Here is a 273,659-nt window from a genome sequence, read left to right as displayed (position 1 = left end):
TTGAAAGGAAATTGGGAAATTCCACTTAAAATTTTCGACCCGCAAAATTTTTTGACATACTAACCTGTGCCGTTATTGGCCAGATTTGGCCCAATTTTTTGCACCTTGTTTTCCTATGAAAAGTGAACTCTTGCAACGTGTTTAGGCTTAGGGTGCCACATATGAAAGGAAATTGGGAAATCCTACTTAAAACTATCGACCCGCAAAAATAAAAATCGACATACTAACCTGTGCCGTTTTTCACCAAATTTGGCCCCATTTTTGGCACCTTATTTTTCAATAATAAGTTCACTCTTGCAATGTGTTTAGACTTAGGGTGCCACAAATTAAAGGAAAGTGGGAAATCCCATGTGAAAATTTTCGACCTGCAAAAAAATGGCATACTAACCTCTGCCGTTATTGGCCAAATTTGGCCCAATTTTTTGCCCCTTATTTTCCTATGAAAAGTGAACTCTTGCAATGTGTTTAGGCTTAGGGTGCCACATTTGAAAGGAAATTGGGAAATTCCACTTAAAACTTTCGACCCGCAAAAATACAAATTGACATACTAACCTTTGCCGTTATTGGACAAATTTGGCCCCATTTGTCGCAACTTATTTTTCAATAAAAAGTTCACTCTTGCAATGTGTTTAGGCTTAGGGTGCCACATATTAAAGGAAAGTGGGAAATCCCATGTGAAAATTTTCGACCCACAAAAATAAAATATGACATACTAACCTATGTTGTTTATTGGCAAAATTTGGCCCAATTTTTTGCACCTTATTTTCCCATGAAAAGTGAACTCTTGCAATGTGTTTAGGCTTAGGGTGCCACATGTGAAAGGAAATTGGGAAATACTACTTAAAACTATCGACCCGCAAAAATACAAATCGACATACTAACCTGTGCCGTTATTGGCCCAATTTGGTCAAATTTTTCGCATCTTATTTTTCAATAAAAAGTTCACTCTTGCAATGTGTTTAGACGTAGGGTGCCACACATTAAAGGAAAGTGGGAAATTCCATGTGAAAATTTTCGACCCGCAAAAAAAATGACATACTAACCTGTCCCGTTATTGGCCAAATTTGGCCCAATTATTTGAACCTTATTTTCCTATGAAAAGTGAACTCTTGCAATGTGTTTAGGCTTAGGGTGACACATATGAAAGGAAATTGGGAAATTCCACTTAAAACTTTCGACTCGCAAAAATACAAATCGACATACTAACCTGTGCCGTTATTGGCCAAATTTGGTCCCATTTTTCGCACCTTATTTTTCAACAAAAAGTTTACTCTTGCAATGTGTTTAGGCGTAGGGTGCCACATATGGAAGGAAATTGGGAAATCCTACTTAAAACTATCGACACGCAAAAATACAAATCGACATAATAACCTGTGCCGTTATTGGCCAAATTTGGCCCCATTTTTGGCACCTTATTTTTCAATAATAAGTTCACTCTTGCAATGTGTTTAGACTTAGGGTGCCACAAATTAAAAGAAAGTGGGAAATCCCATGTGAAAATTTTCGACCCGCAAAAAAATGGCATACTAACCTCTGCCGTTATTGGCCAAATTTGGCCCAATTTTTTGCCCCTTATTTTCCTATGAAAAGTGAACTCTTGCAATGTGTTTAGGCTTAGGGTGCCACATTTGAAAGGAAATTGGGAAATTCCACTTAAAACTTTCGACCCGCAAAAATACAAATTGACATACTAACCTTTGCCGTTATTGGACAAATTTGGCCCCATTTGTCGCAACTTATTTTTCAATAAAAAGTTCACTCTTGCAATGTGTTTAGGCTTAGGGTGCCACATATTAAAGGAAAGTGGGAAATCCCATGTGAAAATTTTCGACCCACAAAAATAAAATATGACATACTAACCTATGCTGTTTATTGGCAAAATTTGGCCCAATTTTTTGCACCTTATTTTCCCATGAAAAGTGAACTCTTGCAATGTGTTTAGGCTTAGGCTGCCACATGTGAAAGGAAATTGGGAAATCCTACTTAAAACTATCGACCCGCAAAAATACAAATCGACATACTAACCTGTGCCATTATTGGCCCAATTTGGTCCCATTTTTCGCACCTTATTTTTCAATAAAAAGTGGACTCTTGCAATGTGTTTAGGCTTAGGGCGCCACATATTAAAGGAAAGTGGGAAATCCCATGTGAAAATTTTGGACCCGCAAAAAAAATGCATACTAACCTGTGCCGTTATTGGCCAAATTTGGCCCAATTTTTGGCACCTCATTTTCTTATGAAAAGTGAACTCTTGCAATGTGTTTAGGCCTAGGGTGCCACATATGAAAGGAAATTGGGAAATTCCACTTGAAAGTTTCGACCTGCAAAAATACAAATCGACATACTAACCTATGCCTTTATTGGCCAAATTTGGCCCCATTTTTCGCACCTTATTTTTCAATAAAATGTTCACTCTTGCAATGTGTTTAGGCTTAAAGTGCCACATTTGAAAGGAAATTGGGAAATTCCACTTAAAACTTTCGACCCGCAAAAATACAAATTGACATACTAACCTTTGCCGTTATTGGACAAATTTGGCCCCATTTGTCGCACCTTATTTTTCAATAAAAAGTTCACTCTTGCAATGTGTTTAGGCTTAGGGTGCCACATATTAAAGGAAAGTGGGAAATCCCATGTGAAAATTTTCGACCCACAAAAATAAAATATGACATACTAACCTATGCCGTTATTGGCCAAACTTGGCCCAATTTTTTGCACCTAATTTTCTTATGAAAAGTGAACTCTTGCAATGTGTTTAGGCTTAGGGTGCCACATTTGAAAGGAAATTGGGAAATTCCACTTAAAACTTTCGACCCGCAAAAATACAAATTGACATACTAACTTTTGCCGTTATTGGACAAATTTGGCCCCATTTGTCGCACCTTATTTTTCAATAAAAAGTTCACTCTTGCAATGTGTTTAGGCTTAGGGTGCCACATTTGAAAGGAAATTGGGAAATTCCACTTAAAACTTTCGACCCGCAAAAATACAAATTGACATACTAACCTTTGCCGTTATTGGACAAATTTGGCCCCATTTGTCGCAACTTATTTTTCAATAAAAAGTTCACTCTTGCAATGTGTTTAGGCTTAGGGTGCCACATATTAAAGGAAAGTGGGAAATCCCATGTGAAAATTTTCGACCCACAAAAATAAAATATGACATACTAACCTATGCTGTTTATTGGCAAAATTTGGCCCAATTTTTTGCACCTTATTTTCCCATGAAAAGTGAACTCTTGCAATGTGTTTAGGCTTAGGCTGCCACATGTGAAAGGAAATTGGGAAATCCTACTTAAAACTATCGACCCGCAAAAATACAAATCGACATACTAACCTGTGCCGTTATTGGCCCAATTTGGTCCCATTTTTCGCATCTTATTTTTCAATAAAAAGTGGACTCTTGCCATGTGTTTAGGCTTAGGGCGCCACATATTAAAGGAAAGTGGGAAATCCCATGTGAAAATTTTGGACCCGCAAAAAAAATGCATACTAACCTGTGCCGTTATTGGCCAAATTTGGCCCAATTTTTGGCACCTCATTTTCTTATGAAAAGTGAACTCTTGCAATGTGTTTAGGCTTAGGGTGCCACATATGAAAGGAAATTGGGAAATTCCACTTGAAAGTTTCGACCTGCAAAAATACAAATCGACATACTAACCTATGCCTTTATTGGCCAAATATGGTCCCATTTTTCGCACCTTATTTTTCAATAAAATGTTCACTCTTGCAATGTGTTTAGGCTTAAAGTGCCACATTTGAAAGGAAATTGGGAAATTCCACTTAAAACTTTCGACCCGCAAAAATACAAATTGGCATACTAACCTTTGCCGTTATTGGACAAATTTGGCCCCATTTGTCGCACCGTATTTTTCAATAAAAAGTTCACTCTTGCAATGTGTTTAGGCTTAGGGTGCCACATATTAAAGGAAAGTGGGAAATCCCATGTGAAAATTTTCGACCCACAAAAATAAAATATGACATACTAACCTATGCCGTTATTGGCCAAATTTGGCCCAATTTTTTGCACCTAATTTTCTTATGAAAAGTGAACTCTTGCAATGTGTTTAGGCTTAGGGTGCCACATTTGAAAGGAAATTGGGAAATTCCACTTAATACTTTCGACCCGCAAAAATACAAATCGACATACTAACCTGTGCCATTATTGGCCAAATTTGGCCCCATTTTTCGCACCTTATTTTTCAATAAAAAGTTCACTCTTGCAATGTGTTTAGGCTTAGGGTGCCACATTTGAAAGGAAATTGGGAAATTCCACTTAAAATTTTCGACCCGCAAAATTTTTTGACATACTAACCTGTGCCGTTATTGGCCAGATTTGGCCCAATTTTTTGCACCTTGTTTTCCTATGAAAAGTGAACTCTTGCAACGTGTTTAGGCTTAGGGTGCGACATATGAAAGGAAATTGGGAAATCCTACTTAAAACTATCGACCCGCAAAAATAAAAATCGACATACTAACCTGTGCCGTTTTTCACCAAATTTGGCCCCATTTTTGGCACCTTATTTTTCAATAATAAGTTCACTCTTGCAATGTGTTTAGACTTAGGGTGCCACAAATTAAAGGAAAGTGGGAAATCCCATGTGAAAATTTTCGACCCGCAAAAAAATGGCATACTAACCTCTGCCGTTATTGGCCAAATTTGGCCCAATTTTTTGCCCCTTATTTTCCTATGAAAAGTGAACTCTTGCAATGTGTTTAGGCTTAGGGTGCCACATTTGAAAGGAAATTGGGAAATTCCACTTAAAACTTTCGACCCGCAAAAATACAAATTGACATACTAACCTTTGCCGTTATTGGACAAATTTGGCCCCATTTGTCGCAACTTATTTTTCAATAAAAAGTGAACTCTTGCAATGTGTTTAGGCTTAGGGTGCCACATTTGAAAGGAAATTGGGAAATTCCACTTAATACTTTCGACCCGCAAAAATACAAATCGACATACTAACGTGTGCCATTATTGGCCAAATTTGGCCCCATTTTTCGCACCTTATTTTTCAATAAAAAGTTCACTCTTGCAATGTGTTTAGGCTTAGGGTGCCACATTTGAAAGGAAATTGGGAAATTCCACTTAAAATTTTCGACCCGCAAAATTTTTTGACATACTAACCTGTGCCGTTATTGGCCAGATTTGGCCCAATTTTTTGCACCTTGTTTTCCTATGAAAAGTGAACTCTTGCAACGTGTTTAGGCTTAGGGTGCCACATATGAAAGGAAATTGGGAAATCCTACTTAAAACTATCGACCCGCAAAAATAAAAATCGACATACTAACCTGTGCCGTTTTTCACCAAATTTGGCCCCATTTTTGGCACCTTATTTTTCAATAATAAGTTCACTCTTGCAATGTGTTTAGACTTAGGGTGCCACAAATTAAAGGAAAGTGGGAAATCCCATGTGAAAATTTTCGACCCGCAAAAAAATGGCATACTAACCTCTGCCGTTATTGGCCAAATTTGGCCCAATTTTTTGCCCCTTATTTTCCTATGAAAAGTGAACTCTTGCAATGTGTTTAGGCTTAGGGTGCCACATTTGAAAGGAAATTGGGAAATTCCACTTAAAACTTTCGACCCGCAAAAATACAAATTGACATACTAACCTTTGCCGTTATTGGACAAATTTGGCCCCATTTGTCGCAACTTATTTTTCAATAAAAAGTTCACTCTTGCAATGTGTTTAGGCTTAGGGTGCCACATATTAAAGGAAAGTGGGAAATCCCATGTGAAAATTTTCGACCCACAAAAATAAAATATGACATACTAACCTATGCCGTTATTGGCCAAACTTGGCCCAATTTTTTGCACCTAATTTTCTTATGAAAAGTGAACTCTTGCAATGTGTTTAGGCTTAGGGTGCCACATGTGAAAGGAAATTGGGAAATCCTACTTAAAACTATCGACCCGCAAAAATACAAATCGACATACTAACCTGTGCCGTTATTGGCCCAATTTGGTCCCATTTTTCGCATCTTATTTTTCAATAAAAAGTTCACTCTTGCAATGTCTTTAGACGTAGGGTGCTACACATTAAAGGAAAGTGGGAAATTCCATGTGAAAATTTTCGACCCGCAAAAAAAATGACATACTAACCTGTCCCGTTATTGGCCAAATTTGGCCCAATTATTTGCACGTTATTTTCCTATGAAAAGTGAACTCTTGCAATGTGTTTAGGCTTAGGGTGCCACATATGAAAGGAAATTGGGAAATTCCACTTAAAACTTTCGACTCGCAAAAATACAAATCGACATACTAACCTGTGCCGTTATTGGCCAAATTTGGTCCCATTTTTCGCACCTTATTTTTCAACAAAAAGTTTACTCATGCAATGTGTTTAGGCGTAGGGTGCCACATATGGAAGGAAATTGGGAAATCCTACTTAAAACTATCGACCCGCAAAAATACAAATCGACATACTAACCTGTGCCGTTATTGGCCAAATTTGGTCCCATTTTTCGCACCTTATTTTTCAATAAATAGTGAACTCTTGCAATGTGTTCAGGCTTAGGGTGCAACATTTGAAAGGAAATTGGGAAATTCCACTTAAAATTTTCGACCCGCAAAAAAATGACATACTAACCTGTGCCGTTATTGGCCAGATGTGGCCCAATTTTTTGCACCTTGTTTTCCTATGAAAAGTGAACTCTTGCAACGTGTTTAGGCTTAGGGTGCCACATATGAAAGGAAATTGGGAAATCCTACTTAAAATTATCGACCCGCAAAAATACAAATCGACATACTAACCTGTGCCGTTTTCCGCCAAATTTGGCCCCTTTTTTGGCATCTTATTTTTAAATAATAAGTTCACACTTGCAATGTGTTTAGACTTAGGGTGCCACATATTAAAGGAAAGTGGGAAATCCCATGTGAAAATTTTGGACCCGCAAAAAAAATGACATACTAACCTGTGCCGTTATTGGCCAAATTTGGCCCAATTTTTGGCACCTCATTTTCTTATGAAAAGTGAACTCTTGCAATGTGTTTAGGCTTAGGGTGCCACATATGAAAGGAAATTGGGAAATTCCACTTGAAAGTTTCGACCTGCAAAAATACAAATCAACATACTAACCTATGCCTTTATTGGCCAAATATGGTCCCATTTTTCGCACCTTATTTTTCAATAAAATGTTCACTCTTGCAATGTGTTTAGGCTTAAAGTGCCACATTTGAAAGGAAATTGGGAAATTCCACTTAAAACTTTCGACCCGCAAAAATACAAATTGACATACTAACCTTTGCCGTTATTGGACAAATTTGGCCCCATTTGTCGCAGCTTATTTTTCAATAAAAAGTTCACTCTTGCAATGTGTTTAGGCTTAGGGTGCCACATATTAAAGGAAAGTGGGAAATCCCATGTGAAAATTTTCGACCCACAAAAATAAAATATGACATACTAACCTATGCTGTTTAATGGCAAAATTTGGCCCAATTTTTTGCACCTTATTTTCCCATGAAAAGTGAACTCTTGCAATGTGTTTAGGCTTAGGGTGCCACATATGAAAGGAAATTGGGAAATTCCACTTAAAACTTTCGACTCGCAAAAATACAAATCGACATACTAACCTGTGCCATTATTGGTCAAATTTGGTCCCATTTTTCGCACCTTATTTTTCAATAAAAAGTGGACTCTTGCAATGTGTTTAGGCTTAGGGCGCCACATATTAAAGGAAAGTGGGAAATTCCATGTGAAAATTTTCGACCTGCAAAAAAAATGACATACTAACCTATGCCGTTATAGGCCAAATTTGGCCCAATTTTTTGCACCTAATTTTCTTATGAAAAGTGAACTCTTGCAATGTGTTTAGGCTTAGGGTGCCACATTTGAAAGGAAATTGGGAAATTCCACTTAATACTTTCGAATCGCAAAAATTACAAATCGACATACTAACCTGTGCCGTTATTGGCCAAATTTGGTCCCATTTTTCGCACCTTATTTTTCAACAAAAAGTTTACTCTTGCAATGTGTTTAGGCGTAGGGTGCCACATATGAAAGGAAATTGGGAAATCCTACTTAAAACTATCGACCCGCAAAAATACAAATCGACATACTAACCTGTGCCGTTATTGGCCAAATTTGGTCCCATTTTTCGCACCTTATTTTTCAATAAAAAGTGAACTCTTGCAATGTGTTCAGGCTTAGGGTGCCACATTTGAAAGTAAATTGGGAAATTCCACTTAAAATTTTCGACCCGCAAAAAAAAATGACATACTAACCTGTGCCGTTTTCCACCAAATTTGGCCCCATTTTTGGCACCTTATTTTCTTATGAAAAGTGAACTCTTGCAATGTGTTTAGGCTTAGGGTGCCACATATGAAAGGAAATTGGGAAATTCCACTTGAAAGTTTCGACCTGCAAAAATACAAATCGACATACTAACCTATGCCTTTATTGGCCAAATATGGTCCCATTTTTCGTACCTTATTTTTCAATAAAATGTTCACTCTTGCAATGTGTTTAGGCTTAAGGTGCCACATTTGAAAGGAAATTCCACTTAAAACTTTCGACCCGCAAAAATACAAATTGACATACTAACCTTTGCCGTTATTGGACAAATTTGGCCCCATTTGTCGCACCTTATTTTTCAATAAAAAGTTCACTCTTGCAATGTGTTTAGGCTTAGGGTGCCACATATTAAAGGAAAGTGGGAAATCCCATGTGAAAATTTTTGACCCACAAAAATAAAAAATGACATACTAACCTATGCTGTTTATTGGCAAAATTTGGCCCAATTTTTTGCACCTTATTTTCCCATGAAAAGTGAACTCTTGCAATGTGTTTAGGCTTAGGGTGCCACATGTGAAAGGAAATTGGGAAATCCTACTTAAAACTATCGACCCGCAAAAATACAAATCGACATACTAACCTGTGCCATTATTGGCCAAATTTGGTCCCATTTTTCGCATCTTATTTTTCAATAAAAAGTTCACTCTTGCAATGTGTTTAGACGTAGGGTGCCACACATTAAAGGAAAGTGGGAAATTCCATGTGAAAATTTTCGACCCGCAAAAAAAATGACATACTAACCTGTCCCGTTATTGGCCAAATTTGGCCCAATTATTTGCACCTTATTTTCCTATGAAAAGTGAACTCTTGCAATGTGTTTAGGCTTAGGGTGCCACATATTAAAGGAAATTGGGAAATTCCACTTGAAAGTTTCGACCTGCAAAAATACAAATCGACATACTAACCTATGCCTTTATTGGCCAAATATGGTCCCATTTTTCGCACCTTATTTTTCAATAAAATGTTCACTCTTGCAATGTGTTTAGGCTTAAAGTGCCACATTTGAAAGGAAATTGGGAAATTCCACTTAAAACTTTCGACCCGCAAAAATACAAATTGACATACTAACCTTTGCCGTTATTGGACAAATTTGGCCCCATTTGTCGCAGCTTATTTTTCAATAAAAAGTTCACTCTTGCAATGTGTTTAGGCTTAGGGTGCCACATATTAAAGGAAAGTGGGAAATCCCATGTGAAAATTTTCGACCCACAAAAATAAAATATGACATACTAACCTATGCTGTTTAATGGCAAAATTTGGCCCAATTTTTTGCACCTTATTTTCCCATGAAAAGTGAACTCTTGCAATGTGTTTAGGCTTAGGGTGCCACATATGAAAGGAAATTGGGAAATTCCACTTAAAACCTTCGACTCGCAAAAATACAAATCGACATACTAACCTGTGCCGTTATTGGCCAAATTTGGTCCCATTTTTCGCACCTTATTTTTCAACAGAAAGTTTACTCTTGCAATGTGTTTAGGCGTAGGGTGCCACATATGAAAGGAAATTGGGAAATCCTACTTAAAACTATCGACCCGCAAAAATACAAATCGACATACTAACCTGTGCCATTATTGGCCAAATTTGGTCCCATTTTTCGCACCTTATTTTTCAACAAAAAGTTTACTCTTGCAATGTGTTTAGGCGTAGGGTGCCACATATGAAAGGAAATTGGGAAATCCTACTTAAAACTATCGACCCGCAAAAATACAAATCGACATACTAACCTGTGCCGTTATTGGCCAATTTTGGTCCCATTTTTCGCACCTTATTTTTCAATAAAAAGTGAACTCTTGCAATGTGTTCAGGCTTAGGGTGCCACATTTGAAAGGAAATTGGGAAATTCCACTTAAAATTTTCGACCCGCAAAAAAAAATGACATACCAACCTGTGCCGTTATTGGCCAGATTTGGCCCAATTTTTTGCACCTTGTTTTCCTATGAAAAGTGAACTCTTGCAACGTGTTTAGGCTTAGGGTGCCACATATGAAAGGAAATTGGGAAATCCTACTTAAAATTATCGACCCGCAAAAATACAAATCGACATACTAACCTGTGCCGTTTTTCGCCAAATTTGGCCCCATTTTTGGCACCTTATTTTTCAATAATAAGTTCACTCTTGCAATGTGTTTAGACTTAGGGTGCCACATATTAAAGGAAAGTGGGAAATCCCATGTGAAAATTTTGGACCCGCAAAAAAAATGACATACTAACCTGTGCCGTTATTGGCCAAATTTGGCCCAATTTTTTGCACCTTATTTTGTTTATGAAAAGTTAACTCTTGCAATGTGTTTAGGCTTAGGGTTCCACATATGAAAGGAAATTGGGAAATTCCACTTGAAAGTTTCGACCTGCAAAAATACAAATCGACATACTAACCTATGCCTTTATTGGCCAAATATGGTCCCATTTTTTGCACCTTATTTTTAATAAAATGTTCACTCTTGCAATGTGTTTAGGCTTAAGGTGCCACATTTGAAAGGGAATTGGGAAATTCCACTTAAAACTTTCGACCCGCAAAAATACAAATTGACATACTAACCTTTGCCGTTATTGGACAAATTTGGCCCCATTTGTCGCACCTTATTTTTCAATAAAAAGTTCACTCTTGCAATGTGTTTAGGCTTAGGGTGCCACATATTAAAGGAAAGTGGGAAATCCCATGTGAAAATTTTCGACCTGCAAAAAAAATGACATACTAACCTGTACCGTTATTGGCCAGATTTGGCCCAATTTTTTGCACCTTATTTTCCCATGAAAAGTGAACTCTTGCAACGTGTTTAGGCTTAGGGTGCCACATGTGAAAGGAAATTGGGAAATCCTACTTAAAACTATCGACCCGCAAAAATACAAATCGACATACTAACCTGTGCCATTATTGGCCAAATTTGGTCCCATTTTTCGCATCTTATTTTTCAATAAAAAGTGGACTCTTGCAATGTGTTTAGGCTTAGGGCGCCACATATTAAAGGAAAGTGGGAAATTCCATGTGAAAATTTTCGACCTGCAAAAAAAATGGCATACTAACCTATGCCGTTATTGGCCAAATTTGGCCCAATTTTTTGCACCTCATTTTCTTATGAAAAGTGAACTCTTGCAATGTGTTTAGGCTTAGGGTGCCACATTTTAAAGGAAATTGGGAAATTCCACTTAATACTTTCGACTCGCAAAAATTACAAATCGACATACTAACCTGTGCCGTTATTGGCCAAATTTGGTCCCATTTTTCGCACCTTAATTCAACAAAAAGTTTACTCTTGCAATGTGTTTAGGCGTAGGGTGCCACATGTGAAAGGAAATTGGGAAATCCTACTTAAAACTATCGACCCGCAAAAATACAAATCGACATACTAACCTGTGCCATTATTGGCCAAATTTGGCCCCATTTTTCGCACCTTATTTTTCAATAATAAGTTCACTCTTGCAATGTGTTTAGGCTTAGGGTGCCACATTTTAAAGGAAAGTGCGAAATTCCATGTGAAAATTTTCGACCAGCAAAAAAAATGACATACTAACCTGTGGCGTTATTGGCCAAATTTGGCCCAATTTTTTTGCACCTTATTTTCCTATGAAAAGTGAACTCTTGCAATGTGTTTAGGCTTAGGGTGCCACATATTAAAGGAAATTGGGAAATTCCACTTGAAAGTTTCGACCTGCAAAAATACAAATCGACATACTAACCTATGCCTTTATTGGCCAAATATGGTCCCATTTTTCGCACCTTATTTTTCAATAAAATGTTCACTCTTGCAATGTGTTTAGGCTTAAAGTGCCACATTTGAAAGGAAATTGGGAAATTCCACTTAAAACTTTCGACCCGCAAAAATACAAATTGACATACTAACCTTTGCCGTTATTGGACAAATTTGGCCCCATTTGTCGCAGCTTATTTTTCAATAAAAAGTTCACTCTTGCAATGTGTTTAGGCTTAGGGTGCCACATATTAAAGGAAAGTGGGAAATCCCATGTGAAAATTTTCGACCCACAAAAATAAAATATGACATACTAACCTATGCTGTTTAATGGCAAAATTTGGCCCAATTTTTTGCACCTTATTTTCCCATGAAAAGTGAACTCTTGCAATGTGTTTAGGCTTAGGGTGCCACATATGAAAGGAAATTGGGAAATTCCACTTAAAACTTTCGACTCGCAAAAATACAAATCGACATACTAACCTGTGCCGTTATTGGCCAAATTTGGTCCCATTTTTCGCACCTTATTTTTCAACAGAAAGTTTACTCTTGCAATGTGTTTAGGCGTAGGGTGCCACATATGAAAGGAAATTGGGAAATCCTACTTAAAACTATCGACCCGCAAAAATACAAATCGACATACTAACCTGTGCCATTATTGGTCAAATTTGGTCCCATTTTTCGCACCTTATTTTTCAATAAAAAGTGGACTCTTGCAATGTGTTTAGGCTTAGGGCGCCACATATTAAAGGAAAGTGGGAAATTCCATGTGAAAATTTTCGACCTGCAAAAAAAATGACATACTAACCTATGCCGTTATAGGCCAAATTTGGCCCAATTTTTTGCACCTAATTTTCTTATGAAAAGTGAACTCTTGCAATGTGTTTAGGCTTAGGGTGCCACATTTTAAAGGAAATTGGGAAATTCCACTTAATACTTTCGAATCGCAAAAATTACAAATCGACATACTAACCTGTGCCGTTATTGGCCAAATTTGGTCCCATTTTTCGCACCTTATTTTTCAACAAAAAGTTTACTCTTGCAATGTGTTTAGGCGTAGGGTGCCACATATGAAAGGAAATTGGGAAATCCTACTTAAAACTATCGACCCGCAAAAATACAAATCGACATACTAACCTGTGCCGTTATTGGCCAATTTTGGTCCCATTTTTCGCACCTTATTTTTCAATAAAAAGTGAACTCTTGCAATGTGTTCAGGCTTAGGGTGCCACATTTGAAAGGAAATTGGGAAATTCCACTTAAAATTTTCGACCCGCAAAAAAAAATGACATACCAACCTGTGCCGTTATTGGCCAGATTTGGCCCAATTTTTTGCACCTTGTTTTCCTATGAAAAGTGAACTCTTGCAACGTGTTTAGGCTTAGGGTGCCACATATGAAAGGAAATTGGGAAATCCTACTTAAAATTATCGACCCGCAAAAATACAAATCGACATACTAACCTGTGCCGTTTTTCGCCAAATTTGGCCCCATTTTTGGCACCTTATTTTTCAATAATAAGTTCACTCTTGCAATGTGTTTAGACTTAGGGTGCCACATATTAAAGGAAAGTGGGAAATCCCATGTGAAAATTTTGGACCCGCAAAAAAAATGACATACTAACCTGTGCCGTTATTGGCCAAATTTGGCCCAATTTTTTGCACCTTATTTTGTTTATGAAAAGTTAACTCTTGCAATGTGTTTAGGCTTAGGGTTCCACATATGAAAGGAAATTGGGAAATTCCACTTGAAAGTTTCGACCTGCAAAAATACAAATCGACATACTAACCTATGCCTTTATTGGCCAAATATGGTCCCATTTTTTGCACCTTATTTTTAATAAAATGTTCACTCTTGCAATGTGTTTAGGCTTAAGGTGCCACATTTGAAAGGGAATTGGGAAATTCCACTTAAAACTTTCGACCCGCAAAAATACAAATTGACATACTAACCTTTGCCGTTATTGGACAAATTTGGCCCCATTTGTCGCACCTTATTTTTCAATAAAAAGTTCACTCTTGCAATGTGTTTAGGCTTAAGGTGCCACATTTGAAAGGGAATTGGGAAATTCCACTTAAAACTTTCGACCCGCAAAAATACAAATCGACATACTAACCTGTGCCATTATTGGCCAAATTTGGTCCCATTTTTCGCATCTTATTTTTCAATAAAAAGTGGACTCTTGCAATGTGTTTAGGCTTAGGGCGCCACATATTAAAGGAAAGTGGGAAATTCCATGTGAAAATTTTCGACCTGCAAAAAAAATGGCATACTAACCTATGCCGTTATTGGCCAAATTTGGCCCAATTTTTTGCACCTCATTTTCTTATGAAAAGTGAACTCTTGCAATGTGTTTAGGCTTAGGGTGCCACATTTTAAAGGAAATTGGGAAATTCCACTTAATACTTTCGACTCGCAAAAATTACAAATCGACATACTAACCTGTGCCGTTATTGGCCAAATTTGGTCCCATTTTTCGCACCTTAATTCAACAAAAAGTTTACTCTTGCAATGTGTTTAGGCGTAGGGTGCCACATGTGAAAGGAAATTGGGAAATCCTACTTAAAACTATCGACCCGCAAAAATACAAATCGACATACTAACCTGTGCCATTATTGGCCAAATTTGGCCCCATTTTTCGCACCTTATTTTTCAATAATAAGTTCACTCTTGCAATGTGTTTAGGCTTAGGGTGCCACATTTTAAAGGAAAGTGCGAAATTCCATGTGAAAATTTTCGACCAGCAAAAAAAATGACATACTAACCTGTGGCGTTATTGGCCAAATTTGGCCCAATTTTTTTGCACCTTATTTTCCTATGAAAAGTGAACTCTTGCAATGTGTTTAGGCTTAGGGTGCCACATATGAAAGGAAATTGGGAAATTCCACTTAAAACTTTCGACCCGAAAAAATACAAATCGACATACCTTAATTTATATAAAAAGTGAACTCTTGCAATGCGTTTAGGCTTAGCGTGCCACGTATTAAAAGAAAGTGGGAAAATCCATTTGAAAATTTTCGACCCGCAAAAATCAAATCGACATACTAACCTGTGCCGTTATTGGCCAAATTTGGTCCCATTTTTCGCACCTTATTTTTCAATAAAAAGTTCACTCTTGCAATGTGTTTAGGCGTAGGGTGCCACATATTAAAGGGAAGTGGGAAATTCCATGTGAAAATTTTCGACCCACAAAAACATGACATACTAACCTATGCCGTTATTGGCCAAATTTGGCCCAATTTTTTGCACCTTGTGTTCCTATGAAAAGTGAACTCTTCCAATGTGTTTAGGCTTAGGGTGCCACATATTTAAAGGAAATTGGGAAATCCTACTTAAAAATATCGACCCGCAAAAATACAAATCGACATACTAACCTGTGCCGTTATTGGACAAATTTGGCCCCATTTGTCGCACCTTATTTTTCAATAAAAAGTTCACTTTTGCAATGTGTTTAGGCTTAGGGTGCTACATCTTAAAGGAAAGTGGGAAATCCCATTTGAAAATTTTCGACCCGCAAAAAAAAAAATGACATACTAACCTATGCCGTTATTGGCCAGATTTGGCCCAATTTTTTGCACCTTGTTTTCCTATGAAAAGTGAACTTTTGCAATGTGTTTAGGCTTAGGGTGCCACATATGAAAGGAAATTGGGAAATCTTACTTAAAAATATCGACCCGCAAAAATACAAATCGACATACTAACCTGTGCCGTTATTGGACAAATTTGGCCCCATTTGTCGCACCTTATTTTTCAATAAAGGTTCACTTTTGCAATGTGTTTAGGCTTAGGGTGCTACATCTTAAAGGAAAGTGGGAAATCCCATGTGAAAATTTTCGACCCGCAAAAAAATGACATACTAACCTATGCCGTTATTGGCCAGATTTGGCCCAATTTTTTGCACCTTATTTTCCTATGAAAAGTGAACTCTTGCAATGTGTTTAGGCTTAGGGTGCCACATATGAAAGGAAATTGGGAAATCCTACTTAAAACTTTCGACTCGCAAAAATACAAATCGACATACTAACCTGTCCCGTTATTGGCCAAATTTGGTCCCATTTTTCGCACCTTATTTTTCAATAAAAAGTTCACTCTTGCAATGTGTTTAGGCGTAGGGTGCCACATATTAAAGGGAAGTGGGAAATTCCATGTGAAAATTTTCGACCCACAAAAAAATGACATACTAACCTATGCCGTTATTGGCCAAATTTGGCCCAATTTTTTGCACCTGATATTCGTATGAAAAGTGAACTCTTGCAATGTGTAAGGGCTTAGGGCACCACATATTAAAGCAATGTGGGAAATTCCATGTGAAAATTTTCGACTCGCAAATAAAGAAAAATGACATACTAACCTATGCCGTTATTGGCCAAATTTGGCCCAATTTTTTGCACCTTGTGTTCCTATGAAAAGTGAACTCTTGCAATGTGTTTAGGCTTAGGGTGCCACATATTTAAAGGAAATTGGGAAATCCTACTTAAAAATATCGACCCGCAAAAATACAAATCGACATACTAACCTGTGCCGTTATTGGACAAATTTGGCCCCATTTGTCGCACCTTATTTTTCAATAAAAAGTTCACTTTTGCAATGTGTTTAGGCTTAGGGTGCTACATCTTAAAGGAAAGTGGGAAATCCCATTTGAAAATTTTCGACCCGCAAAAAAAAAAATGACATACTAACCTGTGCCGTTATTGGCCAGATTTGGCCCAATTTTTTGCACCTTGTTTTCCTATGAAAAGTGAACTCTTGAAATGTGTTTAGGCTTAGGGTGCCACATATGAAAGGAAATTGGGAAATCTTACTTAAAAATATCGACCCGCAAAAATACAAATCGACATACTAACCTGTGTCGTTATTGGACAAATTTGGCCCCATTTGTCGCACCTTATTTTTCAATAAAAGTTCACTTTTGCAATGTGTTTAGGCTTAGGGTGCTACATCTTAAAGGAAAGTGGGAAATCCCATATGAAAATTTTCGAACCGCAAAAATAATGACATACTAACCTGTGCCGTTATTGGCCAGATTTGGCCCAATTTTTTGCACCTTGTTTTCCTATGAAAAGTGAACTCTTGCAATGTGTTTAGGCTTAGGGTGCCACATATGAAAGGAAATTGGGAAATCTTACTTAAAAATATCGACCCGCAAAAATACAAATTGACATACGAACCTGTGCCGTTTTTCGCCAAATTTTGCCCCATTTTTGGCACCATATTTTTCAATAAAAAGTTCGCTCTTGCAATGGGTTTAGGCTTAGGGTGCCACATATTAAAGGAAAGTGGGAAATTCCATGTAAAAATTTTCGACCCGCAAAAAAAATGACATACTAACCTGTGCCGTTATTGGCCAAATTTGGCCCAATTTTTTGCACCTTATTTTCCTATGAAAAGTGAACACTTGCAATGTTTTTAGGCTTAGGGTGCCACATATGAAAGGAAATTGGGAAATTCCACTTAAAACTTTCGACCCACAAAAATACAAATCGACATACCTTATTTTTCTACAAAAAGTGAACTCTTGCAATGCGTTTAGGCTTAGCACGCCACGTATTAAAAGAAAGTGGGAAAATCCATTTGCAAATTTTCGACCCGCAAAAATCAAATCGACAGACTAACCTGTGCCGTATTTGGCCAAATTGTGACCCATTTTTCGCACCTTATTTTTCAATAAACAGTTCACTCTTGCAATGTATTTAGGCGTAGGGTGCCACATTTGAAAGAAAATTGGGAAATTCCACTTAAAATTTTCGACCCGCAAAAAAAAATGACATACTAACCTATGCCGTTATTGGCCAAATTTGGCCCAATTTTTTGCACCTTATATTCCTATGAAAAGTGAACTCTTGCAATGTGTAAGGGCTTAGGGCGCCACATATTAAAGCAATGTGGGAAATTCCATGTGAAAATTTTCGACCCGCAAATAAAAAAATGACATACTAACCTATGCCGTTATTGGCCAGATTTTTGCCCAATTTTTTGCACCTTGTTTTCCTATGAAAAGTTAACTCTTGCAATGTGTTTAGGCTTAGGGTGCCACATATTTAAAGGAAATTGGGAAATCCTACTTAAAAATATCGACCCGCAAAAATACAAATCGACATTCTAACCTGTGCCGTTATTGGACAAATTTGGCCCCATTTGTCGCACCTTATTTTTCAATAAAAAGTTCACTTTTGCAATGTGTTTAGGCTTAGGGTGCTACATCTTAAAGGAAAGTGGGAAATCCCATATGAAAATTTTCGTCCCGCAAAAAAAAAATGACATACTAACCTGTGCCGTTATTGGCCAGATTTGGCCCAATTTTTTGCACCTTGTTTTCCTATGAAAAGTGAACTCTTGCAATGTGCTTAGGCTTAGGGTGCCACATATGAAAGGAAATTGGGAAATCTTACTTAAAAATATCGACCCGCAAAAATACAAATTGACATACGAACCTGTGCCGTTTTTCGCCTAATTTTGCCCCATTTTTGGCACCTTATTTTTCAATAAAAAGTTCGCTCTTGCAATGGGTTTAGGCTTAGGGTGCCACATATTAAAGGAAAGTGGGAAATTCCATATAGAAATTTTCGACCCGCAAAAAAAATGACATACTAACCTGTGCCGTTATTGGCCAAATTTGGCCCAATTTTTTGCACCTTATTTTCCTATGAAAAGTGAACACTGGCAATGTTTTTAGGCTTAGGGTGCCACATATGAAAGGAAATTGGGAAATTCCACTTAAAACTTTCTACCCGCAAAAATACAAATCGACATACCTTATTTTCCTACAAAAAGTGAACTCTTGCAATGCGTTTAGGCTTAGCGTGCCACGTATAAAAAGAAAGTGGGAAAATCCATTTGCAAATTTTCGACCCGCAAAATCAAATCGACATACTAACCTGTGCCGTATTTGGTCAAATTTGGACCCATTTTTCGCACCTTATTTTTTAATAAACAGTTCACTCTTGCAATGTATTTAGGCATAGGGTGCCACATTTGAAAGAAAATTGGGAAATTCCACTTAAAATTTTCGACCCGCAAAAAAAAGATGACATACTAACCTGTGCCGTTATTGGCCAGATTTGGCCCAATTGTTTGCACCTTGTTGTCCTATGAAAAGTGAACTCTTGCAATGTGTTTAGGCTTAGGGTGCCACATATGAAAGGAAATTGGGAAATCCTACTTAAAAATATCGACCCGCAAAAATACAAATCGACATCCTAACCTGTGCCGTTATTGGACAATTTAGGCCCCATTTGTCGCATCTTGTTTTTCAATAAAAAGTTCACTCTTGCAATGTGTTTAGGCGTAGGGTGCCACATATTAAAGGAAAGTGGGAAATCCCATGTGAAAATTTTCGACCCGCAAAAAAATGACATACTAACCTATGCCGTTATTGGCCAGATTTGGCCCAATTTTTTGCACCTTATTTTCCTATGAAAAGTGAACTCTTGCAATGTGTTTAGGCTTAGGGTGCCACATATGAAAGGAAATTGGGAAATCCTACTTAAAAATATCGACCCGCAAAAATACAAATTGACATACGAACCTGTGCCGTTTTTCGCCTAATTTTGCCCCATTTTTGGCACCTTATTTTTCAATAAAAAGTTCGCTCTTGCAATGGGTTTAGGTTTAGGGTGCCACATATTAAAGGAAAGTGGGAAATTCCATATAGAAATTTTCGACCCGCAAAAAAAATGACATACTAACCTGTGCCGTTATTGGCCAAATTTGGCCCAATTTTTTGCACCTTATTTTCCTATGAAAAGTGAACACTTGCAATGTTTTTAGGCTTAGGGTGCCACATATGAAAGGAAATTGGGAAATTCCACTTAAAACTTTCTACCCGCAAAAATACAAATCGACATACCTTATTTTCCTACAAAAAGTGAACTCTTGCAATGCGTTTAGGCTTAGCGTGCCACGTATTAAAAGAAAGTGGGAAAATCCATTTGCAAATTTTCGACCCGCAAAAATCAAATCGACATACTAACCTGTGCCGTATTTGGTCAAATTTGGACCCATTTTTCGCACCTTATTTTTCAATAAACAGTTCACTCTTGCAATGTATTTAGGCATAGGGTGCCACATTTGAAAGAAAATTGGGAAATTCCACTTAAAATTTTCGACCCGCAAAAAAAAGATGACATACTAAGCTGTGCCGTTATTGGCCAGATTTGGCCCAATTGTTTGCACCTTGTTGTCCTATGAAAAGTGAACTCTTGCAATGTGTTTAGGCTTAGGGTGCCACATATGAAAGGAAATTGGGAAATCCTACTTAAAAATATCGACCCGCAAAAATACAAATCGACATCCTAACCTGTGCCGTTATTGGACAATTTAGGCCCCATTTGTCGCATCTTGTTTTTCAATAAAAAGTTCACTCTTGCAATGTGTTTAGGCGTAGGGTGCCACATATTAAAGGAAAGTGGGAAATCCCATGTGAAAATTTTCGACCCGCAAAAAAATTACATACTAACCTTTGCCGTTATTGGCCAGATTTGGCCCAATTTTTTGCACCTTATTTTCCTATGAAAAGTGAACTCTTGCAATGTGTTTAGGCTTAGGGTGCCACATATGAAAGGAAATTGGGAAATCCTACTTAAAAATATCGAACCGCAAAAATACAAATCGACATACTAACCTGTGCTGTTATTGGACAAATTTGGCCCCATTTGTCGCACCTTATTTTTCAATAAAAGTTCACTTTTGCAATGTGTTTAGGCTTAGGGTGCCACATCTTAAAGGAAAGTGGGAAATCCCATGTGAAAATTTTCGACCGACAAAAAAATGACATACTAACCTATGCCGTTATTGGCCAGATTTGGCCCAATTTTTTGCACCTTGTTATCCTATGAAAAGTGAACTCTTGCAATGTGTTTAGGCTCAGGGTGCCACATATGAAAGGAAATTCGGAAATTCCACGTAAAACTTTCGACCCGCAAAAATACAAATCGGCATACTAACCTGTGCCGTTATTGGCCAAATTTGGCCCAATTTGTAGAACCTTATTTTTCAATAAAAAGTTCACTCTTGGAATGTGTTTAGGCTTAGGGTGCCACGTATTAAAGGAAAGTGGGAAATTCCATGTGAAAATTTTCGACCCGCAAAAATAAAAAATTACATACTAACCTATGCCGTTATTGGCCACATTTGGCCCAATTTTTTGCACCTCATTTTTCTATGAAAAGTGAACTCTTGCAATGTGTTTAGGCTTAGGGTGCCACATATAAAATGAAATTGGGAAATTCCACTTAAAACTTTCGACCCGCAAAAATACAAATCGACATACTAACCTGTGCTGTTATTGGTCAAATTTGGCCGCATTTTTGCACCTTACATTCCTATGAAAAGTTAACTCTTGCAATGTGTTTAGGCTTAGGGTACCACATCTTAAAGGAAATTGGGAAATTCCACTTAAAACTTTCGACCCGCAAAAATAAAAATCGACATACTAACCTGTGCTGTTATTATTCAAATTTGGCCCCATTTTTCGCACCTTATTTTTCAATAAAAAGTTCACTTTTGCAATGCGTTTAGGCTTAGGTTGCGACGTATGAAGGGAAATTGGGAAAGTGCACGTAAAACTTTCGACCCGCAAAAATACAAACAGACATACTAACCTGTGCCCTTATTGGCCAAATTTGGCCCAATTTGTAGAACCTTATTTTTCAATAAAAAGCTCACTCTTGCAATGTGTTAAGGCTTAGGGTGCCACATATTAAAGGAAAGTGGGAAATTCCATGTGAAAATTTTTGACCCGCAAAAAAAAAATCGACATCGTAATCTATGCCGTTATTGGCCAGATTTGGCCCATTTTTTTGCACCTTATTTTCCTATAAAAAGTGGACTCTTGCGATGTGTTTAGATTTAGGGTGCCACATATTAAAGGATATTAGGAAATTCCAAGTAAAATTTTCGACCCGCAAAAAATTAAATCGACATTGTAATCTATTACCAAATGTTTTTTTGGTAAAGTCACGTATGTAGAAATATAATAAAATTTTATTAAAATGAATCACGACGTTTCGACCGCAACACAAGCGATCTTTATCAGGTGTAAAAAACAAATACCACATAGGGTGACATCAACGTAACACATAGAGAGTGTTAAACTGCACGGAGGTAAATACAACAAGATGAGAGACGAGAATTCAACAAACCTAAGAAAAATTTACGTGATGCAAAACCAGTCGGCCAACGACACAGTTAGACACTTGCCTGGCGGACCACGAATTTCAGAAGAGTGCTAAATTTCGTGTTCATCCTCTGGGTTGAACACACCAGCATAGACAGAGTGAACAAATACGAGGTACAAGGTAGCAGAAATACATATACAGAAACACCAAGAGGTAAGAAGAGGAAAGACGGACAGAGAAGCAAGAAAAAGGGCCGGAGGGATGAACAGAGGCATAAATAAGCAGCAGATGTGGGGGGAGGGGCCGAAGAAAGCAAGGGGCGCAAGTGCGCGGGCGGAACCAGACGGAAGTATAGAGACAAACACAAAACCACGGTCAACAAAAAAACTAAAAACGAAGCACATTAAATAAAACACAAAAAAGACGAAGCACATTGAGGCACTTCGAAGAACAGACAGCACAGGGCAATAAGTTTAGGACAGAATTGTAAAGGTAACTTCCACGTAGAAGTGTGTTAATAAAGAATTAAAGCTTTCGTGACTGCATAAATTACTCTTGGTTTATTTTAATGTAATTTTATTGTATTTCTACATACGTGACTTTACCGAAAACACCAATGAGTAATTTATGCAGTCACGAAAGCTTTAATTCTTTATTAACACACTTCTACGGGGAAGTTACCTTTACAATTCTGTCCTAAACTTATTGCCCTGTGCTGTCTGTTCTTCGAAGTGCCTCAATGTGCTTCATCTTTTGTTTAATGTGCTTAGTTGTTTGTTTACCGTGGTTTTGTGTTTGTCTCTATACTTCCGTCTGTTTTCGCCCGCGCACTTGCGCCCCTTGCTTTCTTCGGCCCCTCCCCCCACATCTGCTGCTTATTTAAGCCTCTGTCTGTTCATCCCTCCGGCCCTTTTTCTTGCTTCTCTGTCCGTCTTTCCTCTTCTTGCCTCTTGGTGTCCCTGTATATGTATTTTTCACACCTTAATTTTCTTTAAAAGTGAACTCTTGCAATGTCTTTAGACTTAGGGTGCCACATATTAAAGGAAATTCCAAGTAAAACTTTCAACCCGCAAAATAAAAATCGACACAGTAACCTATGTCGTTATTGGTCTGCTGATCGCACGTAGCACCGTGGTTAGAGGTGCACAAGAGCGGCCTTGTGTGGTTAAAGACGCAGGTGTTGGGCATCGGTGTTGCGTTTAGAGAGTTCATGAAGACTCTCACCTTGGCCAAGGCGTTTCAAGGCGGCTCACTTTCCTTCGTGACTCACCACTGCTGTGTCTATCCGTTACAAGTTGAGGATGCATCACATCAGTCGCTCACCAACTGTGTCGTTTATTCTGGCTATATGTGGATACCAATTTATCGTCATATCTAAAATACCTGAAATCATTTGCTGTACATATCGAATTTACTCAGTCGCACTACCTGGTAAACATGCAGATCGCACTGCCACGGAGTCTCTTTCAAGTGAAACGTTGAATATCGTGTCACCCCCCAACCTTCCTCCCCCACCTTTGCAGCAATTAACTATTGAGTGTATATATATTTTATTCAACACATAGTTGTTGGTGACCAATATTACTCATAATATAAGTTATTGGGTTAGGTCATGTAAATATAAACGTGTCGTTAACCCACCACCACCCGACACAGCCATTAGTAAAGTTTGTCACGAGAACAAAACACGCCAATTAGTTACCACTTCAGCACTCTCCAACACACTTATTTTACCAGGTAAGGCCCAGAGCTTTCTTTTAGAAGAGACCTGGCCACAGATTACAGCTCAACGAAGCAATTTATAACGTGAAAATGTATCGCAGCCAAATACTCTAAACGCACGTTTCTAAATGTGGAATGAAAAGCCAGAGGATCCAGAGAAAAATCCACGCGACTTGCAAACTCCAAAAATACTGTATACAGTAGGCGTCAGGGTCGGGATCGTACCCACGACCTCCTTAGACTAGGCGAAACAGATAACATCTCGCTTCCGTGGCGCCCCAATTTCTAGTGTTAACACGATGCAGTGCATATTACTCCTGAGCACATGCGTAGTGACCAACTCGGAGACAGTAAGACTTGTGGCACTTCTTTATTTAACAAGCACCATCGGGATAACACACTCTTTATTAAGGCCGTCTATTGTGGGCAGCACTACTTAGCTAGAACAGCTGGCAGGCTGTCTGACTAGCGGCGCCCCGGGATGGTGCAGACGGAGACGACGACGAGACGAATGATGGCGATGGACTTGAGCAGCACGACGGGGATCTCAACTCCAACAACAGCCCCGAGGTCTCCCACAGGGGCCCCTCTTATACTCTCAGCGTGGCCTCGCTCCGCCCCCGGTCACGCCCCCTTTCTGGAACCTACCAGCAGGTGCCTGGTGTGCCCCTTCTGTGACCTTTCCCCCAGATCCCCCTCTCGTGTCTGTCCTAGCCTCTTGACGTCAGGGCTGCCGTACGCTGCAGATCCTCTTTTCTGCCAGCAGCCACCGCTATGACGCTACACATATACAGACGTTGAGCAAAAATATATTACAAAAAAAATCCCGAGACAACTTGTGGCTTTATTTTGCAACCAAAAACCGTTGAAAAGAAAGGACGACAGGTTTGAGAAGTAAAAAAGAGTTCAAGGGAATGACTACGAAGGAATGACAACTCAAGGGAATGACAACTCAAGGGAATGACAAAGCAAGGGAATGACAAGGGTCATTCATTTTTGTTTTAAAGCAAATTTATTCCAACCAAACGGGTAAACATGCAGCAAATATGTTTGTCCTTATACTGTATATCTTTCTCTCCAACTTCTTGAATTCCATCCTGGCAAGTCAGCATGGTTATTTGTTACACTGTACATGTCATTGCTATAGTAAAAATAAAACCACTCTTGATCGTACACGGTATTTCGAAGGAAGAGCATATTTTGTTTCTTAAAGTGTGCCAAATAAACACGGAGCATCGACAGTTAAGAGCGCTGTGCTCTCAGCTGCAGTAATGTATGTACGTTGAACTTCTTTCTCACCATACGTATCCAACCGTGCTAATCGGAGGTGCAGGGAAATCGGAGTCGAGACGAACGCTCCTCTCTGGACACGAATGCACGTTCAATAGCCGTGATGAAAAATATTAGCGTATCATTGCACCGCGCTTGCACGTGACAATGTTTTAATTGTTCAAATGTTCTGATTCATTTTAGAATTGGCTTCTCAACTTGTAAGGGCTATGTAATCTGGCACACTTATCGTTGTGCTTGTCATCAATACAGTGTGCTTAATCCCACGTCTGTGACCGCGGCTCCCGAGTCCACAGGTGGTGCTAGCATGGGTGAGCTTTAACATTCGGTTGGTTCAGCCCGCTACACCACACAATGCAGCGTGTCATCATCATCATCGCTGGATGTGCCCACTTAATTATTTATAACATTCATAAGTCATTTATATTTATAATTTATAATATTAACAAATAATCAATTGGACTTTCTAGTCTGGCGGCGTTCATATTATAGTCGTGGGCCAATGCACCTCAATAGGCAGAATAGATAGTGCTTCCAAAAGGATGCAGCCAGGGCACAAGCGGTACATTTCAGTGGACAGTTCACAAAAGGGCATGCGACATTCCCTATTAATGTAAGTAGTATTCTGCCGATTGGTAAACCTTTTAACCGCATCCAGATTGCCTAAGCTTATTGTATTGCTCTATGCAATGTTTACGCACGTTTTGCTTTGAGAAACGTCACGCTGTAAAACGATTTAACAGTGGCAGCCTACTGCTTACTGCAAGTATGGAGTGAGGATGTGAATGCATTCATCTGTTGCCTATGTCCACGAGTAGAAATTCAAGTCAAAAGCCGAACTCATTCCTTGCTCAATTAAGTACTGAGGCAATGATCATGTCATGTTTACAGCCCGGAGCCTGTGGTTGAAATTACACATTTCCATGGTGGGGGCAAGTAATTCTGTTGATGACCCAACAAAGTGGTACCGACTTGATCAACCCCAGAGGGATGTTGGGCTGAGTCAACCCCCACCCACCGTTTGAGCTCGCACCCGTCTCGATTGCGAGCCACTTGCTCTGCCGCGTGATGGGTATGAATTCACCACTCGATACAGTACTGGCAATTCGGGGTTGATTTTCCAGTGAAGTGCTCCAAAAACAGACCTTGCGAGGCCAGTTGGCTATAGGATTTGTCGATTATTCACAGTACTGCACGGTGAATTAGAGATGTATACTGCAGCGAGGACCACCAAATAATGGAGAATTCCAAACTCGAGTGGCGCATTAATGAACAATTGCTGCCTCAGCGCTTCTCAATGTTAATGAGAGGACACACGGGAATTTTTTTACCCCTGAAACGATGTGCGAGAGAAACTACAATCGGGGAACGCATTTCCACCTCGAAAAAATTACCCAAACCGATTAGAAGATTTGACTCGTGACTGGCAATGATGACATCCACACCTCATCACAAAAACTAAAACCAAATCGGATGAAAATGCACTTTCGTCAGTATTAGAATATCGCCCTGAAGCCTCAAGCCTACAGGCGGCGTTTCGGACCACAACCTGTACGGTTCTCTCTCAGCGCCGTTTTCAGCCACTCCGATGTCCTGTGGCGTTACGATGGAGGCAACGATACCACGAGACGCCACGACCTGGCCACCACTCCGTGACTGGTGCCACGGCTCCACAGCCACTGCTGGACTGCTACCAGTTTAGAACCAGCCCAGGAACACGGCCCAGGGACAGCACGCTGGTCCAAACCATGGGTCCCGGGCACGTTGATCGAGATTCGAGCCTCGGGGGGATCGGCTCCATGCGCTTCTCCCCACTCGCGACCCTCTCTGCGGTTGGCGTGATGGAGGTCTCGAAGAAATCTTCAATTTTTTTCGATAGGAAACATCACTATGTTAAACTATTTTAAGCAAAAAAAAGTAATATTTTTTTATTTTTCCCCCGACAATGTCATTTGAACACCGACACGGCTGGGAAAGCTGAACTAATTGGCGGCCAAGCTGCATCACAATCGGCTCTGGGAGGGCGGCTCGGCATGGGGTGATAGGCGACCTCCCCCCTCCACCCTGGGGTGACCCTGTTCTGTGATCGGCTTGGCTGGGGCTGGGCTGCCATGGGCACGTGGCTCGATATAGCCATATAACTGAGCAGGCGCTAAGCAGAGAGCCGTCATTCCCATTGGCCATGGACTTGTTTTTTTTTCCATGACCAGTGGAAACCGTGCTGGCAATATACTGGATACGGTCTGGGCCAGACGCTCATGTCGCCATGGCACAGTCATCCGTGGTGAAAGTGATCCCAATCACTTCCCAATTCTGACCTACAGGCTGCCTTCTATAATGATGCTGCATGATTATATCTGGGCCAAATCAGGAACCGGTTGTGACTCCACACGTAGTCGAGGCAGTATATAAGACATGCGTGTACGCGATGTCATATCATTAGTTCAGCTTTCCAGCCATATTTGAGTTAACAAAGCGTACAAATCCAAAAGATACGATTTCAACTTAAGAATAACCCAACCTAATTAATGCCTTTAGAAAAAAAATCATTTTCGTAAGGCAGCTTTGCAACCACCACCCGAAAGCCATGGAGGAGGGTGGAGGTTGAGGGAGCAGCAGGGGGAGTGGAGTTGTAGAGGGGAGGGGCTGAACCCACCAACTTCCGGATCACGGGGCGGTGACATGGGGGGAGTGGTAGAGGAGGTTCACGGTTTGGCCGCCCTGGTTAATACGGTGGGTGCATTAAACACAAAATATGCCCCGTGTGCTTCACAGTAGTGGACGTTAAAGACCCCATGTTATTTGGAAATGGGGAGCCCAGGTGTGCCAGTAGCATGCAAATTACTTTTTTGCCAAACCAGAAACATCACACCCATATTGTGAAACTTCTGCAACCATCTAACCCCGACTGGCAGACGAATGTCCGCTTGCTGGCCGGTGCTGCGTTGATCTTGTAAGCATGCATGTTGAACTTCTTTCGCACCGTACGTAGCCAACCATGCTAATCGGAGGTGCGGGGGAAGAACAACAAACTAAACACAATCAGCTGTTCCAAAGAAGTGAGTTTTCAACTTGCTGTCCCCGCAGCGAGCTGTCACGGGGGGAGGGGGCGGGGCAAGGGGCGGGTCCCCTGCGGCTGGGCGCATGGGAGGTGTGGCATGAATGTTAAGTGATGATGATGGGTATAGGGATAGGGGTCAGACGGCTGTTCTAGGGCAAGTTTTTGGGCCATCAAAGGTTGATTCCCATTGGTCACTGGAACAAGCAGGAACACCTTACGTGGACCCCACAGAATGTTTGCACCAGGTACACGAAGGCTCTGAGCACGTCGCCTAAACATGCTTCTCGCGTATGGCTGTGTGCAACAAATCAGAAGACCATGTGCAGGGCTGATAAGCCAAAGGGCAGCCTTCGGGGGGAGCTGCACTGATACCTTGAATGAATTCCGAGGTTCACAGTGGTTCGCAGTGTGGTCCAGGGTTTGGTCAGGATTTCCAGTCGCATGCCAGGTTTTTGTCTGATTTTTTCACTTGATTCGGTGGTGGCGAACGCCCTCGACATCATTCGGCAGATTCACCCGTGCAGGCATCGACGTCTACAGCTCTCGCGCGCACACGAGCGCCCGTGAGGCCACGCAGCGAGATACAATCGTTACACCCCGGCACGTCACTACAAAACGGTCAAAAACATCATCACGTGTGTACACCGCGTTCCCAACGTATGATATAAAAATACTCGATATTGCTTACAATATAATTAGCACTGCAAGATGTTAGATATATACGTGAAGTGCCGTTACATATCTTTTGTACTGCAGATTCGTTTTCTTACAAATGTGTTCGTTTGAGGTTGTAATTTTCCCAATGAGTAAACCACATTGAATGCGCTGGGGCCTCGTCAGCTCTTAGAAGCTAAGCGGATTTGAGCTTGGATAGCACTTGGGTGGGCGACCACCACATGTTCTAGGTTGTCACAAAGGCAGACGTGGGCCGTGCAGCAAAATAACATGACTTTACTTTAGATTTAAAGCTTTCGTGACTGCAGGGATTCATATTCTTGGTTCTTTCGGTAAAGTCACGTAGATAATCTTATTGTTTAATAGTTTTCTTATTATTTTATTGTTTCCCTTCTACGTGACTTAACCGAAAGAACCAAGAATATGACTTTACTTACTAAGCCCACAGAACTACGATCCTCGCACTCACCAGCCTAAACCGAACCACGTGGCAAATAGCGGTCAAATAACCCCCACGACCCGGACGGCATGGGGAGGCCCTCATCCAGCAGTGGACTGACAAAAGTGCTGTAGATGTACACGCTCTAGATGGGACGCGCACCAGCGACGGCCACGAGCAAGTTGGTGACGTGTTTCCTGCCCTTGCCACCGTGGTGTGCTGCGGTGAGCGCGTCCAGAACACCGCTGTGCTGCACGCCGAGGCGCGTGGCGACCGCACGCGCCACGACATCGCCAGGCGCGGCATGGGTGCTGGCCTCGACTGTCTCCGTTCCCCGCTGCACACGATTCATTCCCATCGCTTTCATAAAGCTGCCACATTTGAAAAGTTACACCGCAAATTACTCAATTGGGATCGTACAGAGCAATCATGATCCCCCCCCCGCCCCTACTGGCAGACTAATGCTCATTTGCAGCTGCCAGGTGCCGAGTCACCTGGCAGCTGCCACGAGGGGAGTGCCCGTTCAAACGTGTTGCGATGAGATGCAATGTAAAGCGCTCTGAGATGCCCCGGCTGGTATACAGGGAGGGCGGCTCGATCAAAGACAAATGACTACTCTTGTCGTGTATTCCTTTTTGTCAATTCTCTTTCTAAACTTACCAGCCACCGAAACGATTGAGACAGCTCACCCGGCACGTGCCCTGGACAAGCGATGGAGACTGGCAAGCGACGAGCATCGGTAAACCGGGGGGTACGGTGGTCGCTGGGACGCAAACTCTGTCGCCTTGCTGCGGCGAAAATTGTTCATGGGTGAAACGACTGCAATTCCCAACTCCCCCCTCACCGCCCCCTCTCCAGACCCCAGTAAAAATACAAACAAGTACATGATACTTGCAAAATCCCATCTGCATTATTATTAGTTTTCACTCAAACATTAAAAAAGTGTCCACAGGAAATAAATTACATGTTAATATTACACACGGTTGTAGAGTATTAGGTTAAAATTTGTATGTACATCACGTTTTTTTTCAAGAGCAGTAAAAAAATGCATTCTTTTGGCAAGTGATACAGCTTTAAAGGTCTAACGTAACAGCAACGCTGTCAGCGTTCACCGTTTAAATACAGCCCAAAACTATTCATACAAATCAACGACGGTGTCACACTAACGCGTCATTTGAAACCGGCGTATTACAATTTTACCCATAAAGCAAATATCGTGGGTTCTGAAGGTTTCCTGCCCCCAAAAATAAAAATATTTTAAATGTATATATCATGAGCCATGTTGGACAATTATTGAAATTGAAAAATTTCGTTGTTTATAATTCAATTATGTCATTGCCTAGACTCGACTAAGCCAACATTAATGGACAATAACACCAAACATCGACAAAGCATTCTTAGTCTAAACGTCTGCTGTTAAAACAGCCGTTAAAGTGTCCACGAATTTATGAAATTATTCAGAAAAGATAGTCACTTTGCCATCTGCGTAGACCTTTAAATCCTCTAACAGGTGGTTGTGGTCACACACACACGCGCTCACCTGAAACAATATCACATTCAATATAAAATGGAAAATATCCATGGGTTTTTTTTGGGTCATTTTTTGTTTAACGATGAAATCTGATTACTTTAGTTGTCCTGTGCAAAAACGCATCGATATACGTTGTACGATGGTTTGATTATTGCGCATTCCACGGTAGCAAGCTTTGCGATCACACGAGCGAATAAACATGAAAGGCAAAAGCGTTTCCCACTGTCATTCACCAAAAGCTGCTCATCCGAGCCGCGGTCCGGATCTACAGGAAGTGATCATCGGTTGGATCTGTACGCAGGAAAGCAGCCTCAATGGATTTCAACTCCAAAGCACATGGTAGGGATGCATTGGAATGTAGACTTTGCAGTGTGGTCCTACTGAGAGTGTGCAAAGTAGGGAAAGAAGACAACACTTGGGTGAATAAGGTTGTGCTGCGAACATCGTTGTCCGATTTCTTTTTTTTTAATTTAGCCCGCGGGAGGGAAAGTTGTGTGTCGATAGGAACTGTACAAAATACAGTCCCGGCTGTTTTCCACATCCTGCCTGATATGTTACAAAGTTGATAATCTTCATTAGTCGTCGACCAAAAACGTAAGCGTATAAACATCGGCGTGGTTACATTCAAAGCCAGAATAACGTTTAAAAAATATATATACATGCAATCTTCTACCAAGACTTCCTTACAAAAATTATAAGCCAGATTTTCAAGAACACTGAAGATGCAACTTGCTCACGACACCCAGATACTGAAGTAGTCTCCAGGCTACATTGCTGTGAAATCGCGAGGGACTTGTTTGACCGTGCCAGAACAGTGCATTGACACGCAAGGTGCAACGTCGCATTGTGCCTTGCTTTGACTCTGGGCAGACACAGACACGTGTGGAATTACGACGTTGCTAATCCCACAAACCACACCTGTTATCTTGGTAAGTGCCATCGTATATATAATGTATAAAATACAACTTTTACAGCTAACCGAGTTTTACATAATTTAACAACGCCTCTCTTATCTCTTCCACAGCCCACGTATCACCCTGCAGCCAGACACATTTTAAATGTGCAAACCTGGTCAGTTTGATTTTTGGTATTTAAAAAAAAATTGTTCATAATAGGGGCATTACCCTGATCCGTGTGCAATATTTATCCTTAAACAGATTCTGCCACTGAGTTGGCAGCGGCAGACGCGTCACCTGTGTGTGTGACCAGCAAACACAAACCTACATTCGGTGACGTGCAATATCTGGACCTGCCACGGGAGGGCCTCGGTAGCTCCCCCAGAATCGACAGGCCTGGCCGTGAAAGGCTTAAGAAACAATCTGCATCTGCTAAAACAAAAATAATTAGAAATTATGAAAATGTGAATGAGACACGGAAGTTATTTTTTAAAAATAATTTATAATATTTGCAAATTGACCAACTGGGACATTTAATATTTGCAAATATTGCAAATAGTCTCTCTGACTGCAGCGGGTTTTGCAGTCTTGATACTGATGTGGGTAAGGCTTCAGGGTTCTGGACATTTTTGCTGTCCGATTCCGTTTCACCCATCTGTGGTTTAGGATGGGTTCACGTTTGCTGCTGTCTGATGGGCAGCTCCCAGCCGTGGTGTTCCCTCTGCCAGCGGCGGGGGCGTAGTTCTCGAGTGCGGAGGAAATGCAACTGCACAGGACGGGTCACAGGGGTTCTGGTACCAGACTACGAAAGAAGGAGGAGGAGGGGGGGGGGCGTAAATTTACCGGTTTCACTTCACAGGGCGGCGACACGGCAGAGCAGTAGCGCATTTGCCACTTGAGCCCCGCAGACGCCCTGGTTAATACTGCCGGTGTATACTGCATGCCGTTTGCTTCACAGTAGACATTAAAGATAACGTGACGTTATTCATTAAAAGAGCAGGTCACGTGTGTCGGCATCATGGTCCAATTTTGCCAAATGTAAAATTTACCCAGAAATCACAAAGAGTGGAAAAAAATTGCCCCCCGCAAGGTAGCATACGACTGCAGAGTTTGTGATCCTTGAGCTACGAGAATGGTGCAACAATCCCAAAGTACTAATGGTTTAATGATTTATATTAATTCCTGGCACCAGAGCCCATGCGACTCATGCTACGCCCACTGCCCAGCAGAGATGTCCCCTGCACATCCCAGGCTGTGATCATCGCGTGCCCCCAAGCATGCCGGTTTGTGCTGCCCGCCGTCTGTGGAAGGCAGCCCGCTCCCCATTTCACTCGGCACCCGTGCCACATGGGGAGACAAACCAAAGTGGGACCGACACGGAGAGGAAATTACACTGCGTTGACGGAGTTCGATCGTGGTCACGTGGCACACCGTCATGAATCACGGAGCGGAAGCCTCCATTTGACCGTGGCATGGGAGACGCTGCTCACACGCACCGCGTTCGTCCTGCCGTGCTGTACATCTATGTGGCTCTGTGTGTGCTTTTCAAAATCTTTGGTGCGTCCTGGTGGCACACTCCACCTCTATGCAACTTGCACGAAAAAAGTTAACGACTAACAACACTAAAGTGGGTTAAGTCCAATCAGCAGTTGTCAAAAGCAGCTTCACGATAGTAACGTGGAGTCAATATTGGGTGGCAGCCCTGGACTCGAATCCAGCGGCTCAGTGCTCTAACACGGCCCCATACTTTTGTGAGCAACCCAGAAATGTTTACGTCATATACTTGAATGATATGGCCATTTTGACCGGCTACAAAACGACAATCACGGGGGAAGAAACATTTATTTTAAGCAATCCCTTCCGCTCGTTTTCTTGCATCCATGACCTTGATTCAAGTGAACAGGCATTCGTGTCAACAAAAACTCCCCCCTGTCCCTTGTGCAGGCATTCACATTGTAGTTGCGCTATGTACACATTTAGACGTGGGCGACGTTTCTGTTGTTGTGGCGTTTCAAACGCGACATTTAAAAACGTGTCTCTTGCTTCGCTTCATTTGCTGACGTTGTTTCGCAGCGGCGGTCCAGAAGCCCCCCCCCCCCCCACCCCCGAGTTGACCGGCTTCCGAAGTCGACCGCTGGCGGCGGAGTCACGACGAGTCGGCGCTTTCGCTCGTGCCTGGAAGACTAGGGACGGATTGCCAGCGTGACGGATTGGAGCGGTCCGAGCTAGCGCCGTCCGTGTGCCGGAACGACACGGAAGAGCGGCGCGCGGAGCGCGCCGGCGACGCCTCTTGACGCCCCGCGACCCCCGCGACCCGCACGGGACCGGCGAGCGCCCGGGGGGTGAACGCGCTCGGCGTGAGCGGCCAGGGCGGGGAGGTCGCGGCGACGGAGCCCGGGCTCCAGGCGCCGTCCGCCGGGAGATCCAGGGGGTGCGGCGGGGCCCTAGCGGGGGGCGGCGGAGGGGGAGGCGGAGGGGAGGAGGCGGGCGTGTCGGGGGATCGCGGTGCGGGCTCCGGCGACGTGGGGCTGTAGGCGGGGGGCACCGGAGCCACGCGCCGCTGCAGCAGCTGGATGATGGAGCCGAAGTCGGTGGCGATGCGGGACTCCAGCCTGCAGGGACGACGAGGCACGCGGAACCAAGTCGTGCACATGCACGGCTCTTGTTGTCAATCCAATGCCCACACTTAACCACCCTGGTCAGTGTGGGTTTGGTGAAGTCACAGAGCACGGACGTGGAAGCACAGAAGTGGAGAACAACTGTGGAGTTTGCTACACTGCCCTCGACTGCCCATCTCGCAGCCACGCGGTAGCCTATGCACAATCGGTGGGCACCCATCCCTCGAATCGGTGGGCACCCATCCCTCCAATTGGTGGGCACCCATCCCTCCAGTGTCCAGGCTGAAACATGCTTTAGGTTCCTAGGCCTGGTGCGATGGGGTGGCGCATTCCAGGTGGTTTGGCCACATGCTCGTACAAACACAGGTGCGGACACGCAACAATGCACGCACCGCTACACGTGCGAACATGCACACAGGCAATATACACGTGTATTTACACGCACACCTAAACTTACCCATCCACACATACATACATGCACACATACATTCTATACATGTATACACAGAGTTATATATAAACACATACACACGTACCCATATCGTGCATGCTAACACACATATGTACAAGGTGATACATATACCAGCCCCACTTAAGGGTGAGCCAATGACCACAGCCAGCTTCCGTTACAATAAATTTCCCGCACACAACTCTGCTATTTATTTCTGAGCTAAATCCAACCCATGCAGGTTGATAATTAATGTACCGCACCTGTTGATGTGTGTCTGCAGGAGCTCGATTCGGTCCTCGATAGGCAGAAGTCCGATCCGTAAATCTGCTCCAGTCTCCGTTTCCAACAGCCCAGTCCGCTTCTCCCCAAGATCCGCTCCGCCAGCCGCCCAGAAGTTGTAAACCTCTGGGACATCTGCGTGCGACAAAGGCAACAGGTTAAGCGGAGCGAGCTAGAATCCATCTGAGAGGCTCTCTGCACCGACTGGCTTGTCCAGTTGTAGCCCAGGAATCAATGGGGTTTGTTGTCCAGAGGACAATCACTATTGACTTCCAGCGGCATGGTCACCAAACCCACGCTGACCAGCGCGGTGAAGTATGGCCAAACTACCCCCGCGTCGTGGGGCGGCCTTCGCCAAGCAGTGGATTGACGGAGGGCTGCCAATTATCATTCATCGATGATACAATTTCCGACTGTGTAATGTTACACACTTGCTGACACCGATGGCGCACCGGCAAGGAGGTTGCAGCGGCTGCCCGAGATGGCCCCGCTGGAGAAGGGGTCCTTGCTGGCGGGCGTCGAGAAGCCGTCTGCGTTGCCATTGATGGTGCCCGTCTTGGGCGACGGCGACAGCTCCAGGAGCTGCGTGGACGCCCGGGCCACCCTCTGCGCCCGGCTGCTTGACCTGGCAGCGCGCAGCCCCGATACATAGCCGCAGCCACCGCGGGCTCGTCACACTGAGCTCGTGATGCAGCACAACCGTCGTCACGCTCGCTATATACAGCGGCTCTAGGAAGCACACCCAATCTCCAGTGCACGTTTGCTTTTGATGCCCACAATGACCCCCACAAACCTAAATGAAATAGTTCAAAATAACGATTAAACACCAAGAGTAAACAAATCACAATGTCTCTCTATTCACATGAGCAAAGGGACTCTGCGGCACTGATCCAGTCGTTGAAATTCCACATTCCCATGGAGGATGGCAGTCTCTCAACGAGATATCCGTGCTGCCGAATTGCCGCAAGGCGTCGTTGGTTTGATCACACGCAGGAATGTAATGGAAGGAGTTAACCGATGAGGAGGCTTTCAACTTGCAACCTTCCCATTGTGGGTCAAGGGATCTGACCGCAGCCGTGGGAAGCCTCGCCGTGGCCCAAGACTTATTTCCCCAGAGGGTCCTGCATGGGACGCTTGAGCGAGTAGGTGACGGGCGGTGGACCGCTTTGCCCGGGGCTTCATTTCCACACCCAGCAGACCACATCCAGTGTACCTCTCGCTATGGCTATTAGTCACGTGCCACTCAATTACAGTCTACCTGCAATGCAGAAACATCCTGCAGCGCAAGGCTATTGGCAGGAGGGGGGTGTTGTTGCTCCGATGTGATTCCTACCCAGTTAAGTGCGGCATCACACCACTTTACGCACTTTCGCTGCAATGCACTCAACCTACCGATACCCAGTCCTGGCGTAGGCACCGTGTACCTCGCCATCACGTACTCGAGAGTTACCAACTTAGCCATTAAGACCCAACATTGTTTACGTTGCACGGTGAACATTCAGCCGCCATATGATGCCCAAGTGTTAGCGTCTCTGACTGGCTAAAGTGTTTCTCATGTCTACTCCATTAATGTTTATTTCCCAACATACCGTACTTATGGTGACTATTTTTATACAAGTGTAAACTATTTTTTACGTGATAAACAACTAATAAAAATACACATAGTATAACAGACAAGCTAATATATCTTAACATATCAATAATGATCACTTTCCTTTCACACCGATGGTTGTGCAGTGTTGATGCGCAACAGGTTACTGATCATCCTCGGTCTGGGTACTGAACCACATTACCATCCACCATCCCATCTCGAGTAGGAGTTTAACACGTGGACTATCTCCACCAATATTATCCATAATAGAGGTTTCTTTAGGTTAGATCGTGTAAATATAAATGTGTCATTAAACCCGCCACCATCCGACACAGCCAATTATTAAGGTTTGTCACGGAACCAAAACGTGCCAATTTGTGACTAGTACAGCACACATCCGGTGTGTTGGAGAGTAAACCCACAAAATGTACAATGCTATGTTGGTCAGACAGGATGAATGATCAGCAAGCGACTAAAAGAACACCAATGGAATACGAAATACTCTCAAACACGACTGTCGGCATTGGCAGAACACACGTGCCAACAAGGACACGCAATTGATTTTGATAATGTTGAAGTTCTGTACAAAACGAGTTACTACTGGCCAAGACTAATTAGAGAATATATCGAAGTTGAGAGAAATTAAAAAATAATTTTAACCGTTTGGATAGCTACAGGCTTAGTGCTGCTTGGAAGTGAATCAAGTAATACTGTACATTGTTTAACTGCATCCCTATGCACCAGGTCACCATACGTCGATGGTGATTAACTGAGAGAGGACAACAACAAGTACTACAATTTCCGTGCACACAAAAACGGCAGGATGTACATGCACAGTGTATGTTGATTACCCTATGAATGACCCAACCGGTAATGGATACCCATTGCAATTTACATGGATACATTAACCACCCCCCCCCTTCTCTCTAGCCTCCGCACCTGATTGGCTCACAAGTGACGACATCACGTTTATCCCTCTACTTAAGAACGAAACAGGAGGATTTATCCACACCTGATGATGTTAGTTGTAATTGTAAATGTTGTGGGTTACTCTCCAACACACCGGGTGTTTGCTGTACTAGTCACGAATTGGCATGTTTTGTTTACGTGAAAAACTTTACTAATTGGCTGTGTCGGGTGGTGGCGGGTTTAACGACATATTTATGTTCACGCGATCTCACCGAAAAAACCTCTACTATCGAGTAATAGTAGCTACTAGTAGTAGTAGCTACTGTTAGTGGTAGCAGGGTGTGTACCACAGGGTGTGTACCACGTTACGATCCACCGTCCCACCTCTTTGCTTCGGTTTACATTCTGGTTTTCAGGAAGGCACCCTGGCCATGAACCAGGTCAATGCCTCTCATCGTCGGAAGATGGTGCCGCGAGAAACTGCTGCCGTTACCCGGGCGAGGAGAAGCTCACGTCCCCGACCTCCGTGCGCTTCCCCCGGGCCTGCTGCGCTTTGGGCCGGTGGTTACAGTTCCGCGTCTGGCCGTCCGTTCGCGATGTCACGTCACTATCATCATCCTCGATCCGCTTCTTTTGTTTCCCTGCGAACACGGGACGGGCGCGGATCCACGATTAAAACCAACGGTGGCGGCGTGATGAGTGGTTCAGGGCGAGGGTGCTCGGAGATAAACCGCAGTGGGCCAAGAGGCAGTTGTCGACGGCCATTTATTCGTGCAGGAAGGCCTCAACGAGCCTCGACTCTTTTTCAGGAGAGTGTTGCATTGGTTAATGAGTTGTTGGCCTCATCCGAGAGGAAACCGGGGAAAACCCAAACTCGGCGAAGATCCACCACGCTTGGAATGTAAATGGGCCCCACCGACCCATGCAATGACGGGAACCTTGTCTCAAGGTGGCGGCTTTCGAGCACAGGTACGTGTCTTGGACTCACCCTGGTCCCTCTGCTGTTTCTGAGGCGATGCCTCAGAGCCACACTCAGGCAGGGGGTGGCAGTCTCACTGATAGCCTCCCAGATATGTTCAGTCCAAGACTTTTCTTAAATGATGTCAAATTGTAAAAAAGTAAAAAAAAAATTGTCAATACTTCTTGATGGATATTTGACTTAAGATACAATCAGTGTCACATTTTGACAATCTGATGATACATTTTCTTTGGCGGAACGAGTGCCTTTAAAGACACTAGAAACCGCGTGGCACGATTGGGAGCCCTGGGTGTGTGCCAAGGCAACCCCACACGAACCCACATGACCCCACACGAACCCACACGACCCCACGCGAACCCACGCGATTCCACACGACCCCACGCGGCCCCACGCGGCCCCACATGTGGCCCCATGCGGCCGGCCGTACCGAGGCCGACTCTGTTCCACAGCGACGACCGCCGCCTCCTTCGCCGTGACGCCGCCCCCTCCCCGCTGCCGCCCGAGTCCTCGCTGGAAGAGTCGGGGATCATGTCCACCTTTGGCCGGGGGGGAGAGGGTCGTGGGATGAATGCGACGCCAATACATGACACAGACGCACCGCGTCTAATCACATCACGAGTACGATGCTTGTAAACGCAGGAAAGTCTGACAGCTGAGCCTCATGAATCTGTTTCAGGAGGGTCCTGCCAAGTTTTCACAGAAGGAGGACGATGATCGCTGTGTAGATTCCAAACGATTGAATTATGGGTATTTTTTTGTAATTTGGACTGTGCCCCTGGCACATGGCGTCTTTAACGTCCATTGTGAAGCAAACGGCACGTGGTTTTTTTATGGTCGTATGTATGTTGAACTTCTGATCTCGTAAAGGAACATAAACCATCACAGGAACTCCGGTCATCCTCGCAGTGGCTTTTGGCTGGCCATCGAACAAAGACGGTGATCACCGCATCGCGCGCTTTCAGATGCGCTTCTGCGGCCGTCTGGAATTTTATTCCTCCCGATATTATGAACCCATTGGAGTTGTGCACTTTTAAATCTAGATCGAAAACTAATTTCTTTAGAAATGCTTTTTGTGTTTAGTTTGTTGTCCTTCCCCCGCACCTCCATTTGACACGGTTGGATACGTACGGTACGAAAGAAGTTCAACATACACACATCGCATACATGCTCCGTACATACATACATGCACACATACAAACATGCAAACTCTGAGACCCGAACTGCCCGTACGTCGCGCAGGTTGAAGGTGATCTCCAGGTTGCGCCAGAAGCACTCGGAGAACTCGGGGTACATCTCCAGCACCTCGCACAGGTCCTCACGCAGGATCTTGTGGAGGTCGCAGTACGTGAGCGCCCGCACGTCCGCATTGGACTTGCCGGGTTTGCTGCACACATCCAGCGGCTCGCCGAAGATGTCGTTCTTGCCTGGAAGAGAGGCGACCATCGACGCACAAACGCGTTGGTCCAACAAGCCGTCGATCCATCGGTTAACCCACCAATCGATCAATCCATCAATGTAGCAAGCCAGCAAGTCAACAACCAACCATTCACTCATTCCATTAATACGTAAAGCCATTAACCAATCAATCCATCGTTCAATGAACCATTCATACATTTATCCGCCAACATAACCATCAGCCAATTAAACCATGAACCCATTCAGCCTTCATCTCAGTAACTCACAATTCCATCAAACCATCAGTAACCAATTCAGCAATGCATTGACTCATCAACTTATTAAGCCATGAATAAATCAATGCATCAGACATCTACTCATCAACTCAACAAACCAACCAGAAATTCATAAACTTATCAATGAAAAAGTGAGCATTTCCTGGGTAAACAAGCGTGATATTAACTATAATTATTATATCTCAGCTGATTAAGGATTTCCCCGCATCTCCCCTCTGCATCTCAAACTAAACTAAAACAAAACTATTTGATTTTAGCAGGAAAGGCCCACTAAGCTATATAGCTCTTTTTCAGAAGTAACCTGGCACAAATGATAGCTCAACAAAGTGGCTTATCATCACGTGGACATTTATAGCAGCCAAATACTCTAAACCTGTGGTGATGTTGATTCTAAATGTGGAGGGAAATAACGGAGGAACCGGAGAAAAATCCACGCGACCACGGAGAGACAAAGAACACGCCAACTCCAAATATATAGCAGCAGGCGTCAGGGTCGGGATCGAACCCACAAACTCCTGCATACCAGGCGAGGTAGTTAACATCTCCTAGCCACGTGGCACCCCCATCTCCCCCGCATCTCCCCCCCCGCATCTCCCAGGAGCGGACGTTCCCCCTGCGCCGCGACGCGCACGCACCGAGGATAGCGACGACGATGTCCTCGCGCAGGATCTCGATGGAGCCGCGTGAGATGAAGTAGAGCGCTCGCAGAACGTCCCCCGCGTGCACCAGCGTGTCGCCGGGGGGAGCGTGCGTCGTCTTGAACTTGAGCGCGAGGGCACGCAGGCAGCCCTTGCTGGCGCCCTGTGGGGGGGGGGGGGGGCACGCGGCATGGAGGAGGGGGGGGGCGTGGGGGGACATGGGGGGACGTGGTGAATGAGGAGGAAAGAGGAGTTAACCCAATGGTCACGCGAACTGCGGTCATCCTCACAGCAGCGGCTTTTGAATCGCCATCGAACAAAGACAGTCACTCATAATAGAGTTTTCTTTGGGTTAGATCGCGTAAATATGTAATTGCGTCGTTGAACCCGCCACCACCCGACACCGCCAACTAGTAAGGGTTGTCACGTAAACAGAACGTGGCAATTCGTCACTAGTACAGCACACCGGTGTGTTGGAGAGCCAAGCCACAACATTTACAATCTGAGTACGACGTTTCGCCAGTAATTACAAGTAGCTTCATCAGGCGACAGTACTAGTGACGAATTGGCATGTTCTGTTTACGTGACAACCCTTACTAGTTGGCTGTGTCGGGTGGTGGCGGGTTTAACGACACAATTATATATTTACGCGATCTAACCCAAAATACCTCTATCATGGATGATATTATTCGCGAAAGTCACTGCATCGTGCGCTTTCAGATGCGCTTCTACGCCCGTCTGTAACGTTCTTCCTTCTGATATGAGGAAGTCACTCGATTGAAAATATTTTTTTAAGAACTGCTTTTTGTGTTTAGTTTGTTATCCATCCCTCGCACCTCTGGCTACGTACGGTGCGAAAGAAATTCAGCATACACACACACACACACGTACATACTCACAGCCCTGTGTTGCTCAACTGTACATCAGCCTGCAAGCCAGCCACTTTTATATTCATCAATTACGTAAACTTGGTCGAATTGTGCTTTTGGTAATAGTTTTCAGAATGACTGTGGAGCGACCCTGGGTCGTATTCGTCTGCGACAGCTGTCGCCAGCAGATGGCAGCAGCCATCGCGCCGTGCACGCGCGCGTGGCCCACGGGACTCCACCTTCAGGGGCAACGTCGAGAGCGGTCACAGGAGGGACGATGGGACCGGCCGTGAAAGGGTTAAATGTCGCTTTCTATGTCGAATCGCGAGAACCACTTAATCACACCCACGAACCCTCCCATCGCCGCGGTCGTCACTCAATATCGAGGCTGCACTTCCCATGCAGTGCGTCACGAGGCACCCTCAGACAAGGGGACCAAGGGGACCCTCCCCCGTCGCCCCCCCCCCCCCCCCGTGACAGCTGTCCCTGCGAGTGACAAAGTGGACGCGGCACTGGGAGCGATGCTGCTCCGTGGCTCCCAGCTCATATTCGGCAAAGAGTTTGGACCGTGAAGCCAGCCCACACGGAGCGCTCTTTGAGAATAACGCCACGGGATCTTTCGCGTCCACTGCGGACTGGACGCAGCGCTGCCACGTGGACGTGGCGCCCCACGCACCTTGAAGGCCCTGCAGTTTTCCAGAAGCGTCCGGTTGAGATGCAGGCAGATGTCGGCCTGCAAGCAGTCCGGGAAACCCTTGAGCACCTGCACGCACACAAAGATAAAGGTTCCCGTGCAGTCTTAGGAATCCTTTGAGGCAAGTGCTGTTAGCGAGTACCTATAAAGACGAGGGGGTGGGTGGTCAGCACCACGCCCTGCCGCCTTTGTCTTCCTTGTGGTGATCATTACACACCACGCCATTTTAGGCTGAGTCGACCTAGGCGCAGGACAGTTGAGATAATCGTCACTGTTGTTGGCCGTGAGTGTTAATGGACCTTGGGTCGCTGGGTTTGTAGCGCAGTGCGCTAACCGTTGCACCGCTGCTCCGCACATACACACAAGCGTGTAGGCGACTACGATCGACCCTGTGCATCGTCTAGCAGAGGGATTTCAGCTGCTCGCAGAGCCTGACGATCCCCGCTGCGGGGTGCAGCCACGGGGAGATGGATGCCTTGCGGAGCCCGTGTGTGTGTACGTGTGTGGCGATGAACACGCACGGCCTTTTTGTAAGTCAGCTGCTAGATGAAGGCCTCTCTAAGTCGTGCGTGGGTGTCGTGAGGGTTATTTGAGGTGGGTGGCAAAATACGCGGGAGCATTATAAACACGGTGCGGCAGTGACTTGGCAGCACGGCCCTATGCTGCCTCAATGCAGCATAGCCCCACAGTCATCTGTGTTATGCATGGTGGTTGCCCATCAGGGCACCTTACCCACTCACTCACCAATCCCACCTCCTCTCCCACCCAGCCCACCCTCACCCATCCACGCACCCACCCAACCTTCTCATTTACCCATCCACAACTCGCCCACCAACCAAAGTCACCACCTCACCTGACCATCTACCCAACCTCCTCACAGACCGACCCACGAGTCGTCACCCATCCGCCATCCTTCCCCACCCACACAGTAACCAACCTGTAGACTTGCCCAGACACCACCAGACTTCTGGTTGTCTTGAGCAAAAGTAAAGCGTTCCAAAGCTTGGAAGCATTTATGCTCCTGTTAACACATGTTAACACTTTCGCGACCAATATCATTCATAATACAGGTTTTTTGTGTTATATTGCATAAATATAAATGTGTTGTTAAACCCACCACCACCCGACACAGCCAATTAGTAAGGTTTGTTTTGTTCTGTTTACGTGACAAACCTTACGAATTGGCTGTGTCAGGTGGTGGCGGGTTTAACAACACATTGATATTTACACAATCTAACCCAAAAAAAACCTCTATTATGGATCTATGCCCCTGTCCCGTTCCCTTTCTGCCACAGCGTGCACCGATGCCTTCTTTATTGAGGGCGATATTGACACGTAAAATAAAGATCGATCGATGGGACCGCCACGGCGCCCCTGCACTCACCATGTTCATGTCGATGCCGTTGGTGTAGGACCACGCGTGCTGGAAGTACTCCTCGAGGCGTTGCCGCAGGGGGTTGGGGATCTGGTGGAAGCGGATGAACTCCTTGACGCGCAGCATCTGTGTGTGGTAGCGCGCCGTGCCGGTGTACAGCCGCTGGATGATGGCCGACACGTTGCCGAAGATGCTGGCGTACATCAGTGCTGCGGTGGACAAGCGGTGCGGCGGTTAGCGGTGGTTAGCGGTGGTTAGCGATGGTTGGCGATGGTTGGCGGTGGTTAGCGATGGTTGGCGATGGTTGGCGGTGGTTAGCGGTGGTTAGTGATAGTTGGCAATGGTTGGCGATGGTTAGCGGTGGTTAGCGATGGTTGGCGATAGTTGGCGATGGTTGGCGGTAGTTAGCGGTGGTTGGCGGTGGTTGGCGATGGTTGGCGGTGGTTAGCGGTGGTTGGCGATGGTTGGCGATGGTTGGCAGTGGTTAGCGGTGGTTGGCGATGGTTGGCGGTGGTTAGCAGTGGTTGGCGATGGTTTGCGGTGGTTAGCGGTGGTTAGCGATGGTTAGCGGTGGTTGGCGGTGGTTGGCGATGGTTAGCGGTGGTTGGCGATGGTTAGCGGTGGTTGGTGATGGTTAGCGGTGGTTGGCCATGGTTAGCGGTGGTTGGCGATGGTTAGCGGTGGTTGGCAGTGGTTAGCAGTGGTTGGCGATGGTTGGCGATGGTTAGTGGTGGTTGGCGATGGGTAGTGGTGGTTGGCGATGGTTAGCGATGGTTAGCGGTGGTTGGCGATGGTTAGCGGTGGTTGGCGATGGTTGGCGATGGTTAGCGATGGCTGGCGATGGTTAGTGGTGGTTGGCGATGGTTAGCGGTGGTTAGCAGTGGTTAGCGATGGTTAGCGATGGTTAGCGATGGTTGGTGATAGTGAGCGGTGGTTGGCGATGGTTGGCAGTGGTTAGCGGTGGTTGGCGATAGTTAGCGGTGGTTGGCGATGGTGGGCGATGGTTAGCGGTGGTTGGCGATGGTTGGCGGTGGTTAGCAATGGTTAGCGATGGTTGGCGATGGTTAGCGGTGGTTGGCGATGGTTGGCGGTGGTTAGCGATGGTTAGCAGAGGTTGGCGATGGTTAGCGGTGGTTAGCGATGGTTAGTGGTGGTTGGCGATGGTTAGCGGTGGTTGGCGATGGTTAGCGGTGGTTAGCGATGGTTGGCGATGGTTAGCAGTGGTTAGCGGTGGTTGGCGATGGTTGGCGGTGGTTAGCGATGGTTAGCAGGGGTTGGCGATGGTTAGCGGTGGTTAGCGATGGTTAGTGGTGGTTGGCGATGGTGAGCGGTGGTTGGTGATGGTTAGCGGTGGTTGGCGATGGTGATCGGTGGTTGGCGATGGTTAGCGGTGGTTAGCGGTGGTTAGTGGTGGTTGGCGATGGTTAGCGGTGGTTGGCGATGGTTAGCGGTGGTTGGCGATGGTTAGCGGTGGTTGGCGATGGTTGGCGATGGTTAGCGATGGCTGGCGATGGTTAGTGGTGGTTGGCGATGGTTAGCGGTGGTTAGCAGTGGTTAGCGATGGTTAGCGATGGTTAGCGATGGTTGGCGATAGTGAGCGGTGGTTGGCGATGGTTGGCAGTGGTTAGCGGTGGTTGGCGATAGTTAGCGGTGGTTGGCGATGGTGGGCGATGGTTAGCGGTGGTTGGCGATGGTTGGCGGTGGTTAGCGATGGTTAGCGATGGTTGGCGATGGTTAGCGGTGGTTGGCGATGGTTGGCGGTGGTTAGCGATGGTTAGCAGAGGTTGGCGATGGTTAGCGGTAGTTAGCGATGGTTAGTGGTGGTTGGCGATGGTTAGCGGTGGTTGGCGATGGTTAGCGGTGGTTAGCGGTGGTTGGCGATGGTTAGCAGTGGTTAGCGGTGGTTGGCGATGGTTGGCGGTAATCAGCGATGGTTAGCAGAGGTTGGCGATGGTTAGCGGTGGTTAGCGATGGTTAGTGGTGGTTGGCGATGGTGAGCGGTGGTTGGTGATGGTTAGCGGTGGTTGGCGATGGTGATCGGTGGATGGCGATGGTTAGCGGTGGTGAGCGGTGGTTAGTGGTGGTTGGCGATGGTTAGCGGTGGTTGGCGATGGTTAGGGGTGGTTAGCGGTGGTTGGCGATGGTTAGCGGTGGTTAGCGGTGGTTGGCGGTGGATGGCGGTGGTTGGCGATGGTTGGCGGTGGTTAGCGGTGGTTGGCGGTGGTTGGTGATGGTTGGCGGTGGTTAGCGGTGGTTGGCGATGGTTGGCGATGGTTGGCAGTGGTTAGCGGTGGTTGGCGATGGTTTGCGGTGGTTAGCGGTGGTTAGCGATGGTTAGCGGTGGTTGGCGGTGGTTGGCGATGAGTAGCGGTGGTTGGCGATGGTTAGCGGTGGTTGGCGATGGTTAGCGGTGGTTGGCGATGGTTAGCGGTGGTTGGCGGTGGTTGGCGATGGTTAGCGGTGGCTGGCGGTGGTTAGCAGTGGTTGGCGATGGTTGGCGATGGTTAGTGGTGGTTGGGGATGGGTAGTGGTGGTTGGCGATGGTTAGCGATGGTTAGCGGTGGTTGGCGATGGTTAGCGGTGGTTGGCGATGGTTGGTGATGGTTAGCGATGGCTGGCGATGGTTAGTGGTGGTTGGCGATGGTTAGCGGTGGTTAGCAGTGGTTAGCGATGGTTAGCGATGGTTAGCGATGGTTGGCGATAGTGAGCGGTGGTTGGCGATGGTTGACAGTGGTTAGCGGTGGTTGGCGATAGTTAGCGGTGGTTGGCGATGGTGGGCGATGGTTAGCGGTGGTTGGCAATGGTTGGCGGTGGTTAGCGATGGTTAGCGATGGTTGGCGATGGTTAGCGGTGGTTGGCGATGGTTGGCGGTGGTTAGCGATGGTTAGCAGAGGTTGGCGATGGTTAGCGGTGGTTAGCGATGGTTAGTGGTGGTTGGCGATGGTTAGCGGTGGTTGGCGATGGTTAGCGGTGGTTAGCGATGGTTGGCGATGGTTAGCAGTGGTTAGCGGTGGTTGGCGATGGTTGGCGGTGGTTAGCGATGGTTAGCAGGGGTTGGCGATGGTTAGCGGTGGTTAGCGATGGTTAGTGGTGGTTGGCGATGGTGAGCGGTGGTTGGTGATGGTTAGCGGTGGTTGGCGATGGTGATCGGTGGTTGGCGATGGTTAGCGGTGGTTAGCGGTGGTTAGTGGTGGTTGGCGATGGTTAGCGGTGGTTGGCGATGGTTAGCGGTGGTTGGCGATGGTTAGCGGTGGTTGGCGATGGTTGGCGATGGTTAGCGATGGCTGGCGATGGTTAGTGGTGGTTGGCGATGGTTAGCGGTGGTTAGCAGTGGTTAGCGATGGTTAGCGATGGTTAGCGATGGTTGGCGATAGTGAGCGGTGGTTGGCGATGGTTGGCAGTGGTTAGCGGTGGTTGGCGATAGTTAGCGGTGGTTGGCGATGGTGGGCGATGGTTAGCGGTGGTTGGCGATGGTTGGCGGTGGTTAGCGATGGTTAGCGATGGTTGGCGATGGTTAGCGGTGGTTGGCGATGGTTGGCGGTGGTTAGCGATGGTTAGCAGAGGTTGGCGATGGTTAGCGGTAGTTAGCGATGGTTAGTGGTGGTTGGCGATGGTTAGCGGTGGTTGGCGATGGTTAGCGGTGGTTAGCGGTGGTTGGCGATGGTTAGCAGTGGTTAGCGGTGGTTGGCGATGGTTGGCGGTAATCAGCGATGGTTAGCAGAGGTTGGCGATGGTTAGCGGTGGTTAGCGATGGTTAGTGGTGGTTGGCGATGGTGAGCGGTGGTTGGTGATGGTTAGCGGTGGTTGGCGATGGTGATCGGTGGATGGCGATGGTTAGCGGTGGTGAGCGGTGGTTAGTGGTGGTTGGCGATGGTTAGCGGTGGTTGGCGATGGTTAGGGGTGGTTAGCGGTGGTTGGCGATGGTTAGCGGTGGTTAGCGGTGGTTGGCGGTGGATGGCGGTGGTTGGCGATGGTTGGCGGTGGTTAGCGGTGGATGGCGGTGGTTGGTGATGGTTGGCGGTGGTTAGCGGTGGTTGGCGATGGTTGGCGATGGTTGGCAGTGGTTAGCGGTGGTTGGCGATGGTTTGCGGTGGTTAGCGGTGGTTAGCGATGGTTAGCGGTGGTTGGCGGTGGTTGGCGATGAGTAGCGGTGGTTGGCGATGGTTAGCGGTGGTTGGCGATGGTTAGCGGTGGTTGGCGATGGTTAGCGGTGGTTGGCGGTGGTTGGCGATGGTTAGCGGTGGCTGGCGGTGGTTAGCAGTGGTTGGCGATGGTTGGCGATGGTTAGTGGTGGTTGGGGATGGGTAGTGGTGGTTGGCGATGGTTAGCGATGGTTAGCGGTGGTTGGCGATGGTTAGCGGTGGTTGGCGATGGTTGGTGATGGTTAGCGATGGCTGGCGATGGTTAGTGGTGGTTGGCGATGGTTAGCGGTGGTTAGCAGTGGTTAGCGATGGTTAGCGATGGTTAGCGATGGTTGGCGATAGTGAGCGGTGGTTGGCGATGGTTGACAGTGGTTAGCGGTGGTTGGCGATAGTTAGCGGTGGTTGGCGATGGTGGGCGATGGTTAGCGGTGGTTGGCAATGGTTGGCGGTGGTTAGCGATGGTTAGCGATGGTTGGCGATGGTTAGCGGTGGTTGGCGATGGTTGGCGGTGGTTAGCGATGGTTAGCAGAGGTTGGCGATGGTTAGCGGTGGTTAGCGATGGTTAGTGGTGGTTGGCGATGGTTAGCGGTGGTTGGCGATGGTTAGCGGTTGTTAGCGGTGGTTGGCGATGGTTAGCAGTGGTTAGCGGTGGTTGGCGATGGTTGGCGGTGGTTAGCGATGGTTAGCAGAGGTTGGCGATGGTTAGCGGTGGTTAGCGATAGTTAGTGGTGGTTGGCGATGGTGAGCGGTGGTTGGTGATGGTTAGCGGTGGTTGGCGATGGTGATCGGTGGTTGGCGATGGTTAGCGGTGGTTAGCGGTGGTTAGTGGTGGTTGGCGATGGTTAGCGGTGGTTGGCGATGGTTAGCGGTGGTTAGCGGTGGTTGGCGATGGTTAGCGGTGGTTAGCGGTGGTTGGCGGTGGATGGCGGTGGTTGGCGATGGTTGGCGGTGGTTAGCGGTGGTTGGCGGTGGTTGGCGATGGTTGGCGGTGGTTAGCGGTGGTTGGCGATGGTTGGCGATGGTTGGCAGTGGTTAGCGGTGGTTGGCGATGGTTGGCAAGTGGTTATCAGTGGTTGGCGATGGTTTGCGGTGGTTAGCGGTGGTTAGCGATGGTTAGCGGTGGTTGGCGGTGGTTGGCGATGGTTAGCGGTGGTTGGCGATGGTTAGCGGTGGTTGGCGGTGGTTAGCTGTGGTTGGTGATGGTTGGCGATGGCTAGTGGTGGTTGGCGATGAGTAGTGGTGGTTGGCGATGGTTAGCGATGGTTAGCGGTAGTTGGCGATGGTTAGCGGTGGTTGGCGATGATTGGCGATGGTTAGCGATGGCTGGCGATGGTTAGTGGTGGTTAGCAGTGGTTAGCGATGGTTAGCGATGGTTAGCGATGGTTGGCGATAGTGAGCGGTGGTTGACGATGGTTGGCAGTGGTTAGCGGTGGTTGGCGATAGTTAGCGGTGGTTGGCGATGGTGGGCGATGGTTAGCGGTGGTTGGCGATGGTTGGCGGTGGTTAACGATGGTTAGCGATGGTTGGCGATGGTTGGCGGTGGTTAGCGATTGTTAGCAGAGGTTGGCGATGGTTAGCGGTGGTTAGCGATGGTTAGTGGTGGTTGGCGATGGTTAGCGGTGGTTGGCGATGGTTAGCGGTGGTTAGCGGTGGTTGGCAATGGTTAGCAGTGGTTAGCGGTGGTTGACGATGGTTGGCGGTGGTTAGCGATGGTTAGCAAAGGTGGGCGATGGTTAGCGGTGGTTAGCGATGGTTAGTGGTGGTTGGCGATGGTGAGCGGTGGTTGGTGATGGTTAGCGGTGGTTGGCGATGGTGAGCGGTGGTTGGCGATGGTTAGCGGTGGTTAGCGGTGGTTAGTGGTGGTTGGCGATGGTTAGCGGTGGTTGGCGATGGTTAGCGGTGGTTAGCGGTGGTTGGCGATGGTTAGCGGTGGTTAGCGGTGGTTGGCGGTGGATGGCGGTGGTTGGCGATGGTTAGTGGTGGTTGGCGATGGTTAGCGGTGGTTGGCGATGGTTAGCGGTGGTTAGCGATGGTTAGCAGTGGTTGGCGATGGTTAGCGGTGGTTGGCGATGGTTAGCGGTGGTTGGCGATGGTGAGCGGTGGTTGGCGATGGTTAGCGGTGGTTAGAGATGGTTAGCAGTGGTTGGCGATGGTTAACGGTGGTTGGCAATGGTTAGCGGTGATTGGTGATGGTGAGCGGTGGTTGGCGGTGATTAGCGGTGGTTAGCGGTGGTTGGCGATGGTTAGCGGTGGTTGGCGATGGTTTAACGGTGGTTAGCAGTGGTTGGCGATGGTTAGTGGTGGTTGGCGATGGTTAGCGGTGGTTGTCGATGGTTAGCGGTGGTTAGCGGTGGTTGGCGATGGTTAGCGGTGGTTGGCGATGGTTGGCGATGGTTAGCGATGGCTGGCGATGGTTAGCGGTGGTTGGCGATAGTTAGCGGTGGTTGGCGATGGTGGGCGATGGTTAGCGGTGGTTGGCGATGGTTGGCGGTGGTTAGCGATGGTTAGCGATGGTTGGCGATGGTTAGCGGTGGTTGGCGATGGTTAGCGGTGGTTAGCGGTGGTTGGCGATGGTTAGCAGTGGTTAGCGTCGGTTGGCGATGGTTGGCGGTGGTTGGCAGTGGTTAGCGGTGGTTGGCGATAGTTAGCGGTGGTTGGCGATGGTGGGCGATGGTTAGCGGTGGTTCGCGATGGTTGGCGGTGGTTAGCGATGGTTAGCGATGGTTGGCGATGGTTAGCGGTGGTTGGCGATGGTTAGCGGTGGTTAGCGGTGGTTGGCGATGGTTAGCAGTGGTTAGCGGTGGTTGGCGATAGTTAGCGGTGGTTGGCGATGGTGGGCGATGGTTAGCGGTGGTTGGCGATGGTTGGCGGTGGTTAGCGATGGTTAGCGATGGTTGGCGATGGTTAGCGGTGGTTGGCGATGGTTAGCGGTGGTTAGCGGTGGTTGGCGATGGTTAGCAGTGGTTAGCGGTGGTTGGCGATGGTTGGCGGTGGTTAGGAATGGTTAGCAGAGGTTGGCGATGGTTAGCGGTGGTTAGCGATGGTTAGTGGTGGTTGGCGATGGTGAGCGGTGGTTGGTGATGGCTAGCGGTGGTTGGCGATGGTGAGCGGTGGTTGGCGATGGTTAGCGGTGGTTAGCGGTGGTTAGTGGTGGTTGGCGATGGTTAGCGGTGGTTGGCGATGGTTAGTGGTGGTTAGCGGTGGTTGGCGATGGTTAGCGGTGGTTAGCGGTGGTTGGCGGTGGATGGCGGTGGTTGGCGATGGTTAGTGGTGGTTGGCGATGGTTAGCGGTGGTTGGCGATGGTTAGCGGTGGTTAGCGATGGTTAGCAGTGGTTGGCGATGGTTAGCGGTGGTTGGCGATGGTTAGCGGTGGTTGGCGATGGTGAGCGGTGGTTGGCGATGGTTAGCGGTGGTTAAAGATGGTTAGCAGTGGTTGGCGATGGTTAGCGGTGGTTGGCAATGGTTAGCGGTGGTTGGCGATGGTGAGCGGTGGTTGGCGGTGATTAGCGGTGGTTAGCAGTGGTTAGCGGTGGTTGGCGATGGTTAGCGGTGGTTGGCGATGGTTTAACGGTGGTTAGCAGTGGTTGGCGATGGTTAGCGGTGGTTAGCGGTGGTTAGCGATGATTAGCGGTGGTTGGCGATGGTTAGCGGTGGTTAGCGGTGGTTGGCGATGGTTAGCAGTGGTTAGCGGTGGTTAGCGGTGGCTAGCAGTAGTTGGCGATGGTTAGCGGTGGTTGGCGATGCTTAGCAGTGGTTAGCGGTGGTTAGCGGTGGTTGTCGATGGTTAGCGGTGGTTAGCGGTAGTTGGCGATGGTTAGCGGTGGTTGTCGATGGTTAGCGGTGGTTGCCGGTGGTTGGCGGTAGTTGACGATGGTTGGCGATGGTTAGCGGTGGTTAGCGGTGGTTAGCGGTTGTTGGCGATGGTTAGCAATGGTTAGCGGTGGTTGGCGGTAGTTGGCGACGGTTGGCGATGGTTGGCGGTGGTTGGCGGTAGTTGACGATGGTTGGCGATGGTTAGCGGCAGTTAGCGGTGGTTAGCGGTTGTTGCCGATGGTTAGCGATGGTTAGCGGTGGTTGGCGATGGTTAGCGGTGGTTAGCGGTAGTTGGCGATGGTTAGCGGTGGTTGGCGATGGTTAGCGGTGGTTGGCGATGGTTGGCGGTGGTTGGCGGTGGTTAGCGGTGGTTAGTGGTGGTTGGCGATGGTTAGCGGTGGTTGGCGATGGTTAGCGGTGGTTAGCGGTGGTTGGCGATGGTTAGCGGTGGTTAGCGGTGGTTGGCGGTGGATGGCGGTGGTTGGCGATGGTTAGTGGTGGTTGGCGATGGTTAGCGGTGGTTAGCGATGGTTAGCGGTGGTTAGCGATGGTTAGCAGTGGTTGGCGATGGTTAGCGGTGGTTGGCGATGGTTAGCGGTGGTTGGCGATGGTGAGCGGTGGTTGGCGATGGTTACCGGTGGTTAGAGATGGTTAGCAGTGGTTGGCGATGGTTAGCGGTGGTTGGCAATGGTTAGCGGTGGTTGGCGATGGTGAGTGGTGGTTGGCGGTGATTAGCGGTGGTTAGCGGTGGTTATCGGTGGTTGGCGATGGTTAGCGGTGGTTGGCGATGGTTTAACGGTGGTTAGCAGTGGTTGGCGATGGTTAGCAGTGGTTAGCGGTGGTTAGCGATGGTTAGCGGTGGTTGGCGATGGTTAGCGGTGGTTACCGGTGGTTGGCGATGGTTAGCAGTGGTTAGCGGTGGTTAGCGGTGGCTAGCGGTAGTTGGCGATGGTTAGCGGTGGTTGGCGATGGTTAGTAGTGGTTAGCGGTGGTTAGCGGTGGTTGGCGGTGGTTAGCGGTAGTTGGCGATGGTTAGCGGTGGTTGTCGATGGTTAGCGGTGGTTGCCGGTGGTTGGCGGTAGTTGACGATGGTTGGCGATGGTTAGCGGTGGTTAGCGGTGGTTAGCGGTGGTTAGCGGTTGTTGGCGATGGTTAGCAATGGTTAGCGGTGGTTGGCGGTAGTTGGCGACGGTTGGCGATGGTTGGCGATGGTTGGCGGTGGTTGGCGGTAGTTGACGATGGTTGGCGATGGTTAGCGGTAGTTAGCGGTGGTTAGCGGTTGTTGGCGATGGTTAGCGATGGTTAGCGGTGGTTGGCGATGGTTAGCGGTGGTTAGCGGTAGTTGGCGATGGTTAGCGGTGGTTGGCGATGGTTAGCGGTGGTTGGCGATGGTTGGCGGTGGTTGGCGGTGGTTGGTGATGGTTGGCGATGGTTAGTGCCGGTTAGCCACGGTTGTCAGCAGTTAGCGGCGGTTAGCCACGGTTAACAGCAGTTATCGAGGGGATGACCAAATCGCCAATAAAACTGGGACTTTCCGTCCTGCAAAGGTGGCCGAGTGGCTCGGAGGTCAGAGTGCAGTGCCACTTGGCCGTCTCGAGCGCACGTTCAGATGCGCTTCTGTGGCCGTCTGGAACGTTCTTATTTCCGATGTTAGGAAACCACCGGAGCTATGCACTCTTTTTAAATCTAAATTGAAAACTCATTTCTTGAACACTGCTTTTTGTGTTTAGTTTGTTGTCCTTCCCGCACGCCGCTGATTAGCACGGTTTGCTATGTACGGTGCGAAAGAAGTTCAACATACGTACAATTATAAGGGGATTGAATGTCTCATATGATGCAAAAAAAACCGGCACATTTGGAATACAACTAGGGTGGGAAAAGGTAAACACCCACGGTGCTCTTTTGCTCACTGTGGTGACCTTGCGTTTCACACTCTCTCTGTCTAAATTTGTTAATCCCTGTTGTGAATGGAACGAGTGAGTGAAGATCATTCACGCTCGACATTAAAATAGATTAAGTGCATCACCGAGTGTCCTACTTCAGCAGCTGAGACACAGTTTGTTCTTTTCTGCAACAGACACTTGACTATGCTTTGTTACGTGAAGTAAATTTTCCGTCCGTTTAATTTTCACCATTCTATGTTTGCGGGGCAGGTAAAGTGAGTGACACCACCGCGTGCGATGTCACCAGGGGTCGCCCCTGAGGACAAAAGGCGCCTGCTAGAGGGATGGGAAATTGACACCACGGGCTCACGTGACCCACTGGCGATCGAACCGGGTGTTGCTTTGATAAAGCCGAGAGATGCCACGCGATTTGGTTGAAACAACCCAATTAAAACATACAAATGATGGACAATGTGCTCATAGTTGTGTATGGCTTGGGCCACGGTGGTAGTTTTTACGCCACAATTATTTTCATCAGCCTTCTCTACATGGATGATGCAATGACAATATTAGGAAGCCATTGGAGCTATCCACTTTAAAATCATCTAGATTCAAAACTAAATTCTTTAGAAATGCTTTTCGTGTTTAGTTTGTTGTCCTTTCCCGGCACCTCCCATGATCATGGTTGGCTACATACGGTGCGAAAGAAGTTCAACATACACGCACGTACACACGTTCAAAAACACCGCCACCGCTGCCACCAATCAGAATCGAAGATTGCCGTTTCGTTGCGGTGGTTGATGAGAGCGGTGCGAGCACCGGCGAGATGAAGTAAGGGACAGTGATGGTTAGACGTAAGGGACAGTGAGAGTTAGACGTAAGGGACAGTGATGGTTAGACGCAAGGGACAGTGATGGTTAGACGTAAGGGACAGTGAGAGTTAGACGTAAGGGACAGTGATGGTTAGACGCAAGGGACAGTGATGGTTAGACGTAAGGGACAGTGAGAGTTAGACGTAAGGGACAGTGATGGTTAGACGCAAGGGACAGTGATGGTTAGACGTAAGAGACAGTGAGAGTTAGACGTAAGGGACAGTGATGGTTAGACGTAAGGGACAGTGATGGTTAGACGTAAGGGACAGTGAGAGTTAGACGTAAGGGACAGTGATGGTTAGACGTAAGGGACAGTGATGGTTAGATGTAAGGGACAGTGAGAGTTAGACGTAAGGGACAGTGATGGTTAGACGTAAGGGACAGTGAGAGTTAGACGTAAGGGACAGTGATGGTTAGACGCAAGGGACAGTGATGGTTAGACGTAAGAGACAGTGAGAGTTAGACGTAAGGGACAGTGATGGTTAGACGTAAGGGACAGTGATGGTTAGACGTAAGGGACAGTGAGAGTTAGACGTAAGGGACAGTGATGGTTAGACGTAAGGGACAGTGATGGTTAGATGTAAGGGACAGTGAGAGTTAGACGTAAGGGACAGTGATGGTTAGACGCAAGGGACAGTGAGGGTTAGACGTAAGGTACAGTGAGAGTTAGACGTAAGGGACAGTGATGGTTAGACGTAAGGGACAGTGAGAGTTAGACGTAAGGGACAGTGATGGTTAGACGTAAGGGACAGTGATGGTTAGACGTAAGAGACAGTGAGAGTTAGACGTAAGAGACAGTGAGAGTTAGACGTAAGGGACAGTGATGGTTAGACGTAAGAGACAGTGATGGTTAGACGTAAGAGACAGTGAGAGTTAGACGTAAGAGACAGTGAGAGTTAGACGTAAGGGACAGTGATGGTTAGACGTAAGGGACAGTGATGGTTAGACGTAAGAGACAGTGAGAGTTAGACGTAAGGGACAGTGATGGTTAGACGTAAGGGACAGTGATGGTTAGACGTAAGAGACAGTGATGGTTAGACGTAAGGGACAGTGAGAGTTAGACGTAAGGTACAGTGAGGGTTAGACATAAGGGACAGTGATGGTTAGACGTAAGGGACAGTGATGGTTAGACGTAAGAGACAGTGATGGTTAGACGTAAGAGACAGTGATGGTTAGACGTAAGGGACAGTGATGGTTAGACGTAAGGGACAGTGAGAGTTAGACGTAAGGGACAGTGATGGTTAGACGTAAGGGACAGTGATGGTTAGACGTAAGGGACAGTGATGGTTAGACGTAAGAGACAGTGAGAGTTAGACGTAAGGGACAGTGATGGTTAGACGTAAGAGACAGTGAGAGTTAGACGTAAGGGACAGTGATGGTTAGACGTAAGGGACTGTGAGAGTTAGACATAAGGTACAGTGAGAGTTAGACGTAAGGGACAGTGAGAGTTAGACGTAAGGGACAGTGAGAGTTAGACGTAAGGGACAGTGAGAGTTAGACGTAAGGGACAGTGAGAGTTAGACGTAAGGGACAGTGATGGTTAGACGTAAGGGACAGTGAGAGTTAGACGTAAGGTACAGTGAGAGTTAGATGTAAGGTACAGTGATGGTTAGACGTAAGGGACAGTGATGGTTAGATGTAAGGGACAGTGATGGTTAGACGTAAGGGACAGTGGGAGTTAGACGTAAGGGACAGTGATGGTTAGACGTAAGGGACAGTGAGAGTTAGATGTAAGGGACAGTGATGGTTAGACGTAAGGGACAGTGAGAGTTAGACGTAAGGGACAGTGAGAGTTAGATGTAAGGGACAGTGATGGTTAGACGTAAGGGACAGTGAGAGTTAGACGTAAGGGACAGTGAGAGTTAGATGTAAGGGACAGTGATGGTTAGACGTAAGGGACAGTGATGGTTAGACGTAAGGGACAGTGATGGTTAGACGTAAGGGACAGTGATGGTTAGACGTAAGGGACAGTGAGAGTTAGACGTAAGGTACAGTGAGGGTTAGACATAAGGGACAGTGATGGTTAGATGTAAGGGACAGTGATGGTTAGACGTAAGGGACAGTGAGAGTTAGACGTAAGGGACAGTGATGGTTAGACGTAAGGGACAGTGATGGTTAGACGTAAGAGACAGTGATGGTTAGACGTAAGGGACAGTGAGAGTTAGACGTAAGGGACAGTGAGAGTTAGACATAAGGGACAGTGATGGTTAGACGTAAGAGACAGTGATGGTTAGACGTAAGAGACAGTGAGAGTTAGACGTAAGGGACAGTGATGGTTAGACGTAAGAGACAGTGAGAGTTAGACGTAAGGGACAGTGATGGTTAGACGTAAGAGACAGTGATGGTTAGACGTAAGAGACAGTGAGAGTTAGACGTAAGGGACAGTGATGGTTAGACGTAAGGGACAGTGATGGTTAGACGTAAGGGACAGTGAGAGTTAGACGTAAGGGACAGTGATGGTTAGACGTAAGGGACAGTGAGAGTTAGACGTAAGGGACAGTGAGAGTTAGACGTAAGGGACAGTGATGGTTAGACGTAAGGGACAGTAATGGTTAGACGTAAGGGACAGTGATGGTTAGACGTAAGGGACAGTGAGAGTTAGACGTAAGGGACAGTGATGGTTAGACGTAAGGGACAGTGAGAGTTAGATGTAAGGGACAGTGAGGGTTAGATGTAAGGGACAGTGAGAGTTAGACGTAAGGGACAGTGATGGTTAGACGTAAGGGACAGTGATGGTTAGACGTAAGGGACAGTGAGAGTTAGACATAAGGGACAGTGAGAGTTAGATGTAAGGGACAGTGAGAGTTAGACGTAAGGGACAGTAATGGTTAGACGTAAGGGACAGTGAGAGTTAGATGTAAGGGACAGTGATGGTTAGACGTAACGGACAGTGAGAGTTAGACGTAAGGGACAGTGATGGTTAGACGTAAGGGACAGTGATGGTTAGACGTAATGGACAGTGATGGTTAGACGCAAGGGACAGTGAGAGTTAGACGTAAGGGACAGTGATGGTTAGACGTAAGGGACAGTGAGAGTTAGACGTAAGGGACAGTGAGAGTTAGACGTAAGGGACAGTGATGGTTAGATGTAAGGTACAGAGAGAGTTAGACGTAAGGGACAGTGATGGTTAGACGTAAGGGACAGTGAGAGTTAGACGTAAGAGACAGTGAGAGTTAGACGTAAGGGACAGTGATGGTTAGACGTAAGAGACAGTGATGGTTAGACGTAAGGGACAGTGAGAGTTAGACGTAAGAGACAGTAATGGTTAGACGTAAAGGACAGTGATGGTTAGACGTAAGGGACAGTGAGAGTTAGACGTAAGGGACAGTGAGAGTTAGACATAAGGGACAGTGAGAGTTAGATGAAAGGGACAGTGAGAGTTAGACGTAAGGGACAGTGAGAGTTAGACATAAGGGACAGTGATGGTTAGACGTAAGGGACAGTGAGAGTTAGATGTAAGGGACAGTGATGGTTAGACGTAAGGGACAGTGAGAGTTAGACGTAAGGGACAGTGATGGTTAGATGTAAGGGACAGTGAGAGTTAGACGTAAGGGACAGTGAGAGTTAGACATAAGGTACAGTGAGAGTTAGATGTAAGGGACAGTGAGAGTTAGACGTAAGGGACAGTGATGGTTAGACATAAGGGACAGTGATGGTTAGACGTAAGGGACAGTGATGGTTAGACGTAAGGGACAGTGATGGTTAGACGTAAGGGACAGTGAGAGTTAGACGTAAGGGACAGTGAGAGTTAGACGTAAGGGACAGTGATGGTTAGATGTAAGAGACAGTGAGGGTTAGACGTAAGGGACAGTGAGAGTTAGACGTAAGGGACAGTAAGAGTTAGACGTAACGGACAGTGATGGTTAAATGTAAGGGACAGTGATGGTTAGACGTAAGGGACAGTGATGGTTAGACATAAGGGACAGTGAGAGTTAGATGTAAGGGACAGTGAGAGTTAGATGTAAGGGACAGTGATGGTTAGATGTAAGAGACAGTGAGGGTTAGATGTAAGGGACAGTGAGAGTTAGACGTAAGGGACAGTGATGGTTAGACGTAAGGGACAGTGATGGTTAGACGTAAGGGACAGTGATGGTTAGACGTAAGGGACAGTGAGAGTTAGACGTAAGGGACAGTGATGGTTAGACGTAAGGGACAGTGAGAGTTAGACGTAAGGTACAGTGAGAGTTAGATGTAAGGGACAGTGAGAGTTAGACGTAAGGGACAGTGATGGTTAGACGTAAGGGACAGTGAAAGTTGGATGTAACGGACAGTGATGGTTAGACGTAAGGGACAGTGAGAGTTAGATGTAAGGGACAGTGATGGTTAGACGTAAGGGACAGTGAGCGTTAGACGTAAGGGACAGTGATGGTTAGACGTAAGGGACAGTGAGAGTTAGACGTAAGGGACAGTGATGGTTAGACGCAAGGGACAGTGAGGGTTAGACGTAAGGTACAGTGAGAGTTAGACGTAAGGGACAGTGATGGTTAGACGTAAGGGACAGTGAGAGTTAGACGTAAGGGACAGTGAGAGTTAGACGTAAGGGACAGTGATGGTTAGACGTAAGGGACAGTGATGGTTAGATGTAAGGGACAGTGAGAGTTAGACGTAAGGGACAGTGATGGTTAGACGCAAGGGACAGTGAGGGTTAGACGTAAGGTACAGTGAGAGTTAGACGTAAGGGACAGTGATGGTTAGACGTAAGGGACAGTGAGAGTTAGACGTAAGGGACAGTGAGAGTTAGACGTAAGGGACAGTGATGGTTAGACGTAAGGGACAGTGATGGTTAGATGTAAGGGACAGTGAGAGTTAGACGTAAGGGACAGTGAGAGTTAGATGTAAGGGACAGTGATGGTTAGACGTAAGGGACAGTGAGAGTTAGACGTAAGGGACAGTGATGGTTAGATGTAAGGGACAGTGAGAGTTAGACGTAAGGGACAGTGAGAGTTAGACATAAGGTACAGTGAGAGTTAGATGTAAGGGACAGTGAGAGTTAGACGTAAGGGACAGTGATGGTTAGACATAAGGGACAGTGATGGTTAGACGTAAGGGACAGTGATGGTTAGACGTAAGGGACAGTGATGGTTAGACGTAAGGGACAGTGAGAGTTAGACGTAAGGGACAGTGAGGGTTAGAGGTAAGGGACAGTGATGGTTAGATGTAAGAGACAGTGAGGGTTAGACGTAAGGGACAGTGAGAGTTAGACGTAAGGGACAGTAAGAGTTAGACGTAACGGACAGTGATGGTTAAATGTAAGGGACAGTGATGGTTAGACGTAAGGGACAGTGATGGTTAGACATAAGGGACAGTGAGAGTTAGATGTAAGGGACAGTGAGAGTTAGATGTAAGGGACAGTGATGGTTAGATGTAAGAGACAGTGAGGGTTAGATGTAAGGGACAGTGAGAGTTAGACGTAAGGGACAGTGATGGTTAGACGTAAGGGACAGTGATGGTTAGACGTAAGGGACAGTGATGGTTAGACGTAAGGGACAGTGAGAGTTAGACGTAAGGGACAGTGATGGTTAGACGTAAGGGACAGTGAGAGTTAGACGTAAGGTACAGTGAGAGTTAGATGTAAGGGACAGTGAGAGTTAGACGTAAGGGACAGTGATGGTTAGACGTAAGGGACAGTGAAAGTTGGATGTAACGGACAGTGATGGTTAGACGTAAGGGACAGTGAGAGTTAGATGTAAGGGACAGTGATGGTTAGACGTAAGGGACAGTGAGCGTTAGACGTAAGGGACAGTGAGAGTTAGACGTAAGGGACAGTGAGAGTTAGACGTAAGGGACAGTGAGAGTTAGACACAAGGGACAGTGATGGTTAGACGTAAGGGACAGTGATGGTTAGACGTAAGGGACAGTGAGAGTTAGACGTAAGGGACAGTGAGAGTTAGACGTAAGGGACAGTGATGGTTAGACGTAAGGTACAGTGAGAGTTAGACGTAAGGGACAGCGATGGTTAGACGTAAGGGACAGTGAGAGTTAGACGTAAGGGACAGTGAGGGTTAGACATAAGGGACAGTGAGAGTTAGACGTAAGGGACAGTGAGAGTTAGACGTAAGGTACAGTGAGGGTTAGACGTAAGGGACAGTGATGGTTAGACGTAAGGGACAGTGATGGTTAGACGTAAGGGACAGTGAAAGTTAGATGTAAGGGACAGTGAGGGTTAGACGTAAGGGACAGTGATGGTTAGATGTAAGAGACAGTGAGGGTTAGACGTAAGGGACAGTGAGAGTTAGACGTAAGGGACAGTGAGAGTTAGACGTAAGGGACAGTGATGGTTAGACATAAGGGACAGTGAGAGTTAGACGTAAGGGACAGTAAGAGTTAGACGTAAGGGACAGTGATGGTTAAATGTAAGGGACAGTGATGGTTAGACGTAAGGGACAGTGATGGTTAGACATAAGGGACAGTGAGAGTTAGATGTAAGGGACAGTGAGAGTTAGATGTAAGGGACAGTGATGGTTAGATGTAAGAGACAGTGAGGGTTAGATGTAAGGGACAGTGAGAGTTAGACGTAAGGGACAGTGAGAGTTAGATGTAAGGGACAGTGAGAGTTAGACGTAAGGGACAGTGATGGTTAGACGTAAGGGACAGTGATGGTTAGACGTAAGGGACAGTGAGAGTTAGACGTAAGGGACAGTGAGAGTTAGACGTAAGGGACAGTGAGGGTTAGACGTAAGGGACAGTGAGAGTTAGACGTAAGGTACAGTGAGAGTTAGACGTAAGGGACAGTGAGAGTTAGACGTAAGGGACAGTGATGGTTAGACGTAAGGGACAGTGACAGTTAGACGTAAGGGACAGTGAGAGTTAGACGTAAGGGACAGTGATGGTTAGACGTAAGGGACAGTGAGAGTTAGACTTAAGGGACAGTGAGAGTTAGACGTAAGGTACAGTGATGGTTAGACGTAAGGGACAGTGATGGTTAGACGTAAGGGACAGTGATGGTTAGACGTAAGGTACAGTGAGAGTTAGACGTAAGGGACAGTGAGAGTTAGACGTAAGGGACAGTGATGGTTAGACGTAAGGGACAGTGAGAGTTAGACGTAAGGTACAGTGAGAGTTAGACGTAAGGGACAGTGACAGTTAGACGTAAGGGACAGTGAGAGTTAGACGTAAGGGACAGTGAGGGTTAAATGTAAGGGACAGTGATGGTTAGACGTAAGGGACAGTGATGGTTAGACGTAAGGGACAGTGATGGTTAGACGTAAGGGACAGTGATGGTTAGATGTAAGGGACAGTGAGAGTTAGACGTAAGGGACAGTGAGAGTTAGACGTAAGGGACAGTGAGAGTTAGACATAAGGGACAGTGATGGTTAGACGTAAGGGACAGTGAGAGTTAGACTTAAGGGACAGTGAGAGTTAGACGTAAGGTACAGTGATGGTTAGACGTAAGGGACACGAGTGCGGGAGCTGCCGCTGGCGAGCGATGAATCAAAATCAACGAGCGGTAGGTGGAGAGGTGGTTGGGGGGGGAGGTGGGCGACTGACATCCGATGAGCATGACGCAGATGGAGAAGATCTTCTCCGAGTTGGTGTTGGGTGACACGTTCCCGAAGCCGACGCTCGTGAGGCTGCTGAAGGTGAAGTAGAGGGCCGTCACGTAGCGGTCCTTTACCGACGGGCCGGCCGCCGGGTCCGTAGCGTTGTACGGCCTGCGGGCGGCATCACGCTCACTCGCTCACTCACTCCGCCGTTCGCTCACCCGTTCGTCTGCTGCTCATTTGCTTGGTAATTCAGTCGCTCCATTACATCCTTTATTCATTCATTCACTCACGTATTCATTCAATTGCTTTTATTCACTGAACCGATTTTTTAATTCAATCGTTTGTTCATTCGTTCACTCATTGAATCGGTAATTAATTAACCCATTAGTTCTCGTGAATACATTCAATTGGTTTAATTCACTCTGATTCATTCATTCAATTGCTCATTTATACGTTCACTTATTCTCTTGCTCATTCACTTGTGCTAATGTACCTACCCATTGAGTAATCATTAACACATTCAATCTCTCAAGCATATTTCTGCTGATAATTAATTAATTCACTCTCACTCATTCATCAATACGATTTGTTCACTCGCCAATTCAAATGCGTATTCCCTCACTCGCTCGCTCGCTCATTAACTCAACCGCTCGTTCATTCGTCAATGAATTCCTCAAATCTCGGCGCTCGTGACGAGCGCCGAGAAACACACACGGTGCACTCGAAGGCGAGTGACCCCCCCCCTTTCACTCGCCTGTTGATCTGCTTGCCCAGCGCGTAGAGCCATCCGATCTGCTCCATGGTGTAGGTGCGCTCCACGTTGCCGATGGCGTACCAGATGCACGCGAGCCAGTGAGCGATGAGCGCGAACGTGCACATGAGCAGGATGAGTACGGCGGCGCCGTACTCCGAGTAGCGGTCCAGCTTGCGCGCGACGCGCACCAGCCGCAGCAGTCGCGCCGTCTTCAGCAGCCCGATGAGGATCGTCGTCTGTGGGCGGGGCCAAGGGGTCGCGGGGGTCGAGTGTCAAAGGGCAGAGATGGGCGGTGGCGGCAGTGACCGTTTTACAAAATTACTTTTTTTTTCTGCTTCCCAATTTACAATGCCAATCACGGTAATACCCCGGTTTGCATGTGTGCATGTTGAAATTAGCTTGCATTGTATGTAGCCAACCGTGCTAATCGCAGGTGCGGGGAAAAGGACAACAAACGAAACACAAACAGCATGTCTAAACAAATGGGTTGTCAATATAGATGATTTAAAAGTGCATAGCTCCAGTGGCTTCCTAATATTGGAAGGAAGAGCGTTCCAGACGGCCACAGAGCGTTCCAGACGGCCACAGGTCCAATGGGCTAATTCTACGGTCACGGGAGCATCCAATTATTTTTAAGGAAAAAAGCTAAGTATCTACAATGGAAAGGCTCACCCCGAGTCCCGAGGTTCTCATGAGGAGGATCACGCTCGCTCGGGATGTTTGGTCAATCCCACTCCTGGGAGTTTGGCTTCTCGTGTAAATAAAGCGGGGAAACCCTGAGAAACCCCACGGTGCACACCGCCAACCAAAGCCACGGTGCACACGGGGAAACATCTCAGCACTGCGACATCCTGGCCACATCTCTCAGTCCCACACCAACAGCACTTGGCAAGCCCTGGGGTGGTCACCCATCCAAGTTACTAAGCAGGCTACGGCCTGCTGAGCTCCCGGGGTCTGACGAGACGGTGGCGCATGCCCGGTAGCCTGGAAAGGTCATCAGTATGTATGTATTATGTTGAACTTCTTTCCCACCGTACGAAGCCAACCGTGATAATCGTAGGTGCGGATTGCTGGGGCTCGCTGAGAGGGGGATATCGGCTTTTGATTATTTCAATGAGAACACATTTTGATCTCATTATATAACGTTTTTGATCAAATAAATACGTTACGTGGGTTGAATTGAGAATGTATTCAGCTAAACGATACATTCCGAATGTTCACATACATTGCACACACATGCAATGTCATGTACAGCACGAAATTCAATTCGACGGCGTCAATAAGTGGGATTTGTTTGCGCGTGCGTGTATACATTTAAATACACACTCCCTTCCTCAGTGTTTGCCGACGATAATTTGGCCGGTTGATTAAAAGACTAAAGCTCGATGTCCTCTTTGCGGATGTGCCGCTTCTGTTTCAAAAGAAGCTTTAAATTACGGCGGAAGGCGGCGTCCCGACAGGCCGAATCGATGGACATCGACGAGGCGAGGATGGGAAGGAAGGTGAGGGCACCTCGGAATCAGAACCTTTATTCACCCTGGAGGAATCCGATTAGCTACGAAGCTCTTTGTCACAGATGTCGAGTGTGGGCGCCAAACTTATCGCAATTCGATGCTGTCCGGCCGTGCGAACGCCCTCGATGGGAACCGACCGCTAATCCAATCGCGTTGCCATCACTTCGGCGTAATCTCTCTGGCGACGCGTGCGCTTCTCCCCCAATTGCTCGGCCAGCAGAGGGCGGGGGGTGGGGCAAGGTTGAGCGCCTGAGCCGAGCGCGGGCCACGCGGGCAGTGGCGCCCTTGTTCTACGAGGCCAGCGAAACGCGCAACGGAATACAAACGGAATACAAATGAAGGCGATGAAAGTTAATCGGCGGCGTCAAAACGGCGATGGCCGAGGGGGCGGGCGGCTTCGGGGGGCGCGACGCGGGGGGACTCGCGCACGAGGGGGGGGGGGGCGGCCAGCACCACGGCCGGCCACTTTTGTCTCCCCGGTGGCGAGGTTTACACCAGGTAATCATTTGAGGCTGAGTCGACCGAGGGGAGGCCCAGGACCGGTTCAGATAATCGTCACCGGTGTTGGCCATGAGCGGGAATCGAATTTGAGTCGCCGGGTTCGTGGCGCGGCACGCTTACCGCTACACCACCGCTCTCCACACACGCACAGACGCACGCGCACACGAGGACAAACCTCATTGGAGCCTGAGCCAAAGATGAGCAGGTCGAAGGGGATGGCCGCCACCATGTCGATGAGGAACCAGCCCTTGAAGTAGTGGATGGCGATTTTGCCCGGATGGCTCACCACCTCGTCGTTGTCGTCGACGTACGTCGTCCGGAAGTTGATGAGGATGTCCACGATGAACATGATGTCCACGAGCAGGTCCACGATGCTCAGGGGGTCGCAGGCGTAGGCGCAGCCCTGCCGCTGCCGGTCGACCTGCAGTGGCAGACGTCTCATTCGCTTACTACACGGAGAGAGAGCGAGAGAGAGAGAGAGAGGAGTAGACAAGCGGTCTTCATTGATCACCACGCAAGAGCCACCAGGAGCCCGGCAATCGCTTTGCTCACTCCACTGCTGGCCGAAGGCTCTCCACTGTATTTATTTATTTACTGCCTTCTTGCCCGCAATTCTCCACGATGGCACACCACAAGATTTGTACAACCTGGCGGGTCCACTGAGTGGGCCCCACGGTATAAGTGCGCAGCTCTCACCAGCAACACAAGGCAGCCCAGCAGCCTTTGTTGCATGTGTCTGATTCTGCCGATGAGACTCGTCGTTGAGAAGACGTGTTCATGAGCACACCGGTCCGGAGAACCCACGGCCTGACTGACGAGGGAGTGATTGCGTGGGTGTTTGCGGTTGTGCTGCTGTCGTTCGGCACGAGGTCTGCAACTGAAGTCAATTCCTGAAGAAACCGGCAGTACGTGGAGCGATACGTCGGACGTCATGCCAGACGACACGCAGTGCGACCAACACACACGTGGGAGAGTGGTGTATCTTTCCTTGACTACGCTAATACCCACAACCCACAACAACGAAGCAAAATACATTCGTAAAAAAAAAATCTGCTGCCAATTTAGAATCACAGCTGTGGCTCCGCCGTGCCCATCATCGCTCTGGGGTCAATAAAATAAAAATGACCACTTTGTGAGATGTCACCAGCGGTTGTTTCGTGAAGGGCTCTGGCTCCCATGAGAGGAATGTGGAATTTCCGCCACTGCCCACAAGAGGAGGCGAGCACAGCTCCATCACTCGTTCGAGCAGCAGGGTGCCCTTATCCAATTCCACTGGCACATCTCAGCCGAGGCCAGCGCAGGGCCCTCATGGCACAGGTAATTTGCCACTCAGAGTCCGAACTGAACCTTGATGCACCGGTCTTACAAGACAAATTAAAACCGGCTCGAGTCCAAGCAGGGCCAGAGGCGGGGCTAGGGACACGTCCATTACTCGTGACATCAGTCGGTACAACGCGAACATCACGGCAACGCGCAGTCGACACGCGCCTTGAACCGTTCGTTGCGTTCGATGTCAGCAGCAGGGCTCGGTTCGGCTTCTGCAGTGGAAAAACAAGCTGGCGCCTCGCGACCCGCGCAGGGATGGCCCGGCACTTGCCCAGCACGGGATGGCGCCAACGGAAACTGGGCACCTGACTCTGACGCAACTGAACTCTGAGGCGCATCCCGACTCAACCCCCGAGCGGGCGCGGATGGATGCCACGCTCCCAGCGCACCTGCGGGTCGTTGAGCAGGAAGGCGGCAGAGAAAGGCGTGAAGACGGCGGTGTAGATGACGAGCAGCAGGATGAGCCAGTCCCACATGGCCTTGAAGGGGCTGTAGTGGAGGATGGTCCATTTCTGGATGCGTGGGGCTTGAAGTTTGTACTCGGGAAGGACATCAGCTCCCAGAGAGAGGACCTGCACGAGGCACGAGGCACGCGGGACGTCACGCTCCTGCTCTCTCTCTCTCTCGTCGTCACCCACAGGTCAGAGAATTCCCAGACGTGTGGCTTTGAAGTGATCAAAAAGGGTTAAGAATGGGATGATTGCGTGACTGAGGTGTGAAATACAGAGCGCAGAAATGTAAAAACAGATTAAGTGAACGTTAAACCGAAAAGTACACAAACTCAGAAGAAAAATAAAATGAAGATAAATTGTTGATACATTTTTTTGTGTGGGAAAGTGTGGCGTGTTTGGTGTCATTACTTCTGTGCCACGATGGCACAGAATGTTCCCCCGTAATCCCCATCCGTGATGGAATTTAATTACGAGAAGATGTCTGTTCGCCTGCCCCTGTCCTCACCATAGCAATCTGCTGAAAGTTTGTCTTAATATAATGCATTAATTCAGGCTATGTACAATGTGGCCTAAATACACAAACGGCTCCTGTGTTGTGCTCGGACGAACTGAGGCTGTGCGTCCCCGACTCTTCTCAACAGGAGCTCCAAGCTTCGTGAATGATCAATAAAGCGGTTGAAATAACAAAGCGCAGGAAGGGCCATCGCAGAGATGAGTGCTTGACAGTGATTTTCAACCGTTTTTACGTCTAACTGCGAATCTCCAAACCTCAAGTGGGACATCCGGGGACACACCGCACAGGCGTGCGTGCGAGCGTGTATGCACAAGAGCCGTGCGTGTCTTTTCTGAGATTTGTCTCCAATCGGTGAGCACACGCCGAGCGCCCGATCCACGTCCCGCGCCCGCTGCCATCCCTTCTGCGGCCGATGGCAGCGGCCGCTCAAACAGAATGATGGGCGACAGCCGGCACCGCTCCGGGAAGGCACTCCCCGCTGAAACAACCAAAACAGAATGGAACGACGCCGGTGAAGCGGTCGCCGTGACGACCGCGCCCCCTCGACCCCCCCACAGCTCTCAGAAGCGGCGATCGCGCGCCCCCAGGCCGCCCCTCGCGAGCGTGGCCACGGCGGCCACGGCGGCCACGGCGGCCACGGCGGCGCTCGCGACGTTCGCAGCTGCGGTGGCGGCCCCGGAACGTGCCTGGGCTTAACGACCGCAACAGAGCATGGCGGGCGACATCGATTTCCTCCGACAGTCGCCCCCCGTGCCTCGGAGACGCGCAGCGGGCGCCGCAGAGACACGAAATCGATGGGCACCGACGGCGAGAGACGCCGCATTGATTCGATTCACGCCAAGCGCTGCGCGGGACCCCCCGGGAGAATCGTGTCCATCGCGTTAATGCGTTTGCAGCGACCTTCAGGGTCGCGAGCTTAATTCTGGCCCTGAGATATCTCAATCTCTGCCGGCATTCAAAGCACCTCGTGCCGTGTTGCCTGTGCGTGTGTATCTACAGGTACACTACAGTAGAGACTGTGCTGTTTTTATACAAAATGAAAAAGCTTTGAGCTTTGTTTGATTAATTTAACAGAGCATCTATCGTAAGGAAAGTCATTGCCAGTCTTATTTATCCAGGGTCGATTTTATGAGTCTCAAGACTCTTGAGGAGAGTCCTGTCCTGCTTTTGGATGTTTGATCCTCTTATTATATTTTCGATGTACAATTAATCTCGTCTCCGAGGTGCTGTACATCGTCAAGGGGAGCGCTTTTTAACGCTCGTTCGCACGACGGAGAAATGCCTGTGGGCAGCCTGTTGCGACAAGCGCAGGTGCGTGGGATGCATGAGGCCCACTCACGACCAAAGGAACGTGGAGTAGCGAGGCGGGCCGGGCTGACCGCCCCGGCCGACGTGACCGACGCTCGCCCCAAGAGCGACTTACGGCGCTTCGTCTGCCCGCGTGACGCTTCGCTTAGCGGGGGCTGGAGGAGGGCAAAGAGGGCCCTGTGGGGGGGAGGTGGAGGGGGGGGAGCAGGCGGTGGGGGGGCGGGGGTGCTCCCTGGTGGGGGAGGGGGGGTGTGCACTGACCAAGATGTGCGCCCCAGCCTCCCGCTTCACCAGGTGCCGAGTTATACCTGCTGCAGGGTCGAGTCTAGGGCTGTGACTGGAAGCTCCACAATGGGAAAGGCGGTTTCGCTCTTCGCATGTCGCTGGATGATTGCACCAAAAGAAAAGGACAATAGACAAATGTTTTAAAAATAAATAAGCAAACGTATGAATCACAAGCACGCGATGCCAACACAGTGACCACCATCAGCACACCGCATGCCGTCACGCTGCACATCACAAACACGCGCTCAGCGCCCGCTCGGCAGGAGTTGGCTGCGGGAAAACGTCGCACCCGCAATTTGTACCGCTGTAATGTGCTGTGCAGAAACATGCAGAGTATGTGTGTGTGTGTATACGTATAGCTACACGCAGTGCACGAGTGACTGGCGCCACCAGGACAATGCTGCGCATTCTTTGCGCGTAAAAAAGAAAACTGGAGATGCATCGAGCAGCGATTGGCGACGATCCGATTCGAGTTTCAAGTTGACCAGGGCAAAAACTGTGAGAGACCAGGGGACAGGGGTCTCACTTGCGAGCGTGACCTGGGGCATGGGTCTCCTGCCAGTAGGTAGTAGTGGTTGCAATGCACGGTCGCAATTGTGTAAATTTATAGTCCCAATCGAGAGTGATCGTGCGGCGTCTGTGAATGACGACACGAAAGGACCCCCATCGGTTGTGAAGAGCCACTTGAACGCGCGTGTTTAGACATCGAAAATCACTCGAGCGGTGGCAGTAACGCGACAATTCGGCCGTTAATCATGGGGTGCAGCTTGTCTTCAGCTGCAGGCATCCTGGACAAAATAATCTCCCTTGAGAGTGAAACTATTTACCTATTTATTTTATTATTTTGCCAAGAGCTGGCAGCGTGCTTTCTACACTGGGCAGTAACACCAGTGCTGCACACACACACACTTGATCAGTCTTTAAAAGCAGATGCACCACCTGTGTTTTAGCCACCCGACACTCCGCTCGTTGTTGTGAGCGTCGGCTCTCTGCCCTCCGCTGTTGCTGGAGGGCGGCTGGCTCTAACTTCCCAGAAAGCGTCCTTCATGAGCCTCCTCCACAGAGGCCGAACGTGAAAAGCCTGGGACCAGTCGTCCGCAAGTCGACTCAGCTCCATATCCTCCTGTATCACATTAGTCCATCTATTCTCGAGCTAGTACCGTGGCCATTTAACCCCCTCTATCCGGCCAAACAAAATCTGTTTGGGGATGCGGAGGCTGGGTATGTGGTCTAAATGACCGAGCCGACGTAGCCTTGCCTGCCGGAGCTCACGAATACAACTGGTTAAACCCGGGATAGATCGTAGGCGAGTCAGACTTAATATTTGTAACCGGCGCAGATGTTCCATTTGGACGGTCCAGGTTTTGCAAGCATAGAGAAAGAAGGGCATGACTGTGGCTGAGAAGACCTGAAGCTTTGTATGGAATGACAGACAAGTTCGCTTCCACACAGCATTACGCAGCCCATGAAAATATGCCGCCTGACTGAGTCGGAGTGAAACCTCTGCTGTCAAAGCAGAGTTCATTATAGCACACTGCCAAGGTATGGAAACATCTCCACTCTCTCCACAACTGCCCCATAAACCTCCCCACAAATACACTGCCCTCAAGCGCACACATAGACAAAGATCCCCGGTATATCCTGAACCGAATGTAGGTGCAAGTGCTGTTAGCGAGCACCTATGAAGACGGGCGCAGCACACGAGGGAATGGGTGGCCAGCAACACAAAGACAAAGATCGCCATGTAGCCTTCAATAGACTGTTTGGGCAAGCACTGTTAGCGAGCAGCTATGAAGGCCGGAACACGCACACGCACGCTACTCGTGGGAAGGTCTCTCCAAAAGGCCTCATACCTCCCCCCCCCATCTTCCCTCACTGCTCATTCTCGACCCTCTTGCAAGGTTCTCCGAATGATCCTCCTCACCAATCCCATCTCTTCCTCCTCCCCCCCAGACATCCTCCACTTCCTCGCGCGTTCTCCCCTCGAGACCGCTCGGCCAATCGCGTGCTCCGACCTCTGCACGATCGTCCGACGGCAGGTGGAGCTATTTATACATTGACGTCGGCCTTCGGCGACCTTTACACGATTAAAACATATAAAGAACCCAGTTTAATTGCAGTGGCATCGCGAGACACGCTGGCGAAAAGTGATTTGTGTGCAGATGACACGGCGGAGTCGTAAAGACATTATCAGCTTGGGGGGTGCGGAGGGGCAATCGGTCACGGGGTCCCCAGCGTTTGATTTGTCTCTCGTGGTGGTTGTCAAAGGGGGCCCCGACTCGTAGCTTTGGCCACCGGGGGGGGGGGGGCAAGGCACCCCCCTGCCCCCCGCGCCCGTGAGGCGACTGAGTTAGCACGACTTCACGTGTGGTACTGTATTCAAAGGCGCCCGTTATATTTGTTCCCTTCACTAGTTTAAGGCTGACTGCAATGACTGCATCTGCGCTTTCTGCATCAACTTATTGTGTTTAGTTTGTTGTCTTTCCCTCGCACCTCCGATTAGCACCGTTGGCTACGTACTGCGCGAAAGAAGTTTAACATACATACATGTGACGATTAATACAAACAATTGTGCGTTGACCCTAGCAAGAGGGGAATTTTGTATAGAGGGATCGTCAAACCCCGAGGCTGCAGATTCCCAGCACCACCTTGCACAACAAGAGTTGTGTGTCCTCAACACGGTCCACGTCTCGAGCAGGTTAGCGCACCACACTTGATGCCGCTACCCAGATGTTCTAATCTATCTCCCGGTGCGGCAGGTGCGACACCGGGGAAAGTTTCACCGCCTCTGTCCACCCAGATGAGCACGGTTGGCTACGGTTGGCTACGTATGGCGCGAAAAGAAGTTCAACATGATACATACAAATGGGAACCACAGTTAGTCTATTGGCAGGTCGGGTAAAGGGTGAGGACCGCCACCTCTTCCAGGATTTCCTGGCCGGTGTGGAAAGAATGGGGAAAGAAACCCTCGACAGAGGCTCTCTAAATCTCGCCCCTCGAGTTGGAGGCCAGTTTAGCCAGCAGTGGCGTCAATAAGCAAATGCAGGGCTGCACCTTTGCTTCACTTGACCGTCACCCCAAGTGTTTGGGAATAATGAAAGGAGCAGATTGGAAATTAGATCTCGAATTTGGGTATCAAAGATAATACAATTTCATAGCATCCGGAATGAACTGCATTTAATACAAAAACAATCGTAAGGAAGCTCCCATTGGGCTCTTTGCATTTCAGACCAACACCACCTGACCAGTGAATTAAAACATGTACACCTGGCCCTCAAAAGGAATGGATACTCTGACCGTACCATCCGCCAAGCTGTTTCTCCCTCCAAACAGAAACAACCACTTGATACTCCGGTCAAAACCATCACACTACAATATATAGCAGGCGTTACTAAAAAGATTTCCAAAATTCTAAACAAACACAAGATCCAGGTCCGGTTCAATACAGTACACAAAATTCGTGATCTGATCTCATCCGTGAAGGATGTCATTCCTGACTTACAGTACCCCGGTGTTTACAAATTGAGTTGTACCTGCGGTGATTGCTATATCGGGGAGACGAAGCGACATGTCTCCGACCGAATTCGCGAGCACAAATCAGATTTGAAACACGGCAGAACGAATTCTTCTGCCGTGGCTGATCACTGTTACAACGCTGTGGGTGATCACGATATAATTTTCTCCGATACCAAGGTTCTTTGCAAACCCACAGATTTTTATCAGAGATTTGTTCACGAGGCAATTCAGATCTACAAACACGACACAATTTCAACCGAGAAGATGGTTAAAAATTAAGCAACCATTGGAAAGATGTTCTAAATCGAACCAAACATTAAACTAATTTTCATTGGTACAATATATTTTTTCAAGTAATGGTACCCCAAACTTTCGCAGCACAGGCTGGTGCATTGCCGTCGCCGATCACTGAGCTGCACCTTTCATCATGCTAAGTCCGCCAATCAAATGCTAATTTTTATGCTAATTCCTTTGTCAAGGCACCCTAATCCCTCTCGTGGTCTGAGCTTGGCTCTGTTTCACTCCAGCGCAGTCTTCGAGACAGTCTGGTCCCTTCACCCAATGAAGGCCGCTTGTGTTGTGGCCGAAACGTCGTGATTTTTGTTGTTTTATTTTTTACCTACGTGACTTTACCGAATAGGACCAAAGAGTATGTGATTGATCGTTTGAAGATTCATTTCTTAAAAAACTGATTTTTGTGTTTAGTTTGTTGTCCTTCCACCCCCACATCTAATTAGCACGTTTGACTACGTACGGTGCGAAAGAAGTTCAACATACAAAGCATACATGAAGAGCGAAAACGTCGGACAACATGCCGAACATCATATGGGCACATTTCAATTGTTCTATGGGTGCCATTGTCGCAAGAGGAGATGAGTCCCATTCATGATACTCGTGGCAGTGAGCAGTGCACCACCCTGTGTAAACAACGAACGGCCCCAGACAGACCCCAGAGCTACTTCTTTCATGACTGCAGCTACTTTTAATTACTGGTACGGTAATGGTAATTAGGTATGGGACCCCTAATTATCAAGTCAAATAAAAACCACGTCGTTTCGACCGCTTGTGTTTGCGATAGAAACGTCGTGGTTTTTGTGTTTTTTTTATTACTGAAAGAACCAGGATAAGTCTACATTATAGACTGCCAGTACACTCACTCAGGTTCAGTTTAATAACCATTGCTACAGTCTACATTATAGACTGCCAGTACGCTCACTTAAAAAAAAAATTCTATCTACGTGACTTTACCGAAAGAACCAAATAATATGTGAATTACTCGTTAAGCAATAATTATGTAATGTTCAGTTAAAGCGCCATATTTGTGCTGCGACTAACTGGCGATAATTACCCACAAAAAGGGTGGCGTGCACTTGGGCGAATGTCGAACGTGTTTGATGTTCTTGACTTGACGGCGAGCAAGGGCGGGTGCACGGAATGAGGCGACAGCTGTTTGGTGACAACGAGCAGCAGCCAAGCCGTGGAGAACGGATGAGTTGAAAACGGTCGCGGAAAAGACGAAAGTTTAAGCCGATTTTTCAAGCCATTTACGTTTATATCCTGCTCAGATAATCCCCTCCCCCCCCCCCCCCCATTTAATCCAAAGCCTGGGAGGATGGAGGCAATACGCTCGGGTTGCTGCGAGAGGATTTCAAAGCGGGTTCCTAAGCGGTTTGCAAACACCAGCACATTAAAGTTGCCACGCGCCACGAAAACCAGACGCAACAATTATGGTGCGAGGCCCAGCAATAGAGTCGGGTCAAGTGAATGTAATGAAAACCAATACTAAATACCAAAGATTAAATACTAAATATTAACGATTAAGTCCAAACGCTTGCAAATGAGCCGCGACCGCACATCGTATTGTATAGGGGATCTCACATCGTATGGGGGATCTCACATCGTATAGGGGATCTCGGATTGTATAGGGGATCTCACATCGTATGGGGGATCTCACATCGTATAGGGGATCTCACATCGTTTGGGGGATCTCACATCGTATAGAGGATCTCACATCGTATAGGGGACCTCACATCGTATGGGGGATCTCACATCGTATGGGGGATCTCACATCGTATAGGGGATCTCACATCGTATAGGGGATCTCACATCGTATGGGGGATCTCACATCGTATGGGGGATCTCACATCGTATGGGGGCTCTCACATCGTATGGGGGATCTCACATCGTATAGGGGATCTCACATCATATAGGGGATCTCACATCGTATGGGGGATCTCACATCGTATATGGGATATCACATCGTATAGGGGATCTCACATCGTATGGGGGATCTCAAATCGTATGGGGGATCTCAAATCGTATGGGGGATCTCACATCGTATGGGGGATCTCAGCAGCTATTGTCGGCCTGCCGCGTCAAAGTTCAAACCGATCTCCATCTCCATTTTCAGTCTCACGTGCTCACTCACCACCCCGGACAGTTGCGACGCTCTTGCGGGCTTCCCAATCGTTGTGGGCCACGTGGGCTTACCGATCTGACACGTGGGTTACAGAGCTGCCACGTGGGTTACTGAATTGTCACATCGGTTACAGAGCTGTCACGTGGGTTACCGGGCTGTCACGTGGGTTACCGGGCTGCCACGTGGGTTACCGATCTGCCACGTGGGTTACCGAGCTGCCACGTGGGTTACCGATCTGACACGTGGGTTACAGAGCTGACACGTGGGTTACCTGGCTGTCACGTGGGTTACCGAGCTGTCACGTGGGTTACAGAGCTGCCACGTGGGTTACCGACCTGCCACGTGGGTTACCGAGCTGTCACGTGGGTCACAGAGCTGCCACGTGGGTTACCGGGCTGTCACGTGGGTTACCGGGCTGTCACGTGGGTTACCGGGCTGCCACGTGGCTTATCGGGCTGTCACGTGGGTTACCGGGCTGCTACGTGGGTTACCGGGCTGCCACGTGGGTTACCGAGCTGTCACGTGGGTTACCGGGCTGTCAAGTGGGTTACCGGGCTGCCACATGGGTTACCGGGCTGTCACGTGGGTTACCGGGCTGTCACATGGGTTAACGGGCTGTCACGTGGGTTACCGGGCTGTCACGTGGGTTACCGGGCTGCCACGTGGGTTACCGATCTGCCACGTGAGTTACCGAGCTGCCACGTGGGTTACCGATCTGCCACGTGGGTTACCGAGCTGTCACGTGGGTTACCGGGCTGTCACGTGGGTTACCGGGCTGCCACGTGGGTTACCGATCTGCCACGTGGGTTACCGAGCTGCCACGTGGGTTACCGATCTGCCACGTGGGTTACCGAGCTGCCACGTGGGTTACCGATCTGACACGTGGGTTACAGAGCTGCCACGTGGGTTACCTGGCTGTCACGTGGGTTACCGAGCTGTCTCGTGGGTTACAGAGCTGCCACGTGGGTTACCGACCTGCCACGTGGGTTACCGAGCTGTCACGTGGGTCATAGAGCTGCCACGTGGGTTACCGGGCTGTCACGTGGGTTACCGAGCTGTCACGTGGGTCACAGAGCTGCCACGTGGGTTACCGGGCTGTCACGTGGGTTACCAGGCTGCCACGTGGGTTACCGGGCTGTCACGTGGGTTACCGGGCTGTCACGTGGGTTACCGGGCTGTCACGTGGGTTACCGGGCTGTCATGTGGGTTACCGGGCTGTCACGTGGGTTACCGGGCTGTCACGTGGGTTACCGGGCTGCCACGTGGGTTACCGGGCTGTCACGTGGGTTACCGGGCTGCTGCACCATTCTCATTCCCCGGCTCAGGGGAGTGAGAATGGTGCAGCATTCTCACTCCCCTGAACTATCATGTGTGATTGAGTGTGGCAGACTTATTATTGAACTACATTTTTATTTTAGCAGGAAAGGCCCACTTAGTTATACAGCTCTTTTTCAGAAGCAACCTGGCCACAAATGAAAGATCAACGAAATGGCTCATCACGTGGGAATGTATAGCGGCCAAATGCTCTAAACGCGTGTTTCTAAATGTGGAGGGGAAACCGGAGTACCCGGAGTAAAATCCACGTGCACATGGGGAGAGACGCGCAAACTACAAATATACAGCAGGCATCAGGGTCAGGATCGAACCCACGCGCTCTTGTATACTCGGCGAGGTAGTTAACATCTCTCCACCGCGGCACCCCTAACATGAGACGTCATGGTTTTACACAAATAGTGGTGGAATAGCAATCCCCCATCTCCCCTCACTGAACCCCTTCCGTGATTCGATAGATAACAGATGGTCACGATTTATGGTCGAGATTCAATTAAATCAATTCTTCGTAGTGCAAATAATATCTTGTTTGCATTCACTCCATGAGCCTGTGCATGACACGAGCCTGTGCATGACACGAGAAACTCATTCTCGAAGAACTTTGCATCAAGAGTAAACGATTATTTCTCGTCCGCACGACCTAATACGCAGATCGTAAGCTTCACAAATTACATCAGTGGGCATGAACCAGTGCATCGTTGTTACATGCCTAATACTCAAGTGTGTTCACAAATGAATCTGCAAAAACACCTGCGTAGCAGACACCAACCCAACAGCTGTGGACCTCTATGACTGAAAGCGAGTGTGTACGGAGGGGAAAGGAACGATGCCCGCTTGTATAACCTGGGTCTGGATCGGGCAGGTGGGTCGTGAGAGAAGTACGTGGTCCAGGGGAGACGATTCTTGGGGGACAAGACCGAGAGGAAGAGAGCGAGACGACGTGAGGCGACGTTGTGCAAGCAGGAAGACAGAGGGACGCGGGGGGAGGTTGCCGAGATCCGTAGCGGTCTACGGCCAACAACGCTTTGAATGGACGAACGCTCCTCGCCTCGCCCAGGAGGAGTCCTCCCGAACGCGACGTGGACGTGGCCGCTCGCACGCTGCCGCTGACTGACAGCGGTGGCTCGAAGCGCGCCGATCCGGACACGTCTAAATCACGGTGCCGGTTCAAGTCAGTAGCGGTGACATTTTTATCTCAATGCCCCCCCCCCCCCTTTTTTAAGTCTCTAGTTTTGTCGCATATATTTAAAGAGCGCTTCAGCCGCGCTCTAAACATTTGCTAACGCTCAATGCATTTACATGAATCCAAACTTGCACGAGTTTTATCGCCGTTTCCATTGCGTTTAGCGATGCAATTTACTTAAGGCAGAGTAACATTAGCGCTTAAACATTGCGGCGTCAAGAATGTGAACTTAAATATTGTATTTGTGCATTTTGCAGCTTCAACTGAAATGAACGAAAATATGATTTGTCGTTGGGGGAGTCTGAGGGATGAAACTAATAAATAGAACTATCCACACAGAGACACCAACATACGTGTCAGCACACAGAGGCACCAACATACGTGTCAGCACACAGAGACACCAACATACGTGTCAGCACACAGAGACACCAACATACGTGTCAGCACACAGAGACACCAACATATGTGTCAGCACACAGAGACACCAACATACGTGTCAGCACACAGAGGCACCAACATACGTGTCAGCACACAGAGACACCAACATACGTGTTAGCACACATAGACACCAACATACGTGTTAGCACACAGAGACACCAACATACGTGTCAGCACACAGAGACACCAACATACGTGTCAGCACACAGAGACACCAACATACGTGTCAGCACACAGAGACACCAACATACGTGTCAGCACACAGAGGCACCAACATACGTGTCAGCACACAGAGACACCAACATACGTGTCAGCACACAGAGACACCAACATACGTGTCAGCACACAGAGACACCAACATACGTGTCAGCACACAGAGACACCAACATACGTGTCAGCACACAGAGAAACCAACACACGTGTCAGCACACAGAGGCACCAACATACGTGTCAGCACACAGAGACACCAACATACGTGTCAGCACACAGAGACACCAACATACGTGTCAGCACACAGAGACACCAACATACGTGTCAGCACACAGAGACACCAACATACGTGTCAGCACACAGAGACACCAACATACGTGTCAGCACACAGAGACACCAACATACGTGTCAGCACACAGAGACACCAACATACATGTCAGCACACAGAGACACCAACATACGTGTCAGCACACAGAGAAACCAACACACGTGTCAGCACAAAGCGACTCGCAGCACGCTCACAGCAAACACAAACTGTACACAGAACAAACGCAATCAGCACAGAGGCAAAGGTGCAGCCCTGAAATTACCTGCTCACACATCTGCTGGTGGAAGGGCTTCGAGTGGGCTGTCTACAGCTTCCTCGAGTGAAGGGTGTTTGGCCTACTCGTCCACGCTGGCGAGACGCCTTGGAAGAGGTGGGATCACCAACGCTGTACCCTACCGCACACGACCTGCCGATCATCTAACATTTGGTTGAAACCCATTTGTACTGCCTGCCTGGGCAAAGGCCCCGGGGTGAGATTCAAGAAGCTTGCAGCATTGCATCAGCTGCGGCGACCTGTCAGCCACCAAACTGCGGTGCACAGTGCCGACTCAAACTGCCGCGTCGGGAGACCGAATGGAAGCGGCGACATTCTGGCTGGCAAGACCAGCGCGCCAGACATGATTCCACGGCAGCGTGACACTCGCGGTGATGCACTTGCTAACAACACTAATGTACTACTTATACAAAATCCCCGGGCCATGTGACACAAAAAAATAATCACGGAGCTGCAATGGGATGAAGCAAAAATTAATAAAGGGGAGAGGGTGGTGGTGGTTGGGGTGCGAGGTCAACCGCAGCTCGCCAAACACACGGCGCGCGCACACAAATCCAACGACTCTCAGCGGAAGCCATCACCACCACCACCCCCTACACCTCCACTACACCCCCATCACCCACCCCCTACACCCCCACAACAAGGGCGCGAGCGCCTCCACCTTGGCCTCACGAGACCCCCCCCGCCCGGGCACCCCGAAGGGCGGCGTCCTCCTCGCCCCCCGGCTGCCTCACGCACGAGCGAGTTCCTCCGGCAGCCTTTTTGACATGCGTTTTTCTGGATTTTGTTGTTGTTATTCTGTCTCTCACTGTTCAAATAAACCTACCATTAAAATTATAGACTGATCATTTCTTTGTCAGTGGGCAAACGTACAAAATCAGCAGGGGATCAAATACTTTTTTTTCCCTCACTGTACATGTTCTACCCGTTGCTTTGCTTTAAGCCGTAACAATATGCGGTTGCAGATGATTGCTCTAAAAACCGTTTAATAATCATCTAATCCACCCCTTTTCATAGGTCAGTATCATTTCGACTAAATGGGTTGAAAATGCTTTCATTACCGTGTCAAATTGCTCCTTCGCGTGGCACGAGAGCGAGTAATGATGTTGGCCGGCATGGCCCAGCAGCCCCTCGTGGGTGCCCCCCATTGCCCCCCCCCCCCAGGCATGAGTTTGCTATTGCACGAGGAGACACAGCAGCCAAGGCCTCGCGAGTGAGTCGAGACGTCCGGGAGGCATTTCAAGAGAGGGCCCTCCTCGGTGACCTGGGTCGCCGTTGGGCCCAATCGAGGCAGCACCGCTAAGAACCTTGTTGTTGTTGGGTTTCATTTTTCGGTCTCTGCCAACCGCGGCGAAAGGCAAAGCTGTCATGCTCAGTAAGGTGTTGACGCTTCGGCGGAGCGATCAAGTCACCTCGTGTACAGTATTTGGGTGTTCGGCAGATTGTTGCATCGCATGACCGTGAGAGATGGAGGAATCTTGAGAAGGCCTTCGTCTAGCAGTGGACTGACCAAGGCTGATGATGATGATCTAGCAAGATGCATTTTTCAGTTAAATATGCATAACTCAGCTCTTGATGGCAGATATTTGTAAACCTAATTGGTGAGTGACACCGGGTGAACTGATTCTGCAGAGTATGAACAAACTAAGAATAGGTTTTACCCTTTCTGGCAATAAAACAGGTGTTAAGATGTTCAAACACCAAATATAAACCCTTTGCAAGGAATGAAATCTGCGTTGAGCACACGTACTTGTGGTGAACATGCAAACAAACATGCTCTGAATTTAGACTTAAAACTTTCGTGACTGCATGAATTCATATTCTTGGTTCTTTCGGTAAAGTCACGTAGATAGAAAACAAAAATCAAAATTGCTCTGATAATTAATATATGCATTACTAGCTTTTTTACCCGGCTTCGCCCGGGACTTGGATTCTTGTCTTGGATTAATAGACGGCCTACGCGGAGGGTTGGCGGGGGGGGGGGATGCGTGACGTCAGCAGGCACACTGCGTGACGCTGCCGCATGTGGGTGACATCAGAGATGTGATGTCACAGATGAGATGTCACCGCTCACTTACTGTGAAAAATATAGCTATTATTGCGCCCCCCCCCCAAATACAAGAGTCTATTTTTATACTTTTTGCATTGTGTACAGTCTGGAAGCTACCCACCTGCCAAATTTCAAGTTTGTTGCTTGTTGGGAAGTATGCTAAACATTTCGAACAGACACACATATTCACAAATTTCCCTTTTATATTTTTAGATATTTGACACTGATTGGCCTACACTAGAGACGGTCTTCTTTAGGGCCAAGTCAGACCAGAGAACGCCAAAAGGCGAACAGCACAAAGACAATGCACGTATCAGGGCATTTATAGCTCGGGGTGAGCAGCTACAACATGGGACCTTGATTCTGCAGAGCTTTACAAAATGAGCCGAGTGACGGAGAAGTAAATTCCAGCCTCTGACAAATTCCAACTCCCAACGCGCCCGTGCGGGCAGAAAAACAATTCCACTGGTGACTCGGCAGTCAGTCGGCTGGCATCGACACAACAACCTGCCACCTCACACTGAGTGCAGGGAATTATCACAGCGCGTTGCTGAAACTTCCACATCGATTGATTGTTTATTGCGGTGTCAACTCTATGAGCTGTACAAAGGGTAAAGGTGCAGCCCTGCAATGTTTTGTTCATCCCGCTGCTGGCAGAAGGGTCTCCACTCACGGCAGCTCTAGACAACCCTGTCTCTATGTTAGTTGACATTCTTTCGCACTGTATGTATCCAGCCGTGCTAATCGGAGGTGCGGGAACGGCAATCTAAAGGGTATTTCGCCTATCCTTCCACGCTGGGCCAAGACAGCGGTTTTGTAAACGGCGGCGTAGTACCCACACTTTACCCCACCACACACGCCCTGCCACTGGACCCATGTGTACTGGTTGTGTGGACAGAGGCCCCCTGGTAGAGGGGGGTTAAAAAGCGTGGACCATTCCATCAGCGCCGGGAGATAAATAATCAAGCTGGCGAGCTCTGCATTGACAGTCCAGCGTGTGATATAACCGTTGCACCACGGCCGACATCCAATGTATCTGTACGGCCACTGGAATATCCATTAGTTACAATTTTATTCTATCTTGATTTGAAGCTTTCGTGACTGCAGGAATCCATACTCTTTGGTTCTTTCGGTAAAGTCACGTAGGTATAAAATAAAATAAATCACGACGTTTCGGGCGCAACACAAGCGTTCCCACCTGATGATGGACGCTTGTGTTGCGCCCGAAACGTCGTGATTTATTTTAATTTTAGTCTATGTTATGACAATGTTGAATCCCGCCAATGCAGCCTTATGGACAGCTGTGACGTCATCGTCCTATCCTTCAATGCATCGGACACAGCTGTCTCCCGAGAGATCTCGGGCACACGGAGTGGACTAGCACATTCCACAATTGCTTTGCACCGTCCGCCCAGATTAGCACGACCCTATTCATGGGAGGCAATGTTCTTGTTAGGGTTATTTTTATTGTACGTATTATGACTGCAGTAACGTCGCCAGCCACCGTCACCATGATTGTCCTCATCGTCATACTTGTAGTCACCGTCAGCAGTAGCAGTATCATCATCCCATCGTGTTGTACTGTATGTTGTCGTAACGTTCTGAGCCGCCGCTACTGCACATCTGTTAAAAAAAAGCTTTACAGCTCATCGGATTCCTCCAGTATAAATACATATTCTGATCCTGATCATCGGCAGCGCGACGTTTAATTTAGAACGCGTAACCCTGTCCTGCCAGAGGCTGCAAAAAGCAATCCACCACCCGCGAAGGGGTCCGGGTGGGTGAATGGGGGTCCGAGCTAACAACGAGAGCACGAGGCAGGATGTGATGAATATTCATCCTTCCAGTGGGGAGCGGCGCGTGAAGCTGTCCCTGCCTGCTCTGAGCCCTCCCTGCCCGCGGCACGCGTCACGGCATGGGGGGAGCGGGGCCCTCTGATGGTAACGACGTCACTGGCAGCTCGGGAGGGTAACCTTCAAGTGAGTTCCGATAATGCCCCACGGTGTGTGTGAATTAGCAACGTTACCGCAGCGAGTTGTAGCTTTTCACGACGTTTTTTTCTTAAAAAATTGTGCTGCTAAAGGTAAAGAGTGCCTCTACAGCGTAACTACACAATAATATCTACGCGATCTAACCCCAAACACCTTTATTATGGACACATACTGTACGTTACCCAACCACAAGCGACCCGCCGATCCGCTAACCGTGGTGAACCCATTCTTACTGCCCGGTGGATGAAATAAACCTGGCACCAATTGCTTCAACTGGCGCGCCTTGGGCGGTCAGTGCGCTGACCGCTCCACCGCAGCACCATCCCCAAAACATAGCGACATAAACTAAAACAATATTATAATAGTACGCAAATTAAAATGTAACGAGAATGCGGTATTATATGTAAGCACGTTTTTTTGTTGCTTGGCTTTGTACAGAATAACTTTCTCGTCTGCTTGTATATCTGTCCCAGGTATACGCCTGCTCGCCAGGTATTGCCCTACAGAGCGGGCTGTCAAAATCCCGGCTATTTCACTACTCGTGTGAATGCAAGGACGGCGCTGGTTACCAACGATGGCACTGGAGCCAGTGATGGAAACTCCACATGTCTATGGCTGGGACCAGTCTACCGCCATACGACAAACACCGACAATTCTATTTTACAGGATCTATGATCGTTTTTACAATATCTATAATCGGGTATCCAAACGCTTGAACATTGTTGAATACGGCAAACCCCTGACACTGAAAATGCAACGCCTAACATTCTCATACCCCATGCTGCAAACTAAAAACTGATCACGTAACTCCAAGCCACGGGCAGAAGAGACATTTTCAATCAATGTAAAGTTTGCTACAACTCACATGCGATTGAAGGCTAAATATCGCATACAGCCAAGTAGAGACGCAGTCTCGGGGCTGTTAAAATACTAAATAACAAACACACGTTCATATTTGACTCTTTGAAACACAAGGCGACATACAAATGACTCTAATTATCACTCCACTGCCAAGTGAATAGTACACGCCTATATTAAGAATGCGCACACATTAAGGCATTTAATAAAACATCACTGGCAGGACTTTTCAGAATCGGTCCTGAGCTTATGCTGCATTGGATCACGATCCAAAGGCAACTCTGCACCGGTATCGACATTCAGGTGTCTCCATCAGCAGAGTTAGGCTTGCTTCAACCAATGCCGACAAAACTGCCCGATGTTTGAGTAAGAGACGGCTCTCTTGTAAAGCTGTACACACACACGGCGCGATGCCTCGACACAGAACGCAGTCGGCACGATCCGAGTCGCCTGCGGTACTCACCTCCTGGGTGACGACGCTGGAGGCATGAGAGCGCTTCTGCTGCTGCTGCGACTCCAGTAGCTCGTGACTCTCACCCAGTAGCTCGTGACTCTCACCCAGTAGCCCGTGACTCTCACCCAGTAGCCCGTGACTCTCACCCAGTAGCTCGTGACTCTCACCCAGTAGCCCGTGACGCTCACCCAGTAGCCCGTGACTCTCACCCAGTAGCCCGTGACTCTCACCTAGTAGCTCGTGACTCTCACCCAGTAGCTCGTGACTCTCACCCAGTAGCCCGTGACTCTCACCCAGTAGCTCGCGATTCCCACCCAGTAGCCCGTGACTCTCACCCAGTAGCTCGTGACTCTCACCCAGTAGCCCGTGACTCTCACCCAGTAACCCGTAACTCTCACCCAGTAGCCCGTGACTCTCACCCAGTAGCTCGCGATTCCCACCCAGTAGCCCGTGACTCTCAGCCAGTAGCTCGTGACTCTCACCCAGTAGCTCGTGACTCTCACCCAGTAGCCCGTGACTCTCACCCAGTAGCTCGTGGCTTTCACCCAGTAGCCCGTGACTCTCACCCAGTAGCCCGTGACTCTCACCCAGTAGCTCGTGACTTTCACCTAGTAGCCCGTGACTCTCACCCAGTAGCTCGTGACTCTCACCCAGTAGCCCGTGACTCTCACCCAGTAGCTCGCGATTCCCACCCATCTCCTTCCAATCCAGATCCATCTCCTCTCATGGCCCTGGGCTCGTGCAAGACGGCGCCACGACGAGGCGAGGCGCACCGCGGCCCATTCCCTACGCTTCGTCTGGGACCCTTTCACCACCACCACCACCACCACCTCCCACCCACCTCCCCCCACCACCAGGACCCCACAAAGTGACGGCGGTCCCAAAAGCTGCGGCTGAGTTTGCTCAGCCCCCCCCCCCCTCTACCTCCCCCTCTACGGATGCCGCAGAAGCTCTCCCTCGCTCTCCTTCGCTCCGTCCCGTGCCACGCACCCTCGTGGGAGATGCTTCAGATGCTCATTCTGACATGCGAGAGGAGTTGAATAACAATCGATAAATAATAGAGGGAACCCATCGCCGCATGCCCATCGCGCCAACGGCTGCCGCCTACAAATAACCCAAAGTGAAGCTGCGTTAACGACACGCTGTGGTGATGCCGTCACAGACACGTGCGTATGTGTGCGTGTGCCTGTGTGTGTGCGTATGTGTGCATGTGTGTGTGTGTGCCTGTGTGTGTGCGTGTGCCTGTGTGTGCGTGTGCCTGTGTGTGTGCCTGTGTGTGTGTGTGCGTGCGTGTGTGTGTGTGCCTGTGTGCGTGTGTGCGCGTGTGTGTGTGTGCCTGTTGTGTGTGTGTGCGTGTGTGTGTGTGTGCGTGTGTGCGTGCGTGCGTGTGTGCGCGTGTGTGTGTATGCGTGTGTGTGTGTGCGTGCGTGTGTGTGCCTGTGTGTGTGTGCGTGTACCTGTGTATGTGTGTGCGCGTGTGTAGGCGTGTGTGTGTGTGTGCGTGCCTCGTTTACCTATCATGTACTTAGACTGCGCTTTTATCAACGCGGTGAAAATTCGCCCGTGAAATAATCTAACGACTCGGGCGCAAAGAGGTAACCTAGAGAGAGAGAGAGAAGCAATCTGTGAGAGACGCAAAAGGAAACTTCACCCCAAGGCTCCGACACAAAACAACGAGTTGATAACTTTCGTTCCCGGGTACCACTGCGGCTCCCCAAGCAACGCACCGCGGCTCCCCTAGCAACGCACCGCGGCTCCCCTAGCAACGCACCGCGGCTCCCCTAGCAACGCACCGCGGCTCCCCTAGCAACGCACTGCGGCTCCCTGGTGGACGCTGGCCAGCTGTCTCTGTGCTCCAGTCTCCCCGAGCAGCGCCCGTCCCGTCCAGCCCAGGCTCCGTCCACGGTGTACAAGAAACATCAAAACCCCGCAGAGAGTTGTCCACGCGTAAGCGTGACGCACATGCGGAGAGCTCCCGTTTAATTGACAGAGGGATTGACGAGGCTTTGATTTTAGAAAAAAAAATTCTATAAAAAGGCATCACCCCTCCCTCCCTCTTCCACTACCCCCCCCCACCCCGTTAACGACAATCGGTCGCAAATCGAGAGCCTCCCTGTCTAATCATCTTACGGGCGATTCCTTTGCATGGCTGGCACGGATTAGAGAAGGGGAGCTCAGTGGCACTGATGTGGAGCGACATTAATTCACTGTGTGTGTGTGGTTAAGCTTACCTCTTGTCTATACCAGTTTGCCTTTTGGGTATTAAACGATTCAGCTGGCACACAGAGCCCGGGCCGTGTTTTGTCAACGGAACTACTCGAGTCCGTGAATGTGAAATGCGATTACAAAAGAGATATAAGCGTAAAAGTTAAATCCCGATTTGGTATTGTTTGGTATTGTTAGAACGCCGTCAAATAATGCACGGAGACAAAGAAGGCTCTGTATATATTTGTGTTTTTTTTCCATAACGGGTAGACGAACCGAACATTACTTTAAATATTGGAAATTATACCACACAATTGACGTTTATTCCCCTGCACATGACAAAATGCTGCACAACAATCGTTTCCAAGGCCGTGGTACAACCAATGAGTTATGCTTCGCCGCCAAGAGCATAATGAATGCTTCGCGACCGGCGCTTGGAGGATCGTAGGAGGACCCGGAAAAAACCCCATCTGCCAGCATTATTCATGTCTCCATTAAGTTACATCCAGCATTTGTTTAAATCTCCTGGTGTTTTCTTTGCAGAGCCATAAAAACACTAATTTCACATCTCTCACGAATGTGTCGGTCGAGTACACAGCAGCATCACTCACTGACGTCCACTGTAAAACAACCTGCTACCACCATCCACATCGCCTTCGGCAGGGGGCTGCACTCAATGTCATCATCATCGGCTATCATTTATCCACTGCCAGACGAAGGCCATCACGAGCTAAAGGTCATCTGTGGCGTGTTCCCTCATTTCGTTAATTTTGACCAACTGGTGTCGTCCACTAGATCTCCCGGCGCGGCAGGAGTAACAATGGGGCAAGTTTATTACAACTCGCATGCACCCGCAAGGGTTCACCGCGTGTGCTGGGCTCAAGGGCGGGAACCTTAACGTCCTCCGAGACGTCTGGCCAGCGAAGGCCATGGGCCCTCCAGTAGGGGGGCATTCTCCAGAGCTACGGCGGCAGGGGCGCGAGAAAGACATTGCAGGGCTGCGGCTTTACATGTTACCTGCGTGGCACGGTTGGCTACGTACGGTGCGAAAGAAGTTCAACACACGTGCAATGCGTTTGGTTACTTTTGACAGATCTTCTCTCTTGACGGTTAGGGGCGGTCAACTGGAACCGCAGCCGACTAAAAACGCGACGGCCGTTGCTTTGTGGAATTGACGAGAGCTCTGTGGACAGTGAATGGCAAGAGTCGCCTCTGTCAACGAGAACCCCAACTGCGAATGAGCGACGCTGAACGCTGCAAAGTTTTCGCCTCGGCGCTCGAGGGATTGGGGGGGGGGCAGTGCTGGATGAAGCTAGTGCGGGGCCTGTAGCATATGTTATAAAGGGGCCCTAAATATAAAAAAAACACGTAAATATTAAAACACATTTTTAACTTGCGTAGTAAAGTAATTGTATGTTTTCATTTTCTATTCAGCGAGATAATCCGACAAATCGCTAACCTTAAACACCCAGTCGTTCATGAAAGTTGAAGGCAGTATAGTACTATAGTAAGAGAGCAAGTGCAGAATCACTGAACCGGAATTGATAGCTTGAAAGCGTTTAGCGCGGGGCCCTTGAAAGTGCGGGGCCCGTCGCTACTACACATGTAGCAGTAGCTACTACACATATGTAGTAACTACTACTACATATGTGTAGTAGCTACTACTCGGATAATCCGGCACCCGGTGGGGGCACTCCCTGTCCCACTCGGGCTACCCCGGCCCGCTCGTCGTCCCAAAGGGCCGATTCCAAATACTGCGGACGCGAGAGGGGCGAGCGATCTGGCGGGGGCACCGCCCCCCCCCAACTCCCTCCCCCCCCGGCCGTGAGCGTCACAGCCACGGGGATCTTTGCTGGGGGGGGGGGGGCAACTCCAACTCGCACTACGTGGCCCAGGCAATCGGCCACAAGCTGAGCTCGCGCGGCAAAACAAAAACATCAACAGCCAACAACACAAAGATCAGGACAATGTTCGTTCAGGTGCAGGCCCTGCAATGTGTTTTTCTCTCATACCACTGCTGGTGAGAGGGTCTTGTCTGGAGAAAGAAATAGAAAGGCGATCTCTTACTTTACTGCAGCCTTTTAACCCTTTGTTTCTCAATCGTTCAAGAAATGTACAATGTTAACAAATACAAAGTAGTTTCACTCACGTGCCTAAGTTGCGTTTCTATGATTTTCCTTCTAAAAACAATCTGGCCATGTCTCGCACCCCAAGAAAGGGCATCTCGCACCTCCAGGGGGTGCAGGGTGCACCCCAGGTCAAGCAGCGCCGCACGAGGGGGTATCTTGGCCTATTCTTCCACGGTGGCCACCTCCGATGAGCACGGTTCGCTACGTATGTATGTTGAACTTTTTTCGCACCCTCCGTAGTCAAACTTATTCCACTATTTAACAATTTCTTTTAAAATATATAATCGATGTAAAATAAGGTGCCTTGAAGCGGTCTCTGAACAAAGTATGCAGCGTACCGGCGTTTGGCTCTTTCCACTGCCTGTGTGGCTCCCTTGTGCCGGGGGGCAGGCGCTCTGCGCGTTGCCGTCACCCGCATCCAAGCGCGTTGAGCCAGCGCCGTGCGCCTCGCGTCGGCGTTACGCCTCCCACCGCGGCCGTGTGTCCCGTGCAGACGCGCGGGAGTTACGCTACCACACCATCGTCCCCGTGGACGTTTATGAGAAAATACGTTTGGCTTGCTGGCTGGAGAGAGGGAAGGAAGGGACTGTCATGTCCAGAGGATGTGCGAGCTATTTGTCTAGATAGATCATTGGCAAGTGTCCGTCCGTCACGCTCTGCATCTCCCAAACGGTACGTGGGAGGAAAACGTACATAGAGTTGTGCAATAGGTTAGATCGCGTTAATTTATAAATGTGTCGTTAAAACCCGCCACCACCCGACACAGCCAACTAGTAAGGGTTGTCACGTAAACAGAACGTGGCAATTCGTCACTAGTACAGCACACTGGTGTGTTGGAGAGCCAAGCCACAACATTAACAATCTGAGTACGACGTTTCGCCAGTAATTACAACTAGCTTCATTAGGCGACAGCCAGATTTGTTAGGTGGTGGCGGGTTTTAATGACACATTAATATATTTATGCGATCTAACCCAAACACCTCTATTATGGATGATATTGGTCGCGAAAGCCTACGTGTTAAACCCCAGTCAACCTTCGCTCAGTGGGAGGTCGCTTATTCTGCTCTGCTGCCCCCACAGCCTGCGAATCCCTTCCGCCCGTCATCCGTGCTGTCCCTGTGGAGCCCAGACTCATCACCCTTTGATTATTTTCTGACAATTACTATTTCTTCTTTAGAAATTCGTGTTGGGGATATACACACACACATCTCCTTCTCGAAGTGATGCACGTCCCGCTATTTGGTATGGTGTGGTTGCATTTAGACGCAGTATAAAATCGAAATCCTGCTTTCATTGTAATTGCATGATTTGCAGCTTAAATCAGAGATACACAGCCAAAGCAAATGTCAACGCATTAATCCGTCGTGAAGTCGATGTTTGGGCCACCGTGTATATCCATGCCATAGTCCGATTCCGTAAATGATCACTGTCGGTGATGTGTGAAAGGTTCGAGGTGACCAAGTGGCTCAGAGCATGGAGATCCTGGGTTCGAGTCCAGGTTTCAACCGCACGCGATCCATCAGCGTTCTCAAGCGAAGCCAGTTTCATGGTTTCGGCTTGGTCGACAATGACATTTGACAAATTCAGTTTGATGTTTCGCTCAAATTGCCTAAATTCCAGCTCGGATTTGGATTTAATCGACACGGGACGAACAATTTGCAGGAAAATAGGAGCCGGGGGGGCAGCGTGGATGAAGAGGCCAAGTGAAGTGGATTGAGAAGTTGGTCTGTGAGGTCATCTTTCGGGGCCTTTGTCTGGCACAGGGTGATGCACTGCCAGCTTCCGGAGTTGCACTTGCATAGGCCTTTGTCTTAGGGTACGATACCGGTGACTCAATCAGAATATAATTTTGGAAAACAAAATATAAAACATTGCAGTCAAATTGAAAAGTGTTTACAGCACGGAGGATCATTATGCACGCTTATAGTATCACAGCAATCTACACGCATAGCACTATTAGGTCTGTATGTGCATGCTCTGTTTTAGATGCTTTGCTCCTGAATCAGGTTTTATATATATATAGCACTGAATGCGTAAGGCACCATCGCCCTCTGCTGACAGAGTTGCAATTTCACAAGCGTATCGGTCCATCGTGCGATGTATTTATGACGCCTGTACCCTGGGAGCCTCAGCTAGTCTCGTGACTCGCTATCTGACGGGTCCTGCCAGGTTTTCGTAGCAGTCTGCGATGATGGCTACACATAGCATATTTCAATTAAGTGATTCGCGAGTAATTTAATTGTTTTAATTTGGCAAACTTGGACCATGACGCTGGCACGCAATGTTTCCACTCTTGCGAATTACGGCACGGGGGGAATCTTTGACGTCCACTGTGAAGCAGACGGCGCCGACTATTGTTACGCTTCGTACACACACCGCGGTATTAACTAGCGCGGCTGTTGGATTTCGAACCAGGAAACCTCTGCGACGAGCGGCGAACGGCACAAACCGCTGCGCCGCGTCTCCCGGGAGATGCTTTCACAGCCAGGACGCAACCTTTGAACGCGCGGTCCCCCGTGAGCACGAGCGCACGCCACAAGCAGCGCGCACGGTCCACGCTTTACGTGCTACCGGACGAGCATTGATTCATAGCCCCCTGCAAATTGATGGATTTTTTTTCCCATCAATTGGGTTATTTTGGTCACCAGTTTAAATATATAGTGGCTGCAGGGGATCGTGAGCATTGGATGTTTGTGCATGCATACGTGTATTTGTGTGTGTGTCTCTATGTGTGTGGGGAGTGGTAGTGTGGTAGTTAGCGGGGTACGCTACACACCCGACGAGCCGGGTTCGATCCCCACCCACGGCCAACACCAGTGAAGAATGATCTGAACCGGTCCTGGGCCTTCCCCAGGTCGACTCCGCCTCAAATGAATACCTGGTGCGGTGTGTAAACATTGCTACTCGGGAGACAAAGGCGGCCGGGCGTGGTGATGGCCACCCACGCAATCATGTGCCATGCCGAGCTTCATAATTCGCAAACAGCACATGCCCCAAAAGTCCGTGAATGCTATACAAGGGATCTTTGTCTTGTCTTTGTGGTATGCGTTGTGCTTCTTGTGCGAACTGCATTGTGTGTTACAGCCTTCCTGTGTCACAGCCTTCTCGTGTACCAAATTCTACCTCGGGGACGGCGTTGAAGCCACGCGAAATGAATCGCGATTGTTTACCATCTCTGTACGCGTGCGCGTGGTGCGACTCGAGAGACACAAAGAGAGAGACGAGAGAGATCCTCATGGAACGACGAGACAATGATCATCCATCTCCATTTGCACGCACGCACGGACGCTTCACCAGGTAAATCTACCTGTGCGGACGCGATGCGCGCGCGCGAGCGATGCAACACGAGCCAGGGTATTGTGTGCCCCCTTTGTTTATCTGTGCACCACGGTTGTTGATGCAGAGAGGCCTGTTTACTTAAACAATACTGAATAGGCATCCTCCTCCTGCTATCGCGGGCGTATTATATTGCGGCAATGAGCCCTGTGCGGGGCCACTACCACGTTTATGGCTTCTGCTGCTGCTGCTGCGTAATTTCATCGGTAGTTTTCGGCCAACACGGAAGACCATATGTTCCTCGCGTGCATTATTCCCATGCACGTCTGCCGTTCCGTGTGCAACATTCTGTTTACTGCGTAACACAATCAAACTGCAATTTTCGCTAATGGCACGATTAAATTAAATTACTCACAAATGGAAAACAAAATGTAATTGAAGAATGATTGATTGCGTTGGGCTTGTAAAATATAAAATGTAAAATAAAAATCACGTTATTGGACATGCCCGACACTTCATAATCGTTTCTTTAACAGTCTCACGGAGTCCCGAGACACATTTGCAGAATCTTACCGCTTGGGATATTTGGTCCATTCCTTGTTTGAATCACGAGGGCCTCCTCAAGCTGAAAGGGTGATTTGACAATCCTTTACTCATGTTCCTGGGTTTGCTAAAGTACGTTACCATATTAATTTACCCAAGAATGCCTCACAGATTCTCGGTAGTAGTTTTTAAGAGGATCTCGCCAAGGTTCGCTGTAGGGGGCGATGTTGCTCTAATTTTCCATCGAGGATTTTTTTTTATTTTGGCCAAATGTGGACCGTGACGCTGGCACACATGGGCGACTATTTTTCAGACGTCATCGGATCTTGTACACTCGCATGTGAAGCAGACGCGGTGTGCGTTTTGAATGTTTAACGTGCCCGCCGCAGTATTAACTAGGGCTGCCCTGGAGTGCAACCCGCGAACCTCTGCTACCAGCTGTAAAACGTGCCGGCGCTCTAAACTATAAAACTATTTTTTCCCCGGGTAAGGATCACTGAGCAATATAGCTGTTTTTTTCAGACGCTACCTGGCCAAAAATGGTACCTCAACGAAGTGGCTTGTCACGTGGAAATTTATAGCAGGAGCCAAAAACTTTAAACGCGTGTTTTTTAAATGCGGAGGGAAAAACCAAAGGACCCGGAGAAAAATCCATACGACCACGGGGAGATAACACGCAAACTCATAATATACGGCAGACTTCAGGGTCGGGATCGAATCCACAACCTCCTGTATACCGGGCGAGGTAGTTAACATCTCCTAGCCACCGTGGCGCTTGGCCCTGCGACGAGCGACGCAACGCCCAACCGCACGGTGCAGGCGCGCCACAACGCTGGCTGGCGGTGGCGCAAGCGCCGTCGCCATCGCTCGCTCACCTGCGTGACCTTCTCGGTGACGTTCTGCGTGCGCTCCTTGACGCGCGGGGCGATGAGGCGGCGCTCCGAGGTGGGCGGCGACACGGGCGAGGCGCCCGAGTGCAGCTCGGCCAAGTTGAGCGTGAGCTGCGGCAGTTTGCTCAGCGCCCGGTAGCGCATCAGGTCCGAGTCGGACGTCGAGTTGAGCAGCGGCGGCTTCACGTGGTTGCCCGTGCCGCCCTCCGCCGCCCCCACTTTGGCACGGGCCAGAGCAGAGTCGCGGCAGTAGGTGGGGGGCATTGAGAATGTGAACGAGAAACGAGAAAGGCGTGAGTGGAACTGAGCGAGGCACAGACTGGTGTGGGATCACGTGATCCGAAGGCCGCTGTGTGTCCGAACCAGCCGTCCAGGATCATTATTGCACTCTTACTAATTATGTTTTGGCGGACTTAAAATCATGCAACGCAATACAATTTGGAGTCTAACTGCAATGCAAGTTCACGTCTTTGCATCTTGTTAGTTTTCACACGCTTGCATTGGTTGTTACGATACAATTGCTGGAGTGCAGCATCTGAAAGCTGATCATTAATGGATAGATACAAAATAATTCTGAACATGAAATGGGACATTGCCCCAGTTGCCATTAAAATCATCTCGTGGATTGTAAGGGCGCCAATTAGTTTTTTTTGCAAATTAACTTAGAATTAATTATAATTATGAATAACCAAGGGATAACACTTCCGTCCATGTAAACAAACGCATAATACAACTGAGCGTAATTGAAATTATTATTTTTGTCTTTATTCGTTTAAAAAATGTTGCATGAACTAACAATGTTAATTGCATTATAATAACGTCATACGCATCTCTAATAGGTTACATTAATATTGCCGGGTGGAAACTGCACAATTTAATTGGAGCACTGATTAGAACGGACGACCTCGAGCCGCAAAAACTCAAGGCCCGTTATTGTTCACGTCCATTACGGAAGAGGTGAAACTAAAAAAGTAAACCAAACACGACCCGTTTGGTCTCTGCGGAGTGCGACGCGTGCGGAAAGTGGGAGCCGCTCACTCGCCAACTCCGCTCTCGCGCGGACGCCGCCGGCACGCCGCTTTACGGAGTCGGCCACGTGCGGTGCAAAAGAAGTTCGACATTGTGCGTGCAGAGCGCTCGCGCGCGCAACTGCGTATCGATTAGACGTTAAAACAACAAAGATACGAAGGGAACGTGAGTCAGTGGAAACGCTGCAGGCGCAGGGGTGTAAACACGTGCCACGCAAAGTCCAAGAGCGAGAGACTGCCTTGCGCAGTGCAGGGAGACGAACGGCACGAGTTTCACTCGTCGGTTACGATGATGGCATCACGAAACAGTGGCTATTAGAATCACTTTGTGGCTAAAAAGGATGCTGGTTTTCCTTCTGCTTTCAAATGAACTTGTAATCAATTAAAAAATAATCGTAAAAATAATCAATAATCTACCTTATAATTTACCACCCCCAGGATGGTCACCGCTGTGAGCAGTGGCTTATGAGCAATGCAGTGGCCTAGCGTGGATGGCACGGGCCCTGGTGGAAGGGATGCAATGGGGGCCTCCGGCCGATTCCCTCTCCTCTTGGCAGCCTGGTGCCTGGGGTCCTCGGACCCGTGGGTTCCTGTGCAGCTGCACCACCTGCACACTCCATAACCACGTGGGTCCCTGTGCAGCTGCACAGCCTGCACAATCCATAGACACGTGGGTTCCTGTGCAGCTGCACTGCCTGCACACTCCATAGTCACGCGGGTTCCTGTGCAGCTGCACTGCCTGCACACTGCATTGTCACGTGGGTTCCTGTGCAGCTGCACTGCCTGCACACTCCATAGTCACGTGGGTTCCTGTGCAGTTGCACTGCCTGCACACTCCATAGTCACGCGGGTTCCTGTGCAGCTGCACTGCCTGCACACTGCATTGTCACGTGGGTTCCTGTGCAGCTGCACTGCCTGCACACTCCATAGTCACGTGGGTTCCTGTGCAGCTGCACTGCCTGCACACTCCATAGCCACGCGGGTTCCTGTGCAGCTGCACAGCCTGCACACTCCATAACCACAGGATCCGCAGGCGCTTCTCATCACGGTCCCCGCGACTGTATCAAAAACCCAACACATTCGTCAATAACTCTCCCCTACCGTCTGTGTATAATCGGCGACGTTTCTTCATAGCACACAGATGACGCTGTGCACGAGGGCCATTTGGGGCAGTGTTCGTGACGGGTGTGCTGCACATGTGTTGTGCTCGTGACGGGTGTGCTGCACGTGTGTTGTGTTCGTGACGGGTGTGCTGCACGTGTGTTGTGTTCGTGACGGGTGTGCTGCACGTGTGTTGTGTTCGTGACGGGTGTGCTGCACGTGTGTTGTGTTCGTGACGGGTGTGCTGCACGTGTGTTGTGTTCGTGACAGGTGTGCTGCACGTGTGTTGTGTTCGTGATGGGTGTGCTGCACGTGTGTTGTGTTCGTGACGGGTGTGCTGCACGTGTGTTGTGTTCGTGACGGGTGTGCTGCACGTGTGTTGTGCTCGTGACGGGTGTGCTGCACGTGTGTTGTGTTCGTGACGGGTGTGCTGCACGTGTGTTGTGTTCGTGATGGGTGTGCTGCACGTGTGTTGTGTTCGTGACGGGTGTGCTGCACGTGTGTTGTGCTCGTGACGGGTGTGCTGCACGTGTGTTGTGTTCGTGACGGGTGTGCTGCACGTGTGTTGTGTTCGTGACGGGTGTGCTGCACGTGTGTTGTGTTCGTGATGGGTGTGCTGCACGTGTGTTGTGTTCGTGACGGGTGTGCTGCACGTGTGTTGTGTTCGTGACGGGTGTGCTGCACGTGTGTTGTGTTCGTGACGGGTGTGCTGCACGTGTGTTGTGTTCGTGATGGGTGTGCTGCACGTGTGTTGTGTTCGTGATGGGTGTGCTGCACGTGTGTTGTGTTCGTGACGGGTGTGCTGCACGTGTGTTGTGTTCGTGATGGGTGTGCTGCACGTGTGTTGTGTTCATGACGGGTGTGCTGCACGTGTGTTGTGTTCGTGACGGGTGTGCTGCACGTGTGTTGTGTTCGTGACGGGTGTGCTGCACTGTGTTGTGCTCGTGACGGGTGTGCTGCACGTGTGTTGTGTTCGTGACGGGTGTGCTGCAAGTGTGTTGTGTTCGTGACGGGTGTGCTGCACGTGTGTTGTGTTCGTGACGGGTGTGCTGCATGTGTGTTGTGTTTGTGACGGGTGTGCTGCACTGTGGTGTGTTCGTGACGGGTGTGCTGCACGTGTGTTGTGTTCGTGACGGGTGTGCTGCATGTGTGTTGTGTTCGTGACGGGTGTGCTGCACTGTGGTGTGCTGCACGTGTGTTGTGTTCGTGACGGGTGTGCTGCACGTGTGTTGTGTTCGTGACGGGTGTGCTGCACTGTGTTGTGCTCGTGACGGGTGTGCTGCACGTGTGTTGTGTTCGTGACGGGTGTGCTGCAAGTGTGTTGTGTTCGTGACGGGTGTGCTGCACGTGTGTTGTGTTCGTGACGGGTGTGCTGCACGTGTGTTGTGCTCGTGACGGGTGTGCTGCACGTGTGTTGTGTTCGTGACGGGTGTGCTGCACGTGTGTTGTGTTCGTGACGGGTGTGCTGCATGTGTGTTGTGTTCGTGACGGGTGTGCTGCACTGTGGTGTGCTGCACGTGTGTTGTGTTCGTGACGGGTGTGCTGCACGTGTGTTGTGCTCGTGACGGGTGTGCTGCACGTGTGTTGTGTTCGTGACGGGTGTGCTGCACGTGTGTTGTGTTCGTGACGGGTGTGCTGCACGTGTGTTGTGCTGCACGTGTGTTGTGTTCGTGCACCACTGCCAGCACCGTGTGAGGAATGAATGTCCGAATGTTTTAAATGTCGAATTCATGATCTGGAAACCTTTGCTCGTGTCTGCGCCAACAAAAACGGCCCGTCGGCAGATGTCTTATCACAAAACATTTCTGCAAACCCGCGAACGTAGGTTAATTAAGGGTGGCGACAAGATTTGTGTTGTTGGTCTTGGGGGAAATAGGCCAAGAGGCAGAGCAACGCTGTTTGAAGACTTCACTACAAGGAGTCTATCGAGTGAAATGAAGAAGACAGCTCAAGATCATAAGAACCTAGGAACATAACAAGGGTTACAAACGAGGGAGGGGGGCATTCTGCTGAACCATAGAGCTCGCTGGGTTGTTCGTCGCGATATTGATCACGTATCTCATCAAGGCGTTTGTTGAAAAGTCCCCCAGTGAATCAGCTTCCAGAACTCTGCCCGTTCCAGCCTCCCACATATCTTTTTTTTATTTATTCAAAATAAACATCCTCGTAATTTTGATTCTGAATTTTCCTACATGAAGCTTCGACTCGTTTTAGGACGGAAGGAGCTCGAGCCAAAGAACTGTCAAATAAAGAAGAGAGAGAGACCCTTCACCTCGGTCCACTCCTGACACTCAAGCTCCTTCATAGAAGTAGCTGGGGCAAATCATCGGCAGACAAGCGTGAGCTCCAGTCTGTGTGGATGGTACTTGGGGTTCCAGTTTACTGATTGTCTTCGCTTTGTCAAATTATAATTTCTTGCCCTTCTTTTGCAAAATAACTTCGTCACGTTTTTTTAATGCATACAACCGATTCCTGTAACACGTACCGCTACTCGCCGTCTGTATCGCGAGCTGTAACAATTATTGTAACTAACAGCTGCACTGTATAACATCTGAAAGAAACTTACAGCTCATTGAGGCCTTCCTGCTGAAATAAAATGTTATGTAAAAAAATATAATATTTAAACCGTAAACCGTATTTATTTGAAATGTAATATCACCTTCACTCAAGGGGGTATCAACACATTGTACACTAAAATTAAATGCGAAGACAATAAAATCATGTTTAAGTAAAAGCCATGAGAAAATAATGAGTCTTGCACTCCCTCCTACAAACACTGAGGCTCGTCGCGTGCCGGATTCACCGCCGGCAAGGCATTCCAGATTACAAATTACATTTCCTCGTTCCATTTCATACGTAGGCTTTCACGGCCAATATGATTTATAATAGTTTTATGCGGGGTAAGGTTGCCTAAGTAAAATTGTGTGTTGTCACCCCTCCTCCACCCGACACGGCCAGTAAATAAAAGTGTCACGAGAATCAAAGCTGCCCAATGTCGTACTGCTTCAGCAGCACACCACCGGCGTTGTAGTTGTTGTTGTTTTGTTGTTGTTGTTGTTGTCCTTGGAGGGGAATCTCAACGACGTTGAAGTGGCTGCAGACGTTTCGCTGGAGACCACATCCAGCACCATCAGGTTTGTTAATGGGAGCTCACATCTCGAGATCGACCCATTGTAAATGTTGTCAGATCGCTCTCCAACAACAACAACAACAGAGGTGGTGCTGCCGAAGCAGTAAGACATCTGTCTCCTTTGATTCGCGTGACTCTTTAATCAACTGACCGTGTCGGGTGGAGGAGGGTTTACGACACACATTTTTTACCCAAAGAAACCAATTTTGAAAAATGTTCTTGTTCGCGAAACAAGGAAGGGGGCAGTTTCAGTCGCAAAAAACCCAAATCCTGCCAGCGCAGGGCACGCCTCTGCGCTGGCAACGCAAGGCTGTGACACGCAGAAACCTTCAATGCAGTTGAAAGTTGCATGCAGTTGTCTGACAGTTGCTTCTGATTACCGTCTCACTTGGCCGCCTACTTATTATTTTTTACTTTGCCTTGTTTTGGTTTTTGTTGTTGACTTTTTTGATATTTGGCCGCGTTAATTGATGGGGTTTGCCACGATTCTTGCCTCTCGCTGATCTGATCGGTATGTAGTCTTATTATTTTCTTCTGTTTTGAATATTTAGTTTTGCATTAAGACCAGCATACTCTTATGCAATTCACTTCTGATTGTTGTCTAACTCATTTGGTTGGCAGGTTTTTAATATAATTTATCCTTAGTTCGTTTACGTGTCTTTCATACGTTTCGTGTGTTAATCGTTTCATTTTCTTGCGAGCCTTGTTGAGGTTATTTTGCATTTAACTGTTAATCGGTAAGTGGACACATTGCGTGCGCGCGACTTCCGTAGTCCTCCATTTCCCTGCCCGACGCCAGATCCCCATCGACAAAAAAAGAGACGTCTGCTCTCCAACGGTTGCTCGCCCAGTTGAAGAGTGACCGACGGGGACCCGGCAACCTGACCATGCCGCTGCGTCTCACATCGGAACGCCCCACGCGGTTTCAGCCGGCGAGCAACGACGCGTCGATTCGCCGGCTCTGAAATCGATTCTCACGACGCAACGTGTCGAAGCAGCACGTGCGCAACAACTATTTTGGGCTATTGCTGAATAATTATTTGCGTGTTATAAGCCGATGTCACGTTTAGGTTCATGGGACAAACAAAACCGTGCGAACGAGACGAGCATGAAGCCAGAGAGGATACAAACGAAATTGTAGAAAGGGGACAAGAATATTAAATAAATAAAAAAGCGGTGACCCTGTGTCATGGCCCCAAATCAAGTTTCTGGGGTGAGTGGGGGTGAGTCGGTGCATACCTCATTTGCATGCACACGTCATTAAAACTCCCATGGGTCAGCGTGAGCAGTGGCTGTGGTTTCTTTGCGAAGGGTCGGTGAACTGCGGTGCACCTTCATGCTCCCGTTGGGGATTGACTTTCAAGTGGCCATTAATATCCGTAAAATCCGTCAAAGAATCTGGCATAAAATATGCAGAGGCTGCACTCGATTGGTGCATTATGCATGGAAGACAGAAGCACGTGGGCTACATTATTTATCTCCGGCTGCGATCGCGGGGAAGGTGAGGAGAGTGCACGCAGCCCTTAATGATGAACACCACCTTCACCCGAGTTGAACCAAACCTGACCGCGCAGAGTCAGGTGTCTTATCCGATGTTATCGGCTCACCAACATGGGCTCTGCCGAGGGGCATCGCTTACCGAGTAATCGCGTGCCAACGGCGCACGCCATGCGGAGGGTGCAACTTGAAAGTTCGGAAGAGAACGTGTCAGGAAAGTACCACCGCGTAAGGCCTTCTCGGTTGTGTTGTATGGCTCTCCGATGCCGAACAACACGCGGCACAGCCCGAAAACACATCGGCAGGAGGGTGCCGTAGATGTAATCTGGAGGACGAGGCTTTGAGGCTGTGATCGATGGGACGTGAGTGCAGGTGCTGGAACAAAGCAGGTTAGCCAGACGGGCATTGGAGCGGCTCCCAGAGGTCAGCGACCAAGGGGAAGACCTCAAGCCAGAGACGGTAGTGGTGGTGAGCAAGGAGAGATGCTGGAGGTCACGTGTTCGCTGCGCAACAGCTCCCAGGAGGAAGAAATCAATGGCGAGGTGCGGTGGCATCAACGGCGCTGGCCGTGATGCCCTCTTTAACTCGACTATCCATGATACGGACTCTTAATAGAGTCGAGCCACAATGCATGAGGATCTTTTGAAGTGAACGTGCCTGCGGTGTGTGCCGCCCTAGCATTGCGCAAGTTACATCAGTCAGACGTAGTCCCTTTGACGCGCTCGGGTGATTCCCATAATGTGAGATGGGCCACATTTCTCTGCTCATTCACCGGGGCTGTCACGGCGCTCACGCCGTCCCCAGCGAGGCCGGTGGATTGACAGCGCCCCCCCCTTCCTCCCCGGTGCATTCCGGGTGGAATAAAAAAAAAGTGCTGTCGCACGACGCTGACCCATCGCGGCCCGGCGCGGACCAGAGTGGCGCTTGCCGGGGGACGAGTTGATGACGGCTACGATTTACCGCGTGACCCCGGGTGAACTTTACTCCAATAGCTTCTTCTACAGCGGCCCAATAGAGAGACAATCACCCGTGATCCAGTCATCCATCAAAACGCGCGCGCGCAACCTCCTGTTCATCTGCACGCCACCGACATCATCCGTCCAATTTAATGTCAAATCGCTTGAATAACCATGAAAGGATAACATGAAAAAAAAAAAACTCTTCTAAATTTTTTTTTACGTTTAATGATGTGATCGCTTACCGGAGCTGGAGTGGCGGGTGTGGAAGCTCCATTTGACCCTGTCGCCCCACGCCCCAATTTCCACGTCGTCGACGGAGGAAGCTCGTCGTAAACTCCGCACGCTCTCGCGTGACCTGGCACAACGGACGGCGCGCACGCGAGCAGCTTGCTGAGAAGCGGTCGTTTTCACAGCGGTGGTTCATCGTGCGCCGCGCCATCGCCGCGTCGCGCGCTTTCAGATGCGCGCTTCTGCGGCCATCTGGAACGCTCTTTCTTATAAAGCCACTGGAGATATGCATTTTTAAGATCGAGATTTAAAAATAATTTCTGTCGAGCTGCTTTTTGCGTTCAGTTTGTTGTCCTTCTCCCGCACCTTCGATTAGCGCGATTGGCTAAGTACGGTGCGGAAAAAGTTCAACATGCAGTACATAGAACATAGCTGGGTAGATTTTTTTACGACTCAAGTAATACTAATAATGACTAAATTTGTGAATTAATTTTCCCAGGAGAGTCTCACAAGAGTTTTTGAAGAGGGTTCTGGATCGAGACGTTTGGCCTGTTCTCCTGTTGCCCCGAGAATATCTCGCGGCCATAACAAGGAGATAACACTCACAGGTGCACACTTTGCGGACCAATTCTCTGTCCCACAATCTGATGGCCACATTAGTGTCGAGCGCCTTTGGGAATCGATGTTGCAGAAGGCGGAATATTTGCGTGGTATCATCATCGCAACAGTGGGCATGGAATCAGAGCTCAGCTGCTCTTGCTCCGCGAAGGGTGACCAACACAGCGGCATTCGTAGAACATTAACTTCAATCGAATCCGTATTGGTTAGAAAAACTCACCAGAACAGAAAAACGCCATCAAGACATGAACTGCATGGGTCAACAAAGGTAAGGAACGGCAGCCATCGCGACGAGCACAAGACCGTACCTGGAGCGCGTGAGGCTGGAGCTGGAGCCCCCGAGGGGATGGCCCACGGCGAGACGGTCGCGGTTCCAGCGGAGGAACGGGTAAGGCCCCACCTCCATCTCGGCCTGCGACCCGGACTCCTCTCCCGCGGCCGCCGCTGCCGTCTTCCGTCCGCCGGGAGTGGGTGCGGCGTCCGGGCTGAGGTTGAGCGGCGTGGTGACATCGGCGTCCGAGCCCTTGCCGGAGCAGCGGTGGCGGCTGACGCTCGCCACCATGGCCATCGACTCGGGGCTCTCGCCGCCGCCGCCGCCGTCGCCGCTCAGGGCCGAAGCGACCGCGGCCTCGGGGTCGCGGCGAGACAGCGAGCGCCGGCTGGCAGAGAGCGCGCGGAGGGACGGGAGCCCCAGCCGGAAGGGCAGCCCCGAATCTGCGGGGAAAGGGCGGAGGTGGTGAGCGGCGTCGTGGGACTCGGCGGTCAGGCCGCTTGCCGGAGGTGGTGAGGGCTGTTTCAGAATCAGAATCTTTACTCATCCTGAAGAAATCCCATGAGCTATGAAGCTCTTTTTAACGGATGTCCATCATCTGACCGCATGTCGCCACGTTAGTCGTGCGGATTGGTGCACGTGGGTAGTATAGATATTGAAGCGTGAGACATTGCTGCACTGCCCTCGGCTGACTTGACGCCACCACAGCCTACAGCAACACATGTTTTTTGCCCATCCAAGCTCTATCCAGGCTCAATGCTGCTTAGCTTCTGATATCTGACGAGACCGGACACATTCTGGTGATTAAGTCATCATGTTTGGTGAAAACGGGGACAATAAAAATGCAACTGCAGGCCTCCAACACTCCCAGACTTCACTGAGGTCTCATTCAGTTGCCACAATGTTCATGAATGTGTGTGTGTGAGCGTCACACAATCACAATGGGATTGTCGAAAATTAATTAGACATTTAATTAGACACTCTGTACACACATTAATCCATTCAGAATGTAATTGTCCGAATACTTACAGACGTAAGATACACATTCCTGAGACGAACCTTACTAAACCACGCACACTGGAATCACACACACACACACGCGCGGGCGCACATACACACTATAACACTACACACGCAGCTGTGGGTTCTGGTGAACACACAGGTGAACATTTACACATTCTCTCAAACCAAACCAAGTAGTTTCTCACAAAGGTTTGAGAATGAGACTTTAAAACGTCAGCTAAATTGATCACTTTACATCTCAATATAACGCTACCTCCTATTAAAGCCGCCCGTTCTAACTTACGAGCAACAGAGCGCTCCTTTAATCTAACTCAAGAGGCGTTGACGTGTTTTTCCTTCTCAGACTCGCAATAATCTTTGATCACCCGCTCGTAACATCTCAGTGACATATAAAAACGTTTCCCCCGCCAGCGGCTCCCCACGTCTCACGCGCGTTCCGGCGGAATGTTCCCGCTGTAGCGGAGAGGGTCTCTGACGCTGCTGCCGTACACATTTCTCTGTAATTGGAAGGTTATAGGCTATTAAAATTCTAGACCGCCGCGGACAAGGAGACGATTAGAATGAAATCCGCAGAAAACTTTCTCATCACGCTGACTTAGCAGCAGCAGCAGCGCTACGTTTCCGCCCGTGCAGAAATAGAGAGCAGAACCGAGGGCGATGTTAATGAATCTACCTTGTTACATGCTCTACTTGCAAGAGCACATGGCGACCAGGCTAATTGACAGCTACATCAGTATAGCTATTGTTATAAATAGTTGTTCTGAGGATGTGAAGAACTCGGATACTAAAGTGTGAGTTCCCACTCAACAGCATGTGGGCCATCGCTCATCCCTATTTATAACCCCGAGTGAGTCCGTGGAAATTCCACATTCCTATGGCAGGGGTGAATTATAGCAATCGGCTGGATAAGTTTAATACAGGTCAACTAATTGTTGAATAACTTGAACACGAGCTGTGGAAAGGTGACTTTTTCAAGGGGGGGGGGGGGGGGATAATTGATGTTGCGATGTGTGGGTGATGCGGCCCCAGCGTCGCGCAAGGTGCAGTGTCAGCACTCGGTGAATGGTGCCGGTGGGTCCCCCGAGACCACCCTGGGACTCGTTGGTGCTGCCCCCGGCTGCCCCTGGGTGCCCCTGGAGATCGCTGTCGGTGCTGGGGTCCACGCGTTACCCCTGGAGATCGTTGTCGGTGCTGGGGTCCACGCGTTACCCCTGGGGCTCGTTGCTGTTGAGCCCTGGTTACTGTATCCTCTTGCGTTTGACCTCGTTGACCCTGGGCCATGCTATGCACTCTCACTCCTCTCTCGTTCCTCTTGGGCTCCTCTCTCTCCTCTGTCTCCTGCGTATGCGTGCTCTCACCTGGCCCAGTACAACGCGTTTAGATTATTTGGAGTATTTGGCTGCTATAAATGTCCACATGATGAAAAGCCACTTCGCTGAGCTATCATTTGTGGCCAGGTCGCTTATGAAAACGAAACTAACAGCTCAGTGGGCCTTACCTGGTCACGTTCTGACCCGCCCCTCCTGGACATGTCAAAAAGAGCTTTATTGCTCTTCGGATTCCTCCACTTTAAATATTCTGATACTGAAAAAGCACAACTCCACCCCCCCCCCCCAAAAAAAAAACCTCATTTCACCTTCTCAAACGAAACATTTAGACGATACATACATTGTCATTGTTGTTGTCAACGCCGGCGAGCTTATTCCACGTTGTCAAAAAAAGAGGAAGCTTTATTGGAAGTGATGTGCGTTCTTAATGTAATCTGGCCTCTATGAGGACAGACAGAGCCTTTGGCTAATCAGAGTGCTCGACAATAAACGTTCGTGTCGATCTGTCCCAATGTTGGCGCACATATCCCTTGCCTGCGCCCTGCTCATATCCTGACTGGGCACCGCGTGTCACTGTGGGTGTGTCACCGTGGGTGTGTCACGTGTCACTGTGGGTGTGTCACTGTGGGTGTGTCACTGTGGGTGTGTCACGTGTCACTGTGGGTGTGTCACGTGTAACTGTGGGTGTGTCACTGTGGGTGTGTCGCGTGTCACTGTGGGTGTGCCACTGTGGGTGTGTCACTGTGGGTGTGTCACGTGTCACTGTGGGCGTGTCACTGTGGGTGTGTCACGTGTCACTGTGGGTGTGCCACTGTGGGTGTGTCGCGTGTCACTGTGGGTGTGCCACTGTGGGTGTGTCACTGTGGGTGTGTCGCGTGTCACTGTGGGTGTGCCACTGTGGGTGTGTCGCGTGTCACTGTGGGTGTGTCACTGTCGGCGCCAGTGAAAGTGTGGCAGCTGCGGTAAACTCAAGCCGGCACTGCCGACGCTGAGCGCCTCTCCGCAACTGGTGAGTTGCACGAGCCACAGTGACACCAGTTGTGTCTTCCCCACATCTATCAGCGGCAACAGCTGTTATGGCCCCTCGCTATCGACCAGGAGGCCTGTGAATGATTCCCGGCCATGGCTGGCATCAGCACGGCGAGTGATATCTGACCTCGTCCTTGGCCTCCCCGATTCACCAGCCAGCACTGACCAGCGTGGTGAAGTGTAGTCAAACAGACCCCATGACCGACACGGCATTGGGGGGGGGGGAGCTTCATTCAACAGAGGAGAACATTCTTATTGTCATTAATTAAATTATGCTCATATTAAATTGCGCTGTCTTGAGACAAATACATTTCCATTCAGAGCTCTCCAGAGCTCAATCGCTGACCGCATTCTTCCCGGCCCTCTGCTGGACTCGTGTAGGCGCCGTGACCACAGGCGAAGCGAGTGCTGTGCTGGATGCTGTGTGCAGAGCGTATGCATAGTTCCACGTAGCTGACCCAGACACATTCAGCCCTGGAGCTACCCCTGTGGCAATGCACGACGCTTTGAGCAGAGTCACCTTAACAACATCGCTCATCACACGAGAGAGAGGGCGCGTTCCCCTCCAGCCCCAACTCCCCTGCCATGAAGTCCACCAGCCCTCTCCCACGCTGGTCAAACGGTGCCGCCCACTGGTCTACTTTGGTTATCATGGCTCCTGGTGCTAGGAATTAAATTCGGAATAAGCCCCCCACCACTCTGCCCCATTCCCTCCCCCCTTCGTTGCCCCCATGGCCGGGTGAGCTTTTGGCCACTGGGGGAAGGGGGCTCTGCGCAGTTGCACTGCCTGCACACTCGATAGCTGCGCAACTCGTGCCGCGACCTCCCCCGCTGCCCCCCCCCCGCCACACTCAGCTCGTTGTCCTCCCACCCGTGCCAGGCGTGGGCCCACTTACACGTGGAGAACTTGGCCCAGCCCATGGCGCGCTGGTTCCGGCTCTCCAGCTCCGGGCTCTCGGCATCGCACACCTCCTCGAAGTCGAGGATGAAGACGACCACATCGCCCTCCTCGTTTTTCACGGGGATGATGTGCGTCGCGACCAGGAAGCACGACCCTGGGTGGGAGAGACGCGAAGGCGGCAACAGCGGGGAAAGTCTCTCGGGCGATCGATTCCGCTGCGACGGGCGGCCTTGTCGTCACTGACAAGATTCGATGCGAGACGCCTCGATGATTCAGAGCCACGACGCGCCCTCGAGTCACGCGCACTGCAAGCGCGTGCCACGTGCGGTGGGACCCCCCCCCCCTTCACACGTGGACACACAATGTTAAACGTGCATTCAACGCACCAGCCGCCCAAAGAGGTACTCTCCACAGGGTGACGCACTTAACGCACACCATGCGCATGCAAATCGCACACAAATGCACCCGAAAATCACTGCTCGCTCGCAAATGGCACGCGCACGTGACTCCCTCACACGCAAACACACTGCTCACACTCGATTCACTCACACTGCTCACGAATCACACTGCTTCCTACTGACTCATGCACACACGAATCATACACTTACTCCTCACTCACACACAACTCACTCACTGCTCACTCACACACAATTCACTCACTGCTCACTCACACACAATTCACTCACTGCTCACTCACACACAATTCACTCACTGCTCACACACAATTCACTCACTGCTCACTCGCTGTTCACTCACACACAATTCACTCACTGCTCACTCACACACAATTCACTCACTGCTCACTCACACACAATTCACTCACTCACACACAATTCACTCACTGCTCACACAATTCACTCACTGCTCACTCACGATTCACTCACTGTTCACTCACACACAATTCACTCACTGCTCACACACAATTCACTCACTGCTTACTCACGATTCACTCACTGTTCACTCACTGTTCACTCACACACAATTCACTCACTGCTCACTCACACACAATTCACTCACTGCTCACTCACACACAATTCACTCACTGCTCACACACAATTCACTCACTGCTCACTCACTGTTCACTCACACACAATTCACTCACTGCTCACTCACACACAATTCACCCACTGCTCACTCACTGTTCACTCACACACAAATCACTCACTGCTCACTCACACACAATTCACTCACTCACACACAATTCACTCACTGCTCACACAATTCACTCACTGCTCACTCACGATTCACTCACTGTTCACTCACACACAATTCACTCACTGCTCACACACAATTCACTCACTGCTTACTCACGATTCACTCACTGTTCACTCACTGCTCACTGATGATGGAACACGTGTGCTGGTTTGTGTATTCTCGCTTGGGACACACATTTCAGAATCACAATTATGATCTCTATTTATGCTGGAGGAATCCGATGAGCTATAAAGCTCTTTTTCACAGATGTCCAGTAGGGTCGTGTCAGAAAGTTAGAACAAACAATACGAAAACACGATAGGAGTGCAAGGTTTACGAAATCTAAGCAAATGATTTAAAAAGTAAAACTATTTTTTTGTTTCACCATTTAAAACATTTAAACACATTAAGGGTTTAAACTATGAGCCCTGAACACGTTGACCGGGTCCAATGACACAATGCGTAGTGTCAGAACGAACCCCCTATGATGCGGTCAATGTAGCACCACGATGATGACTCCCATTGTGTTCACTTCCAACGAGCGCCAACGCACGCGGATGCACGAGATTGTTATTTGTGATTCATCGTCACCATCAGCCACCGCCAACAAGTCAACACAACAATGTTTGGGACAAAATGAAAACCAACACGAGCAACAGGAAAGGAGAAAGTGAGACGACAATGGTTTTCTCTATTCTATTTTTTGGGGTCGTGTTCGTTTGGGATGGTGTCCGACGTTTCGTTTTCGCTGCCAGGAGCCTCTTTGTAAACAAGCGAGAGAAGAACTAACGTATTCTCATGACCATAAACGCTCCAACCACCCTGTTTTTATAGCCCGAGTTGGGAGTGCGTCTTGCATAATAGCAAGAGTTGTGTGTGCGCGCGTGCGTGACCAGATGTGCAGCAACGTCGTTGATCCTTGATACCCGTTTAAGGGCGCCTCTTACTTTCCGGAGAGGACGGTAGCACCAATGGCTGTGTGGACGTCTGCCACCTTCTGGTGAAACATAAACGCGATGAGAATGTGTGGACAGAAAAGGCACCAAATTTAGCCGTGGGTTATGGTGTTTGTACTCGCTGCTTCATCATCAGCCATGGTCAATCCACTGCTGGTTGCACAGTAGAGCATTAATTAAGTTCTGATACACGCACACCTATGATACACTTCCAATATAAGCACAGGTCAGATATCAGGCCACTTCCGAGCATTCCGGATGGTTTGGTCGCAAGGCACTGACCACAACCACATCACGGTCAACACTTATCACATTGCTATTGAGAACACAGGTATACACGTGCTTTGGGGAAAGCTTTCGTAATGCAAGACGCAAATTGCATTTTGACAAAGCAGCAAGGTCATCAACGCAATTTCACAGCCAATTGCCTGCGCTGTTGTTGGAGCGAGTGTGACTTTACAGATTCCATTGCAAAGCTGCTAAAGCCCTCGCAGCAGATGCGATTTCTGATCACAGGTGCCCTTTACGCAAACATTCATTGACCCCCCCCCCCCCCCAGCATAGGAATGGCAATCGTGAATTCAAGCCTTCGCTATGGATTTGTGCGTGGGTCGCACTGTGGCTTACAGCACAAGCAGTTGTTGTTATTATTTGCAAGCATTTGCTGCTCTCTTCACGTCGGTGATTTCACAGCAGAGGCAGCGGAGGTGATGGAGCCCTGAGCGCGAAGCCGCCTGTTGCACAGCGAGCGTGTGTGCGCAGATGTTGTTCCCGCAAAGGCAGCGCTTGCTGCATCCTCGCATGGGAAGATCTTCACTGTCATTAATCATGCACAAGCCCCTTCCTTCTTTGTCAGTCCCCCTGCTGGGCGAAGGCCTCCGCCGCATGCCGTGTCAGTCATCGTGGGGCTGGTTTTCCATAATTCAGCACGCTGGTCACTGCGGGTTGGTTATAGCCCACAGCGCGACTGTGGTTACCAATCTAAAACCGCGGACCACACGGTAACGCCACTGACCGCTTTGATCATTCTCCGGCAGCAGTTCAAAAACTATTCACCACGAGGCTCCTGCTGAAGCCGACCACTGGCTCAGTCACTCGCCAACCTTGACACGGACGCAGGGACGTTGCTGATCAACTCTCCGCCACTGCTGTAGTACAGGACACTTGCTCGTCATGAGTGACTGTATTTTGATGTGTGTACGCTGCATGGAATTCATTGGGTTCGCGCGACATCCGCAGCCACTAGCAGCACAGGGAACTGCATTCACCACACTGGCACACGCCCGTGCACACAGCTCTCGCGTCTGATCCACTGCTGGATGAGAGCCATATTCAGCAAAGTGCAAACACAACAGTGAATAAATTATAAAAACGCGATGCCAAATTGTAGATGATCGAATTCACCCATTTTGGAATTGGCCAAGTAAACAAGGCAGGGTCCTCTTGACAAAGAGTCGTCAGACTCGCAGACGTTTCTCGCAGGTAACAGAAGCACACGAGTAGTAACATCAAAACTAAAAACAACACCAGGTGGTTCCCCGCGGCTATGCTTCTATCGAAGCTGCAACTCTTCGCCTGTGGCATTAACAATGAAGCCTCCAAATTCTCACCAGCCACGTGGGTCGGTGATGGAATGAGAGGCAACAAATCCGTTTCCATTGGTTGACTAAGCCCATCATCCCTCTCGGGTCGATAAGTTGAATATCACCTGTGGCAATGTCAACAGTCGTTGTCCTATGGGTCGACTCGCATCTGCTATATAAATTTGTAGATTTTCCACCACTGCTTCAGGGGATGTAAACGGGAGATGAGCAGAGCACTCGCAACGCTCGTTTGAGCAGGAGATCACTGTGACCTTTGGCTAAGATTACCACTGGGCTATAAGTATATTGAGGGTGCCTTAGTCTGACTCTATGAGTGACAGCCGTTGAAAATGAACCATAATGAACCTTAAGGAGCCTTAATTACCTTCAGCCAAAACAGTTTTACAAAGGAAATGGCCAAACATCCCAATTCAGAACCGTCCTGAATAAAGTGTCTGAAGACTCGATGAGGGTACCTTGCATATATTAATGGCTTCATTGTTATTAGAGTCTCTGGCCCTTTGCACACTGAAGTGTCACTTGGTATATGTTGTGTAGTGACATAGAATTAGCCACGTAGCAGCATAGCGCTGGCTGCTGGCGGGGAAGGGGATCTGCGGCTTACAGCAGCCCTGACGTCAGCAGGCCACGTGATACACCAGATTGGATATCTGGGGGAAAGGTTACAGAAGGGGCACGTGGGGGATGCCCGAGGCCACGCTGGGAGCATAAAAGGGGGCCCTGAGCGAGAGCTCGGGGCTGTCGTTTGGAGTGGGATCCCCGTCATGCTGTTGAAGATCGTCGTCGCCATCGTCTCGTCGCCATCGTCGCTGTCGTCTTCACTGGACATTGCGCTGCTAGACGGTAGTTGGTTTTCTCGGTTCAGCGCCTTATGTAGTGTTGTGTATAGGCTAGCGACACACGTAGAATTGTGTATAAACGAGAGAGAGAGAAGAGTGTGTACCAGTGTAGGGTGTGTATTGGACAAAGGGTGCTCGATTAAATAAAATAACTGCCTCCAAGTCTTAGCGTCTCCGAGTAAGTCGCTACATATGTATTGGATACGTGGCTTCTGTGCGAGTCACTTATTCATTAACAAATGTCATGTAAATATGAGTAAAAAATGCAATAGAGATGATATAATAACAATGTCGATTGCGTGTTGTAATGTCATAATGCCCACATGCCACTGACATTCTGGAAATAGACACTTTAGTTTAACTTTCCATGTATCCAGCATGTCAATCGAGTCCCAGAACTTTTTGGAATCCCCAAAAAATCATGCGTATCACATCGGGGGTCATTTTAAACTGATACACACACATGCAGTACTTTCCCTGCCACTCCCATTCAATAAAACAAATGGCACGATCAAACAGCTGTTTCACCTCGGCACAACCCACTCAACGCACCTCCAGTCTGGATTAGCGGCACCGCAGAAAAAAATATCTTTATCGCTCACTTCGAGGAAGTAATTTTCGTTGTTATTGTGTGATAAAAAATAAACAAGATGATATTGCCACGGCTACGCACCTGTGCCACCCACCGAGTGTCGACCGGGAGTCACGTGCTCCCTGGCTGACCGGGGGTCACGTACTCCCTGGCTGACGGGAGGTCATGTACTCCCTGGCTGACCGGGAGGTCGCGTGCTCCCTGGCTGACGGGAGGTCGCGTACTCCCTGGCTGACGGGAGGTCACGTACTCCCTGGCTGACCGGGAGGTCATGTACTCCCTGGCTGACCGGGAGGTCGCGTACTCCCTGGCTGACCGGAGGTCGCGTACTCCCTGGCTGACGGGAGGTCACGTACTCCCTGGCTGACCGGGAGGTCGCGTGCTCCCTGGCTGACCGGGGGTCACGTACTCCCTGGCTGACGGGAGGTCACGTACTCCCTGGCTGACGGGAGGTCGCGTACTCCCTGGCTGACCGGGAGGTCGTGTGCTCCCTGGCTGACCGGGAGGTCACGTGCTCCCTGGCTGACGGGAGGTCACGTACTCCCTGGCTGACCGGGAGGTCACGTACCCCCTGGCTGATGGGAGGTCACGTACTCCCTGGCTGACGGGAGGTCACGTACTCCCTGGCTGACCGGGAGGTCGCGTACTCCCTGGCTGACCGGGAGGTCGCGTGCTCCCTGGCTGACGGGAGGTCACGTACTCCCTGGCTGACCGGGAGGTCACGTACCCCCTGGCTGATGGGAGGTCACGTACTCCCTGGCTGACCGGGAGGTCACGTACTCCCTGGCTGACCGGGGGTCACGTACTCCCTGGCTGGTGTGAATCGGTATTCGTAGCGACTGCGTGCGTTCACAGTGATGAATGAGGCGGCACACTTTTCGCGTGCGTATGTGTCAATGGCGGAAACAGATGCAAACAAAGCATTAACCGAAGCAAGGCTCAATCACAATTAAAACGACATCCGAATTATAATCCTCAGGCTAAATCGCGTATAAAAGTAGGTCACAGAGATGAGAGATTTAATGAAACTGTCATTCGGCAACACACTCAGCTATTTTCAAGCCCAAAGACTTGATTATATAGGGTGTTTGTAAAGATATCATTTACTTTCTAAATAATTATGCTTAGACTGATTTTCATTTCAAGTTTAGCTTCCCAAAAGTCCTCCAAAGTCCCTCTCATCCGCATCTTTATTTCATTATGTTGATCACGGTCTGCCTTCAATAACTGCCCCAAGGTACACGTCCGTTAAATTGCAACTTGGAACGCCCCCAGAATTCGGTCACTCTCGTCGTGGGGGAATGGCTCGGATGAGCCGGTGCTAACAACTGGCCAAGCTCTGCGTTCCTCTGTATTTCAAGGTGTTTCAAGTTGTTTTTTTGTTGCCAGATAAAAGGGTAGAAAACCAATGATCAATTAACGAGTGTTTACATGTAGGAGGAAGCCGGAGCACTCGGAGAAACCCCACGCGTGCGAGGGGGAAACGCTCTATCCCATACAGACGGAACGGGTGGGGTTCCACATTTTTGCCGTGCTGTACTGCTGCCTTCTCCTGGCGAGCAGGGGTATGGCTTCTGGCGAACGCCACGGCAATCGATTCCTCACGACGAGCTCTACACGATGTGCTAATCAAAGTTCTATCTTGATTTGAAGCTTTCGTGACTGCAGGAATCCACACTCTTTGGTTCTTTCGGTAAACTCACGTAGGTAGAAAATAAAGAAAGATATTATATTTTTCAAAGTGCTGTTTATGACTACGGAAATGTTTGCGACCACAGGTGCTTGGTGAAGAACGAGGAGAGGATTGATTTCTGGTGGGTCGCGGCGTTCATGTGCGCGGTGGGACGGAGTCGCCAAAAACAAATAAATTAATTACGATCTTGACTTCCGTTTATTCGGCACCCCGGGGTCCCGCCATAAGGTTCACTTGTACGATCCTCCAACCCTCGCCTCCACAGTGCTGGACAACCTGCGTGTGCCATCACTGGCCAGGCTGTTTTGTTTTCCCAGCCGTGTGACTCCGGTTGGTACCTCTGGACGAGTAAAGTATGTGTTTTTAAAACGCCACTTGAAAGACGTTCCTTGGAGAAATCCCACGCAATAAAATCTCTCAGCAATTTCCCCGCGTAGTCTATTCGTCTCTGTGATATGATGCCTGCAGCACTATTGTTACACATTAGGGGGGGGGGGGGGGGGAGCGCCAGGTGTGTCCCTGTCGTGTTGGTGTTTGTGTCAGGGGGGGGGGGCCCAGGTGTGTCCCTGTCGTGTTGGTGTTTGTGTCAGGGGGGGGCGCCAGGTGTGTCCCTGTCGTGTTGGTGTTTGTGTCAGGGGGGGCCCAGGTGTGTCCCTGTCGTGTTGGTGTTTGTGTCAGGGGGGGGGGGGCAGGTGTGTCCCTGTCGTGTTGGTGTTTGTGTCAGGGGGGGGGGGCAGGTGTGTCCCTGTCGTGTTGGTGTTTGTGTCAGGGGGGGGGGCAGGTGTGTCCCTGTCGTGTTGGTGTTTGTGTCAGGGGGGGGGGCAGGTGTGTCCCTGTCGTGTTGGTGTTTGTGTCAGGGGGGGGGGGCAGGTGTGTCCCTGTCGTGTTGGTGTTTGTGTCAGAGGGGGGGCCCAGGTGTGTCCCTGTCGTGTTGGTGTTTGTGTCAGGGGGGGGGGCCAGGTGTGTCCCTGTCGTGTTGGTGTTTGTGTCAGGGGGGGGCCCAGGTGTGTCCCTGTCGTGTTGGTGTTTGTGTCGGGGGGGGCCCAGGTGTGTCCCTGTCGTGTTGGTGTTTGTGTCAGGGGGGGGGGCAGGTGTGTCCCTGTCGTGTTGGTGTTTGTGTCAGGGGGGGGCCCAGGTGTGTCCCTGTCGTGTTGGTGTTTGTGTCAGGGGGGGGGGGCCAGGTGTGTCCCTGTCGTGTTGGTGTTTGTGTCAGGGGGGGGCCCAGGTGTGTCCCTGTCGTGTTGGTGTTTGTGTCGGGGGGGGCCCAGGTGTGTCCCTGTCGTGTTGGTGTTTGTGTCAGGGGGGGGGGCAGGTGTGTCCCTGTCGTGTTGGTGTTTGTGTCAGGGGGGGGCCCAGGTGTGTCCCTACCGTGTTGGTGTTTGTGTTGGGGGGGGGCCCAGGTGTGTCCCTGTCGTGTTGGTGTTTGTGTCGGGGGGGGCCCAGGTGTGTCCCTGTCGTGTTGGTGTTTGTGTCAGTGGGGGGGGCCCAGGTGTGTCCCTACCGTGTTGGTGTTTGTGTTGGGGGGGGCCCAGGTGTGTCCCTGTCGTGTTGGTGTTTGTGTCAGGGGGGGGGGGCCAGGTGTGTCCCTGTCGTGTTGGTGTTTGTGTCAGGGGGGGGGGGCCCAGGTGTGTCCCTGTCGTGTTGGTGTTTGTGTCAGGGGGGGGGCCCAGGTGTGTCCCTGTCGTGTTGGTGTTTGTGTCAGGGGGGGCCCCAGGTGTGTCCCTGTCGTGTTGGTGTTTGTGTCGGGGGGGGCCCAGGTGTGTCCCTGTCGTGTAGGTGTTTGTGTCGGGGGGGGCCCAGGTGTGTCCCTACCGTGTTGGTGTTTGTGTCAGGGGGGGGGCGCCAGGTGTGTCCCTGTCGTGTTGGTGTTTGTGTCAGGGGGGGCCCAGGTGTGTCCCTGTCGTGTTGGTGTTTGTGTCAGGGAGCGCTGCCCCGTCACGCGAACACGGCGGCGTCAGCGCTCCGCACGCCGAGAAATAAACGAGGGTGGCTTTTGCGGAAATCGCTTTTTCCGAGACGAAAGTAATATGAGGCCAGCCGGGCGTTTTGCCTCCCTGTGCGGCTCCGTAATTCATTTCCTCCGCGGCGCCTTCAAGCCGTGTTTGTGGAAGATATTGCACGGCGAAGCTCGCATGAATCTGCAAATAGACAGAGTGTTGGGGGTTGGTTTCTTTTAGCCTTTGTTAGAATTACACGCGAGCCACAGGTGTGGCGACGGGGGTCAAAAAAACGCAAGTGTGAGTGGAGCGGCGGTGTTCACGCGCGAGCAAACTCAATTCGGCATGCGCGGCGCACGAGTGGAAATAAAAACAAGACGGGAGATTCCCGCATTGAGACATTGCAGGGACGTCTTCGCAGAGTGCACCGACTCTCTGTGCAGCGACTCTCTGTGCAGCGACTCTCCCAGCCACGCAAAACACTGAGTGCAACGCGGGCAAAATACTGCACAGCGCCCGGTTTGAATGTCGCAGATTTTAATAAAGTCAAGTGGTGGAGAGGTGGTGCAGTGGGTAGCGCACTGTGCTATTCACCCCAGTGTCCTGAGTTTGATTCCTAGCTTCAGCTGACATCAGTGGCAAGGGATATCTGGATCAGTAATACCCCCCCCACCACCCCTTTACTGACCAGCATGGTGAAGTATGGTCAAACAGACCATGACAAACACGGCGTGGGGAGGCCTCATCCACCAGTGGTTTGACAATGAGTTGTACATTACGAATTATGATTCTTAGAATCATATGCACTGCAAACTCACGCCACGTTAACCTCAGACCACGGATAAACGTGATTTAAAAACTAAATATAAAAGGTAACACAGGATGCTGAGGATTTATATTTCAATTAAAAATGGATGATCATAAAAGAATCCAGATATGGGGAAAAAAATGACGTTCAATCATTTATCCAGGGGAAGCACACTGAGTTATAGGACTCTTTTTCAGAAGGGTCCTGCATTGGGTTTTCAATTTAAAAATCTTCTCAGACAAGTTATGAGTATTCATACAATTGAAAGGAAATCAGAGCCCCTGCAAAAAACCCACGAGTGCGAGGGTGCAACGCTCCATCCCTGTATAAAAACGGAAATAGATGGCGATCAGTCTACTTGCTCTACTGCCTTCTCCTGGCGAGCCAGGGAAGGGCGTTTTACGAGATCTGTGCGGCGATCCACCAAACCCCGCTGGCTGCACAGTCATGCTGCTCGTACTTGTGGCGTCTTTCACGAGCATCCTGTGAGCCAGTCACTCGTGAGCACCACTGTCGTTCTTGCAGGACGAGGCAGTGCAAAGCGTTCATCCGGAACGACGCACAAAACCCCATCAGTAATAACCAGTGACAATTCCGTGGGCTCTCATTCACAATGTAGCGACCGGCTATGAATGAACGACAACCCTGCGCCTTTTCTTTCATTCTCTCTCTCTCTATTTCAATTCCCTTTTCTCTCTCTCGTTGCTGCTGCTGCTGTCTCTGCAGGTGTTGCTGCTGTTGTTGTTGCGGGCTCTCTTCGTAAAACGACACGGGTCACGGCATCAACTAAATGTCTCATTATAAAGAGCACGCGACCACCCACGCAGCAGTCTCTAAAACAGCACGGCGCACCGAAGTACGCCTCTGGGCCTGGGGGCCGTGAGTCCTGCACATACCACAAAGACAAAGATCCCCCGTATATCCTTTTGGTGCGAGTGCTGTTTGCGAGCACCTATAAACGCCGACACAATTCAAACGAGGGGGTGGGTGGCCAGCACCACGCCGCCTTTGTCTCCCCAGTGGCGATGTTTACAGACCGCACCAGGTACTCATTTGAGGCTGAGTCGACCTAGGGGGAGTACCCACGACCGGTTCAGATAGATCGTCACCGGTGTTGGCCGTGGGTGGGAATCGAACTCGGGACGTCGGGTGTGTAGCACAGTGCGCGAACTACCACATCTCCATCACCCACACACTCACAGAGACAGACACGATTCACATCCTCCACCACCACCACCACAACAGCAACCGCCATTCGCCACTAAGTGGCGGTGACGTCACCACGAAGCTTGTGCCAGGCCATGTGCACTTTGAGGCCACGTGCAGTGTCGAACGCCCGCTGGCAGGAGGTCACGGGGCAGACCCAAGTGCCACGGGTCGACTGACTAAGATGACAGATGACTGGCTGATGCACCACCTGTGCCCGCTACTGTATCAACCTGCTGTGCTTTAGCCACCCGGCGCTCCGCTCGTTGTTGTGAGCATCGCTCCTCCGCCCTCCGTTGTTGTTGGAGGGCGACTGCCTCCAACTGCCCAGTAGCGTCCTTCACGAGCTTCCTCCACAGAGGCCGATCTTGACACCGCTGGTACCACTCATCGGCAAATCCACTCAGCTCCACGTCCTCCTGTACCACATCACTCCATCTCTTCTCTAGCCCGTACCGCGCCCGTTTAGCCCCCTCGATCCGGCCGAACAAAAGCTGTTTTGGCATGCGGTGACTGAGCATGCGGGCTACATGATCCAGACAACACTGCCTTGCCTGCCTGAGGAGCTCACCGATGGGACCTTGCCCAAATCTTTCAAAGATTTGTGAGCGCCTCACACAATCCAGCCTGGTTAAACCCAGGATGGATCGTAGGCAGGCTAGCCTAAACGTTTCTAACCGGTGAAGATGTTCCATTAGGGGGGTCCACGTTTCGCAAGCGTAGAGAAGGGAGGGAATGACCGTGGCCGAGAAGACCTGAAGCTTAGTGCGGAGCGACAGACCAGGTAGCTTCCACACAGCGTTACGCAACCGATGAAAAGATATTGCCGCTCGACTGATTCGGAGTGATACCTCTGCTATTAAACTGGAGCCGGTCATAAGCAACTGCCCAGGTATGGGAAACTCTCCACTCTCTCCACAACTGCCCCATCACCGATTGGGAGTTGTGGGGGTGGAGTGTCCGATGGTACAAAATACCCAGGCAGGTGCTTAGTTTTGGTGGGGCTGATGGTAAGGCCCCATCTCTTAGTGGCACGCTCCAGTCTCAGCAGCAGCGTCTCCAACTTCCCCTCTGAATGAGCAGCTATTACCAAATCATCGGCATACATAACGTGGTTGAGCAATAGGGAGCCATCCCTTGACTGCACCCGGGCATCGATCAGCCTCCCATTATATCTGTACCAAATGGAGATTCCCCCGGTACAGCTATTGAAGGCTTCACAAACTATGTGGTCAAAATAGATGTTAAATAATGTGGGAGCCAGAGGACATCCCTGTCGCACCCCAAGGTGTACAGGGAAAGGCTCTGACTCCCGGCCACGTAGTTTTACCCGGGCCCGCTCACCATCATGAAGGTCCTTAATTATCGTGAGCAGAGCGTCAGGGACTCCAAAACCACGAAGAACCCAGAGCCCAGGCCTACTGATGGTATCATAGGCCTTGACCAGGTCAATAAAGCAGATATGTAGGTCTTGTTGGAATTCCCTACACCTCTGCTGTAGCAGACGGACAGAAAATATGGCATCTGTGCAGGACCGCCCTTTCCTGAAACCGCATTGGGGCTCCGCAAGTCTCTCCTCAGCGTGCCTGGCAAGGTGATGTTGAATAATCCTTGCCAGGACCTTTCCCGGCACACTGAAGAGTGAGATGCCCCTGTAGTTGTTACAGTCTGTGCGGTTCCCCTTCTTAAAGAGGGGGACCACCAGGGCATCCTTCCAATCCTGCGGAACCCGTCCAGTGGTCCAGACTGTTGTTATGATGTCGTAAAGGGCAGTCTGTGCACCAACGCCACCCTCCCTCAGCATTTATCCTGGGAGACCATCTCTACCCGGTGCCTTTCCTGTCTCAGACTCCGGATCGCCTCCAGTACTTCCTCAACAGATGGCACCTCAGCCAACCACTCACAAGGGGTGACTTCTTCCAATATTTGAGGCACTGCAGCCTCAGCAGGGTCATCCTCACTTTGTGCCACGATGTTTTCCTGGCTGAGGGATTTCCCCTCCCCCAGGACCTCACAGAAATGCTCAGCAAATCTGCAAACCTGTTCCTGGGGGTCGGAGATTGGATCACCGTTTTTTCCCCTAATGATGGTAATAGGTGTGGCGCTGAAGGTTACTTTTTTGATGGAGTTAAATAGAGATTTGTGATCACGGGCCACTGAGGCAGACTCCATCTCCTCAGCAACCCGCGACCACCACCCATCCTTGTAGCGCCTCACGGCTCTCCGAACCTCCGAGCGAAGGCTGCGGTAAGCCTCCTCATTCTCTGACGTGGGATTCTGTAGCCAATGACAGTGGGCCTGTCGCTTTTTCTCAACCATCCTGAACACCTCTGTCAGCCAGGGTCTCTGGAGAGGTCTGGACCGCGTACCCAAAGCAGCCATTGCAGCTGCATGAGTCACAGTCCTAAACCTCGCCCATTTCCCCTCAACATCAGGAGGAGTGGGGGACGATGCCAACCCCAGCCGCAAGCGATGATGAAATTCTCGCTTGCAACTTTCATCAGATAACTGAGACCAGGCCACTTTAGGTTGGAATGGGGTCCTGGGTGTACACCCACCACCGGAGTGGAAGAATGGCAGGCACATCTTACAGATGACTAGTCGATGGTCAGAGGGAAGATCAGTTCCACGGTAGGTCCTGGTGTCAAGGACATGGACTTGCATCCGCTGGTCCGTCACTATGTAGCCCAGCAGATGTTCTTTCTTGGACCCGGCATGCATCCATGATGTTGTGTGGATGCGCCGATGCCGGAACAGCGTGTTGCTAATTACAAGCCCATGGGGTGCACAAAAACCTAGCAGCCTCCTACCGTTGTTATTGAGCTGATCTGGCCCATGCCCTCCAATCACTCCAGACCAGGTGCCAGCATCATGACCAACTCGGGCATTGAAGTCACCCAACAAGATGACTCTATCCCAAGGGGCCACTTTAACCAGCACCTGTGACAGGAGGTCATAGAAGGCATCTGACTCATCGGCTTTGCCTGCAACCCTCCACGGATGTTCGTCTTCGGTGGGGGCATAAGTAACCACGACCACCACTCCTCGCCTCCGGTTGATGGGAAGGCGAGCCCAAAGTAGCCTGGGGCTTACACCTTCCCACACCTCACTGCCACGCTCCCACGCCCCCTTCATACTTTTGTTCAAAAGAAGAGTCACACCCTGTTGTTTGGCAGTCTGCTGCCCCGAGTAGAGGACTGTCCACCCCTCATGGTGGCAGGAGCCATAGCCGGTCCACCGGACCTCCTGAATGCCACAGAGATCCAGGCGGTACCGGTCCAGCTCCCGACAGAGGAGTGGCAGCCTCTCCTTCGCAGTGAGCGTTTGAACATTCCACGTGGCCACACGAAGTGGCTTTTCGTTGTTTCTGGAGGAGCCCCGAGGGTAAAGATTCAATCTCCTGGCTCTGCCAATTGGGGTTTGGTCAGGAGACGTCATAGACGCCTGTCCCCCGGGGCCTCCGGCACAAGCTTATTAGTTACATATTTCACACACAGACAGACACGATCCACATCCTCCACCACCACCCACTCACACACAGAGACAGACACGATACTCTACCCCCACACGCACACAGAGACAGACACGATACTCTACCCCCACACACACACAGAGACACGATACTCTACCCACACACACACAGACACACACACAGACACGATACTCTACCCCCACACACACAGAGACACGATACTCTACCCACACACACACACGATACTCTACCCACACACAGACAGACACGATACTCTACCCACACACACACACAGACACGATACTCTACCCACACACACACACACAGACACACAGACACACACACAGACACACACACAGACACGATACTCTACCCACACACACAGAGACACACACACAGACACACACACACAGACACACACACAGATCCGCATCCTAGCAACGGGCGCGCGGCAGAGCAGCGCCAGCGCGTTCGCCAGGGAGCGTCTCGGCATCGTCTCGGCACCGGTTTATTTTTAACTCGAGCGGCGGAGGCTGCAGATGAGGATGGCAGCATCCTCGGTGGAGAAGGGGGTAGGGGAGATGGATGGTTCGAGTCGGTGGGAGACAGTGTTGGTGTAGGAGAGGGGGTGGTTTTTGGTGGTCGTGTTTGGAGGACGAGGGTGCGTTGGGGTTAAGGGTAATGACACTGCGCGGTGTGACGACTGCGTTCAGATGCAGCTCTCGTTTTGTGGGTAAACTCGGAAACGACGAGCGCCGTGTGCGACTCTGCGAACAGTCTGAATGCACGGCATGCAGGGCCAAAGGTGGACGTTCACGCAAGAGCAGGGCAACATTCCTGAAGAACAGCAGGGAAGACACGAATGTTGGGCCAGGTTAACATCTCTCGCTCTCCCTCTCTCAAAAGTCTCCTTCGATAGGGATCTGCTTTGCAATTTTTTCGAAAGGCATTTTTGCTAAATATAGCACTTGTCATCTTATATATATTGATTTATGAAATAACATTTCATTATCATCACTTTATTATTTAACACTGCACTTGCATCCGTGAAGTGGCTCACTTCATTATATATAAAAAAAAATTATTCCACATTTTGTTTTAATTCAGCGGATCTCCCTACACACGCGGAGCAGGCGTGGAGGCGAAGTCCGTGCGGGCGAGCCCTGCGCGAAAACCGGCACTGAATTTGCATCCTAGACCATTCGCCGTGGCCCGACACGAAGCTGCCCGACGTCTTATTGATGCAAAGTCGTTCCGTTTGCCGCATTCCTCGAGTTATCCACTTGTTGTGCAACCTTGGCAGTGCGCGCGTAGAGTACATGCCGTCCTGTGTACACAATCAGGCTTCATCTTCTTTGGTTCTTTCGGTAAAGTCACGTAGAATGAGAATAGAATAATAAATTGATAAAATAAAATAACGCAATAATATTCTCACGACGTTTCGGCCACAACACAAGCGGCCTTCATCAGGTGAAGGGACGAGACTGTCTGGAGGGTTGTTTGCATATTCAGATGATGACGCATCGTGCGTGTGCACGAACCCAATATTATTGTAATAAAACATTAGAATGAAAGGGGAAAGGAAGATGAAGACGTGGAGTCGTATTTGTACAGTATACGCCGATGCATAACTCACGTTAGAATTGCATTCATTAAATCCGGGTGCGTTGTATTATTAAAGTAGTAAAATAAATAAGCGAAGCCCCGTGAAATTCTGCAGGGAATTTTAACAATGCGGAATTTGTCGCCTTTAAGAGGTGACGCAGTCACTGCAGGTGGTAAAGATTATTTTTTTTTAATTTGCCAAGAATCACGAAGAGTTGCCACGTTCATGCCGCTACACAGAACGTGGAGGAGGAGGGTGGAGTGGTGGTCAAGATCGTGGCACCACCACCGCTCATCACTCCGTACAAGACGACCCGGCCGCCCGCTGCTGCCTGACCAGCCACGCGTAAAATATCGCCCGACGGAGAATCAACAACATCATAAAAAAAACATTTAACACCATTTTTATCACGTAAGGCCCACGGAGCTGCGTAGCTCATTTTCAGAAGCGACCTATTCCACAAACGATAGCTCGACGAAGCGACTTATCACCATCATCACCACGTGGACATTTATAGAAGCCAAATTACTCTAAAGCAGGGGTCGGGAAGCTGCAGCTCCCACAGCCGCGTGCGCCTCTTTGCGGAAGTCTTCGCAGGGTAGGGAGTTATTCACGTGCATTGTGGCTCTTAAAACAGTGAGTTGTCTACTCACTACACTTATTTGCAACCCCTGCTCTAAAGGCGCGGTGTTGATTCTAAATGTGGAGGGGGGGGGGGAACAACGCGACCACGGCGAGGACATGCAACTCCAAAGTATACATGCGAACTCCCGCACCCACGTAGGGTGCGAAAGAAGTTCGACATTGTACAGACATAGAACAGGCGACAGGGTCGGGGTCAAAACCAAGTCGGGGCGCCGTTCGCTTCTGTGCCACCAAGCTAGCTGCGATGGCATCACAACCACGGCCTCGTTTACAGCAAGGGGGTGGAGGGGGGTGCACGACACAGTCAACGTTAGGCAAACACGAAACACTCAGCAGGTGGAGTCACCATACGATCTGCTTCTGTCTGCCGTGCATTCTGCTCTCGCTCTCACTCCCCGTGAGAATGTGCGACATGAGAATGTAGAGAGGGGGCCTGAACCTTCAGTGGGTGGAGGAGGAGGGGGGAGGCTCATCCCCCTACAGCCCCCCCCCGCATGCTACAGGGGAGAGGGGATCGCGTGGGCACAAGAGGGGGGGGGGTGGGACACTGTCCGCCTCTGCTGCACTCAGGCTGATGTCATCATCGACTCGCGTGGGCGACTCCTGCTGCTGCTGCATCGCCACCACTATTGTCGTGAACCCACACGCGGCTTCTTCTTGTTTTATTATTACCTCTCCCCCCTCCCGCTCGCACCTTTTAAAGGGAAAATAACGGCGCCTGTAGAAATTGACGTGTTGGTAGAGAGAGAGAGAGGAGCGTGTTTCCTTGCTCGTGGTCCTCCCAAGGGCTGAGAGGAGGGGGCAGACGGAGGCACATGCTGCCCACAAGACACCTATTCCCTGGTGGTGGTGGTGGGGGTGGTAATGTGAGTCCACTCGTAACCGCAGAGCTAGCAACCACGGCTCCCGTGTCAGCCTGGCTCCTGTCGAGCACGCAAGAGCCCCTTGCATAGAGGAAGGAAAAGCGGCGCTCCTCATCTATGTCAGACGACACCGCCACGTGGTAGGCAGGGCCGGGCTGAGGCTACGAGGGCCCTAAGTACTATATGTATTACATATTGCAATTGTTATTCATTAAGTCATCAACACATTTATTTGCCTATGTAAAATTAATGTATTCGGCTTAAGGCAAATAAAAAAATCACGACACGCATTTCTTACAAAAAAGTCTCCTAGCTCTTTGGTTCTTTCGGTAAAGTCACGTAGGTAGAAATAAAAAAAAATCACGACGTTTCGATCGCAACACAAGCGATCTTCATCAGGTGGGACAACCACAGCAAGAAAATGCTGAACTCGGCGGGAGAGCTGCCGTGACAAGAGGTGATATAGGTAGGAGAGAGAAGGGTGGGGGGCGCGTGACCGCGAGGGGAAGAGGACGTGAGGCTGAGGGGGGGGGCTAGCAGTAATCCGGCAGGTAATGATGGAAACAACAAGTTAAGGCATTACCTATCCTAGTATCCTAGCCTTAGCTGTGGCAAAGTATGTCATCGTAATTCAAAGGGCCTAAAAACAAATATCATGCCAAGTAGGCCATTGTGTGCATCCAACGACCACGCCTTCACAACCAGGAGCATCGTTGGGAGCTGCTTGAAGTGTCGGATTAAAGGACCGGTATCTAACCCATGTCACTGACATTTGCGGCTCAGAGCACAAACAAAGCAGCTAACTCCTCTGCCACCCTCAAAATTCTAGAAATGTTTTTGAGGAAGGGGATTTGATGGCAGGTCAAATGCAGGTGGTGGTGTGCTCATGGTTTTAGCAGCACGTGACGGTATGTTCACTGTGGCACTGTGTTGTGTGACGGCTGTTCCGGGCTGACAAAACATACACAGTGGGAAGAATATTTGACCCTGGTACAGATATTGGCCGGGAGGCATCACATAATCAGTGACATCATCTTAACTGTACCACGATTTTTTTTTCTGTCCAGAACATTGCTGGAAATGGACTGAATGTTCTGTATTGGATTTTTGCAATATTATTTACAACACGCTATTCGGTTTAACGAATCTTGCAGCAGAAACGCCCATCAAAGGACGATTTAGTGGTGCAATACACAGAAAGAAAACTTAGATTTCCTGTGCCTAGACTGAACAAATATTAACGCATTTAATGTTTGTTTCCATTAACAACATGAAACGAGACTCGGGCCACGTAATGACTCCGAGTTGGGGGGGCACTGCTAATTGAAATGCAAACCGAGCCATCACCCCCCGCCTCTCCAAAAACGACCTCGCTGTTCTTTCTGCACCGTCCTTGGCAACGCCTTCACCTCTTCATTCAAGGCATCCGAATGACACCACTTCCGTTTATACATTTCACAATCAGAATTTTTACCAAACATCGCTACGGAGGGCCTCCCTAAAATGAGCCTCAGAAAGTCTTCTCGGGTAAACCAAGAAACTTATTTTTTTGCGGGAAGTGAAAATGTTTGCCAAAAATAACGTTGAAAAAAACTGCTAAACGAACCGTCGTATGCCTTTGAAATCACTTCGTATCATCAACATAACAACAAATAAAACCACGTGCCCCATTTCAACCGAGGGCATTAAGTGCCGCGCGCAATTACCCCGGCGATGTAAATGGCTATAGCGAGCGCGCGCCGCGCATAACAGTCCAGCACTTAAGCGAGTAATTAGATGGCGAGGCTGCTTGGGGCCATGGGCCTCCGACCAGAGCCTGCCCACGCGGCTGAGCAATCAGAAGGGCGCTCCTCGTGCGGTTGAGCACTGTGTGCGATGGCATCTGCCTTGTCGCCAGGATTCTGAAATGCGATGGGCACGGGCGCCGTGTGTTCCTTGGCAGGAGGCTGGTGTGAGACTGTGATAACAGTTTCTCTTTTTTCCACTGGCACAAAGGAGCCATGCCGGGGCTGTGCCGAGCCAGTCCACTGCGGAAACCGAGCTGTGCCACCGACGTCACTCGAGTCATGACGCACGTCGATGACGCCGTGAAGCTCTGCTTCCGACGTCACACGGCGTGAATGCGTCATTGTTAGTCTCATCCCTTGGCCTTGCTTCACTTCGAGCCAGACTCAGATGTCTCGTGAAGCCATTGCATTATGGTTTGGTCGTGGCTCGGCACGGCAAATAGCCAGCGGAAAACCACCAGTACCGTGGGGGTCCTGCTCTGGCTCCGATGTGGCAGTGTGAAAAAGGGGTACAGTATAATATTCATCACGGGTGGCCTCTCGTCATTTATCTCGATCCCATCAACAGCACCCATGTGGAATTGCGTGGCAGCCCCAGGGTTTGGGCTCCGGCGCTGCGCAGTGCAGGAGCGAGTGACACTGCTGAGTCCATGTCACTAGCGAAAGCGGTTCGCAGTGGCCCAGGGGGCTTACGGGAACGCCAATGGCCATGTCAGAGACACCGAGCCCCCTGCACCACTCAAATCCCGGGTCCAAGCTTCAGACACCCACGTGAGGCGCAGGGCGGCTCGCAGGCCAGAGGCTGCAGGAACGGAGCCATCAACTCAATTTCTCAAGTGGCTCAGTGGGGAAAACTAAACCAAGATAGGGCACCTCTTTAATGGTCACGATGGGTAGCGCTACGGATGGAACCAGGAACTCTTATCAGAGCAAGAGTAGATTTTCGCTTGACCACCACTATGAAAAGGTGTGAGATTCTGGACAATGAAAGGGGTTGGTGGACAGGGGAGTAGGTGTCAATTGACTTAATTGTTAAAAAAGGATGTCATTATAATTTGTGCACTTTAATGCGACGCACTTAACGCACATTAGTATTTGAATGTGCGAGGGTGTGATTGAGATAAAACAGTGCCGCTGGGTCGAGAGACGCCGATGGGTTCGACACAAGGCGAGGCCAACAAAAAAATGTTCCTACAGTTAATTAAAACCGTGTAATTAATACTAATTAACCATTCAAGTAAGGAGATATCGGTTATAAATTGCTCTTTATTTTTACCCTCAAAAGGATTGCAACGTAACCCGAGCCGGATTACTAAACCCATTGTCCTCGGCGTGTCAAACAAAATGGCCGCATGTCCTTCCCACAAGGCCAAAGCTGCGTCTCGTTAATCAGCTGTCGTGGTCACACTCGCCACACGCCACACACGTCCCCGACACCAGCACGCTCGACTCCCTACCCACAAACACTGCCCCCCCCCCCTTGCACCGTGGCCACGTCAGCTAGCCCCTCACCACCGAGACCACAGTGGGTGGCGTGGTGGTCCCGCTCGTGCATCGGCAAGAAGGCCCTGGTTTCAACATCCGACTCGGGCGCCTGTTCTCTGTGGAGTTGATATGTTATCCCTCTGTCCCGCGTGGGTTCCCTCCGGCCTCTCTGGTTTCCTTACGTAGCAAAACAAAAAGGCATGCATTGTACCTGGTATTCACCAAAATATCCCAAAACGAAAAAAATACCCGCAAATTACTCGATTGTGATTCGACGTAGCAACATCGCTCGCGACTGCAAAACATTGTCAGGACCGTCCTGAAAAAACGTGTTATTGAAACTCCGTGAGGCTTTCGTGAATCAACAAGCGGGTAATAAACTGGCACTGCCACTAACAAGTGACCAAGGGAACCAGCCCTGGGAACTCCATGATTTGTCGCAATTCAGAGTCGCGATTCGATATAAAAGCCAAAGTGTTTTTTTTCGGAATGTGGCGAGTGTAGCGGCCTAGAGTGTATATCGGGTTCACCTGAACCCATTATATATAAAACAAATACTATTTGTAAAAAAACGAGTACAAATATTACACGTGATGCAATGCATGCATCTCGGACATAAGAACTGATAATCGATGACACAACGCATTGTTACACCCCCAATAAGCTTACAGTAACAGACAGTGCGCCGATTAGAGCACAACCGCCGAGTTGATTGAGCGTGTTCGCACAGAAACAAAGGACTGTATTTGTGTACGGTGGGGTAAAGTGTGGGTACTACCAACTCATCCAAGACCTGTAACCAGCGTGGAAGAGGAGGCCAAATTACCCTCTACATCTCCCTATAGCGGAGGCCCTTTCACAACCGGCAGTTGAGTGAGCAAGCAATGGAAGGGGTGAACCTTTACCTCGTAACCGAATGCACGGCCCCTCGGTAAAGGTCACTGGATACGTTTCACCCGACACTGGTGCATTGTGGTTCGTACACAGGTTGCTCTTTGCACAGCCGAGGCCGGTGGGTTGGGAGGCCAAAAACGCCACCGCTTCCGATTCACGGAAAGGTCACAATGGATCAGCAGCTCGTTACCGCGTGTACGAGTTAAGCCCTCGCCCCGTTTTAGTCACTGGTCAGCCGCCGGGCCTGGACTCGACAGCAAACGCGGCACTCACATTACGTCAGCCGATACGTCAATCGACCGGGTACATCTGAAGCACAGCACGAGGATTCGCAATCCGCAGGCCTCTCTCTGGGTTTTTGTCTCAGGTTTTGGGTTTCATATCAAGCACTAGGCCCCCGATTTCCCCCGGCGCTGCCTGCAGCGTGTGATCCTTCTTCACCGCTCCGTTTTCACCTGGCAAAGTGTTGCAACACAGAAACAACGCTGTGGATGAAACTCACGGAGGATGCAGCTTCGCCAGGTGACATGCTTGATGGGACACGTCGACGCCACTTTTCCCTACCATCTCAATTAAATAACCTGGTTGGGTGCGGGGAAGGAGGTTTGTGGGGTGGAGCAGCCCAGCCCATGAGGACTGAGTTGGCATTGAGAGTATAGCGAGTTGATTTTCTCAGCCTCATCGCCAACGATCGCACGGAACACCCCTTAATAATTACATTTGGTTTGTGACTAAATGAGCTTATTCCAGAAAGATGCACATTTGTACGATTGATTTGAACTCTCTCTGTAGGGCATATGAATGACACGCTCGTGCAAATGAAGAGGCTTGTTTGGAGCAACTCCCTGCATCGCTCGCTGAGATCGCTCGATTTCAACCGGCGCACCACGTCCATATTACCTCTCGCTATGGGATGTAGCGACTGGTCACGTGCTGCGTACTTCAGTCTACCAGCGAGATGGAAACCGTTGAGAACGGAATCCCCGTGCATCGTCACAAGGTGACGGCTTCGGCGTGCGAAACGAGAGAGAGTCTTATCACGTAGGCTTTCACGACCAATATCAACCATGAACCCCCCCCCCCCACTTTGCTCAAGAAGGGCTCACAAATGTTGTCATCATATCTACCCGTCTATTTAAGGAACGAAACAGGTCGGATTTCTCCACAAATCTGGCTGTCGCCTGATGAAGCTAGTTGCAATTACTGGTGAAACGTCGTACTCAGATTGTATATGTTGTGGCTTTCCTCTCCAACACACCGGTTAGTGCTGTACTAGTGACGAATTCTCACGGTCTGTTAACATGACAACCCTTACTAGTTGGCTGTGTCGGGTGGTGGCGGGTTTAACAACACATTTATATATTTGTGCGATCTAACCCAACAAAACAACCTGTATTATGAGAGAGAGAGAGAGACAGAGATGGCGTAGTAGCGACCTCGCCTCCTTCACAGTCCAACCCACGACGCCTTTGCTGCCCAACCCCGGGCAGGGCGGGGGGGCAAAGTGCCCATCACGTTCCAGCTCTCGCTCAGCCCCAGTGGTCCCGTCACCCTGCCAAGCGGCGCGGTCCCACGCACGTTCACATTACTCTCTCCCGGCACACGTTACGCAACAGATTTTAATGAAAACTAAATCTGTCTTTTCTCCGTTTCAGTCGCTAAGGGCGGCAGGGACCAAATAATTATTTTTAGATTTTGTTGAGTCAATGTTCTACGACGCGGCTAAAAGGGTATGTATTTGTCGAGAAAAGTTATGGGGTTTTTTTTTCGCCCACTACATTATTAATTTAGCTGCCTTTATTTTCAGCAGGTTGCATCCATTAAGCTCAATTAGGTCGAGAGGAGATAATTTACAGCCGAGGTCCTTATCTCCCCGGCGTCTGGGAATATGGCGCGAGCCCATTCCGCCAATTTATTGCGGGAGGCCAATTTGGCACCGAAGCACCATGGAAGGAAAGCGCTGTCATGCAAAGCAGCATTTGTGACCCATCAGTAAGCAACTGGGATACGGCAAGACGAACACACGCTCTCTGAAGGACGCGCACACACTTTGATCGGGTACCGGCTGTATCTTATCTGTGGGCTCTGACAGATGCTGTGGCAAAAGAGGACTCAGAATTGGATTTGGGGAGTGGGGGTGGATTTCCAGCTACGCACTTGTGCCACAGGTGTACATCCCAAGCACATCGGACGCACCCGCATGCTGCGTATACACAATCACAACAGTTGACATTCGCCAATAGCTTGTGGGGGACGTCGCTATGGTGCTTGTGCCAAGCTAGGTGCACTTCGAGGCCACGTGAAATGGCATAGGCTCTCCGTTTTGACGTCGCCGAAAGCGTCAAGTGTTTCTGGGTAAACGGCAGACGGAGGGCGGACACTCCCTCCCGTGTCATCTCTCTGTGCGAGCCACCAGACACTCTGCTCGTTTTGAGCGCCGCTCCTCTGCCTCTTTGTTTTGGGCGGAGGGCAGCTGCCATTACCCACCCAGTAGAATAACGCGCACACTGAGACATAGATCCCCCCCACTTAGCCGTACAGACGTTTGGGGAAAGCGCTGTTGGTAAGCACCGATTAAGGCCGGCGTGGTGCACCAGGGGGTGGTGTGGCCTGCACCACGACCGGCCGAGCTCCTTTGTCTTCACAGGGCTAATGTTCGCACACCGCAACAAGTATTTAAGGCTGAGTCGACCTGGGAGAAACCCAGTACCGGTTCAGATAATCATCAATGATGTTATCAGTGGCCAGGAAATTGTGTAGAGCAGCGTGTGAAGCACTGCACTCGCGCTGTGCCCCAGTAGAGTGTCGTACAAGCGCCACGTACACGGATGTCGATTCCCAGGCACACGTCGCAACACGTACGGTGGTTGGGCCGACTGTTGTCTAGGACACACTGCGGAAATGTCGCAGGTCTCCTTATGAAGGTACGGCGATAATCACGATCCTCTGCCAATTCTGCAATAATAATTATCTTATAATGCATCTCAAGCGGTACAAAATTCTTCAGGAGTAATTAGCGTGCCATATACACCTTGCGTGCACAGTCTGCACGTATTATGCTTCATAACATGACAAAGCACTGCGCAAAATGCTCAACGGCGAACAAACACCGCTGCACATTGGGAGACGGTTCAATCCGCGCACGTCAAAAACAACGGGGTCAGATAACTTGGCCGGAATCAATTGACGTATTTAGTGCCAAGCGGGGGGAAAAAAAGAAGATAAATCAATACTTTCCCACTAAATGCTGCTACGGTGTTTCAATGGGCCGACTCGAGAGGTCTCCTTAACATAAGCAGCGTTCTCGAGTTGTAAATAAAAGCCTCGCCATCAGCCGCAGCTCGCACGGACATTACAATCTCCGACCGTCCTTTCGCGCGGAATGCTTTCGCCGCTGCGCGCTCCGACTCACAAACGCGTTACGTCGGCACCAAGAACCGAGGCTATTTTCCCGTTGATATTCGGACGCGCAAAAAAGGGAGATGGGGTGGAGGTGGGAGTTGATATCTCCACCGCCTCCGCGCTCTCTCAACAAGCCAGACAAATGCACAAAACGCGGGGAAATCGACGGCGGCTCTCGCGGCCCTGGGCTCAAGTGTACTTACAAAAAAATCCGCAGACTACCTGCTGGATCTCGTCTCTGTTTCATATAACAAATTTGACCTCAGGTCTTCGCTCATTTACCAGCTTCACATTCCCTATTACCGTACAAAAACTGGAGGAAGGGCCTTTGCTATTGATGCCCCCAGGGTCTGAAATGCTATTGACAATAAACTGCAACTTGAATCGCTACCAATGAGATCTTCTCTCAGAACTGCTCTAGATGAGTTGTACACCCCTAGCTGCCACTACTATTCATTGGCGTAAAATAAAATAAAATGTTTCGCTCCGGATGACGCTGAAAAGTATTATCTGTATTTTGATTTAGCGTGCTGATCTTAAAGGTGCATTTAAAATTTTGATACTCCGACTGATGCTTGTTGTTGTGGAGAAACTCATGCAGCCAGCTATGGCTCTAGGATTTGGTGTTACATGTTATTTAAGTAGTTTATTGCAAAAAATCGGTCACAGTCCATATGATCACTGTTACGTTACAATTATGGCTTTATTTTTTGGTGATTTTCGAAAACGTTTATTGGTTTGGACATGTTTGTTTTGTTGTAGTACGGAGTTAGACTGATGGCCTTTATCTAAATTTTCTTGTGGTTGCTGTTGTTGTTTGACTTGCATCCCACTGGGATTTTTTGCACACAGCGTTGGTGTACGATGCTTTTTCAGGAATATTTTGCCGTTTTTTTTCATGGATTTCCTGTTTGCACAGTCACATAGTCACTTTAAGATGTTTTTCTTGTTCTTGTTTTTTGTTTGTTGTGGTTGCACCCGATTCAAGAACCGTATGGCTCACAGGGCTATACCAAAATAAATCAACTGAAAAAATAAAACTGAAGTGGCTGGAGCAAGCGAAACGTTCCATCGTGAGCGCTCGGCTAGATCGGATCACAAGGCGCGCTCCGTGACGGCCTTGCCCACGCCCTGCGATTCGGGGCGACCGCGCGCTCCTTGACAAACCGCGCTCGCGCGCCCGCTAACACGCGCAGCAGATGCCAAGCGAGCGTCGTTCTCGAGTAAAGTAAAAGTCTAAAGTTATTTCCTGCTCACGTGAGCGCCGAGGCGGTGCTCATCTCCCATTGACAGCGCTGAGCCAGAGGTGGACAACCCACAAAGCGGTACTCCTATTTTCGACCACGGGAGGAATTACGGGCAAACCCCCCAACCAGAATTTGAACCTCGCAACCTTTCCGATTGCGAGCCGCTCGCTTTACCTCCGAGCCATCTGGCCGGATCTCCTGCGTGGAGCGTGAGATCGTTCTGGAGGAGCACGTGGTGCGTATCTGCCACCGTGAGTCGAGCGCCACGTGGGCAGGAAGAGGCTTCCGTGTACAGCGACATTTTTCTCGCATTTTCTGGTCATCCTCACAGCGGCTGTTGGCTGGTCATCGAACAAAGACGGCCAATGTATCGCTCGCTTTCAGATGCGCTTCTGCGGCCATCTTCAATGCTCTTCCTTCCGCTATTAGGAAGCCACTGGACCTATGCACCTGCAAATCTAAATTTAAAACGAATTTCTTTAGAACTGCTTCCTGTGTTTAGTTTGTTGTCCTTCCCACGCACCTCTGATTAACACGGTTGGCCACGTACGTTGCGAAATAAGTTCAACGTACATACGTACACGTACATTGGTTGGAACACTCGTGTCTAGAGATGTTGCCTTAAAAGCCCTCCCGGTTCACCAGGAGGCAAGCGACACGACCGCGCAGCGTCATGCATTTTTCATTTGGAACTCGAGGAGCCTTTACTTAAGGGCTGCACGAGCGGCGACATGACCAATGAGATAACCCTTGCAAGCGGCATTGTTTACCTCCAAAGTGCAGTGAGCTGGGGTATTTATACCACAATGAAATACCGCATCTGATACGCGGAGCTCTTAAGCATAGGCTCGCGGAACATTATCTTCAGCGTGCCGAAGACGCCGCCGCCGCCGTCAAAAACGCGGCATCGCAATAAGCTCTGCTCGAACCGCGCCGCCCAGGCCGATACCATCACCAGATGGCATGCGCGCCTTCATCTTTGTGACCTTAATGGCTTCTGAACACGTTTGCTCTGGCTGACAAGACCAGAGTCAATACGGATTCCATTTGGATGTTACATTTCCACACATCCATTATTATTCGTATTATCGTGACTATTATTACATTTGCAGTGATTCCGCCAAAATAGTGGCGGCATTGTCAGCCGGTTTCCCGGCGAGCCGAGCGGAGAGTGCATGGCGGCAGGACTCGGCCTAACCTCTCTGCCTTTGAAGAGATTTTCCAAAAGACCCGGGCCATCCCTGAGGATCTGCACATTCCGCTTGTGAGTTCATAAAACCCTGAAAGAGGTTTAACACCATGGGATACGTTCCCAAAGCAGGATGCCATCTCCCTTGATGTGTCACTTTCTGTAGTTAGGGAATTTCAGAGCTGTAAATTCCGTAGTCACACGGTTGCCTCCGTTCACAAAAAAACGCTGCCCGCTAGTTGCTGTACATTTAATAATAGTCAATTTACAGCAGATCCACTGCTGATCCACCATACTTCAATACCGGTGGTCAGAATGGGTTCTTGAAATTGGGGCAGATATCACTTGCCACCGATTATTGCCCTGGCTGGTAAATTCAACCGAGGCCTCCCTGGGTTCACAACGCAGTGAGCAAACGGCTATGCCACCTCAGCACACCCACCGACAATTTATCAAATGCATTCATCGATACATTGCTGGGTCGCAATCTCTAATTATTAGAAATTGGAAGCACTCGCGCTCATTTCTAAGACTCGGTGTGATTGGCACGGGGCCCGAGTGCAAATTGTCAAAGTGGGCAGACCTCCTCTGTTCAGTCTCCCCTCACTTCAGAGCTCAGTGTCTGGGTCCCGGTGGCCTGTGGCGAGTTACAATACCTGCGCACTTGACATTGGTAACACTTGCAAATTCTCACGCAGATAGTTCAAAGGGTTTGCGTGCTGAACAAATGGTCTGAGATGGCGGGGCGGTTAAGTGCAGGAAAGGAATTGTGAAGTGAAAAGCAAGAGCTCGACCTTCGTGGCTTCTCAAACGTGGAAGGTCGGTCGGTCCTGGCCCGCCCAGCGGATATCCACACCCCAAAGAAGTCTCCGGTTGTACCGCGCGATGTTCGGCATGTAGTTTGACATTACACTCCACGTGCTGGGAGATTTTTCAATTGCATCGAAGAAGCTCCCAGCGCATGGAACGAACTTTGAAGCATCGTGCCGAACACCGCGTGCAGTACAGAATCAGAATCTTTATTTAGACTGGAGGAGGAATCCGATGAGCTATGAAGCTCTTTGTTCACAGATGTCCAATATGGGCGTGTAAGCAAACCCGGGGTATATAGAGCACATCCGCAGACACATAGGCAGCAGCAATTGCACATTTACGGAATTAAGAGCCACACTTTTGTGTGGCTTCTACTGTCGGTTTTCCTTCGCTCCGAGACTACAGCAACACAGAGAGGGCCCAAAGCCACCCCAAAACTCCCAGATGTTCGTCACGAGGGCACGGCGGGGGGGGGGGGGGGTGCTGTGGTGTCTGCTCATGCCGCTGAGACGAGCGGGGCAGCCACCCAGACGGCGCGGTGTGTGCCGCGACTGTCGCTCGTTCACGGTGCTAATCCAAGGTGGAACGATACGACAAAGAAGTTCTTCTCCCCCTTCCCCTCCATCTCACCCCTCGCCACGGGTGGGTGGGGGGTGAGAAATCTCTTGAGGGAAGGGAGGTGACCTGGAAGTGCGGGCTGAAGGTCACAGCGGCTGTTGTCTTCTCGCAAACACCGCCCCGTGCCACCGTCGCCCTCCCCCCACCTCGGCCTCTCGGTGTCCACTGAAGCCCATCGCGATGGAGAAACCTCATTCTGACGAAGACTCTGCGACCTCGTAGTCGGGACGTCTCGCTCGTTAGACCAAGGGCTGGTGACGCGCCCCGACCTGTCGTGTCTGATTGCTGACGAGCGCATAAACCGTGACGACAAAGCAAACGCGCGTAACGGACTCTCGCGTGCCGACATTCAGCCTCGAGGGTCGAGCCGCCGATTTGCGCTCCGCGCTCACGGCCGGAACGCTCCGAGGATGCACGGAGGAGGAGGAGGAGGACGCGGATCGGCGCAATCCACAAACAGGCCAGAAAAGCACCGCGGCTGTGGAACCGAACCACGTGCACCGCACTCGGCGCACGTTCACAAACGCCGACACTGTTCCTGTCGCGTTTTCTGCGACTCAACACTTTGGATACACCACACTCTCTCATTCCTCGCACACAACCGGGTGGACAGAAGCTAAAATTATTCCACGTGAAGTTTTTTTTTTTTACCCCGTGGAATTTCGACGGCGGTCCAGCAGGGATCGAGACTGCAAGGTGCCTTCTTGTCGTGGAGGCTAAAAATCATCGCACGTCACAGAGACAGCCCCGCTCACCCTCAGGGCGGTGCAGCAGCGGCAGTCGTTAAACTGCCCCTGTCAGGTGACGGCGCCACTCTGCTCACGCGGCGATGGCCACCAGCTTGTAAAAGGGGCACACGCACACTGAGGGCCAGATTTGCGGCGTCGTGTGGTTGACACAGGCCCTTGCGCAAACAATGAAATGGAGCTTCCATATCCAATTCCTCCCCCCCCCCCCACCACCTTGTGCCCGGGCCTTTCTTATCACATGGCTCTGGTGCAGTTGCACCGCCTGTACACTCGATAGCTATGCCACTGGACAGGAGTTGCGTTGGCGAAACGACAGAACCTCACCGCCGTGCGCCTGCCCCACCGTCGGTGACGGAGACATCGCGACATTAGCAGATTTGTTGGCCAAAATTGGACATAAAGGGGCATTCGTCAATGGCCGGCTTCCGTAGGATTTAATATCCTGAATGGTTGTGGGTATCTATAAACGCAGGCCGAGTCACTGTCAGAACGTATATGCAGCCTAAATCCCCCTCTCAAACCCTTGCGGCGCATTGCCAGACAGGTAATTGCGTGAAGCCGAGAAAAATGTCAGGAAAATTAAATTATTTCCCATGAATCATTTATTCTGGTAAAAGATGAGGCCGAGAGAAAGCACGAACTAATGTTGTGTCAGACAGGAATCTTTTAAATGTACGTATATACATGTACGTGTCGATGCGTGCAAAATGTACTTTGAGCATTTTTATTTGGTTGTGTTTATTCCCTTGCAGGCTTTGCTTCTGCATCACTCTCCCCCGTTTCCATTTGCGCATCTATATTTCAGTACTTCAATCGGATTCGCGGAAGCAGAGGCAAACCCCTGGCAGCTTTGCACTCACACCCAGAGGCATTGGTGAGACCCGCAGTGTGCACAACACTGCGCAAATGTCAGCGCACGCAACAGTCCGCACCGACGATGGGGGTCGAGTAAGGTCAGCATTCCGTTAAAGACCAACAACAACATGGGTTTCTCTGCAGTCGTTTGAAGTGATGAGCAAATCAAATTAAAGCAGCCGTTACAAAGAAACGGGAATGAACCACGCTTTGGCCCTCGGCGATGTCACTGCGGATACTTCAGTATCGAGTCACGTGGAGGGGCCTCGCTCGATGCCCGCGTGCCCTACCTCGTGAGGCTCGAAGAAGATTCAGCAAAACGTCGTCGCACAGTATGTCGATGTTGAATTCAGCCATGTAGAGTCTCAAGCCAGTGGTGGCCAGAGGGAGTTTTATCGGTGCGAGTCTCACAGATGCGTGGCCACGTATAGATGCCATCTGTGCAAATGTGACATCCTTTTCAGGTGTTGGAGGGTTGATGACGATCATTTTGTAGGAAAAACAACCACGTGTCCCCACCCAAAAACAAACAAGGAGCAGGGCTGTCACGAACTTGGTTTTCCTAGAAAATGAAACAAACGTCGTTGTTTGATGATAACGACAGGTGTGCACACGCACAGATAACAAAGCACTCAACACATCCATCAATAACACTGCTCTAAAAGGGGATATATACATAAATCAAATAGGCAACGTGCCATGCAATGGCTCTGATTTAGCTATGAAGGAGGGCCCGAAACGTAACTTAAGATTTTTTTTCTTTTAGGGCAGGGTTATTGACGAATGCGTCGAGTTCTGATATTTCCCGGGATCGCCTTCTTGTGTGGAGTGGCCGTCTTGAGGAAATTTGTGCACCTTCAAGAGACGTTAAACGTCCCGCTGTTTTGTCAATTGCGTAATCATGCACCCGCTGAAGCCTCCTCTGTTCGGGCATTGCGAGATATTCACTCCGCTACGCATGGTGCATCCCGGGATTTTGTTGCAATCTCGGAGGTGGCAGCCCTTGGGGGCCACGGCTCTCTCGCGCGCGCCGCCTCGGCCCGTTTTTTTTATTAACGCAATAAATTCCCGTGCGGATTTCGCATGCGGAAGGTCGACGACGACGCGCATTATTATTATCTTAAGCTGCGGGAAGAGCAAAGGTGCCCCCCCCCCCCTGTGGAGGGTCTCGCCGGGTCAGAGGTTATTTGAGTTCAAACGGTTTTCATCCTTAAACGTGCGCTCGTGGAAATCCCTCGCCTATACATCAACATTTGCCTAACGTGGGACGACTCCCGGCACTTTGCCGTCTCCCCCTGGGGCGCATATCAATTTGCGGGCCGGTGTGCAAATGCCTGCCAGAGACAGTTCGGAGCGAGGCCACCCCAACGGTTGTTGCTGACAGCGGCCGCTGTGGTGCAAGCGCTCCGTTTTGATTCGATCCGTAAGCGTGTACCCGCATCAGCCCCTCGTGTTAATCTACTTCTGGATGACGGTCCCCCCCTCCTGTCCCCCCCCCGCCCCACATGGCTCTGTGGCTTCACTGGTTAGGGCGGTGGCGCAGCCAAGCGCCAGCGCGTTCTCCACTTGTTGAAGAAGTTCACGGTTCGGGTCCAACGGACGCCCTGGTTAATACTGCGGTTGTAACAGCCGTAGTTGTAATAATAATACTACTACGTGCCGTCCGTTTCATGAGCGGTGGATGTTAAAGATCCCGTGACGTCATTGGCAAGAGTAGGCCATTGTGTGCTGGCGTCAGGGTCCAAATCGGCCAAATAAAAAAATGCACTGCAAAGTACTCAATTGGGACTATAGACATAGCAATAATCACCGCCCCCCCACTGGCAGACTAACGCCCCAGGTCAATCGCAAATGAGATTCAACCTGCTTGCTTGAGTTCTCATCTGGTTAAACAAAATAAACTTGAAACTTGAGAATGAAACCCACAAAAATACTTAATCATCATCATCATCACTGCAGTCTTCCATAAGATTATATACATTCTGTTTGGTGAATGTTGCCACGTGAACACATCACCATAAACTATAATGCATCATCATCGTTATAATCAGTTTCGTGCAGAATTACAACGCATTCTAACGGCAACGAGAGCCTTCTTCAACATTCAGTGGCAACAGTTGAAAACGAAACCGAATATAATTTCCGTAATGTTTTTTTTCTTCCCAACTGTGGATCGCAAGGATCAAGACCAAATTAAATTTAAGACCAATCACACAAAATCAATCAATGAGTAAATAGAAATGTGGCCACATTTACTTCAAATAAATTGTGCTATTCTTCCCTTAATCCTGTTGGGCTCACCGCACGCGATGGGAACATTGGTCTTGTGGGAATAACCCTCCAATCTGGTGAGAAAAAAATGCGCCCGGCTTCCGCATCGCTCTGCGAGAAAACATCGTTCACGATCGAATATCTCCACGGCATCTCGACCGATGCATGGAAATAGGAAGCCATTAGCTCGAACTCACTCATTCCAGGGATAAAGGGAGCCTGGGTTAGATAGACGTGTCGTTATTCATGATCAGTGCTTCGAGGTTGGTGGCATAGCTATCGAGTGCGCAGGCGGTGCTCCTGCGCTTGGGGTCATGACACAAAAGCAGCCCCGGTGCCAGGCCATGAATTTGGAGAAAATTGGGCAGATAGCCTCATTTTGTTCCTTTCGCCAGAGACCATGACAATCGCGCTACGCCACTGCTCTGAGATTACAGTGATGTCGTCTTTGCCAATGGTGGGGGTGCAATAGACGTGCAGTACAATGGCGCGCCATCCCTTTCCCCTTCATCCTCCACCAAGTGGATGGATTGTAGCGATTCGCAAGGATAAATTATATTTCGTGCCCTATTATACTGTCTTGTTTGCTCTGCCTCGTTAATTTTAACTGCCTAGAGGTAACATTGTCATATCATTTGCATAAATCGTAAATTATACATTTTTACGCACAAGATTTGATGCCTGCACGGTACAGGTCAGCATCGATTTGAATTAATTAGTCACGTCATTGTTTCCATGTTCAGTGAGCGCACATGTCAAAAATGTGCATCTCGCCAGCAATTGTTGCTGGGACGATGTAAACGGATATTAGTTCCCCGCAAACTTCCCTTACCCAAAAACATTCGGTAAATATTTATTTCCCCCGGAGAAATCTAAATATGTTCCCACCAGTGAACTTTTGGTCCCACTAATTTATTTGCATCTGCAGGATAGGCTTAGGGCTTAACCTATAACATCAGCTTAACTGTGTACGCGACTAATAAACTTTGATTGATTAGCGCTAGGGCAGGTGATACTATAGGACAAAGTTAGTAGGACCAAGCAAATGGTATTAAAAAGTAAAACTATACTGAAAGAACACTGAGCAAGGGTTTAAATATAGGTTTGGAAAGGCGTCCTAAATGTCAGATTTCATTTGAAAATGCATGGATATAGTCTTGCATACAAATACAAATAAGCACGTACAAACATGCAAAAGTGGACCCAATGCCTACAAATTTTGGGACAGCCCCCCCCCCCATTTCATTCATTTAACCAGAGACCATATTCCTATTGGTTGTGAGGAGAAATGAATATTCATTCAAGGGGGAGCACATTCGGGGGTATAGTAGTGGTGGTGGGGGGGGGGATACTGCCTGTTCTCCTATAACGCGATGATTAATATATTAGGGAACACTTTTTTTCAGAACGCGAATGCGAATTGGATATAACGCGATTGAGTGAACATAAGTATGTCGCGCGGCGAGTAGGGATAAGCGATTGTACGGCTGCCTCGGCGTAGCGTCCCACAACAAGGCAGCGGGATACTGCTGGATGCTTCTAGAAGCGCACCCCAGCTCGAACAAGCCATGGGGCGCCGCTCATGCCTACGAGTTGCTAAGAACACGTGCTGGAAATTCCACATTCTCATTGAGGCCGGCCGCTTGAGTTCGATTCCTTGCCATGGGCTCATATCAGTGGCGGGTGATATAAAAATGGGGTCCCTCGCACCCCCGCCCTTAACCGACTCGAGCTGGCCAGGGTGGTGAAGTATTTGGTCAGACAACCCTCACGATCAATGTAATGGGGGGAGGCGTCTTCATTCAACTGTGGAATTGTGAAGGGCTGCACGTTACTGTTGTGATCCACTTGTGTGCCGATTTCGCCCACGAGATCTGATGACTTCGCACGATTTGGTTGTAATGATTTTATTCAACATGAGATTATTTTCTTCCGCACGAGGCACGCCACGTACAGCAGAGCTCTCGCTATGGTCGTGGCTGCCCGTGGCCGTGCACACTGCAATTTATCAGCGACCTGCACAAATCAATCAATCGGCGAGGCATTTTAAGCCTCGCTGTGGTGGTTGCAACGCCCCTAGTGGCTGCACGGGTGAACAGGTTAGCACAGGCGGTGATTCTCGCCGTGTGATGCGCCTGCGTCGTGATCGTAGGGATTAACGTTAGCCGCTGAAACAACAGATGGTTCCCTAAATAGTGTACATAATATATATGTAAGGTTTGCACGGCGTCATACTTATTCCTGAAATGTTTGAGAATTATTGTTTACAGCGCAAATAAATAATAACTACTAAAATCCCATGGCGATATTAAAATGCAAATGATCATTCGTCGGGGATTGCAGTGTCACGCGGCAGAATTGCCACAGCAGTCCACGAACGTGGTCAAAATATAACAAAGTTTAAAAAACTACTCACGGATTATGTCACTGGAAGGGGACGTGGCAATCATCGCCCCCTTACCGTGAAAACGTGGCAGGACCCTCCTGAGAAAGAGTCATGGGACTCATTGAGGCTTTGCTGGGTAGATAAGCGCAGGCATTACAATTGTGGTAAAATTGCGCCCAAACTAAGGGGCGGTTGGACAGGTGTCCATCGTACCACGCCTCATCGTACCACCCCTCAGCGTACCACCCCTCATGGAGGCTGCTCTAATCCATCACCTTTCTTCGACCGAGATGAAATTACCAAATGTCTATTTGCTTCCCCCTGCACATTAATATTTCCAGAAATTAAATAGCAAACCCCCACATTAATCCTGAGCTCCTCCTAATCCACCCCGTTCCGGCACTGCTCGATTGCCCGCCGGTTTTTTTTTTTTGTTGCACGAAAGCCGCGAGATTTTCATCTATCAATCATGCCGCTCCATCCTTGGCAGGCTCGGCCGGGCCATCGTAATGACTGTTTAACAAGGCGTGAGTTGAACCCTGACCATTCGCATAGCTCAGATTCGCGGCAGCAAACAAGCAGCTGCTAAAAATATGGCAGGCAAGCCGAGCGCTCGCGCGCACGCGGAGACGCGGACACGCGGACACGCGCGCACATGGACACGTGGACACGCGGACACCCGGACACGCACGCGAACACGTGCGCACGCGGACACGCGGACACGTGCGCACGCGGACACGTGGACACGCGGACACGCGCGCACGCGGACACGTGCGCACGCGGACACATGGACACGCGGACACGCGTGCGGCAACAAGAGTCTCGGGCGTTCACGCCGAGGCTGCACCGCCGCCCTCTGCGCCTTACTCGTCACCTGCACGCCATCGTTTGCGATCAGGGTTTTTTTTTCCCCCCGCTGGAGGACTTCATCTTTGGCGAGCACCCCCCATACGGTCAACAGGAACCCGGGGGCTCACCGCCCAGCGAACGATGTTTCGCTCCTCTGCGTAATTTTCCAGGTTGTGATTCGGCTATGGCAAATGGATGCTTCGAGGGAGCGTAAAGCCTCATTTGAGTCCTTGTTGAGTCTGCCCTATTTAGTTTGGAATTCAAACTGCTTAAAATTACCTTTACAAAATGTCCGTCTGATCAAAGACATCATTTGAAAAATCCATTTAAATGTACGATTGCATTTTAAGTACATCTCAGGGCAGGGCAGTAAGTCGCAAATTACATGGACATAATTGTTACGTGCGTAATGCTCTCATAATTGCGTACAGAAAGGAACAAAAGCACTCCTCTAAAGTCCGCATCAAAATTGATTGTGTCAGTGGAAAATGCCAGAATCTGTGCCCCCCCCCCCTCTCCCCCCGTTGTGCCGCATGATTATAACGACGACCACGACGATACAGCAAACACACCGACACTGTCTGCCGCCGCACTGAGAGAGCACATTCCTGTCATGCTATCGGACCACTTTGTAAGTCACGCTCTGAACCGCTCTGTCGGACAGCGACGTCCGTCTCTCTCGCTCTGTTTCTCGGCAGGTGCTCCGAGGTGTTGATAAGTAAACGCACTCGTGATTGTAAACGGCCACACGTGTTTCTACCCGAAGAACGCCTCCACCCAAAGTGACCCGCTGAATGTTCCCGATATTGTCACACCTCTGAAGCCAAGCAGTATTCAGCCTGGCTAGCACTTGGATGGAAGACTGCCTGGTGAATACCAGAGATAAAGAAGGTCTGGGCTGCGAGGTGACCGGGAGATTACAGTACAGCAATGGATTCCTGAATCAATGTGTGCAACTTTTGAGTGTAACCCTCTCTGCACGTGCTGGATTTCTCTGGATTCTGCTCAAGTTTCCTCCCACATGCAAGACATCTGTGCATGTACACCGCGAAACATTCTCACGCAGGATCCTCGTAAGCAACGGTCTTGAGACTCGGTGGAGCTCTCCTGGGTGATAAGACGGCTTGGGCACTGTTACTCAGGGTATGTGTTTTGGGGCTCCTCGTGCACGTGGCAAAGAGAGCAACCGGTTTCCTGAGTGATCCATCTCAGAACTCGTCTTCTAACACAATCATTGCGCTGCTCTGCAAGCAGCACAGCTGAGCTCCACTTCCCTCCCAGGGTGCCCTTATTTCCACAAAACTCTTTAAACAAAGACAAAGTTCCCCCGTATAGCCTGCAATATACGTTTGGGGGAAAATGCTGATAGCGAGTAGCACCTGCCATGGGCAGAACACATCGATGTGTACACATCGCAACCGGTGCAAACAATTTAAGGCCGAGTTGACCTAGAGGAGGGTTGGGGCCAGTTCAGATATTTGTGACGCACGTTAGTGGTGAGCAGGAATGAAACCCGGGGCACCGGGTTCATAGCGTAGTGCTCTCACCACGGCACGTCTCACACACTCACACACTCACACTGCGAGTGTTTGCCTGAATGTAATATTATTGTTAGTATACTTAGTCTTTAAAACTCACACAAAGAATGTAATAACACTCAATAAACAATAACCAAGGCCCTGCGAAGGCATGGCATCAGTAAACAAGTAATAAAGCAGCAGATATTAAAAGCTAAATTCCCTTCAAATTCGGTTCCGATTTCACCCGGTTGAGCAGCACGAGGGATCTCAATTTGATTTGTTAAGACGGACTGTGCTTTTGGCTTGGAAGAAAAAGAAGAACGGCATGCGAAATTCAGGCAGTGGTTGCATAGAATTTGATATTTACCTATTTATTTAATCAGTGCAAATATCACAACGCAGCAAAACGACACGAAAAAACGACAAAATATATTTCCACCCAGGCGGGAACGAGCAGCAGAACACGCTCAGTTAGAGGGGGGGCCACGCTCTGGCACCCAGGACGCTTGCGTCTGTCTCATTTGCCTTTTGTTTTCCCGCGGAGACCCAGCTGCAAACGCACCAGACGCCCCTTTCTCCGGGACGTAACCGTCGCACGGATGGAATTCCTCCAGGCAAAATAAAGACAGCGATGAAAAACCGTGCGGATAGGTTTTACCCTTTCTGGCAATGAAACAGGTGTTAAAATGTGCTTTGGTTTCTTTGGGTAAAGTCACGTAGGTAGAAAATAATAAAATTAAAATAATAAATTGATTAAAAAAACAAAAACTCACGAAGTTTCGATCGCAACACAAGCGGTCGTCATCAGGCGGAGAAAAAGGGGGGAGGGGGGGAAGCCTCCAACTGCAACTGTTTATAAAGGCTTGAAATTGCGCCCATGTCAAGCCTTTTTAAGCAGTTGGACAGCAGAACAGCCTTCCCTTTTCTCTCCGCCTGATGACGACCGCTTGTGTTGCGATCGAAACGTCGTGAGTTTTTTTTAAATATTTTCAATATTTTATTTTTATTTCAATCTTTTCTATCTACGTGGTGACTTTACCGAAAGAACCAAAGAATATGAATTCCTGCAGTCACGAAAGTTTTAAGGCAGGTGTCAAGATGTTCAAATACCAAATATATACATTTTTGCAATGCATCAAGCCTGCTTTAACCACACAAATATGCTTTGATAGTATATGCATTGACTTTGAAACTGATTGGCCTACACCAGAGACAGCCTTTTTTAGGGCCTTGTCTCACCAGTGTCAGACCAGAGAACGCCAAAAGGCGAACGGAACAAAGACAATGCACTATCAGAGTATTGATAAGCTCGGGTTGAGCAGTCATCAAATGATTAATCAAATGGTTCATCATTTTGATACTCTCAAAAAGGTCCCACAGACAAACTAAACAAGGTTGTGCCGGTTCGGCAGAGACGCCCACGTGGAGAAACTTCACCCGGGCGCCGGCACCGCCGCCGAGTTTGGCGATGGGCGCCCCCCGTGCCCCCCCCCAAGCCCCCCACAACGCTCGTGGCAGAGACGCCCGCCACGGACGTTCCCAGCCGCTAAGTTTTCGCCGACGGAGAGATTTGTGCTGAAGCTCCGCAGGTTAATCCACTCTTTATCCCATGCGGAACATTGCGTCTGGATAAAATTAACACTGGACGCGTGTTAATTGCGCATAGCGTCACCTAATTACGAAGCTTTACGCGGCACCTGCGCAGCGTGTCATAGACCGGACAATACCCCGATATCTGCTGGGACGCAAGGCAGGAGGGCCGAGCCAGCCAGGCCCCCTGGGACAGCAGAGCAGCCTCCCCGTAGCGTCACAGCTGGCGCAGGATTTGGGGAAGGGGTGGCGTGCTGGAGGGGGGTGAGTTCTTCACCCCCGCTGAAAGCGAAATTCCCCTTCTATACATTCTCAGCGGGAGATAAAACACCGTTGGCACAACGTGTACGGAGCTGAACGTGCGTTAGACACGGGCAGATCGTTTCGTTGCATATTCTGCTGAGCGTTTAACGTCTGTTTAAAGTTTAGCATTGGCTGTGCCGTGCCCCCCCCCCCCTCCCCAGAGTATTGTGAGCCCCCCTCCCCGCTGATGTACGACAGAGACTTGGGAGTGTGGAATAGTTTGATTGGGCATAAACAAAAGTCCTAATTTGGTATCTACAAGGAAAGGTTAACAACATATAAATCACAACACAACTCCGCAGAATGGCATATCAACATAGCAAACAGTGGCACTCTTTAATTATGCATTCTTTTGCTTGTGAGTGTATACATATATAAAAAAACACAAAATGTTACGAAACAATTTCCTTTATAATTGGCAGAGCTTCAAACCAGATAATTGTAAATAAGTAATGTCATAAAACTTCAATTAATTTTTCACAGCGCTTGACACGGAGCATCGAGATTAAAGCGAGCCCGACTTCCTCGATAAAACCAGGGAAGATTATAAACCTCCAGTATCCTCATTTATGCAAATTACTAAAACAGCAGCAGCAACCGCAAAGCAATGCCGAGGAACCTTCTCAAAATGCATGAGAGATATCAGCCATCGGTTCAGCAGCGTACTTTATATTCAGGAAAACAGGCCCAATTGGCGCTGCACGTATAAACCAAGGAGCAGCTGCCTTTATTTAACCAGGTGAGAACCCTTTGAGGATAATGGGCCAGATTCACATCTTGAGAAAAATTCCGAAAATTTCCATTGCCTTGGACGATTCGTTCCGGAAAATCAGGCACAGAGGGAGCGTTCGGCCACATGCAAATTGACTGCGTCGCGTTTTTTTTGTCCTAAAATTTGGGGGCGGCTTTTGGCAGCTGAAGGGCGAAACCGCCACATTGATTTGCTGCATTGTCGGCGATGGAGACATCGGCACTTGGTCGCCAACAAAAAAAAACCTCTCGGACGTAATGGAACATTCTGCAAAAACGTAGAGTGGGTCCAATGTCTCCTTCGCGAGAAAAACCTCGTCTAAATGCAAAAGGGGTACAGAAATAATGTCATGTGCTATAAAGAAGGGCCATTGCCCGAAACGTCATCCTGAAAATATGTTTTCTCTCAAGGCCATGGAAATGTGAACTTAATGTCCTTTTTATTTACTGAGGGGAGCCTCGACGAGTCTCAAGACTCTTTTACTCACGAGGGTCCTGCGTTTGGCCAATTCAAGTGAAGGAGTTCTCGACGATGTTGGAGGAAACCGAGTACCCCCCTGGTCACACTCGGAGCTCCCTCCGGCCGCATAAAAAAACAAGCCACCGCATAAAAAAACAAGCCACCGCTCTACCGCCATCTCAAGGCCGCATTGCAGCCCAAGCCTACACCACCTGAAGTTCCCAGGCGGCTTCCCATCCAACTAGTCGCCAGGCTCAATCCGACTTAGCTTCTGAGATTCGGAACATTCAGGTTAACATTTGTGGCAGGAGGCATCTCTGACCAGCTCTGCTCTAAGTGCGCCTCACCAGTGCTGGCTCTGGACAAGGTAGTGAAGTGAGTGACTGGTGTTTTTTTTCATGCGTGATGGACATTAAACATTGCCTAATCTTCATTTGCCTGGGTGAGGGCACTGAACCGGGCCTGGAATTGAGAGCCACATCTCCAGCGGAAGCTTGGAGTGTCCTCTTTGTGCCATGTAAGGAAAGGTGCAACCCTGAAATGACTTGCTGATGCCACTCCGGGCAGGAGGTGAGCTCAAGAGGGCCACTCGAGGGTATTTAGGGCTCTCTTGCACACTGGTCAGACGTCTTGGAAGAGGTAGGCGCGCCAACACTTTATCCCCACCACACGCGACCTGCCGATCGACCAACTGGGGGGATGAACCCGTTTAGACTGCTGGGTGGACACAGGCAAGGAGGGTTTAGGAAACGCGCACCATTGTTTCAGCTGCTGCTCCAAGAGATGAAGTTGAACCAGCGACTTCTCTGTGTGGCAAGTCCGGTGCACTGCTAACCATTAAGCCACGGCAGAATCCTTTGCGGTAGATAATGTTCCATGCACTTGGAAGACAGGTTGTCAGATGGGAGAGCTGTTTCAATGACGCCTGTGAATGCTCTTAATATGGTAATGCGCCGAGTAATATTCTATTCTGGAAGCAAGCACTATTATCAGGTCGCAACATCATTAAATAATAAAAAGACCATCCATCAATGACCTTTAACGGCTAACCAGACGAAAGCCTATTAAGATAACAAGCCTCTTTTGCAACGGAAACCTCGTGTGAACGAGCGGAAGCTACACGGCGTAAAATGTAGTACGTAAGCAATAAATATGTGCAGACCAGCGTGGTGAAGTATGGTGAAACCCCTCCGCCCCCCCATAAAAAAAAAAACTTAACGTGAAGAGCGGATTGACAAAATCCCTGTAAATTATTTTACTGATTCAACGAAAACAAAGTGGTCAGTAAAAAACCGTACAATTTAGTGTCGTTGGCATTAGCATTTTAATAAACTAAATAATTGGGGAAAACAACAAAACAACCATACGATATTAAAAGTAACACGTGTAGTGACATCGCTGGATGTCAACGTGTTGAGTGCAGTGCCGGCCCTAGAGGGGCCCGGTGAGCGCTGATTGACAGCGCTGGATGGCGCCACGCTTGGCGTGCAGTGCCAGCCCCTACAGGACAGGGTGTGTGAGTGCGGCCGAGGGATGGGGTTACTCAAGGCCATGGCACTCTGGTTGACCCGGGAGGACACGTGACCTGTTAAGTCTACAAAGGGGCCCCAAGTGGGGGCTAGGGGTGGTCACGTGATTGGGACCCAGAACCTGCTCGAGGATTCTGGAAGGTGGGCGTGGCCAAGGGCGGAGCCGGCCACGCCGCAGAAGATCTAAGCCGGGTCCCCCAGAGGGACCAGGGTCGTTGTTGTTGTTCATCCTGAAGAAACCTTCGTCTACGCTCTCCGTTCAACGAGTCTCCAACACGTTGACCCGGACCCAAGCTGTTTGTCCCGCTCCATAGGTTGTTATTCTTAATCATTAGACCTCCTTTGCCAGTACCAAAATATAAAAATAGGGGTTTTCCCCTTTTTTCTGGCAACAAAACTGAAACCTTTTTACACGGATTCACGTGTGCATTAACCACAATACTTGTGGTCAAAATGCAAACAAAAAACACACTCTGATAATATATGATGCATTGTCATTGAAACTGATTGGTCCACACCAGAGACGGCTTTCTTTGGAGCCTCGTCTCAATTGGTGCTCGACCAGAGGACGCCAAAAGGCGTACAGCTCAAAGACAATGCCACTATCAGAGTAATGAGGGCTCGGGGTGAGCATCTACATCATTAGACCTCCGTTGCCAGTACAAAAATATAATAATCTGTTTTTTCCAAAAATGAAACCTTTTGACAGGGAATCATGTGTGCATTAACCACAATACTTGTGGTCAAAATGCCACAAGTATTGTGGTTAATGCACACATAATTCCTTGTAAAAAGGTGTCAGTTTAGTTGCCAGAAAAAAGGGGAACACCCCTATTATAGGTTGTTATTCTGTTAAAGGGAAAGTTACCCCGTGTGTTGGAACTGAATAAATGTGTTGCCTCCAAGTCTACGTCTGCGATTCAGTTGAACCCATTCCACATGTAACAGTTGTACATTTTGCGAGCAGTAAACGTAGTGACGACTGCTTAGGCTGACGGGCTCTCATCAGGGCCGCTGTGTGTCTGCGTCCTGCAGAGACACCAGACGCACTCACGCGGAACGCCCTCGGCAGGCCAGAGAGCGCAGCTGCTGATCGTCACGAGGAACGCGACGCGCCAAGTTGACGCAAGTGCGAGAAATCGGAGCTTACAGCTCCTCGACAAACAGATGTCCGTCGCTCATAGAGGGCCCAGCTGCGCGCAATCGACGATGACGCCGATGCGGCGCTGCCTTTGTGGCCGGGCAGCCGCTGGCCGCGAAGGTCGACGTCGACAAGTGGCGACGTCGCTCGGCGGGACTTGAACAGAAAACGTTCCACGTGGCCGTTCGAGCCCAAGACGGCGACGTGCGTGGCCATTCTCGAGGGCTGCAGCGACAGGCCGCCTGGGCACGGTGCGCCTACGGGTGGAGACATTGTCCTGGTCGTCGGCGCGGGCAGAACCTGGCTGACACGAGGCGCTGGCCGGTGTAATGCCACTGTGGGATTCGATCGGTGGTTACGCGAGGACCCACGGCGGTCTGCGTGTTCACCGTCCACATTCAGGCTCGGGTGTCGCGTGCGCCGTACGCGCCTGACGACTGCTGAACGCGTCCCGCTTGCTCGACAGAAGACGCACTCACTCATTTCTGTCGAGATCTTATGTGGGTATGCGTATACGCTCGTGCTTTCCCCGTGATATGGAGAGCGCTGATCGAGACAGAGATCGCACGCACGTGTGTGTATGTGTGTGTGGGTGTGTGTGTGTACGTGTGTGGGTGTGTGTATGTGTGTGTGTGTGGATGTGTTGGTGTGTGTGTGTGTGTGCGGGTGTGTGTGTGTGGGTGTCCCGTGTGCTGAGCAGTGGCGCATTGACCAGCATGCTTTGCTCACATCAGTGCTGCATGGTAACAGAACAATGACTTTCTCCCTTGGAGGGCTCGAGGAACAGCACAGCACTATTATGATAACAGAGCGCTCCGGATGGCAACACTTCGTGTAAAACGTTTCAGATGTGGTTCCGATCGATCAGCGTTCGCGACGATGTCCGGCGTTTTGGCTCCACGTCGGAGATTTAAATTCCTGAAGAGGCTCCCAGCATGTGCAGCGAAACGTTGGACATCGTACCGAACAACAAAACTCTTACAGAGTCGGCCGTAATATTTCCATTGCGTCCAGTGTGTGTGTTGACATTTAAATCCACGTACAACAATCGGAGGTGTTGGTGCTGGGAGTGTCACAGTACAAAGGGTCTTTCAGTCCAAGGGCGTTGCGCGAGTCTCAGAGGAACTTTAAATATGCGTGTCATCTACAGTCAGCTATTCAAATATTTGACAGTGGATGTAATTTCCACGTTCAGCACAATTTGTTTTTCCAATAATGGATTGAGTTTCAGTCCCCGGAACGTAAATGCAAACATAATCCTCCCTTGCAAAGTGTGGTAGACCCCACGTGGGAAGGGCCAAACGACCTTTAACGATAAAAAAAAACAGAACAGAATGAGACTTACACAAATAAGTGTTTGTGCCGATGCACGCATGGTCCTTGGGACCTTCCCACACCGTATGGGTCATGAGGGTTATTTGACCATACTTCCCCACGTGGGTCAGTGCAGGTTGGTGAGGGCCCAGCGCAGCCACGCGGTGACAATGCCCGGGGCGGAACGGAGGAGGACAGCGGACGGGAGGCACGGCGAGGATTTCGGATAATTTACGGCTAAAACGACACGACCGGCAGCCCTTGTGCTCGATCGCATTCTATCACCGGCTCACGAGGTGTCACGCTTAAAAGCCACCGTTCTATTTTGGATTGCGCGCGTCGAAAGGCGAGTCGTTTCACATGCACGCATCTTCGAGATAAGAAACTGAAAAAGAGAATTGTTTTTTTTTTCTCTCGCTGCCCACAGTGCGGCAGTGTGGGATATTTTGTTTAACCAAAACACCATCGCGAGGAGCCTTGTGGGTAACTGAATTTGTCACGTTCGTGCGCAGCAGGTGTTTCACGAATTAAGCATCCAAGCGCTGGATTACAAAAGAGTAAACGACCATCAATGTAAAATGTCACAAGTGCACGATATCCGAGCGCTGTGCCATCTTCCATCACACGCTATCAGACACTAAAGTACGAGTTCATCTCGTGGCACTCATAACTCGAGCCATGCAGGCGTTCGCTCGCACGCGACGAGATTGCGTTTCCACACCGCCCTTCAAGCGGGCGGTGTGGAAAAACATTAAGAGATAACACAACAATCACGGGCAACACACACACGCTGTCATTCCTCGAACCAAACGATACAATGTCTCTCCGCAAACAAACCAAAAAGGATAACACCGCTCAGAAAATAAAAGAGATGCCTTTGATATACCACACGTGGCTTTAACAAATAGCCCCAGCCGAATGCGACAAATAGCGATATCAATTATTCAGTCGAGGGTGGGCAAAGGCCCCCCCCCCCCAGTAGTGTCGGCTGCGCTGGACCCCAACCAGAGCACTCGCGCAGAGGGCGGTAGAAGCCGCCCGCGTTCGACGCGGAGCCACGTGGCGAGCAGCTGGCAGCGGCATCGCGAGTGTCGGCAATGGTTCAGTCAGCGGTGGGGGCGACTGTTTAATCGCTAATGAATGGCATAGGCATTATTAGTAACGCGGAGGATCTCGGTCGCAGCAGGGCGATGCCAATGCGGACTCTCGGATACATTCCATTCTAGATTTGAAGCTTTCGTGACTGCAAGGATCCATACTCTTTGGTTCTATTCGGTAAAGTCACGTACAGATGCATTCACAGATGCGCGCGTGTGTGTGCGCGTGTGCGTGTGTATGCGTGTGTGTGTGTATGCGTGTGTGTGTGTATGCGTGCGTGTGTGTGCGCGCGCTGCCTAAGGGGCCATGCATTTAGTAGGTACGCAAAAATCTGTCAAGACTTGACCCCTCACCCCCTCGCTGTACGCACGCGGACTTTTTACACCCCCCCCCCCGAATCCTATAGAACGGCCGATATTTAATCCACGCAGAAACGATCAAGGATTACTAATATTAACGTGTTAAAGCAAACAGATAGTCCACCGCTGGACTATCTAACGCATTTGAAGGGCAATGTAGACAAATGATTACCAAAATAAATAAACTGAAACTGAGGCTTCACCCCCCCCCCTCCAGTTTCCTATGCGTACGAACATTGTCAGTAGACCCCCCATACGCAAGCGAACGCATTTGGGTTAACCCCCCTCCATGCGTACGGACTCAATGGATGGCCCCTAACCGCACTTGCCCCAACAGTCGGTTAAGGCTATAGGGGGGAGCTTTGTCTTTGTTGCGTGTATCATACCTCTCATAGGTGCTAGTTAACAGCTACCCCAACAGCCTGCGTCGGAGGCCTGTGTAGGACACGAGGGGTATCTTTGTTTTTGAAGTGCATGCATCTGCTTCCACCAAGACCAAACGTGCAGCTGTAAACACATTCCTGCGGAGGGGGCTGGTAGGAAATTTTTCCTACCAGTAATGCCCACTAGGAGCGCATTTGTTATATATCCGGGTGTCTGGATACACGTGGACAGACATCCACAGACATACACAATTAATCCCCTGCCTCCTGTGAATTAATCCCGGTTGGGCTTCCAGTCCACTACGTTTCCTACCAGTATAATTGGTCATCATCAGCCATGATCCATCCACCCCTGGTTGAAGTCCTCCTCAAGCCGCCGACGTCTCTAAAAATCGACAATGTGGTTATCCACCTTCCTTGGGAATGGTACAATAACTGAATTTGGATTTGTGCCACCCGACAGTAAACAATATCATTCATAGCGCAAGCACATTTCCCTCTCCCAAACTATCTTCAAATGCCGCTCTCCGTGTCATGTGGCGAGACGAATTGTGCACTCGGAACTCATGCAGTGATGAGCTGTTGCATCAACTTGTGTTAGAAAACAGCTGACTAACGCAGTTACCACACAAATTCAACATAAGTTCCGTACCAGTGACCATGTGTATTTATGTCTTGTGAAGAAGGGCCATTTCCGTAACGTCGCTTATTATATTTTTCCTTCTAAGGTCACATTGTTGTCGACAGACGTTTTGAGTTTGTTGGTCTTTTTTTTCTATCATCTATTTAACGTAACCATTTCTTTTTTACCAGGTAAGGCCCACTAAGCCATGTAACTCTTTTTCAGAAGCGACCTGGCCACAAATGAAAGCTCAAAGAGGTGGCTTATCAAGTATAAATTTATACTCAAAACGCATGTTTTGTTTATGAACTTGGAGAGAAACATCGAAGGACCCGGAGAAAAATCCACACGACCACGGAGAGGAAGACACACAAACTCCCAAGAAACAGCAGGCGTCAGGGTCGGGATCGAACCCACGACCTCCTGTACACCAGGAGGGGTAGTTAACATCTCATAGCCACCGCCGCGCGGGGCGACACACTATCCTACCAACCCTACGCTCACGAGAATTCGTTATTGCAGTCAAACCAATATTTTGTTACTTATCAGAGCTGGAATTTAGTGAAATTGATTTAAAAAAATCTAATTTGCAGTACTGATTTGCAGTCATTGGTAACTGGGCTGAGACCATCAACTCAGCATCCTTGAGAACTCTTTTTCGTCACGTGGCTGCTTTTATTGGAACCGACCATCTCAGCGGTGTCAGCTCAGCATTGGAAGTATTTCAATAAACGCAACCGATTCAGACCTGAAAGTGCCTTTGGACCGGAGCTCATCTCCACCTTCATCATTTAATTTGTCAATCAACGCGCTCGCTCAGCGGTGGGCACGGGGACGGGAGAGTGGGGCGGAAATTCATGTCCCTGTTCCGGCAGCCTCTTTGCAGGTGAAACCCAAACTCAAACCCGGAAAGGCGAAGTGTCTCATCGGTATGGATGCGTGTCCACGCTGTGTAACGTCACACAAGGCAACGTCAACCCGCCAGTGTGCGGAGTACGCCGGTTCTAACGCGCCGTCAGGCGCTTCGCGGGTGCAGGGCTCCTGCAGCCAAGAGTTGATCGGCCAGTGTGCATTAAGCCCCTTATCACGTGGAGGTGACTCTCGATGACAACGGCAATCAAATAAGCAGATGGAAAACCCACCAGAAATACGCTTCGTCTTGACGTCATAATACGGCCAACGCTCACAAACCCCAATGCCAGCAGCTGTCTGAGCTCCAGGCGTGATTAAATTCCCGCTCTACAGAAACCTCCGGGGTTCACGGTCTCTCACTAGCGTGCCTACTTAGTTTAGCACAACTTCAACTCCGGACAGCAGCTTATTATTATTATTTATACGGAACAGGGCCTGCACAAAGAATTGGGCCCAATGGGACGCTTCCGTGTCAGCCCCGCGGAGTAAATAAAACATGTTTGGATTTCTAAGCCTAAACTATACTATATGTTTTAGCTTCTGAGGTAAGGCCTACTGAGCTATATAACTCCTTTTCAGAGGCGACCTCGCCAAAAATGATTGGTCAACAAAGTGTCGTATCATCACGTGGACATTTTATAGCAGCTAAACGCTCTACACACGCGTCTCTAAATGTGGAGGGGAAGACCGGTGGCTCCGGAGAAAAATCCACGTGACCACAGGGAGAGAGACACGCAAACTCCAAATATAAAGGCGTCAGGGTCGGGATCTAACCCACGACCTCCTGCAGACCCGGGGGAGGTAGTTAACATCTCGCCACCGTGGCAACCCCCCTGCACTTCAGGCAAGACGGACACAATGGGGTGGCAACGTTGTGCAGCACTTTCTTGGGAGTTTCATTGGTGGTTCACGGATGACTGGACGGAGGTAGATTTATGAAAATGTGCGATGATGGCTTTACTCAATTGGAGGCACACGTGGGCACAGGGGGGAGGGGGGGGGGTCACGGTGACACCGAGCACCGAGAGATTCAGAGAACAACGGGAGAGGGAACGTCGGGCGTAACGTCCGGGAAAACTCCCCAATATTTAGGCACTGACGCATGACAAGGCAGTGGCTGGTCAACAATAAAACAATGATGTACCATCGACTGTTACACAGTAAACAAACAACCATTTGACTATTCTTTGGGTCTTTCGGTAAAGTCACATAGATAGGTAAACATGAATACAAAATAATAAATATAAAATAAGCAAAAAACTACGACGTTTCAGTCACAACACAAGCGACCGTCATCAGGAGGAAAAACGAATCGTCGCAGTTTTTTTTGTTTCTTTTATATTTATTATTTTAATTAATTTGAACCTATCTACATGACTTTACCGAAAGACCCAAAGAATATGAATTCCTGCAGTCACGAAAGCGTTAAGTCAAGATTTAACCATTTGACTGTGAATAATTTCGACGAAATAGCCATACATTTTTGAAATCATTGCTTGAAGGCTCGATCGTCAGCAGGTAATGCGTGCCTATGGTGACTGTGATAAGTGACGCACCGATTTATGAGCCCATGATAATGGCGCGTTCCGACGTCTTTTACTGAATCTTATCTCTCGCCAGCAGCCGAGGAAGCTAAAACCACGCGCGCTCGGACCCTGCGCGCCACTCGGCACACCACGAAACGCGACTGTTGCGATGTCGTAATAATAATCCTTTTGAGTGAACGCTGGACCCCACGTTGGTAAAACGAGAGTCCAATCCTCGTTATGAATAATTAATCGGGGGCCCTGGTTCAGGGTGACTTTCTCCGCGCCCTTGTTAAAGTGATCCATGACCTGACCGTACGCTTCCTGTCTTCGGGGGAATTAGAAAACACCAGCGGCATTACATTACATACTTGTGTGGCGGAAATCCCTCGGCCTATCCGGTAGCCGTTGCTATAGGATGGGTGCATTTGCGGTGTGCGATTGCCAGCCGCGCGGTTTGTTGCGAAGAGCGGTCGAAGCCGCTGCACATTCGCGAGCGGCTCGTTCAGGCACAGACTGCGAGCTGTCTGACCATCGCGTGACTGGACCAAAAAACACACCCGCACTGGCCAATCGGATTGCAAAGAACTCGCCATTCTCCAAGGTGTGGCACACTTTCTGGTGCTGTGCCCCCACACGCGGTGGCCTTGAGGTAACTGGGCATGGATTTGGAAGCGAAAGCAAAAGCTCATTTGATATTTTTCGATCATTTCGCTACCATTTGCTCATTGATTTTGTGGCTTTATTCTATTACCCGCTCCGAATGAGCCACACAAGCATTTATTTTTTTTATGTTGTATTAAGTCTTCAAAATTGCATGTGACATTACACTGACCTCCACCAAAAAACCCACAATCACGTTCTGCGGCTGCCTCACTAAATGATCATCAGAATTAGTGAGACTGCCTTAACCGCTGCACTCATTCCAGCTGAGCGAGGTTGGGATGCACCGGGGCCGCCTGCGCGATGAGGAGGCATTTGATGGATGATTTCCAACCGATCCACGAAATTCGTAAAACGTGTCCACTCATTTTCACTGACAGTGAAAAGCAGCCGGTGACTCATATTTGGTGAAATTATCTTTGGCCACGTGCAGAATTGTCCGCCGGGCTTTGCAAATAATTATCGAGGTTACAGTAAATGAGCAGTTCCAATAACGGTGCAGTTCAAATAACGGTGCAGTTCAAATAACGGTGCTTAAACACTGGCAGGCATTGCGCTGGTGGCCGTATGGCTCTAGAGGTCAGAGCGCCGCGTTGGCTCTAGAGGTCAGAGCCCCCCGGTGGCTCTAGAGGTCAGAGCGCCGCATTGGCTCTAGAGGTCAGAGCTCCGGTGGCTCTAGAGGTCAGAGCACCGCGTTGGCTCTAGAGGTCAGAGCACGGCAGTGGCTCTAGAGGTCAGAGCGCCGCGTTGGCTCTAGAGGTCAGAGCTCCGGTGGCTCTAGATGTCAGAGCACCGCAGTGGCTCTAGAGGTCAGAGCCCCGGTGGCTCTAGAGGTCAGAGCACCGCAGTGGCTCTAGAGGTCAGAGCACCGCAGTGGCTCTAGAGGTCAGAGCCCCGGTGGCTCTAGAGGTCAGAGCCCCGCGTTGGCTCTAGAGGTCAGAGCCCCCCGGTGGCTCTAGAGGTCAGAGCGCCGCGTTGGCTCTAGAGGGCAGAGCGCCGCGTTGGCTCTAGAGGTCAGAGCGCCGCGTTGGCTCTAGAGGTCAGAGCCCCGTGTTGGCTTTAGAGGTCAGAGCACCCGCGTTGGCTCTAGAGGTCAGAGCGCCCCGGTGGCTCTAGAGGTCAGAGCCCCGGTGGCTCTAGAGGTCAGAGCGCCCCGGTGGCTCTAGAGGTCAGAGCACCCCGGTGGCACCGCCTGCCCAGTAACAATCTGGATTTGATCAAATGGAGCTCTCAAGTGGAGTGAGTTGGTGGCCTGAACTCGGTTAATACATGACTGCACAAAATAACCATGAATTTGGTTTTTCACTTGAACATATCGATTTAGCTGTCACCTAACAAATTAGATCATAGTAGTGTGTGTGTGTGCATGTGTGTCCCCTACTGTATAAAGGATAAAAATGCCACTTGCAGGATGTTTCAGATCAAGCCCTGTGAAACATTCCTTCCACATCTGCCCTCTGACCCACGCGGCACACTGCTCCATGACATTTCCAAATGGAATCCTCGTCACATCGCGTGACATGATGCCTGTAGAATAGACATCGTGTGACATGATGCCTGTACAATACACATCGTGTGACATGATGCCTGTAGACTACACATCGTGTGACATGATGTTTGTAGAATACACATCGTGTGACATGATGCCTATAGAATACACACCGTGTGACATGATGCCTGTAGAATACACATCGTGTGACATGATGCCTGTAGAATACACATCGTGTGACATGATGCCTGTAGAATACACATCGTGTGACATGATGACTATAGAATACACATCGTGTGACATGATGCCTGTAGAATACACATCGTGTGACATGATGCCTGTAGAATACACATCGTGTGACATGATGCCTGTAGACTACACATCGTGTGACATGATGCCTGTAGAATACACATCGTGTGACATGATGCCTGTAGAATACACATCGTGTGACATGATGCCTGTAGAATACACATCGTGTGACATGATGCCTATAGAATACACATCGTGTGACATGATGCTTGTAGAATACACATCGTGTGACATGATGCCTGTAGAATACACATCGTGTGACATGATGCCTGTAGAATACACATCGTGCGACATGATGCCTGTAGACTACACATCGTGTGACATGATGCCTGTAGAATACACATCGTGTGACATGATGCCTGTAGAATACACATCGTGTGACATGATGCCTGTAGAATACACATCGTGTGACATGATGCCTGTAGAATACACATCGTGTGACATGATGCCTATAGAATACACATCGTGTGACATGATGCCTGTAGAATGCACATCGTGTGACATGATGCCTGTAGAATACACATCGTGTGACATGATGCCTGTAGAATACACATTGTGTGACATGATGTCTGTAGAATACACATCGTGTGACATGATGCCTGAAGAAACAGGCATTCTGTGTGTTACCTCGTTTTTCGTACCTTGCGACAAAATCAGAATAAAAATCTCTAAAATAAAATCTAGAATTGCTCATCAGTTGCATTGGCAAAGCAAAATGTGCAATCGCTGTTAGTCACGGCACTTCTGAGTTTGCCAAGGGATTCATTTCTATGCCGGCTAAGAGTCTTAAGATATTACAATGGATCCGAATGTAAAAATAAACAGTAAAAAAATGCAGCGTCATGTTGAATTTGCCATAGCAAAACGTGACAACGCCACCAAACCATCTTCCATTTCGCTTTGAAAGACATCGCAAACGTGATGATACGGTGGCATAAAATGAAACAAACTTCCGTACCGTCACCAAATTACATTTGGCAATTGCAGAAAGACAACTTATAAATGCGAGAACGAAACCACAAGGCTGCAATGTTGCCTCGTTATCGTCGGTGTGGCCAGAATCAGCGAGAATTAGCTGTGGAGATAAGCGGCGAGATAGCGGCGAGATAGCGGCGGGATAGCGGCACTTTGAGCGTAAGTCGAGAGCGGCGTCGCTGACAACGCGCGTGGAGCGCCGGGCTGGTCGCAGCGCGACCCAAAAGAGATGGCTGCAGACATTGAAACCGGCGGGTGAACGGAACGAAATGGCGGCATCAGCAGGTTGTCATACCCCGCGATGGGAGGGGGGAATACATACAAATCCCAAGGAGATCAAAACAAAGACAGCAGTATACTCTTTGGTTCTATTGGGTAAAGTCACATGACTTTACCCAATAGAACCAAAGAGTATGGATCCTTGCTGTCACGAAAGCTCTCAAATCTAGAAATGGCAGCAGTACCCCATTTGGCTGTTTCAACGTCGGGTAGAGTCATAGCAGGACTTCTTTTGTACCAACGGCTTTGAATGAGTGAATGTGCTCACGGACAAGCAAAGCGGTCGAGCGGTTTGGGAAGTGCGTTCTGACGGCTTGGGCCCTCCTGGCTTTGCACTCCGCCAGCGAGAGCGCACGACGCTCACGGGCCGCGTGAGACCGTCACGCGGACAACGCTGCGGGTGGCGTCGAACATCATCGGAACGATTGGACATCTCGCGGTGATGACAGCCGTCCGCCGTTACACAGCCCCCGGAAACGTCCCCAAGATCCGCGCCGTATCTCCCGAAGCTCTCGAGGGGACGCTGTAAAATGTGGCCATTCCTCCGCACGACGTCGTCAATTGCAGCTCCAGTGTTAAGAACGAGTCCTCCCCACTACTGGTGGGCGGCTTCTCGATGCATGGCGGTGACTGAGAGAAAGAGCAGCTCTGTGGATGGCAAACGACGAGGAGGGGTTTGCCGGTGGCTCTCGCGAGTGGGCATGCGCAAGGCCTCGTGAGATGTGTGTTCCGTGTCCCCACCATTCATTACATCCAAAGTACGCTCTGGAATATCCCAGAAGCCGAAGAAAATTGGGTAATTCGGTGCGGGTGATTGCAGTTAGCTGCCTTTTATTTTATTTATTTAGCCTGGACATATTTGAACTCTGTCGCGGCGCAACACACGATGAGCTCTGTGACATGGAAGTGCTTTTTTTTAAGGCGTAATGGCACGTGCGTGTGCAATGTGCTTGTAAGTGCAGCGCACTACAAACCCGGCGACCTGGGTTCGATTCCCAGTTACGTGTAACGTCAGTGGCAAGTGATGATCAGAAACGAGTTCTGGGTGCCCTCTTCACTAACCCGCACTGACCAGCGTGGTGAAGTATGGTCAATCAACTCCTGTGGTCAGCACTACGTCTGGAGGTCTTCATCCAGCAATGGATGAACAAAGGACTGTACATGATATAATTAATATAATTATTACTTCAATGTGTAGTGACTTGTTTGTGTTATTTTATTGTTCTTTTTCCTATCCGCGTGAATTTACCGAAAGAGTGGAACTGGACGTCTTGAGTCTCTCTCTGGCACCGGAGTGGATATGGCATGGAAGCGGGCCCAAGGGGGCATAGTTCTGGTGAGGGTCGGAGAGAGAGCAACTGAGGACATGATACTCTGTGTGAACCCGTGAGGCTCTGTGTGAACCCGTGAGGCTCTGTGTGAACCCGTGAGACTCTGTGTGAACCCGTGAGACTCTGTGTGAACCCGTGAGACTCTGTGTGAACCCGTGAGGCTCTGTGTGAACCCGTGAGACTCTGTGTGAACCCGTGAGCCTCTGTGTGACCCTGTGAGGCTCTGTGTGAACCCGTGAGACTCTGTGTGAACCCGTGAGGCTCTGTGTGAACCCGTGAGACTCTGTGTGAACCCGAGAGACTCTCTGTGAACCCGTGAGACTCTCTGTGAACCCGTGTGACTTTGTGTGAACCCGTGAGGCTCTGTGTGAACCCGTGAGACTCTGTGTGAACCCGAGAGGGCACGTGACTGTGACAGGCTCGAGGGACACGTGATATTGGCCAGAACCTTCTAGGAGGATATAGAAGGGGGCGTGGCCGAGTGCGGAGCCAGGCCACGCTCAGGGCTATAAAAGGGGCATCCCGAGAGCGATCGCGGCTCTCTGTTGGGATAGAACCCGGCGGTCCGACATCTCTTCGATCCTCGGTCTTCGATGTTTACGCTCGGCATCGTGGGTCAGACAGTGTGCTGCTGACTGACCCGGTTATGTAGTCTAGTTAACTGTGTGGTTATCACCTCTATGTAGAACCCATTCTAATGTTTAAGTAGTAGCCATGTTGGGGTGTTGCAATAAACGTGGTGCCTCCAACTCCAGTGTGTGCGTCCGTACAACACACTACAAATGCATTGACTCTCTCAACTCCAAATCATATTTCCGTTTTAGTCCTGTAAATGGCCTGGGAGGCACAAGCAGTGTGGTTTCTACAACATATTGCGGTGAACTATCTCCATAAGACTGTCCCTACTTCTTCTTTGGTTCTTTCGGTAAAGTCACGTAGAATGAGAATAAAATAATAAATTGATGAAATAAAATAACACACGTGAGAATATTATTATTATTTTATTCTCATTCTACGTGACTTTACCGAACGAACCAAAGAAGATGAATCATTGCAGTCACGAAAGCTTTAAATCGAAACTGTCCCTACTTGTGCCATTTATCCCGCTGACTTGTATCACGGGCCCAGTTTATACTGGCGCTAACAACACAAGCAGCACGGTCTATTTGCTCAAGCGGTCAACTGCGTGCATGCGGAGCGCTGCGAATCCAGGTGCTTTCTTTTGATGGCCTCAGATGGCTCCTTTGTGCTCGCGGTACACCTGCCTGGTAGCCCACGAGTGTAAATCATGAAACATTCACGGGCACCGACAAAACCAAACGCATTAATAATGCATGAGCACAGAAGCAATTTCTGATTTTTTTCTCTTCCTCCTTTTTATCGACAATTGAATGGGACGGCTGTGCAAATGCCTGTCAAGATTAAAATGCTACGTGCGGAGGGCCCTCTCGCTCATTGTTTACGTTAAAATTACGCCGTTGCTTTTAATTTCGTCATCCCAAACGGCTCACTTCGACGTCGCTCGGAGCACGACGAGAGATACTGTGGCTCCACCAGAGTCGTCACCCGGAGGGAAAACTCACGGAGATGTCACGAATTCAGCCTCTCCCCCTCCCACCACTCAAGCCAGGTCTGCACAGTAGAACCATCTAGACCACAGAAGAACCCTTTAGACCACGGTGGCAGCCTCCAGTCCACGCTAGAACCCTCCAGACCACAGTAGAACAATCTAGATCACAGTAGAATCCTCTAGAACACAGTAGAACCCTCTAGACCTCAGTAGAACCCTCTAGACCACAGTAGAACTCTCTAGACCTCAGTAGAACCCTCTAGACCACAGTAGACCCCTCTAGACCTCAGTAGAAGCCTCTAGACCACAGTAGAACCCTCTAGACCTCAGTAGAACCCTCTAGACCACAGTAGACCTCTCTAGACCTCAGTAGAACCCTCTAGACCACAGTAGACCCCTATAGACTTCAGTAGAAGCCTCTAGACCACAGTAGAACCCTCTAGACCACAGTAGAAGCTTCTAGACCTCAGTGTAACTCTCTAGACCTCAGTAGAACCCTCTAGACCTCAGTAGAACTCTCTAGACCTTAGTAGAACCCTCTAGACCATAGTAGACCCCTCTAGACCACAGTAGAACCCTCTAGACCACAGTAGAACCCTCTAGACCTCAGTAGACCCCTCTAGACCACAGTAGACCCCTCTCGACCTCAGTAGAACCCTCTAGACCACAGTAGACCCCTCTCAACCTCAGTAGAACTCTCTAGACCTCAGTAGACCCCTCTAGACCACAGTAGAACCCTCTAAACCTCAGTAGAACCCTCTAGACCACAGTAGAACCCTCTAGACCACAGTAGAACCCTCTAGACCACAGTAGACCCCTCTAGACCACAGTAGACCCCTCTCGACTTCAGTAGAACTCTCTAGACCACAGTAGACCCCTCTAGACCACAGTAGACCCCTCTAGACCTCAGTAGAACCCGATAGACCTCAGTAGAACCCTCTAAACCACAGTAGAACCCTCTAGACCTCAGTAGAACCCTCTAGACCACAGTAGACCCCTCTAGACCTCAGTAGAACCCTCTAGACCTCAGTAGAACCCTCTAGACCACAGTAGAACCCTCTAGACCTCAGTAGAACCCTCTTGACCTCAGTAGACCCCTCTAGACCTCAGTAGAACCCTCTAGACCACAGTAGAACCCTCTAGACCTCAGTAGAACCCTCTAGACCACAGTAAACCCCTCTAGACCTCAGTAGAACCCTCTAGACCTCAGTAGACCCCTCTAGATCTCAGTAGAACCCTCTAGACCACAGTAGAACCCACTAGACCACAGTAGAACCCACTAGACCACAGTAGAACCCTCTAGACCACAGTAGAACCCTCTAGACCACAGTAGAACCCTCTAGACCACAGTAGACCCCTCTAGACCTCAGTAGAACCCTCTAGACCTCAGTAGACCCCTCTAGACCACAGTAGACCCCTCTAGACCACAGTAGACCCATCTAGACCACAGTAGAAGCTTCTAGACCACAGGAGAGCTTGCAGTGCGACGTCTGAACAAATGGTGCAGGTTCGTTAAAGAAATGAATTTGCAATATTGATTCAAAAGTGCAAAGCCCCCAGTGGCTTCCAAATATCGGAAGGGAGAGAGAGCGTTGCAATGGCCACAGAAGTGCATCTGAAAGCGAGCAATGCGGTGAGCGCCTTTGTTCAATGGTGAGCCAGGAGGCGCTGCAAGGACAATCTCTAGCCGAGACCTCCAATCCGGCTACACAGCCCCCCTCCCGTCCTCGCACACCACCTGCACACCGTCTCATCCTGCCGCTTCCGACGCTACACCGAGCAGACGTAAACTCTGAGATTTGTGTTGGCCGCCGTTAACGATGCCACTCGTTCACCGAGAGTCTTCCGCCTCTACCGGCCGCGTGGCATCTTCGTGCTGCGGCTTGTGCGGGGAACGCACGCACCCAGCAGCGCGTGCGTTCACTTGTCTGCAAGGCATGGCAGCTGGGGTCGTCCGTTCGATCACCCATCGCGACAGTCGAGACAACGACGAAGCTCCTCAAACCCGCCGCCCCCTCCCCCCCACTGACTCCTCTGTCTAGTCAGCAGAATCAATGCATTTTTTTTGTTCAGTTTATTTATTTTGGTATAGCCCCGTGAGCCATTCGGCTCTTGAATCGGGTGCAACCACAACAAACAAAAACACGAACAAGAAAAACATCTTAAAGTGACTATGTGACTGTGCAAACAGAAAATCACAGAAAAAACAGCAAAATATTCCTGAAATAGCACCGTACACCAACACTGTGTGCAAAAAAATCCCAGTGGGATGCAAGTCAAACAACAACAACCACAAGACAACTTAGATTAAGGCCATCAGTCTAACTCCGTACTACAACAAAACAAACATGTCCAAACCAAAAACGTTTTCGAAATCACCAAAAAATAAAGCCATAATTGCAACGTGACAGTGATCACAGGGACTGTGACCGAATTTTTACAATGAACTACATACATAACATGTAACACCAAATCATAGAGCCATAGCTGGCTACATGAGTTACTCCATAACAGAAGCATCAGTTGGAGTATCAAATTTTTCAATGCACTTTTAAGATCAGCACGCTAAATCAAAATACAGATAATACTTTTCAGCGTCATCCGGAGCGAAACATTTTATTTTATTTTACGCCAATGAATAACAGTGGCAGCTCGGTGTGTGTACAACTCCTCTAGAGCAGTTTTGAGAGAAGAACTCGTTGGTAGTGATTCAAGTTGCAGTTTATTGGCAATAGCATTCCAGACTGGGGGCATCAATAGCAAAGGCCCTTCCTCCAGTTTTTGTACGGCAATAGGGAATGTGAAGCTGGTAAATGAGCGAATACCTGAGGTCAAATTTGTTCTTTGAAACAGAGAGGAGATTCAGCAAGTAGTCTGCGGATTTTTTTGTAAGTACATCGTGAATAAATAAGATCTGGTGCACAAGCCGTCGAACATTAAGAGATGTTAAGTTTGACCCAATGTAGAGATCACAGTGGTGAGTCCTATATGGGCAGTTCAATGTAAATCTTAAGGCCGAGTGATATATGGAATCAAGCTTCTTCAGTACAGTACTTGGGGCTGTTTTATACACGATGTCACAGTAGTCAAGTAGAGGCAGTATGGTAGCTTTTATCAATTCCAAACGGAACATTGGGGGGAAGCAGTGCTTGTGTCGATACAGAAAACCAATTTTTATTTTTGTCTTTTTACCAATATAATCAATGTGATCTTCAGGATGACTCCAAGATACTTATAGATCTTGACTTGCTCTATTTGATAATTATTTAAGGAATGTAATTGGGGAAAAATAACTTCCTGCTTTAGCATACAACGCAGTTGCGCCTATCGTGGTGTGGAGTGTGCGCACTCAGGTCTGTCCCAAGGTTTCTGCCCAGTGTGGAAGAGTAGGCCAAAATGTCCCCGAAAGGGAGCGCTCTCTAAAGCTACTTCTCGTGGAGGCCTTTCCACCGGCAGTCCCATTGAGCAAGTACTTGCAGGGATGCACCTTTGTCTTTATCTTACCTAGAGCAGCAGGTGAGTCAGGGAGGGGAGGAGGAGGGGAGGTCGCAATCATCCGACTCGTCGTGTGGCGCCAGCCTCGAGCCGCCCTGCCACCCCAGGGCCCCATAATGCACGGCTAATAGCTCAAGTTATCTGAAAAATGATTCCCTTGATGATGGTTAACCGGGAGAGATAAAACACTCACGGCATTAAACATATGTCTGGGAAGAAGCAGAAGATGAAGGGGCAGATCCTCGCTCTGCTATCTCAATTTCGCACGAATCTGTGCGAGAGGCGTCATGCGTCAACCGCCCCCGCTCGCCACCACCACCACCGTGCAGCGAAATCATGCTTACAGCATTCGGTAATATTGCATTTTCTTTTGCTGCAAAAATAATGACCACTTATGCAATTTCCCTCTATAAACAGATGATACACACCACACTTAAATACGTCTGATTTGATTTATATCATATTAAGAGCATACCTTTGGGAAAAAAATCATGGTGTTGAAATTTGTGCAATAATGTGTTTTTATTTTATTTTAAAGGCAACGTTGGAGTGAGGGCCGTACAAAACCCAATCAGCCTGGTATGGTAAAACAATTCCACTACTCTTTATTTTATTTTACCGATAAGGCCCACTGAGCTACACAGCTCTATTTAGACGCGACCTGACCGCAAATGATCGCTCAACGAAGTGGCTTATCACGTGGAAATTTATAGCAGTCAAATACTCTCACGCACGTTTCTAAATGAGGACCCGCAGACAAATCCATGCCGACCACAGGGAGAACACGCACCAGGCAAGGTCGTAAACATCTATTTACTAAGACCACTAAGGGCACGCATGTGTTACTGAGATCTTTCTTTTTCCAGGTCCAATAAACTAAGATGACGTATCACATTCCCAGACTGCCTCCTGCTCAGCCTTACCTAAAAACAAGCTGGGCAAGCGAACCGTTGCCTTCATTAAAACACTGCACACACTCTACTGCATGATACTTCTATTGCTACTGAAGAAAGCATATTCATGCGTGGACAATTTTCTAGTGAAGTCAACAAACCAGTCTACCTATTATCCTTGCTTACACGGAATAATTTTACCGCTGCTACATTGACAAATATTGTACCACACAAAGTGCTTAATTTCAGATGGAACAGTTCATAACCTGGTTTCCGTAATCAATCGGCGTTCCACATCCATGCAAAATTGCAGGAATATAAAACCAGACTGGTAACAACGGCGAGTGAATGCATCGAATGTTCTAAACATGCGCATACGATTACAGCAACAGAGAGTACAATAATATCGGATTGTTATTGACTGGCGTAACTTGTACTCTAGTGGTAGTGCCTTACGCCAATAATTCCTACTCCAAGCCGGCCCTAGGAGCATTATTTAAAGATCCGAGTGACAAATCAAGCGCTGACCTCGAAAAACCATGCAGTTGTCTAACAAAAGGCGTACAAACCGTGATGTATGCTCAACTGTTTAGTTAGCAGATTAGCCTCGTGGCGACTTATTCTCTGCACGTATTATATGTCGCAGAGGTAATGAGCTTGCAAATAGAGCTGGCTATGCAAGGCCCCACCGGTAAAAGTAGCTCATTCTCTTTTGCGTCTGTAACCCCCTCGCCCAGACCTTGCCTGCTAAAACGAGGAGCCAGGTGGCTTCGGAGGCAGACCGCTGAGCCACCGCGGCTAAGTTCGAGGACTTTTAATCTGGGGTTCAGCCACCTGTGGCTCAACCGGGTAGTGGTCTGTGCACAGTCATCAATAACTGCACAAAAAAACGCTTTCAATAAAATGATTGTTTCTATTCATTTGGTTTCTTCCAAGCAAACTTAAAACTTTCATCCATAAGAGGTTTTTGGGTTATAAATGTGTCGTTAAACCCGCCACCACCCGAAACAGCCAACTAGTAAGGGTTGTCACGTAAACAGAACATGCCAATTCGTCACGAGTACAGCACACCGGTGTGTTGGAGAGCCAAGCCACAACATTTACAATCTGAGTACGACGTTTCGCCCGTAATTACAACTAGCTTCATCAGGCGACAGCAAGATTTGTGGAGAAGTCCACCTATTTCGTTCCTTATATAGAGGGCTCTATTATGGATGATATTGGTCGCGAAAGCCTACGTGTTCAAACTTGAAGTTTGATAGACACCCAGCGGACAAGAATTTCAGGGCGTTGAAGGTGTGGCCCCCTTGGAGTGCGTCAGGAGGCCCAACTGAAATGATTTCGGTAGCCGTTCCGCGACGTCATCTTCTGCGGCTGTTGTACGACGCGGGGTGATCCGCTGCGAGCTACAGAGTTCCAAATGGAGACTTCTTCATCTCACAAGAACACGATGGCGATAGCAGAACGCTTGCAGAAAGAAAAACAAGATCATATGGGTTGTTGTCGACGTCTTTTCAACGTTTTGTGCGTGTTGTTAGCACCTCATTCATTTGTGCCAATTACTTAGCTCCAGGTGTGGAGTGGCTCTTTTGTGGAGATTAAGCGCTCCCCCCCACCCTCTCTCTCAACTCTCCCTCGGGGTGGGATACACAGGAGCGTACCTCCTCCCGGCCAGCGTCGGCATCCCCTCCCCACCCACGCGGGCTCCCCTCCGCACACACTCCAGGGTCCCCTCCGCGCCCACTCCAGGGTCCCCTCCGCACCCACTCCAGGGTCCCCTCCGCGCCCACTCCAGGGTCCCCTCCGCACCCACTCCAGGGTCCCCTCCGCGCCCACTCCAGGGTCCCCTCCGCACCCACGCGAGTGCGGCACGGCCCGGGGGCCTGCGAGCCGAAGGAGCGCCAGCGCGTCCCTGCTCGCACGTGGCACTGGCAGAGCCCACCGTCCACCGGTGAGCCCGGGCTGATCGTGCGCATTCTTATCAAGAAGAACGCGCACGATCAGCCATGGGGGTTCTTCACTTTTGACCATACATCACCATGCTGGTCGGCGCGTACTTAGTGAAGTTACAAGTTGCAAGTTACCAAGCTAATAGCTGCTTGGCATCTGAGTTGTGGCGAGCTCGGGAGCATTCAGGGTGGTTTGGTTGTGGTTCTCATATTGCTCACCCTTCAGGGTTGATTGGCCGAGCGTACAGATCATTCGATGGCTCTCTTTCAAAAGGCGCAGCAGACAACCCTGACCTTTCAATCGGTGATAATGAAATGTTCTAAAAAAAAAGGAGAAACGGGTGGCAAGTAGACAGCACCAGCTGCTCTGCAGCGACATTTATAAAGTTTGCCCAATGACATTTATCAAGCCTGTGCAAAGTCCCTTCACCTCCCTTTATTGGCCAGTCAATGTTTACACCCTAAAGACTGAGTATGACCGCATTAAGTTGAACAAAATCATCAAGCAGACATGCATGAGGATGTCTTAGATGCATGTAGGTAACATCAATGCAAAATTTTCAGGGTGAAAGTCAACGTGATCTACTGCTCAATCAGCATTGCAGTAGTGCTCATGTCCCTACTGCAGCCTTGAGCCAGCGGTGCAAATTGCACATTCCTATGGCGGAGATGAGTCGCCCCATAGAACAACACTGTTGTAGCACTCATTTGTCGGACCCGGAGACACGATAGGCCGAATCAGTTCCCCCCGATGAGGATTTGGAACTCGCAACTTTGGGAACGTGAGAGCCGTTGGCTCTCCGGCTAAGCCGCGAGTCCGGGAGCATGGCGTTGACGGGGCTGGACGCCGCGCTGAGTGAGCGATAAAGCAGGTGCACTTGGCAAAAGCTCGCTCCTGTTGTGTCAGGTGACAAAACACACTCGGACAATGCAATAACGCGGCACCCCAGCTTCACTCGTCAGCCGCGAAAAAGAGCTCCTCCCACGACCGGCATAAATAAATTAAAACAAAGTGTGAAGCAGAGCAACGGGGGTGACGCCAATAACTCAGACCCAGTAATCTCCACAGTCAACGCGGCAGCCACCTGAATTATCTAAACACATGGCCAGGAAGGGCTCACAAATGATACAGATTTCTCCCGCTCGGGTGGTTTGGTCGGCACACGAATACAAATGTCTGCAACAGCGCGCGCTGTGCTCATCTGGCACGAGAAGAGGCCCACCACAACCGCCACTGCCACCGCCACCACCACCGCCACCACCACCGCTACCTCCACCGCCACGACCACCAGCGCGCACAACGGGCTTGCGTACAGTGCACTCGCGCAACGCGCACTTCATTTGTCGACCATCTGGCACTCACAAAGGCGTGTGGCTGGCGAGAGAGGGCCTAAATAATTCACAGGTGATCAGAAAACAGGAAACTAATTGTGAGCTCGTACGGACGGGCTCGGCGCTGCTGCGTGGGCATGCATTATTTAGCGCGAGGCTCGAGAAGAGACACCGCCTATTCCGGGAACGGCACCGCTCGCTAGCGGCCGTGAGCGAGCGGGAGTCGCCAAACACGCGGTCCACCGAGATGGCGTGTTTCACTGCTCGATGCAGAGGTTCGCGGTTCAACACCAGTGGCCACCCTGGTTAATACCTGCAGGTGCATTGTAATGATGAATGCGCGCCGTCGGCCTTACAGTGGACGTTTAAAGTAGGCTATGTTTTTCGGCATCAAGGTTCAAATTTGTACATAATTACTCGGGCTGTTATTTAATTGGGTAATGCCACATGGCGCCGTCGCGATAGCATTGCGCGATGACACGTGCGCGATGACACGTGCACGGACACCAAATGTCCAAATTATAATTGTAAAGCAAGAGCAGGCATCCGTACGAGACGCCCCAAACTGTTCCACGCTCAGTGTCAGCTTGAGGGGCATTCACAGAGACGGCCGACAGAAATTATTACGATTGTTGCTGCTGTTGTTGGCGGAGCTGGGCTCGGATATCCACTAGGAGTAGATGGGCGACCGACGAGCCTCTCTGGAGATGAATGTTGATGAAAATAATAAAAAATGTAATCGCCTTCTAAGTGTGCGGAAGGTGAGATTGATGGTGACGTTGATTGCCTTTATCAGCGAGGACAGGGCACAATGAAAAATAATGGGTCGACACAACCGATGCTCGCGTGCAAATACGACAGACGTATCTATCATGTGCACAGCACCATGACCTTTACTTGTAATCCAAAGTGTTTAATATTATTTCCTGCAACATGAAGTATCCTGGATAAAGCAGTATGCTAATACACAGCACGGTGTGAGAGATATCTCAACAGTGAAAACAAAGATCTCAGGTATAGCCTACACAGACTGCTGGGGCGAGGGATATTTGTGTGCACCTATTAAGGGTGGATTGATACGTGAGGGGATGGTGTGGCCAGCACCACGTTTGGCTGCCTTCTTCTCCCCACTGCTGATGTTACCACACTGCACCAAATACTCATTCATGGCCGAGACATTCTTAGGGAAGCCCAGGACCCGTCTAGAGATTAGCCATGGGTTGGCGGTGGCCGGGAATCAAACCCCAAAGTTTCGGGTTTTTTTGTAATGTCCACTTTTACACAACCCCCCACTGCACACGACACTCTGCACACACGACGCTCTGGACACGCGGCACTCTGGACACGCGGCACTCTGCACACGCGGCACTCTGCACACACGGCACTCTGCACACGCGGCACTCTGCACGCACGACACTCTGCACACACGGCACTCTGCACACGCGACACTCTGCACACACGACGCTCTGCACACGCGGCACTCTGCACGCACGACACTCTGCACGCACGACACTCTGCACGCACGACACTCTGCACACACGACACTCTGCACACACATATATTACTGTTGAAAAAATTCGGTTTCAACAGCGCAAGGTGCACGTGCATAAAAATAACAACATTGACGCATGGCACATGGAGAGCATTGTAATGCGGACTGAATAAATCTGAAGACAGGACCATTCGTTACTGCAGTGAGGTTGTGTGTAAAAATACACCACGCGCACTGCGACGCACTGGCAATTTCTCAGCCGGAGCATGCGCTTCTTAATAATTATTTCAAGCGAGATGCTTCACTTACAATTCTATTTTTACGCACCCGCAATATTTATTTATTTATTTGTTGTGCGGAGCCAATTTTTTTTAATTGTTCCCCCGATTGATGGAATTTGTTGACCGCCGTACGGTGACAATGGCATGCTGAAGCGCCGTTTGTACTCCCATTGACGGTGAATACAGCACGCTTGACATGTGCGGCGGTGATGAGCTATGTTTTGGATGGCAAAGACATTGTGTGGAATGGAATTCCGTCGACTGCATCCCGTTTGTCATCTCCACCCTGCTTGGCCAAATTTAATGTCACTGATTGAACACCGAATTGGGAAATGGTGAACGTTATGAAGTGTTCTCTAAAAAACTAAGCAACGGTTTGAGGCTACGACCACCGCCGCTCATAATCCGAATCTGCGTCTCACGATTAAACGATTGTACAGTAATCTCAATTCATGGTACAGTAGTTAAAATGTACGGTACAGAAGTAAAAATGTGCGGTGTAACTGTGACTTGAAATGTCGTCGCTCGTTATTAGTCGATACAGAAATTTACACAAACGTTCGATGGTCTATATTATTGGGTCTTTCGGTAAAGTTACGTAGAAAGGTTCAAAGAAAATAAAAAATGACAGAAAACTACGACGTTTCGATCGCAAGCGGTCGTCTTCAGGGAAAAGGTTCTTGGTTTAATTGCTTTTTAAGTTAAGCTTTGTGCAAATGTCCAATCTAAATTTTTGACTTTTGTTCACAATTTGATTGCGTTTTTTTATCGCTCGCTGCTGTATTTTGGAATATAGCCAACGTTACCTCATTGCATTTTATCCATTGCTTTGTGAGAGCTGACTACATCAATTCTACCGTTGCCTGTTCAAATTCCTCACCCTGGTCTATAAATCCCTTCGTGGTCTTGTCCCACCCTGTCATCACCCTTGCATCTTTCTAAGTCCCCTTCTCGCCCTCTATGATCTCAATCTTAGCTGTCTCTCTCTCTCTGTCCCCCATTCCCCTTGTGCTCAATCCACGCTTTCACGCCCTCTCACTTCTTGCCCCCCTTCACTGGAGCAAACTTCCCCCTCCACATTAAGCAGTCACTTTTTGCTCACTAGTTTCCACTCCGCACTCAAGACTCACTCTTTGTTTCCTAACTCACCCCACGACCTCCCCCCCCCCCCTCCTCTTAATCTCCCCTCATAAGCACCACTGTTTCTGTTCCCTTTTCATAGTCTCATTATGTGGCTGTCACTCATTAATTCCATTCATTCACTCCATTCCTCATCACTTACTGTCATCAATTTGGCTTTCACCGAATTCACGCATTACAGAATCGCCCATTGCTTCCTCTCATCGAGCGCATCCACTTAATCTCCACCGTCATATATTCATATTCGCCGTTCTTGATGCTCTGTAAAGTGTCTTGGTTAAGGCGATATATAAATTCCGTCAAGATAAGAGAATCATTCCCATGGAGTCAAAGGCCTTTTCAAAGTCGACCAAGGCCTGGCATACAGGTGTTTTATATTCCTGTGAGTCTTTGCTAGAATGTGATGGGGCAAAGCGCACATTAGAAGCTAAGGGAGTCACATGAGAAGATACCCTCGCAAAAGTTATTCACAGCGAAATCAGAAGAGGAAGTTTGGCAAAAAAATATTTGAGAAATTAAAGACGTCATGGAGAAAATGTGAACCATCTCAGATTTGCTGACGACATAGGAAACAGCATGGGGACTTAATAAAAAGGCCTGCAAGTAGTGCAGCTCCAGATCTCTATTTAGAGGACAGCAGGGGAAGATGAAGTTCGCTAAACAGGGGGGACACATCAGAATGCGTGTAACTAGTTGTTAAAAAGTTGACCAGGATCAAAATAATGGAAAACTGAACTCGGTAATGCAAATCCGCCAACCGATATGCTCTAAGAAGAACAATAATTTTAATCCGTGCGCCATCTGGTATGGCACGGATCAGAAACATCGACAACGAACACGCAACAGAAACTGAAAAGTACACAAAGGCGTATGGAGAGGTGCACGCTTGAAATGACGCGGACACACAGAAAAGATGGAACACAACGCGGACCACATTAAGGACACGTTGACTGTTCAGACAACAGTCAGTAGGCTTGGGCAGGCCAGCTTGTGGCTGGTAGGGGGAGGTGGTTGAAACCAACCACGGAGTGGAGGGAACACGCCCGGCAGGATGTAGATTGTAACATCATGCGGCCGCGAGGGATGATGGCAATGGCTCGGAGAGGGCCTTCATCAAGCGGCGGTGGTGGTGAGGTCACGGCCGGTGACGTTGATTTTATCCCAGCTCTCCCTCACGAGGGCAGATTGTCTCTCGAACGGCCATTGAGTTATTGAGGGGATGATTGAAACCGACTCATGCTGAGAAAAGTACAGAATTGGCAACACACACACATACACACACACACATACAACCGCCATTCGCCACTAAGTGGCGGTGACGTCACCACGACGCTTGTGCCAGGCCATGTGCACCTTGAGGCCACATGAAGTGTCGAACGCCCGCTGGCAGGAGGTCACGGGGCAGACCCAAGTGCCGCGGGTCGACTGACTAAGATGACTGAGATGACTGGCTGATGCACCACCTGTGCCCCCTACTGTGCCAACCTGCTGTGCTTTAGCCACCCGGCGCTCCGCTCATTGTTGTGAGCGTCGCTCCTCCGCCCTCCGTTGTTGTTGGAGGGCGACTGCCTCCAACTGCCCAGTAGCATTTTTCACGAGCCTCCTCCACAGAGGCCGATCTTGACACCGCAGGTACCAGTCATCGGCAAGTCCACTCAGCTCCACGTCCTCCTGTACCACATCACTTCATCTCTTCTCTAGCCCGTGCCGCGCCCGATTAGCCCCCTCGATCCGGCCGAACAAAAGCTGATTCGGCATGCGGTGGCTGGGCATGCGGGCTACATGACCCAGCCAACACAGCCTTGCCTGCCGGAGGAACTCACCGATGGGACCTTGCCCAGATCTTTCAAGGATTTGTGAGCTCCTCACACAATCCAGCCTGGTTAAACCCAGGATGGATCGTTGGCAGGCTAGCCTAAATGTTTCTAACCGGCGAAGATGTTCCATTAGGGGGGTCCACGTTTTGTAAGCGTAGAGAAGGGAGGGAATGACCGTGGCCGAGAAGACCTGAAGCTTAGTGCGGAGCGACAGACCAGGTAGCTTCCACACAGCGTTACGCAACCGATGAAAAGATATTGCCGCTCGACTGATTCGGAGTGAGACCTCTGCTGTTAAACTGGAGCCGGTCATAAGCACACTGCCCAAGTATGGGAAACTCTCCACTCTCTCCACAACTGCCCCATCACCGATTGGGAGTTGTGGGGGTGGAGTGTCCGATGGTACAAAATACCCAGGCAGGTGCTTAGTTTTGTTGGGGCTGATGGTAAGGCCCCATCTCTTAGTGGCACGCTCCGGTCTCAGCAGCAGCGTCTCCAACTCCTCCTCTGAATGAGCAGCTATTACCAAATCACATACACACACCTACACACACACACATACACACACCTGTCTCTTATGTCGAATCATATTTGCTCTGTCATGTTCATCCTGTTAAGACTCATGTAATATTAGCACATCATTTGCATAAAAGCTTCGTAATTTACATAATTCATTCTTAGACATTCTATCTCGATTTGAAGTTTTCGTGACTGCAGTGACCCATACTATTTGGTATAAAATAAAATGTGATTGAATTTATTTGATTTTATACCTACGTGACTTTACCGAAAGAACCAAAGAGTATGCATCCTTAGACATGTTTACATATATAAAAAAAAATCATATATCAACATGTAGAGAAATTGCATGCAGGAAAGATAAAGAAGATAAGCTCCAAAATAGACTAAAATACAGCCAAACTGTCTTGGTCATCCATCTAACTACGAGTCAACGAATCACATCGTGCTGACGCATGCACCCTCAAGCATTTGCCAATGCAAGTGCCTTAAGAATAAGAATATTTGTGGACTCATCGTTATTCTGGTGCGTTTATCGTGAGTGTAAGAATAGATTTCCGTCGATGAATAGTTCACACGGGACGGAGGGAAGGAGATGCCTTTTATCTGGCGATAAATGCGATCTTTATTCCCGCTGTGCCAGCTATCATCGTGTGATGGTGCTGACGTCGACCAAAACAAATCCCGTGAGCGTCTGACGACTGGGCAGACGCACGGAATCGTATTGAACACTGCCACGAGCGGCTGGCACGCGGTGGTGGCACTGTGGGTTTGTAAAACGCCGCAGAGATGGAACAAAAAAAACGAGTGGCTGGGTTGTTGCAGCGTTGGGCACAGTCACTGCGCTCGTCTTGCCGTGCCCTAGGCGTGGAACAATGTTTCGGATCCATCGATGAGCATCATGCGGCCACAAGCATCGCATTTCAACGTGAAAAAGACTCGAATACATTTTGAAAAGTCATTTGTACACATTGTATGCCCTGGGATCACGTGACCCCTGCAGTCACAGTATAGATAGGCGCTACCATTCAACTGCAGCACAGGACCCACTGCAATGTAACCCACGGTACACTTGAAGCGAGTGGGAACCCCGCCGGAATCACGGCAATGGATCAACGAGCCGGGGGGGGGGGGGGTGCAGGAGGGGGTTGGAGGAGGGGGGAGAAGCGGCGATGAGTGGTTGGGTGGGGTCCAGGAGAGGGACTGGGGGTGGAGGAGGGGGGCCCGGGTGGAGGAGGAGGGGGGCGGGGGTGGAGGGGGGTGTAAGATATCGGAGTCTGTGGGTGGTGCGGGTCTACTGGGACCCAACCTGCACCGACCCCACACTCACTGCACACTGCAGTAACACTACTACAAAATACTGTACCACGCAGTCAAAATGTATGTCCCTTGAATGAGCGACGATCTCGCTGTTTAGGCATTAGAGTGTGTCAGGGGAAGTGCTGCTAGCGACTGCCTTGCTGCTCAGGTGACGGAGCGCACAACAGGGTGACGGCAGGGGTATTGGGGCGAGCACCATGCACACGCAGCCGCCTTTGTCTCCCCATTGCCGATGATTTAATTACGAGTCATCAGGTGAACTCGTGTCACGCTCAGCCAGCCCGAGGGAGGTGCAGGTTCACGTGAGGTAAAGGCGCGGTACAAACCACGCTGACATCAAAGAGACATCACTTCAGCAGCCTCACAGATGCTCGCGGGCACGTGCTGTTAGCGAGCACCTACTAAGGCTGTGGCATAGCGCACGTGGGGGCTCTGTGTACAGCACTACGCACGACCGCCTTTGTCTCCGCAATGCCGACGTTGACGCACGGCGCCTCCAGGTGCTGAATCCAAGCCGCGTGAGCCACTGCCCACTCACTTGAGCCGCGGCTGGGAACTCAACCCAGGTCACCTCTCGAAACAAACACACCATCACGCACTGTCACACTCCGTATTCGACTACGACGCATTACACACTAACACACACAGATCCTGAGCAGCACCGATGAAGACCGCCACGGCACGCGAGGGGTTTGGTGGCCAGCACCACGCCCAGCCGCCTTTGTCTCCCTAGTGGCGTTGTTCACACACCGCACCAGGTACTCATATGAGGCCGAGTCGACCTAGGAGAGGCCCAGGACCGGTTGCGATAATCATCACCGGTGTTGGCCGTGAGCGGGAATCGGACTCGGGTCGCTGGGTGCGTAGCGCGGCGCGCTGACCGCTGGCCCACCGCTCCCCAATCTCGCACGCATACACGGGCGGCCTGCAGCCACTACAGAAGACAACAACACACAGCGCTCCTCCCACAACACACAGCGCTCCTCCCACAACACACAGCGCTCCTCCCACAACACACAGCGCTCCTCCCACAACACACAGCGCTCCTCCCACAACACACAGCGCTCCTCCCACACGACGCAGCGCTCCTCCCACACGACGCGGCGCTCCTCCCACAACACACAGCGCTCCTCCCACAACACACAGCACTCCTCCCACACGACGCAGCGCTCCTCCCACACGACGCAGCGCTCCTCCCACACCGCGCAGCGCTCCTCCCACACGAGGCAGCTGCCACGACATCGCCCGTGCCGTGGCAGTGGCCTCGGCAATGTCTGTTTAGCAGCCAAGCGCCGCGGCTGTCAGCAGCAAGCCGTGCGGCGGAGTGCCGAGGGTCGCACACGTTGAGTGTGGGGCGTCACTGCAACGCTCAGCCTGTCACTGAGGGGAGGGGGGTGTGAAGGGGGTGGCTCAGACGATAACCGTGGCAGGTTGCCGATACTGTATGTGTGCTGAACTTCTTTCGAACCGTTCGTAGCCAACCGCGCTAATCGGAGGTGCGGACCGTCTTTGTTCGATGCGAGGATGACCGGAGTTCGCTGTACCCCCTCATGTCGTGATCTAGTAATACTGAGTTAGAGCTCTGTGTTCATCCAATGCTGGAGGAGGACATCTCCATGCCGAGTTGGTGATGGGGAGTTAACCACATTTCACCATGCTAGGAGGGGTGAGTTGGGGTGGTTGCTTGGACATTCTCTTTGGTTCTATTCGGTAAAGTCACGTAGGTAAAAAATAAAATAACAAAAAAATTACGACGTTTCGGCCACAACACAAGTGGCCTTCATCAGGTGAAGGGACCGTGCTGTCACGAGGACATTCTTCGCCACTGATGTTGCCCGTGGCCGGGAATTGAACTCGGGCCGCCAGGTTCATGTTACACGGTGCCGAACACCGCGACACAACTCCACCCGCTACCCTGTGTCGTGAGCTAACGAGAATGGTACTGGGACACTGAAGGTCTGCGCTGAGAGGATAAGACGCAAAGATCCCCCAAATAGCATTGAAGAGACTCTTGGGACAAGTGCTGTTAGCAAACACCAAGTAAGGCCAGCAAGACACACGAGGGCACGGGTGGCCAGCCCCACGCCCGGCCGCCTTCGTCTCCCCGGTGGTCATATTTACACATCTCACCAGGTACTCATTTAAGGCTAAGTCGACCTAGGGGATGCCCATGACCAGTTCAGATATTCCCCACCAGTGTTGGCTGTTAGCAGGAACGAACTCGGGTTGCAGGGGTTCGTAGCGCAGCGCGTTAACCACTGCGCCAGGTCACGCACTCGTGCGCACACAGATGGCCTCGGCTGAATGAAGTGGAAAAGCCCGGAGTGACAAGACGCTGTTTTTGCGCAGTCATTGGGGACTGGGACACAACTAAGGCTCCTCTGCAACTGGAGCATCCAACATGACGTAATGAGTGTCTGCACAGTATTCTAAAGAATGTTTTTTTAGCGGTGCTGACTCAGTTATTTACGAACACCACCACCACCACCCCCACCACCACCACCACCCCTCCACCACGCCGAGTAAGGCGGTCCACCGCCGGTGCGGCGAGAAACGTCCAACAAGATCGTGGCGCCTGCGCCCGTGGGCTTCACCCGCGACGCAGAGGAACACGGCGGCGAGGGCGAGAATAGCACGGGCCGGAGGGAACATGAAACAGACGGCAGGCAATTACAGGTAACAGCAGACCCTCGAGTCACCTTAACCGCGTGTGCACAATGAACACGCGCGCGAGCTGTAAGCGTCGAGCACGCGTGGAGCTGTTGCCGCCTCAGCGAGAGCGCGGCCGCTTGGTTTGAAGAAGGATAGGAGTCGTGTGCCGACGAGAGCCACGCCGAGGCGTAGGGCTCTCTTTTCAGGAGGTCCCTGCTACGTTGGATCATTTTTTTAAAAAACGTTTAAGTCAATTGATGGCGAGTGTTCATTATGCATGTGGGAGGAAACTGGTTGAGTACCCTGGAGAGAAAACTCCACAAACGCAATGGGGGGCAACATTCGATCCCGACACAGAGACAGCGGCAGATGGCGACTAGTCCACTTGTTGTACTGCCTTCCCCTGGCGAGCCAGCGTATGTCACCTCCTCGACGTCCATGGGGAGTTTCACAACATCGGTGCGGTGATCCACTAATCATCGCTGCCTCCACAGTGCTGGATTACAGACCACGTGCATCGCCACCATCGTGCGGCTAATGAAGTCAACACAAAAGCAGCTGCTTTCACTGCTCTGCAGGATACGTAACGCGATGCATGCATCGTGTCACCATCATCAGCCATGATCAATCAACTCCTGGATGAAGACCAATCCAAGTCACCGCTACCACTTCACAGTCCTGCTGCTGGAATAATTGGCCGAGTACCTGCACGTGAACGGATTTCATTGCTCCATCACCTCTGTGGATGTCCTCTCGGTCGATGTATGGCTGTGTACACGAGTTCTAACTCGAATCCCATCGTGTTATAAACTGAGTTGCGATGATGGCCATGATGGTGACGATAATTAAATGAAGCATGATAATACATAACTCTATTCTAATCTTGCCTATAATGGCAGCAATATTTTCCGCAGGTAAATGCCAATGTCGAGGAGTGCTCGCCACGAGAGAGCTGCAGGAGAATTCGTGTCTCGTTTGGCATCTCCGTTGAAGGAGCAGACTACAGTGGGTTAATAATGCGATCCTTAGTTACAATGGAACTTATCTGGCTTGTGTTTAATGTTCTATTCATGAAGGAAATCTATGTTGCAGCATTGGCCTGGTGATTTTCTGATGCGGTGGATGGTTACAGCCAGTGTCTTCGAGGAGGACTGTCACACATCTGCTGGACTGCTTTCTTATTCAACAATCATATAATTTACGAGTGACAGGAGAAAGGCGAAACATGTGACGATACCCTGCCTAATCAAAGGACATCCTTCACTCGTCTCGTCTACATCAGCATAAATTCACCCAATGCCTCCACAATCGAGCAAGGACCGGCCCATTCACCCCACGGGCGCTCAGCTCCGATGTTGCTCGCACTCCATGCGGCCGCGTGATTTGTTAGCCGGGATATCGGCATAATGATAACACGGTTCGGCTGCTCACGACTCATCATGACTGTACGGCTGCAACATCAATCAAGTCCAACCGCAACGCCCCATCACCGCGAAGTCAGATCACAAGCAAGTTGCGTCTCTCGCCCATCGCCTTTCACGTGACATTTTCACAGAAGCACAACACAAGTGCTTTTCGGAGAGAGAGGTGCGCTGGGTTTTCTCTCTCCCTATTGGCACCGAGCCAAATTGTACAAGCGGCAGCCACGACGCGTGTGCATTTGTGCTACCGTAGGGGAGACACAGTTGGGTGGTGACCCCAACACTCGGGGCCACAAGGCGTTCACCACCAGCGCTCAGCACGATCGCGCTGCATGTCGTCGTTCTTTTACCGCAGCACGCGGTGCATTTCTTATACCAGCGACACGGCGGCGTTCCTCAAGCCGGTGCATTCTGGTGATGTACTGCGCTAGGTTGCGATATTGGCGGGCGGACAGGCAGGCAGGCTGACAGGCAGGCAGGCTGACAGGCAGGCAGGCAGGCTGACAGGCAGGCAGGCTGACAGGCAGGCAGGCAGGCAGAGAGGCAGGCAGGCAGGCAGGCTTACAGGCAGGCAGACAGGCAGGCAGGCTGACAGGCAGGCAGGCTGACAGGCAGGCAGGCAGGCTGACAGGCAGGCAGGCAGGCAGACAGGCAGGCAGGCAGGCAGACAGACATACAGGCAGGCTGACAGGCAGGCTGACAGGCAGGCAGGCAGGCAGACAGACAGGCAGGCAGGCTGACAGGCAGGCAGGCTGACAGGCAGGCAGGCAGGCAGACAGGCAGGCCGACAGACAGGCTGGCAGGCAGGCTGACAGACAGGCTGGCAGGCAGGCTGACAGGCAGGCAGGCAGGCAGACAGACTGGCAGGCAGGCTGACAGGCAGGCAGGCTGACAGGCAGGCAGGCAGACAGGCAGGCTGACAAGCAGGCAGGCAGGCTGACAGACAGGCAGGCAGGCTGACAGACAGGCTAGAAGGCAGGCTGGCAGGCAGGCAGGCGAGCGAGCCAGCGAGGTGAACGCGAGGCGACCGACAGCTACGGCGGGCAGAATGAACGCTGCCACAACGGAGCCACTTTAAAGGGCATCGCTCAGCTGAAGTTTAAAAGCTCGCTCGTTCAAATGTTAATGGCGGAGCAGAGCTAAACCATTACAGAGCTTGCATATTTAAAGTGTATTGTGCACACAGAATTAAGTATTAACACGGGTCTCGTGTTCTGCGGTGTTATTTTATAATCAATCAATTTCAACGGAAGCTGTCTGTACGATTGTACTGATCCATACCTGCAGACACGATATTGAATTTTTCTGCTCAATTTTCGTATCGACGAATCTCGCCTCGTCTATAAATACACAGGCGCGCGGTGCAAGCTCCGTACCCTTGATATTAAAAGCCTCTTCGCAGACGAGCTGCACAGATATGATGCACGCACGTAGCAAATCCAAGAGCGATCATACTTGTTGACAGAGATACGGAAACAAATATACTGACACATGGTAATGGTTTAGGCTGAATGCATACATTGGGCATATAAGATAAATAAAACAATCGTTATGGTATATAATTTATGTGGGCAATCATTTGAAGGCGAGCAAGATCGCAGACCGTCCCGTGTGTATGTTTGCATACGTGAAATTGTAGGTGGTGTCGCCGGAACGAGCTGCAAATTCCACTTGTACATTAAACTACCGTATATTTATAGATGTATTTGCGTAGCATGTTAGGGCACCTGCTGTTATTGGGTACCTATTAAGGCGAGCATGGTACATGAGTGGGGTGTGGCCAGCACCATGCGTGGCTGGAATGCATGGTGCTGGCGTACGTGTTGACACAACCACTCTCCAACCACATTCATTTCAGGTCGGGTCACCCCACGGGATGCCCAGGTCAGGTTCAAGGTTCAGACTGTTACAATTGTCGTGCATGGCTGGGAATGTTAACTCAGGTTACTGTGATTTTTAACGAAGCCCACGGTCTATTACTCCACTGCTCTTGACACGCAAAGAAGCCCCCCAGTAGGCTGCTAGGGACCCGTTGTTGGTGCAGGAGCGGCGAGCGAGCGCCAAGATGAAGACTGGCATGGCACACGAGGGGGTGGAATGTTGTCCAGCAGCACCATGCCCGGTCGACTTTTGTTTCCACACATGTATACTGTGCACACCGCTCCAGGTTCTAATTCATGGCAGAACCAACCTTGGCGAGGATGAGGATTGGTTCAGATAGTCGCCACCGATGTTAGCAATGATCCCGGGAATCGAATGCCGATCACCGGCTTCGTCGCGCGGTGCACTAACCACTATACTACAGCTCCACTCATTCTGACACGCACACACAGACAATTATTGCCATCACTGAAACACAAAATACAACATTGCCCAATCTATTTATAGCCGTCGGGAGCCTACTGCAGCTCGGCAAAGGCTACCGCCTCCAACTATCGCTTAGGAGGAAGAGTCAATTCTTTGACTCGGCCAATGTGGGCAATCATTTGAAGGCGAGCAAGATCGCAGACCGTCCCGTGTGTATGTTTGCACACGTGAAATTGTAGGTGGTGTCGCCGGAACGAGCTGCAAATTTCAGTAATAAACGCAGTCCCCTTTGTTGGGTTTGAGCCTCACGCTGTTTTAATGGTACGCCTACTACAGACACTGCATTATTTACCATATATACATGTTATTAGACGTGTAAAATGTAAATACAGGGCCAGCGATTTGTGTGTATTGCAACGACAAAAAAGCGGTCGGGGTGATCTTTGTAAGTGGCAGAGGTGGCATCGCTCGTTTCAGCCACGAAAAAAACCCCCACATGTATTTATTTACAGATGAGTCGAGGCGAGTAAAGAATGTCTTCGGTATCCTCGTTGTGTTTCGCAGCGTCGTCAAAACGTGGCGAAATTAGGGCGACGTTCGTTGGCGCACACACGACTGCGCCGTCCGCGGAGCTGCTGCTGCTGCTGCTGAGCTCCCGTGTCGTTCTTTGTTGAAACCTCGACGCACCATCCAATTTCACGGGGACATTACTACCGCTCGTTGTCCGTAGACAATAGCGGCAGTTTTAAAGTGCGACGCACCACTGAGCGGTGGCCATGAGCCTTCCTTCGTAGAGGCAGGCAGGTTTTACACCTACGAACTAATTGCTAGAAATGAGTCTTTGTTGAGCACAACGGTGGGCGTGTCGATCGATACACCACGGCACCTTTAAGGGTCGCGAGCTCATTACACACATCCCACCTTTTGTCAGACATCCTCCACACAGCTCCCCCTCCATTAAAACAAATCCGACACCAACTTCGTCTGCGCGACTCTCAGCCACGTGGAGGCATCTGCGCTGCTCGCCGCGACACCCGTGGGGCTCAACGGCCACGCCCAGGCGCCCGGGCTATGGGGAGCAAGGCAGCAATCGCAGTGGCTTCACCGTGGCCATGAGATGGGAACTCACCTTTCCTCCTGAAGACGATCGCTTGTGGTGTGATCTTGCTACTGGCAAAGGAGGTCTCATAGTGCAAATGCTTACCCCGAGCTCTCAATACTCTGATAGTGCCCTGTTTTTGAGTTGCACGCCTTTTGGCGTCATCTGGTCAAACACCAGTGGAGACTCGGCTCTAAGAAAAGCCGTCTCGTGTGTGGACCAATCAATTTCAAGGACAGTGCATATTATTATCAGAGTTGTCTCTTTTTGTTTGCATTTTGACTGCTTGTGTTGTGGTTATTGCAAACATGATCCCTTGTATAAAGGTGTCAGTTTTGGTGCCAGATAAAAGGGTAAAAACCTATTACTATATCTTGCAACTGGCAAAGGGGGTCTCATAGTGTAAACCAGGCTACAGTCTACATTATAGACTGCCAGTACACTCACTCAGATTAAGAACCAGGCTACGGTCTAGATTAGTGGGTTGTTTTTTATTATTTGTATTTTATTATTCATTTTGAGTCACTTTAATTTTATATCTACGTGACTTTACCGAAATAAACAAAGAATAGGTATACAGGTTGTGAGTTCGATCCCGATGCCGACGCCTGCTGCTGCTGTATCTGTGGAGTTTGCGTGTCTTTCTCTCCCCGTGGTCACGTGGATTTTTCTCCGGGTCCTCCAGATATTCCCTCCACATTGAGAACCAACATTTCCAATTGAGAGTATCTGGCTGCTATACATTTCCACACGACGATAATTATCCACTTCGTTGAGCTATCATTTGTGGCCAGGTCGCTTCTGAAAGAAAGAGCTACATAGCTCAGTGGGCCTTAGTCGGAAAAATGAAAAGCTCAAAGTGAAATAGTGAGTCTATCCTCATCTGTGACGGACACGCCCAGGCTAAGTTTGGGGGGGGGGGGCGAGGCTGTTGCAGTTTGTTTTGGGGGGGGGGGGGTCCTCTGTGTGTTTTAGATGCCTCACCTTCAACTGTCTCACAACCACCACCACGCCCGATGCCGATCACCCCACCGTTAGTCACCTTGGTTATTTGAGTATTTTTTTGAATGCGATAAATATACGAATTAGAAAGCTAAACCGAAGACCAAACAAATCCATGTTAGATTCGGCAACGTAATTGCTAGTAGTAATACACAGAGCGAGGCAAGCCTTTAATGGCCCAACGACAAGCTGGGAGTAGTTACCGTCCCGCGCCAGTATTGTGTCTGAACCTGTTTGTAATTAAGTGCTCCGTGTGCATTTCTGGGTTGCCCTCACAATCCGGAGGGCCTCTAAACGTCCCCGGAGCGTGAATCCGGCTCCGATGATGCGACTGCTCTGGTAATAAGACGAGCGGACTGCGACAGAATCACCGATCCTACTGATGTGAGCCACTCAAATAGTGGGGCCGTGTCACGACCACCTCGCCTGCTGTACACGAGGTCGTGGGTTCAATACCGACCCTGACGCCTGCTGCTGCTGCTGTATATTTGGAGTTTGAGTGTCACTCATCATCATCACAGTGGCTGAGATATTAACTCCCTCGCCTGGTGTACAGGAGGTTATGGGTTCGATACCGACCCTGACGCCTGCTGCTGCTGCTGTATATTTGGAGTTTGAGTGTCACTCGTCATCATCACAGTGGCTGAGATATTAACTCTCTCGCCTGGTGTACAGGAGGTTATGGGTTCGATTCCGACCCTGACGCCTGCTGCTGCTGTATATTTGGAGTTGACGTCTCTCTCCGTCTCTCTCCACGTGCAGGAGGTCACTGCGTGGATTTGTCTCTGAGTTTTCCCCTGCACATTCAGAATGAACGTCCCGTGCTGAAGAGTGTTTCGCCTGTCGCTGTAACTGTCCACATCATAATAAGCCACTTTGCTGAGCTATAATTTGTGGCCAGGTCGCTTCTGAAAAAGAGTTATATAGCGCAGTGGGCCTATTGATGCCCCTAGGGTCTGGAATGCTATTGCCAATAAACTGCAACTTGAATCACTCAAAACTTGAATCACTCAAAACTGCTCTAGAGGAGTTGTACAACCCTAGCTGCCACTGCTATTCAGTGGCCTAAAATATGGCTCTAGATTTTGGTGTTATAATTAATTAATGTAGTTTATTGTGAAAAATTCGGTCACAGTCCATATGATAACTGTTACATTGGATTTATGGCTTTTATTTTGGTGATTTCGAAAAGTTTTTTTTGTTTTGGTCATGTTTTTGTTTATTGTAGTACGGAGTTGATTGACGGCCTTAATCTTAGTTGTCTTGTGGTTGTTGTTGTTATTTTGACTTGCATCCCACTGGGATTTTTGCACACAGCGTTGGTGTACGGTGCTATTTCAGGAATATTCTGATATTTTTTTCCTGTATTTTCTGTTTGCACAGTCACATAATCACTTTAAGATGTTTTCTTGTTCATGTTTTTGTTTGTTGCGGTTGCACCCGATTCAAGAGCCGAATGGCTCACAGGGCTATACCAAATAAATGAACTATGAAAAAAAAATTAAGGGTTTTTCACAGTTGAAAGCATTGCTCGCGAATGAATCGATCACCATTGAATCGATTACCGATTAATCGACATTTTCAAGATGGCTGCCCAATCAACTCTGAGCTGGCGTTCGGATAGACGGATCTGAATCGATTGCAACTAAAGCTCGATTCGCGATCCACAATGACCACGTAGTGGTGGGGTGCGACATCTCTGGACCGTGATTTCGCCGATTGTCTGATGTCACCGCCCTACTGACAGCAGAAACTCTTTCACTTGCTGGTGTCCGATGTCACCGCCCTACTGACAGCAGAAACTCTTTCACTTGCTGGTGTCTGATGTCACCGCTCTACTGACAGCAGTCCTCTTTCACTTGCTGGCGGTCAATGTCACCGCCCTACTGACAACAGTCCTCTTTCACTTGCTGGTGGTCGATGTCACCGCCCTACTGACAGCAGTCCTCTTTCACTTGCTGGTGTCTGATGTCACCGCCCTACTGACAGCAGTCCTCTTTCACTTGCTGGTGTCTGATGTCACCGTTCTACTGACAGCAGTCCTCTTTCACTTGCTGGTGGTCGATGTCACCGTTCTACTGACAGCAGTCCTCTTTCACTTGCTGGTGTCTGATGTCACCGCTCTACTGACAGCAGTCCTCTTTCACTTGCTGGTGTCTGATGTCACCGCTCTACTGACAGCAGTCCTCTTTCACTTGCTGGTGTCTGATGTCACCGCTCTACTGACAGCAGTCCTCTTTCACTTGCTGGTGTCTGATGTCACCGCCCTACTGACAGCAGAAACTCTTTCACTTGCTGGCGGTTGATGTCACCGCGCTACTGACAGCAGTCCTCTTTCACTTGCTGGTGTCTGATGTCACCGCGCTACTGACAGCAGTCCTCTTTCACTTGCTGGTGTCTGATGTCACCGCTCTACTGACAGCAGTCCTCTTTCACTTGCTGGTGTCTGATGTCACCGTGCTACTGACAGCAGTCCTCTTTCACTTGCTGGCGGTCGTGTCACCGCTCTACTGACAGCAGTCCTCTTTCATTTGCTGGTGTCTGATGTCACCGTGCTACTGACAGCAGAAACTCTTTCACTTGCTGGTGTCTGATGTCACCGTGCTACTGACAGCAGAAACTCTTTCACTTGCTGGTGGTCGATGTCACCCCTCTACTGACAGCAGTCCTCTTTTACCTGCTGGCGGTCGGGCCTGATGCTGTGCCCGTGTGCAATCGCAGATGTTTTCGGCCACCCATCGAACCAACGACGGAGCTCACCGCATCGCGCACTTTCAGATGCGCTGCTTCTGCGGCCGTCTGGAACGCTCTTCCTTCCGATATTAGGAAGCTACTGGGAGATATGCATTTTTAAATCATCATCATCATCTAGATTGACAACTTAAATTCTTCAGAACTGATTTCTCCGTTTCGTTTGTTCTTCCCCCGCACCTATTAGCACGGTTGGCTATGTACAGTGCGAAATAAGTTGTGTAAATTGCAGGTAATTTTTCAGAATTGGAATGTTTGGTCAATACCGGTTAAGTTGTATGGATGTGTTTTTTTTGTTCTAGCTATGGGAGTAAAACGGAGAACTCGGAGGAAAACCCTTGCGGACCACGGCGTGAGAGTACGTAGAAGCCCACGCAGAAATGTGCCCGAGAAGGAAATCGAACTCAGGCCCTCCCTGCTGTGGGGCACACGAGTGTGCTCCCAAATGAACGTTAATCTTGGGCCGCTGCCATCATTGCATTCTGTCCCATTTCCGTCGCCACTTTCCCCGTGGCTGACACGGTACACGCTCGGCTCTCGTCTCGCGTGCTGCTCGATCTCGGCGGAATGAAAGGATAGAATCGGCCGCACAAGACGACGTCCCTGGTTGTATGTTTTGTAAATGACATCGCCTTGCTCCAGCGCTGTGTTAGGTACAGGGCTGCCGTGCAAGCCGTTAGCATTGAACCAGAGGTTCTGTCGCGGCGCGCGTGGCAGCGTGCGAAATCACACTGCAGTCGACATGTTCACCACGTGGCACATTTCATGGTGCGCTATCGCGTGGGAAGCAACCCTAAAGTCGTGTATAAATGTCACACAAACAAGGGCAGTTCACTTAAAACTCTACCGCAGGTTGGCCTCGTTTTCATTTTATCATCGAGATGTTTTGAGGAGGTTGTGCATCGGGATAAGTTTTGCACAGTGGAGTAAAGCCAACAGACTTGATGCACACGTGACGATGTTATTCATCGAAGGTCCGAAGGATCAGGGTTAAATACTCACCTTCTGTATGAGAGTTCGTGGATGGGGGTTCGAGTGAGATGAGAGGGGAGAGGTTTGTGAGTTCGTGGTAGGGGGTAGATCGAGATGAAAGGAGAGAGGTAGGAGAGTGAATGGGGGGGGGGGGAGTAGAGTGAGACGAGAGAGGGGAGAGGTTTGCGAGTTCGTGGCAGGGGGCTTGAGTGAGATGACGCGGCAGCAATGCGGAGCTCGAGCGCGATCCTCACCGTCCTTGCGGTAGTAGTGCAGCTCGACCTTGCGCTCCTCGGCGGCGAGGAGGGAACGCGCCACCTGCGCCACAGCGTGGCGCCGCGTGTCGGCGCCGTGCAGGAAGTCGCAGGTCCCGGCGCGCTGCATCACCTCGGCGCGCGAGAAGCCGCACATCTCGCAGAAGCCATCGTTGCAGTAGATGATGGCGCAGTTCTCGGCGCGCGCGTTGGCGATCACGAACCGGCGGTCTGCGGGCAACGGCCACGGTGAAAAGTGATTCACTCCGGTCACTCCTCGGCTCGCCGGCGGGCAGTCGCCTCCCTACCGCTCTTATAGCGCTACTGTCGTGGTTACGGTTACCGGTAACTTCTGCTCATTGACTGCACATGATGAGGACCCGTTCTCGAGTAGAACGAGGGATTTATTTAATCCGTATTGTGTTCAAGCACCACGCTGCAGGTCACAATGACACTCACCCACTCACTAACCGCACTGTATGTCACAACGACACTCACCCAACCACTCATTCTCCCACTCACCGCACTGCAGGTCACAACTTCACTCACTGACCCACTCACTCACTCACTCTCCCACTTACTCACTCTCCCACTCACTCACTCACTCTCCCACCCACTCTCACACCGCACTGCAGGTCACAACGACACTCACTGACCCACTTACTCTCCCACTCACTCACTCTCCCATTCACTCACTCTCCGCACTCCAGGTCACAATCCTTATATTTCTGCTTCTGCCCTCGCACTGCTTGACCGTGGAATTCCCTCCCATCGTTTTTTTCTGTAGCTCTGATAATAATAGTCTTGTTCAATTCAAGGAAAGTATTAGCTCTTACCTATCACACTTTCAACAGTGCTGTTAGCTTACCATTGTGGAGCTTTTGCCTCTACTCAGCAACTGCGATTTAAGAAAAGCAACAACAGCAATGAATGCTACCCTCTCAGGGTTTGCTATCTACACGTTCAGCCCTGTTGTTAATCCGCTGCTGGATGAGGGCCTCCCTATGCAGCGAGGGTCATAGGGGTTATGATGATTGATTACACTATGTAACAAAATTTTTGTTCCTGACTAGTAAGTGTGATTTCTTAATTGCTTATGCCTAAAAAGTATAGAAAATGGCTATTATTCCCCACAAACTTTGCTTTTGTGACCAGGGCAGTGATATTTTGAAATCTACCCATTTTCAATGAGAAAAGGGGCGAATTTCTGTATTTTCGTTCACATAAAGTCAGAAAAAAAGAACATATAAATACAAAATTACATGTATTTATACTAAAGTAATACAAACATGACTACAAAAGATTTAGGAGTAGTTTTTCGAGATTTACGATAATACTGTAAATCACTTTCACGAGTCAGCCCCCAAATGTAGTCTCCCATCATGTTCTCGTTCTACTGTCCTTGGTAGCGGCGTTCAAAGTCCAGTATATCCTGGTGGAAGCGCTCGCCTTGCTCCTCCGAGTACGCTCCCATGTTCTCCTTGAATTTATCAAGATGAGTATCAAGGATATGGACTTTGAGGGACATCCTACAGCCCATTGTGCCGTAGTTTTTCACCAAAGTCTCAACCAGCTCCACACAGTTTTCGACGTTGTGATTGCCCAGGAAGCCACGAACCACTGCGACAAAGCTGTTCCCAGCCGCCTTCTCCTTACTAGTGAGCTTCTTGGGGAATTCATTGCACTCCAGGATCTTCTTTATCTGTGGTCCGGTGAAGACACTGGCTTTGACCTTTGCCTCAGACAGCTTAGAGAAGAAGTCTTGAAGGTACTTGAAGGCTGCCGACTCCTTATCTCCAGCTCTGACAAATTGTTTCATGAGACCCAATGTGATGTGCAGTGGTGGCATCAGCACCTTCCGGGGGTCCACCAGTGGCTACCACTTGATATTCCATCCCACAGAGAACTCGGTCCGCTGTGGCCAGTCCCGCCTGTGGTAGTGCGCCTTGGTGTCCCTGCTGTCCCAAAGGCAAAGATGCAGGGCAACTTGGTAAAACCGCCTTGGAGACCCATCAGGAATGCCACCATTTTGAAGTCTCCGATGGCCTCCCAGCCGTACTCATCATACTTCAAGGCGTCCAGCAATGTCTTGATGCTGTTGCAATCATCATTGAGGTGCACCGAGTGAGCCAGGGGAAGAGACGGGTACTTGTTACCATTATGGAGCAGCATGGCTTTGAGGCTCCTGGATGAGCTGCCAATGAAGAGGCGCCACTCATTCTGGTTACAGGCGATTCTGATTGCCTCGAACAGACTGGTCACATTGTGGCAGAAGCAGAGCCCATCTTGACGGGTGAAGAAGCTGTAAAAAGGCTGGTGACGCTTCCTCTGATCTGCGACTTACACACTTTCATCCAACAAGTTCCATTGCTTGAGCCTAGACGTCAAAAGCTCGCATTGGACTTGGTGAGACCAAGATCTCTGATCAAGTCGTTGAGGTATTTTTGGTTGGGGTAGTATGGGTTTCTCTCCTCAGCTCCACCTCTGAAATTGTCATCTGGATCTACAACGTCTTCCTCGCTCTCTGACTTGCTGCTCTATTCTAAAGACGGCTGCTCTCTGTCCGGAGGAGTGGGTACGGGGAGCTCATGGTAATGTGGCACCGGGGGGATGGATGAAGGAAGGTCTGGATACGTGATAGCAGGTGCATTCTTGCCAGTCCGACGTTTCGCAGGGTCCACCATGCAGCAGTAGCAATTGCTTGAGTGGTCAGTGGGTTCCCGCCAAATTCTTGGGATAGCGATCTTCATGGATGTCTTTTCCCCTCTGTACCATCCTACAAAAATAAATGTATTTCATCCATGACTAATATGTAAGAGATTCTCGCTACATTTTTTAGAAATTATATATTTTTTCAATAACATTTGAAAATTGTAAAAAAAATGTAAATTGAAAACGTTTACAATTTAAAATGTTTTAACAAATTTTATAACATTAAATTCTGAGAAACAATTGTCCATCTTACCTCCCAGAGTTTGTTTGTATTGCTCGCAGGTGAAATGAGGTGCCGAGGGTTTATCTTCATCCCCGACAGGCATGCCGAAATATGCCTTGTAGGCCTCACACTTCTTAGCAGATGCTTTCACAGAGTACTTTTTTGCTCTTGTCTTGATAAATTGGCCGTAGACAGCAAAATGCGTCTGCCGGATGTTTGCAGTCTCTTGATGCCATCTCAGAAAAAATGCAGATATGTATCCACTTAGGCAGCTGTAACTAAACTGAACTGGTGGGCTTAAAGCCCCTGTATTTATACTACTATTTACATTACTGGAAAGTTCTAGAATGGTCTAGAAGGTACTCCAAGTTTACTCAGCACTGAATCTATCTGGAATGTTCTGGAAAAATGGGTACATTTCAAAATACCACTGTCCTGGTCACCAAAGCAAAGTTTGTGAACAGACATTTTCTGTACTTTTGGAGGCATAAGCAATTAGGAAATAACACTTACTACACAGGAACAAAAAAAATGTTACACAGTGTTATTAATCACACCTCACCATGCTAGTCAGTGTGGGTTGGCAAAGGCAAGAAGCATAGAAGAACAGTACAACAACTGATTGTGCTCTACTGCCCTGTGATGCCCACGGCATAGAACAACTCCGCAGCCGCCTATAGCAACCCGGCATACATGGTGGTGGTGGTCACCCATCCAATCAGGTTCAACTCTGCTTAACTTCCGAAAGCTGACAAGATCGGGCGCATTCTGGGCGATTTTGTCATCGGTGAATATAGAATACGTCTGACCTAATCATTGGACGGGTTCACAAATATCCCACCAGTATGTAGACAATTACATATGTGACATTGGCCGTGGAATTTTTGAAACGTGATTTTTTCGCGCAATTATTTTCCAGCTCCGGATGCTTCACCGCGCACAGCACAAATGGTCTCGACTCGTCTTTAATTAATGCACTGGACACAATTAAAGTGTAAAGAAAAAAACTCACTTGTCAACAACACTGCCTTAAAAGAAACGTATAATGGGCGACGTTTCAGGCAAGAACCCTTCTTCACTGCACACGAACCACAAGGGTCAGCGCCAAAATGTCACCTGTTATATACTTCTTATCTTAAGGCCACAGTGTTATTGACAGGTCTGTTGAACATCTACATCATTAGACCTCCTTTGCCAGTACCAAAATATAATAATAGGGTTTTCTAATGATGTAGATGCTCACCCCGAGCCCTCATTACTTTGACAGTGGCATTGTCTTTGAGCTGTGTGACGCCTTTTGGCGTCATCTGGTCGAGCACCAATTGGGTCGAGGCTCAAAAGAAAGTCGTCCCCTGGTGTGGACCAATCAGTTTCAAGGACAATGCATATATTATCATAGTTTGTTTTTGTTTGCATTTTGACTGCAGGTATTGTGGTTAATGCAGACATGAATCCTTGTAAAAAAAGGTTTCAGTTTTGTTGTCAGAAAAAAAGGGGGAAAACCCTATTATTATAGGTCTGTTGTATCACCAAATCCATTACTATATCGGCTCCATCGCATGATGAAGAGGGTTGTGTTGCAACGACAGTGACGCTGGTGCTGCTGGTGGTGACGGTGTTGACAAATGGCTATGGATATGCTCCCACAGAGCAAGGACGATAGTACGCGCGTGTGTGTGTGTCATACAGTTGTACTGTCTATATATATACGCGTTATAAAGATTGCCTATATATAACCACGACTGATCTTAATTACTCCCTATTCCCAGTGTAATGTGTTCCCTTAGGTCAACTGTGCTCATTGGCAGGTGAGGTTGTATAACGCAACCCTTGTTCGGCTTGGCTTTCGCCGGCGCTGGCGATTACATTACGCGATTGTGTTATTCCACAAAAGGGGTTCTCACAACGCCTGTTAGCGGGTATTACAAAAAAAAACCCCACGGAGACGTAAAACACCCTCGCACCGCCACTCGGTGGATGGGAATCATCTCACGGGGATGAGACGGACACGCTTTCATTACCGCGGTCTCTTCGAATCCATTGGTCGTTCCGCAGCCAACAACCTCTGTGCTTGTCTTTGTATTCAGTGTCCCCCATTGTTGGCACTGGCTGCCACCACCCGGCATGGCTGGAGGGCCTCGTGCAAACCACCGCGCGCACCTGCTGCGCGCGTGTGGACGAGGCCAAATTCCTGGCGATGCCGTTCACTGCACGCCAGTGTCTTGTGCACGAGTTTGCCAATCAACATCAAAATGGCCAATCAAAATTATTGTTAACAGAATGTCCCCTCCGTGGGAAATGGATGACCCTCCTTCAACGGAGCCCGTGCTCTGCTCAATGGAAGGGCGCGGCGCACCTTGCACGGACGTAAATGAAGGACAAATTTAAGTGGCTGTGGTGATCCTCGCCGGGCAATGCACGCAGACCATGATCCGAAAACAAACCGTCGTAATCTATCCCCTTTCCATGCATCTACCTTATTAAAATAATCCTATCACACGAAACAAAAACCACGCACGCTTGTAGAAGCCAAGTCCCCTTTGCCGCAAGGAGAAGACAAGGCGGAGGGACGGCAAAACATCGCACAAACGCTGACGACGACAAGCGACTCGCGCCGCGAGAATCAGACAGCGCACGCCAGGTCGAGTTGCCGCGCTCTTTGTCCGAGTGTGCGACACGGACACGACACGTGCACGCACACACACAGGCGCACAGGCGCACACGCACAGAGCCTTGCGCAAGTAAATAATCAGCGGCAGTGAATTCCCGGGGCTTGACACGGCCCGCCACTCACCTGGCAAAGGGCCCAGGGCTGACATAAGCTCCCACACGAGCGGGGGTTTGAGAACCTACGCTCGGCCTCGGCCTCTCCCGCCAACCCGAGGAGACTTGAATATTAGAGCCGATATTTCAAATGGGGCATCTTAGCTGGGTAAAATAATATTTGATTGATTGAATGATGCCACAATGACCTCGGAAGCCTCTCAATAAATTAAGCTTCGCACTTAGAATATACGTAGTTCGGTGTCACTGTCTGGTGAACATTACCTAAAACGACATAAAAATGGCCCGATTGCAGCTCTTATTTAAATTTCCTTAAGATATAATTCACTCGCTGCTTGTGATGACGATGACATGGGCAAACGTTACATGTTTTTTTTTTTAAACATCGTTATTCATGCCTGCCACCAAACAACGCACGATCGTCAAATAGAAAGTAGTAGCAGCAGTTTCAAAGCCCTGTGACCTTTCACATGCCGTGGAGAAGGCCTTGTAGCATCAAACCGCATTTGCTCTGACTTCTGCACAGTATCCACACGTGGCACAACCCTTGACTAGTGACATATCTCGCGCGACACCGTCCTCGAGATTCGTTCGGTTTGTTTTGCAGTCGTTGCAATCGCTCCTGCGATAATGTTGCCTCCTTATACTCTCCTTTACACACCTCTCACGCAGCGCCCTAAATCACGGAGCAATGTTCAGAAAGCGGCCTGCATGTGCGGTGTGTGCCGGCGACATTACAACACCTATGTATATATCTCCAGAAATAGACCTGTCAGGCCACTTTCAAAGATTTGTATATAAAATATATATCTCAAGGGCATGCATTATTTTTTAACCGCATTTGTCAAAGCACGTCGCGTTCTTTGCGACTCGCAATGGTGATGTGCGGCTCCGGTGTTGGCTTCAAAAGGGTTAATAATGAACACCGGCAGACAATACGGAGTGACACGAGCGTCGTATTAAACGGCTGGCTGCTTGAGTGCAATAATGCTCTCACATTTTGTTCAAAGCAAATGAACGGAGCCACGTGAGTCGTGTTCTCTTTAACAATGAACACAGCGGGGTACCCACTTTCTCTCCCTCATTCGCAGTCGCTCGTCAGGTTTACGCCCCGCTCAAACGGGCAGCGCTCCTCTCCGTCGCGATCCCCAAGCCAGGGGTGGAAACTCCACATTCCCGCGGCGGGGTGGGGGGGGGGGGTCAATCTACCCTCTATGGGACGTCCTTATCATCGGTATGAACTTGGACAAGATACAGAGCATCCCTTACCCCCTCCACGATATGCATTTGATAATTAATCATCAATCCACGGTGCCTTATTAAAAGGCGCACGACCCCACAATGTGCAATGACGGCCGGCATCGGATTTACGCGCATCAAGGCCGACAACAATGAGCGAACGTCTGTCGCTAAAACGCCCAACGGGTGTGGGGCTGACGCACACGTGGGGCGGGTTTGTTGCGCACACGGAGGGCAGCAGCGACACTCACTCTGCGCTTCGAATCGGCGGATGATGGTCTCCAGGAAGGTGTTCTGCAGCGCCACGTGGCCCCGCCGCACTGGCATCTTGCACACGAACTGTGGTCGTCTCCTTTCTCTTCCTCGAACGGCGGTCGTGGAAATAATGAATCAACTTAACCAGAGCGCGCGAGAGCGAGAGAGCGGCGAGGAGGGATAAACTAAGCGCGCGTCCAGCCAATTACACGCCTTGTTGTGGCGTTTGATGTTGTGGTTGTGTCAGCTGCTATTGTTCATTCACCCCCTTTCCTTCGAACAAAAACTAGCGAAACACACGCGTGCTGCTGCTGCTACTGACGCTGTTGCTCCTATAAGACGACTGCGGCCGGTGTCTTATGCGCGCCTGTTACTTATCAGGGCTTGACGACAGTGATGATGGTGATAATAGTAATAGTAGTGGTGGTGGTGGTGATAGTAGTAATCGTGGTGATAGGCTGGCACGGACGCGCTGTGCGCGCCGGATGAAATCATCACGGGCGAGTCGGAGCCGAGGGCGCAGAGCTCCGCTCCGGACCGCGAGACTGCGCGGCCGACATCTGCGCGCCCCGAACGGGCGAGGCTCGCTGAGCCTCGCAGCCTCCGCCCCCAGCGGGGGGGTTCCTCTCGTTAGAGACAAACGCCATTTCCGTCTTCCCCCCCCCCCCCGCCCCTTTGGTGCGGGCTCCACTTTGCCTACCGCCACGGCCGCCGCGCGGTGGTTTCGCGTTGCGAGCGCTGACTCTGGTTCCTCTCGGCGTCGCGAGCACGCGGCACAACACCACCACGCGGTTCACAACACCGCCACCCCTGCGCCGTTGATACGAGGAGGGTGATGATGAGGACGACGATGAGTGAACTTTTATAAGACACAGCCGCACTCGTCAGCGTGTAACAGCGGGTGTACCACGGGCACACCGCTGCCTGCTCTTATTGCTCCCCTGCTCGCGCTGCACGTGGCGATAAGTGGAGCCTGGGATTTTTATTGTGCTGTATTATTTTTTTATTTTTATTATATATTTTCCATTTCGTACCCATCGACTTTGGCGCCTCGTGTAAGAAGCGAGCGAGCGGGCGAGTAAAAACTCAGAGCGAGCTAACAAGCGTGAGTCTGTGTAACAATGTGTTTAATCGGCGAAATAAAATAATAGTTGTGGTTCATCGACCAAATTAACCTTTTGAACCAAGGCGTCCCAGGAACAGTTTGAATAAAACCACCCACCCCACCACCCTACATCCCCACCCGGGACTGTGTTTTACATTGGTCGATGGACTTACACGAGTTGTTTGCGTTTCAGCGATGAAACAAACAGCCATTTCGTGTCTCAATTGGGTGTACCGACGACAAGCCGCCGAGAGACCTCGCGTGATCGCTTTGTTTCGGGTGAGCAGCTCGAGACGGCCTCTGCCGTGTCGCCGCTGGGAAGCGTCGTGGTGCTGAAATGGACAGCTCCTCTTCTTTGCTCCTGCATGGCGGAAGCCGGGTGTGGAATCCACTCATTGTTATGCGAGCCAATTTATTCATAGGGGACAGCTGGCCCAGCTGCTGTATACACCCCGCCTCTGCCGGCTGTTCCATTAATCAACTGGCGGCTCGTTTTGGCAGTCCGTCATTGTTGACGAGGCGTTTTCTGCTGCGCCACGGCAAGCTCAGAGGCTTGATTGCTCGGCTCAGCGGGGTGTTTATCTGATTATATATGTCTGTGCACCTGTGATCTTCCCAAATGTATAGTCAGTGCGTTCCGCGGTGACAATTTGTTTGCAGTGTTTGTAGTATATATTTATTGCTGCGCCAAAATTGTTCGCTTCCCTCCCTCCGCAGTGTTCACGTCTCGCACATGGACGATGCTTGACGCGTAAAGCACGAACGGCCCCTGTAACGACAGCAGCCACAGTGGTGAGCTGCTGTCGGCGCAAAGCGCGTGTGTCCTTACAGTGCGGTAGACGGAGTGGACGAACGGGAATGGCATCTCTCCAGATGCCGCCTGCACCCCCCTAACAATGTCACACATTTGTCCTGCCCCGGCTGAGTCGACCCACTGTACAGTATCGATAAATATAGCATCGCGTGCCACTGCAGGAAATTCACGCGCGGTTCACGGACAAACAAAGCCACGCAAGCCCACAGCGCGCAGAGATAAGAGGCGCACTCATCTGTGGCGTTCTGCTGGGGTGGAGCGGTGGCACGGTGGTTATAGTATTGCACTGTGATCTCGGCCACCTGAGTTGGATTCCCAGCCACGGCTAATGAACGTCAGTGGCGAGTGATATATAATTAACCAGTCCTGGGCACTTGGTAATGTTTTGCCTTTTAAGGGAAATATATAGTTAGCAGTGTCGCTAAGGTGGATATGTAATATCCGAGTGTTCTTGCGTTTTGTACAGGGCGATCCAGATGTATTGTGACCCGCAATTCATTGACCCCTACCAGGTTTTTTTTCCTTTGCACATTCATTTCTGTTTTAAATAAACCTAACTTACAACAACAAAAAATAGTTTTAGGGAATTAGATGGGGGCCACAAGCCTTCTGGGCCACGCTGCACATTGGGGTTTCCCCGGGTCGTCCCTGCATATGAGCCACGTGGTGTCCGCTGTGGCCTTCACCTGGTTCGAAGCGTGAAACGTCGTCGGCCCATGGTCAAGGCTCACGACGGAGTGGTAGCCAAATGAGCGCACACACACCGTGGAGACGGAGCGATGACATCGGCTGTCGTGCACGATCTCAACGGGACGTGGCTTCGCGTGGCCGTGGGGAGTGACGACAGCTTTGGGGATGATGCCTTAATCCAGCAGCGGAGAGATGTGAACGGCACATCTACACGCAAGCACGGGCTTCCGGGAATCAGTATGAACTGTGCTCAATGCACGCGGTACAAATGATGCATGCCCCCCTCCTGCTCTCGTGTCTGGCGTGGCCAGGCAACGTCCCCACGCCCCTGACTTGTTGTTGTTGTTGCTCCATCCAAGCGGGGATCGGTGCCACTTTAGCCATTGCTCCAGCGCCACCTGCAGTAGCTCCCGCGACACGTGTACAGTGAGGACGCGTGGCTATTTAAAGACTCGGCACCCGGAGGATGGCTGCTCGCGGGCAGCGCGAGTGGAGAGTCACAACAAGCCTCGCGTTTCCTTTCGGTACCTGCGGCCGTCCGTTTAAACGACGGGAAAGCAGGATCGACGTGCGTCGCACTGGATACACGCGGCTGTACACCTACACGTCTCGTCACGTCAATCCGCTGACGGATGAGAGGAGTTGCTTGACCGCACTTAGCGCTGGGTCACTGCAGGTTGGCGAAGTCGTGGGAGCATAGACACGGGAGCACAGATGTACACTACAACGATGGATTAGGATCCATTGCTGCCCACTGCATATCCCCTTTCCCACCGCAGCCCTTGTGTTGTGCGAGGTGGTTGCCCATTCGCAGGCACGATGCAGCCTCAGCTCGACTTGGCTTCAGTGATGAAACGACGCCGTGCCGGTGTCGTTGCACGCTGGGATTTGGGGTCACGCTGGGATAAGAGCGCGGGAGTTCTCTCCCGGAGAGAGGAGCGCGCAGCGACGTCGCATCTGGGCGCGCGATGCCTTTGAGATTTCGGGCACGACGGCTTAGAGCGCAAAGCGAATGAGGAGTGAAAGCCGGGAGGGTGAGGGGCAGAGGCAGGGGTGAGGGCTTGGGTACACGCGGGGAGCTAATGCTAGGGACTGGTTGGCAATCGTGTTCGGGTAACAGGAAGGGATAGAGACCAGTCGGCTCGTGTGTTTTGGCCACTCACAGTTTGACCTCCCTATTGCCAAATAGAGATTGTGTTAACTTTTTGTTCACTTTTCACTTCTGGGGGGGATCCGGTTCACGTAGCATTTTTGGCAGGACGATTTCTCTGCTGTTGTCGCAGAAAGATGTGGATTCTGAAATTTCACGTGGGCTTCAATTTCACGGGTGCCCTTTGCTCAAATTGTGACCGCTTTGCTGCACGGCCCCAGTCGGATGCGATTCGATTTGGTCACGGTGTGAAGCTGGGGTGGACCTAAGGGGCCGAAGCTGATTGCGGAATTGTGGAATTGTGTCCGCTGTTCGCAAGCCGCGATTCTGCTGCCCGAAAATTGCAACATTTCACACCTGGGGGCGAGGCGACTCAAGGGAGACGCAGAGCGGTTCGAGCGACCACAACTCCAGTCCCTGGCGCTCACACGGCGGTCTGGCACGAGATGTGCGACACAGTGAAACGAGCCCATTGCTGGAATGGTTAAGATAGATCGTGGCTGGTGATGATGATGCCAAAAAACGCAGGATATTCTGTTGTATGCTGAGCAGATTGGTACCTCCTATCCATTTCTCGCGCCTAATTGGTCTCAAAATGCGCTCATAAATGAGGCACAGTGGTTCTAGTGGAAATTCGTCGCTGTTGTGGCTTCTCACAATACCAGAAAATGTACCCTTGTTCAGTTGAGCCGCTGTTGTTTGCACAGCCGCCGTGCAGCCTCAGAAAGACGTAGACGCGAGCATTGTTCTGCTCGTTCTGGCTTCGTGCTCCATCGTGAGATCCAGTGACATTTACTCAGCTCTAAAGTCCAAGTGGCGCTGCCATCCTTTATCATCCAGCCGGGTGGCGCTGTGGTTATAGCGCCCAACTTACACAGTTAAAGTTCTGCCCAGAGGTCAACTGAATCTAGCAAAAGAGTCCCACTTTGTGGAGAGTCAGCAACGGTTGTGCTGTGGACACACTTGCCCCGTCATAGGAGTGTTGAATTTCAGCCACTGGCTCTGAATCACCGGCAGCGATGAGCACCACCCCACGCTCGACGGAGCACGAAGACTCAGACTTGTCGTTGGCTGGCATTCTAGCGGTCACCGCTCACACGGCGCCAAAAGTTTGGTCCCAGCCAATGGCATTTCGGCGGAGAGTGGATTTTGGACGAGGCTGGGATTTGACAATGCCAGCAGGGCTCTCAGCCCGTGGATTTAGCATAAGGACAACCCTTGACCTCTGCGTCCGCGTGGATGAGGCTGTCACTGCCTGACGTCCTTCCCGTAGCTCACGCCGCCATCTCGCTCGTAGACCGGAACGCGTTATCTCTTCTGCTACCGGCAACCACCGACGCGTTACCACTGGCGCCGTGGTGGCGAGATGTTAACTACCTCGCCTGGTATGCAGGAGGTCGTGGGTTCGATCCCGACCCTGCCGCCTGCTGTATATTTGGAGTTTGCGTGTCTCTCTCTCCCTGTGGTCACGTGCATTTTTCTCCTGGTCCTCCGGTTTTTCCCTCCACATTTAGAATATTTGGCTGCTTTACATTTCCACATCATAATCCACTTTGTTGAGGTTTCATTTGTGGCCAGGTTCCTTATGAAAAAGAGCTACATAGCTCAGTGGGCCTAGCCTGGTAAAATATAAATTTTAGTTCGTTAATTACTGACCGCTGTACGTACGCTTCAAATTTAGATTTTTGGCTCGCTCTGTTTCAAATTACAGTCCTTTGTCAATCCACAGTTGTATGAGCGCCTCCCCCACGCCGTGTCAAGTTTGTGGATTGTTTGACCATACTTCACCACGTTGGTCAGTGCGAGTTGGTGAAGGAATGTGGGGGCCTGAGCCGATCCATTCACCACTGATGTCAGAGTCATGGCCGGTAATTGAACTCAGGTTTTCAGGGTGAGAGTGCAATACACCAACTACTGCGCCTTCTCTCCACTTATTTTTGGCATCACGATTCCATGGGGGATCTGGTGTCTTGATACGTCTCATGGGTTCCTTGACACTGAAACACAGGCACATAAGATAAGTATCAAATAAGTGAACAATAGAAACTCTGTATTGTTTAATGCTAGATTAAAAGTAAAAGTTTTTTGTGTTGTTGCTGAAATTAGTGTGGAATACCACATTCCTATGGCAGGGATAATACATTGCAAAAGGATGGCATATACCGAGTGGTATAAAGAACGTGTTCTGTTCTTCTTGGCGTCTGACAGTAAATTCTGTGCAATATAAAATTAGCGAAAAATATCATAGAGAGAGCAGGGAGTGTGCTGTGGTGAGCAATGCGCTGAACTCTGAACCAACGTGCACTGTTCAAGGTGGTAAATTAAGGTTAACCAATCCCGACGACGAACACGGCACGGGAATAACTTCATCCAACAGTAGACTGACAGGAAACAGAGTGAAGTTATTATTGTAAAAAAATACAAATATAAAGACAAGCAATGCTCTGCTGATGTGAGACAATATAACTGGTGACATCATGGGGCTGGGTCATCTGATGTTTCATTCCTTGTGAAGACGTCACAGCAAATATGACTCACTTTACAAAAGCCTGACCCACTTTAGGATTCCTAAGGCTAGGATTTTGTCAGGACAGCTCACACACACGCGCACGCAAGAAAATACATACATACATACATGTACATACTTAAAGCCCATTCTCCAAAGTCTCAAGAGCATATGTTGGCAGAGTCCTAAATTTGGAAGTTTTGCCAGTTTCAGTAATCAGGGAAGCAGAGGACCCGAAGAAATACCACCACATACCACGAGGTGCTAACATTGACATCTCTGCACAGATACGAATCAGAATATTTACTTATATTGGAGGAATATGAGGAGCTATGAAGCTCTTTTTCACACATGTCCAGTCGGGGTGGGTCAGAACGTGACAACAAGAAATAATACAAAAGCACACGATGGGAGTGCAAAGCATAGGGAAGGAAAAAACACATTAAACTAAACCATTTTTTTTTTATCTTACCCGGTAAAGCCCACTGAGCTTTAACTTACTTCTCAGAAGTGACTTGCCGACAAATGATAGCCCAACAAAGTCACGTATCACTGTGGAAATGTATAGTTCTCAAAATAATCTAAATAATCTTTAACGTTACAAGGCCACTGCTGTGCAGTCATCTTCTGGTGAACCCACAGCCCGATCCTTCCAAAGCTGCGGCTATCCCCAAGCAGTTTCTTCCCATCTCAGCACTGACCCGGCTGAGCCGTGCTTTGAGATCTAATGAGATCGGGCGGCTTCAGGGCGATTTGGTTGGAGGCATGGTAAGAATACTGCGACGATTGCGCACGATAACGATGATTTAATTACACACTTAAAGGATCTGGCAAATTGCGAAAGTCCTACGCGTGGAAATCTCAACGCGAAGGCTTACACAAGTCGAGTGTCAGCATCTCTCCATTGGATCGGTGCTCATGAACATTGATAGCCATGAGTTCGACAATGTAAATTCCACATTCGTATGATGAGCTCAGCCTGATACAAAAGCAACAAAGGGACGTACAGCCCTTTGTCAATCCACTGCTGGATGAGAGCCTCTACAAATCGTTTTAGTCATAGGGGTTGTTTGACAAATACTTCACCACGTTGGTCGACGTGGGTTGGCGAAGGGGGAAGGTAGAACCGGTTAATCGGATACCACTCGTCACCGGTGTTCGACATGGCCGCAAACCAGACTCAGGTTTAGCGCTGACCACCGCGCCACCACTCCTCCCCTACCCTGCCAAGAGACGCAAGCGCCGAAAACATCGCCACGCACACACACAACGCGAACTCGCGTTCCGAGCTCTCGCCCAGTGGACACAATTTAACAACCCGAGAATTGTGACAAAGCAACAACACAAAGCGAAAGGGGCGCGACAGCGTTTGGTCACGCGGACAGCATGAGAATGTCCGTACGGCGAGGGGTTATTTCCCCGTTTCTTTTCTCCTCGTCCCTGCGAGGAGCGCAGTGTTCGCGCGCGTCCCCAGCAGATGACACGCGCGCGGACAGCGGCGGCGGCGGTGGCGCTGCCGTTAACCGAACGGGGGCGGAGTGGCCGGTTCCATGCCGGGAGGCCGGCACACACGGAGGAATCTACTCGCATCGCCACGGAGACCGCGCAATGCGCCGGTCTTGACATTTTGGCCGCTGCCAATCAAAAGGCTGCGGCCGTGGCGCTGCCACCGGCGCGCCGCTCGCACCCCGCGACGCCTCCAGCCGCGTTCCCAGCGCGACATTCGCCGGGCTCGCGCGCGGCACCAGGGACAAAGTTGGCCGGCTGGAACGCACGACAAGTATCCCCTCCTTGTTCTACGCAATAAAGATGGGTTTTTTTTGGGGGGGGGGGTTAGATGGCGAAACTATAAATGTATCGTTAAACCCGCCACCACCCGACACGGTAAGGTTTGTCACGTAAACAAAACGTGCCAATTCGTGGCTAGTTCAGCACTAACTGGTTGTATGTTGGAGAGTAAACCCACAAGGACATTTGCAACTCGAGTTGCGTGGCGTTGTCCGTGTTCTCATCCCTGTCCACGCACGCTGACGTCGCGTGGCTGATGGCGCTGCTGCTGCTGTGTAGACCACTGGAGCTATGCCCTTTTAAACCCATCTAGATTACAATATAATTTCTTTAGAACTGCCTATTTGGGTTTAGTTTGTTGTCCTTCCCGCCGCACCTCCGATGAGTTCAGCATGGGTAGTGTACATGCAACTACGAGGGCTCCGGGTGGATGTTTCTGTTTGTGTCATGGCGAAATTCACTCGTAGCTCAAGTGGACTAACATTGGGAGATGGTCAAATAAACGTTGAACCTTCTCCCAATTTTCCTTATATTTCAGATCACGTTCGTGGCTAGGTCGGAATTCACGCGGTAGCCCTGTGCCTCACAATCTGCTCGTGGACATTTACGATTCCCACGACGCACTTCAGACACAAAGGGGAGGCCGTCATGAGGCGCTTTCGCAGCCAAATGAGCCGACGGTGACGACTCGAGTGCCTCATAATGGACAGAGCCTTCTGCTCACCCGGCCACTGTGCCCATGGATAATTGGCTCTCTGCTATGTACAGGCCTTCAGTGTTATTAACAACAAGAATAGGGGCAATCGACTCATTGCTGTGAAATCCCACGTATTCACCACTCGCGTCAACTAATCCAGTCCCAGTGCATGACGGCCGCTAAATGCCACTGCATCTCGAGACGCCGGATTCCCCAAGTCACAGACACTGCACTCGGTGATTGATTTCAGCCTGGACAATTTCGGAACACCGTTCCGGGAATTATTTCGGCCATGCCACATCCAGCGCGCCTCAGTTTGTCCTCAGCACGCAAGTTTTGTCCTCAAAAAGGTTTATAGGAATATAGGGTACACAGAGCATGACTGCGGATTGGTGTAGCTTGTACTCTCGTGGTAGTGCCTTACGCTGATAATAATCCTACCTCCGAGCCAGCGGAGCAGCGTTAGAGACAATATCTAATGAGAGATCAATCCCGAGATGTACTATAAATAAATTGCGGACGACTGGTTTCATTTTCATGCGACGTTGATGAAAAGACGTAGGATTTGTTTTTATTTTCCTTGTGAATATCTGTCATGCGTTCATCACATTTCAGATTGAATCCGTTTCTTTACAGCTCTGTTCTAAAAACAACAACATGGGGAACTCTGACGTAATGGATTTTATTGCGCGTTTGTCGGTGACCATGCTGAGACCGTGAACTCAATGCCCCTGAAAGTGTGGATTAGTCACAGGTGGCAGACTGGATTCTTAACCCAGGTCTCAGTGATGTAAGTTCCAGGGCCCTGACACGGGTAGCAGCAGCAGTAGTAGCAGCACCCCCCAGGGCCACCCATGTGTCACACTTGAAAAAGCATCATCATCATCGTCTACAGTCAATGTCTCTTCCTTTTCAATCGGTCCCCTGTGATAAACTGGATTAATTGCTTGGAAAATGTTGTGGGAATACTATTGATTATCGGTCTATCATCTAAACCCTCTTTGTCCCGTTTATTATCGCCCATTGCTTTGATTTGCTTACAGCATTAACCGTCGGTTTGTGATGTTTTACAAAGAATTGCATTGCTGTACAGTGCTTCCCGTCTTTGTAGTTGCCATTGTAATCCAACTCTCCCTCCACAACACAGGCTTGCATTCCCCAATGGGCTCTCAGTTGGTTTAAAATAACAAACGATCTGATGAACCGACTGATTTACCATTGTCTCCGGCGCTCATTTTCATCATCAGCGCCACGTTCCAGGCACTGAAACATCGCCGCCGCTAATTGGAAACCCCTCATTCACTGGGTTTACAATTATAAGCAGGATAAATCACCCCATTTTTGGCAAGTAAAAATAGTCTGCTTCTTGTCTACTGCATCATAAATGCATATGCGTGAAAGAAAGGACGCGTACATTTTTTCCTGATCTGATAAGGGATATTTTGCTAAAATATATATAAACAAATTATAATTCATAGCCATTGTTAATCCACTGCTGAATGAAGACCTCCCCAAATCCTTTCAATCGTGGGGATTATTTAACCATACTTCACCACACTGGTCAGTGCAGGCTTAGGTGGGAGACGCCCAGAACTGCTCAGTTATCACCACGGATGTTAGGCAGGGCCCGGAATCAAACTCGCGTCATTGGGTTCATAGCGCAGTGCGCTCATCAATCAGCCACCACTGTGCCTAATCCGCGACATCTCTCCATTCTAAATCCTCGTCACATAAGATGCCATTGTTATCGTCACAAAATATATTTGGAGACCGAGTGGACATGTATCATCAGTCTCGTTATACACACGCAGCCAATCATAACCATCATCGCAATCATCCTCTCGGGCGCGGTAAATTGGTTAGCTCCGACTGCATCATTATTCTTGACCATATTCCATCATCCCTTCGAAGGAAGTGTTCTGCCCAAGACAACTTTTCCCAAGCATTGGAATGATGTCACTAACATGCTTATGCTCTCCAATCCACGTGCTCCTATTTCTGGCTCTCATGTAAATCGTCGCGATAGTGAGGAGGCCTTTATCCAGCAGGAGGTTGACCAAAGCTGCGGATGACGAATGTAATTCCAAGCATGCATCTCATTACTGTCGTTTATAATTGGGGGGGGGGAGGTGGCGCAGTGGTAAAAAAAATCGTGCCTCAGAGCAAGAACGGCCTGAGTTCACATCCCAACTCGGATGCCTTTCTGTGTGGAGTTTGCATGTTCTTCCTCTGGACTGAATGGGTTTTTTTTTCTGGGTTCTCCGGTTTCCTCCCGGAGATAAATAATATTGTACATTGTAACTGCTATTGGCCAAATTATCCCAATGCTAAAATATTACGTGACATTTACTCAATTGGAATTACCACATCGAACCCTTCTGCAACAAAAAAAATGAAGCCTGGCAGGACCCCCTTGAAAAAGCATCTTGAGACTCAGTGAGGCCTTCCTGGATAGACAAGCAGAATAATAATACTGCTACTACTACACTATTTGGGGACACTGCATCGGCAGTGGTGCACAAGGAGAGATAACAAACGCAACACAAACTCAACACATTCGTCAATAACACTGTGGTCTTAAAAGTAGAAACCATATGATAGGCGACGTTTCGGGGCAGTGACCATTCTGATGTGTGTGCTCCCAAGGAGGGCCATTGTCCAAAACGTCGCCTATCATATAATTATATATTTAAGGCCACATTGTTATTGACGAATATGCTGAGTTTGTTTTGTACTACGGAACGACTACTACTCATTTGCGAGCTTTTGCCAGTGCATCTCCCAGGCTTTGGAACGCTTAGCGTTTACTCACAATACCATCAGAGTCGTTAAATGTATATGTAAGTCTGCCTTGAAAACTCACCTCTTTAAAGTGGCCTTTACCCCCCAATACTTCTTGATATGTATCCATAGTAAAGGTTTTTTTGGGTTCGATCGCGAAAATATAAACGTGTCGTTAACCCGCCACCACCCGACACAGCCAATCAGTAAGATTTGCCACGTAAACAAAACGTGTCAATTAGTTACTACTTCAGCACCTGCGGTGTTGCTGGAGAGTAAACCAACAACATTTACTCTTTGATTACCGTGACGTTTCGCTGGTGATTACAAGCAGCTTCATCAGCCGATTTGCCAGAATTGGCCATTCATCCTGCAGGTTCTGCTAATTTCCTGGCTTCCCATACACACGGCGGCGCATCGGGATCTACGGATGAAATGCGCCTGACGAATGTAAATGATTCTTCAAGTATACAAACTCAAAAACACGTGTGATTCATATTCTCCGTGTGATGGAGCCTGTGTGCTCGGGCCCGGCCTGCAGTCCCCGCGCGTGGCCAGCAGGCGTCGCCCTCTGCCGTTGATCGGTGCCCGCGCGGCCTCTCCTCGGGACGCGTGGCTCCACGTTGACCGCTGAGTCGCAAACTCGCCACGTTGTGCTCAAGTGAACGCCTGGCTCCGCTACCCCAACACCAATCAGAGTCAACGTGGGCACAGGTCCTCGACTCGACGCCAAGAGGAGTTGTTGAATGAAGCAAACCCCCGAGAGACAGTCAATAAAGGTGCAGCCCTGCAATGTTTTGCTCACGCCACTGCTGGCGAAATGATATCTAGAGAGCAGTTGCAGAGGGCGTTTGGCCTCCTCTTTCACGCTGGGCCAGATGTTTTAGGAGAGATGGGAGTTTCCCACACTTTACCCCATCGCACGCAAACCGGCTCACGACTCGCCGTGGTTTAATGACTGCAAAAATCCTTAGAATCCACGTGCCCATGGATTTATAAACAAGTTAACGTGTATTCATATTCTTGGTTCTTTCGGTAAAGTCACGTAGAAGGGAAACAATAAAATAATACAAATATAAAACAATACAATTCTCACGACGTTTCGACTGCAACACAAGCAATCATCATCAGGTGTGAAAACCACAGCAAGAATTTTGAAAAAAGTGGCGGTTTTTTTAACGTTAGCACCACGGAGAGCGATTTGGCAGTTATTCAGATGGACGAGTCCATCTATGTTCGGAAAAGAGAAGGGGGGAGACGAAAATAATGTATGCGGTCTGAAAGCCACCGTAGGCGTGAACAATCAATTAAGACCCGACATGGTTTATCAAATCCTTCCAATGATTGCAAAGCCAGAATCCATCTTCTCGGTTGAAATTGTCTGTGTTTGTATATGTGGATAGCCTCATGAACGAATCTCTCATGGCAGCCAAATGGCTTGCAAAGAACCTCTGTCTTGGAGAAGTCAATGTCATGTGAGCCTACTGAATTATAACAGTGATCTGCCACGGCCGAGGTGTTGGTCCTACCGTGTTTTAAGTCTGCTTTGTGTTCACGGATGCGGTCCGAGACATGTCGTTTGGTTTCTCCAATGTAACTACTACCACAGAGGCAACTTAGTTTGTAGACGCCAGGGTACTGTATGTCCGGAATCACATATTTTACAGACGGAACCAGATCACGGATATTATGTAAAGTGTTGAATCGGACCTGGATCTTGTGTTTATTCAAGATTTTGGAGATATTTTTTGTGATCCCCGCAATGTAGGGTAAAGTGATGGTTTTGAAAGGCTCCTCAAGAGGGTCCTTCTTCATGGTTGGAGTGATAGCTTTGCGGATTGTGTAGTCGGAGTAACCATTAGCCTTAAGAGCTTGGTGTACGTGCTTGAGTTCACTGGCTATGTGTTCCTGGTCGGATATGCATTGGGCTCTATGGTGCAGAGTCTTGATGAGGGAATTCTTCTGGGATGGATAGTGGTGGGAATCCGGTTTCAGGTAAGCATCCGTATGAGTAGCTTTCCTGTATACAGAGTGGCTCATTGAACCATCAGGTCTCTTTTTTATTAGGACATCCAAAAAAGGTAGCTTGCTATCTTTTCCGACTTCCATGGTAAATCTGATGGCTGAGTGTATGGAATTGATGTGGTGGAGGAATTGGTCTAGAGCAGGCCGGCCATGTGGCCAGATGACAAAAGTGTCATCCACGTACCTCTTCCATAAGGTTGGGCGCAGTGGTAGTCTGGATGGCATCAGTCTCAAATTTCTCCATGAAAATGTTGGCTACAACCGGAGATAGCGGGGAGCCCATTGGGGTGCCCTCAGTTCCATTCCAAGTGAAGTATGTATTGGTTAAGCAGTGTCTCACCAGGGGGGGTACCTCAGTGTTTAGTCCTTGATGAACCAAGTCTTCAATGATTGCGATGGTGTCAGGTACAGGAACTTTGGTGAATAAGGAAAGTACATCAAAACTGACAAACACGTCGTCTGGGGACAGGGAAATACCCGTGATTGTCGATACCAGGTGAGTAGAATTTTGTACCGCAGAGGTGGTTTTTCCAGTGAAAGGCCGCAGGATTTCAGACAGAAAACGAGCCAGTTTGTAGGTGGGGGAGTTGATAGTAGAGACGATGGGACGAAGGGGTGTATCTACTTTATGTATTTTTGGTAAGCCGTATAATCTCGGTGGCCTGGCAGCAGAAGGTTTGAACGAGAACTGTTTGGTTTAATCAATTAATGCGGTTGAATCAGAAATGATTGTGTTGGTTTGTATGACGAGGCTGTTGGTGGGATCTCCTTTTATTTTTGTATAACTACCATTGTTGAGTAAAAAAGTTAACGTGTATATATTGGCTTCTTGTAAATACTGGCACAATCTATGTGAGGATTACTCGGGCGAAATTAATTCAACATTTTGTATTCCACGTTGTGGCTTATGACAATTCCAGACGTCATACATCTGGAATTATGATTTTTAATGAAAACGAAAATGCAAAAATGTGCCCAGTGTGTTGGCTCAATCGAGTGTGGAGAGAAATTGTCTCAGTGTAAATAACGACTATACTTGTTTAACACAGCCTTACATTTTAATTTACATTTTAATTCGCATTTCAGATGTTTCAAATTCGTGCCCCCGTTCGCCTTGTCCTCTCCCCCTTCCCCTAATTTAATCTCCAATCCTTCTCTGTCGCTCACGACGCCACCATCCTCCTGGGCGGCCGCTCTGACGTGCCACTTGCGCCTTCCTGTTTGTGTCTCCACGGCATCGTGCACGCATCGCTCAATGTCAACATGATATTTATTCCGCATTAAGTAGACGCTACATACATATCATATCAAGCGTTTGTGTAAAAACGATTAAATGACGTTATTTACAGCCTGTTGCCGACCCACTGACGGACGAAGGCCCCCCCCCGCCCCCCCCCGTGTGCCCCCCCCCCGTGTGCCCGCCCCCGTGTGCCCTGGCGGGTTGACCATACTTCACCACCACAGCGCTGTAGTGCAGGTTGTTAGCGAAGGAGGCACCCGAGGACAGGTTGAGGCATCGCTCGTCACTTGATGACAGCCGTGGCTGGGAATTGAACTCAGGTCATCGGGTTCACGGTGCGGTGCGCTAACCACTGTGCCACCGCTCCACCCCGAATGTTTGTGAAACAGTATTTACAATGTAAGCGTGGGCGAGCCAACACCGAGTAAGATTTGTTTGTGGTGCCATGCTGTCTGTATGTCAGCGTGTGTGTGTGGTGCCATGCAGACTGTGTGTCAGCGTGTGTTTGTGGTGCCATGCTGTCTGTATGTCAGCGTGTGTTTGTGGTGCCATGCTGTCTGTATGTCAGCGTGTGTTTGTGGTGCCATGCTGTCTGTATGTCAGCGTGTGTTTGTGGTGCCATGCTGTCTGTGTGTCAGCGTGTGTTTGTGGTGCCATGCTGTCTGTATGTCAGCGTGTGTTTGTGGTGCCATGCTGTCTGTGTGTCAGCGTGTGTTTGTGGTGCCATGCTGTCTGTATGTCAGCGTGTGTTTGTGGTGCCATGCTGTCTGTATGTCAGCGTGTGTTTGTGGTGCCATGCTGTCTATATGTCAGCGTGTGTTTGTGGTGCCATGCTGTCTGTATGTCAGCGTGTGTTTGTGGTGCCATGCTGTCTGTGTGTCAGCGTGTGTTTGTGGTGCCATGCTGTCTGTGTGTCAGCGTGTGTTTGTGGTGCCATCCTGTCTGTGTGTCAGCGTGTGTTTGTGGTGCCATGCTGTCTGTGTGACAGCGTGTGTTTGTGGTGCCATGCTGTCTGTGTGCCCGCGTGTGTTTGAACCGCCTCAGCAGACTGTTGGGGCAAGTGTTGTGAGCGAGCACCTTTGAAGGCCGGCACGGCACAGGAGGGGATGGGTAGCCAGCAGCACGCCCGACCACCTTTTACTCCCCAGTCGCGATGTTTACACACCGCACCAGGTACTTATTTAAGGCCGAGTCGACCTAGTGGAGGCCCGGGATCGGTTCAGAAAATCGCCACTCGTGTTGGCTGTGAGCGGGAATCGAACTCGGCTCGCCAGGTTCGTGGCGCAGCGGTGCGCTAACCGCTACACCACCGCTCCGCTTTGTTTTTGTTTTAACCGCAAGATAAAAACGGTGAATTCAGTTCAAATTTATTTTTTATTTTTAACCCCAACAAACCACGTGAGCACTAAAACGAAGCCTTATCGAGAGATTTACACTTCGTTGTCCTTACCATGCGCCACGGACCGTGATGAGCATCCCACTTGCTGCTCATGGCCGAATGATGTTGTTTGTTAACAGTGCTTTGTGTTCAGCCCGGGACAAGCAACTTTGAAAATAAACACAGGAAAAGATGGCCAACAACACTTTGAAGTTTTCCAATGTCATTTCCTTCTATTTTCAAACTGAATATATTTCCCCCACCCCAACTCTGTAAAGGTGTTTTAGAGTGTCAAAATGTGCAATTTTATTTTTCTTTTGATCCAAGGGCGCAGTTTTTTTTAAAATCCCATTTAAGTGGTTGAATGGGAAAAAAAAAACCTCCTTGGGAATTCGACAGTTTTTACAAAATTGCACTCACAGAGGCAGAAATTCCTGGCTCCTCGCCCCCCCACGGCTCGGCCAATGGGATCCAATTCCCAACGGGCGAATTGGCGGAGTCCTAGAGTGCAATGTCGTGACCATGGCTACGGGTCTTTTTGATTGAGCTGCAGGTGACAAAAATCGTTTAGGAAAAACAAGTGAACACCTACCACAATACCGCAATTTAATTCAAACTCTCCCCAGCCCCGCCCCCCCTTCGTCATCGTTTGCCACCACTTCCAGTGACCGGCAGCCCGGAGGAATAAAGAGGCAAGCGACGTAGCATGTGCCGTGGGCCTCGCTAATAGATTATATGAATGTACCAATCAGAAGCAATTTGAATAGCTAATGAATTTTTCATGACTTTCTTATTGCGATCACTGAAACGTATTCAATGAACGCAGGCGGCATGAAATTATAAGAGCGGTACCCTCATTCCCATTCTAGAATGTCTGGGGTATTGGGACAGTAGATGACCGGCAAAGGAATGAAATGGGTCTATATTATCACTCAGCCAGTGTCAAGGAAACCCCAAGGGCAAGTTTGTGTACACATAGAGATACAGTGCACGGGGCCATTGGCGCTGGGGCTGTGTGTGACAATCTCAGTGTGGCAGGCAGCGCCACACACCCGCCCGAAAAAATGTACACGGAAAGTTATTAACACCACTCTCGTTTTGGGGACGTTTAAAACCGCCGCGTCCGTCAACGCAATTACTGTGAGTCCCTTTGGAGAGATCTTCTGAACCCCGTTGTGAAAAATAAATACCATTTTTTCTTTCGCCGCATGCTGTCACTTGAAATGTTTGTAAACGCGAAGTGGAATCGCTGTAATGTCACGTTGATGATATAAAATATGATGGCAAATATAAAACATTCATCATGCACTGAATGTTTCAGTTTCATGTACATTAATGAGTAGTTTTAATGCAGCATTGCATTTTTTTGTTAAATATTACATTTATCAACCGCATACTCCCACATGCGTGGACCAAAAATGTTACTTTTTTTCCTAACCATCATTCAGATAATGTTTATGATTTAATTATGACCGTCTCGTTTTATTGCAAGCACTTGTAATTGAAAATCAGCCATGAAAAAGCTCCCGATGAAATCTGCTCGCGATATTCCCACAGCCTTCGAGAATAAATTAAGCGACTCTGGGGGGCGGATGCAACCGCGTTGCCGTGACGTGCACGCAAGGGTTTGGCGATCGGGACATTTTTTGTTCGAAACGTTTTTTTTTTTAAATGTCACAATACGACCGGATAACTTAATGGAAATGCTTTGCATGTTGTCGCTTTCCGAGTGCGACGTAACTGCACGATCGACGTGCCGTGGGGGACGCAATCGAAAAGGGTCTTCCGGACAAACAGCCAGAGCCCTTTGGCAACGGCGAAGGGGCAGCAGCTCTCTCCGACCGGCCCTTTGCGGTCACTGAAAGTTGCATTGTGTTGCCATTCAAGCGGACCTCTAGAGATCCCGAGACGTAAATCGTGTGGCACGGCTACTGCTTCGTACGATGATGGCACCGCGCGGTCAATAGTGCGGTGCCACGGCATTAGGACTGCGGCCATTGGAGGAGTTATAGAAAAAAAGCTAACTTAATATTTACCAAGCTTGGGCAAGGCAGCAAAAAGAACAACACAACAGTCCCAGGCCACAGCGAGATAACACGCAGCAGTGGTCCATCAATAACATTCCCGTTGAACTATTGAAACACAGTCAAGGAGCAAAGTTACAACTCAACCGGGCTTGGCTCAAACTCAAATGTACGCCGCCAGATCCCAAAAGAGGTGTCCGGTGGGGGGGAGGAGGAAGGGGGGGGGGCTGTAGTCCCCCACCCCGAGCTCTGTCGCACTGAGACTCCAGATGAGCGGTCGCCCACACGCCGGCCCCTGCTGGAAATCAGCGCCGGGGACCTCTCACGAGCCCGGTGCCAGCGAGACGTCGCGAGAGGCCGCGTGGCGTCCACCACCCGCACCCGCTCCCCCCTTGGGCACGGAGCGACTCAGCCAACACCGCGTGGGGGATTTTAGCCGCAAGAAACGCGGGGACGAGGGGGGTGACCGGGCACTCGTCGCACTGCGCCGCGTGTTTGTTACGCGTGATGCAATTTGTTCATGAAAGGCATCCTTGGGGTTTTTTTTTTACATAATCGGCCAATAGAAATTACCCATCATAGAATGTGTGTGTGTGTGCGTGTCCATGAAGAGCGGTGGTGCAGTAGTTAGCGCACTACGCTCCGAACCTGGAAACCTGACTTTGATTAATGGATAGCTACAGTGGCCAGAGACGTCTTGACCGGTTTTGGATTTCCACTCAGTCAGCTCAGCCAACAATAAGTCCAGTACAGTCATCCCTCGTTACGCGGCAACTCAATATACGGAATTTCGCTATCACGTAACCTATAATTCAGCGATCGAGTTCGGTATATTTGACACGTGAGATGATATATTTGCCTGTACCTGGTGTCGTTTTTTAACGCCAGCAGTGGAGAGAGAGCACCCCCCTCTTGCGCCGTGCCGACTTTAATAGGTGCTCGCAAACAGCCCAAGCCCCCAACATTCTGTTAAAGGCCAAACGGCGGATCTTTGTATTTTCTCCACCCGTGCATGTGTTGTGTTCTTTTTACACTTTGGTTTTCTGTTCCATCTTCAATGAAATGTAATGCTTAATGTCACGTAGTGCTAAACGTAATACATGTAAAGCCATAACTTGCAATGAAATAAAACCACTTGGCATTACGGGGACTATTACAGTCTGGGCACCGCGCACAATGATATTTTGGTTGTAGTGTAACTGGCTCTGTAATCGTTCATGACCTTGGTTATAACCCTATGATTGAGTATTTAAATAGTGTGCTAATATACCAGCTATAATCTTTAGGTGTCTTTTTACATTAAGCCAAGGTGGTGCCACAGTGTCAGAGTGCAAAAAGTCGGACTTCAAGTTCACAGATTGGCTAATGTGAGCCCAAAGCCTCCACTGAAGGACAGATTTATTAACTCCCAAATAACACCGCTCTCAATTTCTATGCGAGTCAAGAGCGCTCCAGGAGCGGGAGGAATTTGGCGACACAGAACAGCTCCCTGTTGCATCACAACGCGCGGCTTTCCTTTTGAGACTCGTTGTGAGCACTCCCCCGTGACTAAAATAGCAAGTCACAGCCCTTTGTCAATGCACTGCTGGATGACAGCTTCCTCACACCGTGTCGGTCATGGGGGTCGGTGAAGGGCTGGGTGGCCAGGAGATGTACAGATGCACCCAACACCGATGTTAGCCGTGGCTAGGAATCGAAGTGAGAAAGCCACGCTGAGATCACGACCTTTAAGCTGCGACTCTAAGCTTAAAGGTCGTGATCTCAGCGTGGCTTTCTCACTCCAGCGCTGTCCTCCAGACAGTCTCGTCCCCTTCACCTGGTGAAGGCCGCTTGTGTTGTGGCCGAAACGTCGTGAGAATATTATCGTGTTATTTTATTTTATCAATTTATTATTTTATTCTCATTCTACGTGACTTTACCGAAAGAACCAAAGAAGTCGGGGTTCAATTAAACAACACGAGAATCCCTTTGTGGAAATGCGATAGTGGACATTCGATGCGAATGTGGAACTTCTACCACTGGCCCAGGACTGTCAGTAGATTGTGAGTAAATGTACATAATATGAGGCCTGTCCATTATTATCCATGATAACTAAAACATATATAATAATTGTTCCACTATTGACGATGAGACTTTGATTGCTATTCAAATGCACAGAGTGTCATCATAGACATGGAATATCAAGACGCCATAGAAATCAGTGGCACCGAGTGCGCAGGGACAGGTGGTGCGCATTCTCTGTCCTGCAATACGCACAAACAAGCGAGTGCACGACATTCAGAAAAGGATGATGCGCGTTCACTCGAGGGGAGACTAACGAGAGCGGACAAGGTGATCACTTGAAAGGCCGTCAGCGATTTTGCCGTGGAGCGGAACACGAAACGCAAATTGGCAGTGATTTAATGCGTTTGGCGGTGGCGTTTCTGATGACACGCGTGATTTTGAATTTTGAATTCTAGACAATTATTAATTGATTCGTCAATTAAAATCGATGATTTGAGCTCGCGGTACGTGCAACCTTGCATGCGACTTCATGCGTGTGCCAAATCGAGCATTGGCAGTTGACGCAAGTCATATGCGAGTTAAAATGCTCATACGAACTTCGAGCCAAATTAAACAAACGGGACCGAACAAGCTGATGCGGGGAACGATACAAACGAGGTGAAAGATGATAGATTCTTGAAGTAGAATCGTCACGCAGAATCGGGCCACATTCGTCGCACCATGGCAGGGGCGGGTCGTATGTATGTGTGCGTATGTTGAACTTATTTTGCACCGTACGTAGCCAACCGCGCTAATCTAAATACGGAAAGCAGTTAAAAAATGTAGTTTTAAATATACATTATTATTTAAAAGTGCACAGCTCCAATGGCTTCATAATATCGGAAGGAAGAGCGTTCCAGACGGCCGCAGAAGCGCATCTGAAAGCGCCGCGCAATGCGGTGACCACCGCCTTTGTCCGATGTCCGGGCGAAAGCCGCTGCTGCTGCTGCTGCTGCAAGGATGACCGGAATCGGCGTGGTGGTCAGATTCCCATCACAATCCGAGACAACAACCCATCCACTCGCTCTGCGATGAGCGGTGGCTGTGTGCGTAGCGTGGGTGGCTACGAATCCTCACTCATTGGAAGCAGTCGCGAGGAAGCGTTCCCTTGCGCGTCTCAAAAACGAAGGATGGAGGAGAGCCGAGGGCCAATGTTGGATCCGTTTTTTGCTAAAATTAACTAAGTAGAGCGTGGGAGGGGGTTACAATCACGAACACTTAATTTTATAGTCTTGTAAATTATTTATTAAAAAATAACTTATTAATGCTTAACAATTAGTTCGGTCCTAACCCTGTTCACGTGTAATGTGAATGCCCGATTACGCTGAATGCAGTCGTGCCTCGCGGTGGCTTCCGCATTCTGTCGCAAGTTGCCTTCCGTGTAACTTTAAAGTCGCTAATTAAAACAAAGTATTATCGCAATTTCGCCTGAATATCACTGCCGGCCGAGACATTCGGCTGCGAGATACGGCCAGGACAATAACACGGCCGAGGCGGCTGAAGCACAATTTATAGTCAGCCCGAAGTAAATGTGCTTTAGATGGGCTCCTACATTATACTTTTCCCTGATCCCAAGCATGACAACAATTAGCTCTGACATTTGTAGTGGGTTTTTTTAATGCCATCATTAACGTTCGCCAGACTGCCTCAAATTAACACTCGAACCTTAAGTCGGCTGCTGTGGCAGAAAATTCATTATGCATGCTAATGTATTCATCCCTCTTTTGTTCCTGGCTTTCAGGCCCTCGCCTGCATTTTATTTTACATTTTTTTAGCATGTGATTTTTTATTTAAATAATAATAATTAAAATATTAGAATATCCGCCGCTGAAATGGAGGTCGGAATGATTATCTCCAATGATCCCAAAAGTTTCGATGAATTAAGGAATGTGGGTGGCTATTCGTTTGCGTGTGGCGTAGCCGCATCCTGCTTCACACAAACGCCGCAGTAATTATTTTAATAAAAAAAGCGGAGTTTATGGCTTTGATTCTCAAGAGAGCCCTCCATTTACAGCAACGGCGGTGCCATTCTTACTTCCAATGCGATTCCCACGTGATTCTCCTGCTTTGCTGTGTGTGTGGGGGGAGGGGGTACAAATGTACACATTTTTGAAATTTTCATGTGTTCGATCAGCAGACTGCACAGGACATAATGTTAGTTATTTACTTCATTGACTGCACACACACAGAGCGGCGGCAGAATGCTAAGCAGAGCAGAAAGCGTCTCCATGTAGAGCTCACTCCGTAGGGGGCACGGCGCGTGCTGCTCTGGCTTCTGTGCCCCCCAACCCACCCCCCTCCCACCGCCGCGGTTCCAGAATAAGCCCCCCCCCCCCACACACACACATCACGGACACTGGGCGGCGACGCACCCATCTGCGAACGATGTTCCCTTTTGATACCATACCCCTTGCCGAGTGAGATATCAATATGAGAACCCTCTGAGATATCGCATTGACTGTCAACAGAAGAAAGAGGAGCTCGGGAAAGACGCGTGCATGGCAGGGACTGATGGACGGTGGTCGAGAATAGCGAAGGAGTGAGAGCCGGAGAGGAGGGAACTCGCCGCAGAGGACTCTGCCACGGACATGGGGCAATGGTGTCAACTCGTGTGCGGGAGCCAGATGGATTGTCGCATCGCAAGGCCATGAGAGATTGAGATGATGTCATCCAGCAGTTGATAGATCATGGGAGAAGAAGATGGTGATAATGATGATCATGAAGGCGGTAGCACGTGTGAAATGACCTGAGCTTCAACAGCCAAGAGCTGCAGTCACATTGTGAGACGATAAGATTGGGGAGTAAATTGACGTGTTCGCGAATATTCCTCGTGTCCGATTTTCTGCGGCAAATCTCCAAGGCCGCGTGTTTTGACCGTCGCTGCGTCCTTTCTTGACAATGAGGCACCACCACGCATGCAGACTCACAGGGCAGCAGCATCAACCGAACCACGTACGGACAGCAATTTGTACCCCCGTGAGTCTCGTGCGACCGCGTGTGCCTACAGAACGACCACTAAGAACGTCAGTGTCGCGTCGCACGTCGGACACTTCAGCGTTGCCCAGCACTACTCAGTGCGCACATCCCACGTAAGGTGCCTGCTCACAGCACTTGGCCCAGCAGCCGCCGCGTAGACTACATGGGCGATCTTTGTCTGCGTCACACTTAGCGGCATTTGACTCAGGTAAACTCGGTCGAGGCGCAGCAGCTGCCTTGATGACAGTAGGTGGAGTCTCGTCTTGTCGACGAGCCACGCGGACCGACGCCCTGCGACGCAGAGCGGTTGGGTGGGCAGTCGCGAGGTCGTTTGAACGTCGCGAGAACGACGTTGGCCCAACGTCGCCCGGCTCTACACGAGCCATGCACCCACGTGTTTATATGTTCATGAGTTCGTGCGTAGGTACCAATCAACCCCTCGGCGAGTACCGATAAGCACACCGTGTCCCACTTGCAGCTACGCACGTCCCACCGACACGTGCAAATATACTGCAGCCTAGTCCACGGTAACAGAATTGCAAGAGAAATTGCAGACACATTAGACACGATGGTGAAATGGGCTCTTTTACTTATTACACCAACCTTCTGGTGTGAGGCCATACAGAATAAACAGCAAAAGCCAAAGTGCTTTTGGTTATATCGCATAAGTATCAATGTGTCGTTAACCCGCCACCAGCCGACACAGCCAATTAGTAAGGTTTGTTGCGTAAACAAAACGTGCCAATAATGACTAATTCAGAACACCGGCGTGTTTGAGAGTAAATCCACAACATTTACAATTTGAGTATTGTGACGTTTCGTTGGTAATTACATCCAGCGATCTCACCCAAAAAACTTGATTATGAATATTGGTCGCGAAGGCCTCCGTGTCAAACTGAAAAACCAAAGTGATGCCGGTGTTAAATGTGACTATTACCAGGCTCTCTGTCCCTTGCTGTACTTCCGTTACCGTGGAATTGCCCTTCACATGTAGAAGGCCACATGTTTAGCCCCCCTTTGTCACTCCACTGCTGGATAAGTGCTCCCGCCACGCCGTGCGGATCGTGGGGATAGTTTTACCATACTTCGCCATGCTGGTAATGAAATCGCGGACTGCTAAGGGCAGGCGGCATAGACGCGGCACCATAGAAGCAAAGTTCAACATCGGATTTGGTTGGATTGATGTCTGCTGCCCACCTTGCATTCAGTCCATTTGTAGCAGTGATGGTTGTCCCTGACGGATAATTTGGCAAGTGCCCACCGAGACAACATGGTTATATTTGTTTCAGTTCGAACAAGTCCAGAGAGTAAATACAAATTCTCAATTTCAAAAAAACAAAACAGTGGCACAAAAACTGTAGAAAAAATTCCAGTTATCAACATAATATGCAAATCCCATTTAAATGTCAGTTAATTTACTCCAAATCTTCACGACGCTTACATCCATTCACACTGCCCGAGGAAAATAATTATGCCAAACATGAGTAAGAACCTTGACTGGGAAGGAATACATGCTGTCTCCACGTGTCAAGTGACAATGGAGAGAGAATCTTACAATTGATAGACGTGCCCCGGATTGTAATCTGGCGTGCATTTATCTTTGCCACGTTTCAATGATTGACGAACGCTTTACTCATAACCAGCTGGGAGCCCATCGAGACAAGCACACGGGCGAAGCAGGATCACCAGCACAGAGTGAACCTGCACGCCTGACCTACACCTGCACACGTGGCCACGTTCAGACAATTAAGCACAAACGTGATTCTTCAAGGCTATTGGCCAAATCACCTAGAATATCGTGCTTGTATGGGCGACTACCACGCACAAAACAGGTGTTTTGGGCTGCATCGCCAGCAGGGGGCAGGACAGTGAAATCCAATGTTGCACTGCACTACGCTCCAACATCTATGCTCCCCACCTTCACCAACTCGCACCGACCAGCGTGCTGAATTGTGGTAAAAATAACCGCCACAACCCGCACGATGTGAGGAGGCCCTCATCCAGCAGTGGATTGACAAAGGTGGCTGCACGTTTACATAAACAGGAGCATTCACTCTAATACCGAATTCTCCGTATTAGAAGACGCTCGGGAAGGGACGACGCACCCAAAACGTATGCCCGGTGTCAATGCAGTTATACAAATCACACACTCATTAAAAGATAAAGACACCCTTAAACCCTTTAACATAATTTTGGGACAAGTTATTTGAGTGAGCATCTATGAAGGCTGGAATGGTACGTAAGGGGGGGGGGGGGCAGCACCACGCCCGGCCGCCTTTGTCTCCCCAGTGATAATGTACATTTTTCTTTGTCGATTTATATCGTACGTATCTTACATTTTCTCGCGATGAGGCCAATGCTGGGGGAATTCAGAGCCCGATTTTCGAGCGCGCCACCGGTCCGTCGCAAAACCCAGAAAACAAAACAAGCCATTTCCTTTTTGACACGTGTCGAGAAGGAACGAGTGAGATGTCGAGCAAGCCCACTGACTGAACAGACGGGTTCACGATGTCGTGGTGCACGTCCTTCGCGGCAGCTCGCTAATCTGGGTCGACGAGGCACGCCGGGCAGAGGGCGATACGCGCGCTTCACCCAGGCCCCTCGAGTCGTCACCCGTGCGCCCTCCGCAGGGCGAGCGAGCCGTGAGAGCTCGAACGCCCCCACGTGTCCAGCTTACAACAACAACAACAAGAGAGACAAAGGTGCGGCGCTGACATAGCTTGCTGGCGGAAGGGTCTCCACTACATGGAGCTCCTCCGCTGGAGAGGGGGGGGTGCATCGTGTCGACCGTTGTGAGCGTCGCTCCTCAGCCCTCCGTTGTTGTTGGAGGGCGACTGCCTCCAACTGCCCAATAGCAGCGTCCTTCACGAGCCACCTCCACAGAGGCTGATCTTGACGCTGCTGGTACCAGTCATCGGCAAGTCCACTCAGCTCCACATCCTCTCGTACCACATCACTCCATCTCTTCTCTAGCCCGTGCCACGCCCGTTTAGCCCCCTCTATCCGGCCGAACAAAAGCTGTTTACGGACTCGGTGGCTGGGCATGCGGGCGACGTGACCCAGAGCCACCACCACCACCACCCGCACCGTGTGCTGAGGTTGCTGTGCGATGTAGCAGAGCGCGTGAATGGGATCTTTCTAAGACCGACCACTGCAGTAATGCTCCTCCGGCTTAAAGAAGTCCTAATTGACATTCCACTTAAATACAAAAAATGCTCGATGATATCCCATTAGGAACCGAAACTTATCCTTTGTTAATCCTATGAAATCCTTATGGGATTCCTTATGGGATCACGCCAGCTTACGTTTAAGCCGAATTGGTATCCGATTGGAATTGAAAACGTTGATAAAAAGAAAATATCAAATAATTATTAAGGTTATCAAACATGAAAATTAAGAGAGAGGCTGTCAACTGTATGTATTCACCCCCTAAGTAATTCGATAAATTGTCTCTATTTGGGGATCATAGGTCTCTATGAGAATTGTTACTTTTTAATCTCGTTTCACCATATCTTTTGGATTGCTGTACTGTATTTCTATGTTGTTCGTAACAGTTTTGTTTACATAATATCATAATTCCATATGCATATAATGTCCGTAAATAACAAAAAAAAGAAATTCTTACAAACACGACTTTATGCGAGTTTCCTGTGCGAGTGTAAGATTCAAGTTTAATTGAAGAATCGACGCATCTTTACATGCCCGCTATACATATACAACAAAAATACATAATGTATTATAATAATAAAACTCAGCACACCTAACATACGGCGACAACCTTGATAAAACTCGGCTCGGGCTGTCGCCAGAGATTTTAGCCAAATCTCCGACAAGGTGCCACGCGAAGGGAAAGAGCCACGCGTGGCAGCTCCCATCCGAACGCGCCGTGGGAAATGTTATTTGGTTCTAAACACGCGACAGTCGCACAGTCCCTGCTCCCAGTGAGTCCGCAAGAGTGTGGCGACTGCCTCCGACGTTTGCGGCAGGTTCCCCGATTTTAATAATAAGATTGTTTATACAACGGTGGGTTGTCAGCCCATCACGTAACCCCGAATTACCCCAGGAAGACAGCCGGCTTTTGTGGCAGAGGCCACTAGACCTTGCCGACTGGTTAGCCATTGCAGTGAGGGATGATTGGAAGATTACCATGTTTCAGGCCCGTTAAGAGTAGCCTATCATTTTATTGAAGTTGGCTGCGAGGCTGGCCTGAAATTGCCCGAGCTATCGCGCTAAACAAAACAGGGCATGCGCCACTGTGTAAGGGAGGTAAGAGGGTGACGCGGGGTTTGAATCGAGCGCTTTAATCTCCCCAGCATGTTATTATTAGGCAACACTTTGAGAGTCTGACACATATATCGGCCTCCTCGGAGATGCAGTCGGTCACAAAATGTAGGAATGAAAGGGTCGGGGAGAAACGGGTTCACGGAGGATAAAGTACAAACAGGATAATAAATAAAAAGCGGGATGAAATTAAACTCTCTGTTGCCTCAGATCAGGGACATAACAGTGTAAATGACAAATACGGAAACCCTCTGCATGTTTGTTCCCCTCGTGTGATCCTGCGAGAAACCTCCTTCAAGCACTCGATGGAATACCATTTGAATTTAAAGTTTATGAATGACCTTGTATGTTTTAAAATATAACACTGTCTTCAATCAAGATTGATATGACTTGTTTTTATTTTTTTGACAGTGTTTTTTGGTTGCTTTTGGGGCCATTGAACGTGGGATTGCGTTTCGTCACCTCTAAGTCCGTGGGAAATGGTGACAATTTTGCAGCGCCCAGTTGCAAATGCCGCTCAGTTCTAATTAATTGTATGATAAATTAAAGCATCTGAAATAATTTTGGTCATAAAAACTGTTATTTGTATCGCTAATGTCCTCAATTATTTATCTCATAGGGAACCCGGTGGAGACGTTAACAACGCATCGAGTCATCGATTAAAATTGATTCTGACGTTCACGATACAGTTGTGTGCGTCGTAATTGATGATTTCGGTTCATGCAAAGTATATGTGAATGCCATGCTATCATTCATGACACTAACGAAGCGAACACAAATGTACGAGACAGGGAAAGCAAAACGCGAACGGTGGCAAATCCAGCCAACAGCTGAGGAGGGTAAGGGGATGAATTGTCACGTGACCAGTATCAGAACAAAACGACGGGATGATGATGATGTGTCATCGATCTCAGGAGTCAAAAGAAAGTTATATTGATGAGTTCACTTCTCAAGGGTTATTGTCAATAACTCTTTGAGATGATCCCACAGAGGGAAGGAACAAAAAAAACCCAAGGAAAATTATCACAAAACCCACCAAAAAAAGCTAACATTCGTCAATAACGGCGCCCTAAAAGGAAACAAATATATAATAGGTGACGTTTCGGGCAATGGCCCTTCTTGAGAGCTCACAGATGTAGGCTGGCCATTTCTGTAAACGCCACCTACTATATGTTTTTCATTTCAGGTAAATGTGTTATCTACAAACGATTTGGAGTTGTTATTTGTGTTTGCGCACCACTGCCGACGCTGTCTCGCACACAAAAAGAAACGACTGTCCAGTCTCAAACAGAAGTTCTTCGAGGTCTGCACCGAAGCAAAGCGAAGGCCGACATGACCCCCGCAGCTGCTGCTGCTGCTTCGCCTCCCGCTGGGGCGCTCTCCCGTCAAGCGCCTCCGAGGGGTCGAGCGGCCGCGTTCCATCCGCCCGCGTGACGAGTGGCCGCATGCTGCCGTGGGCGAGGCGACGACGTTCCAGAGAGGGCCTTCCTGGAGCTCCCTGCTTCTCTAACATTCTCGCGCCTCGTCCCGGCGAACACGAAATCAATAAAGCTTTCGCTCCCAAACGTGTCGGGGCTGCTGGAGAGGATCACTCAATCTCTCCCTCTCTCCTCTCGTTCGCAGAAACACCCTCAAGGCGGAATGGAGGCGCGGCGACTCATGGTTGGAGTCTTTCTCCCTTTGTGGAGTTTCTTTTTACTTGTGAACACGCCGTTGTGTAATGGTTAGCACACCGGACTTTGATTCGATCGCCCGCGGCGGCAGTTAAAACGATGTTGCAAGTTTATAAAAATCCTCCCCATCTTCTTTCTCTTAACACAGCAGTCAGAAAGGGGACGCCATAGTTAGTCGATCGGTAGGGGGCGTGTGGTCGGGTATAGAGTGGAAGAGTAGGCCAAATACCCTCTAGAGGGGCTCTCTGCCACCATCAGTAGCGTGAGAAAGCCGTTTCAGGGCTGCACCTTTACCCCATATATATTTATTTTTACAGCCTTTGTTCCACGATTGTTGAGATAATTTGTTGACTTTCATGTGTTGCATTTTAGTAATGAAGCAGGCCTACACTACAATAACATACGGCACGTTTGCTGGATGAAGACCTTCCCATTCCCCATGTTAAGTCAGACATGGGATTCTTTTCCCATAATTCACCATGCGGGTCAGTGAGGTGTGGCTGAGGACCTGTTAAGATGTCACCCACCACTCACGTTCGACATTACTGGGAATGCCAAGTTGCATAGCGCGGTGCAAGGACCACTTTAGCACTTGCTCCCCCATGTTCACATTTGTAAGGCACTCACAGGTTCTGTAAACTATCACAATCACGAACCCGCACCTCCGATGAGCACGATTGGCGACGCACGGCGCGATAGAAGTTCAACATATACACAGACAAAACATTTCCTTTCGTGAATAATCTTAAACATTTAAATTGAGTTGTTTGTAGCATTATTTTATCAACCAAACTGAAAATGCTGGAGTGCATTTACAAAAGATGTGTTTTTGAATGATCTTAACATGCTTTACTTTTGAGGAGGCTGGGTGACTCAGCGGTCCGGCCAATGAGCTAGCACTGCTGAGATCTTGGGATCAATTGTGGGTTTCACCCCACCCTTGATTGAATATGGTTCTCAAGTGTAGTGAGTTGATGGTCTAAGCATGGACACCTTTCACTGCAAAACAAACCCTATCTCTCCAAGGTGACATTGCAATAATTTTGGTTAAATTCAAGTGTGAGAAAACACATTTCTCTTGAGCAGTTCTGTGATATCTACTTCCACAGCACGTTCACTCACGTGGGGGTGGCGTACTTCTCTGTGAGGGATACAACGGATGTTTCCACTTGTGACACCAATGCTATTAGCACAGTTGTAATTAAAATTGGAATATAGATTAAAAGAACAATTCAATAATAGAAAAAATATTTTGACCAGTTTGAACACAGCAATTTCGATTAACCGCTCGCCAACTCACAGTGCACACCGACTACACCACAGAACACATTCCACCACAGAACACATTCTACTACAGAACACATTCCACTACAGAACACATTCCACTACAGAACACATTCCATCACAGAACACATTCCACTACAAAACACATTCTACTACACAACACATTCCACTACAGAACACATTCCACTACACTACACAACACATTCCACTACAGAACACATTCCACTACAGGACACATTCCACTACACAACACATTCCACCACAGAACACATTCCACTACACAACACATTCCACTACAGAACACATTCCACTACAGAACACATTCCATCACAGAACACATTCCACCACAGAACACATTCCACTACACAACACATTTCAATACAGAACACATTCCAATACAAAACAAATTCCACCACAGAACACATTCCAATACAGAACACATTCCACTACACAACACATTCCACCACAGAACACATTCCACCAAAGAACACATTCCACCACAGAACACATTCCACTACACAACACATTCCACCACAGAACACATTGCACTACACAACACATTTCAATACAGAACACATTCCAATACAGAACACATTCCACTACACAACACATTTCAATACAGAACACATTCCACTACACAACACATTCCACTACAGAACACATTTCACGTAGCCTAAAACTTTGCTCCTGGCCCCAAAGCACAACCGCCTGCACCAGACAACATTCGCTGTAGCAACTACCCACACCCATTTTGGAAAAAAGCCAACAATGCAATTAATTTAATATACATCCCTAATTAAATAACAACAAAGGAAACATATGCGCTCTCGCCAAACGGCACTAATCAATTTAATTACACATTTATTATGGCTGCTTTAAATAAGAAACCTTATTATGTATTAGGCGACGCGTTCGTGGAACACCGGGCGTTCGTAAATCGTCGTTGCTCGGGGCGGTGGGAGGGAGTGGGGGGCACGACGAGACGTCGATGGGCCCCGTGCCGGAGTTGTCTCCCCGGAAGCTCCGGGGTCCGCGCCGCGCCTGCTCAGCGCAGCGGCGCTCAATTCCGCTCGGCCGAGCGCCGGGTGCTTTAATGTCCTGGACGAAGTCGCCTGTGAAGATCAGCGGGAGAGGCGCGCGCTGGCCCACGCTGCACACTCCCTCCCGTCCCCCCCCCCCCCCGCGTCGATAGGTGAACGTGCCCCCCCCCCCACAACTGGGAGCCCTGCAGGGGAAGTGGCGGGGGAGGGGGGGTCCCAGGTACGGCACTCGGCAGGAACACACCTGGGGGACCGATTCATGAATGTCAAGCTGCGTGCACAGAATCGCCGACCGCAGTGGCATTTAATGCACTTGACGACTCTTTGGTTGTTGTTAGGTTAGTGAGTTAGTTTGTAGTTGTTTGTCAATCCACGGTGAGATGATGGCCTCTCCCCACCCTATGTCACTCATTGCTTGGCTACATTTTACCACGCTGATCATTGAGGGTTGGTTAATGGGAGCGCCCACGACTGGTTCAGATATCACTTGCCACTGATGTTAACCGTGGCTAGGAATTGAACTCGGGTCAATGGGTCCACAAAACAGTGTGCTCACCACTGCAACACCGCTTACTTCCATGGCTATTGTTCGCATTTTATAAACAAGCGACTGCCAGCGATGCCAGCCCGTTATTTTTGTTGGATTTTTTTGTTCACGAGGATTTGCTTACGAAATGATCTCGACGGTGGTGGCAGCGGTGAATAATGCGGCCGAATTTCTGGGAGTCTCAACCAGAGCACGTGGCGAGCGGGCAGCTCCTCCCTCCGTCATCCGGCTCCGACTACTTTTGTATTCGCCGTGGCCACTCGATCACCGTCCCCACCCACGCGGTGACCTCACTCATTCTGACATCGACCCCGCCTACTCCTTGCTGGAACAGGACAGCCCCCCCCCCACTACTCAGGTAGCCCAAACCTTTGCCCCTATCATGAAGCGATAATGAGGCCAGAAAAATGTAAAAGCGGGCCAACATTTTTTTTGGTTCAAAATCTTCAGGAAGGAGGGGTGGAAACGGGATTGGGGCCACCGGCCTCTCTGAAGCCACCAGGACCGTCCTGGCCAAACCAGGGGTGCTTGGTGGGGCTTTCGGTCGGAGGGACACGTGGCCACCAAATGGCGTGTCGAGAGAGGAAGAGAATCTGCGCGCGAGGCGCGCGGTGACGGCTCCTGGCGGTCCGCGTCGCCAAACGTCCTCACCGCCACCCGCGGGTGCCGCAGCGCCCCGCCCACGAGATCGCGCGGTGCGCCACACGGCAGGGCCGTGTCGCAATTTTCGCCGGGGTGATTTGTCATTCTGGCCTCTGCGCGGATCAAGGCACTGGGATCACGGATGGACATAGGCCGTCATTGCAAGTGAGGGCAGGCTTATCATGAAGGCACCGAAGAACGAAAACAAATAAATAAACGAAACAAGCACGGAGCGCCCCTATATGGGTCACCTTATACTTTTCCACGATCATTTTGCCGTGGCTCGAAATTCTCTGGAAGTCCTGATGGTGGAATTGTGGATAAATTGTACGGACACGTTTGTTTTGTCGCAGAGGAGGGAATAGTCGCAAAGTATTCATCAATGTTTTTTTCTTGCTGCGTTTTCGCTGTGTGCATGCTAAACAAGCGCATTTGCATACAAGCAAAAAAAACCCATTAACATCTTACTCATTCTTTCCTATTTATTCACTTTGCATCGCAGACGCATACGGAGGATGAATATTAATTAAGGACAACTGCACAGGTGCAAACACTTAATTACCGAGATCCCATGAATGTGCAGCCGACAATTAAACTAGCGTGGAGGAATCCTGAAATGATCATTACATGGCCTATTCTGCCAGAATGTTTTTACTTGTTATGGGATATGACTTATTTTTTTTTATTTTTCAATTGAACATATTTTGCGTGGGTTTAGTGGACAAAATAATGCGTAATTTGTGCGGACGTTTCTCTGTGTTGCTGGTCTCTATGCAGTAACCCTCATGGTTGCGAACGCCCCAATTTAGGTATGATTGACACACGGCCTCTCGAAACCAGGCAAGCGCCTACTGTGACAAAAAGTCTCTCTTTTTTCTCAGGAAGACCTTGATCAAAGCGAGTATAGCACGGAGTTTTATATCAATCTTCTCTGCTGATTTTCTTCACAATATCGTATGGTATCATATTCAGGTAATTTACTGAGAATGCATGGCAGTGAACTGGTAATTGAACTCGCCGATCAAAATTGTCAGGCAAAGATCAGGTTTAAACAACTATATCAACTCGTGTGTTATTTAATATTAAGTGAGTAAACAACAATGATGTAAAAACTCCCAATTGCAAAATTAAAACGTGATCTAAAACTTAAATTCACATCATTACCATCACTCAGATAATGAAAAAAAAACAAATTGGCATTACATATTTATTTTTAAGTTCATCAATGCGAACTGGAAACGGGAGCCACAAACCTCTTGGAATAAATCCGCACGATTGGGCATGTGCATTCTTCTGCTTGGAACTGGACCTGGGGGCCACGCTCAAATATTTCCGCTCGCAAGCCTCTCACTTGTCGCCGTGCAGCGCGGCTGTAAATTCCAGCACCCTTTCACCTCCCACCGCACTCTCACCTCGAGCGCCGTGCGGGGCTGCAGCGGTAGCGCTGCGTGAACGCGCGCAGAGGACAATTAAGCGGTGGGGATAACATCTGCGGCGGCGCGTACCCCAGCGACGTCGCTCGATGCATTTCGGGCTCGGCACGCCCTCGAATCGCATCTCTCAAATCTCGCGCCTGTGGCAGCGCTGAACTCCCCCACCCACCAAGCACCCCCTCGCCCCCCCCCCCCCCCCCAAATTCAGCATCGTGGGCGCCACCAACCCGTGCCGGATCTCGGCTGGCCTGTGGTCGTAAGTCCTCGTGCACTCCCCTCGGCGTGCCAGTCCATCAATCTGCCACGTGGATCTCTCCCCGGTGCTTGCTCACAATTTACAGCATTCCATGGGTTTTGCATCTGGACTGACCCAGGTTTGACTCCGGCAAAGTAAACAAATGGACACGGGCGATTGGGTGGGACGTCACAGGTGCCTCGTGTGTGCTCGCGGGATGAACCACGCTGGTTTATTTGTCTTGTGCCGATGTTTAGTGGCGACTGCAGTTTGTCTGCGCAAGCGGGGACTGCTGGCAGGGCCCGTTACCAGCGGAGGGGGTGGCTGGAATTGTTTTGAAATGTCAGCAACGCTAAACAGGACCACCGGAGTGATAGTGGAAGCTCTAGAATCAAACTTAAACTCCGCGGTTGTGCTTGATGGTTTATGGAGACTTGCCCCGACCATAGGAATGTGGAATTTCAACAACGGGCTCAGCGCCACCAAAAAGGATCACCCATACTCCTTTGAGCATGGACACAGTTTTGTGTTTAGCAGCTACGTAAATACAACTTATAATTACAAAACAGGTCACATGTCTATGAAGGCAAAACAAGTGACGTTAAAGCCACCCCTCACACATTCCAATTCTCAATTTACGTCGCTCTTTTCCTCATTTTGTTCCAATTGTGCTGCTGGAGCAGGAAAACCCACGCAGCTAGCAGTGCATCACGCTGTGTTAGAGAACGTCCCCAGAAGGTGACGTCACAAACTACTTCACAAGCCTTCGTTATCCACGAAACAAACACACCCCTTACAGGCATGCATCCGATCGCTTTAAGAACGTTCGGTTTGTCGACATGTCGCGCTCACGCAATTGACAAATCGTGGACACTTTTCGATTAACGAAATGGGACTTCCGCGTTAACGAAATTTCAGGACGGCCACGCGCCGTGAGATCGCCTCCCGGGAGGCCACCCGGCGTGGTTGTGCATCCGCGACAGCGTCACGGTGTCCCTGCAGCGCCTCCGCATCGCTCGCCCGTCATTCCAATACGCACATCTTTGGTGAGTTCCCCCCACAAAAAAGGTGAAATTATTATTAATTATTAAATCAATCGTTTTAATGTGTACGTTCTTTTACTCGTGTTGTTGCATTGTGAAAAGCGATGTGGGTGTACATTTTTGGGTGTACATTTCTCGGTGACGGAGTCGAGTTGGAATGACTGTCAGAAACACATCCCATATTTTTGTGTTAATGGGAAAAGCCGTTCCCATTGACGAAATTAATTTTTTGCTGTGTTTTTAGAAGAACGCATTTCTTTTGCAAATCGAGGGACACCTGTGTATGCACTGGAACAGCTGTGCTCATGACATACGAACCTAATGAAACATTTTAAACCTCAAAGCCAGAACAAACCAAATTCAATATGACGATGATGTTTCCGTGCAGTCATCGTTGACCATAAACTCACCACGCCGGAGAACCCAGTTTAATTACGACTGGCTTACATCTGGATTCCAACCTAGGTTCTGAGTGGAGCTGACTCAAGGTGTGCAGGTCCGTCCGCTGCCTGGCCAGCTGCGAATCCAGTCCCAGGGTTCTGTCTTTAAATACCTCCACGCTCAATCCCCGAGTAATCCGGCAGAATGTGCGCGTCAATGGCGTAGAATGTAAAACGAAAATCTAACGAACTAAAGACGCAAGTTTCCCAGCGGTAAGTTACAGAACACTTTTTTAAAAAACACCGTCTCCCGAGAATTGTTTCACACTAGGCTAGAAATCTGTATTTCAAAGATACCATATTCCCCACAGTTAGCTATTAATCTCATTTAAGTTTGATTTTCTATAATTTAACACGATGAACTTTTTTCACATGAAGTTTTAAGTACTCAAAAAGTACAATTTGACGAGTAATCAATTTGATCCCTTGCCCTGCCTTGAGATCAATATCACTCAAGCGAGTGTATTTCGCTGCATTTGGCAAAACACAATTTTTTGTGAAGGACAAAATCTATTTCATTGGCAAGTGCTATCGACGGTTGCCATATGCACTGTATGTAAGAGGTGATGCAGGCAGGATGGTTCATATTGTAGTGCACGCACGCGCACAACACGTGCACGCACGCACGCGCAGCCACAGAAGAAAAACACGCACGTGCACAGACAACATCACACGAACACACTCGCAGACAGCGATCACACACACACATCAGATACAAACACACACGCGCACCCACACACGTAGCAAAAAAACATTACATACGCACACACACATAGGCCCGCAAACACACGCGTCAGCTTGGAATGAGTCACTTAGTCTGTGTTTGCAGCACAAGGTGAACATTTTTTTGCAACTGAAAACCATTGGTGTGACATCATTGTGTGAACTACCCTCCCAGCCTTGGTGCTAGGCCAGACACAAGTGGCCACTTGCAGCACTTGACCTAAAGAGCGATAAACGCAGCTCCTCCGTCTTCTTTCTATCTGCCGAGATACCAGCTGTGCGGCAGGTCCAGCCTTGATTTGTCACGGACTTCCAAAGACATTCCTCAATTATCACACTTCAAATTAGTTTTGACCGTCGTGAAATGTAAATGTGCCAGCCCCACTGGCAATTCGACAGCTAACCACCCCAATGGCCGACAGGACACAGCGGTTGTTTGACCGTACTTCACCACGCCGGTCGGCTTTGGTGAAGGTGGGGGCGACGGGCCGGTCCAAATATTACTCACCGAATGCAGGTCGCCGGGTTCACAGCGCATTGCCCGAGACATCGCTTTGCTATTATCATCGTCGGCCACAGTAGCCGCAGGCGAAATTCTTGCAGCGATTTCGTTGCGATACGGGGTTCCCTCACTTGCACGTCGTTCCTTCCTGCCCAAATCGTCAGCACTGCTCAGACAGCCTGCTGCCTTCTCGCTCGCCCTCCGACCATCTGCGCTTCCCATCCCAGTGACCACACCTGGACGTTTGTCTCCTTTTAATTTCCACGAGCGGTCATCCTTTATTTGACTCGTGGATATTCCTCGCAGATCCCCACCCTTCTGCTTGAATGGGCCATCCGACATGACTCGCAGCCAGTCTCTATCCACTGCCTGACGAAGGACCTCTCTTCCTGTTGTTCACACACGCGTCTGTGTACCAGGCACGCCGCGAGCTGTTAGCGAGCACCCGCTAAGGCTGCTACTGCACGCCAGGGCTTGCTGTGGCCGGCACCATGCCCAGCCAACGTTGTCTCTCCCAGTGCTCATGTTTAACATACTGTACCAGATACACATTTAAGGCTGAGTTTACCTAGAGGAGGCCCAGGACAAGCTCCGTTAATACCACACGCCACCAATGTTGGCCACGGCTGGGAATCGGTTCTAACAAACACACTCGCGCACATCTGTGCACACTCCCACACAACACGCACGTACGCGTCGGCTCCGCAGCCTTGTAAAAACCACACACACACGCGCACGCGCGCGCGCGCATTCCACACGTGTTCACGCTTCAAGAGGGTCCCGAACACCTCGGCTGCCGCATAAGTCACGAGGATCGCAGTCGGGCGGGAGTGGGAGTGGGAGAGGAGGGACAGAGCTGGGGGCACAGCTCCGGGCTTGGGAGGATTCCTCCTCCCGCCAGGCGCGGCCTTCGCAGCCCCCCGGAGCGGTGGGGGGGGTGACGGTGTGGGCCACCACGACGACGATGCCACCGACGCTGCCGCTCGACGTCACAGGCCGCGTGGGTTGAGGGATTTAAAAAAGCCACCCCAGCGGGCAGCAGCAGTTCTGAGCAGCGGTGGCGGCAGTGAAACTTTCTAGCCAGGCGAGAGACTGATGAGACGAAAGGTTTCTGTTGCAAGGGAGCGCCTGCGTCACCAAAGTGATGCAGCATATGCGTGATGAAAGGTATACATAATGTTTACAGAGTGGGAATGTTAAGCAATACAAAAATAAATTAATAACACAAACCGTTACACAATAACAATAATGAAGCAAGAAAATTTGGAAAATAGAGGTGGAGGGGGGGGACGCGGTTTGTGCGGTGGTTCGTGCAGCGCGCTATAAACCCGGCAGCTAACATCGGTGGCGAATGGTGTTTGAACCAATCCTAGGCCACGAGCCCCTCCGCCAAACCGTACCGACCAACGTGGTGAAGTATGGTCAAACAACCGCCAACACCAAAATGGCACGGGGAGGCCTTCACCCATCAGTGGCTTGACTACTGGATATACAGAACGAAGCAGCTGCCTCCATCCATATGCAGGGAAAGCGCCAACGCGAATGAACGACGCAAAACAATTCCCCGCAGGATACACGAGAAAACCTACTTTCTGTACCGCCACCTCGTAACGCCGCCGCACACAGCCTCGCAGCGGCGGCGGGCGGTGGAAACCCCCACGTGGCCCACCAACCCCCACGCGGCCCACCAACCCCCACGTGGCCCACCAACCCCCACGCGGCCCACCAACCCCCACGTGGCCCACCAACCCCCACGTGGCCCACCAACCCCCACGCGGCTCACCAACCCCCACTCGGCTCACCAACCCCCACGTGGCCCACCAACCCCCACGCGGCCCACCAACCCCCACGTGGCCCACCAACCCCCACGTGGCCCACCAACCCCCACGTGGCCCACCAACTCCCACGTGGCCCACCAACCCCCACGCGGCCCCCAACCCCCACGTGGCCCACCAACCCCCACGTGGCCCATCAACCCCGCGTCTGCCGACGACGCCGGCCGAGCCGGCCCCGGACGGCGCGCGACTGCCGCGTGGCACCAGCGCCAAAGAGGAGCGGGCGCGGTGGCCGCGGCGGCGGCGGGGGCGGTGGAGCGGCCATTTGAAGCCGCCTCAAATTGACGGCGGCCCAGGCTGACCTCATTACGCCCGTCCTAATGAACAGCATCCGGACGCGGGGGTTCTGCAACGGGGGGCATCCCCCTTTCCCAAACTGGCACGGCTGCTCCCCTGTTTTAAAAAAAAAAGTTTGAAGCACCACGGCTTCTGGTGAATTATTAAATGTGCTCTATGCGCCGTGGGAAAAAAAAGTGAGCGGAATTGCTGAGGGGGAGAGAGAGAGAGAGAAAAAAATAAGTTCACAAACCATGAAATGAATAAAATAAGTATATAAATAAATATCCGTTCCACCAGCGAGAGAAAAAAAGCATTAGCCAATCAGAGGATTGTCCATGGAAACCTCAATTTGAGAAGGCAGCAGAAAAATAAATAGCACGTGGCCATTAAAGAAGATTGCAAAATGGCTCTTCGTGAATACAATTTTGCACATTTAGCATAATGAGCGTTGCATTAGGCATATTAGGTGACTGTATGTATAAGAGATCAGGCCACGTGTTAGATTGTTAGTCTGGCCCAAATAACTTATGGTACTTCAAATTAAATCTCATTGAAAGACTCGACGATTAACTTAAATGAAATCCCAGTGAAGAGAAAAGCCCCGCTGAGCGGTCCCCAATTTCTAGTGCTAACTGTGGCTCAGCTTTTCAAACCTGCCAATCACCTGCCGTTCTCATACGGCCCAGGTGTCCGCTCATATGCAATATAGATGTCTTCATTTGCACAGCGGGAATGATGGCCAGTGGGTGGCGAGGAATGTATTTGACGACGCGTTAAACGCTTCTCCGTGCGCAGTCTACGGCGGTTCTCTTAACAGTGATCTTGATTGGATTCATTACACGCCTCCCGTAAACGTGCGCAGGCCGCGGCACGGGCTCGACAGCGTCGTCGTCGTCGCCTTCGCTGCCCGACGTTGACCGAATGCGACTTGGGGTGCCCGCGGACGTCTTCCTGGCCGCCACCGATGCGGGGAAATCGCCAAGACGGCGGAGCGTTTCGTCCGTAGCAGCCACCTCCGAGGTCCAAACAAAAAAAAAACAACAAGGGACGTACCGTGGGAAGGAGAAGGGTATCTCACAATTCCAGAAGAGGCGAGAACTGCAAGCAAATGTGCTGTGTCGAGCAGTGAATTATTACGCAACTGGTAAAAAAAAAACGGCCGTTTTAATGTCCTGGGAAGATTGAGAGATTTGCCCAGGATGACAGCCACCTCAACTAGAGGACAGTCCTGGAAAACCCCATTCATCCCTTTAACCAAGATTTGAATCCGACTCGTAATACTGTCTCTGCATTATATCTCCTTTATACTCAATCAAAAATGTCATAATTTTTTTTTTACTTTCCTTAAACTGCCTTGAAGGCAAAATAAGTGTGCCTGTACGTCACTAATATGGATTCACTGCGTTCCGTATCGGATGCGATGACGGATAATGATATCAGTGCTCACCTACGCGCGAGTGAATGGCCCAGCAGACGGCAGCAAGACGTCCACAATAAATCCATATATCTATGGATGGAGGAATAAAATAACTGCACACGAGCGGAATAACGATGTCATGTTTGAGCACCGGGGCTGCGCGGTGTGGAGATATCAGGGGGGTTCGCGCCCTGTCTCTCTGCCCCCCCCCCCCCCACACAAACGACGACACAACAATCGCCAACATCGGCTGGCCCTCGGTCAAAGTGTCTCACCGCTCAAATGAGCACTGGCCACTGGTCATCGCCGTTGGCTGCCCTCAGCAGGTGGTAGAAAGTCCAAATTCCCATCGTGGTGGCCAATCCACCCACTCTTGTACTTGCTAAAGCCTATGCGTGTGCGGCTGTCTTCACAGGTGCTCGCTAACAGCACTCGCCCCAAACAGTCGACGCCTTCGTCTGCCTACGTGTACAACATGCGTCTGCTGGCTCGCACCTTTGTGTTCCTCTGGGCAAAGCCTAAACAAAGAGTTGGCCTCTCACCAGCAGATGGGGCACCAACTTTAAAAGTGACCTGCACATTTTGCTCCATCACCAACAGTGAAACTCTGTCCAATCATCGGCAATCCGCCGCGCCTCGGTGCCGACAACGGCAGGAATCACGAGCCACACGAGCCGCGTGTGCCGCGTGACCCACACGAGCCACGCGTGAACCACACCAGCCACGCGTGACCCACACCAGCCACGCGTGACCCACACCAGCCACGCGTGATCCACACGAGCCACGCGTGAACCACACCAGCCACGCGTGACCCACACCAGCCACGCGTGACCCACACCAGCCACGCGTGACCCACACCAGCCACGCGTGACCCACACCAGCCACGCGTGATCCACACGAGCCACGCGTGAACCACACCAGCCACGCGTGACCCACACCAGCCACGCGTGACCCACACCAGCCACGTGTGACCCACACCAGCCACGCGTGACCCACACCAGCCACGCGTGACCCACACCAGCCACGCGTGATCCACACGAGCCACGCGTGACCCACACGAGCCACGCGTGAACCACACGAGCCACGCGTGACCCACACCAGCCACGCGTGACTCACACGAGCCACGCGTGACCCACACCAGCCACGTGTGACCCACACCAGCCACGCGAGCCACACCAGCCACGTGTGCTGCATGACCCACACGAGCCACGCGTGACCCACACGAGCCACGCGTGACCCACACCAGCCACGCGTGACCCACACGAGCCACGTGTGACCCACACCAGCCACGCGTGACCCACACGAGCCACGCGTGACCCACACGAGCCACGTGTGCCCCACACGAGCCACGCGTGACCCACACGAGCCACGTGTGGCCCACACGAGCCACGCGTGACCCACACGAGCCACGTGTGACTCACACGAGCCACGCGTGACCCACACCAGCCACGCGTGACCCACACGAGCCACGCGTGACACACACCAGCCACGCGAGCCACACCAGCCACGTGTGCTGCATGACCCACACGAGCCACGCGTGACCAACACCAGCCACGCGTGACCCACACGAGCCACGCGTGACCCACACCAGCCACGCGTGACCCATACGAGCCACGTGTGAACCACACCAGCCACGCGAGCCACGCCAGCCACGTGTGCCGCGTGACCCACACGAGCCAAGCGAGCCACAAGCTTCGCTTCGCTTGATGCCGCCGACGCTCGCCTCGTTATTTCCCAAAGCGCTGGGACGGCCGGCGAGTGGCTCACTTGCCTGCCAGCATCGCCCGCGCTGCAACGCGTAATTGCGAAGGTTAAAATACAACCAATTAGCCGCGGGGGTGAACGCTGCGGAGACAATTAATGCGACAACCGCGCTGCTGAGGGCAGCCGGTGCTACCGGCTGTAGGAGCCTGGTGCGCGCCTCCAATCGGCGGCTCAATCGTTGCCGGGATTTTACATTAAAATCCGAACTGTAACGGCGCCACGAGGCCACCGTCTGCAAAAAGAACACTTGAAAGGGGTGCAGCTCGTGGACTATGAGCAGCACTCACGGGGCTCACACACCCGTCCAGCGCCTCATGCAAATTAAATAGCTTTGGCTGCAAATGCTTGGTGAAGCATGGCCAACAACCCACATGGCCTGACACGGTATGTGGAACCCTTCTTTCAGCAGTGGATCGACAAAGGGTTGAAAAAATAGGCGCTGCGGTGGCGAAATGTTACCTACCTCGCCTAACCTACAGGAGGTTGCTGACTGGACCCCGACCCTGACGCCTGCTGTATATTTGGAGTTTGCATGGCCTCCCAGTGGTCGCGTGGATTGTCTCTGGGTCCTCCGATTCAATTCTATCCTGACCGAGCTAGTGTGTGGCAGTGCTCATTTGCACATTCCTATGGCACGGCCCATGCACGAGTCCATAAGACAAGCACGGCTAACAAGTCGTCCACACGAGAGCGGACCCACGGCTTAAGCTGCGGCCATCTCATACAACCCCACCCTCGATCCTCACCTCGCAACATCGCACTCAGGGTCCCCCGAGCCAAAGTCAGACAGGGAGAGTCGAGGTGGCATGCCCTTGTCTTCCTCAGCAGTGCTCTTTGGGTTGCTAGATGTTAACTACCTCGCCCGGTATGCAGGAGGTTGTGGACTCGGTCTCGACCTTGACGTGTGCTGTATATTTTTGAGGCTGGGTGCATCTCTCCCCGTGGTCGCGTGGATTTTTCTCCGGCTTCTCCAGTTCTTCTCTCCGCAGTTAGAAACATGCATTTAGAGTATTTGGCTGATATATATTTGCAAATTGTAAGCCACTTCGTTGAGCTGTCATTTGTGGTCAGGTCGCTTCTGAAAAAGAGATACATAGCTCAGTGGGCCTTACCTGGTAAATACATTAAAAAATAGTTTAAATAATTCGGGTGACACCATCAACGGATGCCATCACCGACGGGCCCAGAGAATGCCAGATGCTTACGCGCGGCGGAACATGTTTGTCAGCCGTTGAGCCAAATTCAGCATCCATAATTCACTCAGCGGCACGCGACGGCGCCCGTGGGCGTGGCAGTGCCGCCACAGCAGGCGTCGTTCACGGCAATCCGGCGCAACTTTTTGCGTTTCCCCGCTCGTCGCGCGCGAGCGCCAGCGCGCCGCACGCCGCGGCCGCGAGCCGGCCCCCTCCCGGACTCCTCGCCGCTCCCCACACGGTGCAAAAAAGGGAAGACGTCCGCAGTTCAAATTTGTGTCCCCCCCCCTCCACACACAAACCACTGCCCCCCACCACCACCCACCTAATGCAGCAATTAAGAGCCGACGCGCTCGTGTTGTGACGTCCAGCGGTGCTCCTGCCAAAGTGCACACGCGCCAAATCAATGCGTCAGTGATCTCATGTCAGTGATAGATTTTACAACAAAGCGCATCCCCCAGCTGCGGTACACGCACAGCGGTACCTCCACGCAGGGGTGTGGGGGCAGCCGATTTGGAATGGGGAAGCGGGCGGAGGGGGTGCCGACGTTGGGGTTGGTGGAGGGAAGGTGGGAGAACAGGGACCTGGAGGGTGGGCGGCGCACACGGCTGCCGGCGGTAACGGTGGCGGTGGGTGGTGGTTGTGGGGGGGTGGTGGGAGGGCTTGTGGGGGCGCATGCTCTCCCCCCCCCGCCACGTCTCCCACCCACGCGCAACCTCCACAAATTGGCGACAGAAGCGGCGCTTGTAGCGAGGCGACGGCACGGCGGCCCGGTGCTGGCCCAGCCCGCGGAGCGTCAAGGCCGCGCACGCCGCTACCTAATTGGGCCATTTCACACAAAAACGAGAGGCCACTCTTACCTCCTCGCACGCCGCCAGTTTCAGCTCACTCACTTGGGTGTCTTTTAGCTCACGCAGTCTTAATCGCTGGCGCGCATTCTAATGGCGACGAGGCGGTACAATCAGTGAAGGCGTTTGCGGTGAGCGTACGTGCCACGCATTGTTTCGGTGAGAAACTAAATAAATAATATTGGGCTACGCCAGAGCGAGTGGCCAACATTTACAAAACAAAGAACGATGACGATGCCAAATATGATATAATGTGCGAGCACTGGTTGTCCAGGTAGAACAGTCTGCAAAGATTTAAGGATGCATTCAAATGTGAATATATAATGGCTTTCTCAAGTGAACGCAGAGAGAGCTAAATAACCAGGAATGCCCAGCCAAGTGAAAGTGTGCTGCTATTCACAAGCGGCGCTCGCAGCATTAAACTTTTCATAACGGAGAAACTGGCCGTGGAAGGGTGCCTTTCTTAGATTTTTAGAAATGTCCCCTGTAACCGGAGACTACTAATGCAGCCGATAATCTAAAGATACAACAACTCGCAGATATCGAAATTGTTACTCATTTGCACCTACAGCAGTGCACCATTCTAATAACCCGCAAGCATTGATCAATGGCGGTGCCCTTTTTATCCTCGCAGACGGAGCGCGTCCGTGTGAATGCGAATTCGCGCAGAGACGCTCCCTTGGAAGCAGCGCAGCGGCCGGATGGCAGCGGCGACGTCAACCTCACGGCAATGGCCACGCATCCTCCTAGCTCTCATCTCACTCCACTCCCCTCCACTCCCCTCCCCTCCACACACTCTCCTACCTCTCCCCTCTCATCTCACTCCACTCCCCTCCACGCACTATCCTGCCTCTCCCCTCTCATCTCACTCCACTCCCCTCCACGCACTCTCCTACCTCTCATCTCACTCCACTCCCCTCCACACACTCTCCTACCTCTCCCCTCTCATCTCACTCCACTCTCCTCCCCTCCACAAACTCTCCTACCTCTCCCCTCTCATCTCACTCCACTCTCCTCCCCTCCACACACTCTCCTACCTCTCCCCTCTCATCTCACTCCACTCCCCTCCACGCACTATCCTGCCTCTCCCCTCTCATCTCACTCCACTCCCCTCCACGCATTCTCCTACCTCTCCCCTCTCATCTCACTCCACTCCCCTCCACACATTCTCCTACCTCTCATCTCACTCCACTCCCCTCCACACACTCTCTTGCCTCTCCCCTCTCATCTCACTCCACTCCCCTCCACACATTCTCCTACCTCTCATCTCACTCCACTCCCCTCCACACACTCTCCTACCTCTCCCCTCTCATCTCACTCAACTCATCTCCACAAACTATACTACCTCTCATCTCACTCCACTCCCCTCCACGCACTATCCTGCCTCTCCCCTCTCATCTCACTCCACTCCCCTCCACACACTCTCTTGCCTCTCCCCTCTCATCTCACTCCACTCCCCTCCACACACTCTCCTACATCTCCCCTCTCATCTCACTCCACTCCCCTCCACTCACTCTCCTGCCTCTCCCCTCTCATCTCACTCCACTCCCCTCCACACACTCTCTTGCCTCTCCCCTCTCATCTCACTCCACTCCCCTCCACACATTCTCCTACCTCTCATCTCACTCCACTCCCCTCCACACACTCTCCTGCCTCTCCCCTCTCATCTCACTCCACTCTCCTCCCCTCCACAAACTCTCCTACCTCTCCCCTCTCATCTCACTCCACTCCCCTCCACGCACTATCCTGCCTCTCCCCTCTCATCTCACTCCACTCTCCTCCCCTCCACAAACTCTCCTACCTCTCCCCTCTCATCTCACTCCACTCCCCTCCACGCACTATCCTGCCTCTCCCCTCTCATCTCACTCCACTCTCCTCCCCTCCACAAACTCTCCTACCTCTCCCCTCTCATCTCACTCCACTCCCCTCCACTCACTCTCCTGCCTCTCCCCTCTCATCTCACTCCACTCCCCTCCACACGCACTCTTCGACCTCTCCCCTCTCATCTCACTCCACTCCCCTCCACACATTCTCCTACCTCTCATCTCACTCCACTCCCCTCCACACACTCTCCTGCCTCTCCCCTCTCATCTCACTCCACTCCCCTCCACGCACTATCCTACCTCTCATCTCACTCCACTCCCCTCCACTCACTCTCCTGCCTCTCCCCTCTCATCTCACTCCACTCCCCTCCACACACTCTCCTGCCTCTCCCCTCTCATCTCACTCCACTCCCCTCCCAAGTGCTCGGCCCCTTATCCCAGGCAAGGCTTTCTCTCGAAGCCCTCGGCCTTCGCTCAGTGGAAGGTCACTCATATTCCTATGCTGCCCCTATTGTCTGGCATCCACTTTCCCCGGTCATCCACGCCGTAGACTCCCTGCCCCGAATCAAGTCCAGTGTCAAGATCTTCCTTTTTAATCTCGGCCTACGGCCGACTGCTTCGATGAAACAAATCGGACCCGCTGTTTCTGGTCGGGCGTCTGGAGCCGCCGCGTTGAGAGGCCGCTGTTTAATTCCACGTTGCGTTGGGATAGCGCTGGTCCTCGCAGAACGGCATCGCGGTCCAAAACAACTTCTCGCAACTCCGCCACTTTTGATTCAACTCGAAAAAGCGAAACGAACGGCAGAGGGGAAGAACGCACCTCGAGCGTTGCTGCCGGACATTACGGAGGTGGCAACCGTGGGCAATGCAAAACCCGTCAACTTTAATGGCTATTAACCTGCGGGTGGCCACGCAACAGAGAAACTCCCCCCCCCCCACCCCCACCAGCGGGATCTCAGAGCGTGCCCAACTTCAGCGAAATCCACCACGTGGTCTTGTTTATCTGTTTTGTATTTCCGTAATACTCCCCGTCACTTGAACGCACGCATTCGTGTTGCCGCGGGGAGACTCAAAGTGCCAAAGTGCTCGAGCCACCGGGAAGCAAGCCGATGCGCCATTTAAGAATTCGCATAACGTGAACTTTACTTAAACTTTGAGGGGCAACATTCGCTTATGGACTTTGGCGGCGTGCGATGGCCATTCGGAAGGCTTGTAAAATAACTGGGGCAGTGTCAACATTTTCAAAAAATAATCAACGCGCTTCCCACGTCGGCGCGGGAAGCAGCTGTCGGAGGGGAGCCGAGGAATGTGGCGAGCGAGCGAGCGAATCGTTCAATCACGGCCCGATAGTGTCACTCTGAGACATCGTCCACTCCAGTGTGGGGGGGGGGGGGGTAAAGGGGGGGAAAAACCCTCAGTCCAAACTCAATTTAACACAGGATGAGGCCGAACTGAGCCTCCGGTTTAATCTGTTCGCACGATAACTCAAGGTGCGTTCAAAGTATATTCAATATGATGTGTCTGTTTTTAATCCTTGCACTCTTTCAAGGATTCAGCAGAATCCTCCGCCATTATAGTGCGCGCGTGTGTATGTATGTATGTGGGGAGCGGTAGTGTAGCGGTTAGCGTGCTGCGCTATGAACCTGGCAACCCGAGTTCAATTCCCGCTCACGGCCAACACCAGTGACGATTATCTGAACCGGTCCTGGGTCTTCTCTAGGTCGACTCAGCCTCAAATTAGTACCTAGCGCAGTGAGTAAACATCGCTAATTGGGAGACAAAAGCGGCCGGGCGTGGTGTTGGCCACCCACCCCCTCGTGAGCCGTGCCAGCCTTCATAGGTGCTCGCTAACAGCACTTGCCCCAATAGTCTGTTAAGGCTATACGCGGGATCTGTGTCTTTGTATATATGTAGAAAATCTGTCCGCACTAATTGCTCTGACGTATGCTTCAGAAACATGGCCAATTACAAAAAATATCTACAGACCAAAAACGGAAACGTGTGGAGAGTTGCACACTCGACATGACACTGAGCAAGAGAGAGAGAGGGACATGTAGATGAAAGAACACACGCACGCATGAAAGAACACACGCACGTTAACGCCATCATTCTAACGGTGAAGAAACGTGAGCGGGCTTGGGCAGGACACATCGCTACTCGTAGATATGATGGACGATGACCAAGAGCAGTGATGGAGTGGCAGCCAAAGGAACGGAACGCGTCAGAGAGGATGACCACCAAGGAGATGGAGCGATGAAATCAGTTGTTGTGCAGGTGCTGAGTGGGGCATTACACTGCGGGATTGTGAGAGGTGACAGGCCTTCACATCCAGCAGTGGATTGACCGTGGCTGATGACAATTACAAACATCCATTATAAGCTAATGGTGCTCTTAGATCTCCGACAAGGTGAAGAAACGTCCTTGTTGTGGCACAGCTTGCATCTGGCCAGCCGCATTGCTCCGCTGCTTTTGTTTCCCCAGTGTGGATGCAGACCGCACCACAGCAGGTACTAATTTTAGGCTGAGAAGATCAGCTGGATGCCCAGACTTGCTTCAGACACCAATTTATACTGTTATCACGACTGGAAATTGAGCATGAGCTGCTGAGATTTATGGGTATTGTGCGAACCACTATTACACACAATCTCACAACAAAAACCGCTGTGCCAGGCTCAGTGCACTCTGAGATTACGTCATGTGCTCAATGGTAGGTGGTCACGGGTCAGGCCCAGATGTTATGGGTTAACAGGCACGTGCACACACACAATTATTAATATAGTTTATTTTATATTTTGGCGACTTGGGGTGACCTTTATCCAGCAGTAGATAGATCATGGCTTGGCGATGATGACTACGAATATACTGGCACTAAAACGGTACAACTGGCCAACGAGCCTTGCTGGAGCTATATAATTCTTCATTTACAGGATAATCAAAATGCACTTACATGCGCCACACTGCCAATGCGGCGAGTGAGTGCAGCGCAGTGCAGCAATACTGGCACATCGTCACATCGAGACGATGAACGAGGAAACAAAACGGAACAAGGAGAAGGTGAAGCAAAGTAAATCAAAGCCACAGACAGCCCCTGTGGGGCTGGCAGGAGGTCCCGTGGCACGCTGGAGTCCGACAGAGACAGGCATCTCTAAGAGGCTACTTAAGGATGGCACAAGTGGCAGGAAATAAGATTAATTCCACGTTATTACCGTCCGCGGAAACACTTTGAAAGCTCGGAAACCAAGTTTTGGCTCATTCTGCCGAGCCACTGCATTGACCCTGGCTGCGCTGCCATGACTCAGAGCACAAATTTCTTCTGTCTGTCAACCTCGGGGATTTATTGTGGCGAAAGACAATCCCTTGTGACACAGAGTCACTGCTGATCACAAGGAAAAAAAAATGTCGTTTATAAAAAAAAGATCGCACCAACGGGGCCCCACGGACGTGCGGCTCCACGCTCCCATTTGTAGATTGGTCCGAGCCCAGCAGCGGAGTGGAGGCCCAGAGAGGTGACTTTTACAGCTGGTCGCAAATTAGCATGAGTGTGTCATTCCATTCTAGTACGGTTAAATTGGACATTACTGATATTATTATTCCAAATTTGTTTTTCTTTATTTATTTGATTTTCTTTCCGCCTGCAAGGTTGTCCTTTGTATTAGCGGCTAATGGTGCATTCAGAATGGTGGCGTATTTCCTATCGGTTCAACTAAATAATTCATATCTGCACGGCACCTAATGAAGTAACCTGTTACATGACTGGCCACATTTTAGAACACATACTTATAAAACCCGTGCGATAATTTATCGCTTACATTTCTCGCGTGCACGGGTAGTGTTTACGTGATTATTCCGTAATTTATTATGTAGCAGTGAAGGGTGCCCCCCCTATGCTAGGACCTGCCCTGCTGAGCTTACGGTCGCCCGCAACCCGTAATCAATCCGGTCTCTGCATTGGCACGTAGTTGCACTCGTTGCTGGAGCATGTCAAAGGGATTCGTGATGCCCCCCATTGCACAGCATCCATTGGTGGTGCCGGTCCATTTGCCCCCCCCAATCACACATCATTTTTGGGGCTCCCCCTACACCCACCGCACCCTCCCTCCCTCTTCCTCCCAATCCCCTTTCAGTCTACAAACTCGGAGTGAGAGGACAGGAGAGAGATGGACAAGGCGTGGAGACGTCGCGAGACCAGAGGCGTGTGGACCGAGGATAGGGATCGCGTGAGACGAGAGAAGAGAGATGTAGGTGAGGCAGGAGAGATGTAGCGAGATGGCAGCGTTGCGAACAAGAGACAAAGCCTATTGTCCGGCTTTTAATTTCTTGCCGATATGTAGTGCGTGTCGCGACGGGTACTGCAAGATCCGACCATATCCGTCAAGTGCTCACCGAGCTGCATTGGCTTCTGGTTGCTAAACGAATATATTATAAGGTCGCACTCATTGCACATGAAGTGCGCTCTATAAATGAACCACAATTCCTTGCTGATCTCGTCAAAGACGCTGCATCCTCGCAGCGTCTTTTGAATAGCCATCGAAGAAAGACGGTGGTCACTGCATCTCACGCTTTCAGATGAGCTTCTGCGGCCGTCTGGAATGCTATTCCTTTCGATATTAGGAAAGCACCAGGGCTATGCACTTTTAAATCATCATCCAGATTGACAAGAACTGCTGTTTGCGTTTCGTTTTTTTGTCCTTCCCTCGCACCTCCGCTTAGCACGGTTGGCTACGCATTGGGCACCGAAATAAGTTCAAAGTACGTCCCAATTTAAATTTTACCACTTATCGGGGCCCCCCTTGAGCCACTTGGGCGCCCTCCGCTTTTGCCTCGAGCACCGCCCTCGAGTGGACGGCCGCGCGGCGTTGGCGCGCCGGCTCAACGTCTCCGCCACGCGCGCGCCCTCCACTGCTGACTGATGTCGCGCTGAGCACAAGCGCACCGTGCGAGCATTTAGATTGTTGTTGTTGTCGTTGTTATTGAACGTGCATCGTTTCTCTCGGTCCAGGTCTCCCCGGGAAAAGGTACGGTTTAGTCAATTTAACACGTGGGTGTTTTCACGACTGATATTGTTCTTCGTAATTACATGTTTTTTTGGGGTTAGATCGCGTGTAAATGTGTGTCGTGAAATCACCTCCACCCGACACAGCCAAGTGGTAAGGTCTGTCACGTGAACAAAACGTGGCAATCGGTTACTACTTCAGCACGCCGGTGGGTTCGAGAGCAAACTATTTGAGTTGACGACATTTCGCTGGCGATTACAACAATCATCGTCAGGCCACTGCCAGGATTGAGAAGAAGTCTCAAAGGGCTCTCACCTGGTTATAAAGTACGTTTATGAATTTGCATCCCTCATCGTCATTGTCATGACGATTTAATGGCACGTACATCGATTACTCGACGTATTGAAACAGCTGCGCGTCTTAGAATTTCTTTCCTTCAGTTTATGCAAATTAAATGCCAAATATATACAGTACATACTAGCCTTTAGCCCGTCCAAGGACGGGTGTATTGCAGTAAATCTGAAACTTGCAAGCGAAGAGCAGACCGCGACGTGATATTCATAGCATCAATTTGTGTGTGCAATTAGAAAGGGCGCGGTGACACAGACCTATTTCATTTAAAGGTTATATTCCCTTGTTCATCATGACGTCCTTTTTACTTTGATGTCTCAACAACAGCATCACGGAGATCACGTGATGTGAGGGTTCTGCCTTTGTAGTGAGGGTGAGATCACGTGACGTGAGGGTTCTGCCTTTGTAGTGAGGGTGAGATCACGTGACATGAGGGTTCTGCCTTTGTGGTGAGGGTGAGATCACGTAACGTGAGGGTTCTGCCTTTGTAGTGAGGGTGAGATCACGTGACGTGAAGGTTCTGCCTTTGTAGTGAGGGGGAAATCACGTGACGTGAGGGTTCTGCCTTTGTAGTGAGGGAGAGATCACGTGATGTGAGGGTTTTGCCTTTGTAGTGAGGGTGAGATCACGTGACGTGAGAGTTCTGCCTTCGTAGTGAGGGTTGTAAGTTGACGCTGAGGAGGGGGGAGGAGTCGCCCCCCCCCCCATGTGGAGTGACGTCAGCCGCTAATTATTATGAATGGGGGGGGGTGTCCATTTGAAGAACGTCACCTTATCATGATTATTAATGAGGGGGGAGGGTGCTCCATGTGCAGTGACGTCATCTGCTCATTATTATTAATGAGGGGGGGGGGTCCATGTGGAGGACGTAACCTGTTCATGATTATTGAGGGGGGGGGGGGGGCTAGTCGACGTGGAGTGACGTCACGAGCGTTAAGGACAGACAACATTACTGGGTGATTATAGTCGGCATAGGTTGATGACACTAATAGAACATAACGGACCAGAACAATGTAAACAATAACATTGCGACCCTTTTGAGTTGGTCGCCCCAAAAACCAAGCCGTTTGCAGTATTTGCACAGTGCTGTTGATGTCACGAGAAATGCGATGCACGATGGCAGGACCGATCTCGTGGCGAGGGTCGCATCTTCAGCTGCCCATAGAGCACCGTTTGGGGGGCGCAGTGGCAATAAACGCTCTCTGGTTCCCAGCCTGGGTGCACTTTTCTGTCCGGTGAGTTTCTCAACATATACAGAGCGTGTACGCATACAGTACAAGCTGAATATAAGCACAACTTTACATAAGCAGAGGTCTGATATAAGCAACATATTGGGGGAAGGACAGCTTCTGATAAAAGCTCACTTTTGATGTAAGCACAGCCAGCCTTCCTGCTTTGCTCCCAAATACAGCTTCTCCTAGACTTAAACTAATTGTTTGGCGATGCCTGTTGTGTACGTACGTTGAACTTCTTTCGCACCGTACGTAGCCAACCGCGCTAATCGTGGGCGATCCTGCCGCTGCTGCGTTGGCGCACTCACTATTGACAATAACAAAAACCCGATTGCGTTCATCGTTAAAACTGTGGCATCAAGAGGAGAAGTACCGTGCACACAATTTGTTGAGACGTTCTAGGCAACGGCCCGTCTGCACTCTCGGCGTGTCAAGAGAGAGGCCACAAAGGTTTCTGTGACTGGCTTGAGGTGGTTACAGGCCCCCAGCTCGCACAACGAACCGGCGTCAACTCCCGACTGCACTGCTTAGATATCCCACAGTGAAAACTACGAATCTAGAAACATCCAAATCCAAGGTGGATTTGGATGGCGGGGGCAGTGGGGCAGTGGGTGGGGGGGGGCACTTAATGAGAGCAGAGCAGCCAGAATCCATCACGGACCGTCTAGCCGCGGTGAGACGCAATGTCGGGCGGCTACGCCGTGAACACGGCACGCAAAGCCAACTCTTAAACGAGCGAAACATCGCGTGGGCCCTGGAGGTGGATCGTCCCGTGGTGGAGACGCGACGGTCGACAGACACAGGTGTCCTCCCAAGAGCTCCCGGGGCGGAGCGATTATGGACATGCGCGTCCAGTGTCTGCCGTCTCCCGAACGGCCAAATGAAATTGCGTCTTCCCAAGGGCTCTCTCTGTGTAATCACAGCTCCGCCACATCAATGGGGAAGCCTCTTTTAATGTAAATAAGTCACTTGGCCGAGCCGAGCAGCAAACCGATGTTTTATTTAACTGAAAATTCATCCATAATGTAAAATATTACCGTCCCTGCGTTTTGGTATTTATTTATTTACCTATTTATGGTTTTGACTGTCGGGGAGTATAAAAATAAATGGGTGACGGAAATATATATTTGAATTCACCCATGAAAGCCTCACCCTGAGTCCCGGGACTCATGTTCAAGAGGAATCTGCCTGGTACTATTGTCCAATTAATTTCATATTTGTGAGTGTGGAAGCAGAGTGACTGGGGAAAACCCCCACGCGGATGAAGGGGGACATCGTCTCAAACTCTGTACAGATGCTACGCACAACGGCCCTCCGATGCTTTTTTAGTTTCTTCCAAACCAAGAATACGAAGGAGACGTCACAGCGACACCACTCCGCTGTTCCTGACGCGGTTATCTGGCTTGACCACCCAAAGGTGAAATTGTAGCTGTTGCTTTGCGTCTACATCAGCCGTACGAAAGAATAAAGCAACCTACTTGCTGTACTGCATGGGCGCCTCCAGCACTCTCCATCTCTGCATCATCGGCTAAACGTTCCGCGATGTCGCTGAATCACAGATACATTGACACCGCACCCTGCCAAGCTTTCTTTAACGCAAGGGAGACCTGGGATGCACATCCAGAAGACACGTAACGACGCGTTAAGTTCGTCGATTAATATTCATACGTACGGCTCATTGCACATGCATGGAATGCCATACGCGTATAATGAAAAGTGATTGTTCATGATTTATGCAAATGTATGCATATTATATTCCAACATTGGGCGGAGAGGTAGTGGTGGTGGAGGTGTGGGTTGCACACCGCCTTGCCTTCGGCTTGATTCCAGGCCGTGGTTGCGAGCGACATCCCGTTGGGTCCCGGGTTCTCGTTTCCCCAAACCCACACGGAGCAGCGTGGTGAAGTATGGTCAAACATCCCCGACCACCAACACGGAGTAGCGTGGTGAAGTATGGTCAAACAACCCCGACCACCAACACGGCATGGGGAGGGCGCCGTCCTGTAGTGGACTGACAAAGGGCTGTAAGCGATGATGATTTATTAATCATGATGTTGCCAATGTTACATGGAGACGAACAGAGCACGAGCAAAACCTCATTTGCAAACGAGACAAAGCAAATGCCAACGAAACGTGAAACAGGAGGCACTAATTTTTTGTTCTCGGTACATTATTATTGAATCAAATATCAGCGCCGAATTGTTGGCAAATCATCGAATCGCTGGGGGTAGCGGTGGGGTGGGGGGGTGAAGGTGGGGAGTGAATCCATATTATCGATGCCGCGAGTAACGTTACAAATGTTGTGTAAACGCACTGTTGTTTAAATCGGGCACCAGCACAATGTGAAAAGCACACAAAGCTCCCTGCCCAAGCATCATAAGAGTCACATTTTTTTATCAATTAAGTGGGGGCTGGGTGGGGGAATGAAAACAATCGCTTCTGTCTGCCACGGGGACAGAATAAATCATTAATGCAGTTTCAGTTGGCATTTAGTGGGAGCGTTAAGTCTGTCGAGAGCGAGAGAGAGCGCGCGCAACAGTACAGCTGTTAGCCGCGCATAATCTCGCGCGAAAACGGATGATTAATGACCAGCAGATTTTACTGTCAATGTTTGCTCTCTTCTTTTTTTCCCCCTCCTTAACTCGACGATATCATTATCACATCCAATAATGCTCAAAATACCAGCGGGAAACCGTCTCTGTGGGAAAGCAACCATGTCGCTCCGAGGGGGTTCTCTCTCTCCTCTTTCTCCTCTCGCTCTCTAATGCCCCCCCCCCGCATCTTTTTGGCTACCCCACTCTGGCTCTCTGCCAGCACTTGCATCAATGTTTAAATGGTTCCTCGATTGAATGTCATAACGGTGGGCGCAGCTAATGGTGCCGAAATGGCTCCCCCGGTGACTGACAGCTCCGAGTCGCATGTCGCAATTGTAGTTAGGCGAGGACTTGTCCACGTTCGTGTGGTCTCACTCTCGCTCGCCCTCTCACGTCTCTCTGTTTTCTTTCCCGACACCTCGTTTGGAATTAGGTTGGGCTGAGGCCATGGCTTTTCTCATCATCGTAACGGCAGAGGTACGCATAAAAAGGGGGGGGGGGGGGAAATCTCGCTTAATGTCACCTCCGAGAGTCGAGCATCGTTGATCGTTGTTTATTTTTCGGATTCTAATTTCAAGTAGTAATTGAACGTTCGTGACAATTACGATTACTTTTTTTTTGCCCAAAAAAATAAACCAAATTTATTTTCACCCCTTTTCATCGCAGAAGTAAAAATATATATACGTGCCGACTATATTATTTTGGCGGTAATGGAAAAAGTTGGACATGTAAGCGCTCCTCGAATCTGAATTTTTCTACTTTTCTGCATTCCCGAGCCAAGGCGGCTTGCCAGAATTAGCGTCGGGTTCGAGCAATCTCACAAATGTAGAATGTGTGGCTTCGTGGACATAAGGCAGACACGGCATAAAGCGTGCTCATTCCCATTGTCATTCCCATTGTCATTCCCAGTGTCATTCCCAGTGTCCCAGTAGAATGTGTGGCTTCGTAGACGTCAGGTAGACACGGCATAAAGCGTGCTCATTCCCATTGTCATTCCCATTGTCATTCCCAGTGTCATTCCCAGTGTCTCAGTAGAATGTGTGGCTTCGTGGACATAAGGCAGACACGGCATAAAGCGTGCTCATTCCCATTGTCATTCCCATTGTCATTCCCAGTGTCATTCCCAGTGTCCCAGTAGAATGTGTGGCTTCGTGGACATAACGTAGACACGGCATAAAGCGTGCTCATTCCCATTGTCATTCCCATTGTCATTCCCAGTGTCATTCCCAGTGTCTCAGTAGAATGTGTGGCTTCGTGGACATAAGGCAGACACGGCATAAAGCGTGCCCATTCCCATTGTCATTCCCATTGTCATTCCCATTGTCATTTCCAGTGTCCCAGTAGAATGTGTGGCTTCGTAGACGTCAGGTAGACACGGCATAAAGCGTGCTCATTCCCATTGTCATTCCCATTGTCATTCCCAGTGTCCCAGTAGAATGTGTGGCTTCGTAGACGTCAGGTAGACACGGCATAAAGCGTGCTCATTCCCAGTGTCAACCAACTTCTGAATGGCCGCATTACCAATTGCTTGGATTTTTTCTCCTTCTTCTCTCCTCTTAACTTAAAAGTCTCGTAGTGTGTGACCCTCGTGACCAGCCAACAGTCTCATAACTCAGCCACATTGATGAAAGCTATTTTGACACTTAGACTTTAAGGCAATTTAAATGATAATTTTGTCTCTTACTCTGTTTTACCCCCCCCCCACCCCCCACTCTCTCTCTCTATCTCTCTTACACGTGGCTAACAGTGCTTTTACAAGACATGAAACCCAACTGAATAACTCGTTTAATCAAAACCTCCCGGTGATGTAACGTGTTGTGAAGGTAACCGCGCGAATTTATCCACGTTCGCTCATCGCCCCGTCGGACACAAAACGGACCTGCGAGGCACCGCTCGGGAAAACCGTCGCTCGCATCGAACGCAACTTCACTCCCATCGCGGCGGCTTTCATCGCTCGTGCCGTACATCTCTCCGATGCGTTTTCGAGGGTTGTAGCGCGGCGTACTTTGGACGCGCGGTCTGACGTTTCGCTCCCTCCACGTGCTGGAAGCTTATCCAGGAACTGAATTAATTCATCTCCCGAGAGCGTGGGGGGAGGGGGGGGGGGGAAGTTCGGACGTCGTGCCGACACAACGCGCGGGGACGGTCTGGAAACGCGGCGAAGGCGCGCGCATGTAAAGCGAATGAATCCTGCCGAGTGGAAAGCCCAGGTGTGTCCCGGAGAGATGCCCCGGGCCTTGTTAGGGACCCGTGCCGCCAGCGCAATCAATATCTTCCCATTAATGTGACTTTCCAGATTCTGCAATGCGGATTTTTTGTCATATGTTGAGTCTGCTTAAGAGCTTTGGTGTCACTTAGGTTATGCGGGATTCACTGAACCGGGCTTTAAGCCGCTTTGAGGGCCTCAAGCAAGCGGCTTCAAATCCGCAGTATCGTTGTCCGTCAATTTTCCAGAGACGCTATAAACATGAATTTGCTGGCAAAGTCCGATCGTCTCATCATCTCTGGGTTTAAATGTGGGTTACGGTTGTAGAAACGCGGGTCATTTTATATATATATTTCATATAATCAGTCTTGGCCACCTGACTTCAGAGGCAACTTAAAACACCGGGCAGCAGGCTTTTCAAGAAATTAAAATGTGGTCGCGTGGCACCGCTTCGGGTGGAAGAGGACTCGTCAGAACTGATCGAGATTCCGCTGCGAGCTACACGGCACATCAAATCCCACGGCGATGCTTTGCGCGGAAATTGAGGCCAGCGGCACGGGGACCGACGAAGCGTCGACGACGAGGCGTCACGACGGCCCCCGCCGCAGTGGCAGTGGGACGCACGGCCAGGAAGCACGTTGGTGATTGTGATTCACTGCCCGTGCACTTCATGTGGGGAGCGGTGGTGGAGCGGTTAGAGCACCGCGCTACGAACTCGACACCCGAGTTCGATTCCCGCTCACGGCCCAAGACCAGTGAGGATTATCCAAACCGGTTCTGGGCCTCCCCTAAGTCGACTCAGCCTCAAATGAGTGTGTGAACATCGTCACTGGGTAGTCAAAGGCGGCCGGGCGTGGTGCTGGCCACCCACCCCCTCGTGTGCCGTGCCGGCCTTCATAGGTGCTCGCTAGCAGCAATTGCCCCAACAGTCTGTTAAGGCTACACGGGGAATCTTTGTATTTGTCTTGTGTGCTTCATGCGTGCCTATCACCAAATCACCCAGAATGCACACAAACTTGGAAACTAGGCTGAATGTGGATCGTGCTTGGATGGACGAACGCTTTGCACAACAAGTGGCTGTCAGCTGTGACGCAACGTGGCAGGCAGCAGGACACAGGACCGCACAATCCATTGCTGTGCTGTAGTTCTACGATCCCGCATCCATGCTCCTTGCGTTCACCAACCCGCGCCGACCGTCAAGGTCATGTGGGTGGACTGGCGGAAAAGCGATGAGCGCTCCGATGGCTCGCATCAGCGGCGAGTGAAATCACAACCGATCCTGGGCCTCTCCAACGCACCAACCAGCAATGGCCGGAATGGTGAAGTATGGTCAAATAGCCCCCATGACCCCAATGCTGTGGGGAGGCCCTCATCCAGCAGCTAATTGACAAAGGACCGAGCGCATTCACCGCGCAGACGGAAGTGTTCACTCTCCCACGCCACGGGCAGAGTCGCGAGGATGGGCGACGCGTCACAGCCGCTTTCTAAACACAGCAGCCCGTCCCAGCAGGACAGCTTGGGAGACTCTGCCAAGGTGTCATACTTCACAGCGTGTGTGGGAGCGTGGGAGCGTGTGTGCGTGCGTGTGTATGGGCGTGTGTGTGTGTGTGGGCGTGTGTGTGTGTGTGTGGGCGTGTGTGTGTGTGGGCGTCTGTGCGTACGAGCGGCGTGCCACGTTCCGGTGATGTTTGGTCGCGTGCCACCATTGTGCATCGCCGCTCGCTTCTAAAGAGGTCAAGGGAAACTTCGCGAAATGGGGTCACTTTACGTAAGATGTGAGGTTTAGCAGCGTAAAGGTGCAGCGCTGTATTGACCCGGCAGAAGGTCCTCCACCGTAGAACGAGGAAGAGTCGGTCAAATGCTCTCGAGAGTATTTGGCCATTCACACCGCTGGGTAGACAGAGGTGGTGGTGGGGACCATTCACACCGCTGGGTAGACAGAGGTGGTGGTGGGGACCATTCACACTGCTGGGGAGACAGAGGTGGTGGTGGGGATTATTCGCACCGCTGGGTAGACAGAGGTGGTGGTCGGGACCATTCACACCGCTGGGTAGACAGAGGTGGTGGTGGGGACCATTCACACCGCTGGGTAGACAGAGGTGGTGGTGGGGATTATTCGCACCGCTGGGTAGACAGAGGTGGTGGTGGGGACCATTCACACCGCTGGGTAGACAGAGGTGGTGGTGGGGACCATTCACACCGCTGGGTAGACAGAGGTGGTGGTGGGGACCATTCACACCGCTGGGTAGACAGAAGTGGTGGTGGGGACCATTCACACCGCTGGGTAGACAGAAGTGGTGGTGGGGACCATTCACACCGCTGGGTAGACAGAGGTGGTGGTGGGGACCATTCACACCGCTGGGTAGACAGAGGTGGTGGTGGGGGTGGATTTAAGAAATTTGGGAGGTCAAACCAGAGACCTCTGGAACCCACGTTCAGTGTGCTAATCGTTACACCATGACTGATGATTATAAACATATATAGTTTTAAGCAATTAAAATCATCTTTTGCAACTGCTGTTAGGGTTACATAGCTGCTAAATACTGGGTATGCAATGATTCTTATCCCATCCTACCGATGTGATAAATTCCCACGATTCTGCACTTCGAATCGATTCAAGAAACAATTACTTCGTCTTTGTTTGAGCCGCCTGATTGGTACTGCTTGCCCGGTTCTTCCCGCGTCTCATTCCTACAGCATTTTGTCGACCCATTAGCCTGCTGCACGTAAGATTTGCACAACATTAACATAAAATGTAAATGTTCCATTCTCGAGCGCTTGCTAACGGCACGTCCGTCGTGGGTGCGCGCGGCAATCCTAGCCGGCGAATCGACGCGTCGTCACACGCTTGCTGTAGCCATGGGGAAAAATCCACAATTCCTTCTCCTATTGACAGAGCGGCGCTGACATTCCCCCACTCTTCTAACCTTTAAATCAAAGCTAAAACACAACCTGCTTCGAGATTATTGCTCATTGTGCAGCGCGGCGAGCCGCGTAGCTTGTCAGAGCGCTACAAGGCGTGTTGCTGTTGTGATAAGGCGCCCGATAAACTAATACGATGATCGTACCGACGATGACGACGCCGGTGATGAAACTGCGCGAATCTTGCTTGGCGTTAAATGAATGCGCTCCCCGCTCACACATCGGAACAAGTCTGCCCCTCTCTATTAATTCCCACCGCTCCCCAATGAAGGGAATGACCTTGAAAGAAGACCGCTTATATCTGGGTGCTGTTGCTGTGATCAGAGAGACCCGTAATACCTGGCCGCCGGAGATGGACCAGTCACACGCAACACAACAAAAAAACGTTTAACGATGTTTCCCAGATCGGCGACTTTTCTCCGAGCCGAATGTCGCCCATGCTCGGCTCTATGCGACGCTTAGCTTGCGAGATCTGACGCGGGAGAGTGCATTGCGGGTGATTAGACCATCGTCTCGCCCACGCCGGAACGATTCAATTGCACGTTCTGTGTTTAATGCAGAAAAGCCTCAGCGCCTCCAGACCACAGCAGAGTCTCGAGAGTCAGCGGCGGATCTTGCATTGGGACGTTTGGGCCAATTACTTTTGAAAGTAGTTTTGCCTCTGGGAGAGATTTGGCACACGCTGAGAAAACCCACGTGCAAGATGACAGAACGCCCCAAAAGTCCACACAGATGGGCTCACAACCACACTTGTCTGGACTACCATCACCAAGCCACTTGGCAGCCCTGTGGATTTGCGAGTGCCACACATCTGTATATGATTCACCAACCCTTGCCTCCTGAGCGCTGGAAATTCAGGCGCGCGCCACCGCGCACGGTTTAGAGCTCGATCCAACGGAAGCAGCCGCAGACTGCGATCGTCTGGCGTTTGTATCTTTTCTAGATTTGAAGCTTCCGTGACTGCAAGGATCCATACTCTTTGGTTCTATTCGGTAAAGTCACGTAGTTTCCTCCCACACAGCTTAAAGGACGCGACCTGGGCTTGGCTGTCTTCACTCCAACGCTGTCCTCTGGACAGTCCGGTCCCTTCACCTGATGAAGGCCACTTGTGTTGTGGCCGAAACGTCGTGATTTTTGTTATTTTATTTTTACCTTCGTGACTTTACCGAATAGAACCAAAGAGTTTGTATCTTTGTAGCATGGGCACCCACGCGCACCCACGGTCGCGGCTGGGAGCATTGAGCATTCCGCTCAAGACGAGATTGCGTCAAAACCGGGGGGAGATGATGTTCATTTTTCGCTTGTCCGCCCCGTGACTCAAAATGCAGGTTCACAGCGCGCTGACACGGCCATTAGCCCCCTGAGCCACCCCAGCACCCGTACGGACTTCATTTAAACTCGGTGGCACACCTCGGGAGGAGGGGAGTGTCGCGCCCGCTTAATCTGTTCCATTAACAACAATTAGCCACAGGGCTCAGCTTTAAAACATCATCGCTGTGCCTGTCTTGAAAACAAATACAGCGCGGTCTGCCAAAACCACGCGATTAAACGGTTTATGCACAACTGTGAACGCAAGCACGCGCACGCACACACACACACATGCATACGAATACTGATGCACACACGCACCGCCACGTGCACACATGCTGGCACGCGCAAGCGCTCACATGGATAGGCATGCACACACACACACACGTAAGAAACACAAAGATGCCTCCGAGCAGCAGCTGGGGCAAGTGCCGTGAGCGAGCGGCCGCTGGCATGGCGCATGAGGGCGTTGTGTGGCCAGCGCCATGGCCCACCGCATTTGTCTCCCGAGTGCTGATGTTCACACGCCGCACTGGGCACTGCGTTTGATGCTCGGTTTGATCAACGGGAGGCCCACGATCGGTTCAGATTTACACCACGATCGGTTCAGATATTCACCACGATCGGTAGAGACATTCACCACGATCGGTTCAGATATTCACCACGATCGGTAGAGACATTCACCACGATCGGTTCAGATATTCACCACGATCGGTTCAAATATTCAACACCGATGTTGCCCGTGCCATAGGTCGCGGCGCTTCATGGTGCAGTGTGAGGACCACTTGTACATATGTATGTTGAACTTCTTTCGCACCGTACGTAGCCACCACTTGCGCCCACAGCTCCAAAAAGACAAACATCTCCCCCGTGTAGCCTTAACAGACTGTTGGGGCAAGTGCTGGTGGCGAGCATCTATGAAGGCCGGCACGGCACACGAGGAGGTGGGTGGCCAGCATGCCCGGCCGCCTTTGTCTTACTTGTGGTAATGTTTACACATCGCACCAGATACTAATTTGAAGCCGAGTCGACCTACCGCTCCACGCACACGTGCACACGTGTACACGTACACACGCAAGCGCTCGCCACACGCGTATGCGCATCAAATGACCTGTTGAGCGTCATCTCAACGCTGACACTTCCATAGAGTTAAAAAATATAACCAAGGAAAAATCATCATAATCATAACAATATCGTAACACGCTGACAGAAAAAAATTCAAAACAACAACGCAGACTAAAAACATTTTCAATGTTTCATAAACAACTCTCCGCTTATTAACGTGCGTATACTTTGCTGAAAAGTGGCTAGTTGTTTAGTTGCCGAATTAATTAACAGATATAATTAGCATATTTCAGATTTACGACCAGGAATTTGTAATGAACGAATGGAGGAAGAACCCGCCCCCCCCCCTCCAAAAAAGTCGATGCAAGATGATGCATTTGTAGAGCGTGCAGCGCGATTACACTCGTTTTAATTAGCTTCTGCAACCTAAAAAAAACAGTGCAAACTCAACTGTGGAAAAGTAATGAAACTCGAGACGTTACATTTTCTAATGATTCTATAAACGAAGGAACGAAACCGCTTGTGCCTACGTGGTTAACATACTTTCATGCATACTGATCAACGCAGGAGCACGCTAATGTCCACTAAATGTGAAATGACCACAGAACACTCCATTGTCGCAGTTTCACAATTTGAGCTGAGGTAAAGTAATGTTGTGGCCGGAAGTGCAAGGGAACTTACTTTGGGCTTTTATGGCAGAGGATGTTGTGATAAAACAATGGTAAGCAGGACAAAACATACTGAATATTTATTTTGATCTAACCTTACAATGAAGATAAAGTTGGTGCCCATGGGCCTTGTGTGTTGGAATAAAAACTGCGACACGAGCAGGGGCTTGGTGGCAATAACCCAAGCGCTGAAATCGACAGCGGAGTCCGGCGCTCTTAGAGATCGACACACACACACATCATACCTCGACGTACGAAGCAGACACATCCCTGGAGCTTTGTTCGTACGTTGAGACTTCGTTATATTGAAGAGCTTATAACATTAGCACTATGAGGATGCGTTCCCAGCCTTCGTAACTTGCTATTTCAAACTATAAGCACTTCATAACTTACTAATCATATTGTATTCTTGTTTCTTCACCTGAGGACGGCTCCTTGCATTGTGGCCGAAACGTTGGGAGAATTTTATTTTGTAATGTTTTATTTTTATTATTTTATTATTTCCCTTCTACGTGACTTTACCGAAAGAACCCAGAATATGGATCCCTGCAGTAACGAAAGCTTTAAATCGAAATCTTATTGTAACCAAAGACAAATAAAATATATATTTATACTGTACAGTATTGCAGTTTAGTAACGGACATAAATAAAAAAAATGTACTGAATCCACATAGAGTTATCATTTATTCTCATTTATATGTTCCTGTAGATGGATAAATGTATTATTTACTTATCCATTTAGCTTCCTGTGTAAAATAATGGTAAGACGTCCAAAGTTCGTTGTAGCGAATATACGCAAATGATATTCATATCAGGTCAGTTATTTCTTGCCTATACGAGCTTTGAGGTGGTGCTCATCTCCTGTTAACAGCGGTGAAAACTCCACATTCATATGGCGGGGACAAGATTGTCCAAAGGACTACTGTTGACTTCCCCAACAAAGTGGTGCTCAATTTATTGACAGTGGAGGGATGATGGGCTGAGTCGCCTCCCATCCAGGATTTGATTTGTAACCTTCCGCTGGCGAGCGGCTCGCTCTATCGCTCCCCCTACCGCAGTGACACATGGCCGCTTCACTCTTCTTTATAGATAATACTTTTTAAAAGCAGCTGTGAGTGTGTAAACGAGCCATTGCATTGTTATCGCCGCTGTTACAATAGCCGCATTGGGGACACATCCGTGGAGGGGTCTCCCCGTGTAAAGGCGAACTCTCGCAATCCTACAGACACGGTCCCACAATCCCCCGCGTGTGTGTACGTACACACCGCTCCATCCCTGGGACGAGGCAAGGGGACGCTCCGTCAGGTGTGACCTCGCTCACCGCTGGTCAACGTCGCTCACCTCCTGGATCAGGCAGCGGCTGCCCGGCTGAATATTTAATTTCAGAATCCTCAAGCATCAGGCCTCTTTGCACCTGTAAAACCAACAACGAACCGTGTGAGTAAACGGTCACGGGGCACTCTGGAATGCTTTGTTTTGACACGGCTGAGACCATCAAATTCACTTCCACGGACACAAGACAAAGTATGCGTTTCACTTGTCTGCCCCTGGGCTTGAACCCAGGATCTTCGGAGTTGGTGGCTCAGTACGGTCGCTTAGCGCCCGAGACCTTTTGAGCTTCCTGGATTTTACGTGCAAGTCATCAGAAACCGGTTATCAAAAACGCGAGGATATTAAGCGCTGACTTTCAGCACCGACGACGGTTCATCTGACAGAAAAAATGAGACCGTGTTGAATTGTTCCTTCATGCTAAACTCATTTTTTTAAAAAAAAATCCCTTTGTGCAATTTTATCCTGAACATCTCTTGAATTTCATCCAAATGCATTCTAACTCGAGTCGGTTACAAGTGAGAAACCGCTATTTGTGCCCTGCGCTACGTAGGCAGCCGCTCTCTGCACACAATGCCCGTGGGGCTGCGGAGCCAGTAAACCAAAGTGTGCCATCGCGCTCGACGCCACGGCTGACAACGCAGAACCGCGAGCTACCGCTCCTGGGCCGCACCACAACTTTCAGACGCGCGCCAATTTCGCGAATCAAATTGGGCCGTTCTGCAATTTGTTCAAGACTTTAATGCGGTGTGTTTTATCATTCGCATGTTTCTAAGCGGACGGTGCGCGAACTTTTCAGGATAAATCCCGTAAATGTTTCACATGGAGAGAACAATTCCATTTTTATTATTTTAATAACTATCACAATGAATATTACATCATAGTCCAGAAAATGTTGTAAATTATTCGTGGATTTTTTTTAATTACTGTAATCGCAAAGTAACGTGGTGTTCGGTTAAAATCCCAGTCAGGGTAAACTCAGCACATCATATAGAATGACAGAAACCCAGTGGTAAGTCAGCAGTGGGTGTACAATGGATACACTGCTTCTCTGCCATAAGAATGTGGAATTTCTGCGTCCGGCTCAACACCGCCCAGAGAGATAAGCACTGCTCAATGCTGGTTTAAGCACAGGCATGCTTTGACTTCTGGCATGGAAAGGTGCCCTGCAGAACACATTTCAACACAATGCACGTCTTGTGGGAGAGAAGCATTGGCTCAGTCGTTAGCACACTAATCTATGAACACCTCTGATTGGCAAGGTTGGCTACGTATGGTGTGAAAAAAAGTTCTATATACATACAACCTGGCACCCTGAGTTGAATTCCTGCCCATGACGAACATCTGTGGTGAGTGATATATATTCACTCCAGGGCAAAACACCCCCTCCCCACCAACCCCTTCCCATTTCACCAAATGCACCGATAAGCATCACGACACACAGCTCCCATGACTGATTCAGCATGGGGAGGTCTTCATCCAGCAGTGGATGAAGACCGAACTGATATTATGTTAACGGTGCCACAGTGCTCGCGTCGCTCCGCGAGACATTGTGTATTTTCTTCTCGCAGGAAGAACACGCGGCAACGCTAAATTTAAAAGAATAAGTCCGGCGCTCGGCTGTGATGTGGGAGGGCTGAGCTGGTGCCAAGTCGCTGTCAGGGCCAAGCGTCGTGCGCAGCGCGCGACTGATGAATGGTACGGGCGGAGGCTGCCGACAGCGCGAGTTACGCAGAGGAAAAAATAAATACTGGCGCAGCTCGGAATGTTTGGGACATCTGCCAGGGCCTTATGGTGCCAGCGAGGGTGTTGCTGTGGCACTGACATAAGGGCCCGTCTTTGTGCCGAGGTGCCGTCTCGAAGCCCGGAGACAATTTGAATTTTGAAAAACATTTGGAAAACTGTTTTTTTTTCCCCCCATTCTACAACATTAGCATTTTATGCACGCACGTAAAAAAAAAAACAGGTGGAGCGGTGGTGGTGGAGCGGTGCTGCGTCGTGCGATGAACCCGGCCTACCTGAGTTTGATCCCCAGCAGTGGCTAACAGCGGTTTCTAAGCAGCTCCCAGGCCCTGCCATTCAACAACCCGCACTGCCACGGTCTGTGACAACATCTCAGCAGAACTCTTTAAAGATCTTGCCCCACGTGCTCATTGATAGTGGGGTCCAGTTGGACACGAGGGTTTAGGGTGCTTCACCGGCAGTGGAGGCCGTCGGGAGCCAGGCTGCCTTTCACGCGGAGGAGGAGCCGCTTGGGCCGCCCTCGGTAGCCGCTTGGGCCGCCCTCGGTAGCCGCTTGGGCCGCCCTCGGTAGCCGCTTGGGCCGCCCTCGGTAGCCGCTTGGGCCGCCCTCGGTAGCCGCTTGGGCCGCCCTCGGTAGCCGCTTGGGCCGCCCTCGGTAGCCGCTTGGGCCGCCCTCGGTAGCCGCTTGGGCCGCCCTCGGTAGCCGCTTGGGCCGCCCTCGGTAGCCGCTTGGGCCGCTCGCGGTTCACGCCGCGGGGACAGAGAGAGCAACGCGCCAATCTGAACGCTTGCACGCGTCCAGATTGCCGTCGGCTCGTTTGTGCGACTATTAAAGAGCCCGTGACTTACTTACAAGAGCGCCCCATTGTGTGCGAATGTGTAGGGAGAAATGACAATTTTACTAGATTGCTTCTAGCCGGAATCCTGCCAGCGCAAATGAGTGATGATAATGGTTTGTGTGTGTGTATATATAAAAAAAAATGTAATTGTGTGTATGTGTATAAACACACGTCAGTTCTGTTTAGTGTTGAAACACTCCCGAGTCCGAGCATTGTGGGTGTTTTGTCCGAGCGGTAACTGCGGACCCACGTTCAACATACACGGCAGCCGTAAAAAAAGGGCTTATCATTTAAAACAATCAGTTCTGAAATGCTCATCCATTTTTGTATTACCTATTCATCCTTTAAATATTGTTTAAGCACAAATTAGGAAAAAAATTCAAAATATAATTTTGCCAATTAATTTTGTGCCAAATAAAAGCTGCTGGTTGTTGTGTTGTTTTTTTCACGAACATGTTAACTTTTCGTCAAGCACGTCGGAAAATTAATTCTAAAAGGACAATTTGTGCGCGCGTGTTTTTTGTGCGCGCGTGTTTTTTGTTCAATCCTCTCGATAATACAACAGGAAAATTATCACACAAATACGATGCCTCTGTGATTTAAATTACTTTTCTGGTTTACAAACGATTTCACTTACTAAATATACACTTCATTAGCTGTTCAATAGCTTGTAAATATAAGACAATATCGCTACCACATAAATAGTCGCGGTGCCCCCCCCCCACCCCATTATAAAAAAAAATAATTTCAACCACTCGAATATAAAGAAATAAAAACCACACAAACCACCCCCAAGCACAGAAGAACACAAATTACAATGTAGCTCGTTACAAATTCACGACAGGCACAGCCGAGCAGTCAGGGTGGTAATTAGCGAATTAAGGCATCAGACTAGAGAAGCAGACTCAAGAGTAACAGCAGCACGAGGAGGTGGTGGTGGAGGTGGTGGAGGTGGTGCTGGTGGTGCTGGTGGAGGTGGTTCTTCTTCTTAACCTGGGGGTGCGAGATGCCCTTTCTGGGGGTGCGAGACGTGGCCCAGATTCTTTTAGAAGGTAAATAATCGAAAACACAAATTAAGTCCGGGCACGTTCAGTGCAGCTACTTGGTGTCATCAGCCTGTGTATTCATTAACATTCTACTTTTGTTAACGATGGAGAGCCAAAGGGGGCACGAGACAAGTACATGTGAAGAGCCACTTGCTCGACAGGGCTGGGATGGCACACCGCTCACTGTGGGGGGCTCACTGTGGGTGGCACACCGCTCACTGTGGGGGGCTCACTGTAGGTGGCACACCGCTCACTGTGGGGTGCTCACTGTGGGTGGCACACCGCTCACTGTGGGGGGCTCACTGTGGGTGGCACACCATCACTGTGAGGTGCTCACTGTGGGTGGCACACCGCTCACTGTGGGGGGCTCACTGTGGGTGGCACACCGCTCACTGTGGGGTGCTCACTGTGGGTGGCACACCATCACTGTGGGGTGCTCACTGTGGGTGGCACACCGCTCACTGTGGGGGGCTCACTGTGGGTGGCACACCGCTCACTGTGGGGGGCTCACTGTGGGTGGCACACCGCTCACTGTGGGGGGCTCACTGTGGGTGGCACACCGCTCACTGTGGGGGGCTCACTGTGGGTGGCACACCGCTCACTGTGGGGGGCACACCGCTCACTGTGGGGGGCTCACTGTGGGTGGCACACCGCTCACTGTGGGGGGCTCACTGTGGGTGGCACACCGCTCACTGTGGGGGGCACACCGCTCACTGTGGGTGTCACACCGCTCACTGTGGGTGGCACGCCGCTCATTGTGGGTGGCACACCGCTCACTGTGGGTGACACACCGCTCACTGTGGGGGGCACGCCGCTCACTGTGGCGGGCACGCCGCGAGAGAGAGAGAGTGCTAAAACAATACACAGTGCCCGGGTGAATTAATTTCGTGGCGAAATGCATCGTAAAGCCAGAATGGTCAATCCAACAAAATATTTGCAGAACAGGTTGTGTGTGTGGCTCGTTGAGCCTCTTGTAAAGCTTACAGCTGCTTGCATGACTCGGCGATGCAACGTCACTCGCGCGACAAGGGCGCAGGCCACTCTCACGTATTCGTTTCACAAACACCGGTGCACAGCCCTTATTTTATACACCGAATATTTTCCGGTCTGCTTCCTGACCGGAGGTAGGCATATGACGAGTAGCCACAGGCACAGCGAGACGTCGAGTGGATGTGGTGAGCCGCTTGTGGAAACATTTCCCAGGTCTCCGACCTGGACAAACCTAGCTGAAATTAAAACCTGCTTGGTATGCAACAAACGCCGCCTTGATTATAAAAATAAAAATACCACGTATGACGTAAACAAAATATGACGGCAGTGAGAGGTCCCAGAGAGAGGTCCCAGTGAGAGGACCCAGCGAGAGGACCCAGAGAGAGGTCCCAGAGAGAGGACCCAGAGAGGACCCAGAGAGAGGTCCCAGCGAGAGGACCCAGAGAGGTCCCAGCAAGAGGTCCCAGAGAGAGGTCCCAGCGAGAGGTCCCAGAGAGAGGTCCCAGCGAGAGGTCCCAGAGAGAGGTGCCAGCAAGAGGTCCCAGAGAGAGGTCCCAGCGAGAGGACCCAGAGAGAGGTCCCAGAGAGAGGTCCCAGAGAGAGGTCCCAGCGAGAGGTCCTAGAGAGATGTCCCAGCGAGAGGTCCCAGAGAGAGGTCACAGAGAGAGGTCCCAGAGAGATGTCCCAGCGAGAGGTCCCAGAGAGAGGTCCCAATAGAGGACCCATCGAGAGGACCCAGAGAGAGGACCCGGAGAGAGGTCCCAGAGAGAGGTCCCAGCGAGAGGACCCAGAGAGAGGTCCCAGAGAGAGGTCCCAGCGATAGGTCCCAGAGAGAGGTCCCAGCGAGAGGTCCCAGAGAGAGGTCCCAGCAAGAGGTCCCAGAGAGAGGTCCCAGCGAGAGGACCCAGAGAGAGGTCCCAGAGAGAGGTCCCAGAGAGAGGTCCCAGAGAGAGGTCCCAGCGAGAGGTCCCAGAGAGAGGTCCCAGCAAGAGGTCCCAGAGAGAGGTCCCAGCGAGAGGACCCAGAGAGAGGTCCCAGAGAGAGGTCCCAGCGAGAGGTCCCAGAGAGAGGTCCCAGCGAGAGGTCCCAGAGAGATGTCCCAGCGAGAGGTCCCAGAGAGAGGTCCCAGCGAGAGGTCCCAGAGAGAGGTCCCAGAGAGAGGTCCCAGAGAGATGTCCCAGCGAGAGGTCCTAGAGAGAGGTCCCAGAGAGGACCCAGCGAGAGGACCCAGAGAGAGGACCCAGAGAGAGGTCCCAGAGAGAGTTCCCAGAAAGAGGTCCCAGCGAGAGGTCCCAGAGAGAGGTCCCAGCGAGAGGTCCCAGAGAGAGGTCCCAGAGAGAGGTCCCAGCGAGAGGTCCCAGCGAGAAGTCCCAGCGAGAGAACCCAGAGAGAGGTTCCCAGCGGCCGTCTCCGTCCCTCGCGCGCCAGTGACCTAACCCCGTGTGGTCGTTTCAGGCTGAGCGTGCCGAGAGACAGCGCTGGCTAACAGTACGAGCTGGAGCCAAACCTGGATCGCTGGGGAGCGAGGATTGGATTGTAAACCCAGAGGCGTGGATTGTCAACGATCAAATGTATTCTGCATAACTTTTTGACTTACCTGATACGTATGTATGTTGACCTTCTTTCGCACCGTACATAGCCAACCGTGCTATTCGGAGGTGCGGAGATATTTAATTTTAAGTAAGAGCCTCCGAATATGCTTTATATTGCTCTCCAACGTGCTTCCTGGTTGTACCTTCAGGAACCGAATAAGCTGTCAGCGTGTGGAACGCAACGTCGGACATAATGCTGACCAACACGTGGTGCGACCAGAGAACTCATCAGAGAGCTGTTCAACACAACCACAGAGACCTCCACAACAAGGCGCTTCATATATTTGTTTTTGCAGCGGAGATCTGATTAACTATGTTTGGTTTGGAACAACTTGAGTGCAAGTAACATTGCATCTGCGGGTAAAATTCACAGCAATACTCATAAGCGATGTGAATGAAGACTGCTACACTGCCCAGACACTCAAATATTAAACTGACAAATGTAGCCCGAGGTTTTCGGCTGAATTATTCAACCGAGCCCATCGATTCCTGACCATGCTTGCGTGTCACCGCGAGTTAACTCTGTCCGAGTCGTCGGGATGGTTTTAATAGGCTGCAACGCTTCTCACGTTTTAAAAACAACATTTAATCCGTCTCCATGCCGATTTGATAATTACCCAGGGCAATTGGTCGAGGTTGAACGTCATCAAAGTAACGAAGTAATAAAGTTCAAAAGTTAAAAAGTAACGAAGTAAGAAAGTAACGAAGTAATAAAGTAACAAAGTAAAGAAGTGGCCGTGAGCAGATTGACGCGCTTTAGGGAAACTGAGCTTAGAAATGAAACATCGGCGTACTTCGACGTCCCCGAAGAATAAAGTTGTCAATCAGTGCATGGTCTCAGCCATGGCACGTGGATCGGAATCTTGGGCACCGACAAAGAAAAGTGGAACAAACGTTGACATGTGCACAGACAGGCGCGGAGAGATGCATGCTTGGAATGACAATGAAGAGACAGGAAGAGGGGCACGTGGATCAGAGGACAAATGGAAATCATAGGCACCATATTGACTGTCGAGAAAAGTTAAAGTGGGCATGGGCAGGACACATCAGTAAGAGGAATGATGGCCGATAGTGGCGACTGGTGAATGGGAGAGCGAACGAAATCGGCTCACGTGCGCGAGTGCCGATGATCGCACATCGTGTATAATTTATTACCCCAAATGGAGGCAACAGCATCCTATACTGGATACAAGGTAGAGACCATATAGACAAATATGACACAAAGTGTCCTATATTTTTCGGATTTGAAGACAATAGAGTTGGGGTGCACGCTGACATGCACTTGCCCCAACTGCCTGTGCAGGCTATAGGGGGACCTTTTGTCTTTTGTACGACCAGCTTCATACAACCTTGGCACTGCGTACGGGGATGGGGGGTCTCAACTCCAGGTGAGTCTGATCACCCGGCGTGCACGGCTACGGCACTCGACTAATGCGAGGATAGCGCGATAGCAAACCGTGACAACAATGAGTCAGAGTGTGCGAGCTGATGAGAATAACTTTGTTGACAGAAAATCGCGCGCTTGTAAACGCTCCTGTTGAGAGGCCCTCAAAAATGGATGAAGCCCCGGGGAGGCATGAAGAAGAGATGAAGGCCTATTGGCTTAAACACCACCTTGCTTGTATGTTGAATGCCCCAGCACGTGTGTCTAATCCTCTTGAATGTCTGCCGCTGATGCGCTCCGGTACTCCGGGCGGCCGGGAGCGGCTCCTGAGTCCACGACACTCGGCACCTCTCACCCCAGGGTACAGAGCGAGACGCCGAGACGACTCTCATGGAGTGGCGGCTGCCTCGCAGCTACTTAGGAATAAGAAGAAGAACAACAACAACAATGTCTAGCTCTCTGAAGTGTTTTGGGAGTTTTTCCGCCCATCCTTCAGCATGATGTCCGACATTTCGCTTTACGCACTCAGAGCTTCTTCAGTTCTAGATGCTAGAAATTTTCCTCCACGCGCTAAGAATTTTTTCAGTAACCGAAGAAGCTCCCAGCAGTGAATTCTGATCTTAGTAACTGAAGAAGCTCCCAGCAATGAATCCTGAGTTCAGTAACTGAAGAAGCTCCCAGCAATGAATCCTGAGCTTAGTAACTGAAGAAGCTCCCAGCAATGAATCCTGAGCTAAGTAACTGAAGAAGCTCCCAGCAGTGAATCCTGAGTTCAGTAAATGAAGAAGTTCCCAGCAATAAATCCTGAGTTCAGTAACTGAAGAAGCTCCCAGCAGTGAATCCTGAGCTTAGTAACTGAAGAAGCTCCCAGCAGTGAATCCTGAGCTTCGTAACTAAAGAAGCTCCCAGCAATGAATCCTGAGCTTCATAACTGAAGAAGCTCCCAGCAATGAATCCTGGTATCAGTAACTGAAGAAGCTCCCAGCAGTGAATCCTCAGCTTAGTAACTGAAGAAGCTGAATAAGCTCCCAGCAGTGAATCCTGAGCTAAGTAACTGAAGAAGCTCCCAGCAATGAATCCTGAGCTTCGTAACTGAAGAAGCTCCCAGCAATGAATCCTGAGCTTCGTAACTGAAGAAGCTCCCAACAGTGAATCCTGGGATCAGTAACTGAAGAAGCTCCCAGCAATGAAGCAATGAATCCTGAGCTTCGGAACTGAAAAAACTCCCAGCAGTGAATCCTGGGATCAGTAACTGAAGAAGCTCCCAGCAGTGAATCCTGAGCTTAGTAACCGAAGAAGCTCCCAGCAATGAATCCTGAGCTTCGTAACTGAAGAAGCTCCCAGCAGTGAATCCTGAGCTCAGTAACTTAAGAAGCTCCCAGCAGTGAATCCTGGGATCAGTAACTGAAGAAGCTCCCAGCAGTGAATCCTGAGCTTAGTAACCGAAGAAGCTCCCAGCAATTAATCCTGAGCTCAGTAACTTAAGAAGCTCCTAGCAATTAATCCTGAGTTCAGTAACTGAAGAAGCTCCCAGCAATGAATCCTGAGCTCAGTAACTGAAGAAGCTCCCAGCAGTGAATCCTGGGATCAGTAACTGAAGAAGCTCCCAGCAGTGAATCCTGAGCTTAGTAACCAAAGAAGCTCCCAGCAATTAATCCTGAGCTCAGTAACTTAAGAAGCTCCCAGCAATGAATCCTGAGCTCAGTAACTGAAGAAGCTCCCAGCAATAAATCCTGAGTTCAGTAACTGAAGAAGCTCCCAGCAATGAATCCTGAACTTAGTAACTTAAGAAGCTCCCAGCAATGAATCCTGAGCTTAGTAACTGAAGAAGCTCCCAGCAATTAATCCTGAGCTCAGTAACTGAAGAAGCTCCCAGCAATGAATCCTGGGATCAGTAACTGAAGAAGCTCCCAGCAATGAATCCTGAGCTTAGTAACTGAAGAAGCTCCCAGCAATTAATCCTGAGCTCAGTAACTGAAGACGCTCCCAGCAGTGAATCCTGGGATCAGTAACTGAAGAAGCTCCCAGCAATGAATCCTGAGCTTAGTAACTGAAGAAGCTTCCAGCAATGAATCCTGAGCTATGACCAATTCACCATGATAAATGCGCCCAACCTCGTGAGATATCGGAAGCTAAGTAAGATCCAGCTTGGTTGGAACTTAAATGCAAGACAACCTGGGAACAGCAGGTGTTGTAGGCTTGGTAAGTGTTTTATTTGTCTATTCCGGTTTCCTATCACATGAAGCCAAACGCACAATAAATTAATGGAATCGGCCAAACATGCCAGAGAAAGACCCTCCTGAAAAATAATCTTGAGACTCAGCGAGGCTTACAAAGGTAACAAAGCATTGCTATTGTTACCGTAACATTCGGATTATAAGACACCCCGGAAAGTAAGATGCACCTCAGATGTGTGCCCGGTGTCAATAGAGTTACACAAATGTGGTCACAAAGACAAATATCCCCCGTATAGCCTTAACAGACGGTAGGGGCATGTGCTGTTAGCGAGTAGCACCTATGAAGGCCGCTACGGCACACGAGGGGGTGGGTGGCCAGCACCACGTCCGTACACACACCTACCGGATTGAGACTCACCCCCAACTTTTGCGACAAAACACAAGGAAAACGAGTGTGCGTCTTATACTCCAGAGGATACGGCATTGTTACCCCACCCAGGGTCTGTCTCCAGCTGTTCTCAGATTGGTGGGGGGGGGGGGGGGGTAAACCAATCCAGCAACCACCCCGCGTGCCCCCCCCCACTCCCCCACAAGGCCATGGCCGTACCACTGCCAAACAGATGACCACTGCCGCCAGCCTCTCCACACAGCTCCATTCTTCCGCGGCTCGCGAGCTTCCCACCCCCCAAGCCCGATCACCGAAATCGCCGTCGATGTCTGAAAAGTTTTCCGCGACAGTTCACGAGCGTCTGAAAAACGGAGTTTTCGCATCCTGCTTATGCCGCCGCCGCCGCCGCTGATGCAATGCGCCTCATTGCTCTCAGCCCCCCCCTGCTACATCACCTGATTCTGTGATCCGGTAACTACTAAATATGCTTTATTCTGTTTTAGCCGAAAACATTGTTATTTTATTTTCTGCACCGCCACGTTTTTAGTTCGGAGAATTTGTATGCAGCCGCTGCGCGAGCCGCGACGGCTGGAGACGAGAGGGGGGGGGGGGGGGGCAATGTTAAGATTAAACAAGACATAAATAACCAACTCTAAAGCGATGATTTGAGCCCTCGGCTAAAATGTCGAGAAAAATTAAACTGAGTGATCGAAGCTAAGGAATGGAAATGCTAATTTTAAATTAAATCGCAACCGCAAACTGCTAAATAAAGCCCTCTTGCATGCTATGGCCATGATTCACAATGCCGGCTCCGGTGATTTTGTTTGGGGGTTGGTGGATCATGTGATGATGGCACCATCCATGCGCACGAGAAGCCAGTCACAATGCGATGGGACGCAGTATGTGGCAGTTGAGCGAGAATGTTTCCGGACCTGCGCGTGTGCGTGGATGTTTCCGTGCGAGCGACGTGTCTGGACATTTCAGAAGTTCTCCCACTGGCCAAACATCTTTAAGCAGGACCCTCTTGGAAAACGGCGTCAAGGAGACTTAACAAGGCATTCCTGGGTAAATAAATAATCACGGTAATAATAAATAGTACGGCAGTAGTGTTTGGTGTTTGCACCGGCAGTCATATTGTTTGTGGCTCTCTGAGTTATGGGCATGTAATGATGTACAACCATGACCACCTCACCACAAGCGCCTTGATGATCGCCACGGTCATCTGGGCCACCTGTACCACCAACTAAACTCTTTTTATTTTACCCACTGAGCTGTATCGTTCTTTTTCAGAAGCGACCTGGCCACAAATGGTAGCCCAACGAAGTGGCTTATTGTGTGGAAATGTATAGCAGCCAAATACTCTGAACGCGTGTTGTTTATTCTAAATATTGAGGGGAAAAACGGGAAGACGCGGAGAAAAATCCACGCAACCACGGGGGGTGGGGGGGGGGAGACACACAAACTCCGAATATACAGCAGAATTCAGGGTCGGAAACGAACCCAAGACCCCCTCGTGATTGGATTCCACTGCAAGATGACGGCCACGGCACGCCTCGCGAGCCGTGAGAGCTTCTTGACCATACTTCACCACGCTGGTCGGTGCGGGTCGGTGAAGGTGTGAAGAGTGCAGAACCACAGCGGACTTGGCTGCACTGCCCCGGACCGCGCCCGTCGTTTGCCCATGTCGATCTCCTGCAGCAGCAGCGGCCAGGCTCAGGCCCTGCTTAGCTTCTGAGGTCTGATGAACTCGGGTACAATCCGGCTGATTTGGTCATATTTTTCAACTGAATCCTGCTAAATAGTTAATGTTTCATATAATTCGAAGGTTGTCTCTGTATCGCTTAATATTCTGACCATGTACGATTGTTTTGACCTTTTATCACACGTGAACTGTATTGCTTTTGTAACCCAGGTCTCCCCCTTGAAAAAATAGATTTTTTTTATGCTGAATGGACTTGCATGTGGGTTTAAATAAAGGATATTGACTGATTGATTTTCCACGCTTTAACACGAAACCGTGGAAATTTTCAAGTGTTCCTTTAGTCGCGGCTCTTCGATGTTCAATTCACATCATTACCACGACACACTGGCCAACACAGCGGGAATACATCGCTTACTTCAAGTGGATACATCGTCGTTGTCGATGCGAAGGAATTTATGGGCGAGTTTGTGCACAGATCCAATGGTGCGTGTGTGCGTATGGGGGCTCGCGCATTGCTCTACAAAACTGGCCACCTGAGGTCGATTCCCAGCCAAGGCTAACATCGGTGGCGAGTGATTTCACAACTGGTACTGGGCCATAGGTCAATGCAGCCTCCAATTAAACAAGTACCCGCTGCGGTGTGGATACATCAGCCATGCGGAGACGAAGGCGATCGGGCGTGGTTGTTCGCCACACCGCTTCCTCGTGCGCTTCGTCCTTAACAGGTGCTCACTAACAACACTTGCCCCAGCAGCCTGCTCAAGGCTACACGTGGATCTTTGGCTTTCTACCACCTCGTAGCGTGCATGCTGTCCACTCCTAGCGTTGTAAGACAACATATAAAACAAATGTGAGAAACTGGCAAACGGCACGTGCAAATAATTAACGTGCCACTTTAATTTCACAATTCGTAGGTGAAAGAAGCAACGGACATTTAGATCCCACGAAGCCACGTGACCCGCGTTGAATTTTCGGGTTTGCTAAAACGGAAAGGTATTCACCTGAAGTGCACGATTGTCCGCCCGTATACACTGACACTCCGTGCGGGTCA

The 273,659-nt window shown here is 49.7% G+C and overlaps 1 protein-coding gene across 3 annotated transcripts; it reads right to left on the bottom strand.

The window, feature by feature from the left end:
• Window positions 1–30,176: 30,176 nt before the first annotated feature.
• Window positions 30,177–196,783, bottom strand: LOC116948728 (voltage-gated inwardly rectifying potassium channel KCNH2-like). Of its 3 annotated transcripts, none has more exons than XM_032965750.2 (20): window positions 195,856–196,783; window positions 188,647–188,877; window positions 105,863–106,021; window positions 101,624–102,029; window positions 100,712–100,824; window positions 92,740–92,972; window positions 68,682–68,756; window positions 66,489–66,671; window positions 64,949–65,194; window positions 62,759–62,994; window positions 62,009–62,172; window positions 43,819–44,018; window positions 42,417–42,503; window positions 40,869–41,034; window positions 39,773–39,966; window positions 38,970–39,078; window positions 38,057–38,204; window positions 35,516–35,688; window positions 35,045–35,198; window positions 30,177–34,327 (listed from the first exon to the last, which is right to left on the bottom strand). In XM_032965750.2, the coding sequence occupies exons 1-20, from the start codon at window positions 195,929–195,931 to the stop codon at window positions 33,862–33,864; spliced, it is 3,819 nt and encodes a 1,272-aa protein (XP_032821641.1). In that variant the 5' UTR covers window positions 195,932–196,783; the 3' UTR covers window positions 30,177–33,861. The 3 variants fall into 3 exon arrangements, with proteins under 3 accessions (XP_032821641.1, XP_075927837.1, XP_032821642.1); XM_076071722.1 differs by having other exon boundaries at window positions 35,516–35,679; XM_032965751.2 differs by lacking the exon at window positions 68,682–68,756.
• Between the last annotated feature and the right edge of the window lie 76,876 nt (window positions 196,784–273,659).

This window comes from Petromyzon marinus, chromosome 34 (assembly GCF_048934315.1).
Source record: "Petromyzon marinus isolate PM22_M1 ecotype Great Lakes invasive population chromosome 34, UKy_Petmar_22M1.pri1.0, whole genome shotgun sequence".
NCBI lineage: Eukaryota > Metazoa > Chordata > Hyperoartia > Petromyzontiformes > Petromyzontidae > Petromyzon > Petromyzon marinus.
This window is presented reverse-complemented; position numbering and strand designations above follow the sequence as displayed.

Bases quoted from the DNA above. Each gene is read 5' to 3' on its own strand.
- LOC116948728 (XM_032965750.2), bottom strand. From the start codon at position 195,931: ATGCCAGTGCGGCGGGGCCACGTGGCGCTGCAGAACACCTTCCTGGAG. The intron at 62,995-64,948 runs GTTTGTCCTCGT...CCCCGCCCACAG, and splicing joins TTGGCTCAGGCTCCAATGAG to ACGACGATCCTCATCGGGCT. The intron at 44,019-62,008 runs GTCAGTCGCCCA...TGTCCACCGCAG, and splicing joins CTGCGTCATGCTCATCGGAT to CACTGATGTACGCCAGCATC.